The following is a 288358-nucleotide window of genomic DNA, read 5'->3' as shown; positions in this document are numbered from 1 at the left end:
AGTCCCTGTAATTCATAGCTGTTCCCATTGGGGGAAACAGGCTTCTAGCTATCTGAGTTTCTGTATACTTTTCTATGGGATTATTTATCGCCTCCCTTTTGTTACGGAGCCTTGCTTTAGGTAAATTTTTGACTGCATAGTATGAGGGGAGGATGTAGCCTAAAGTGCATCTGTCTCTCCATCTTGGGGAAATGCACATATATGCTCTACGCCCACATAACATCCATATGTTTCCTAACAGATTAGTGGACATGTCATTGGTTATCATTTGGGCTACATAACTACAAAAGGTAAATCCCTCATCCCCTCTATACTTTCTGTACCTGCTAGGGTCTCCCACTGCACATCCTGAAATCTGCCAATTGCATACATATATGTGGTATAATTATGTAAGTGTTCAGTGATTAATACAAAAGTTCAGTTACAATATGGATATTTCCCACCTGAATTCCCTTTCCATCCCCTGTATCAATAGTCCCAACAACAAAGAGCGGCAGTCTCTTGAATACAGCTACCAATGTGTAGTATGGTATTATTAACTGGAGAGTTAATGAAAACCTCTCTGTAAAGGATAATTAGTCCATACTGTAAGGTTAAATGGTACAGCATGCATCAGTAGTTCTCCGCAGGCATGGGTTGGCATGTGTGCGCAGATCCAACAGTCTGTTCGATTCAACAGGTGTGAAAAGTTCTGTGCAGAGGATGTACATGTTGTTCTGTCAGAGTCCTTGTTCTGAAATCGCCATAGCTGGAGAAATAAGGCAAAGGAGGAGGATGCAGAACACAATTGTTAATGAGTTGGCATTCAGGCAAGAAAAGCGGCTAATAAGTTCTCTGGAGTTTTCTCAAGGCCTTGCTGTTCTAAGAGTTGTGCAGATTGGTTGGATAGGGCCTTGATCTGTCCCCAGGTCATGTGGTGCTGCTTTTTGCAAAGAGTCCGGTCTCTGTCCTTCTGAGGGCTGTGGAGGCTCAGGGAGAAGTTGGGGATCGGGTCCTGTAGACCTGGACACCTTTCCATCTTTCCACGGCTTGATACACCTGTGGAAGCAAGCAGAGAAACATATCCTCGTTCCCCATTTTAAGGGAACGGGACTGTACCAGACATTAAATATTCTATACAAAACTGATGGCTGTGGGTGACTAACCCTAGTCCCATAATGATTACTCATGGCTGTGTTCTTATGTGAACCTGATATGTTTAGATGATTTAAAGTGATTTAAAACAATACTTTGTTCTTGTTCAGCCAGTCCTTCTTAGGGGAAAATCCAGGGGCAATTATCCCTCCTTTTCGTTTTTGTTTTCAAGAGCTCTTAAGGGTATGATTGGCTCTCTCCACAATGGCTTGCCCTGTGGTGTTGTAGGGGATGCCAAATACGTATTTAATGTTCAATTATTGACAAAATTCATGTAAAGGAATGGCTGCAGTAAGCAGAGCCATTTTTAGTTTTCAGAACGTAACCCCATTATCAAGAAAGTTTTTATGCAGTGATCAATTTTCATTCAGTAAAATAGCAATAAATGTAAATTAATCATTTAAAGGAAAAGTCATTTGCTGTAAGCGGAATCAAATGACAAGTATATTAGACATTACATTAAACATATGTTACACAAGACTGACATATATTCATTCATCTTGCAAATATTAATTTACACAAAACTGACACATATTCATCCATCCTGCAAATATTTCTTGCATCAAGACAGACAACAGATAACACATAATTTGAGCTAAAAATCTTACCAAAAAGTTATCAAAAACAAAATTAGATCAAGGATCAAAAATCAAAAGTCAAAAGGTGTTAGAAAAATGTTAAAATAAACTGCAAAGTGTCATCTTCACATCTCCTCATGGCAGGAAGGCTGTAAATCTGGAAAATATTAAAAACTGGCATACAGCAAAAAATTTATTAAGGTAAGGATAAAAGTGAAATTCTTACTTTTTTAACCTTGAAGAAATCAATTCTATTATTCAATTTAATAAAATCAATTTGGATTTGCAAGAAAAGGTTTGGGAGGGATTGCTTTATATGTAGCAACCTCTGTCAGTAAAAATTTTAAGGTTCAGAATTCTGTAAAAATTTGTGAAAAAGAAAATAAAACTGAAGTTTCCTTAATACAGAAGGTCTGTAGACCTGAAAAATAAAAACTATTATACAACAGAATTATTAAAACAATAATATAATATAACTTGTAGAATAACATAGCGCCTCCTAGTGGAGACCCCATCATTACTTTATAGATTGCAACTATTGTTCCAGGTTGCAATCAGTAATACTCTGAGCTTACTTTCAATGTGGAGTATCAGAATAGAATTTCCAGGTTGCAATCAATAATACTCTGAGCTTAAATTCAATGTGGAGTATCAGAATAGAATTTCTTCTTATAATTATTAGAATAGGAAATTAAACACGCTGTTTGCTCAGCTCTGTCTGCTGCATGCTAAACTAGAGAGAGAAACTGCAGTACTAAGTCCAGTTTTTTTTTTTCTTTTCAAAAGTTCTTCCTCCCTCCCCCTTGAGTGGCAAGCAAGAGTTAACAAAGACAGAAAAGGGGGGGAGGAGCAGTGTTTCTCAAAAGAAAAGAACTGCACCCAAGGAATTAATCCTTCAGTCAATAGGAACTTAAAGATAGCTTTGTTTAACAATTTAGATAACATCGACCACAGACAATGGCTTGGCAAGGACTGATTCCTTGCAGACAGATACTATTTTAATTTACTTTTGGGAGAATCACAGTAAAAATATAAGTTCTGTACGCTAGCAATTCAAACTATAAACTTAAATCTCAGAGAAATGGAGTCATTTTAAATGTGAGCCAAATAAACTTTGCAAAAGGGAACTTTCACATGTAATTTACACAGTAATTGTTCAAATCTCAGTACAGTTTTAACATAAGGCTGTGCATACACTTTGTGGGGGAAAATACTCTCAAAGTATGCAGATTTTTTGTAACTGAATTCAAATACTAATAGAAACCATTTTTTCCAAATCTGTACTGTTTGTTAATAGAAACCATTTTTTTTCAAATCTGTACTGTTTGTTAAGAGAAACCATTTTTTTTTTTTTTTTCAAATATGTACTGTCTGTGCAATTACTCTGTTTAATCGGGACTGCAATAGGTCATTGAAGTGTATAATAAAATCATTTTGTTTTTCATAGTGATATTTTCTTTTCTTGTAACGCAGGAGTCTAATTAAATCCTTTTTTTCATATTGATATTTTCTTTGCTTGTAATGCAGGAGTGCAGCTGCCTGGCCCAAGGTCTTATACGCTGATTTCTTTGAAGACCTGGGGGCATAGCCACTGCTCATGGCATTTGCTGCCACACCCAGCTCTTTAATCCCCTTTGTGGTGGGGGAAGGGGGTTGCAGGCAAGATGGAGGAAGGCTAGTTTTTCTGACCTCAGTGTTTTCAGTTTCCTGGGGCCTTTTCTCTGAGGTGGACGCAGAGGAAGCCACAGGAGCCATGTGAGTGTGTGTCCCCAGATGTTCTATTTCATTTTCTGTCCCCCTTTGTTCATGGTTCTTTTCTGTGATGGGGAAGGCTTGAAGTCCTTCCAACAATTCTTTTTCTGTAAAGTTTTCTTTCTGCAGTTTCTGCTGAAATTCAATGCTAATCGCCCCACCCAGGCCAGGTTGTAGCTCTATTGTTCTCAAGGGTTGGTTTTCTAAAGAGGGCGGAGATGTGTGAATGGCTTGTGCCTTGGGTGTAGGTATGGGGAGCTGAGGATACAAAGAATTTGCTGGCTCTGAGGGATTTTGAAGATAGGGTGGGGGAAGGGTATTCTGATTGAGTCTGCCTGCTTCTAAAAGCACATGGTTTGAAACTGCTGTCTTTAAACCTTTTTTTTTCCATGTGTTCGATGGCCTCTGTACATTTTTGCCAGATTAATCTTTGCTTTATGGGAGCTCTGGGAGCCGTATGAAGACAATTGCCGATTGAAATCCATTCCTGGGTATTTAGAGTATTTAGAGTTCCAGAATACCAAGGGCAACGGCAAGCTATTTCACTTATTAATTTTTCTAAGTCCCCCAGGCTGACTTGCGCTATTTTTCTTCTGGTGATGAAATAATGATTATTGATGATTTGCTGCAGCTCCCTGGCATGTAGCCGCTGCTGTACAGTCAAATCACTGCCCATGCTTACGAGTGTGGGGAACAAACTTGCTGAGAAATACTTTTAAAAATTACTAAGAAGTACTTTTTTTAAAAAATATTACGATTGCAAATACCTTGGCTATGACCAGCCGAAATAAGCATGGAGTTTATCATCACGTCGCGAGGGTCACCAGATGTAGGAGTAATGAAGAGGCATCAGACAGCTTTCATGGCAGGCAGCAAAAGGCGTTGAGCACAGTGTAGCACTCTCCTTTATTGTACATTCATACAAAGGCAGATGATGTGTCATTACATGATTGGCTACTTTCCCATAGCAACAGAAGAGTCATTACACCATTGGCTTTGGCTCAGGGGGTGTGCACGGATCATATCATTGGCTGCTGAAATCTATACCTCCTGACTTTGTCCTGCCTCTGACTAGGAAAAACCCAGCCCTACTTTCAGGCTATCAGGATTAATTATAAGCCAGAGAAATACATGAAGTCAGGTATCCTTTCCTAGGCAGAGAGGCTTAAGCACAAGTGATGCTTTTATTCAGGCAAAGGTCAGGGAGAAGGGAAGTTAGTGTTTAAACCTGATGAAATGGCTTGCTGGCAAGCGCGTATTTCCCACAGTAACGTGTGTATGTGTGAGACTGATCAGGGAGATGACTGGTATGTGTGTGTGTGTGTGTGTGTGTATGTGAGAGAGAGAGACTGGTTGGGGAGATGATTGGTGTGTGAGAGACAGAAACTGGTCTTGAGGGTATGACTGGTGTGTGTGTGAGAGAGAGAAGAGACTGGTTGTGGTATCTAAGGAAGAGGACGGTGAGGACAGCTTCAGCAGCTACTGCTGCTTCTGGTGTGGCCTGCAAGGGAAAGGAGTAGGAGAACTGCTGGATAGGTTAAGTAAAGGTGGCTTTTTAAGTTCATTTTTCTTGATTGACTACCATTTTAATTATTGGGTAGTATGTGATGTGTCTGCTGTTTGAAATATTTTATTGGTGTTTGGTAAAGGTTTCAAAATTTGCTTGAGTCTTTAATTATTGAATATTCTATTCATCAGCTGTTTTGAAATTATTTTATTAGTATGATTTTATAATTATGATTCATGATTTATATATCTTGATTTTACTGATTGTTTCATGAGGAATAGTGACATTTTTGTTTTTCCATTGTTGCACTGTATAGAGTCTGGCATGATATGTTTTACAGTTTAGTTTTTGTCTGCACATTTCTATTAATATTTTAGATTCTGGTGTAATATTTGTGGTATTCTTTTTCATAGGTGGGGTTGTTATTCTTTGAGTTTTGGCAAATAGTACTGTGTTGATACGACAGGACCATGCCGAAATATAGGGGTATGTACATATATATGTAAATTATATATGTAAATTATATTGTATATATAATTGGGTACCCATGGGCCACTATTTTCCCACAATCCGCCCCTGAATACTTCCCATCTGGTTAAGTAAGAAAGATCTAGGATAAATTAACAGGAAGATTAGAAAATTTCTTTGGTAGATTTATAACTTAGCATGCATGTTAAAACATCTATATGATTTGGTTGTTTCAGACCCCTAGATATTCCTCCTATGAACTTGTACAAGGTTGTCTGGGCCCCTTTTCATTGAGTTCATTGATTCAAATTACGGAGAAAGATGTCCCTGGGAATATCAAAGCCCACCTGCTCCGATTCTCCTGCAAAGTAGTTTGGTGGTTTTTTATGTAAATGCCTACTTTGAGCAGGTGGCATTCCCCCCCCCCCCCCCCCCCCCATCTCGACACAGGCTAACCCCCAGTTTCTTCCTGAAATGGCAAATCAGGTCTTTCAAACGTGGAGCCTAAAAGGTCTTAAACAGATTCACCAATAATTTTGAAGGCATTCTAATGTGATTCAGAGTTTTCAGGAACTGCAATCCAGATAGCAATTGTTGCATAAAGATTTCTATGCTTACTTATTAGTGCAGCATTATATCTCTAACTTGCTCCAAAATAACCCTGAGTTTTATAGACTTGGTTTATTGGAAAAGATTTTGGAGGGGAGCAAAAAGGAAAAGCCGTCTTGCGCTAGGTTCAATAGGGCACCGCTAAACGCTCAATCATGGGATCCCCTAGTTCAGATCATTAACAAATGGAGTAAATGGCTGATTCTTAACCTAATGGCACAAGAGTTAAAACAATATTTAAAAAAAAATAGAAATAGAAAATGTAATAAGTGAAAATTTAAATTCCTGTCAGATATTTGTCTCAGGAGAATGTATTATAAGCTACAATATGCACTTCATCCATATGCCAGAAATATGCTCATGGGATAGGAGATTACTTTCATGGTTTCTGGCAATATCCCATGGTTCAGGAGTTCTGGTCCCAGATTCAAATCTTTATTGAAACTATTTAGAAAATGGGTTTACCTTCAGATCCTAGCCTTTGGCTTTTTTGGTATCTATGATGATGCCCCCATGACAATAGGACCTCATAAAAAGCTATTTTTGGACAAAGTTATGATTGTTGCAAAAAAAAAAAAATATACTATTTACATGGGTAGGGATTAATAGTCCTAACCTTATTAATGGAAAGTGAGGATGGTTAAACTTCTAATTTTTTTAATATTTAATTGCTAAGTCTGATATCTGAGACTCATTTGGAGGCTTGGATGCAGATTTGGCAAGATTTGGAGACATTATCTCCATTGGTGAGAAAACTGTCTTCAACTTGCGAGACATACTGTCTAATTTAAGGGGCGGATTTTAAAAGCCCTGCTCGCGTAAATCCGCCCAGATTTACGCGAGCAGGGCCTTGCGCGCCGGCACGCCTATTTTCCATAGGCCTGCCGGCGCGCGCAGAGCCCCGGGACTCGCATAAGTCCCGGGGTTTTTTGTCGGGGGCGTGTCGGGGGCGGGGCCGATTGACACGGCATTTTGGGGCGGGACGTGGCGTTTCGGGGGCGTGGCCGCGCCCTCCTGAACCGCCCCTGGGTCACGTCTCGGCGCACCAGCGGCCCGCTGGCACGCATGGATTTACTTCTCCCTCCGGGAGGCGTAAATCCATGGACAAAGGTGGGGGGGGGGTTTAGATAGGGCCGGGGGGGTGGGTTAGGTAGAGGAAGGGAGGGGAAGGTGAGGGGAGGGAACGGAGGCAGGCTGCGTGGCTTGGCTTGCGGCGGCTGCCCAACATCGGCAGCCTTGCGCGTGCCGATCCAGGATTTTATAAGATACGCGCGTATCTTATAAAATCCAGCGTACTTTTGTTTGCGACTGGTGCGCCAACAAAAGTACGCGAACACGCATTTTTTTAAAATCTACCCCTAAATGTGCAAGATACAATATTATTCTTTATTGGTGATGAAATAATTATTTATTATATAAAGAGTTAACAAAGCTCAAGCCCCAATCTCAGTAACTCCCAGAAAGGCCTGACAGATGTTAGATGTGAAAGAAAAAGCTCAGAATAAGGACTTACTAAATTGGTATGTCAGATGTCTAGATTGGTAAAACACTGTTTACTGGATTTTGTTTGTTTTGTTTTAATCTTAATTTCACTCTAGATATCAGAGAAGTCCAGGGGGGGGGGGGGGGGGGGGAGAGAAAACCCAGACAGAATAGAGGAACTCATCTGTATGGCTATGACGTCTATTCTTTCAATGTGTTATATACTTAGGGGTAGATTTTGAAAAACTGCGCGATTGCGTACTTTTGTTTGCGCAGTAGGCGCAAACAAAAGTACGCTGGATTTTATAAGATACGCGCGTAGCCGCACGTATCTTCTAAAATCCTGGATCGGCGCGCGTAAGGCTGCCGATTTTGGGCAGCCGCGCGGCCTCGGAGGGAACGCTCTTTCGCCCTCCCCTCACCTTCCTCTACCTAACCCACCCCCCCGGCCCTATCTAAACCCCCCCTCTACCTTTATCCATGGATTTACGCCTCCTGGAGGGAGATGTAAATCCACGCGCGCCAGCGGGCTGCTGGCGCGCCGAGACCGGACCCGGGGGCGGTTCCGGAGGGCGCGGCCATGCCCCGGCCCGAAACCACGCCCCCGGGCCCACCCCCAAAACACCGCACCCCACCCCCAAAATGCAGCGTCACTCGGCAACGCCCCCGACACGCCCCTTTTCAGAAACCCCGGGACTTACGCGAGTCCCGGGGTTCTGCGCACACCGGCGGCCTATGGAAAATATGTGCGCCAGCTCGCAAGGCCCTGCTCGCGTAAATCCGGGCGGATTTACGCGAGCAGGGCTTTTAAAATCCGCCCGTTAAGGTGTAGTTATTGCTGTTGTTTTTATAGTTAGTTCTGTAACGTTAAAATCAATAGACAGGTTTTATAAAAAAAAAAAAATAGAAGTAAATAAATTTAAAGGAAACAAAAGAAATTGAGGAGACTGGAATACAGACGGAAAATGGCGCCGGCAGGAGATCGACTGCAGGAGGTCGTTCAGCGAGGCGCCGGAACCCTCGCTGAACGACCTCCTGCAGTCGATCTCCTGCCGGCACCATTTTCCGTACGGAAAACGATTCGCGGCGGGAAATCGCTCCCTGACCCCCGCTGGACCTCCAGGAACTTTTGGCCAGCTTGGGGGGGGCCTCCTGACCCCCACAAGACTTGCCAAAAGTCCAGCGGGGGTCCGGAAGGACCTCCTGCCGTCCAATCGTGTTCGTCTATGGCCGCCGCCATTTTTCGGCGCCATTTTGGAAAATGGCGCCGGCTGAAGACAACAAGATTCAGTAGCAGGAGCCCATTCCGGACCGCTGCCGTTCCGGACCGCCGCTGGACCCCCAGGTTATTTAAGTCATTTTGGGGGGGGTTCGGGAGGGTGGGGGATTTAATTTAAAGGGTCGGGGGTGGGTTTTAGGGGGTTTTAGTGTGCCGGCTCACGATTCTAACGATTTATAACGATAAATCGTTAGAATCTCTATTGTATTGTGTTCCATAACGGTTTAAGACGATATTAAAATTATCGGACGATAATTTTAATCGTCCTAAAACGATTCACATCCCTAGTGTTTACCAATTTTTCTTGCAGAATAGGTTACAGCTTTTTTACGGTCAGAAGATATTGACATATGTCAGCGTAACATAAGACTTTGTTCAGGCCTTTGGCTCACTCAGCTTGTCCCAGAGTCCTTTGCTGTCTGACTTAACTGAACCTGCTGGTATACAGTGAACCTTTCACTGACCTCAGACTCAAGAATTTGGAAGATTTATTTATTTATTTATTTATAGATTCTTTTATACCGCGGTACGTATAGTTATACATCACCTCGGTTTACAGTTAAACAATAATTTAGCAACAGGCTTTACATATAACAGTTTAAACAGTAAAACATTTCACAGCAACAGGCTTTACAGAAACATTGGATTTCAAGGGTAATATGCTAACATCATTAACTATAATAACCATAAAATATTAATAATCAAGTATTACACAGGAGTAAATTAACTGTCAAAGGCAAGACCAAAGTCATATTAAAGTCATATTAGGAGTCATATTAAAGTCATATTAAAGATATCTGGAAGACCTGTAGGCTCTGCAAAGCCTATAATTAAAGGTCAGGAGGTTATCGATGGCAGATGGCTGAAACTGCATTCTTTTGCTTATCTGGCTCCAAGAGACTCCATCTGAAATCAGAGTTTCTCCCTGCCCCTTGGAGATGAAATGATTGATCTATCGACAGAATAAAGAAGTTCAGAAGAAACAGAGCACATCAAAGCAATGCTAAAGAAAGGGACCTTAAGGTGGGTGGGGGATTTCTAAGGCTAGAAGAAAGTTAAATTATTACACTGTCATATTACGTAAGTGATCCTTGTCACAAGTATTTTCTGTATGGTTTAAACCTATAAAATAACAGCTCTTACAAGATGCTGGGAGACACAGTAATGCCCTATCTGTATTGAAGGTCTGGCAGTCGGTGTCTCCCAAGGATATGCAATAATAAATTTATATTTGCCTCAATTAAATTACTTGTAAATATCCTTGTGTCCAAATATCTGCAGAGAAGCGCCACTGTACAAAGTTAGGTAATATATACAATATGGATATTCCCTGTTATAACTAGGATAACCCAAGATTGCAGGAAGAAGTTTCTTTCTACACGATCTGAGGTTTTGTCATTAGGTGCCCAGTTCACATTCAAATATCCATGTGAATGCTATGTGAAATATCTTAATGTTAATTATGGGGTAGATTTTCCACATGGACACACTGATTTTCTACCATGTGCGCGCCGGCACGCGCACACGAGCGCTGGATTTTATAATCCAGGTGCAGGAGCGCGCGGGGGGGGGGGGGATTACCGCAATTTGTGGGCGGTGATGCTCCCCAGTTCCCTACTCCCACCTAATTTCCCTTCCCCTCTCCTCTTCACCCCCCTAAGCCCTACCTTTTTAGTTTTTTTTCTTGCAACTTACTTCAGTACCCTAGCTGAAGTAAGTTGTGCGTGTCGGCAGAGTGAACAGTGGCGCTGTCCCGGCCTGCCCCCGCCCCCTTGCAGTAAGTCCGGCACTTGTGCGCGTGGTTTGGCTTTGTGGAAAATTGGCTAGGCCGCGTACTGGCCAGAATGTACATGCGCAGCCAGTGGAAAATCTACCTGTATGTGTATTTTGAATCTTCTTAACAGATTTTTCCTGGATTTTCATGCTCAAGAAGCTCCTTAAGATGGCGTGGTAATTTGAAATTATGTTGTCTTGGTTTGTCTCTATTTCTTTTGCATTATTTCAGATTAATTGCTCTTTTTTCCTTCCTGGGTCCTCCCTTTTCTTATAATTAGTTGGAGGAAGATGCTGGAATATAATCTATTATTTTTTCCTTTTTTTTTTTTTGTCAATATGATGTTGATATGTACTTGATTCGGCATTTCTCTCCTTTTTCTGATACAAGTATTCTTGTGTTTAAATTCATAAATAGAGTGAAACAAAAAAAGTAGTTCTCCTGAACTTGGAGAATAAACATTATGGTGTATTAGAAACCTTCTCTTTACCCTTATCTTGTGTTTTAGAACATTCTTCACTTTGCAGATCTCTGTGGACTTGTGGCAGGAGATTGGTACTTCGTTGTAAAATAAACGTGGACAGAGTTTATCACTTATACAAGAGGAGTGACATTCTGCAATTGATGATCCAGATGAATAGCTGTTCATTCATGCTTCACTTGAGGCTTTGATGTTGAAGAAGAGTCGGAAAGCAAAATAGTCAACATCTGTGGCTCTTCTCCATTTGGATTGATTATGTTGTCCTTCAGAATTTTTGTCACAGGAGGAAGCACTATATCCTTTGTTTCCTTTTAGAGTGCTTCTTTAGTGACTGATTTGTGTGCAGACCACTTGTATCGCTGTTGTACTGTGTCGATTGAGCTGCTCTCGGCACCATGGCCCCTAACTTCTGCGCTGATGTAGGTTTTTTTGGGGCAGAAGTGGGTTCTCTCTTTGCTGATAGATGTGGTGTTGGCACCAAATTGCCACTTCTTGGCATTGAAGGCACCGTGTCTTCTGCACCAACCATTCTGTTGGTGTCATCAGTGCATGGCTTCTGTGCAGAACATAATCTCCCTCTATATTCTTCCACGCTATACCTCAGTTGTGCCAAATCATCCTTGTTACTCAAAACTGTAGATATTTTATTTGGATGACAGGTATTTGATTTTCCTGATATTTAGTCTTTAGACTGTGCCCCGTCTTCCTCAGAAATAGCACATTTGTACTTTTTCTTATCCCCATTTTACCTGTCTTTCGATATTAGACGACCATGTCTGAGCTTAAGGTCCCAACAGGAATGTGTTGGGGAGAACATGTTGCCACAAGCTCTGCATGTGTCTGAATTGTGGTTCAGAACGAGACATTGATATGCTTATTTTATGGCCACACTTCTTACATAACTTAAATGGTGCTTTACTGTTTGTTTTTTTCAGTGAGTCTTCACTAGGTTTTCTTATTTTCAATAACTATGTCATGGTAATTAGATCCCTGCCCCCCCCCCCCCTTTTTTTTTTTTTAACATAACCAGTGAGGAGACATACCCAATTGTCCATGAAGTGGATATTTTTAAGATGGAGGCAAGGGTGAGGCAGCAACCTAGCCAAGTCAACCACTCATGAGTAGCAAAATTCTAGCAGATTCCTGAGCTAAACGTGATACCAGAGTCAGCACCATCAGATGACTCATCCAGCTGTGTGGCTATGTTGGCTGGTTGACCACTGTGGAAAAAACAAATCAGAACTACTTATTTTTGTCACTCAGTGCACAGTTAAGCTGAGACTTTGTTGCTGGAGGAGATGGCCAAGGCTACTAGCCTAGCTAGATTTCAGCAAGCTCCCCGAGACAAAGTCTATAAACAATTAGCCACTGCTTATGCCAGGGAATGAGCAGCAAAACATGGATAGACACTAGGTTCTGCCAGATACTTGTGACCTAGATTAGCCACTGGTGGAAACAGGATGTTCGAATGGATTGAGCTTTGGTCAGATTCTGCATGCCCTAATATTTATAGGCATTTGATATGCTACCTTTTCCTAGTGGCAGGAGCTAAGCAGGAAATAATTAAACAAAAGAGTGGGAATAATATTCTGATCCAGAATAAAATTAGAGAGGGAAAATATAAACTGTAAACTGCAGATGAGAGCCGATTCATTTCATCTCCTGCTGCAATACAGCAGACACTACTCACTGCCCATTAACCAGCTATACTGATCCCAAGCTTTCCTGAATTCTGCTACTACAAGTGAGAGACCAAGTTATACAGTTGCCCTCATTTCTGTAATGAAAGGAGAAACTTCCTTATCTGTTAATTTCCTTCCCTGACAAGTGGGTTATTTCTCTCTTCAAGCAGACAACACTGTTTTCCTGTGTGCCAGCACAGCCATTACTTAGGATGTGGTGCTATCAGCAGGAATCCAGTATCCTTACAAAGCTTCAGGTCAGACCCATCAGTTGAACAATAATCAGATGTCAATCAGAAAACTGAGAAGTTTCCCTGCAACCTGAGACAGATGGAAAGAAGGAACAAAGGAAGTGAACTGCAAAGGCAAGTCAAGATTAAAACATTTTCAACCAGAAAATAAAAATAAATCTTAGAGTTCAGGGCCAACTCCTTGTCTAGCCCTTCCTGAAGGAAAGCTAAGATACATGAAACTGCAACTCGCCAGGGAGACTCTGCCCTGTACTTGCAGAAGTGCTCAAACAGTCACCAGACTCGAATGTAAGTCAAGAAACTGGACCATTTCAGGGACTTCAGCAGTGTGTAAATTACCACTAAGAATACACCTTCCTGCAGTGCCGTTTCCACTCAAGAGACAGGCTTTAAGACAGAATAGAGCTGGATCGTCCATATCCCCAGGCCCCTGAGCCAGGAGACCCTGCACTCTCAGTAGGTGAAAGGGTCGGTCCACCTGGAGTCGGATAAATTCCACATACCGTGGCTTGTGCGGCCAGTCTGGAGCCACTAGAATGATTGTTTTCCAGCTCTATCCGCCGTAGCATTCTACCTATCAGTGCCCATGGAGGGAAGGCATACAGAAGTTCCCCTTTCAACCAGGGCATCAATCCCAATTGACTCCTGCTCTCTATCAATTGAAAATGGCTAACTTTGTGTTCCGCTAGGTCTCCGTTAAGTCCACGTGAGGGTGACCCCCACCTGTGACAAGTACTGCGATAAACTGCCAAACTCACCTCCCATTCCCCGGTTTCTAGTAAAGTTGAGAAAGAGGGCCTGGACATTCTCCAGGCCAGCGATGAATACCACTGAAAGCTGGAGAATCTTTGTTGCCCATGGGAAAAGGAGCAACATCTCTGCCAAGACTCTGCAATTCCTCGTTCCCATTGAATGGTGCTATCTGAGAGGACTCAAATGGCCCATCCCTAAAGCAGTGAGAGGAAATGGAGGAGAGCCAGACAAATCACCCTGATCTCCAACCTGTTAATGTACCTGGAGGCTCCTCTGGAGATCCTGACAATGAATCCTCCACCACGAGAGGCTCATGTCATTCATGACTAAAGTTCAATCTGGCATGGCTAGGCTGTTTTCCCTTGGCAAGTGAGTGGGAGTCAGCCACCAGAGAGGTGACTGGTGGACTACCGGGCTCAGAGGAAGACAAACTTCATAATCCTGCAACTGTGGACACCACTGAGTTAGGAGTGATGCCTGGAGAGGGCGCATATGAGCTCTGGCCTATGGAACCAAGACCAGAAACACTGCCATCAGACAAGAGCATTTGTAGATAGTCCCACACAGAAGGAATGGAGACTTTCAGGAAACCATGAATCTGACTAAGTATTTTGCACTGATTACTGTAATGCCCTTCTACTAGGATTACCCCACACCACAATAAAACCACTACAGGTATTACAAAACACAGCTGCAAGAATTTTAACCGGTAAAAGTAAAAGAGACCATATCACCAAAACCCTAATTGAACTACACTGGCTACCCATTGAACAAAGAATTCAATACAAGACTCTTTGCACCATACATAAATTAATACACAATGAAAAGGCAGAATGGCTGAACACAGCCCTTCACGTACACATCCCTAATAGAAACTTGAGATCAGCAAACAAAGCTCTACTAACTATTCCTTCAGTAAAAACAGCCAGACTAACTCAAGTAAGGGATAGGGCCCTATCCCTGGCAGGACCTATAATATGGAACACAATGCCTTTAGAAATCAGAACACAAAGAGACATCAAAGCATTCAAAAAAAGTTTAAAAACATGGCTATTTAAGCAAGCATACCACAAAGGGAATGAAGAGTAGAATCCAGGGAATTGTATGATGCAGTCCGAAGAACTCCCACACACACACACACATCAGCTTACTCGAATGGTGTGTGTGTGTGTGTGTGTGTATATTTTATTTTACTTTACCTCCATCAGATTGCAACAACGGAGGACAAGACTTAAGTGTTAATTTATCTTATAGCTGATATACTTAAAGCAGACATGACTTATCACAACTACTAAGTAATATTTAATACGAAACTATGTTACAGTATTTGATGGCACCTGTTTAGTTAATATAACTCAACACATTTAAGTTTGAAATTATGTGCCTTATTGTGAACCGTTGTGACGGCAACTAGCTTAACGACGGTATAGAAAAGATTTTAAATAAAATAAAAAAATGTCGTCCGTGAGGAACACCTGCTCCACCTGTGTGTCAAACCGCATCCCTAGATATGCCAGGAATTGCATGGGCTGTAGGGAACTTTTGGCGAAATTGACAACCCAGCCCAAACTTTCAAAAAAATTTACCAGTTGACGAGTCACATGTTCTGCCTCGTCACGAGCTGGTGCCCATATTAACCAATCAGAGAGATGGATGTACCGTAATTCCCTCATGTCGGACACCATGACCATCATCTTGGTGAAAACCCATGGTGTAGTCATGAGACCGAAGGGCAATGCTCGGAACTGTAGAAGTTCTCAGAGCACACAAAACCATAGGTACTGTTGATCCCTGTCCCAAATGGGAATATGGAAACAGACTTCCAACTGGTCCAGGGAGCACAGGAACACTCCCCCTGCTGAACCACAACCAGAATGGACCTCAGAATTTCCATATGGAAACATGGAGCCTGAAGACAGCGGTTCATGCCTTTGCGATCCAGGATGAGCCAGAAAGCCCCATCCTTTTTGGGTACCATGAAGTAAATACCATGGGTACCATGAAGTAAATACCATGAAGTAAATACCATTGGGTACCATGAAGTAAATACCATGAATTGTTATAATGTAACTGTATGCTCTGTATCTCTTGTTGATTGGTTAATTGTATATTCTACTTAGTTCATTGTAAACCGAATTGATTTGATTTGTATCAAGAAATTCGGTATATAAAAGCCTTAATAAATAAATAAATAAATAAATAAATGGAATAACGACCTCAGCCCCCTTCCAATAGGGGCACTGGAACTACTGCCTGCAAGAGCTGCAGTTTCAGGAGGGTCTTGTCAACCGTCCTCTGCTTGGCTGAGCAGAGCAAGGGGAGACTATGAAGATTTCTCAAATGGAGCAGTGTATATCCAAGATGTAGCCAGTACAAATGATCCCCAACACCCACTGATGGGTCATTATGTGTTTCCACTCCCTGTAGAACTCCTGTAGGTGGCCTCCTACAGGCATCATGAGAGGTGGAACCTCAGGAACTAGCCCTACCGGCTCCTGAAAAGGAGCAGGCATCTCTTTGTCTTCTGGCTCAATAAAAGGACTGACCTGGCCTCTGGAACTCCAATACATAGCAGAGGTGGTACCAAAATATTGCCTACGGGTCTGATACTGTCAGACCTGGAATTGTCCGCAACCTCTACCAGCTCTGTAGAAGGAGCACCCCTTAACTTCTGCGAAGCGCTAGGGCTTATGATCACCAAGGTTCTTAATGAGCTGGTCTAGATCCTCCTCAAACAGCAGTCTGCCCTTAAAATGCAATTTCCCCAGCCAAGTTTTAGACCAAGAATCAGCTGCCCAATTGCGTAGCCACAAGAGTTGACGCACCATGCTGAAATGGCCGCAAATCAGGCGGAATTCTGTAACATATCATACAAAGCACCCACCCAAAAGACTGCAGGGGACTCCATCCTGGCCACTTCCTCGCTCTCTGGAAGCTGTTGGACCCAGCAGAAATCCCAGACTAGAACTGAGAAGATAAGAAATTTGCACCCTCATTGCTGAAGAGAAACAAGCTTCTCGGGGGAGGGGGGCTCCATTTTTCTGTCCTGTGAATCCTTTAGGGATGCACTCCCCCTCCACAGGGATAGAGGTACCCCTGCTCTCAGCTGTGACTAGCAATGGCACCTGAAAAATCCTCTGCAGTACAATATGCATGAGGTTGACATCTCTCAGGCCCAATGGAGGAGACTCCCATTCTGCCAACATCTCCTCCACTTCTGGATAGAGCAGGAAGGCGGTAGTGGTTTTACGCTTACCTTTAATAATGGATTCCCCCACTGGAGCCCCCTAAGGGTTAGATTCTTCCAGTCTAAGATGCACAACCACCTAATCAATCAAGAACTATATCTTATCGCAGTGGATAGTCGAATCATTCTTAGGGCCAGGGGGAATCTCCCTCTCCTCTAGGGCTATTGAGCTCTCCGTGTCCCCAGACTCGTCTGCGCCTCAGAGAGCCCCACTGCTTCGATGGTTGGCCACAGTCTCTTGGTGGGAACTGGGGGGGGGGGGGGGGAGGAACTGATCCAAGACCTTTTGGGGACCTCAAGGTACTTATCCTGCTGTGTAAAGGTACAAAAAGCCTTGTGCAAAAAAATGACAGAATTCTGGCAAAAAGTCACCCCAGGGCAGACATAGATATATCTACCGGCAAAGGCCCCACTGAAGGAATCGGCACCAAAACCAGAGTCTTATCTAGCTCTTCACTTGTTTCCAGTACTGACCCAGAATCTGGGCCCAATCACACAGGAGAGTCTAAGATGGCCACCATCGCTGGAGACTGCCTCTCAGAGGTCTGTGCACCAAAAACGAGGCAGGCAGGGAAGCGAGCAGTAAGTCTGCCTTCGAGCAATGTCCATGCGTTTCCCCCAAGCAGGCATACTCCAGCCAGACTAGTCCCTTTTCAGAGTGGGATATACCCAAATTCCCCTAAACCGAGCAGAGAACCTGAAAGACCAGCTCGTAACACAATCTCTCTATACCGTGCTGCCTCCTGTGCCTGAAAATCCAGTCCATTATGTCTGGTGAAAGCGTGAAGACCATGGCACCGCTCGATAGAGCTGTAGAGACAGTCCTCCCAGGAAGCTGCCTGCGCCCGGGTAGAACACACATACATTCCCTCTGGAATCTGCCATCCTTTATGTATATATGCTGATATGATTGCTTCTTTTAGCCACATGCAATTGTGGCCTTAGAGGGTTTACTTCATTGCGTTGCTCCACTAAACATGAAGAGCTGATTTGATCTCCTAGAACCCATAATGACTGTGCTCCCTGAATAAAAGATTCCTTGAAGTACCATCAGTAAAACTAGCTAGGTTAGACTTTACAAAAAAGCGTGCCTCCTCAGTCATAGGCCCTACACTCTGGAATTTCCTCCCTGACACTTTAAGGCTCCTGACCAATTCCAAAGAATTCAAGAAGAAATTTAAACCTACTTGTGTAGCTTGGCTTTTACAAAATTAGCGCCTGGCTGAGCAACTCTTTCCCCATGTTGTTGCAAGATATTGCATCTCCTGCCTTGTCATGAAATGTTATTTTATACCTTTTATGCTGTATCGACAAATTGTTGTTTTATATTTTATGTATGCTTTTTATTGGAAACCGCTCCAATCTACCTCTATCGAAGAAGCGGTATACAAAAAATTTTAAATCAAAAAAGTCAGGCGAACAATCAATAAATGAAGCTCCCCTGCGTGCAGCGTTGTTGCATCTAAACGTCAGAATGTGAGGAGCTCCTCAGCCTGGCTAAGACGAAATGGAGAGACAACCTTCAGCAAAAAAAGTGGCACCGTACGCAGTGAGATCCTGTCATCCGAACCTGAAAGAAAAGATCTATACGTGATAAGGCATGAAGTTCAGAAATCATGATAAAATTACCACCAAGACAACTGCTTTCAAAGTAAGATCCGTCAGAGATGCATTTCTTAAAAGGCTCAAATGGGGCTCCACACAGAACCCCAAGGACCACATTAAGGTTCCAAGAAGGGCACATTCTGTGGACTGGAGGACGCAATGCATCACACCCTTAAGAAACAGAATCACATCTGGATGAAAAGCCAGATGCGTCCCCTGAACCTTACCTTGAAACACCCTAAAGCTGCCACCTACACTCATAGTGAGTTATAAGTCAGACCTTTTACTAGACCCTTTAGTAAAATGGTCCAAATATGAGACCCTGTCACACACAGGGTCAAGATTTTCCTCCAAACACTCACCACACTCTGACATAAACCAGTGAAGTGAATGGTTCCCTGGCTTGAAGCAACAAAATAACTGCCTCCAAGTAACCTTTCCAACGTAACCGCCTCCATTCAAATCCAGGCCGCAACACAAAAGCGATCCGTCCAATCTGATTGGCCCTTGATGAAGTAATCCCTGCAGATGTCCTAGCCTTAGGGCCCCATCCACTGTGAGATTTACAAGATCTGCAAACAATGGCTGGTGCAGCCAATCCAGTGCCACTATAACACTCTTCCTGGGTCTCTCTCTATTATAACACTCTGCCTGTGAAAGGCCTTGGGGAAAAACATAACAGGATCCCCGTCGGCCATGGAAGGACTAGAGCATCGAATCCCTAGGAGCCGACCTCTTGCTGGTGACTGAAGAACCAGGTTGCCTTGGCCGTGAAGCTATCAGGTCTAGCTGGGGACAACCCCATCTGACCCGAATGGGATCCATGGCCTCTGTAGACAGCTCCCATTCTCCTGGCTGATATAGTCTGCCTACACATTGTCCAATCTGGCTACATGAGATGCCACCTGTCCCGCTAAGTTCTGTTCCATCCAGAGAAAAAGCTCCTGGGCCTCCTGAGCCACCATGCAACTCTTTGTCCCACTATGGCAATTGATATACACCACTGTTGTTGCATTGTCTGAGAAAAGTCATACTGCCCCATCTTGCACTTACGGAAGAACATAGCGCAACACCATGCGACCCACCCTAATCTCTAACCAATTAATAGACCATAATGCTTCCATTGTTTGACCACTGACCTTGACAAATACCCCCCCCCCCCCCATCCCTTGGGGCTGGCATTAGTAGTCACCTGCACCAAGACCGGAATTTCTAACTCCAAGCCTCTCTCCAAATTGGGACGAGAAACCACCACAAGAGAGACTAGAGCTGAAGTTTCCCTGACAGTGGATTCCACTGGGACAAAAGCAATCTCTGAAGGGGCCACATGTGAGCAAATGCCCATGGAACTAAATCCAGCATTGACATCATAGAACCCAGAACCTGCAAATAATCTCAGGCCCTGGGTAGCAAAAGCTCAAGAAACTAATGGACCTGAGCCTGCAACAGGGGCGGATTGGCCTATCGGGAGATCGGGCATCCCCCGGTGGGCCGATCGCTCCAGTCACGTGGTCTGCCGTGCGCTGCCGTGACAGAGCCGCGCTCGGCAGACCACGTGATGTGTCCTGGGCCGGCCTGGGCGGCGAATACCTGGGCCGGTCCGACATCGTGAATCCGCTGCTGGCCTGCAACCTCGTTACGCTGAAGTGAGGAACAGGTGGCCTTGTGCTTAAGGAAAGATTCTGGTGAAGAAAGTTCCTCTTCCTTCAGTTTCCATCCCACAAATATAGCCAGAACCATATGTCTCCAAGAATTCCCCCCCGCCCCCCCCACCCAAGAAGCAACAGCAGGGTAGCTGTAGCATCCTCCCTTGCAGCAATCCAAAATGGCCACTGTTGCCAACATCATCTAGTCTTCTCAAGAGTCACAAGCAGCAGATAGCTGCTGCTGACCCCAAGTGACAGCTGTGGCAGACCGGAAGTCTCCCGAAAGTCCTTCCTCACCGCCCTTGCACAAGCACAGAGAGCAGACGAACCCACCATTGCCCTGCAGTCACCACAGGCCGCATAGCCCTTCCCACACCACGGCCAGCTTGAACCTAAACGCTGCATGGGAACAGAAGCAACAAATATGCCTGAATCATTTTCTCACCCTCCTTGCAGTTAAAATTTCTTCACTAGTTCCCACACCACGGAAAACTTACTGCACAAGGTCCTTAGTTGTCCAATGGCACCAAGCAGCTGCCAGCACTGCCTCTGCTTTTTTTTTTTTTTTTGTTTTTTAGATTTCATTAAAGTGTCCACACCTCCAAAACAGTGACAGAAATTAGAAAATAATTTCCTTTAGCCGATCTTGCTCTGGCGAGAACTGGAGCTTCCAAAAAGAGAGTAGGAGGGAGCCAGTGCCACTGACTATCAAACCCTCCTAAAGGTTCAGGCAGAAGTGAAAGAAGGAGCACTGACTCCCCTGCTTGCCCTGCTTTAGTAGGGGGATCATCCTCCACAGCATCTAGCACTGCTGGGAGCAATTTTCCTCTCAATTTCTTAGTTTATTTTTTTAAATTCCAGGCTGTATGTAGGTTTTACTTCTCTACCATCTGCTTGAGACAGAGAAATACTGAGAGACTGTAGATGGGACTCTTATGTAGCAGTGGCTGAAAAGGAGAAATTACTTACTTGATAATTTCCTTTCCTCTAAGGAAGGCAGGCCAATCCACAGCAGTGGGTTATGCACTAAAACCAGCCGATGGAGATTAAGTAATGCTGACTTGCTAACGGCACAGGACTATATGTCAGTGACATCCGCCTACCAGTATCTCTAGTAAAGCCAAACTATGGATAAACTGATTATACTTGAACATGACTATTCATAGTCAACCACTCATGCTTCCAACCAACTAGGAAACATTGAGCTCAGCAAAAAAGGTTCACATCAACTAATGGTAGGGGCTGGTTATGTCACTTACCAATCCTTCAAAATGAATGAACAGAAAACACTTCATCGTCTAAATATAAACAGACAAAGCAAAAGCAAGTAAGCAGCCCAGAGTGGTGGTGGATTGGGCTGCCTGTCTTAGAGGAAAGGAAATTATCAGGTAAGTAATAATTTCTTCTGCCTCTGCACTCAGGCAGACTAATCTACATTCGTGGAATGTACCAGAACTACTCCCGAAAAGGGCGGGAAGCTGCCTGCAGTCCTATCAACACCATATGCCCAAAAGCTATATCCTCCTGAGTCCTAACATCCAAGCTTGGAGAAAGTGTGTAAGGAGGATCACTTCACTGCTTGGCAGATCTCAAAGGGAAACAAATGAAGCTTTGCCCACAAACAGCCTGAGCTCTAATGGAATGCACCCTGACCTGTATAGGTAATGGGACATCTGCATCCACATGGGTGAAAAGTCATCACAGCCGCCTAACAGGCTATAGTCACCCATATCGCTGGATCACCTCGTTTATCTCCACCATGGAACAGTCGATCAGGCTTCCTGAAAGAGTGAGTAATCTTCAAGTATCGCACTACATACCATTTGACATCCAAAGCATGCAATAGACTATAATCATGTTCATCTCTATCTCTATCCAGCGTGGGCAGGGAAACAGACTGATTCAAATGAAACTTCGAAACTACTTTTGGCAAAAAGGAAGGTACAGTCCCCGGAGTCATTTGTAGAAACTGCTCATGGCAAGAAAGCTTGCAGCTCGGAGACCCTTCCTGCGGAACAGATTAAAAACGCAAAGACCAGATTAAGGTCCCAAAGAGGCACCGGGAGCTGCAAGGGAGGACATAGATGCTTTATTCCCTTCAAAAAACCTGGACATATTTGGATGGGAAGACAGGGATCTACAACTGACCCACCCCTATAGCAAGTGAGAGCTGCTACCTGCATCTTTAGAGTGTTTAATGCCAAGCCTTTAACCAAATGTTCCTGCAAAAATTACAGAATCAGTGGAATTTCAACTTTAAGAGGATGAGAACCTTGCTCCTCACACCAGCTCTGGAACACTCTCCAAACCCTAACATAAGCTAGAGATATAGAAAATTTCCTGATCTGGTGCAAATTGGAAATCACAGCAGAATAACCATGCTTCAGCAACAGAGCCCTCTCAAGAGCCAAACCGTAAGACAAAACCGACCTGGATCATTATGGAGTATGGGCCCTTGATGCAATAGATCCTTCCTGGCTGTCCACCACTAGCCTCTGAAGATCGGCATACCATGGCCTCTAGGGCCAATCTGGAACCACTGGAAGTACAGTTTCAGTGTGACTTGCAATATTCCGAATGATTCTGCCTATCATTGGCCATGGCAGAAAGGATTAACATACCCCGCTCCACACCCAAACCTGAACAAGAGCATCTATGCCCAGCACGCGCAGATCCCTTCTGCAGCAGTAGAACCGTGGTACGTTTGCATTATTGGAGCTTGCTAGTAAATCTAGGTACTGGTGACCCCAGCACATCACTGAGTTGAAATGCCTTGTCTGCCAACTCTCATTCTCCTGGGTCCAAGACCTGCCTGCTGAGGAAGTCAGCGCTTGCATTATCCTTCTCGGCAATGTGGGAGGCAGATATATTCTACTGACCTCGCACTACCAACTCTTAACAGTGAGCCTCCTAATCCCGATGGCTTGCATCTGCCGTGAGCAATAACCAGTCCTGTATTTCCAAGCAAAACCCCTTACTGAGATGATCTGCTTGTAACCACCACTCTAACTGGACACTCACGTCCAATGGCAAGTGGAGTCTCACTGTGTATTTCTGTGGATTCCACTGGAAGAGCAATGCATGCTGAAGGGGCCGCATGTGTGCCTCGCCCAGGGAATTAGGTCCAATGTGGCTGCCATTGATTTCAGTACATGCAGGTAAGACAGCACTGTTGAGTGAATAGTCGGTCTCAGGGCCTAACGTGAGTAACTAATTTCTGAATGCAATGCTCCGGTAGAAACATATAGTCTTGCTCTATATTGAATCGCATGCCAAGATACTCTAAAATCTGAGATGGCTGTAAACTGCTCTTGAATAAGTTTATCACCTAGCCTAGCTCCTGAAGCAAGGAGATCGCCTTGCGAGATGCCAATTGACTCTCCTCTGCACTTTTGGCCCAAATCAACCAGTCTTCCAGATATGGATAGACCAGAATGCCCTGCTTGTGCAGAGACTCCACTATCACCATCATGACCTTGGGGAAAGTACTGATTGCAGCAGCTAGACTGAAGGGCAGTGCTTGAAATTGATAATGACGTACCAGAACAGCGATGCATAGGAAAAGATGTTCCTGGTAAATGGGAATATGTGGATAGGCCTACTTCAGGTTGAGAGATGTGAGAAATTCCTGTTTGTACAGCCATTATTGTAGAACATAGTTTCCATTCTGAAACGAGTCACACACAAATGTCGAGTGACTCCCTTCAGATCCAGGATGGGCCAAAAGGACCCCTCTTCCTTTTTGGGGAGGACAAAATAAATGGAATAGCGCCCTGTATTTTCTTGTAATCTGGGAATTACGGCCATCAAATGCAAAAGCCTCCTTAACATAGTCTTCACTGCCACTCTTCTGTAGAAAGCTGCACGGAGAGACCATACATGCATCCAGAAGAATTCAGAGAAATTCTAGAGCATAGCTGTCCTTTACCACTTCTGGGACCCATTGGCCCCACCTTTGAAACAAGTGAAATAAACACCTGCCTATCTCCTGATCCAGTAGGTGAGCCTCCATAATGTCATTGTGAAGATTGAAGTGCTCCGGCCCCATAGCCCACATCCTTATGAGGCTTCTTAGGCTAAAAGGACCGATCTTCCTAAGGGATGAGACCTTTAAGTAGTTGCTCCTTTGTAAGGACGAAACCAATGTGAATCTCTGGAGCAGCCCTTTGCTCCAAAAGGATGTGCCGTCCCCTTCTTGTCCTCCGGCAATAGAGGAACCTTGGATTCACCCCAGCTATTTGCCTTCAACTCACTTCCGAATAACAAAGAACCCTTAAAGGGAAACCTTGTGAAATTGACTTGGAAATAGTGTCTGCCGGCCAATTTCACTGCCACAACTTGTGCCTAGCTGCTATAATGGCAACCACCCCTCTAGCGGCCATCCGTACCAAGCCAATGCGAATCCAGTTTCATCACCAATCTGCCATCAGACCTCACTCCTTGCATCTCTTGAGATGCAAACTAGCCTGAGTCACCCGGCAGCTGCAAGAAGCAATTTGCAAATTCATTGCCATGGCCTCAAAGGCCTATTTAAGGATAGCCTCAATCCTCCTATCTTAAATATCTTTTAGAGGTGCCCCTCCTTCCACCAGGATGGTGGTTCATTTGGTAACAACATATACCAAGGCATCCATCTTTGAGAATTGCAACTATTCGGTTGCCTTTGGATCTAAAGGGAACAAAGCCACTGAAGCACATCCCCCTTTAAAACAAGACCATGGAGCATTCACACAAGGTCAATTACCTCTTGAAATGGATCCAGGAGGTGAAAAAAAAAAAAAAAAGGAAAATTTGTTCTTACCTGATAATTTTCATTCCTGTAGGACCACAGATCAGTCCAGTGAAATGGGTTTATACATCCCTACCAGCAGATGGAGGCAGAGAACAAACATTTAGGCACTGCTGCGTATTCAAGAGTGCTACCTGCAGACCTCAGTATTGACCTGTACTAAAGCCAAGATGACCAAACTAACAGACTAATAAACTAACACACCCCAACAAACAATGGGCGAGCAGAGAACCAGTTGGAGCCCCCTAGAACTAGGACCCCTTGATGAACACTGAGAAATACTGAGGAATTGCAGGGGGCACTGGGGTTTATGATGCAGTGTCAGCGAAGCTTTTCTCTGTCTCCATCTGCTAGCAAGGGGGAATGAACCCAGGAGTCTGGACTGATCCGGGTAAGTACAGGGAAATATCTATATCTATAGATATACTCTCACTATTCTACACATGAGTGTATACTGCTGCTTCAACCACATCCAGAAACAAGGAAGTCTTTCGATAGAAGGGGATGGGTCTGTGGACTGATCTGTGGTACTACAGGAATGAAAATTATCTGGTAAGAACAAATTTTCCTTTCCTGTTCGTATCTCAGATCAGTTCAGACAAGTGGGATGTACCCAAGCTCCCCTAAACTGGGCAGGAATCCGAAAGACCTGTGTGCAACACACTTTCCCCAAAAGTCACCTCCTCCGGTGCCCACACATCCAGGCAGTAATGCCTGGAGAAAGTGTGCAGAGAAGACCATGTTGCTGCTCGACAAATCTCCTGCGGAAATATGAACTGACACTCTGCCTAAGACATTGCCTGTGCCCTAGTAGAATGCACCCACAACCCTTCTGGAACTGACATGCCCTTACAGATGTAAGCTGTACTGATTGCCTCTCTCAACCATCTTGCAATTGTGGCCTTGCAAGCCTTACTGCTCTTTTTCGCCCCACGAAACAAGACAAAAAGATGATAGGACCTCTGTAAAGGATTAGTGACCTTAAGGTTCCGCAAAAGAATCCTCCGAACATCTAACAAGTGCAATTCCCTTGCCATAGGAGCCTCGTGATCCAACCTCAAAAAGGCCAGAAGTTCCACCGTCTGGTTAAGAAAAGACGAAACCACTTTAGGCAGAAAGGAAGGCACCGTTCGCAACACCCCATCCTCTGAAATCCTTAAAGGATCTACATGACAAAGGTTACAGTTCTGAAGTAATTCTAGTGGAACAGATAGCCACCAGGAAAACCGCCTTCAAGGTTAGGTCCTTCAAGGAAGTCTGTCTAACTGGTTCAAAGAGAGAACCACACAGAACTCTAAGAACCAAGTTAAGGTTCCACTTTGGACAAACCTTCCAGAGCGGAAGACGCAGATGCTAAGCCCCTCTCAAGAAACGCATTACAGCCGGATGGGCTGCCAGTGTCCTTCCCCGTACCTTACCTCGAAGGCAACTTAAGGCTGTCACTTGAACCCGAAGGGAATTATACGCCAAGCCCTTAGCCAATCCCCTCTGTAAGAAGGATAACACTTGCAGAACATCCACCTTCAAAGGCTGCAAGTTTTCTGTAAGCACCAGGACTCAAAGGTTCTCTAAAACCTGGACATAAACCAGAGAAGTGAATGACTTTCTCGCGAGAAGCAAAGGAAAAACATGCCATACTGGGTCAGACCAAGGGTCCATCAAGCCCAGCATCCTGTTTCCAACAGTGGCCAATCCAGGCCTAAGAACCTGGCAAGTACCCAAAAACTAAGTCTATTCCATGTTACTGTTGTTAGTAATAGTAATAACAAGTTTCGAGTAACCTTTCATGCAGAGCCGCCACCTTTCAAAAGCCAAGCCACTAGACAGAAGTGATCCACCCTGTCTGAAAATATGGGCCCCTGCCACAGTAACCCTGGCAAATGAGCCAAGTGCATGGGCCTGTCCACGGCCAGGTAAACCAGATCCGCAAATCACGGATGACACAGCCACTCGGGAGCTACCAAAATCACCTTGCCTGGATGAAGTGCAATGCGCTGCAACATGGGGAAACACATACAGCAACAGGTCTGAACGAGAGGATCAATACCCTCGAAGCCGATCTCTCACTGGTGCCTGACGAAGCGAACCACCTTCGTGTCCCTGGGTATCGCCATGAGGTCTAATTCTGGCCTGCCCCACCTGGACTGGATTAGGGTTAAGGCCTCCACCAACAACTCTCACTCCCCGGATTCCAAACATTGTCTGCTGAGGTAATCTGCCTGCACGTTGTCTACCCCAGCTATGTGCGCTGCCGCTATTCTTGACAGATGACTCTCCAACCACAGGAACAGATTCTGTGCCTCCAGGGCTACCTGACGACTCTTCGTGCCACCCTGATGATTGATGTACGCTACCATCGTCACATTGTCAGAAAACACCTGCACTGATTTTCCCTGAATGAGTGGGAGAAACACCACCAAGGCCTTGTGAATAGCTCTGGTCTCCAAACGATTGATGGATCAGGACACCTCCTCTGGTGACCACAGCTCCTGGGCCGATCTGCCTTATCAAATCGTCCCCCATCCTTTGAGGCCAACATCCATGGTCATCACCACCCACCCTCTCTCCATATTGCTTCAGGACAGCCACCATGAGAGACTGGACCTGGCATACCCTGGAAGCAGCAAAGGAAGCTGAAATTCCTCCAAAAGTGGATTCCACCTGGACAACAGAGCCCTCTGCATTAGCCACATATGAGTAAAGGCCCATGGAACTAACTCCAGTGTAGAAGCCATAGAACCCAGGACCTGCAAATAGTCCCAGACCCGGGGCACTGCCAGCCGCAGAAGACTGAGTACCTGACTCTGCACCCTGACAATTCTTTCCGTGGTTAGATACACTTTCCCTAACCAGGTATCAAATCGAGCCCCTAGGTACTCCAAAGACTGGGATGGTTCCAAATGACTCTTCACTATGTTCTTCACCCAGCCCAAAGAGTCCATCACTCGTCGCAATGACAGACAATACTCTACTTCCAATTTTTCCCAGATGACCCAAATGTCTAGGTACGGATGGACCAGGATTCCCTCTCTCCTGAGAGCAGCCGCCACTATTACCATCACCTTCGTGAACATCCACGGAGCAGTCGCCAACCCAAAAGGGAGGGCCAAAATTGGAAATGCTCCTCCAGGACCATGAACCTCAGGAATCTCTGATGATTGTCCCTTATGGGAATGTGGAGATAGGCATCTGTCAGAGCCAAAGACACCAGAAACTCTCCTTTGCAAACCGCCACTATCACAGTCTGCAACGTTTCCATCTGAAAACGTGGCACCTGAAGGGCAACATTGACCTTCTACAGGTGCAAGATGGGTTGAAAGGTCCCTTTCTTCTTGGGCACCAGGAAATAAATGGAGTACTTTCCCTGCCGCCTTCTCCTGAGGAGGCACTGGAACGATTGCTTGCAGAAGCTGCAACTTTTGCAAGTTGTCCTGTACCATTTACCGCTTGGCACAGGAAACACAGTGGAAGATCACAAAAGTGTTCCTGAACGGCCACAAACATTCTAAAGCATAGCCATCTTGCACCACATCCAGCACCTACTAGTCTGTTGTGACCCTAGTCCACTCCTCGTAAAAAAGGGACAGCCTTCCTCTGATCTTTGTTGGGGAGGAGCAGACCCATTTGCCTTCATTGGGCACCCTTACTTCAGCATCCCCATTGGGCGCCACTGTGGAGATAGATGTTGCGCTAGAATGGACTGCTGCCTGTTTGAGTTCTCCTTTTGCAGTGCAGCCACGAAGCTTAATTGAAATCGCCTCGCATCTCAAAAACGAGCCCACAGTGGAAAGGGCTTCTTGGCAGTTTTCCTGTCCTCTGGCACCTTATTTCCCTTTGACTCTCCTAACTGCTCCAGCAATTGCTCTAGGTCCTCTCCGAATAGCAGCTTGCCCTTAAAGAGAAGGTTACCCAGCTGTGCTTTCAACCACACACTCAAGGACCAATTCTGCAACCACAGAAGAAGTTTCTGAGCCACCACTGTCCAAACCATATTTGTGGCTTACATGCGAACCATGTCGTACAAGGCATCCGTCACATACACAATTCCTGCTTCCAAACAGGCAGCTTGAACAGCCTCACTAGACACACCCACCATCCTCTCATGAGCCTTCTGAGCCCAGCACAAACATCAAGCTGCTGCAAACAGCCACCAGAAGACTTAAGGCCAAAACCTCAATCTCTTCAGCAAAATTTCCAGTTTCCGATCCTGCACATCCTTCAACGCGGCTGCACCTGCCACCAGTATGGTCATCTTCCTAGTCACCGCTGACACGGCCGCATCCACGTTAGGAATTTTCCTTGACTCTAAGGTCTGTTCCGTCAAGGGATACAGTTTAGCCATTGCCCAGGCAACCTTGAGTCCCGCCTTGGGAGACTCCCACTCCATCTTCTTCACTGCCTTGGCAACGGAAAATCCTTTGGTGGACCTCACAGTCCTTCCAGGACTGAGTTAATTCCCTCATTGTCGGAGCCTTCCTCTGCAAACGTAATCCCCCAGCTCCTCTAGAACCTGGGGAATGAGAGGATGCAGCTCCTCTTTATGGAAGAGCCTGACCACTCATGGTTCATCATCCTCTGCTACTGGGATGTCCTCTGAATCCTGCATTGGGTCCCCCACCATGGCATTAGGATCCTTATCCAGATTCCCTGGACTGCCCTGAAGTTGCTTGGAACCGTTCATGTCGTCTGAGTGTCCCTAGCACCATCTGTGACCCTTCTGAGCCCCAGTAGCTGTTGAATGCCACCAGATCCTTTAGACCTTTCTCCCCTACATTTCTTAGGTGCCCAAGCCTTTCTATGGAGTAGTTGCTTGGACCCTGCCTCCTTCTTGGCCAAATAAGCCTTGTGAAGGAGCAGGACAAAATTAGTGGAGGACCCCTCTGAATCAGAAGAACTGAGATCGGATTCCAGGTCCCCCTCCACCCCCCCCCCCCCCCCAGCATGGGCAAGAGTCTGAATCGCAGGAAAAAGTGGGGGAGGGGAATCCTGCAGCTCCACCACCAAAGCATGTTCTTAGCCTGTGGAACTAAAATGGCCATGTCCTCAGAAACCCCCAGTCCTACCATACCCCAAACTCTCTGGCAATCCCCTTGGAGTTCCCCCCCCCCCCCCCCCTCTTAGATGCGCCCGCTTCTCCCCACAGCCATGACAAACTTTCCTGTACTGAGCGGATGGTGCCATGATGCGATATCAGGCTTAAAAATAGTCCCTGCCTGCAATGCAGTCAGCAGTGCTGTCCCGATGCAGACACCCAGCTCCAACCACGTCGACAATCTAGCCCCACTCACCTCACACTGTCTCGCGGTAGCATACTGCAACCAGTTGTTGGAGCCCTGCTTCAGCCTGCACTATTTTTTGTTTTTGAAAGATACAGACACAATTGAAAGGGAAATAAAAGCAAAATACTTCCCTGCTTCTGGCTGGAAGGGGCTGATCACTACAAGCGGCAAGGACCTAGAGGGGGGTGAGGGAACCAGGAGCCCTGGCTATCACCTCCCCCCCCCCCCGTAGACAAGGGCCGAGCTAAGACAGGGATAACCAACCCCTCGCTTGCACTGCTCTAGCCGAGCGGAGCTGTCCTCGAGGAATCTTCCTTCCCAGAATCTCCTTTTTGTCCCTTGGACTGCAGCTTTGCACCTCTACCATCTGCTGAAGACAGAAATACTGAGGGACTGATTAAAACCAACTCGACTAAAACAGAGACTCAACCAAAACACTGAATCCCAGCAAGATCATAGATGCCCTGCTCTAGGGACTGGGGGATAGCTTACCCATACACTCTTGAAATCAATATTCATTTCATGAGCAATTCTTTGCTCCCCTTCTTAGAGTCAGAATCCCAGCCACAGCTGTCCCTCTGTCTACACTAAAAAAAACCAAAAAACAAAATTATCAGGCAATTAAATTTCTCCATTTGGGATAGTGTAGGCAGATGGACTCAGCAAAAACGGGATGTACAAAAACTATTCCCGATCAGGGCAGGAGGCTGCCCGTGGACTGGTTAATACCACCCTCGCAAAGACTGCATCCTCTCGGGGCTGAACGTCCAGATAGCAGCTGGAGGTTTTTTATAAGGAGGACCATATCACTGCACAGTGGCTGTCGATAGGAGACAGCAGTCTAGCTTCCGCCCAGGAGACTACTTGAGCCCTAGTGGAATGAGCTTTAAACTGAAAGGGCAATGGCTTTCCTGCCTCCACCTAGGTTCCTGTGCCCACCTCCTTGATCCACTGAATGATGGTAGCCCACAAAGGAGGTTGGCCCTGCCTCTTTTCACACTGAAGAACAAACAAGCAGTGTGTCTTGCAAAACCGCCCCAAAAGCCTCCTGCCATTTAAATGGCATAGGCAGCACTATTTTTCTTCGTCCTTGTGCCTCTCTAGGGATGGTAACGAAATTGAGTGATTCAAATAAAACTACAAGACTACTTTTTGCAAGAAGGATGGAACAGGCCGAAGTTGTAACACTCCTGGAGTCATCCAGAGGAATGATTCCCACCACAACGGCTGTAGTTGAGATGCGATGTCCCGAACACATAACCCTGAAAACAGTGTTCCTGGTGGGTAACAAGCATAAGGAAAGACTGTGCAGCGGCTGAAAGGAGGACCCTGCCCAAAACACCAATACTAGATTAACATTCCACAAGGAAACAGGCCACTGTAGGGGTAGCTGGAGGCGATTTAGCTCATTTAGCCATGGCCTGTTTTCTGAAAGGGGTAACAAGCAGATTCTGTTCACCTCACCCCTGAAACAGGACAGCGCCACTACCTGGACCTTCAAGGAGTTTAAGGGTCAAACCTTTATTCAAGCAGTCCTGTAAAAATTCCAGAATTAAATGGAATTCTGACCATCTGACCGCCTCAAATACGCTCTAACCCCACATCTGTGCTAAGGACGTAGAGAACTACCATGTGCGGAGTAAGGTGGCAATTACTGTCACTGAATATCCATGCTTCATCAGGGAAGCCTTTGCAAGGGCCAAACCATAAGGCAGAATAGAGTTGGATCTTCATGAAGACTGGTCCTATTAAGCAGGTCCCTAGGCGGTGGGAGGCGAGGGGGGGGGGTCTCCAGCAGGAGTCTCCACATGTCCACACACCACAGACACCTGGGCCAATCTGGAGCTACTCATAGGACTAATCATGTGGTGCTCAAGTCTGAAAATGAACCTGCCCAGCAGGGGGCACAGAGGGAAGGGGTATAGTAAGACCTCTTCTAGCCAGGTCTGAACAAAAGCATTGATCCCCAGGGACCACTGATCTCTTTTGCAACTGAAGAAATCAGGTAACCTTTGTGTTGGGAGATGCGGGCAGCAGGTTGATGGACAGGAGGATCCAGTGATTTACCACCAATTGAAAGGTTCTGACCAACAATACCCATTCTCCTGGATCCAGAACTCCTTACTTAGATAGTCTGCTCTGATGTCTTTTGCTGTGATGTAGGAGGCTAAGATCTGTAGATGTGTTTCTGCCCATTCCATAAGATCTCACTTGCTGGCTCTTGGTTTTCCCCAGCAGTTGATGTAGGCTACCATTGTTGCCTTGTCCACCTTTACTCCAGGGTCAACTGGTCTGTGTATGTGGCTTAACTGTAGACATGCCAATCTGACTGCCTGGGCTGGCAGCTGGGTTTATGTTCCAGAGTGCCTCTTCCTTGGGCCAATGGCCCTGGGCTTTCAGTTGCCGACAGTGAGCTCCCACGCCCCAAAACTCACATCTGTCATGAGGACTAGCCACTTTGGCAGGGACAGGGTTACACCCTTGCTCAGGTAGCTTCCAGCAGCCACCACTGGAGCCAAGAACATACTTCCATCGGTAGGTGGAGGCGAATCAAGTAGCCTTGAGACAGTGGGTGCCAACATGACAGCAGGGAGCATTGAAATGGATGCGTGTGTATCCTCGGCCACAGTACTATCTCCAGGGTTAATGCTATCAGAGGACCTGAAGATAGCTCCATAGCACCTGGAGTATTGTGTTCATCAACCAACGCACTTGGGACATCAACTTCCTTATCCGCGTGGGTGGGAGGAAGACCTTGCTCTGCTTGGTGTTAAACCGGACTCCTGGATATTCCAAGGACTGGGAGGGTTTGAGACTGCTTTTGTCCATGTTTGTTTACGATCCAACCAAGTTCCTGAAGCAGGAAGTTCACCCTGCTGGTCAGCTGGAGACTCTCTTCCTTGGACTTTGCCTGGAGCAACCAGCTATCCAAATACCGGTGTACCAGGCTTCCCTCTTTTCAGTGCCACTGCTCCAACCACCATAATCTTGGAAAATGTTCTGGAAGCAGGGGCCAGGCCAAAGGGCAACACCCAAGACTGTTAATGGCAGCCCAGTACTGCAAAGTGAAGGAAACCATGTTCATGCCAGATTGGAATATGAAGGTAGGCCTGGAAAGGTCCAGGGAGGTTAAGAACGCTCCTGGTTGTATGTCCATTATCATAGAGTGCAGTTTCCATGGACAAATGCATTACTCATAGATATTGCTTGACACTCGAGATCCAGGATGGGGCAAAAGGAACCCTCCTTCTTGGGTACGATGAAATAGATGGAATAGCGCCTTTATTTTCCTGGGGCACAGGTACTGGCACTAGTCCTCAAACTGTGGAGCCTTACCAATGTGGACTCTGCCTGCTTCTTGTCCTGAGAGTGGCAAGGAGACATCAGGAACATGTCTCGAGGAGTGCTGCGAAATTCCAGCATGCATTCTTCTCATGACATCCAGTACCCATTTATCTGAAGTGATCTCAACCCCCTATCTCCTCGTTCCGAGGGTGGGTTGGCAAAAACTTAATTGGGGGGGAGGGGGGGGGGGGTTCAGGATGAACCTGAACCCGGACCTGCCCCTCTTGACTCTAAAAGGATTGAGACCTCCCAAAGGACAGAGACCTCTGAAATATCGAGTTTCTCTAGGTCCGAAAGTGTTGGGAGTGCCTGGATCGACCCCTCATGGATTAGGGGTGCTGTTAACTGCTTTCTCTTATCTTCTGGTAGCTAGGGCACTGGAGATTCACCCCATTTACTGGCCAGCTTTTCCAATTCACTTCCGAAGAGGAGTGATCCCTTAAAGGGCATCTTTGTGAGGTTTGCCTTAGAGGTTGCATCTGCTAATTTCACAGCCATAGCTAGAGACCACTCCTCTAGCCGAGGTACAGACCAGGTTCAGAGCCTGCGTCAGCTATAAAAAAAATAAAAAAAGAGACAGTGGCAGTTCCATAACATCTCTGGAATTTGCCGAGTCATCCACCTCCCAAGAGAAGAGCAGGCATGAACGAGCTTCCAGGGTACAAGCAGCACACTGTAGGGTCATTACTATCGTGTCAAAGGCTTGTTTAAGGATTGACTCAATCTGCCTGTTGTGTGCATCCTTCAAGGCCGCACCTCCCTCCACTGGCATAGTTCGCTTCGAAACAGCACATCCACTTTAGGGAAAGATAGATGTTCTCTCGCTGCCAGATCCAGTGGGTATAGAGCTTCTAGCGCTTGTCCACCTTTAAAACTTGCTTTAGGAGTGTCCTATTCCAGCTCAATCAACTCCTGGATGGCTTCCAGCACTGGAAAGTAGCAAGATGCTTTTCAGAGAAAAACCAGTATAGGATCCTTTGGTTCCATCAGAGCACACAGCAGGAACTCCCAGCATATTCAGAGTCTGGAAAACCAGGGACAGCAATTCATCTCTATGGAAAAAGATATAACATAGTCCAATATGGGTTTAAACCCGGTGGGATTTCCATCTTCCAAGGAATCTGGATCCCCTTTGTCTGTGCTGTCCAGGTCCCTGCCAGAGATACTCTTGGTGAGTCAAGGCATATCTCAAGGCCTGCTGATAAGGCCTCCCTCTCCCAGTCTTATCAGCTGGGGTTCTGTCCAGACGGGCACGTGAAGTAGACTGCACCTGTACGAAGGCTTTGAAAAACAATTCCACCCAAGAGAAGGCAGCCAGGTCCATGCCTAATACAGAAAGTACTAGGAGTAGGTGCCGCTGGATTTCACTCTCCCATGGAAGATCTAGCCCTTGTATTGTTCAGAGCCAGAGTATTTCTGGCTAAGGTTGTGGCTGACCCATCCTCTGATTGGGAAGAGTCAGGCTTAGTGAAGTCTGGGAGGGGAGGAGGTAACTCTCCCAGGGCCGACATAAGTAAGGACCCAGCTCAGACGGTGTAGCCTTAATATGACAAGCAGCAAGAATGGCACTTAATGTTTTGGCTGCCAGAGCCATTAGGGACAGTAGCTGTGTGTTCAGCCAGCTCACGCTTAAAAGTTGTGGGCACAGATGCTTTACCTAAATTCTGCACCTATAGAGTTGTGCAAGTACGTATGGATGCAATACACAGCATTATATGCAGAGCCAGCATGCACTGTGCATACAGATGTAGCATAGTGAGCAATAGAAAAATGCACGAAAATATATTCAAGATAGCACTGCCGCAGCCTACCTCAGCGTGTGCCAAAATGCGCTTAAAGTGGGGCCTAGCCCACTGGGGGCTGCTCAACCCACTTGGAAGCCCACTTCCCAACAGGATCGAGAATGATATTGGTACAGCACATGGAGCAAGGAGACTGGAGGAAATCTTTCTAAAACCCCTCCATCTTTGCATTGTGTTTTGTTTTTTGTTGGGTTTTTGTTTTTTTTTACACATACCTAGGCTGAGCACTTACCAACTGAGAACAGAGAAGCTCTGGCTGTTGGGGGAGAGGGCTTTGGCTGTCACAGGCATGCTTGGCTTCCTGAACGCACTGCCTTTCCGCTGCTTCAGCAGCAAACTTCATACTGGAAGCTGGCTACTGTACCACAGCACATCCATGAGGGATCTTGGAAATCAGCTCAGGAACTCTCAATTGGGGGAGGGACTTTTAAGTATCACTGCAGGAAAGCAGGGCTCAATCTTTCACCAATTTAAAAGTAGAATTTCTTCTTCTAAAGGGTACAGCGATCGCTATAGGGAAAGCACATCCCCATCTGATGGAAAGATAGTGAAGGACTAAGGTCACTGCAGGGTTGCATCTCAGGTGACGTCAGCTTTGAAACCTGACCCAGTCGCTATCTGCTAGCAGGGAAGCACATAATCCATTGGTCCTGAGTCCATCTGCCTACAAGCTAGGAAAAAGAAAGTTAGTTCTTACCTGATAATTTTCATTCCTGGAGTACCACATATCAGTCCAGACTCCTGGGTTTTACACCCACCCCACCCCCTCTAGCAGATGGAGACAGATGTTTTCAAAATAAGATTCCACCTTACACAGGATGGTGACATGTACAGTCCAGCAGTATTACTCAAATGTCAAAGCAGAATGGTCCAAAGACCCAAACTATATACAGTAACCTAACAACTTTAAACTGGCTCATTAATCCCCAAATCGGAACAGAACCCGTGCCAATCAGAAAAACCAGATTGTTTTTCTTTTATCGGCAGATCAAATGTTAAGGAGTGGACTATCCATTACCTTCAAGTGCCAAGTGGGTGGGACTCTGGCCTGATCCATAGTACTACAGGAACAAAAGTTATCAGGTAAGAACCAAATTTTCTTTTTGTTAACGTACCCAGATCAGTCCAGACTCTTGGGACGTACCAGAGCTTCACCTACCTGGGACGAGATCCGGTGAGGCCCACTATGCTGCTATTTAAGGATTTCCATGTAGGCACTCTGCAAACCTCCTCTGGAGAAATCTGTTGACATTCCGCCCAGGAGGCGGCTTGAGAAAAAGTAGAATGTGCCCGAAGACTCACTGGCAAGGACTGACCACCTAATAAGCAGAATTTATAGCTTTCAGCCAACGAGCTACTGTGTTCTTAGATACCATATTACCCTTTTTTGGCACACTCCAGAGCACAAAGATGATTCGAGACATGAAAACTGTTGGTAACGTCCAGATAGCGCATCACTGCCCTACGAACATCCAATTTCCGTAAGTCTTTAGAAAAAGGATCTGACCTATCCAGGTCTGAGAAGGATGGAAGTTCCACAGACTGATTTAGATGGAAAGATGACACCACCTTGGGAAGGAAAGAGAACCATGCGCCATGAAACTCCAGTCCGAAATCCTCAAAAATAGTTCCCTGTATGAAAAGGCTTGAAGCTCCGACAGTCTGCGAGCAGATGCAATTGCCACCAGAAACACTACCTTCAACGTGAGGTCCTTCAAAGTTGCACTTCACAAAGGTTCAAAGGGCACCACACACAAAGCCTTAAGAACCAAATTTAGATTCCATGACAGACAATTGTCTCAGCGGAGGATGCAAATGTTTCACCGCCTGAAGAAAAACAAGAGAAATCTGGATGTGCCACCAATGCCACCCCCTTGAATGTTACCGCGTAAACCACCAAGCGCCGCCTCCTGCACTTGCAAGGAGCTACATGATAAGCCCCTTTGCCAAACCAGCTTGAAGGAAACTCAAAATATGTGGTACGCCCATTCGAATAGGGACAAAATCTCCCTGTCAAGGTACAAAGCCTCAAATACCTTCCATACTCGAAAATAAGATAGAGAAGTAGAAGCTTTATGCAACCGCAATAAATGTAACCACCACAGCATCTGAATACCCTTTGGGCTTCAGCCGCTGCCTCTGAAAAGCCATGCCGCTAGACAAAAGCACTGGACCTGGTTAAAAAACAAACGGGCCCCTGAGGAAGCAGGTTAGGAAGGATCCGGAAACCGGATGGCTAAATTGATCAGATCTGCAAACCAAGACCGGCGTGGCCACTCGGAAGCTACCAGTATCACCTCCATCGGATGTAACTCTATTTGACGAAGAATCCTGCCCACTAGAGGCCAAGGTGGCAACACAAAGCAGAACGTCCGTCGGCCAGGGGAGTACCAGAGCATCTACACCCTCTGCTGCCGTTTCTCTGCAGCAAGCAAAGAAGCGGGGAGCTTTGGAATTTTGAAGATCGCCATCAGATCCATGCAAGGCGTACCCCACTGGGCGCAGATGAGTTGAATGGCTTTGTTGGATAGCTCCCACTCCCCTGGATCAAGCTGATGTCAACTGAGGAAGTCCGCATGGCCGTTTGACCCCGGCAATGTGAGATGCCGCTATACTGACTAGGTTCTGCTCCAGCCATGTGATCAACAGAAGTGCTTCCAACGCAACTGGCTGAGTCCTGATCCCGCCTTGGCGGTTGATGTAAGCCACCGTGGTCGCATTGTCGGAGAGGATTCTGACTGACTTGCCCCGGAGAAGCGGAAGGGAAGGCCTCTGCAGTGCCGATCTTACCACTCTGGTTTCCAGAGGACTGATGGACTATTAGGCCTCCTCCTGGGACCACTGCCCCTGTACAGGCTTCCGCAGACAAACCGCTCCCCAACCGGACAGGCTGGCATCCATAGTAACCACCGTCAGTCTGGAACAACCAAGGGGTCCCCGCAGTGTAAGTTGTCCGATAGTAGCCACCAACCCAGGCTGAACCGAGTGGGCTCTGTCAAGCAGTAAACGGAGATGAAACTGCTCAGAAACAGGATTCCACCGGGAAAGCAATGCCAATTGTAAAGGCCGCATGTGAGCGAGAGCCCAAGGAACTAATTCCAGGGTTGAAGTTATGGATCCCAGGACTTGCAAGTAATCCCAGACCTTCAGAGGATGCCTGGACAATAAGGCTCGCACCTGACCCTGTAGCTTGACAATGCGATCCTCTGTTAGGAAGACTTCCCTGTCGAGTGTCGAACAAAGCCCCCAAAAATTCCAATGATTGGGAAGGAATAAGTCTACTTTTGGGCAAGTTGACCACCCCGCTGAGAGCTCTCAACAATTGAATCACGCAGTGTATCACTTCCTGGCAACGCTCCTCTGATTTCGCTCGAATCAGCCAATCGTCCAAGTACGGATGTACTAAAAATCCTTCCTTCTGTAGCTGCACTGCTACCACCACAATGTTGGTGAATGTCCTGGGCGCAGTGCCAAGGCCGAATGGCAGAGCCTGAAATTGGTAATGATGGCCCAAGACTGAGAACTTCAGGAACCACTGGTGATCGGTTCGGATCCCGATGTATAAATACGCCTCTGTGAGATCCAGGGATGCAAGAAATTCTCCATCGGACCGATGCAATGATGGACCGTAACGTCTCCCTGCAGAAGTGGGGAATACAAAGGCATCTGTTGACACGCTTTAAGTTGAGAATGGGCCGGAAGGTCCCTTCTTTCTTGGGCATCTCGAAGTAAATGGAGTAACGGCCCCTCCGAAGTTTTGCCAGAGGAACCGGAACAATCGCAGAGAGGGCGAGAAGGTGCCGCAGAGTCTTCTTTACCACCCAGCCCTTTGTTATATAACTGCATGGAGAGACCATAAACCGATGGCGAGGTCGGCATACAAAATCTAAAGTGTAACTGTGTCTTATCACAGATAGCATCCAATGATCCAAAGTGATTTTGGCCCATTCCTCGTAAAACAGAATCTTCTGAAAGCTATTTATAGCTGCATTTAAGAAAGATTTGGACAAGTTTCTGGAGGAAGTGTCCATTATTCATTTATTAAGGTAGAGTTTAGAAATCTCCTGCTTATTCTTGGGATAAGCAGCTTGGAATCTATTTACTCCTTGGGATCCTACCAGGTTCTTGTGACCTGGATTAGCCACTGTTGGAAACAGGATACTGGGCTTGATGGAGCCATGGTCTGACCCAGTATGGCAAATCTTATGTTCTTATATACCACAGGAACCGAGGAATGGACCGGCCGCTCATCATTGTGAAGGCTTTCCACCCAGGGTGGTCTGGCTAGTGCCAGGTCTACCAAAACGTCACCCCCAAAAGGTCTGCGAGTATGGCTGCTACCTGTTGGCATTGGGCCGAAAGGAAGAACTAGGCCCTCGAGAAGCACGAGGCCTCTGACCTCCCCTAAAGAGAGACCCAGAAGAAAAGGAAGCTCTTGACTTTGGCCTATCTTCCGGCAAACAATGAACCTTATTCTCACTCAGGGACTGAATCAGGTCCTCCAGCTCTTTCCCAAAGAGCAGCTTGCCCTTAAACAGCAAAGCGCCCAGTTGAGATTTGGACGAAACAGCTGCCGCCCAGTTTCTTAACCACAATAGCTGACGTGCTGAAATGGCCAACACCATGGTCCTGGCAGATGTACGAAGTAAATCATAGAAGGCATCCACACTATAGGCAATCACAGCCTCAAGTCGCCCCAACTGGAGAGCCTCCTCCTGAGATAGTGACTCATTAGCCAGTAGCTGCTGCACCCAACGAAGACCTGCCCGCAAAGAAAAATTGCTACACATCTCAGCACGGATCCCAAACGCAGAGACCTCGAAAATCTTTTTTAGCTGAATCTCCAGCTTGCGAGCCTGCAAGTCCTTAAGGGCTGACGAGCCCGAGACTAGAATAGTGGTCTTCTTTGTGATAGCAGAGACCACTGCATCCACTTTGGGAACTTGGAAGATCCAAAGCCTCATCTGGCAGAGGGTATAGCTCATCCATCGCCTTAGCCACCTTCAGGCTCAAGTCAGGGTTCCCATTCCTCAAAGAGTAAATCTGTGGCCAAAAAATGAAAAGGAAATGACGAAGGTGGTCCCCGTAGGCCCAACACCACCAGTTCCATAGACCCTAGCCGGGACTCCTCCTGGGGAACTTCTAAGCCTAATTCCCCTAAAATAGCTGGAATGAGAGGACCCAGTTCTCTCAGAAAAAGCCAGACCACCTCCATGTCATCTCTGTCCACACCATGGGACCCCTGGAGACCCCACTGTGGCTGGTCAGCCTCCACCTCAACCCCCCTTGGGGGCTGGGAAGGCAACTCCCGCTCCTCCTGGTTGGAGGAAGTATCTGAAACAGCCAGAGGCGTCCACAAACTGAAGCACCGCTGCACTGAAGGATGCCCCCGTGTCCTGGGTGGACTTCTTAGGCCTGGCCTGGGGGTCCACAGCAAGGAGCCGCTTCTTACCTGCCTTCCAGGCCTTAAAGGGCTGGTGCATCAAAAGTACCAAAGTCAGAAGAAAAAGATGCTGAGGAAGAATCATCCATATCTCCTCCAGGACATCCACAGCATCATGAGAGCTAAGCCCAGCAGACTTGTCCCCTTCAGGGACCATCCTTTGCAGAGGACAATTCAGCGGGAGATTTTTCCTCCCCCTGCGCTGTAAGCTCTGTCGGGGCCGCTGACACTAGCGATTCCAAAATGGCACCCGTTCCCACACTTCGCAGGAACGGGCCAGGAGACAGGGGCTGCAGCTCCCTGAAGGCTCCGGAGACAGTCTGGACTCTTACAACTACCCTCCCTGGAGTTGTGGAGGCTCCCTCTCCCCCTGAGAGGCAACTAACACACAGGCCTTCCCATGAGAGTTGTGCTTGCGCAACACCACGCCCCCGACAGGCAGTTCACCACGGCATTTGCTAGGCAATAAAAATTCACAAAATATCCTACAAATCCCAACATAATGGTGGCAAAATGGCATGAGAGGACCCCCCAACGCGATTGGAAGAAAAGGGAGAGTAGAGACAGAAGTAAAAAAAATCAAAGTCTAAAAGCGGAATTTTTTTTTTTTTTTTTTTAAATCACACAAAACTTGGCAGATAGCCTCCTGGACTGACTGTGGGGGGAAGTGAGCCAGGCTCCCCGGTATCACCCCCAGTATCTTTCTTAGCTGGTAATCAGGTCCTCAACCCTCCACATCAGCTGCCTCTGAAACCAGGAGGGATGGTCCCCTCAGGACCTAAAAACTTGGCCCAAGTCGGGCAGCTATTTTAAATACATCTCCACCACCATAAAGACTTGAAAAAGACTTTGGCATCTAATCGTTTTTGTTTCACCTCAGGACCTAGCAACAACGCCCTGGGAGGTGGAAGACTGGCTCCTGCAGCAAGGATCTTTTGACCCGTATAACCTAGGAATAATTTTTTTTTTTAAACTATAAATTGTCTTGCACTCCAGCCTAAGCAATAGCACAGACAGGAAAATTGGTTCTTACCTGCTAATTTTCGTTCCTGTAGTACCAAGGATCAGTCCAGACTGTGGGTTGAGCCTCCTGTCCAGCAGATGGAGACAAAAACTGAAAGGGTATCCTATATCAGGACAGAGCCTACCCTGCATCCCTTCAGTATAAACATAGTCAAAGCAGATAAAGATAACTAGTATAAGATCAAGCAAGCAATAAGGAACTGATAAATTGAACAATTCAAAACTGTATATCCACATTCATCTAGAAGATGCTTCCAGTGCCTTAAAGTTATGATAGGAAGTCAAGGTATCCAATAAACTGTAAAGAAAAGAATTGAGTGGGCGTAACAAACAGTACACAGGAGGGAGTCTGGACTGATCCATGGTACTACAGGAACAAAAATTAGCAGGTAAGAACCAATTTTCCTTTCCCTGTATGTACCCAGATCAGTCCAGCCTGTGGGATGTACCAAAACTTCCCTAGACCGAGAGTGCGCCGCTCGAAGCACCTGCCGCCCAAAGGAGCCAAACACTGGTGCCTGCACATAGAGGCAATAATGACTAGCAAAAGTATACAGAGACTTCGAAGTAGCTGCTCTGCATATTTCCTGCAGAGAGACCGACTGACTCTCTGCCCAAGAAGTAGCCTGAGAACACAATGAGTGGGCCTTCAAGCCCTCCGGAACCATACGGCCCAGGCAGATATACACCAATGCAATCGCCTCCTTTAACCAATGAGCAATCATAGCCTTAGAAGCCTTGTTTCCCCTATTTGGACCACTCCATAAGACAAATAGATGATCAGAGATTCAAAACTCATTTGTAACCTGGAAATAAATCACAGTTAAAAAAAAAAACCCCACACACACACAGAGATTAAGGTTCCCTACAGGACAACGCTTGAAGCTTTGAAACACTCCTGGCGGAGCAAAGAGAAGAAAAACTGCCTTAAGAGTTAGATCTTTAAGCATGGCCCACCTGAAGAGTTCAAAGGGAGCCTCACAAAAGGACCCTAAGCACCAGGTTAAGACTCCATGAGGAACAGGTAGCCCAGATGGGCGGATTCAAATGCTTCGCAACCTTGAGGAAACAATCATCCGGATGACCCACCAAAGCGCAACCATCGATTCTGCCCTCAGGTCCCTCTTGGGTAGCAACCTGCACCCTTAAAAAAAAAAAAAAAAAAAAAAAAAAAAAAAAAAAAAAGAGTTGAAAAGGCAAACCTTTGGAAACGGCGTTCTGGAGAAAGGAGAGGACCTGGGATACTGAAACCTTGCACGCCAGCACTCCAGACTCTGCACACATTTTCAAAAACTCTCCAAACATGAACATAAGCGAGAGATGTGGAAGGCTTACGGGCCCACAACAGGGTGGCTATAGCTTCTTTATATCCTCTTGGTTGCCTCTGTTCAAAAGCCATGCCGCTAGACAGAAGCGATCAGCCTGGTCGAAAAATACGGGACCCTGCCAGAGAAGACATGGAAGGTGGCTGAGGCGAATAGGACAGTGTTGCAAGGTTCACCAGATCTGCGTACCTCTGTCTGCAGGCCTACTCGGGTGCCACAAGAATGACAGGACCCCGATGAAGTTCTATTCTTCTGAGTACTTTTCCCACCAGAGGCCAAGGGGGAAACATATATAGGAGAACTTTGTGAGGCCATGGAAGGACCAGGGCATCCACTCCTTCAGAACAGTGTTCCTGTCTGCGGCTGAAGAATCTGGGAGCTCTTCAGTGTCCAGAATAGCCATCGGGTTGACCTGGGGGGGGGGGGGGGGACCCGACCTGCGAACGATGACGTCAATCACTCCGGACAATTCCCACTCTCCAGGATCTAGATGCAGACGACTGAGAAGTTGGCTTGAACATTCTCCTGACCCGCAATGTGAGAAGCTGCCAGACGATCCAAGTGCCGTTCCACCCAGGCAAGGAGCTTGCTGGCTTCCAGAGCCATCAGGCGACTTCTGGTGCCCCCCCTGCTGATTGATATAAGCACACACACCACCTTGCGACAGATCAGAGGGAGAAAGACCTTGAGTGCCAGGCAAACCGCTCAGGCCTCCAGGCAATTGACAAACTGCACCCCAGCTGGATAGACTGGCATCTGTCATCACAATGATCCATTCAGGAGTCTGTAAGGGCATCCCCTTCAGGAGGTGAGCAAGCAAGAGCCACCATTGCATGTCTGCGATAGAGGCTGAAAGCAGAAGGACCATCCGAAACTGCTCAGACAGTGGCTTCCAGCGGGACAACAAAGCTTTTTGTAATGGACTCATATGCGCAAAAGCCCAAGGAACCATATCGATAGTGGAAGCCATGGACCCCAGGACCTGAAGGTAATTTCAGGCCATGGATAGAGAGAGCGAGAGAAAATTGGGCACTTGCTCCATGAGTTTGAACACCCAAGCACCTGGGAGGAATACCTTTCCAACTCAGGTGTCAAATCATTCTCCCAGAAATTCCAGGATCTGGGATGGCTGTAGACTGCTCATGAAGAAGTTGATTATACACCTGAGTGAGATCAGGAAGGCCAAGACTGTCTACCGCCACCCTGCAGATAGTCTGACTTGGCCTGGATGAGCCAATCATCCACATAAGGGTGGACCAGACCTCCTTTCCCAGAGAGCAACTGCCACTACCACCATGACCTTGGTAAAGGTGCATGGCACTGTAGCAAGGCCGAACGGGAGCACCCGGAACTGGAAGTGTTGTCCCAAAATATTGAGCCTGAGATACTGATATGCCGCGACCATCAGAAGTATGTGCAGATAAGCCCCTGTTAAGTTGAGCAAGCCAGAAATTCGCCTGTGCGAACTGCCGCAATCACAGCCCTCAGGGCCTCCATTTGAAAACGGGGAACTGCGAGAGCCTGGTTGACCCTTGAGATCCAAGATTGTTTCCCAAAAAGGACAGGTCCTTCAGGCCAAAGTAGATTGAGTACTGGCCGAATCCTTGTTCCTCCACCAGGACTGGAACTATGGCACCAAGCACTTGTAGCCTGCCAAGGGTCTGGTCGACCGCTGGCGGCTGCCTCAGGGAGAAATTGTGAAGGTTGGGTAGGTCCTGAGCAAATTCTAAGGCATAACCTCTATCACCCACTGATCCGTAGTAATCTTGACCCATTCCTTAGGAAACAGGGACAGACGTCCACCTAAGTTTGGAATGGAGGAATGGGCTGGCAGCATCTCACTGGCGCGAGGATGTGGTGGTAGAGTGCCGTTTGTTGCCATCCCAGAAGGGATGGCGGCCAGGAAAGGAATGAGACCAGGACTGGGATCTGGAGGAGGTACCTCTTGGAAAAGATGCCCATGCTCTGCTTTTATACCACCATTGCCCCTGAAAACGAGAGCGTGAAGGGAAGAAAGACTTGGACTGTTTCAGGTGGTCCTCTGGCAGCTTATGAACCTTGTCACCCAAGGATTTAATAAGCTGTTCAAGGTCCTCACCAAAAAGCAACTTACCCTTGAAAGGAAGTGTGCCCAACTGCGACTTGGAAGAGGAATCTGCCGCCCAACTGAAGCCAGAGGAGGCGTCTGGCTGCCACTGCAGTAACCATAGCCTTGGCCTGCACTCTGAGCAAATCATAAAGGGCGTCTGCCCATATGCCACTGCTGCCTCTAGCCTGCCTGCTCCGCCTCTGCATATTGGAGGTCCTGGGTGCTGAGCAGTTGTTGAACCCACCTGAGGCTTGCCCACTGCATGAGACTGCTGCAGATTGTTGCCTGGACTCCTAAAGGCCAAGACTTCAAAGATGCGCTTGAGATAAACCTAGAGTTTGCGGTCCTGAACATCTTTCAATGCCGTGGCTCCCACCACTGGGATGGTGGTGCTTGGTGACAATAGAGACTGAAGAATCCACCTTAGGAACTTTAACATGTCCAGGCATTCAGCAGGGAGATGATAGAGCTTGTCTATTGCTCTCCCTACTTGGAGCCCCGTCTCAGGGGATTCCCATTCCCCAAAGAAGCAACAGCTTGTACATAGGATGGAATGGGAATGTACATGGAGGAGCCCTAAGTCCCACCATGACTGGGTCCACCTTAGCTGGCATAGCGTCTGAAACAGTATCAGGTGGCACATCAATTCCCAGTTGCTGTAAAATAAAGGGAATGAGGGATCCAGCTCTTCCATTTGCTCGAGGGTGATGACCCGTATGTTTGTTTGTTCCAGAGGACCTGGGAGAAAGTCAGAGTCCTAATGGGATCAGGGACTGCAGCCGACTGTGGGGGCCCAAAGGGCCCAGCCCCACCCTGACTGAGCCCTGCACATCCAGAATGGGAGGGGGCTGCGGAGCAGGCACCTGGCCAAGGGTCATTCTGTTCCTCCAAACTAGCTAGAGATTTGTGCATTAACAGCACAAATTCTGTGGAAAAACAAGGTCTGGATTTCCTGGGCATGGAGGAGGGAGAGGGAGAAGGATCAAAATCCCTTTCCGGAGCTCTAACTGGGCTTAAATCCGGTAGTGAAACAGTTAAATCTGGCTCTCCTGAGCCCTGCAGACCAGAGTCTGAAGAAAAACCCACCTCCAAAATGGCCACCACTCCCCATGGTTTTCCCGAGGATGGCCCTAGTCACACCTTTCAGGTGACAAGCCCGGGCCATCGATTTAGTTGCAGCCACAGAGGGGCCCTCCCCCTCCGGACAAACAGTGAGAGCAGAGCCCATCATGGGACAGCCGAATCACAGGCTCCCCACATGCTAGACACCCACTGGATCACGGCACGAAGGCAGGTTAGAAAAGCCATGGGAGAAAGAATCAGCTGAGCTGATGAGCAGAGGTGGCAGGAGAACGAACCCTGCTGTGCACAAAAGGTGCTGAATTTGCTTCTCTTGCCTTTTTTTCTTTTGTAAACTTAAATGAAAGCAGGGGAATTGAGCTTCCCTGTTAAATCCTGTAAGGCAGCACAGGCAAGGAGGGGGAGTGACTGGACCCCCAGTATTGCCCCAGCAGACAAGCAGGTCACTGTGAAAAGGGGTCCTAGGCTGTATAACAAGGGGCAAAACCCCCCTAGGATCCCCTAAGAGCAGGGAGACAGCTGTCTCCCAAAGCAGGAGTTTTGAATCTCACTTTTTTTGTACAGAATAAGGTAATACTTGCTTGATCTGACAAACAAAGGAGAAGGAACAATCTCACAGGTAGAAAGAATGAGAAAAAGGGAGACAGGTTCAGCTGCCTGCATCTGCTAGAGACAAATACTGAAGGGATGCAGGGTAGGCTCTGTCCTGATATAGAATATCCTTTCAGTTTTTGTCTGTCTCCATCTGCTGGACTGGGGGTTCAACCCAGTCTGGACTGATCCAGGTAGTTACAGGGAATGTAGGTTTTGCACCTCCATCTGCTGGAGATAGAGGAATACTGCCAGACTGTAGGTGGCACCATCCTATATAAGGCAGAGTTTTGTTTTGAAAACTTGTGTCTCCAACTGCTGGGGGGGGGGGGGGGGGGGGGGGAAACCCAGGAGTCTGGACTGATGTGGGTATGTACAAGGAATGAGGAATTCTGTAGTCCACATTTAAGAGGGCAGGCCAGGGCTTCTCCAAATCACCCCCTAAAGATGCTGGCTTTGAAGGGGCAAACTACAAAACAGTTAAACTTGCACATTAAGTTAGAACAGGTAACCCTGTCCAGAACTCTAATGCTAAAAGCTGAGCTTCAAAAATTTTATTGGTACCCTATAACCTCAAGCCAAGTAGTATTATACAGGTGTTGCTTTAGCTGCAGCAGAAACGTGTACAAACTTATTTCTTCCATATATTGAAAACAAAGTCCCAACAAAAAATATCCAGGAAACACTGGAATTAATCCTGTTGAAAATCCCAGACAGCCCTGCTTTGAAGTCTATTTCCTTATCAGCCCTAGATTAAGGAGAGGTGAATAACAGATTTGGCCATGCACAGCAGAGATACCAATAGCCTTGTAAGCATCCTGATATCAATTGCAATAGCTTTCAGTTACAAGGGGGATGCTAGCTACTTGCTCTTCCTAAACCAAACACAAGCACAGAGTGAACATACTAAAAAGAAGCTGTCTACTGTAATTCAAAGAACTGTTTATTGAAAATCTAATTGCACCTATTAGTTGGAATAACCAAATCAAAAGTATTTTCAGGGATCCTCTTATGGCTTACTCCAGAAATTGAGCAATTTTGCTGCTATGAAAAATGAGACTAGATCATAGCAGCTTGATTTTTTATTAGATTTTATTTGTAGGCACAGCTCAGTTTGTCTTGCTGTTACCTGTAAGCATGAGAAATTAAAACCATGAACTTAACTATTCATCACCATAGCCAGTTTATTCATGTGAATGGCACTAAGACATTAGCTGATGGGTATGTGGCACATTATCTTCCAGCCTTTTAGTTTGTTCATTGGTAAATGCAACTGCCAAACCTCCTCCCACACTGGGCCTTTTAATAGCCATCAAGACTTGAAAGCTTGCTGCCGTCTGTCATACCCTTTGTGGAAACAGCACCTGCCACTACACTGCTTACTCCCTGCAAAGTGCTTCTCACCAAGTTTCAAATATGGAGCCAGGCAACTTAAAGTTGCATATGTAAATTTAAGGGCAAGTAGGGTGCTCCCAATGCACAATGGGCAACAGAAATCTGTATGGCTCAATATTGTACTTCTGATGTTGCCATGAAGCTGCCCAAAAACAAAACAAAAACACAAGGTGTCAGCTGCAGTCTAAGAACCTGGTCACTGCCTCCACAGTAGGATTGTTAATTCAGAGTCCAAAATAATAGCTGGTTTAAACTGGTGCTGAGCATTTATTAATCTTTGATTACAATTTATCCAGGAAGTTGTCCAATGCTGGGATGCCTTCTTTCAACCCCTTGCGTTTGCGGGTTTCAGCCACGACCTGGCAAGGACGGGTGGTAGCATCAAAGGGGTCACCAGGTAGGATCTGCCAGTGGTCAAACACACATTGGGGAAAAGCCTGTCCACCGGTGTTAGATCTCAAGTCTGCTGTAAAGCCTACGGAGAGTAAAGTAGACAGTGAAGCAGTTTCTTTACCAGTAGCCCATCACAACCATTTCCCTTTATTTTGCCCTCCAAAAAAAAAAAAAAACCACTTAACTGCTTACACTCTTAAGTGTCAAAACAAGGTCACATCTAAGTAAAACTTAACTACTAGCACATAGTATTCAGATTCTATCAGCTTGAACAAGATACATGGAAATTATTGCTCAGTGTGATGAGGGAAAGGATGTAGCCAACCACGACTAAGGCAGTAGTTACAGAACTTTCCACTCAAAGGTAATCTAACAATCAACATGGTTGCACCCTGGAATACCAGGACTGATTGTTACCCCATGGAAATAGGTTTCTCCATAACTGGAGATTTAAAAAGCAGATGTTCACCTCTAGATAATGTGTACATACAGAAGCTACAGTTCAGCACAACCTGGAGGGGGGACATTCAAACAGTGTTGACAAAAAGGATGTTGGCAACCTGAAGCACAATAACCTACTTACCAAAAGATTCATTCACAGGCAGGTAAGCCTTAACAATAAACATAGGAGTGCCAGCCACTTGGGATTCCTCAAACACATGACCACGCTTTCTGTTCAGAACGCCATATATACCACCAACTACTTGTTCTGGACACTGCAATGCAGGAGGCAGAGTTACAAAGCATACATAACTTTCAGAATGTCTTAAATGACTGTTGGAGTTAGATCTGCCATACCTGGATCTCTACAAGGTAGATGGGCTCCATGAGTCTAGGCTGTGCAGTCAGTACACAAGCATACAGGCACCGCCTGGCAGTGGGGATGATCTGTCCACCACCACGGTGAATTGCATCAGCATGCAGAGTCACATCATGAACATCAAAGCGGACTCCACGCATGTTCTCCTCACACAGAGCACCCTGGAGGGGGAATAGTGCCAAGTTAACTATTGCCCTTAAGATATCTCCCATTTTAGATGTTCCCTTTTGAACATTTTAGCCTGTAGTATAAAGTTATGAATCCTAACTACTTTAAGATATCCAACCTCTATTTGGACTCTTGCTAGCTCACATCAACTGGCAACCAGAGAGGAACTCTAAGATTGGGATCTGGGTGGGTATTCAAAGAGATTTCTGGCCTTCCTATGCTTAAGCTTTAGAAGTGGTAGGCCACATGTGCATGAAATCCAACCAGCAAATCTTAATGCTCTACTGAAGAGGGACTTGTTCTGTGTCACCCTGCTCTGTAGTCATGAAGTACACTTTTGGGTTTTTTTTTTACATAACAGTACTGGGTTGTAGTCCTGGCCCTGTACACCCCCCTTTTCTGGCAGAAGAGCAATGTGCAGCAAATGACAGCAGCCAATTCTGAGCTCTGCAAAGGAAAATTGGTTACCACCTGCTTTTGTTCCTATAGTACAACAGATCAGTCCAGATTCCTGGGTTGTGCCTCCCTTCCAGCAGAGAGTTTTACTGACAATGCTACTTAACCACACGTGTGCCACCTGCAGTTCCTCAGTGTCCAAGCCAAACAGTAAGAGGAAAAAAACTGCTTTTAAACTGTTACAAAAACAAATATCTGAAAATAAAGACTGGATGACTCTCCCCCTGGGTGGGTTCTGGACTGATCCATGGTACTACAGGAATGAATATTAGTAGGTAAGGACTAAAATTTACTTTTCCCTGTATGTACCCAGATCAGTCCAGACTCCTGGGATGTACCAAAGCTCCCTAGACAGGGTGGGGACCTGGAGAGTTTGCCAGAAGATGGGGAGTCTATATTGCCCACATCTAGTGTCTAGCAAAAAAACATGCAGCTTCCAAGTCTCTGCTCTGCAAATTTTGGGGTGAAACCAGCTGAGCTTCTACCCACAAGGCCACCTGCAAATATGTGGAATGAGCATGTAACCCCCCTCTGGGAACTTGTAGAGTGTAGGTGAACCAATAGCCTCCTTAAGCCAATGAGCAATAGTAGCCTTAGAAGCCTGAAAACCTCTTGGGGCCACTCCACAGAACAAGGTGGTGATCTAAACTAAAGTCATTTGTTACCTTGAGATAAAGTAACAAAGCTCTTCAGACATCTAACCACCTGAGTTCCCTTGCATGAGGAATAGGTGCATCCAGCATGGGAAAGACTGGAAGTGCCAGAGTGATTCACATGAAACGCAGATACCACTTTCAGCAAAGAAAAAAAAAAAGAGAAGGTACTGTTCGCAATGAGACCCCCAAATTTGAAATCTGAAGGAATGGATCATGACCATGCCTGCAACTCAGAAATCCTCCTAGCAAAATATATGGCCACCAGAAAAGGCACCTTCAGAGTAAGTCCTTCAAAGTTTCCCTCCAAAGCAGTTCAAAAGGAACCTCAAATAAACCTGAGGACAAGATTAAGATTCCAGGATGGACAAACTCCAAGTGAGGATGCAAGTTCTTCACCCCTCTAAAAGTAGAGGACGTCCGGATGTGCCGAAATAGATGAACCAATCTTACCACAAAGGCAACCTAGGGCTGCTATTTGCACTTTAAGTGAGCTAAGACGAGCCTTTGGCAAAGCCATCCTGCAAAAAGGACAAAGTGTCAGACAAGACATCCTGACAGGATGAACTTCCTTGGCAGTGCACCAGGACTCAAGAACTTTACTAATCTTTCCTATGTACAGGTCTGTAGACTCTCCTGGCTTGCAACAATGTATTAATAGCCACCCCAGGATAACCCCTGCACCTTAATCTTTGCCTCTAAAACGCCAGGCTACTAGACAAAAGTGAGCAGCCTGGTTGGAATATATGGGTCCCTGGTAGAGAAGACCCTCTACATGACCCAACCAAATTGGTCTATCACCAGATTGATCAAATCTGTGAACCATGGATGGCATGGTCACTCCGGCACCACCAAGATCATTTCTCCCTGAAGCTTTTCTATGCAATGCAACACTTTTCCCATGAGAGGCCAAGGAGGAAAGAGTAGAGCTCCTCTCTGCCAAGGAAGTACCAGAGCATCAACCCCCTCAGCTCTGTGCTCTTGTCTGCAACTGAAAAACAGAGGCATTTTGGTATTCAGACAAGAAACCATTAGGTCTACATGGGGGAGGTCCCCACTGCTTGCAAATGAGCTTCGTGACTGACAACTCCCACTTAGCCAGATCTAATACAGTCCAACTCAAATCCACTTTAACATTTGACACCCCAGCAACGTGGGATGTGCCTTTATGCATTCCAGGTGTTTTGCTCAATGAATCAACTCCTGTGCTACACCCTGAATCCTGGTTCTGCCCTGACAATTAAGCCTCCATTGTCAGAGAACCCTCACAAATGGAAGAAATTCCTGCAAGGCTAAGCAAACCGCTCTGGTCTCTAATCAGTTGACAGACCACAGACTTTCCTGGACCAGCCACCCTGAGCTGACTGGTGTTTACAAACTGCTCCCCACCCAGAGAGAATGGCATCAGTAGTAACTACCACTGAATCCATTTATTTAACAGCTTTTAATATACCGGTGTTCATGCGAGCACATCACGCCGGTTTACAATAAACTTGAGAAAGGAGGAAATTACAAAAAACAGGGGATGGGGTATGGAGCAGGAGCAAAAAGAGGGGGGGAGAGAGGGGGAGAAGGTAAAGGAAAAAAGATAGCAGCTGAGAAGGTAGAGGAACGTAGCAGTATTTACATGAGAGACTAATTAACAAGGGTTAAGCATTGTCGCAAAAATTACAGCGGTTAGTGAAGAATGTATAGATTATATGGAGGATATATATGGTGGCTTATTTACAGCAATTATGGCAGGTTATAAAAGATAACTTAATTAACAATTAAAAAACAAGTATATATAATAGCTTATTTACAGCAGATAAGGCAGGTAATGAAATAACTCATTTTAACTTTTAACACACAGGTTGTACAGTTGTATGGTAACTAGGGTGGGTGGAAGGGTTGCAGGGGTGTGCGAAAGGGAGGGTTTCAGGGGGGTTGACTACGAGGGGTTGGATTCGGGGTAGGCCTGTCTGAAGAGCCAGGTCTTAATGCCTTTTTTTAAACTGGGTAGTGATGGTTCAAGACGGAGGTGTATGGGTAGGGAGTTCCAGAGGGCAGGGCCTGCAATGGTGAAGGCCCTTTCTCTGGTGGTGGAGAGGCGGGCTGTCTTAAGGGGGGGGGTGTGAAGGGTGCCTGTAGTGGTGGATCTTGTCTGGCGGGTTGAGAGGTGGAAGTGGGGCATTTCCTTAAGCCAGGGGGAGTTGTTTTTGTAGAGCGTGTTGTGAAGAATAGTTAGGGTCTTATATTGGGAGTGGAACTGGATGGGCAGCCAGTGTAGGTCTACTAGGATGGGTGTAATATGCTCTCTTTTACGTGTGTTTGTAAGGATTCGTGCCATGGCGTTCTGAAGGGTTTGAAGTGGTTTGATGGTGGAGTATGGAAGGCCTAGTAGCAGGGCGTTACAGTAATCCACTTTGGAGAAAATGGTGGACTGTAGGACTAATCTGAAGTCTTGTGTATGGAGTAAGGGCTTGAGCTTTTTAAGGATCTGGAGTTTGTAGAAGCCTGCTTTAAGAAGGGACTTGATGTGTGGCTTGAAGTTCAGGTGTTGGTCAAGAGTGACTCCCAGGTCTCTTACGGAGGGTGGTAGTGTGGGAGAGATGCCGGGGGGTGGTGGTGAGGTGGAGTCGTCGTGTTCAGGTTGCTTGGATATAAAGAGTAGTTCGGTTTTGGTTGCATTAAGGGCAAGGGTGAAGGTCGGTTAGTAGGGAGTTGATGGGGACTAGGCAAGATTCCCAGAAAAGGATGGTTTCATTGAGGGTTTTCTGAATGGGTATGAGTATTTGTACATCAGCGTATAAGAAGAAGTCCAGGCCTAGGTTTGAGAGTAAATTGCAGAGGGGGAGGAGGTATATATTGAAAAGGGTGGAGGATAGGGAAGAACCCTGGGGGACGCCTTGTCTGAGGGGAACGTGACAGGATTCACAGTTATCGAGTTTTATGAGGTATTCTCTGTTCGTAAGGTAAGAGGTGAGCCAGTCTAGTGCTGTGTCGGCAACGCCTATCTCTGTCAAGCGTGTGATAAGGATTTGATGATTAACAGTGTCGAAGGCTGCTGATATATCTAGTAGGGCCAGTAGGAAAGATTTTCCTTGGTCTAGTCCAATGAGTATGGTATCAGTAATGGCTAAGAGGAGATTCTCGGTATTTCGGCTTTTCTAGGTCCACACCCCAGACCAGATTGGAAGTTAAGCCACCAGGACAGGCTCTCCCATGTGACGCCCTCAAGTGGCAACAGAATCTGAAAATCCTCAGAGGGCTCAGACACAAAAGGGCCTCTGCAATGCTCTCATGTGAGCGAAGGCCCATGGCATTAACTCCATGTTGAGGTCATTGAGCCCAGCACTTGCAAATAAACCCACACCCTGGGCACCTGTAAGTGCAAACACAATCTGTCCCTGCAACTTCAGAACACGCTCCGAGGTACACCTTGCCAACCAGGGTGTCAAACTTAGCCCCCCAGATACTCCAGGGACTGCGTACCACCCAGCTAAGTGACTATAGGAGATCTTTGAACCACCTGGTGACAGAGCCTCTGATTTCACCTAAGCCAATCGTCCAGATAAAGATGCACCAAAATTCCCTCCTTCCAGAGTGCCACCACTACCTTGGCGAAGGTGTGAGGCACCATGGCTAGCCTGAAAGGAGAGGCCTGAAACTGAAGTCAGAATCAGGAATTGCAGAAAGCACTGAGGCCTGATGAACAGGAACGTGCAGATAAGCCTCTCAAATCTAGGGACTATAAAAACTGCCCTTTCTGAACTGCCGCCACCACGGACCTGAGGATTTCCATTCTGAAACACGAGTGAGTGCAACGTTAACCTTCGGATCTAAAATTGGGCAAGAGGTCCCCTCCTTTTTTGGGACCACAAAGTAAATGGAATACTGTCTCTTGTGAAACTCCTCATGAGGCACTGGAACAATTTACATTTATTCAGAATTTGTGAATCACCTACTTATCAAAGGCCTAGGTGATGTAAGATATTCATAAAACAATTCCAATCTATCAAGTCAAATAAATCAAAATAAAAGCACATTTAAACTTCATAAAAATAAGACCAAAAATAAACTGAAAACAAAAAGAGCTAAGGTTTTAACTACCTCCAAGAGATGTAGGCGGTCTAATGTATTTCGAACGGCTGCAAGGGGAGACTAGGAACACATCGTGGATGGATGAGCAAATTCTAAACACTTACCACACTGAAAACCCACTGATCCTGGTCCACTCCGTGAAACAGCATCAGGCGACTGCCTATAGTGGGACGACTGAATGAACCAGCCTCACCTCATTGTGGGGGTTTAGTACCAGGAGTAGCCCCTCCAGCAGCTCCTCGGAAGGGCCAGAGCCCCCCCCCCCCCCCCCCGAAAGGATTGGCCTCCAGATTGACCCCGATAAGAGAACTGCCTTTGGGGCCCAGAAAGAGGTCTCAATGGCCATAATCTTCTATCAAGACAAAATCACGAACGCGTCTGAAAAAACTGCTTGCCCTTAGGCTTATCCTCTGGTACCCCGAGGACTTTGTCCAAGAGACTGCATTCATTGTTAGAGGTTCTCCCCAAATAGGCTCCCTACCCTTCAAAGGTAGTCTTAACTGCGCCTTGGAGGAATGGAGAAATTACTTACCTGATAATTTCGTTTTCCTTAGTGTAGAGAAGTGGACTCAGGACCAATGGGTATTGTGCAGATTTCAAAGCTATCAGCCTACATATACCCGTGCAGCATGCTTAGCTCTTCAGTATTCTCTTCGAAAAGCCAGTGTGGATATATGTTGCTTAATCCTTGATTAACCTGAACTGGTTCAACTGATATATAATTAAGCAACATATATCCACACTTCAATGGGAAGAAACAAGGGGAAGCGGCATCGTGGGATACCATAGCCTGCTGGATCAAAGTAGTAATTCAGCCTACATAGAGGCAGGAAAACCACAGGTCAAGGCACATTCTACAAGGGCCCAGGCTGTCTCCTGGGCTGAAACCAGGCTGCTTTTGCCAGCCAAGATCTGTCAGGCAGCAACATGGTTCTCCCTACACACCTTCTCCAGGTTTTACCACCTGGATGTCCAGGCCAGGGAGGATACAGCCTTTGCAGGGGTAGCACTAAGTGGGCCATGGGCAGCCTCCCACCTGGTAGAGTAGCTTTTATACATCCCATTGGTCCTGAGTCCATCTGGTTACACGCTAGGAAATGGAGAAATTACTTACCTGAATTTTGTTTTCCTTAGTGTAGACAGATGGACTCAGCATCCTGGCCACAGCTGCTCCAGAAATTGAGAACCTCTGATATCAATCTCGGGACTGTACAGGTGAGACATGGGCCTACCTCTGTGTTAAGACACCCGCAGTTACCTAGGTGTCGGTATTTCAGTGCACTAGCGGTCTCCAGTGCCAAAATGGATTCTGCCAACATTCAAGTGGCAAAGGAGGCGCGAGTCTTCCAAATTCTTGTGTTCATCTGGTGATGCTAAGGATATGGTCTGGTTCATATGGAACTGGGAAACCACTTTCATAAGGAAGGATGGTACCGTACACAGCTGTATGGTGCCTGGGATGAACTTAAGGAACGGTTTGACAGGATAATGCTTGAAGTTCAGAGATGCACCAAGCTGAGCATATTGTGATCAAGAATGCCATCTTTAAGGTCAAGAGGCATAGAGAGACCACTTACTGGTCTGAAGGACTGCCCTGCTAGGAAGTCTATTACTAGGTTGAGGTTCCATAGAGGTACAGGCCACTTTAGTGGTGGCTAGAGTTGTTAGACTCCTTTCAGGAAGCGAGACATCAGGATGAGCTGATAGTCTGATGCAGTCCACTTTGGACCTGAAACAGGCTAGTGCTGAGGGAGTTGTGAGACCACCCCTTCTGTATGCCATCCTGTAGGAAATCTAGGATTATGGGAATCTTGACTGTCCTCAGGAGAGTGTGGTCTTAACTGGCTTCAAATACTCTCCAGATCCATACATAAGAGATGTGGAGAACTTGCGTCCTCTGAGCAGTGTCAATTACTGCTTTTGAGTAGCTGCGCTTCTTTAGGTTAGTCCTCTCAAGGGCCATACCATGAGAGAATCGAACCAGGTCTTTGTGGGAGATCAGTCCCTACTGAAGAAGGTCCCTGTATGGCAGTAGACTGAGGTGTGCCGAGGAGAACCTTCAATCTACTACACCAAGAGTTGAAAACCTTCCAGACCCAGACATGCATAAGAGGTCTATTTACATGCCTGTAAAAAAAAAAAAAGTGGAAATGACTGTATCCAGATAACCCTTCAACTGCTTCCTCTCATAAGCCAGGTTACTAAACAAAAGTGATCTGCCAGGTTGAAAAATACTAGACCTTGCCTCAGATCTGGAAAATGACCTAGACTGAATGGACTGTCTACTGCTAGGTTGACTAGATCTGTGAACCATGGCCTTCGTGGACACTCCAGAGCTACAAAGATCACTGTCCCCAGATGGGCCTCTATTCTTAAGACCTTGCCCACCAGGGGCCAAGGAAGAAAAAGACGTAGAGCAGAATGTTGTAGGGCCACGTAAGAACAAGAGCATCCACTCCTGCCCAGTGTTCTTCTGTGACTGAAGACTTGAGGTGCCTTGGCATTCGTCAGAGTTGCCATTAAATCCAAGCAGGGGAATGCCCCACCAATGATTTAAGAGCTTGAATGCCTCCTTGGACAGCTCCCACTCTGGGATCCAGCCACTGACTGCTCAGAAAATCTGCCTGAACCTGGTCTACCTCTGCAATGTGAGAAGCTGCTAACCTGGCCAGATTTTGCTCCACCCAGGCCATGAGCTTGTCCATCTCAGAGGCTACTGGATGACTCTTCGTTCCTCCTTGCCAGTTGATGTGTGCTGCCATCAGCGCATTGTCAGACAGCACCCTCACCAACTGAGGGATGAGGGGAAGGAATTTCTGCAAGGCCAGTCACACCACTCTTGTTTCCAAACAATTGATGGACCACTGCACCTCCTGTGTCCATTGGCCTTGAGCCGCTTGGGATTGGCAAACTGCCCCCCAACTGGAGAGAGACTGGCGTCAGTTGTCAATGATCCACTGATGGACTTCCAGATCCACCCCTCGAGTCAAATATTTGGGAGATCAGTCACCAATTGAGACTGGACCTGGGGGGGTTCCTGGAGCAGCAAGGGAATCTGGAACTCCTCTGATCTGGGATCCCAATCTGAGAGCAAAGCCCTCTGCAGTGGTCTCATATGGAGCAAAGGCCCAAGGAACCAACTCCAGCGTAGATGCCATAGAACCAAGCACCTGCAAGTAATCCCAGACCCTGGGAACTGGAAGGACCATGAAATGTAGATACCTCTGATGGTCCTTGCGAATCCTTGTGTAGGTATGCCTCTGTCAAATTGAGGGAAGCTAAAATCTGTCCTCTGAGTGAGGCAATGACTGACCGTAGAGTCTCCATGTGAAAATGGGGTTCTCCAAGGGCTCTGTTGACCTTCTTTAGGTCTAAAAATCGGACGGAAAGACCCCTCTCCTCCTTGGGAACCACAAAAAAAAATAATTCTAAATATCTTCTGGTCCTTTGCTCGCCTGGAGGAACCAGGATCTCAACTCCTAGATCTACCAACTAATGAAGCATCTGAGTCACATTGTGTCGTTTCTCCAAGGACCTGCAGAATCTAACAGTAACAGTGTTATGTTTAGAACCCAGTGGTCAGATGTTATTCTGACCCATTCCTTGTAAAATAGGGATACGCCCCCTACGACCAGAATGGATCGGCACTATTTCATTGTGAGGACTTAGCTCCTGCTGAACCCGGAGCAACCCTGTCACGGGCAGGTCTACGGTCTCGAAAGGAATGAGCCCAAGACTGGGGCCTGTCTGATGGCTGCCTCTGGCCAGAGGTGGGTGATCAAAACTGGCACTGACCCCTAAAATGAGAACAGGAAGGACTGAAACCCCTGGAGGCTTTAAGCCTATCCTCAGGGAACTTGTATACCTTATTATCCCAAGGATTTAATGAGTTGCTCCAAATAGTCTCCAAAAAGGAATTTCCCTTTAAAGGGAAGTGCTCCCAACTGCGACTTGGACGAAGCATCGGCTGACCAATTACAAAGCCACAAAAGTCTACGGGCTGATACCGCAGAAGCCATTGTGCGGGAAGTACGAAGGAAATCATACAAAGCATCGGCACCATACACCATTGCTGCCTCCTCCGGGGATAGCTCCCTGGCACTCAGGAGCTGTTGTACCCATCTGAGGCTGTGTTGCAAACTACTGCCCTAACACCAAGGGCAGACACCTCAAAGATTCGAGAAGAACTTAAAGTTTACGATCCTGGGGATCTTTAAGGGCCACCACCCCAAGGGCTGGAAGAGTTGTATGTTTTGTGACAGACACTGCTACACCCACCTTAGGAACCCCTAGAAGGTCTAGAGAATCCTCCGGCAGCTGATACAACTTATCCATAGCCTGCACCATATGAAGGCTAGCTTCTGTAGTATCCCACTCCTGGAACATAAGCTGGAGTAACATGGGATGAAAAGGAAAAGTTCTAGCCGGGGAGCGTAGACCAGGAAGGACCGGATCCATTTTGTCCTGTCCCTGTATCTCCAGCTCTGCGAGGACATGTGGGATCACTGGCTCTATTTCAATCCCTATGAAGCAACTGAAGGATCTGAGGATCATCCCCCTCCACAGGCACCATGTGCTCTGAGCAGATCCAAAGAGGGATTTCCTATGGCTGAGTTGTCACCTGGATCAGATGCTCCCTGGACCACCCAAAATGTGAGACACCCCAGGAGGATCTGCCCTAGAAGCCTTTGTGGGAAGGGGGTCCAGGCCTGACCTGGATTAGGATCCAGATCCCCTAATGGCATACAGCTAGCTAAATAAGCCTTATGCATTAACAAGACAGTCTGCCAAAAAAGGGGACTGGCCCGACCCAGGGCTCAGATCATGTTGAGACAGCTGTCAAGGGAGATCCCCTCCCCTTGCAGAGAAATCCGCAATCAGCAGAACACAAAAATGGCTGCCGAGCAGTCCTAGCTCCACGAGACAGCAGCAGTTTACCCGCACCATAGGACCATGCTAAAGGCTTTCCCCCTCCCACTGGGTCCTCTCTCCTCGAGATATAGCGATGTAGAGGTTTTTGCAAAGAGAGCCGTGTTGCCAGCTTCCCACAGGCATCACAACACGAGGCGTGTGCAGCATAGTCACGATGCAGAGGGAAGCCTAAAAACCTTGAACTTGGGAGCCTGTTGTGCTGCTGAAATTTTTTTTTTATTTTTTTTTTTTAAACATGGTAATTAGCTAGAAGCTGAGGCCTCAGGAATTTACTACCTTTTCTGGGCCAGGGGGGAGGGACTGGCCCATCAGTGAATCAGAGTTACTCACCGGTTTTGAATAGCTCTGGAAATGGAGGGCTGCTAGAAGCTAACCCCCACCAAGCCTACAACCAAGGAGGGAAGCTCAGAAGAAAAACCAAAACAAAAAAAAAAAACCAAACAACTTTCCCTTGGGAGGCAACATGTTCTTTTTTTGTAAGAACACCTAAGTACCAGGACCACAGGCTCTGCCATCTTCATCTGCTAGAGACAGAAAAGCTTGAAGGGCACCCCCCTTCAGTATTTCTCTGTCTCCATCTGCTGGAAGGGAGGCAAAACCCAGCAGTCCGGACTGATCTGGGTATGCACAGGGAACACAAGTTTATGCATTATCCCCCACCTCAAGTTATGAATTACATAATCAGATCAGTTAGTAGTTGTGCTGTTTCACATCAGGGGCCACCTTACCTCCACTAAAATAGTGTTCTACATTATTCTGAATTATACCCCCCCCCCCCCCCCCACCAATATTTAAAGCACTCCCCATACCTCTTTGGTTGCCCACTGGAAGCCAGCCACAACGCTGTCCTTGATTTCATTCAGGTACTGGACTCCTTTGGTGATGTCTGTAAGAATGTTGGGGCCAGTGCCATCGGGCCCAAAGCACCAGATCTTTCTGGCTTCTGCAACATCCCACTCATACTTCTCAGCCAGATACCGGGCACGCTGCTTCAGCTCCTGTCGAGCAGCCACATCACCCTTGTCAATGTCCTCAGCTAAACCATCTGGGAAGGGGCGGGCCTTCATGTACAGTCGATTATGTTTGTTAGGGGACTTGGAAAGGCAAAGCTGGCTGGATTCTTCACTGACCGTCTCACGGTAGGACACAACAGGATCAGATTTCTAGAATAAAAAAACACCCTAGAGTTTCCAACCATGCTGAGCATAAAGAAAACGAGACAGACAAGAATCATGTCTACTGCCATCTTCCCTGCACTGAACAGACTAGTTAATCTGACTTTCCCTAGAATCGTGCTTATCCCAGTTTCTCTTGAATTTTGTGTTTCCATTGGGTGTCAAACCCATGCAGCCACCAACACCCTCAAGAAGTTCCCAAATGTTCCAGTCTACCCCACTGGAGCACTTTACTGAAAAAAAAAAAAAAAAAAGCGCTTCTTCTGCACCAATACTCAAGTTCATAAGTCACTCCCTCCCTCACAAGGAATACATGTTATGTTTAAGTCCTGTGGCTCTTGTGGCCAGATGCTGATATTTAGACTTATTTTCCCCTGTAGCTAGAGTGGAAGGTAGAAGCTGCTGCTGACCCCAACCTGATACTATTTTTGTTTAGAAAGTTATCATAGCTTAAGTTTCATTTCATAGGAGATGTAAACCCTATGCCGTTTTCTGTAGGGGCTTCAAAGTGCCTCCATTCTATTTGGAGATATATCCTCCAGTATGGAAGAGTTGTGTTCTTACCTGCTACTTAAGTCCTACCAGACCACTCCTGAGATTTTGCTCAGCTACTGGCAAGTGGAGACAGAACTAAGTTGCTGAACTCAAGCAGCATTCTAGTATTTCTGTACCAAAAGCTTCCATGCCCCTAATAAGCAGGGGAAAAGAAAATTATTCCTTACCTGCTAATTTTCGTTCCTGTAGTACCATGGATCAGTCCAGACAGTGGGTTATGTCCCCAATCCAGCAGATGGAGTCAGCCAAAGCTTTGAGGGGGCGTCACCAGGAGTGCTACTACCCCCTCTGCAGGAGTTCAGTATCGAGAATATCCAAGCCCGAGTAAAAACAAGAACCCCCATATTGGATCAAGTTTAATGAACGGCAACAATCAGCCGTAGAACCCTTCCCACCAACGGGTGGGGGGACAAAAAAGGTCAGCGTGTCAACCCCAAAACAGAACTGTGACAAAACAGGGAAGAACTGAGCAATCATGAGAGACAGAAAATACTACCGTCCCGTATGAGAAAAACCCCGTCGAGCAGGAATAGGACCCAAATGCGGTGGGCGTCTGGACTGATCCATGGTACTACAGGAACGAAAATTAGCAGGTAAGGAATAATTTTCTTTTCCCTGTACGTACCTGGATCAGTCCAGACAGTGGGATGTACCCAAGCGTCCCTAAACCGGGTGGGGTCCTGCGAGACCCGCTCGTAGAACCTGCTCACCAAAGTGTCCAAAGACCGAGGAAGCGAGGTGAAGACGATAGTGTCTGGAGAACGTGTGTAACGACTTCCAGGTGGCTGCCCTACAGATTTCTTGAGAGGAGACCGAGCGGGTCTCCGCCCAAGAGGCCGTGTGTAGAATGCGCAACAATACCGGGCGGGGGAGTCCGTCCCACCCCAATGTAGGAAGCGGCAATGCCAGCCTTCAACCATCTGGCAATGGTCGTCTTCGTGGCCTGAGCTCCCTTCCGAGGGCCGGACCAGAGGACGAAGAGATGGTCAGAAGTCCGGAAATCATTCGTAGCCTCCAGATAGAGGTGTAGGGTACGCTTGACGTCCAGAAGGCGGAGAGACCTCGGTTCCGAGGAGGAGAAGGAAGGGAGCTCCACCGTCTGATTCACATGGAACGCGGACACCACCTTCGGGAGAAAGGAGGGAACAGTGCGAATCGAAACCCCGGAGTCCGAGAACCGGAGGTAGGGTTCCCTGCACGACAGGGCCTGCAGCTCCGAGATGCGCCGAGCGGAGCAGATAGCCACCAGAAACACCGTCTTGAGAGTGAGATCCTTGATCGTCGCATTCCGCAGTGGTTCAACGGAGGGCCAGACATGGCCCGTAGCACCAGGTTGAGACTCAGGAAGGACAAGGATTCCGCACCGGAGGCCGCATGTGTTTGACCCCTTTGAGAAAACGGAGAATATCCGGGTGTTGTAGCCGGGATCCCCCGTCCCGCAGGAGCGAGCCAAGGGCGGCCACCTGAACCCGGAGAGAGTTGTATGCAAGCCCCTTGTCCACCCCTGCTTGCAGGAACTGAAGTATCTGAGGAACCGAAGCCTCAGCGGGACTCGTGTTCAGGCCGGCACACCACAGCTCGAACACCTTCCAGACTCGCACATAGGCTACCGACGTCGAAGTCTTCCGAGAACGCAGCAGTGTTAAGACTACCGCCTCCTGGTAGCCCCGGCGCCGGAGGCGGCGCCTCTCAAAAGCCAGGCCGCAAGACAGAAGAGTTCTGCCTGGTCGAAAAATACCGGGCCTTGGTGAAGGAGGCGGGGGAGATGTCCTAGACGGATGGGTCCGTCGATCACCAGTTGGATCAGGTCCGCAAACCAAGGTCGTCTTGGCCACTCCGGGGCGACGAAGATCACGGTCCCCTGGTGGACCTCTACGCGGCGGAGTAGTCTTCCCACCAGTGGCCACGGCGGGAACGCGTAAAGGAGCAGGTTGGCCGGCCACGGGAGTACGAGAGCGTCCACGCCCTCCGCTCCCCGCGGCGGCTGAAGAACCGGGGAGCCTTGGTGTTTCGTGCGGACGCCATGAGGTCGAGGTGGGGGGATCCCCACCGCCGAACGAGCAGCTGCATCGCCTCGGAGAGGGACCATTCCCCGGGGTCCAAAAAACTGACGGCTGAGGTAATCGGCCTGGATGTTGTCCACGCCCGCGATGTGCGAGGCCGCCAGACGGGCCAGATGCCGCTCCGCCCACTGCATCAGCATCTCTGTTTCGATGCGCGACCTGCGGACTGCGGGTGCCGCCCTGCCGGTTGATATAGGCCACCGTTGTCGCATTGTCCGATTAAGATCCTGACCTCCCCGGTTCTGGAGGAGAGGCAGGAAGTGCTGGAGCGCTAATCTGAACCGCTCTGGTCTCCAGTAGATTGATGGGACCACTTTGATTCCTCCGAGGACCACGTTCCTTGCGTGGCGCTGCGGTCGCAGACCGCTCCCCAGCCTACAAGACTGGCGTCGGTGGTTACCACGACCCAATTTGGCAGATCGAGAGACACGCCGCGGGCCAAATTCTCCGGATTCATCCACCAGGTCAGGACTGTTTCTGGCAAACAGCGGTAGGGGAAGGAGCACCTGGTAGTCCTGCGAAAGCGGCTTCCAGCGGGATAGAAGCGCTCTCTGTAGAGGCCTGAGGTGCGCAAATGCCCAAGGGACCATGTCGATGGTGGAACCCATCACCCCTAGGAGCTGCAGGTAGTCCCAGGAGGTGGGAACCGATAACGCAGAAAACCGTTGTATGTGTTCCCGTAGAGCTTGCGCCTTGTCCTGGCGTAGAAAGACCGCTGCCCACACGGGTGTCGAAGGTCGCCCCCAGGAAATCCAAGCGCTGCGAGGGCACCAGGGAGCTCTTGGAAAAGTTCACCACCCATCCTAGGGACTGCAGAAACTCTATGACTCTGGCCACCGCCTCCTGTCCATGCCGAAAAGACTTCGCTCGAATGAGCCAATCGTCCAGGTAAGGATGAACTAGGATCCCCTCCTTCCGCAAGGCAGCCGCTACCACCACCATGATCTTGGTGAAAGTGCGCGGAGCCGTTGCCAGCCCGAACGGGAGAGCCACAAACTGGAAATGTTGATCCAGAATCTTGAACCGTAGTAGACAATGATGCTCCCGGCGAATGGGGATGTGGAGGTAGGCCTCCGTCAGGTCCAAGGAGGCCAGGAATTCCCCCCGATGCACGCCGCGATCACGGACCGCAGCGTTTCCATGCGGAACCGAACCAACCGAAGTGATTTGTTGACTTCTTTCAAGTCCAGAATGGGGCCGGTAGGAACCGTCCTTCTTTGGCACCACGAAGTAGATGGAATAATGGCCCGAGCCCACCTCTCCGAAGGGCACGGGCGCAATGGCGCCTATCTCCCAAAGTCTGTCCAGGGTCAACTGCACCGCCTGTCGCTTGGTGTCCGAGCCGCAAGGGGAGAATATGAACCGTCCCTTTGGAGCGCGTACAAACTCCAACGCGTAACCTTGTCCGATGGTGTCCAAGACCCACTGATCCGAGGTGATTCGCGCCCACTCCTCGTAGAAGAACGCCAGTCGCCCCCCCGATCCTGGGGACGGCGGAGTGGGCGAGCTGAACATCATTGCGAGGACTTGGGCGGAGGTTGTCCAGCTGCGGGGGCGGGACGCGCGGGGCGGCGCCCGCGAAAGGAGCGAGACCAGGGCTGAGACCTGGGGGCAGAGGGCCTGGTTGCCGCCGGTCTGTAGTTCCGGTAGCGCCGTTGCGCTCTGGCTCTGGTCCGAGTGGACGGAAAAGTCCTGGTGGAACGATACCTGTCCTCCGGCAGGCGATGAACCGCATTTTCCCCCAGCGTCTTGATGATTTGATCCAAATCCTCCCCGAACAGGAACTTGCCCCTGAATGGCAGGGAGCCCAGACTCGACTTGGAGGATGTATCCGCCGCCCAGTTGCGGAGCCATAGAAGGCGCCGTGCCGCTACCACCGAGGCCATGGAGCGGGCGAGGACCCGAAACAGGTCATAGGAGGCGTCAGCGCCATAAGCAACCGCCGCTTCCAGTCTATCCGCCTGGGCGGCCTCCCCAGCCGGTAGGACCTGAGAGGTGAGCAGTTGTTGAACCCAGAGAAGGCTGGCCCGCTGAAACCATCGAGCTACACATCACCGCTCGCAAGCCTACCGCGGAGACCTCGAAGACCCGCTTGAGGAAGACCTCCAACTTGCGATCTTGTGCGTCCGTAAGGCCGCACCCCCTGTCACTGGGATGGTTGTCCTCTTCGTGACCGCTTCAACCGCGGAGGTCCACTTTTCGGTACCTTGATGAGATCTAGGAAAATCGTCCGGCAGTGGGTAGAGCCTCTCCATGGTCCGGCTGCCCTTGAAGGCAGCTTCCGGGGCATCCCACTCCCCGGTGAGAAGCTGGAGGAAAGAATCATGAATGGGAAAAGCCCGAGCCCTCGGCCTCCGGGCTGCCAAGACCGGATCCCCCTTCCTAGAGGAAGTGACCACAGCGGGCGCTACGGGCGCGGGGGGCTCCGGTGGTGGATCGAGGTCCAACTCCTTAATAACCTGTGGCAGGAGGTCCTCCAGCTCTTCCCTCTGGAACAGACGCAGCGTGTGCGGATCATCACCTTCTGAAGTGGAGTCCCCTTGACCCGGGTCCTGCCGGATCCGATCCAGGGGAACCTGGTCCTGTGCCCGCAGTCCCCGAGCTTCCCGGGAGCCGGCGCGAGCGGGAGGGAGGGGGGCCCCCACACCCGCCGGAGCGGGGGGGGCCGGGGGAGGCAGAGGGGCCCCGCAGGTAGGGAGGGCCGCGGTATCTTGTGTGGAGGGGCCCCGTGGGAGGCTCAAGGCTCTGCAGATATGCCGTGTGCAGCAAAAGTATAAACTCTGGGGAAAACCCCTGTCTCCCGGAGGGGGGCTCCGAGGGGGGGGCCCCCGGTGGGACTGTCATCCGGGTCCGATTCGGGGAGTAAATTGTGGCGGGGGACTCCCCCGCATCCCCGGTCCCAAGCGCCGTCTGTTCCCCATCAGGGGGTTGCAGAGTGTAAAATGGCCGCCGTTCCCGCCAGGAATGGGGGAGGGGCCGGGCCCCCGCCGCCCGGGCAGACCTGCTAAGCGGGGGAAATCGATGAGGGGCCGCGAGGTGCCCTCCCCCCCGGGGAGACACCTCGCACAAATGCCCTCCCTCGAGATCCGCGAGCCCAGCTCGCCGCAAGCAGAGCAGCGCTCTGGCCGCGGCATCGGGGCTGAGCAGGTAAACAGGCCCGGCAGAATAAACCACCCGGCAGAGCCTCGGGGGGGGGCCGAGAACGGAAGCGCCGCTGCGGGAGGGGGCCCGGACGGCCTGCACAACCCGAAAGGAGGAAAAAAACCGGCACCGCGGGGGGGCCTCCTGGCCGCGCGACCCGCCGCCGACGCTCTCCCTGCCTGCCTCTGCAGCCCACGAGGAGCCGCGAAAATGGCCGCGGGCAAGGGAGAGAGAACGCGGAGGGGCCGGTTCTAATGTCCTCCGCGAGCCCCTCCGTCGAAGATCAGCTGCAAGCAAGGAGAAAAGTAAAGGCAAAACAACACTTACCTACCCCGCTCGCAAGGAGAGAAGAAGAAGAGAGAGCAAGACAAACACCGAGGGAAGCCACGCCTCCCAATTAGAGCCCTCTAAATTTTTTTTTTTTTTTTTTTTTTCTAAACAACTTGATCCAAAAAGAAGTAGGCAGAGAGAAAAGCAAATCAGAGAAGAAATAAAAGAACTGCCTGAGGTAATCGGGAGCAACCCGGATTCACTACTCGCATCTGCTGGAGTCAGAAGATACTGAACTCCTGCAGAGGGGGTAGTAGCACTCCTGGTGACACCCCTCAAAGCTTTGGCTGACTCCATCTGCTGGATTGGGGACATAACCCACTGTCTGGACTGATCCAGGTACGTACAGGGAATTAAGATTCTCAGTGGACAAGCATAATAGAACTACCAAGTTGGGATGACAGACTGCACCTGGTCAAGTCATTTTTAGTCTCACCTGAACATCTAACATTGACAGGGTCATTTATCAAATCACATGGCATTTCGTATGCAAAAAAACGCCTTAACGCCAATAATGCATGGTGCAATGCAAATTTTATTTATTTTTTTTTTTTTAAAGCAAGAGAGGGAGCGAGACCATAATAAGCAGCTGTTTATGCTATTATAGGAAGCCCACCTAGTAACTAGAGGTGAGGTTCTGGTAGTAGTGTAGGGGTTAGGGGCCACTTTTTACATGCAGAGTGAGATATATGAACGGAACGGTACACTAGGTTGAAGAGAACAATATACAAGTCTCATCTGAGAGTTTCCTCACTCGGAAGGACAAATCTTCACAAGAGTGCACTGTTGTGTTTATACATCTCACTCTGCATGTAAAAGTGGCCCCTAACCCCTACACTACTACTGAAACCTCACTAGGTGGGCTTCCTAGAGATATAAAATAGCTAACTACTACAGTCTGAGTTTAGATCTGCTTTGAGCATGTACAGGTCTTCCCACAGGCTCCTCCCACTCCTTGCACAGCAGACAGCTGCCAAGTTTGTCACTGAAAATTTTAGGATATTTGAGAAAGCTTCAGACAAAAAAGGGTAAGAAGAAATGTACCTGCTAATTTCCTTGCCATTAGTGCTACACCAGTCCAGCCATTACAAGTGGATTATTTCTCCCTACCAGTAGATGCTCAAACTAATCTTCAGCATAAATCCAGCTAGAACAATCACAATTACACAGCTGTGCTTCCTGGGTAGGTCCTGGACTGATGTAGCAGGACCGACGGGCTGATACAGTAAAGTCCGCGGGAGAGCGGGCAAACGCCCACTCTCCCAGCACGCGCACAGGCCACTCCTGTGCGTGCGATTCTCTATTCAAATTTGTAGGGTTTTATATACTGTTATTCGGTAGAGCCATCATAACGGTTTACAAATCTGCAATCATCCAACATATGCAATTATCTTACAATCAAATGGAGTTAACATAGTAGTTGGGAACAGTAGGGTTTTGTGAACAATCAACATATTTTCTTAGTCGTTTGAATAACAGAATATTGCGGAGAACATTTTCAAAGGACTTCATGGATCAAGGGAGTGAGCAGGGAGGGGTAGAAAAGGAGGGTACATCAGGAGAGCATGAAGAAGGATTATGCTTGCGAGTTCTGTTGAGTGCTGGGATGATCAGGTGTCAGAATAGAGTTTGCGGAATAAAAATGTTTAGGTCTTTTTTAAATGTTTTTTGGATGTGCTGGGTCCTCAGTTCTATGGGTAGGGTGTTCCAAGTTTTGGGGGAAGCAATGGAAAATGCTCTCGCGTAGTTGAAAGATGAGTCTCTTAAGGTGGGGATGTTTAGGAATCCTGTGTTGGAGCGTAGGTTTTTTTGTGGGTTTTGGGGGGTTATGTTTAAGCCTTTTAGACCATGAAGATCATCATTTAAGATTTTATGAATGATGGTCATAAATGAGGCCTGATGGTAAAAATAGGCAAAAGGAGGCACTTGGGACACTAGCGCATCCCTAGCGCCTCCTTTTGGACCGAAGCAGTGGCTGTCACCAGGTTTGACAGCCAATGCTCAATTTTGCTGGTGTGTTCGAGCCCGCTGACAAGCCATGGGCTTGGAAACCAGACAGTCAAAATTGAGCACCCAGTTTGACCCGACAGCCGCGGGCAGACTTTTTTTTTCCACTTTTGGAAACTTTCAGGACCTCAGACTTAATATTGCCATGATATTAAGTCAGAGGGTGCCTGAAGAAATTAGCACCTACCTTTGGCTTGGCTGCACATTTTGTTTTCTGAATCGTGTGGGAATACCTAATATGCAAATGCATGTTGATGGCCCTGTTGTGGGCACTATTAGGTTCGGGGGATTGGATGAGTGTTTTCGGCCCCTTACTGAATAAGGGGTAAGGGTAGTGCGTCGAAAACATGCATCCAATGGCGGGTTAACAGTGTGCTCCAACTGTATCGGCCCGTAAGGAAGTTAGAAGGTAAAGTTTCTTGCCATCTTCTCATCCTACACTAGTTCAGCCATTACAAGTGGGAAGTACCAAAGTTTCTATTCCCTTGCCTCATAAGTGGACTCCTCCCACATGATTACATCTAGGTGATAATGCTTCACAAAAGAATTCAGAGACGGTGGCCCCTCTTATCCATGAAGATCAGGATTTGTCCCCAGTTGCTTGTCTTCAGACAATGTGTGAAGAGTACTTTAACTGCAAAAGAGGGCACCCCCCTGGTCCTTTTAGCCATAGATGCTGAAAAGGCCTTTGATAGGGTTCACTGGCCTTCTCTGCAAGGTCCTTGGTAAACTCAATATGGGAAATGCTATATTAGATGGGTTCAATGCCTATATGAGGATCCTAGGGGTGTCTAAAGATTGAAGGAAAATTGGTTCTTACCTGCTAATTTTTGTTCCTGTAGTACGAAGGATCAGTCCAGACTGCTGGGTTGTGTCCCCCTTCCAGCAGGTGGAGTCAGGAAAAAAAGTTCAAGGCACTCTATAACCCCGTGTGCCATCTGCGATCCTCCAGTATATTGAAACAAAGCAGAAATTATGGAATTAGGACAATCAATGACTAGATCAAGACTAATAAAGACTATATACAAGAAAAATGAACATGGAGAAAATGGATATTCTTCAGAGTCTCCTAAACCATGCAAAGAAAAGAAATAGAAGTAGCTAGTAAGCGGGCTCTCCGAAAAATGAACTGGGCGGGCGTCTGGACTGATCCTTGGTACTACAGGAACAAAACTTAGCAGGTAAGAACCAAATTTTCCTTTCCCTGTATGTACCAGGATCAGTCTAGACTGCTGGGATGTACCCAAGCTGCCCTAAATTGGGTGGGATCCGGGAGAGCCCTCCCCGCAGCACACTGCTGCTGAAGGAGTCCCATGTCCAGAGCCCAAACATCCAACCGATGTTTTGCAAGAGTGTGCAAAGACTTTCAAGTCACTGCCCTGCAAATCTCTTGCAGAGAAACACTGGCTCTCCACCCATGAAGCTGCCTGGGAGTGAAGCGAATGAGCCTTCAGACCATCAGGAACTGGTCTGCCACGACAAAGGTATGTCGAAGTGACGGCCTCCTTTAGCCATCATGCAATAGTAGTCTAAGAAGCTTGACAGCCCTTCTTAGGACTGCTCCATAAGACAAAGATGGTCCGAGAGATGAAAGGCATTAGTAGTCTCCAAAATATTGTAAGAGTATGAGGCACACATCAAGCTTCCTTAAGTCTCTACCCTGAGGAGACTCCAGATTTAGATCGGTCAACGCCAGGAGCTCTATTGACTGAAAATGCAGAAACCACTTTTGGTAGAAAAGAAAAACTGATACTTCACGCATATCCAGCATAGCTCTCTGCTTCAACGGCAGGGGAGGAAGACCGATACTTCACGCATATCCAGTCTAATCGGAGAAAATTCTCTCACTCAACGCACAATAAAGCTCCGGAATTTGTTGCCAGAGGATGTGGTTAGTGCAGTTAGTGTAGCTGGGTTCAAAAAAGGTTTGGATAAGTTCTTGGAGGAGAAGTCCATTAATGGCCATTAATCAATTTTACTTAGGGAATAGCCACTGCTATTAATTGCATCAGTAGTGTGGGATCTTCTTAGTGTTTGGGTAATTGCCAGGTTCTTGAGGCCTGGTTTTGGCCTCTGTTGTAAACAGGATGCTGGGCTTGATGGACCCTTGCTCTGACCCAGCAAGGCAATTTCTTATGTTCTTAGTCCAAAGCGAAATCACTGAATCCAAGATATGCAAAAAGTGTTCACGGCAGGACAAGGCCTGAATTTCCGTTTTGCGTGTTAGATCCTTCAAGGTAGCCTGCTTAAGAGGTTCAAAGGGAGGTTCAGAGACCACGAAGAACCAAGTTCAAGCTCCATGACTGACAGGGAGCCTGAAACGGCGGATTCAAATGTTTGGCCCCCTTCAAAAAACGAGCCACATCAGGATGCGTTGCAAGAGACGAACCATCTACTGCACCACGCAAACAGCCTAGCTCTGCCACCTGGACGCAGAGCAGACTAAGCGAGTCCCTTCTTTAAACCCTCCTGCAAGAATGCCAAAATGTGAACTAGTGTGGCCTGGCGTGGAGACACGTCCAATGCGTTACACCAAGAATCAAAGACTTTCCATACATGAGCATAAGTAAGGGAAGTAGAGGTTTTTCTTGAACTGAGCAGTGGTAATCGCCTCCGGGTAACCCCTCTCTCTCAGCTATCGCCTCTCATAAGCCAATCTGCTAGACAAAAGCGAGCCGCCTGATCAAAAGATACCGGACCCTGCCAAAGCAGGTTGGGAAGATGACCAAGACGCACTGGGCCATCAACCGCTAGGTTGACGAGATCCGCAAACCATGGCCTCCGTGGCCACAAGAATCACAGGGCCCCTGTGGGACTGTCGCAGGAATTCTCAATGGCCATGGAGGAAACAGGATCTTGGGGCCACGGCAGTACCAGGGCATCTACCCCATGCTCCCTCTGTTGTCTGAAAAAACAAACCGCCTTTGCATTCATGCAGGTAGCCATTAGGTCTAGTCGGGGCGTCCCCCACCGACGAGTGAGAAGTGTCATTGCCTTCCCGGACAGTTCCCACTCTCCGGGGGTCGAGCTGTTGACTGAGAAAGTCCGCTTGAATGTTGTCTACTGTGGCTATGTGGGATGCCGCTAGATGGCACAGATGACATTCTGCCCAGGCCATTAACTTGGCTGCCTCTGTGGCAACTGGACGACTCCTCGTACTGCCTTGTCTGTTGATGTATGCTACCATCATCACGTTGGAGAGAACTCAGACCGATGTTGAATCAGTGGAAGAAACCTGCGTAATGCTAGACTAACCGCTCTTGTCTCCAAGCAATTGGACCACTTGGCCTGCTGTAGGGTCCACTGTCCCTGAGCTGACTGACTGGCAGACTGCTCCCCAGCCGAATAGACTGGCATCCATCGTTACAGTTATCCACTGTGGAACCAACCACCAGTGGAGACTGGATCGTGCTGGCTCCATGAGAGGCAGAGGCAGATGGGACTCCTTGGACCTAGGGTCCCAACAGAAAGCAACGCTCTCTGCAAAGGTCACAGATGTGCAAAAGCCCAGGGAACCACTTCTATTGTAGACACCATAGAACCAAGAACTTGCAATAATCCCAAACTGTGGGCAATGGAAGATCCATAAGGTGGTGCACTTGAGCATCCTGTCCTGTGGTAGAAAAACTTTGCCCACAGCTGTGTTGAAACAGGTGCCCAGGAACTGCAAGTCCTGGGATGGCATCAGATGACTTGTCGAAGTTGACTACCCAACCAAGGGCCTGAAGACTATGTAGGACCATTTGTACTGCTAACTTGCAGAGCGCTTCTGACTTTGCCCAGATGAGCCAATCGTCCAGATATGGATGGACCAGAATCCCATCCTTTGAGGGCTGTGGCAACCACCACCATCACCTTGGTAAACACTCTCAGAGCGGTCGCCAGACCGAATGGGAGAGCTCGAAACTGGTAAGGTTTGCTCAAGACCATGAACCGGAGAAGTCTCTGGTGGCTCTCCTGGATTCAGTCAGGTCCAAAGAGGCCAAAAATTCATCTTTGTGGACGGCCGCAATAACTGACCTCAAGGTCTCCATCTGGAACAGAGGGACCCGAAGCGCCCTGTTGAGTCTTCCAGTCTAGTATCGGACGGTAAGACCCTTCCTTCTTGGGCACCATGAAGTAGATGGAGTACCAACCTTTCCAATACTCTGACTTCGGAACAAGAACAATCACCCGCAGGGCCTTCAAGTGGGTCAAAGTCTGGAGTACTGTTTTAGAGGGGACCCGCAGGGTGACACCAGGAAGAGGTCTCGCAATGGGCAAGCAAAATCCAAAGCGTAACCATGTTCTGATATTCAGGACCCACTGATCCAAGGTGATCTTGACCCACTCCTCGTAAAACAGATGTCCTCTGATCTCTGGCACTGATGAATGGGCCAGTGCACCTTCATTGAAGAGACTTGGAAGAAGCGAAGGTTTGGGAGGTTCCTGTACAGAGAGGCAGTCTCCCCCGAAAGGAATGGGCCCAAGCCTGAGATCGCGAAGACTTATTGCCATGGAGCAAAGGACAGGGTTCTACCAGACCTGAAACATTGATCACCCCTGAAAACTATCCAAAGTTTGAGATGAATGAGGCTTGTCTGCCAAGAGTTTGTATACCTTATCCCCCAAGTCCTTGATGAGATGTTCCAGCTCCTCCCTGAATAATATACCTTTAAAAAGGAAAGGAGCCCAGCCTTTGACGTGGCATCTGCCGCCCAGTGGTGAAGCCAAAGAAATCTTCTAGCCGACACTGTGGAGGCCATTGTGTGAGAAGAGGTACGCAGGAGATCATTTAAGGCAGCAGCCATATAGGCCACTGTGGATTCTAAACGATTCACTTGTTCCAACTCTGCCTAGGGAAGATCTTGAGAGGTGAGTAAACTGAGAAGGATCCACTACTGGCTGCGGTGCCAGAATAGAGAGCTCCTCAAGCACGTATGGAATAAGAGGGTCCAATTCTTTTCGTAATAAATGGAGTTCTTGGGGGGGGGGGGTCATCCCCTTCCACAAGAGCCACATCCTTCACTGCATCTGCTGTCGTGTCCCCTGTGTCCCCAGATAGAGGGTCCTGAAAGGCAGGATCTAGTAATACTGCTGGTGGGGGGGACCAGGGCACCTTATGTGGTGATTGTCTTTGACCCTCAACATCTGCCTCTGCTTAAGTATGCATCAATAAAAGAGGAAAAAGGATGTGGGTGCTTTAAGGCCCTCCCCCCCCCCCCCCCCCCCACCACGGGTAGGGCCGGAGGCGATAGTGATGAAAGAAGATCCCCTCCCCCCGAGGCTGTGCATGATCAATGCCGGCCAAATCCAAAATGGCCACCATTCTCGCTTGCTGGCTAACTTCTCCCAAGTCGCTTCCAAACAAGAGGGATCCTTTAAAGGGCATCCTTGTGAGATTCCCTTCAGATGCCACGTCAGACCAATTCGGTAGCCATAGTTGTCTTCTGGCTGAGGTACGCACCAGGTCTGAGCTTGTGTCCATCAGGAAGGCTGCTGCAGGTTCCATGTGTCACCGGTATAAGTTATGAGGCATTTGCCTCTCTCAAGAGGAGCAAGCAGGAATGTGCCACCAGTGCGCAGCAGGAGGCAAATCTGTAGTGTCATCGCTGTTGAAGGCCTGCTTAAGGATGGATTCTAGTAGTTTATCCTGAGTATCCTTCAATGTAGCCCCTCCCCCTCAATGGGAATCATTGTTAGCTTAGAGACTGCACAGACTATGGTGTCCACTTTCAGGAAACACAGGTGTTACTTGGTCACTGGTTCTAAAGGGTATAGGGCCTTCCAAGGCCCAACCTCCTTTAAAGCTGGCCTCAGGGGGCATCCCATTCCAGATTGATGAGGTCCTGGATGGCTTCCATCATTGGGAAGTAGCATGAGGCTTTAGGAAGGGATACCAGGATGGGGCTTTTTGGTTCTGCCATCGGGTCCATTCATGGAATACCCAGAGTCTGGGCAACAAGGGCTGGTAGTTCATCCTTATGGAAGCATGTTCAGTATGGTTCCAGGCCTGGAGGAATCTCCTTCCATGGAGTCTCCATCTGAGGTGTCTGGGTCCCTGTCCGGGAAATTCTTGGTTAGGTGAGGCATCTGAGCTGGGCTGGAAGGATCTTGTGCTTCTGGCAGGGGTTGAGCCTGGGGTGCAGCTGGGGCTGATTGCACTTGAACGAAGGCTTGCAGCCCCTGGAAAAATTCCAACCAGGAGAAGGTCCCTGGGTCCATGTTAACCCAGAGGGAGTCTGTGTAAGAGCCTCTCCACAAGAGGGCCCCTCAGCTGCTATCTCAAGAGATGCATAGATCTGGGGAACTATCGTCTGTAGTAGTTCCAGACCCATCCTCAGACCGTGAGGGACCAGGCTTTGGCTCTCCCTGTGCTTCCTTGCAATGCTGGCACAGGCAGGACTCCAGTTCAGGCAGCATGGCTCTTGTGGCAGGCTGTGCAGACAATTCCTTCTGGCCTTCTTGGGTGCCGTGCCATTGCCTCTAGCTTCTATGCACTGTGCACTCAGTTGTGAAGGGAAGATGGTGTGGATCTCTCCCCCCCCCCCCCCGAGGGTCTCCACATGGATCCCTGTACCGGAAACCAGGGCTGCTCAACCCGATTGGTGTTCCCTTTTATCTCGCCGGAAAAGAAATCTAATCTGTACAGCAATCCGAGCCTCAGAGACCTGAATTTAAAGTTTTCTGCTTACCTGGTCTCAGTGCTTACAAACTGAGTGCTGGGTCGGTCTCCAGCTGCGGGGGGGGGGGGGGGGCGGCTTTACCGCTGTGCACTGTTTACCTGCTGCCTTTCAGCCACTCTGGGGCCAATTCCATGCCGGGAACCGGCTACTGGACCAAGGCACACCTCTGAGGGATAACAGAAATCACCTCAGGAATTCTCAACTGGGGAGGGACCCTTAGGTTTCACCGCAGGAGAGCGGGGCTCAATCTTCAAGGTAAATCTTTTTCTATGCTGTAATTAACACTATTCTAGTGTGTGGGATAGTGTCTACATCTGCTAGGAGACAGATACTGAGGAGCTGGGGTTACTGCAGGGGTATGTTTAGAGTGACATCAGCTTTGAAATCTGACTGTCTCCCATCTGCTAGCAGAAGAGCACAACCCACTGGTCCTGAGTTCATCTGGCTACACGCTAGGAAATTGTGGCTTACAGAGCTGTGCACTCCCAACACCCTGGGGTATCCTATTGCACAATTCTCACTAGTGTTTTTGAAATATTAGATGGAAATTCACAGGGATCTGCCTGCCAATGTTTTCCTACAGCACTGGATTTTTCCTTACTAAATTCAAGCTCTTGCATGGGAAAGGCACAGAGACATGGCTTCATATAGCACTAGGATTACCTTAATTGGAATACATGCATGGTCTTCCTCAAGATCCTTCAGACAAATTTCCAAATGAAGCTCTCCGGCACCAGCTATGATGTGTTCTCCAGACTCCTCAATGATACACTGAAGAGGAAAAAGATTGGTAATTGGGTCATTATCTTATATCTGCAGAGCTGTTTCATTGTGTAATGCCAAAAGTCTGCCAGAAAGTCGAAGAGTCAACTCTTGTTCTCAACCAAGTCTCTAGTTCCTACAGAAGCTCAAGGCCCTCACCTGTACCATAGGGTCAGACTTTGCCAGACGCTTCAGACCTTCCACAAGCTTGGGCAGGTCAGCTGGGTTCTTTGCCTCTACAGCCACTCGCACAACAGGGCTAACGCTGAATTTCATCACCCTCATGTTGTGGGCATGCTCAAAAGTAGTGATGGTACCAGTCTTCACCAGGAACTGATCCACACCAACCAACCCAACTATGTTGCCGCAAGGCACATCCTCAATAGGCTCAACATAACGGCCCATCATAAGAATGGTCCTGGGGAGGAAAGGATTACAAGTAAGAAAAAAAAACTACCAACTGCCAAGACTTAAAATGAAAAAAAAAAATTCCTAGGAACAGTGAATTCAGCCTAGACTTCAAGAAATTCAAATGCCACACCAGAAGCATAAATTAAGCCCATGTGAAAATGAGCACATTCCATAATATTCCTTGGTAACAACTGACTAAGTTTATTAAGCAGTTTTCAAACTGATACCTAATAAAGCTACAATTCCAATCTGGCAACAGGAAGTTAAATTTAATGGGCATGTTCTCTCCAGAAAAGTGCTATATGAAAGATGTACTGTAAAATAGTTCAAAAAAAAAAAAAAAAAAAAAAAAAAGAACAGGAAGCATACTGTGACTAAGCCAATTTTAATCTCAGGAAACAGTTTAATCCTTCCAAGAAAAAAAGGTATTGTTGGTCCATGCAGAAAAGCCCTTAGCCTGATGCAGGGTAAGCCATATGCTAGTTGCTATAGAGGACTAAGGAAAGACTGCAATTGGAACTGTCACAAACCAGTCTGACCAACAGTATTGTGCCAGTAACAGAAGTCAAGATGGCATAAAAAGTGGAAATAGAAGTATGGCTGAAGCAACATCACAGGCCATGGAGTCTACTTTGTATCAGCAGGCCACAACTCTGCAACAGCCAGTTGTGGTGGGGTCCAGTCTAGGAAGGCCACAGATCTAGGCAGCTAGATATTTGGGGAAAGCTTTACTATTAGATGTGGGAAGAGATAGGCCCTAGATGTAAAGTACCTGGTAAGCTCTTCTGTCCAGATAAGGATACCAAAAGCTATCTTGGATAGGGAATGAACTTTCAGCAGTTAATGGGAGACATCCCTGGCAGGGTAGACAGTCTGGGTGGGTTGACTGCTTTCATAGTAAAATGTCAGGTCAGAGGAGCTACTTTTGGGATGAAGAATTACTAGCCAGTCTCTGTACATACCTCTGAATTGGTTTCAGGTACAAATCCTCTTTTTTGCCTGGAGTATAGTTTGGTCCCATGATTCTGACTTTCAAGCCAGTAGATACAACACCAGAGAAAACACGGCCAAAGGCATAGAAACGCCCTTTGTCTGTTGTGGGCACCATTTTGGAGATATACATCATTAGGGGGCCTTTGGGGTCACAACTCTTTATAGCTGGGAAAATAAATTAAATTCAAGAAAAAAAAAAAAAAGAGTGTCAAGTGTGATGTGCCTCAATCTTTTCCACTACAGCACATATGAACTTGATAAATGCTTTTCCCTAGTGTATCATTGTGAGCTGAATTGTAAAATTGTTTGTTTTTTTTTTAAGTACATAAAGTTCAAGTTAAGCTACCCAAAAATGCTGATCCATATTCCCCCAGAGCAATGTACAAATAAGCAGGACTTCAGCTTCTCTAAATCAAGGATCATTTGCCTCTTAATTATATAGAAGTCTGCAAATGCATTTCACACTAGTCCTGATATCCAGGCTTTTCTTTAGGAGTGTATATTTGAAGTTCCTCCAATCTAAAGGGTCATCCAAACACCCATGTGAATCCGCAGCTTAGATTTCTGCCTACTCTGCTTCCTTTTAGTCCATACAACGAACTGTTTTGACAAAGCAGTTAGCATCTAACAAGATGGTCCCATGTAAGACTACAACCACAGTGAGAAAAGATAGCATATGTGTGTTTGGAACTATGCACCTATGGCAGCCTCATCATCAGGAGGGCCCTCGTAGAGCAGCTCACAGCGATACTTCTGAGCAGTCACTGGGGAGGGAAGGTGAATAGTAATCATCTGCAGGAGGGCATCCCCAGCTGGCAGCCAGCGCCTCATCACAGCCTGGGAAAAGCAAGATGCAGAGCATTACAGAGAGCAGACAATCACATGTTTCTTCCAGGTGCCTTATAGTGAAGTGTCTTACCTTCAGCAGGGGTTTCCCCTCTTTGTCCTTCTCCTCATTGTCCAGCTTTATGTCCAGTTTCTCAATCAGTTTAGCTGTCTCATCTTTCTTGAAGTTCATGATGGCATCAAAAACCTACAGAAGTTCCCAAATTAACAGGACCCATCAATTTACTGATCAGTTCAAGCCAGTCTCACAAGCCCGAACAGAAACCCGAGATCAACTAACAGAGCACTCCTAACTATTCCATCAATCAAAACAGCAAGACTAACACAAGAGAAAGGGCACTATCCTTGGCAGGACCCATACTGTGGAACACCATGCCCTTGGAGTTAAGATTACAAAGAGACAGCAAAACCTTTAGAAAAAAAAACTTAAAAACCTGGCTCTTTAAACAAGCTTATCAAAAAGAGAAGGGAGAATAGAACCCAGGGACATGCAAGATACAAAAAATTGAACACCCACAACTGAAACCAATGTGTGTAGTTATTCTAGTTAAAGCTTAATTTTTTCATTCATCAATAAAGAATAAAATTACAATGATAAAGCTAATCTCGTATCCAAAACTGATACAATGAGAAATGGACATGATTTCACACTTACCAAATACTGTTTATAAACTATGTTACCAAACCTTAATGGCACCTGTGTAATTCGATATATTTTAGCTTCATTTATGTGTCTTACTGTAAGCTGTTGTGATGGTACCCATCTGAATGACGGTACAGAAAAAAAAGTTAAAATAAGCCTTATTTAATACCCAGACCAGCCATGGGCAACAGGTTGTTTCACTGCCTAAGATCTTCATTTAGTAGTAATATTAGACTAGGGAAGAATTTATCAGGTGTAGTGTCAGACAATCTGATTTCTTCAGCAATAAATCAGGTCAAAGTGAAGAAATATTTAGTCATCACACACTTCAAAGTTGCCACCCTACATAGGCAAAAAAACTGGATCAAATCTACCAGTTTCCACCGGTGAATATTCAAGCCACTAGGCAGCATGCACAAAAAAAGATGCCTAAAAAGTAGGCAACAGCTGGAGAAGTTCGCACTTACATGAATTTCCTTTGAGTCCAGCTAGATTAGACCAGACATGTGTCTCCCAACCAGCAGACTAACAGGTTTTCCTGACAAACAACTCTTATAAACTCCCATGCTGAATTCAGCCTGCCAGTACTCTAATACAGTAAAAGCTTCCCTTCAACTTTTCCCTGCTACCCCATTCCCCCCCCAACAATGGGGGGGCGCCAGTCCAGATACAGGAAAGCTTGCATTCCAGTGGCAGCAGATGTGCAACTACTCGAAGCTGCCAATAAGCAAAATACAGGAGTAACTTGTATTGATAGTGGGAAGAACTACCTTTAAGCAGAGGTAGCACCAATGCTGAAGAAGTGTATACTTTATGCCTAGAGCACACATCCATTTGTCCTGTATGTAGGGGAGAATTAAATGAAAATTGGTTCTTACCTGCTAATTTTTGTTCCTGTAATACCACATATCAGTCCAGAAAAGTGGGTTGTGTATCCCTACCAGCAGGTGGAGGCAGAGAACAATTAGAACTTTGGGCACTGCTACATAACGAGAGTGCCACCTGCAGTCCCTCACTATTGGCCTGAATCCAAGCCCACACTAACAGAACTAGCATCCGAGGTTGAAACCCAAAGAAAAAAAAAAATGACAACCTGTGGCCTCAAAGACTCAGAAACTGCTCCATCGAGTAACTGTCAACACGGAGCGCCATAATTAAAGAGACAGCAAATTGTAAGGCAATGCAGTCTTTCAGTATCTGAAGAAAGGGGTGGGCCTCTGGACTGATCTGTGCTATTACAAGAATGAAAATTAGTAGGTAAGAACCAATTTTCATTTCCTGAACATACCCAGATCAGTCCAGAAAAGTGGGATGTACCCAAGCCACCCTGCACTGGGCGGGAACCTGAAAGACCCACACAATACACTCAAAGGACAATTCATCATCAGCTTTAACGTCCAAGCGATAATGTTTAGTGAAAGTGTATAAAGACCACACTGCCGCACTACAAGTCTGAGGTGACAGGAGTTGACACTGCCCAAGAGATCGCTTGTGCCCTGGTTGAGTGTGCTTGAGACCCAATGGCACTTGACACCCTTAGGAAATTTAGATGGAACAGATGGCTTCCTGAATCCAAGGAGAGATGGTCGCCTTAGACACCTTGTCACCCTGTTTGTGCCTCCCCAAAACAGGAGAAACAAGTGATCCTAACGTCAGAAATTAGTAACCTCCAGGTAGTGCAGCAAAATATGCTGAACATCCAATAGATGAAGGTCCCTGCCCTGAGAGGAATCCAGAGCCCAGTGCGGAAAACTGGGAAGATCCACCGCCTGATTGACATGGAAGGCTGAAACCACTTTGGGAAGGAACGAGGGAACTGTGTGCAGGGAAATAGTCATAAGTCCAAAGGGATCGTGGCACGACAATGCCTGCAATTCTGAAATCCGGCGGGCTGAGCGAATAGCCACCAAACACACTGTTTTTAAAATTAGATCCTTCAACGAAGCCCTGCGCAAAGGCTCAAAGGGGGCTTCGCACAGCACCCAGAGAACTAGATTCAAACTCCAATCGGGACAAAGGCCAGACAGGCGGATGCAGATGTTTAACCCCTTTGAGAAAACTAGCAATATCTGGATGGACAGCTAGAGACACCATTCAACTGACCCCACAAGGTGCCCAACAGCCACCTGAATCCGAAGGGAATTAAACACTAACCCCCTAGCGAGTCCTTGCTGCAAAAATTCAAGCACCCGGATGACGTCCGTCAACGGATTGCAGGAGCGTTGGACACCATGCCTCAGTTTCCAAACACGAACATAAGCCATAGACGTGGCTGGATGGTGAGCCTGTAGGAGCATGGAAATAACCTGCTCGGAATAACCCTTCAAGCGTGAACATTGCCTCTCAAAAGCCAGGCCGCGAGAGAATGATCCTCCCGATCTGAAAATATGGGCCCCCTGACGGAGAAGATGCAGTTGATGAGTGAGTTGCAACGGACCCTCTAGGGCCAGGCGAATCAGATCCGCAAACCACAGGCAATGCAGCCACTCCAGCGCCACCAGAACCACCCTGCCGGGAGTGAGTTCGATATGACGAAAAAGTCGACCGATGAGGGGCCACAGAGGAAAGGTGTACAGAAGAATTCCCGTGGGCCAGGAACACACCAGCATGTCAAGACCCACAGAGCCCTGCTCTAGCCAATGGCTGAAAAATCAGTCTTTGCGTTCGCCCTGGTTGCCATCAGATCCAACTGCAGCACACCCCACCGGGTGCAAATGAGGTTCCACGTGTCGCGAGACAGTTCCCATTCCCTGGGATCTAGCTGTTGTCTGCTGAGAAAAAAAAAACGGCCTGCACATTCTCCACTCCCTGCAGATGGTACGCCTTGAGTGCAACCGCAGGACTTCTTGTGCCTCCTTGGCGGTTGATGTAAGCTACCGTCGCCGCATTGTCTGAGAACACACAAACCATGCTGTTCCATATCCAGGGGAGAATCTCCTGTAAGGCCAGCTGTATGGCTCTCGACGTGAGCCGATTGGACCAGGACCCCTCTGGAGACCAGAGCACTTGGGCAGTTCTGTCTGCACACACTGCTCCCCAGCCGGACAGACTGGCATCTGTGGAGATTATCCAATCCGGAGGATTGAAGTCTACTCCCTGTTCCAGATTGTTGTGGAACAGCCACCACGACAGAGTCTGGACTTGGGAAGTAGCAGCATTGGGAGATGGAACTGTTAGACACTGGACTCCAGTGCAACAAGAGTGCACTTTGTAACGGTTGCAAGAGAGTGAACGCCCAGGGCACCAAATTGACCAACAAAAAAACATTTTACATACTGTATATTCCTTTAAACAAATTTTGCAGGAGTGTATAAGAGTTCACATCAAGTGTATTTAAAGTACTGAGAAAAGGTGCCAAAACAGTAAGGACCAGAGTTCAGGAGACAAGGCTCTGCTTGCCTTGATCTGGATTGATTGTCATCTCCTGTACTCTGATTGGTCCTTTCTGTTTTGGTGCCTTCTCAGCACAAATTCAGGAAGGATGTCACAGGCTGCTCCAACCCCTGCGAGGGTTCAGGCTGTACAGTGTCATCTGGAGGTGTGCAAACAAGCTCCATAGGGGGAAGGGAACCCCCCTGGCACCATGAGGTCAGAATCCTCGACTGAGGCAGAGACAGGAAGCCTGGCCAAACAGATCTAGCTTATCTGAGCAGCTCCCTCCTGGAGAGGCCCTCTTCTCCCAACCCGCAGTTAATGCAGAGAGCATGCGAATCCAGCCTGCCATGTGGGGATTTTGGCACCATGCAGTGAACTGTGGGAGAGCTCCAACGAAGACGGCACTTGCTGAAAAGGAGCCACCTGCCAGTGGACCAAGGCCTGCAGCTGCCTGCCCTGAAAGCACACTGCAGGATGTGAGAAAGCACCAGTGCGTGCCCCCTCCCTTCAGCAAGCTATGGCATCTAATGACACACCCACCCAGAGCCCTGGGCTTCCAACCCTCACGCCCCAGACACTGACCCATCTCCTCCTCGGGCTGCAGTACTCACTGTCCTGGCCAGGCCCAGACTAAGACCAGAGGAACTTTAGATTCTGATGAAATCACTTCTTTTTAAATAAAAGCTTTAGCCAACCTCAGCAGGAACAGCTTCAGAGGTGGAGGGAACCAGAGGCCTCTGGTTATATATCAGGCCCTCTGGCAGGGTGCAAGCAAAATAGTCAGGGCTATCTAAACCCACCCCCCCCCCCCCCACACACACACACACACAGGATGCCCAGCAACGGTGCCTAACACCTCAGGGAGCAAAATCTCAGCTAAACTTTTTTTTTTTTTTTTTTTTTTTTTTTTTTTTAACTAAACCCTAGAGAGACTGAGGCTTGCACCTACCATCTGCTGGAGTCAGATACTGAGAGACTGCAGGTGGCACTATGTAGCAGTGTCCAAAAATTTTGTTTTCTGACTTTCTGCTGGTAGAGATACACAACCCACTGGTCTGGAACGATCAAGTATGTACAGGAAAAACAGCCATGTGGAGGGGAGGATCTGGACCACCAGATGTACACCCCATGGTACCCTGGACCAGGTATATAAAAGGGTCACCAACCCCCAGCCTGACTCAACCAAGCAGGGTAGGGATACCTTACTAGGAAGCCCGATTCCTGGAAGGCTCAAAACTGGAAAAAGAAATCTGTAGGTATATTCACCAGCCATCTGCTGGAGACCGAGAAATACCGAGGAACTGCAGGTGGCATCAGGGTACTTGAAGCAGTGTTAGTTTTACTGTCTCCATCTGATGGCATGGATGAATAAACTCAGGGTATGGACTTATCCCGATACAAAGGGAACTCAGAGCTGCTTTGTCAGCTGTTCCAAGTCTTCTCCAAAAAGGGGAGCACACCAAGCTGAGCCTTCAACAAACATCTGACCAGTTGTGCAACCACAGGATGCTCCTAGCCAAGACTGCAGAAACCACTGACCTAGAAGAGGTGTGAAATTATAAAGCATCTGCCCCCAAAAGCCATCTCTGCCTCTAAGCGTTTGCCTGCTCCTCCTCACAGTATTTATAGGCTTCCCCCTCCCAATACCTGAGCACAATCCACATGTGCTACAAACTACACTCCTCCCTTAGCCTGCAGTCCCTCAGAAGGCAAACTAAGCAGGAACCAGGAACAGCCTGAGGAGATAAAGTCTTTAGGAATGGGGGGGGGGGAGCATGAGGCAGAGGGGAACAGAACAAGTACAAGGCTTTCACCACAGGAGCTGCCCTCCAAATGTCTATTCTTTGCCAGACCTCAGCTGATGCTTGTGGGCCATCTGCTGAAGAATACTGGCAAACCCCAAATCCAATGTAGGTAATACCCAACCCCACATCCACCTCCAATCTTAATGTTCTTTAGTATTTAATAATCTATTTTTTTTGGTGGTCATTTCATAAGTGTGAAAAGGTACCATGCAGGTTAACCCTATAATTTTAGTCATGAACAAACCACTGTCCACCTGCTTTTTAATTACTTTTTTCAAGAGTTTCAAAAATTCAAAATTCAAATTTATCCTTAGAAAGTATAAAAATGGGAACAGTTTGCCACTACAATATTTTAGAAACCAATATTACTTCATTGACAAGATGCTTATTTCAGTGCAGTTGTAGCAAATGCCGATGTGAAGGAACACTTAGCTGTATGAGTAATTAAAAATAAAGCAGATGGACGGTGATTCGTTCATGATTAAAATTATGAATAGGGTTAACCTGCATGGCACTTTTCACATTTATGAAACGACCACCTTACATTTTATAGATTTTTATATAAAAAATAAATGATTAAATACTAAAGAACATTATTTAAGATTGGAGGTGGATGCGGGGGGGGGGGGGTGTTATTTGAAGAATGCTGGCAGGCAGAGATCAGCACAGGAGCCTATAACAGATATCAGCAAACCTGTTTACCACGCATAATCATGCATCTGCAGTGATCTGGCTGAAGACAGACAGCATTTTCACTTATAAAAAAGCCAAAACCCACCACATCGTAATGAACTTCTGTCAAACTGTCTATGCCACGCTCTTAAGCATGCTTACCTTAAAAATGGGGTCCAGGATCAGCTGGCAAAAAGTCCTAGGTAGCTTCTTCCCATCAGGAGTTATAGAAGACTTGCTGAACTTGCCATTAGATGGATCAAAATATCTAAAAATAAAGTTCAGATTTGTCAGTATCCCATCTTACTGCTCAGTTTGACAGATTCAGAACTAGCATAGCATCTGCATGTGTAGGGACCTTTCAGTTTTTCCCCCAGGGAACCTTAGAGGAGACATTCCAGATGCCATTTAGACAGATAAGAACATAACATAAGAAATTGCCATGTTGGGTCAGATCAAGGGTCCACTAAGCCCAGCATCCTGTTTCCAACAGAGGCCAAAAGAAAAAAAATTCTTTACCTGCTAATTTTTGTTCTTGTAGTACCAAGGATCAGTCCAGAAAGTGGGTTCTCCCTTACCAACAGATGGCGTCAGATATAACTGAAGGATGCTTCCTTATAAGGTAGTGCACCCTCTACTAATCCTCAGTATGGAGGAGATCAAAGCAAAGAGGAAAACCAGGATGTATCAAGAATAGAACAAACAAACAACAGTGTGCAATGGGCACAAAACAGTGTCAAACAAACTTGCAGAATGAAACATTAACCAGCCAAAGGAAAAAAGGCACTGAAGAACAATTTGAGCAGAGAGGCAATCCCAGTCAGGAAGGGTGTCTGGACTGATCCTTGGTACTACAGGAATGAAAGTTAGCAGGTAAGGAATAATTATCTTTTCCCTGTACGTACCAAGATCAGTCCAGACAGTGGGATGTACCAAAGCTTCCCTACATAGGGTGGGCCCCAGAAAGCCCTGCTCAAATGACCCTAGAGCCAAAGGAGCCAAAAGAAGGCAACTATGTGTAGACTATGACGAGCAAAGGTATGTAACGATTTCCAAGTTGCTGCCGCTCGACAAATCTCCTGGAACGAGACAGATTGCATCTCCGCCCAGGAAGCAGCCTGAGCTCGAAGAGAATGGGCCGACACCTGCTGGAAGTTGTCGACCCGCTCCAATGTAGGCCACCAAGATCACCTCCTTCAGCCAGCGAGCAATGGTACTTTGATGCCTTGGCCCCCTTCTTTGGACCATGCCAGAGAACAAAAAGATAGTCCAACAATCGAAAATCAGTGACTTCCAGATAGTGAATGAGGATACGCTTGACATCTAGCTTGCGTAGATCTGCCGATGCGTCTGCTGAGAAGAACGGAAGCTCTACCGTCCGATTCAAGTGGAACTCTGAAACCACCTTGGGCAGAAAAGCAGGCACAGTGCGCAAGGAAACTCCCAAATCCGTAAAACGAAGGTAGGGCTCTCTGCATGAGTGCTTGAAGCTCCGAGATTCTGCGGGCAGAACAGATAGCTACCAGGAAAATAGTCTTGAGTGATATCTTTGAGGGTCACGGAATGCATGGGTTCAAAGGGTGGTCTGACCAAGATTCTGAGAACTAGATTGAGACTCCACAAAGGATAGAGCATGGAATGGGGGTTTTATGTGCTTCACCCCCCCCTGAGGAATCAGATGATATCCAGGTGAGAGGACAGGGAAGTTCCCTCTCGTTGAAGTAGAGTGCCTAGGGCAAAGACTTGCACTCTCAGCAAGTTGTAGGCCAGACCCTTGTCCAGTCCCTGTTGAAGATAGGACCTGAGCCACTGAGGCGGTCTGTGGCGACAGGTATGAAGGCACACCAGTTCTCAAAAAAAAAAAAAAAAAGAATTTCCATACCCTGATTTAGGTAGATGTCTTTCTAGCCTTGAGGAGGGTTGAGATAACAGCCTCTGGGTATCCATGCCATCTCAGCCGGCACCTCTCAAAAGCCAGGCCGCAAGACAGAAGCGATCGGCCTGGGTGAAAGATATCAGACCCTGATGCAAGCGTGGAAGGTGACCCAGACGAAGAGGTCCATCCACTGCAAGGTTGATCAAGTCTGCAAACCAGTGGCGTAGCCACAGGTGGGCCTGGGTGGGCAGGTGCCCACCCAACTGGCACCGGAACTGCAAGGCTGTCACAGGATCCCATCCCCACGACAGCGAACAAGAGAACCCACGCCTCGCGCGGCATCACAGCACACATGGGGAAGCGCTGCTGCAGCCGTATGGCCAACCGGTCTTCCTGTTCAGGGGGGAGCGGAAGCGCCACGCGCAGCTTCCACTTCCTCCCCCCAATGCAGGAAGATCAGCTGCCTCTCCTGCTGCCACCCGTTCTCCTGCTATCTTCGGACCAAACGGCCTGCCGAACTTCCTGTTTGGGGGTGGGGGTGGGGGAGCGGAAGTGCCGCGCACAGCTTCCGCTTTCTCCCCCAGAGCAGGAAGATCAGCTGCCTCTCCTGCTGCCACCGGCCTCCTGCTATCTTCGGGCATCGGGCTGTATGACCCGCCGATCTTTCTGCTTGGGGGGGGGGGGGGGGGGGGAGGAAGCGGACGTTGGGCGCTGCGCTTCCGCTCCCCCCCCCCCCCCGACAGGAAGTTCAGCGGGCAGTACGGCCCGACGCCCGAAGATAGCAGGAGTCCGGTGGCAGCAGGAGAGGCAGATGATCTTCCTGCTCTGGGGGAGAAAGCGGAAGCTGTGCACGTGCTTGAGTGTGTGTGGGTGAAAACTGGAGCCTGGGTGTGTATGTGGATGAGAATGGAAGCTTGAATATGTGGGTGAATGGGAGCTCGAATGTGTGTATGTGTGGTTGAGAATGGGAGCTTGAATGTGTGTATATATGGGTGAGAATGGAAGCTTGAATGGGTGCTTGAATGTGTGTATGTGTGGGTGAGAATAGGACCTTAAATGTGTATATGTATGGATGAGAATGGGAGCTTGAATATGTGTGGGTGAGACTGGGAGCATGGGTTTGTGGGCGAGAATGGGAGCCTGGATGTGCGTCTGTGTGTGCATAAGAATATAAGCCTGGGGAGGGGTGAGAAAGTGAGAACTTGTATGTGTGTCTGCAGAGAATGTGAGCTTGTGGGGGGGGGGGGGGGGGGGGGGGGGAGCATATGAGAGTGACAGCTTGAGTGTGTGAGAGGGAGTCTGTGAGAAAGCATGTATGTGTGTGTGGAAGGGAAGAAGACAGTAATAGAAGAAAGACACTGAAAAGGAATTAGGAAATGAGCTATAAGGGAAAAAAATGGGAAAAAGAGACCAGGACCAACTGATTAGAAAAATACAAAGATCAGACAACAAAGGTAAAAATATATATCTATATTTTGAGATGTTAGCAATTTAAATATAAGCAACACAACCGCTCTCAAAATTTATGGACAGGTAGGAGCCGTGTATAAAATCGTAATAAGAAGGCTAAAGTACCACAAATCACCGTGAATTATGTTTGTATCATTAAGTAAACCTCATACTTAGGCGTAGATGTGAATGCTATGCTGCATAATTTGGCATTATTTATCAGTAAAAAAACAACTAGTAGACCTGCATGCCTACAGCCCACCCAAAAAATCAATTCTGGCTACACCACTGCTGCAAACCAGACTGGGCCATTCCGGCACCACCAGAATTACCGGGCCCTGGTGGGACTATTCTCTGGAGTACCTTGCCCACCAGAGGCCAAGGGGGAAACATGTAGAGAACATGATGGGGCCTGGGGAGGACTAAGGCATCCACTCCCTCTGCTCCATACTCTTCTGCAACTGAAGAACCAAGCTGCCTTGGCATTCCGGGAAGTTGCCATTATGTCCAAATAGGGGGTCCCCCATCTGTGGAACAGAGATTCACTGCCTCCTGAGTTCCCACTCTCCAGGATCTAGATGTTGACGACTAAGAAAGTCGGCTTAAACATTGTCTATGCCTGCGATGTGGGAAGCTGCTAGGTGGGAGAGATGTGTCTCCGCCCACACCATCAACCTGTGTCTCCCGAGAGACATGCCGGCTCCTCGTGTCCCCTTGGCGATTGATGTAGGCCACAGTGGTCGCATTGTCTGAGAGTATTCAGACTGCACGATGATGGACAAGAGGTAGGAAGCGTTTCAATGCCAGATGCACTGCTCTGGTCTCCAAGCAATTGATCGGCCTAGTTGCTTGTGACTGCGTCCACTTCCCTTGCACAGAACTCAGACACCACTCCCCAGCCAGAGAGACTGGCATCAGTCATGACGATTATCCAGTTTGGGATGTCCAAAGGAACACCCTGGAGAAGATGAGACAGGTTGAACCACCATGAGAGACTGTCCTTGGCTCCCTGTGGGAGAAGGATGGCTTGGAAGTCCTGAGACACCGGCTTCCAGCGGGAGAGCAAGGCGTGCTGTAAGGGATGCATGTGCAAACACCCAGGGGACCAGATCAATGGTGGAAGCCATGGATCCCAGGACCTGGAGGTAATCCCACGCCATTGGAAGCAAGAGACTGATGAATCGCTGTATTTGAGTTATGAGTGTATGAGCCCTGTCTGGGGGTAGAGAAACCTTGCCCAGGGCTGTTTCAAAATGGACCCCCAGGAAGTCCAGACACTCAGATGGAGAAAGGCTGCTCTTGGTGAAGTTGACCACCCAACCGAGGGAGTGAAGAAGTGTCACTTTGTCGACTTGCCTGGTGGCACTGGACTGAGGACTCTGCCTGAATGAGCCAGTCATCCAGGCATGAGTGGACCAAGACTCCCTCCCTCGAGTGGTCGCTACTAATCACCTTTGTGAAGGTTCGAGGAGCGGTCAAAAGACCAAAGGATAGAGCCTGGAACTGGAAATGCTGTCCCAGAATCTTGAATCTCAGAAAACGCTGATGCGCTTGGAGGATGGGAATGTATAGATAAGCTTCCATCAGATCCAGGGATGCCAAAAATTCTCCGGAGTGTACTGCCGCTATCACAGAGCGCAAGGTTTCCTTCTGAAAGTGGGGAATCTTGAGGGTCCTGTTGACCATCTTGAGATCTAAGATCGGGTGGAAGGAACCTTCCTTCTTGGGAACTATGAAGTATACCGAATAATGCCCCTGGCCTTCTTCTGGGGGGATGGGACCGGACAAATCGCTCCGAGAGCCAGAAGCCTCTTGAGTGTCTGCCGGACTGAGTCATTTCTAGACTGGGCCACATTGAGAGAAGAGGAACCTGTCTCTTAGAGCCAAGCAAATTCTAATGTGTAGCTGTGACTTAGAATATCCAGGATCCACTGATCTGATGTGATGTTGACCCACTCCTCGTAGAAAAGGGAGAGATGTCCCCTTATCCTGGGGATCGGGGAGTGGGCCGGCATAGCTTCATTGTGAAGACTTGGAGGACATCTCCTGGGCTGGACCAGAGTGGAGCTGTCTTCAGGCACAAAAGGACTGAGTCCAGGATTGAGATCGAGAGACCGGCTGATGAGGAGCTGCAGTTCTTGCCTGACAAATGACGTTTATTCCTGAATCGGCTTCTAGTGGAATTAAAAAGTCCTAGAAGAACGAGGGTGATCCTCTGGCAGTTTGTGTACACCTTACTCTCAGGACTTGATAATCTGGTCCAGATCCTCCCCAAATAGTAGTTTGCCCTTGAAGGGTAGGGATCCCAGCTGTGACTTGGAAGAATCCACCAACCAGTTGCGAAGCCAGAGGAGGCGTCTAGCCAAGACTGCAGAAACCATAGATCTGGCCAATACTCTCAGAATGTCATATAGAGCGACTGCTCCATATGCTATGAATGCTTCCAGATGGTATGCCTGAAGTGCTTCCTCAGGAGGCAACTCCTGGGAGCTGAGGCCTGCACGCTGAGCAAAGGAACTACAAATGGCTGCCTGGACCCCCAGGGCAGACACCTTGAAAACTTAAGAAACTTCCAGCTTTTGATCTTTAAGATCTCACAAGGCTGCACCACCCGTGTCTGGAATGGTAGTTCTTTTTGTCACCGCTGACTGCAGAATCTACTTTGGGAACCATAAGAAGTTCCAGGAAATCTGGGAGAGGATATAGCTTATCCATAGCTCTGCTGACCTTGAGGGAGGTCTCCGGAGAATCCCAATCCCTGGATAACAGTTGAAGGAATGTGGGATGGGAAGGAAAGGATCTACAGCGGATGTAGACCAGCCAGAAGGGGGTCCCCTTTCTTCACTAGTGATTAGGCTCAGGTGGGTCCTGAGGGGCCTCAAAGTCAAATTCCTGTAGGATGTGGAATGAGGGGATCCAGCTCATCCCTCTGGAAGATCTGTAGAACTCTAGGATCATCCCCTTCCAATTGAGCTGTAGTTGAAGGTACATCCGGATCCTGCTGAGGAACAGACACCCCCCTGCAGAGGGGTGTACGAAACGGAGGTACCCCTGGTCCCGGGACTGCTGACCCTTTGGCACTCCCCATGGTCTGGGCACTTCAAGACCTCAGTGGAATCAGCCATTCTGGGTACCTTAGGAGGAGGTCCTGCCAGAAATTCCTGGTGCTGGCCCATTCTGGCCAGGTAAGCATTGTGAAGCAGGAGAACAAAATCCATGGAAAACTGAGGTGGCCCCAATGGAGGAAGAGTGGGAAGTCACCTGACTGAGGAAAAGGCTCCAGAGGTGGAACGGGTGTCAAAACCGGTGGCTGAGATGAAATGGAGTGTCCTGCTCTTCTGTTAGTGCCGGAGCAGCTGAGTCTGGAGACAAAATGGCTGCCGTTCCCACGGTCAGCAGGATCGGGGCCAGCCCCTGAGCATTGAGGTGTGCCAGAAGACTAGAACCAAAAGCGGCCCAGCTGTTGAGGGTTCCTCCCCACCAGGGATGCAAGCTGTGCAAATCCCCTCATGCGAGAGCCTCGACCTGGGCTCTCCAGCAGCACAGCACCTGGATGAATGAGGCATGGGGATCCGACAAGCCATGAGGGAACCAGGTGTTCTTAATGCGAGAAACAGGCAGGGTTTAAAGCTGCAGGAAGTGGGGAAAAACCTCTGCTTCAGCCTGTTCTTCCTCACGCTCACCAGGTTTGCTGCTGTAAGAAGCGGGTAAGAGCCTCCGCTTCAGTCCTGCTCTCTATACCTCAGGGACCCACAGAGGAATAACACCTCTGTGCTGGCTGCCCCGAGGAAAATGGTGTCTCAGGGGCAGCAGGTCGGACAGCAGCCACGGGGGAGATGTCGGCACCACAGACTTACACCCCGGAGAGAGGAAAAGGAAATAAAAACAAACTTACCGACAGAGATGGGAAGGGTGGGGAGAGCTGCAAATAGTACTGCCTGCAAGCTATAGAATGCTCCCAATAAAACAGGAGTGGAGGCTACAGGAAAGCTCTCCAAATAATTCCCTCAAAATTCAAAGTTTTTTTTTTAATTAGACTTGATCCATCCAAAAGAAAGGAAAGCTGAGGAAAAGAGAAAATTCCTAAAATAGCTTTCTAGTCATCTCAGTGGGAAACGAAAGCCACCACTGTCATCTGGAGTCAAGAATAGTGAGTAGTAGAGGGTGCACTACCTTATAAGGAAGCGTCCTTCAAAGTTCTGACTCCATCTGCTGGAAGGGGGAGATAATCCCACTGTCTGGACTGATCCTGGTACGTACAGGGAACAGGGGGATACTTTCCTGTATCTCAACCGGCAAGCGGAGGGGACTTTGGTCACACTGAGGGAATCAGTCCCCTGGCTATGAGTGATCCCGGGGTTGTGGGCTAAAACTTGGCAGGGGTATCCAACCCCCTGCTCACCCGGCTCAACCCAAGGGATGGCCCTCCACAGGAACCTGGCACCTCAGAGCAGAAGTCTTCCAAAAATCCTAACTAATCAGTCAGGACTGCAGGTTTAGCACCTCTACCATCTACTGGAGATAGAGAAAAACCCACTTGTCTGATCTGAGTATGTTCAGGAATTCCCCCCACTGATTTTCCTCCCATTTGTTAGTTCTAAATTTCCAGGGAAAAAAAAATATGTAGGTTTATTTTATGTGGTACATTTGTCTTCCCTTGTGAAAACCAGGCTGAATCTGCAAGTGTACTAATGGAGAAATTACTTACCTGATAATTTCGTTTTCCTTAGTGTAGACAGATGAAGTCAGGACCAGTGGGTTTTATGCTCATCTGCTAGCAGATGGAGTCAGATTTCAAAGCTGTCACCCTAGATATACCCTGTAGTAAACCCCAGCTCTTTAGTATTATATTCACAATGGCTTTTTGAAGAGATCTTCTCTTAAATAATTGAACTGGTTTAACTAATTTCCAAAACTGGAGGCTGCCAGTGCACTCAACCAATTAATGCTAACACCGGACAAACTGTGGGCGTCTTAAACTAGGGGTAAGTTGCAGCTTACCCATATTTGCTTACTCTCAAGGTTCTCCTTTTCTGGGGTAGCTGTAGGCAGGATGCTGAGTCCATCTGTCTGCATCAAGGAAAACAAAATTCAGGTAACTTTTCCATTTCCTAGCATGTATCCAGATGGACTCAGGACCAGTGAGATGTACAAAAGCTACTCCTGGACAGGGCAGGAGGCTGCCCATGGCCCACTTAGTACTGCCCTTGCGAAGGCTGCATCTTCTCGGGCTTAAACATCCAGGCAGTAGCACCTGGAGAAGGTGTGTATGGAGGACCACATTGCCACCCAACAGATCTCAGTGGGCGATAGCAGCTTGGTTTCTGCCCAAGAAACTGCCTGTCCCCTTATAGAACAAGCCTTAACCGGTAGTGGTAAGGGCTTTCCTGCCTCTATGTAGGCTGCCTTGATTACTTCTTTGATCCAGCAGGTTATGGTCACCTGTGAGGCTGCTTCTCCTTGTTTCTTCCCACTGTGAAGAATGAACAAGCGATCTGTTCTGTGCACTGGTTCTGATATTTCCAGGTACTGCACTAGGAGTCTGCTGACATTTAGATGGTAAGGAAGGTGTGTGTCTTCCAAGTCCTTATGTTCATCTGGAGATTGTTTGGTTCAAGTGAAACTCTGAATGGTGTGCAGCTGTATGGTTCCAGGAGTGAACCTAAGGAACAGTTCCTGACAGGATAGTGCCTGTAGTTCAGAGAACAATGAGCTGAACATATTGCCACCAGGAATACTACAGGCTTAGTGACAGACTGCATGTTGGTCTGAAGGAAACCCTTGCTAGGAAGTTTAATACTAGATTGAGATTCCATAGAGGCATTGGCCACTTTAGGGGTGATTGGAGTTGTTTAACCCCTTTCAGGAAACAGGGCAAATCTGGATGGGTTGATCGCTGGATACTGTCCACTTCAGCTCTGAAGCAGAACAGTGTGGCTTCTTGAAACTTGAGGGAGTTGAGTGACAACCCCTTCTAGAGTCCTGTAGGAACTCCAGAATCATATTGGGGGGGGGGGGGGGATCTTGGCTGTCCACAGGAGTATCCTGTGGTCCTCATACCAGGCTTCAAATACTCTCCAGATCTGTATGTATGACAGGGATGTGGAGAACTTGCGTGCTCGGGGCAAGGTGTCAATCGCTGCCTTTGAGTAACCATGCTTCTTCAGGCAAGTCCTCAAGGACCAGACCGTAAGAGAGAATAGAGACTAATCTTCGTGAAGAATTGGGCCCTGCTGGAGGTCTGGGTGGAGGTAGGCACAAAGGTTTCCCACAAGGTGTCTGCATACCATTGTCATCTTGGCCAACCTGGGACCACTAATAGAACTAGTCCCCTGTGATGTTCTATCTTGCCAATGATGGGGGGGGGGGGGGGGGGGGGAAGCATACAGTAAGTCTTCCTCTGGCCAGGTCTGGACAAGAGCATCGATCCCTTGGAGTGTGGGTCTTGTCTGCAACTGAAGAACCTGGGGACTTGGGCACTGAGATGGGTGGGCCAGTAGATCCATGGCTGGGAGGCCCCAGCGATTTACTATCAGTTGTAAGGCTGTGGTCAACAGCATCCATTCTCCTGGGTCCAGGCTCTCTGCTGAGATGTCTTTTCCTGCAATGTGGGAGGCAGAGATCCCTTGTAGGTTTCATCTCAGTCCATGCCATGAGAGGGCTTATCTCCAGAGACACCTAGTGGCTCCTCCCTGGCGGTTGATGTAATCAACCATTGTAGCATTTTCCGACATTACTTGAATCGCTTTGCCTCAAGAGTCTGTGGCTGAATTGCAAGCATGTTAGTCTGACTGCTCGAGCTTCCAGGCGGTTTATGTTCCATTCCACCTCTTCCTTGCTCCATTGTCCCTGGGCTCCCCACCCTTGCAGGCTCATAACTGGTGAGCAAGGTCCAGATTGGTGGGGATAGGCTTACTCCTCTGTATAGGTGGTCTTCCTGTAGCCACCACTGGAGCAAATTGAGTAGTCCTGGGACAGTGGATTCCATCTCGACAGTAAGGAGCGCTGTAGCAGTCACATATGGGCCCTTGCCCACAGGACCACTTCCAGGGTTGATGCCATGAGGCAGAGAACTTGATAGTCCCATACCTTGAGGCGTGCGTTGGTCATCAATAGTTCCAGTTTCTCTCCTCAGGTGAGGAAGAGTTCTGTTTGGTGTCGAAATGGGCCCCCAGGTACTCTAGAGATTGAGAGGGCTGCAGACTGCTGTTGCCCATGTTCATGACCTAACAGAGCTCCTGCAGTAGGTTCTTGACTCTGCTGGTCACCTGCCAGCTCTCTTCTGAAGACTTTGCCCTGATCAGCCAGTCATCTAGGTAAAGGTGTACCAAGATCCCTTCCTTCCTCAGTGCTGCTGCCATAACCACCATAATTTGAGAATGTTCTGGGAGTGGTTGCTAGGCCGAAAGGCAGTGCTTGGAATTGGTAACCCAATACCACAAAGTGTAGAAAACACTTGACATTCCAGTCCTAATGGACTGGAATGTGAAGATAGGCTTTGGAGTGGTCCAGGGAGGTTGTACTGCCATTACAGATCGAAGAGTTTCCATGCAGAAGTGTAGTATCTGCAGATGCCGGTTTATGTTCTTGAGGTCCAAGATGGGCCGGAAGGATCCTTCCTTCTTGGAAAGGATAAAATAGATTGAATAGCACTGAATATTTTGTTGGGGTATTTAAGAGGGGTGCCTTGTCAGTTTTTTTCTGACTCCCTCTGCTGGAACAGAGGCACAACCCAGCAGTCTGGACTGATCCTGGTATGGGGGAAGGGGGCAAGTCAACCCCCCTCTCCTCTTCCTATGGATAGGTCAGCCCATTCTCATTGTGGAGTATGGCTGGAGCCTGCCCCCAGGTCTGCTCCTCTTGTTCTGTCTGTTCCAAAAGGACCTTCTGGAGGGACGGGGTGCCTGGAACAGAGTTCCTGTAGGGTCTAAAGTGCTGTGAGCCTCTGCCCTTGGTTCTTCTGGGAGAGGGTGCTGAGATCTTTTACTCCTATCTTCCAGTAGCTGAGGCACTGGGGATTGGCCCCCATTTGCTGGCTAACTTCTCCAATTCACTTCTGAACAAGAGAGCCTTTAAAGGGCATTCTTGTGAGATTTGCATTAGATGTTGCGTCCGTAGACCAATTCCGTAGCCATAGTTGTCTTCCGGCTGAGGTACACACCAGGTCCGAGCTTGTGTCAGTCAGGAAGGCTGCTGCAGGTTCCATCGTCTCACTGGTATACGTTAGAGTTATTTGCCTCGAGGAGCAAGCAAGAATGTGCCCCCAGTGCACAGCAGGAAGCAAACTGTCTTAGCTGTTGCGAAGGCCTGCTTAAGGATGGATTCCCATTGCCTGTCCCAAATAACCTTCAATGCAGCCTCTCCCTCAACAGGAATCATTGTTTGCTTTGAGACTGCACAGACCATGGCATCCACTTTCAGGAAATGCAGGTGTCCTTGGTTGCTGGCTCTAGAGGGTATAGGGCTTCCAAGGCCTGACCCCCTTTGAAGCTGGCCTCTGGGACATCCCACTCCAGGTCAATCAGTTCCTGGACGGCTTCCATCATAGGGAAGCAGCATGAGGCTTTACAAAGGACACCAAGTTGGGGGTTCTTTGGTTCTGCCTGGAATACCCTGTGTCTTCAGAGTCTGGAAAACAAGGGCTGGTAATTTGTCCTTGTGGATGAAACAAAGCATGGTTTGATATGGTTCCATTCCTGGAGGGATTTCTGCTTCTTCCAGCGAGTCACCCTCATCATGAGGTGTGTTGGTCCCTGTCAGGGAAGTTCTTAGTTAGGTGAGGCATGTCAAGGCATCCAAGCAGGGCTGGGAGGATCTTGTGCTTCTGGCAGGGGTTGAGACTGGGGCTGATTGTGCCTGAATGAAGGCTTGCAGCCCTTGAAAACAATTCCAACCAGGAGAAGGTCCCTGGGTCCATGTTAATCCCAGGGGTAGTCCGAGTAGGGACCCTCCTGTGGAGAAGCCATCTGAGATGCATAGATCCGGGGAGCTATTGTCTGTAGTAGTGTGACTCATCCCTGACAGTAAGGGACCAGGCTTTGGTTCCCCCTGGGCTTCTTTGCAATGCTGATACAGGCAGGACTCCAGTTCAGGCTGCGCAGCTCTTATGTGGCAGGCTGTGCAAAGAGTGCCTTCTTTTCTTGGGTGCTGGTGCCATTGTCTGTTTGCACGTGTATAGTTGTAAAGGCAGCTGTATTGGGTGTGGACAAGTTAGGTGCATCGGCTGCCTAGCCTGTCGAGAAGGGAAGATGGTGCCGTCAACCCCTATGTGTAAGATGGTGCCCCGAGGGTCTCCACCTGTGTGGACCCTCGCACTGGATCGGGGCCTAGCCCAAACAAGGCTGCTCAACTCTGTGCTCCCTTTTTAACCTCGCCGGAAGAAAAAAAAATCGGTATGGCAATCAGAGCTCTGGAGACCTGAATTTAAAGACTTGCTTACTGATCGTGTGCTGTCTCCAGCTGCAGGGGGAGAGGGAATTACTTTCACCGCCATGCTTGGTTCTGCATCTGCTGCCTTCCGTCAATGCTGGGAACTGGCTACCAGACCAAAGCACACCTCTGAGGGATATTTGAGATCACCTCAGGAATTCTTGACTGGGGGAGGGATCCTTAAGTATCACCGCAGGAGAGCGGGGCTCAATCTTTAAGGTAAATTGTTTCTTCTTTGCTGTAATTAACACTATTCTAGTGTGTGTGGGATAGTGTCTGCATCTGCTAGGAGACAGATACTGAAGAGCTGGGGTATATCTAGAGTGACATCAGCTGTGAAATCTGACTCAGTCTCCCACTGCTAGCAGAAGAGCTCATAACCCACTGAGCTTGAGTCCATCTAGCTACATGCTAGGAAATTGAGAAGTTACTTACCTGAATTGCATTTTCCTTAGTGTAGACAGATGGACTCAGGACCAATGGGTATAGTGTACTCCTGTTAGCAGTTGAAGACTGATCAGATTTCAATCTGACGTCAGCCCCTAGTACATATACCCCTGCAGGAAGTGCAGCTCTTCAGTATTCTCCTTGAAAAGCATTGTGGATGTGTGTGACTGACTTGATTGATTAACTTAATATGGTTAACTTAAATAACTTGTTAGAACATTTAAAACTTGATTAATTGAACTGGTTGATTGACTATAGCTGGAGACCGCCAGTGTACTCAACCGGAAAGCATCGACACCTGGCAGGGTGGATGCCCTAGGTAAATGAAAACATGGCTTATCTTTGAAAAACCATGCATAATGGCAGCCAAGGGTGGGATGCTGAGTCCATCTGTCTACACTAAGGAAAACGAAATTCAGGTAAGTAATTTCTCCATTTCCTAGCGAGTAGCGGATGGACTCAGGACCAATGGGATGTATAAAAGCTACTCCCGAACCGGGTGGGAGGCTGCCTGTGGCCCACTTAGGATTGCCCTCGCAAATGCAGTGTCCTGAGCCTGCACATCCAGACGGTAGAATCTGGAGAAGGTATGGTTGGAGGACTACGTTGCCACCCTGCAGATCTCGGCAGGTGACAGCATTCTAGTTTCTGCCCAGGATACCGCCTGGGCTCTGGTAGAATGGGCCTTGACCTATAGAGGTGGTGGTTTTCCCGCTTCTATGTAGGCCGCCTTGATGACTTCCTTGATCCAGCGGGCAATGGTTGCCCGTGAGGCCACTTCCCCTTGCCTCTTTCCACTGTGAAGGACAAAAAGGTGGTCCGTCTTTCATACTGGTTCCGACATTTCCAGGTATCTGGGTAGGAGTCTGCAGATGTCGAGATGGCGTAGACTACGGGTTTCTTCCGAATTCAAGCAGTCCATCGTAGGTAGTGAGATGGTTTGGTTAAGGTGGAAGTGCGAGACCACTTTGGGGAGGAAGGAGGGAACTGTGTGTAGCTGGATGGTCCCTGGGGTGAGTCTGAAGAACGGCTCACGGCAGGACAGTGCTTGTAGCTCCGAGATGCAGCGGGCGAAACACACAGCCAGCAAGAACACAGTCTTTAAGGTCAACAGATGGAGGGACAGGCCTCGGAGGGGTCTGAAGGCGGATCCCGCTAGGAACTCGAAGACGAGGTTTAGGTTCCACAGAGGTACTTTAGTGGGCGAATGTGTTTGACTCCTTTCAGGAAGCGCGATACATCTGGGTGCGAGGCTATGCTGTCGCCCTTGCTCCTAGAGCCGTAGCATGACAATGCAGCCACCTGTACCTTGGAGTTGAGGGACAGACCCTTCTGTAGTCCATTCTGTAAGAATTCTAGGATCACGGGAACTTTAGAGGCGCGTGGCTTGACGTTGTGGTCGTCGCACCAGGCCTCAAAGAATCTCTAGATCCTTATGTTAGATATGTGGAGAACTTGTGTGCTCGGAGGAGAGTATCTTACTGCCCCCGAGTAACCCCTCTCTCAGGCGGGCCCTCTCAATGGCCAGACCGTAAGAGAGAATTGAGCTGGATCCTCGTGGAGGATGGGACCTTGTTGTAGCAGGTCTGTGTGAGGGCAGGGGTAGTGGATTCCCTGCCAGTAGTCTTCTCATGTCTGCATACCAGGGTCTTCTTGGCCAATCCAGGGCCACCAGAAGAACTAGTCCCCTGTGTCACTATCTTGTGAATGATTGTGCCCAGCAAGGGCCATGGCGGGAAGGTGCATAGCAGGGTCCCCGGTGGCCAGGCCATCGATCCCCTGGGACTGTGGATCCTGCCTGCGGCTGAAGTATCTGGGTACTTGAGCATTTGATCTGCTTGCTAGAAAGTCCATGTCTGGGGTCCCCCACCGATTCACTATCTTGAAGGCTGGACAACAGCTTCCATTCTCCTGGGTTTAGACTTTCCCTGCTGAGGAAGTCTGCCGTGGTGTTGTCCTTCCTGGCGATGTGGACGGTGGAGATCTCCTGGAGATTTGCTTCCGCCCACGCCATCAGGTCTATTTCTAGGGACACCTGTTGGCTTCTGGGTCCGCCCTGCCGGTTGATGTAGGCCACCGTCGTGGCGTTGTCCGACATCACTCTGACTGCTTTGTCTTGAAGTCTGTGGGCAAACTGCAGGCAGGCTAATCTGACCGCCCATGCTTCTAGGTGGTTGATGTTCCTTCCTGCTTCTTCGTTCCACCGCCCTTGGGTGGTTGACTCTTTGCAGTGTGCTCCCCACCCGTGTAGACTGGCATCTGTGGTGAGCAGGGTCCAGGTTGGGGAGGATAGTCTTGATCCCCAGCTCAGTGGCTGATCTGTAGCCACCACCACTGTAGCTGGGTATGGACTCTGCCCGGTAGTGGTAGATGTATGGTGTAGTTCTGGGACCGTGGACTTCACTGTGATAGAGGTGAGTGCTGTAGGGGCCTCATGTGGGCTCGTGCCCATGGCACCACATCCAGTGTGGACGCCAGTCCGAGGACTTGCAAGTAATCCCATGCTGCGGGACAAGGGACGCTCAGCAAGGTCTGAAGCCGGTTCCACAGCTTTGATCTCCTCGTGGGGGGTCAGGCTGACCTTGTCTGGTGTCGAATCGGACTCCTAGGTATTCCAGCAACTGTGAGGGCTGTAGGGAGCTTTTGTTTATGTTGACCACCCATCCTAGGCTTTCCAGTAGTGTTATGACTGCTGGTTGCTTGGTGGCTTTGCCTTGTTCAGCCAATCGTCCAGGTAGGGATGAACAAGGATTCCTTCCTGAGTGTTGCTGCCACCACTGTTACCTTGGTGAATGTCCGGGGTGCAGTGGCTAGCCCGAAGGGTAGTGCCCAGAACTGATAGTGACTATTCAGGACCTTGAAGCATAGGTAGCGCTGGTGTTCCTGATGAATTGGGATGTGTAGGTAGGCCTCCGACAGATCCAGAGATGTGAGGAACTCCTGGTTGTATTGCACGTATGACTGATTGTAGGGTTTCCATGTGGAAGCGGGGGATCCTTAGGTGGCAGTTGACCGACGAGGTCCAGATGGGTCTGAATGTACCCTTTCTTGATTACAATGAAGTAAATGGAGTAATGTCCAGTATTCATTTCCTGAGAAGGTATAGAGGTTATGGCCTTGAGGGTCAGAAGTCTGCCCTCTTGAGGGGGTCGTAGCAGGGAGATTCCATGAACCTGTCCGGAGGAGTTTGAAAGAAATCTAGGTAGTACCCCTCCTGGATAATGGCTAGGACCCACTTGTCCAATGTTATCTCAACCCATCTGTGGTAGAATAGGGTTAGTCTGCCCCCTATGGCTTCTTCCCTTGGGTCGGCTGATTCTCATTGTGGGATGCGGCTGGGGCCTGTCCCCGAGATGGCTCCCCCTCTTGCTTTGCTTGTTCCGAAAGGACTGGTTCCTGCCCTTAGGGCAGGGTGCTTGATAGTTGCTCTTGTAAGGATTGAAGCGCTGTGAACTTCTGCCTCTGGCGGACCTGGGGGAAGGGACACTGGTTTCTCTTCGTCTTGTCTTCTGGCAGGTGTAGTAATGGGGAGTCGCCCCATTTGTTGGCAAGTTTCTCTAGTTCACTGCCGAAAAGGAGGGATCCTTTAAAAGGCATCCTCGTGAGGCGCATCTTGGAGGAGGCGTTAGCCGACCAACTTTGAAGCCAGAGTTGTTTCCTGGCTGCCACTGTGGACGACACTCCTCTGGCTGCTGTGCGCACTAGATCGGAAGCCGTGTCAGTGAGGAAAGATAGTGCCAATTCCATGTCTTCTCCTGGGGTGTTGTTCCTGGCTTGTGATAAGCAGGGACATGTCACCACGGTGCAGCAGGCCACAATCTGCAGGGACATAGCTGCAACTTCAAATGACTGTTTTAGGATGGCTTCCAGGCGCCGGTCATGTGCATCCTTGAGCGCCACACCTCCCTCTACTGGGATGGTAGTGCGCTTAGCGACCACACAGACTATGGCGTCCACTCTAGGGCATGCCAGGAGCTCCTTGGTCACTGGGTCCAGGGGGTACATGGCTGACAAGGCTCGGCCCCCTTTGAATGAGGACTCTGGAGCATTCCACTCCAGGTCAATTAGTGTTGTGCCACCTTTAAGAGGGAAATGGCGAGACGTCTGGCGAAGGCCCTCCAGCAGGGGGTTCATTTTAGGTTCCCCTGAGGTGCCCTGGCCCGGGATAGCGAGCTCCGTTAGACATTGGGATACAAAATCAGGGAGCTTGTCCTTTGCGAAGCATCTCATGGTTCGGTGTGGCTCTGTCCCCGGGGGGAGTTCCCCCTCCTCCAGGGACTCGACTTCCTCTTTGTAGAGATCTGTGTCCCTGTAGGTGGGGCCTGTGCCTAGGCCTCGAGGGTCCTGGGGCATGAGGGTCCTCTGGTGGCGCATGTGGCTGGTCTGCCCGAGGTTCAGTTTGCATTTTAACAAAGGCATGAGTCCCCTTGAACAACTCCACCCAAGAGATTGAAGCTGGGTCTAGGTTGAGGGGTGCTGGTTCCCTGGGGGTCCCCATCTGTGGGGTGGACTCACTGGGGCCTGCTAGGTCTGGGGTACCCCCTGAAGAGTTAGCACTGGCCCTGACCTGGATCTCCAAGGGTGTCTGCCTCCTCGCTCTGTGCAGCTCTGATGTGGTATGCTGGGCAGAGGCCTTGAGCTTTTATTCCTGTTTCTGGAGGTGCCATTTCTGTGGACACGTAAGCTCCTATGCACTCCATTGCGTCTGATATGTGCGCACAGATGTGCGCTTTGTTCTGTGCGCGCAACTTATGCACGTAAGGATTTATGTGCGCCTAAGTTTATGCGCACAAGGAATTTTGTGCGCTTAGCTCAATTTGTGCGCTTGGATCGGATGGCAGGCGGTATGGCGAACAGGGCCAAGATGACAACCTCCGAGGGTCTCCACTTGGGCAGACCCTGGAACAGCCGGGGCCTAGCCCTGCTAGGGCGGATCAACCCTGTGGCACAGGTTCCGATCGACGACCTGTGCTCCCCCTCTATCCTTGGAGACCAGATTCAAGTAGAAGATTTCCACCTTACCTTGTATGTGGCGCTTCCTGGTTTCGCCCCGGGCGGTCTCCGGCTGCGGGGGGAGAGGGCAAATACCTTCACCGCCGTGCTCGAGGGGTGCACCCGCTGCCTCTCAGTCACACCCGAGATCGGGGCTAAGTCCTCGCCGCGATTCGGCCGCCCGACCAAGGCTAACCTCTGAGGGACCATGGAAATCACCTTGGGAGGGACCCGTAGGTATCACCGCAGGAGAGCGGGGCTCTTCTTCAGGTAAATTCTCTCTTTAAGTTTTGGTTCTTAGAATTTGGTTCAAACGCTGTGAGAGCGTGCAGATAGTCCGTAACTGCTATGGAGACGGAAAATACTGAAGAGCTGCATTTCCTGCAGGGGTATATGTACTAGGGGCTGACGTCAGATTGAAATCTGATCAGTCTCCAACTGCGAACAGGAGTACACTATACCCATTGGTCCTGAGTCTATCTGCTACATGCTAGGAAATATGAAGTTTGCTTCACAGCAGATTTACAAACCATGAAAAAATGGTGACGATCAAACAGACAAAACTACCGTTCTTCCTTTACCATGAACACAGTTGTGAGCACTTCCCACATATAGTTCTAGTGGCACCCTGAAAGCCTGTACACTCCCATAGTCATTGGGAAGGTCCCCAGTGTAATTCCTGAGTTATGGTTTCTGGGGAATGCTGCAGAGAGTTTACAAATCCAGCATGTGTGGGATATGCAGAGGCAATTGTGTCCACTCAAGGCCAATACTTACTGGCTTGATTCAGGGGCCATGATTACAGGCTTCCAGGAAGAGCATTGGTGTATCACTCAGGACCAACACTGCAACAGCCATACTAGTACATGGAGGGGAAAATACCTAGGTGGTTGTGAATAAAGTGTTGTAGTGCCAGGATCCCTGCCCTGGTTCCAATGGAACTTAACCAAATGCAGGACCAAAATATAAAAAGTAAAGTGCTGCCCCCACTTGTAATTCGATGTGCCACCATACTGAGATGTACTCACCTGTCTCCCCACAACTTTTTCATCATCTCTTCCACTTTCTTAGCACGTTCAGGGGGACCCAATTGGGCATCACCTTTGGCAGCAAACTTAGCAACATACATCTCAGCAAACTGCTTCAGGGAGAAAGCCCAGCCATGCAGACCAGAACCAAAGCCAACAGTACCAAGGACTGGATCAATCTAAGAAGGAAGTGATATGTAATCTAGCAGCAGTACACAGAAAAGGTTAACTTGTTATTAAAGTTTACATTAGAAATACATACTACTGAATTAGTTCCTACAGTTATTTAAAACCATTATCTTGTACAATACTATTTAATGGGCATATATTTCCTGATTTTTCAGGAGAAATGCGACTCACATTTTGCTTGAGGTGCAGGCATGGATACTACAAAAGCATAGCACCTCACCCCACTAACAAGGTCCATTATATAAATTAATGACAAACATGAGATGTTTTTGTTGATCTTAATCACCTAATGCTCTAGAAAGAACATAAATAGATGCATACAAGCAGTCATGGAGCAAGCTCAGACTGTCTACAAGTGGTAATACTATAACACTTCCCAGCCATGAAGGTTTACCAGGAAGCAATATAAAAAAAAGTTCTCATAAGCCTTCATGTAAATGTGTTCTCCCTCACCATAATGTTCCCCATGGGACCAGTTTCACCCTCTCCATATGTGGAAATGATAACGTTAACATTCTCCACAGTTCGCTGGAAGCTCTGATACAACTCCTCTGGCACCAGCTGCAGCTCCAGCAGGGCACGGTCCATTTTGTTCATCATTAGCACAGGTCGAATTCTCTCAGCAATAGCCTGTCGCAACACGGTCTCTGTCTGAACACATACCCCTGGAAGAACAAAAACAAACAAGCTAGAAGGATTGATCAGGGCCCATTCCTAGCCGATGACAAGGTTCTGAATACCAGATGTTTAACAAGGACATAAGGAAAACTCACCGGAGACACAGTCAACTACCACCAAGGCACCATCTGTGACACGGAGTGCAGCAGTCACTTCAGATGAAAAGTCCACATGCCCAGGGGAGTCAATCAAGTTAATAAGAAAACCAGAGCCATCTTTACTCTGCTTGATGAAGGCCAAGTCATTATTGGTTAGCTCATAGAAAAGAGAAATAGCGCTGCACATAAAATAAAAACATTAACATCAAGTCTCTGAAAACTGGCATCCAGCTCTTACATAATTACTTCTGGCCTGTAACATTAGATGTTTTGGAAATTAACAGCAAAATATTGCAACATGTAGTGTTAACAAATGCAGACTTCTCTTCACAAGAGAATTCTTTAAATGTAAGAATTTTTAACTATCACTAGCCTATATATCAGAAACACTGACTACCAAGTCTTTTTACAAGACTTATAAACTAAATTTAAAACCTGAAGCTTAACTAGCAGTCCCTTACTCATTGCTATAACAATCCAGACCTCTAACTCCATCATTACAGAAATAAGCAACAGTAAGCCCTAGAGAAAGGTAGCACCTACGTGGATTTGATGGTGATGCATCTTTCTTGCTCATCTTTTCTCGTGTCAGTGAAACGGGTCTCACCAGCACGGGCAGAGGCAATGATACCAGCCTTGCAGACCAGGGAATCCGTGAGGGTTGATTTCCCATGGTCAACATGTGCAATCACAGACATGTTTCGGATATTGGCCTTTTTGTCCATGATGGCCCGAATCTGATCTACTGTGAAATTCACCTAGAAAGAAAAAAAAATGAAGAATTAGAACAGTAAGTTGAGGAACAGGGAAATCAAGGTCCAAATTCCATTCTGCTTCTCCCACTGACACTCCTTGTGACAAGTCATTTCAACCTCATTTGCTTTGGGTACAAAAGGAGCTGTAAGCCCTCTGGGCCAAAGAGTTACCCAAAGATGTTAACTGAAGCTTGTTTTAGAGAGGGAGAAAGGTTAAGTAATTAACGTTAAAATCCAAAACTAGTAGGAAGTTAGGAATAGGAATAAAAGGGTCAGCTTTCCCCAATAATGCAATGTGAACTGCTGGCGTGCTCCAGGATCCGTATTAAGAGTAGAAGACGCCCCATAGTTTCCACTGGCATTAACCAGGCCCTGCCCGATCCCCCCGGCACCGCCTCTCCCCCCACCCACTACAGGGAGCGTTCACGGCGCTTCTGCAATACCTGCCACAGCCAAACAGCCTCAGGTGCATACTACACAACCACGGGGTCCCCTGCAAGCAGGGCCCTAGCAACCTAAACGTCTCTCCCGTCCACGACCAGTCTCCCGCGGGCAGAAAGGGGAGGAGAAGGGGCAGTAGGAACGCTCCAGGCTTCTTCAGTTCCCCCAATCCTACTTGCGGTATAGTTCAACCTAGACTCTCCCACCATTTTCAGCAACAGCCGCTACTCCCCTGCTCTATCCGAGAGCCTAATACGAAACAGCCCCCCACTCCCCTTAAAAAAAAAAAAAAAAAATCCACGAAAAAAATGGCCTCCGCCGCTGCCTTGGGCCTACTGTCCGCCGCAGCTCATAAAATAAATAAAATCAACACCGACGCTTCCGCTTGGGACAGCTAAATTGAAGCCCCAAGGTCGGCGCTAGGCCATCGGGACGCTGCCAACTCCTACCATTTTGGCGGATGGCGGCGGATTCTCCTAGCGGGTGCGGAAATGGTGAAACACAGACGAGAGGCCGGTAGCTGCTGCCTGCCTCACTCGCTGGACAGACAGGCGGAAGAGACCGATGACGTCAACACGTCCTGTATATATAGGCCGACGCCGGGTGAGTCAGCTGACTCGTTCTCTAAAGGCGAGGCAACCGGGAGTGAAAAGTTTGCGCTAGTGGGTGCGCTAGAGACACTCCGTACGCTCCGGGGTGTTTATGGTTAGCTGACGTCGGCTTTTAAAGCGACAGTGTCTCATTGTTAAATGTACACGTGTTGTTTACAAGGGATTAGTCCTTGTATGGCACTATTTCTTGCAACGATTTTTTTCACTGATGGCAAATCATCTCATTTACTCCTATAACTGATATTCTAACGTGGCAACGTACAGATCCAGCAGACTGGTCCTTACAAAATTGGGGACTTAGGGCCAAAAGTATCAAAAGCGTTATTCCTACTCTATGTCTATGGGAAAATAGTGTGCCTTTAGGGGGAAACGAAGTACATTTGGCCCCCAAGCCCAACAAAACAGATGTAATATCCGAGTTTTCATCAATACCTAAGGATCCTTTCTCAGACCCTGGAGGACTAGGGCATTGCATATCTAACTATAAGGAAAAATGTCATGTTGCTGAATCCACCTTTTAAAAAAATAATTTGCTGGTAAACCAGTTTCCCAATTCCCTTCCTCAGCTGTTGGGCTCGTATACCTGATGATGAGCATTAGCTGAGGAGCTTGGTTGGAAATCAGTTTCAAAAAAGAAAAAAATTTTTAAACTGAAACTGAAAACCTGGCTTTTCAAACAAGCCTTCTCTGATTGAACATTCAACAAATCCACAAATTAGGATTGTACATAATATTCCTTCATAGCATGTACTTAAATACTCTTTCATAGCTCCCATCTAAACTACTCTGTTTCCATCTACAATTTCAAGCTCAGACTGCTCTCCTGCTCCCAACCAGTAACTATGCAAACCCCCCCCTAAATTCTCAACCCACCTTTCCCCCTCCCACCCTTCGATCTCTCCTCCCCCTTTGTTCCCCTGCCCCCTCCTCTAGCCCCTCGACTTCCCCCTCCCTTTTAGCTTCAACCCCATCTCCATTAATCAGTTGCCCTGTACAGACAGTACCACCCCTTAAAACATTGCTTTGGTTTGATCACCTACTAATTGAGTTAAAAACCGCTGGTTCATTTGTTTGTTTGTTGATCACCTACCAAGTTGTTCACCTAGTCACTATTTTACTTTGCTAGTTTTCTACTCTATAGTAGCGCTATGTTAAGCTATTTCCATTTCTTACAGTTGTCCTGAATTCATCACCTTGTTGTATGTAACTTTTTCTCCTATATCGTTGGTTTTCCCTTGTTTTGCTGTAAACCGATACAATAAGATATTTATCTTGAGTATCGGTATATTAAAAGATTCTAAATAAATAATAATTTCTAAATAATACCTAGCCTATTGCCTGTAGGTTAAATGTGTAGATTTAAGTTCCAGCTACTTATCAGGCCGATACAGAAAAACGCGTGGGAGAACCGGCGAGCGCCCGCTCTCCCAACACGTGCCCAGGCCACTCTTCCGGGCGCGTGATTCAGGAAGGCCAGGTATGTAAATTAGGGCCCGCAGTAAAAGGAGGCGCTAGGGACACTAGCGCGTCCCTAGCGCCTCCTTTTTGACAGAAGCAGCAGCTGTCAGCGGGTTTGACAGCCAACGTACAATTTTACTGGCATCGGTTCTCGAACCTGCTGACAGCTACGGGTTCGAAAAATGGACGCCGGCTAAATTGACCGTCCGTCTTCCAACCCGCGGGCCACGGGCAGATTTTAAAAATTTTTTTAAAATTTTTGATCTTTTTTAATTTTTGGGGCCTCCAACTTAATATCGCTATGGTATTAAGTCGGAGGGTTACAGAAAAGCAGAAAAAACTGCTTTCCTATACACTTTCCCGGTGCCAGCCGAAATTAACAGCTTCGCTGCACATTTTGCTTTCTGTATCGTGCGGGAATGCATTTGCATGTTGCGGGCGCTATTAGTTTCCAGGGGGTTGGCCGCGCGTTTTTGACGTGCTATTACCCCTTACTCTATAAGAGGTAAAAATAGCACATCGAAAACGCGCATCCAAACGCGGGCTAACAGTGTGCTCCGCCGGAGTGCACTTTACTGTATCGGCCTGTTTATGGGCAGTTGAAAGTTTCTTTTAGCACTTGAATTTTTCAGACTAGTTAGCCTGTCCATGCCTGATTCTATCTCCAGCAACAACAAAATCCAAGGGTAGCAGAATGCCTTTTTGTTGGGGGTGGTCCAAGCCAACCAAGCTCTGGCTCCTCTGAACTCCCTTACTCTGTCTCCTTGCTTCCCACTAGTATCTCTCTGCGCTCTCTCCCTGCCACCATAAAGCCTGTCTCTGCCTTTCTGTGGTCATTCTATAATATAACAAAAAGAAAAATATAAAGTGTTTCTTACCTGGTAGTGGGGTTGGAGATGCCCCATGAATGCCCTTGGGACCTGAAGGAGATGTGCGGGGGGAGGAAGGAAAGAAGGGGGAAGCACTGATGGCTTGCCATGGTGGCTAATATTAGAATGCTGGCAATTGTAGGGCTAGTTTGGCCAAAGACAGAAAGTCAGAGTTGAAGGAGCCAGTGGCTTGGACCAGAGGGAGAAAACCTGATGCTTTCACTTTCTTCACTACTGTGGCCAGAGGATGTCAGGAGCCCATGGCAGCAATGGTAACAGAGGCAAGGGTTGGCACTGGAAACAGCAACAAGAGGTTTCATGTCTGCCTCCCGCTGGTGTTGCAACCTGGAAGAAGTGCAGCAGGAACACTGGCAGCCAACTTTAGTTGCTGTGCTGAGCCACATGCAGCTGGCAACTCTTGTGAGTAGGCACTGTGAATCTAAAAGTGGGACCCAGATCACAGCATCACTTGAGCCGTTGCTGCAGAATACCCGAAGGAAGCAGTGGTCACATCTGGCTAGCTACCACTGTCATCTCAAGAGCCAGGGAGGAGGAGGAGGTTTAATGGAGCCTGTGGAGATATCCGAAAACATTGGGCTGCTGCAGGGTCAGATTGTGGCTGGGCCATGGCCTCTGTGGTCCACCATAACGCCTATGGCAAAATCTCTACTTTTTTTTTCCATTTTATTGGAAGCTGCCCCTTCCAGTGAGTTGCACATTCTTTTTCTTCTACAGTGAAATTCCCTACCACTTGATGAACAAGTTGCCATGTTTTAACTATTTCCCTCTGGTACTTCTCAGTGATGAAAGGGGTGATAAAAGCAGCAGTAATTGTCACTGGCAGTAAATTATTTTTAAAACTTACTTCTTGTTGAGTAGGAACAAAGAAAATAAAGGTGGCTCTTGGCCTCCCTATTCTCCTCCTGTTTTGTTGACTCACCACTTAAGCGCCACAAATGAGAACAAGAGGAGGAAGACTAAAGCTTTGACAGCCATTTTTATAGTTTTATGGTACTTTTATGGTTTGTGAGGTTTAGCAGCTAGCATCATCTGGATGCTTCACTGCTTTCTTTCTTTTCCTACCACAACATTGGTGGGGTTTTGGTAGTCTTGCTTGCTTTCTCTGGTGTTTATGTAATCCTTCCACCTTTGCTGCAGTGAGGGTTCTTTAAGATAAAATTTGGCTGCAATTTCAGCACTAATTCAATGGAGTAAAAATCCCTAATCACTTCTGTGCAATTGTTGCTTTGAGCATGCACTAATTCTGATACTTAATAACAATAAGGCTCAGATTACACAGTGTTGCAACAGGTAAATGTTACTGAAGCAGAGCAGCAAAACTCAGTATAAATGTTAGACATATGTGAATCACGTTCTAATACAAGTGGCTTGAGTAAGTTAAGCATACAAGGATATAATATGTCATGGCTCAGTTTGACCTTTGAAGCAACTGTCAGTTCAATGTAAATTGTTTCATGGAATGATAATTCTCCAGGGTGGGATGGATAGGATGGGAGGTCGGAAAAATCCTGCAAAGCTTGCTTTCTTCCCCAGGTCTATGAATATCTGTAATAGCCTTTTTTTTTTACGACTAGTTTAGTTTTAATTCCCCTCAGCTGCTGCTCTGCAATTGACTTTCTTCCAAGTAATTGACCGTGTTTTTCATTCAGCTTACTCAGAGTAACCTAAATCTTGAACCGGGGGCATCTGTTATGAAAAATAAACTGTGCATAAACATCCTAGAGAACAAACCCATTCCCTCCAATAGGCGCGCGCGCACCTGCTCAGATTCGAACTTGTGCGAATCGTGACCCCTTTTTTTTATATATAACTCAAGAAAACAAAGAGAAGAGCATCTTTCAGCATCACCGCAGCATGCTTTTTGAGCATTTTGAACAGACATGAAACGAAAAGCGCTAACAGCGGGCACAATGCGGATGTGGGCCCACCCTTAGCTCGTTGCTCTGTTTTATAATCGCATTGGCAGTCGGCCAAAGGATTGCAAGGTTTCTGCGCTGTCATGCAGTGTGGCACAGTTCGCCGACATTCCTTTCTGTCCACGTTCATCTCTAAATCCTTCAGGTTCGAGCAGTCGGAAACCCAGGCTAGCAAGAGCAGCGTCAAGAAGTGCCATGGCGACACCAGCCGGCCAGGAGGACTTACAGGGACAGCGCCCACGAAAAGAGACATTTATGAATTGTTTCCTCAGGCCTCCCTCAGCTGCCCCGCTCACTTTGCGAGGGCAAACTAAACACCATCCTAGGAGTGTTGTAGTCACCTGTTCGAGTTAAGTTCTTCCCCTTCCAGTGATATCACACGCTCAAACGCCAGAAATCAGAAAACCCCAATAGTCTAAATAACCAAGCAAGGAGTGTAGCCATGAAGCATAGCAGGGTTTGGGATTTAGGGATGGGCAGTGGCTTGATTCTGGAGCTATATTATGTTTAAAGTTTTATGTCATTGACACGTTGTATAAGTATATTTCGTGGCTATTTTTAAGCATTATTTGATGTTTTATTTTAATCCTCTTTGATGTCTGAAAACAAATGTATAAATACATGGGAAACACAAACATTTAGTTTTTCGTGTTGTTTCTAATCTGAAACGACAGGAAAAAACCCCCCAACATAACCTTGTTTTGTTCCAATTTTGTGTCCTAGTATGGGCTAAATGCTTTTGATGCATGCTAAAAAAACAAACAAACCCAGAAATGAGACAAAAATGGCAATGAAACAAAAAAACCAAAAGATCTTCCTGTGCATATCCCTATTGGGATTCTCACAGAGCATTATTCATCTTTCATGTATGTATTTATTAATTTCTAATACTTACATTCCACAGTAACCAGCATAGTTGTACTAAGCGGATCACAATCGGTACACAGATAACCAATACATACATAAATACATCAACACAAACAAAAGAAACATAAACACAAAATTATAAAATCATAAAATAAAATTGCAACCCAAATTAAAAAGATCAAAATCAGCTTAATATAAAATATACAGCCAAATTAGGAAAACGCCTCCAAAAACATTAAAGTCGATGATGACTTACTCCAGAATGGGAGGTGGCTATTCCTGCCTATTGTTGTAACCTTCCATGTCTTAAAATGCCTAATTTACTAACAAACGTCTCTGTTGCTTCATAGCAGATTGTGTTACCAAAATATTGTCATTTGATTTCTAAATAAAAAAAATAGCATATTGTTAAATTGCAGGGTTATGGGGGGTTTTTCCTCCCTTGGATTAACTTATACTCATTTTTTAAATAAGTCTCAAGCAAAACTGAATATTTTGAGTTTTGATGACTCTTAGAGCCAAAAAAAAAAAGTTATGCATAGATGTCAGGGTAGATTAGCTTTCAGGATCTCATAGGTCTCTTTTTCAGATGTCTCTGTAGCAGTTTCAGCCATTGCAGAAATTGTACTTAAAGAAGCACACTTTTCTTGTATGTTACATTCTGTTTATTTGACTGAGGACAACAGAGTGATGTTAAGATTTCTTTTTGCAGAATGTCAAAAGAAACCAACCCTGACATAACCACTAAGATCTTTACCCTCAGAAACAGAATCTCCCCAGACAGGGGTCTGCAAATGTCACCTTTTTAATTCCATATTTTCAACCCTTTTTTGTTTTGTAATTAATATTGCCACTTCTCTTTCCCATGTTCTCTTACTTTTCCCCTTGAATGTTTTCTGGAAACTCTTGAATGCCACAGTGTCATAAATAATTTGAAGAGTCGAGGTCTCAGTTTTACTAAATCATTTTTCCCCATTGGATCCCTCTTAAGATTTTCTTCTGGAGCAATGCTTGGGATTTTCAGAAACTTTGCTGGAGATCTGATTTTGCTGAGAAGTTCGAAATGCAGTTAAGACAGTTCCCTCTGGTAAGGAGGAAAATGCAGAACTCCTTATCTCCCAGTCTTCTCAGCCTGTAACCTTGGGTTCATCTTTGAATCCTCTTTCTACTTCTCTACACACATCCAAAATACTCTCTATAACATCACTAAATTCCCTCCCTTTGTTTCTGAACACACTACCAGAACCCTTACCCACTCTCCCAACTCCTCTTGCTTATTTATTTATTTGAGTGTTTTTATATACTGTCATTCCATGTGAGAATCACTAGTTCACAATAGTGTACAGGTCTGACACTCATAGACGATGAGTTATGGAGGTAGGCATACATACCAGAGTTAAACAGGGAACACAGACTGTAGCTACAGAGATAGTCATACACTTTGGAGAACTAGGGGACTACTATATAAATAGACCCATAAATTTATTCAGATTATAGGAAGGGTTGACAGTAATTGGGTAAAGGTCATGACATATTTGGTCATCGGAGACAAGGGGAATTGGGTGTCCCAGATTATGGGGAGGGTTGAGGTTGAGAGTAAGGGGGTAAAGTTCAGGACATATTTGGTCATCAGAGACAAGATGGATTAGATGTACCAGTCAAACAGAAGTCACATTCGAATAGCCAAATTTTCAGGTCTTTCTTAAATTTCTTAATGTCTGTTGTTACTCAAAGATTCTCTGGAATAGTGTTCCAAAACTTTGGGCCAGCAATTGACAATGCTCTGTCTCTAGTTTGAGTTAGATGAGAATCTCTTAAGGACGGGATTTCAAGAAGGCCTTTATTCATAGATCCAAGCATTCATGTGGGAATATGTGGATTAAATGTTATTCCCATCAGGTTGTTGCTCATACCAACGTTGCCTAATATTATTGTCAGGATTTTGTATAGTATTCTTGACTGAACAGGAAGCTAGTGCAATGTTATCAGATTTGGCATGATGTGGTCATACTGCCTTGTTCCAGTCAGAAGTCTGGCAGCGGCATTTTGCAGTAGTTGTAGTGGTTTTACGTGGCTAGCTGGAAGCCGTAGAAGTAGGGAATTAACAATAATCCAGGGTTGAGAATATTAGAGATTGCAAAACCATTCTGAAATCTGTAGTGCTTAGTATAGGTTTCAAATGGCTCAGGATTCGCAGTTTGTAGAAACCAGATTTGATTAGTTTGCTAATGTGGGCTTTCATATAAAAATTTTCATCGATCTGGACTCCTAGGTCTCTTACTTGAGTTGCTGGGATTACTTGGTGATTTCTAAGATCAATACATGGTGGAATATATTTTGGAGGATTTTGGCTCAACCAAATTATTTTGTGGTTTTTTTCAGGTTCAACAAGAGTTTCAGTTGTGCAAGTTTTTCTTTTATTGTGTTCATATATTCAGAGATGAGTGATGCTGTTTTCTCAAATGAATTAGATAGGGGGGGTATAGAATTCCAGATCATCCGCATATAGAAAGAAGTTTAATCCAAGGTCTATTAGTAGTTTGCACAAAGGCAGCATATAAATATTAAATAGGTTTGCAGATAGCGCTGATCCCTGAGGAACACCTGTTGTGCATTGGAATGTGTCAGATATGTGACTGTCTAGTTTTACCTGGAAAGATCTATCTGCGAGGATTGAGGTGAACCAATTTAGTACATTTCCATCAATCCCTATGTTTTTCAGCTGGTGGCATGGCAGACTATGGTCAACAGTAGTTAAATTGATCAGCACTAGGCAGTAAGATTCATTAGAGTCGAAGCCTTGTAGTATAGGGTCCATTATGGATTGTAGAAGAGTTTCTGTTGAGCGATTCTTTCAGAATTAAAATTGATTAGGATATAATGTCTTTTTGTCTTCAAGATGCGACTCTAATTGGGAAAGAACAGCTTTTTAGATAATTTTTGTGAGGAAGGTTAGGTTAGGTTAGAGATTGGTCAGTAGTTATTCCAGTCATCAGAACTTCCTGCTTTATTCTTCAAAATTGGTTTAATAATTGCCTGTTTTTGACTTAGGGCATACATCCTTCTGTGAGGGCAAGGTTGACCAGTGTTGTGATTGTGGAGGTTATTATTTAGTTTACCTGTTTTAGCGAGGAGGTTGTTAACAGGTCAAGGGAGTGAGTAACTGGTTTTAGTTTTGATATGATTTTTACTTATTTCCAGTTTTGAGACTGTGTGGATGTGGATGACCATTTATCATTTGTAGTTAAGTCTTCAGAAGTGTAAGGAGAGTAGGTGAAGGTGGTTTGTTGTTTCATCCTCTGGATTTTTTTCAGTTAAAGCTGTTGCGTAGTCATTACAAGAAGCTTTAATTAATATATTGTTCCATGTTTGAAGTGAAGAGGGGTCTTTGATAAGACTCACGACTGTCTCAAAAAGACGTTTTGCGTTGAAAATTACTCCATGTATCTGTTTAGCATAATAGCCTTTTCTTGATTTATTTGTTAGGGTTCAGTATTGAGTGATTTGTCTGAAGGGTTTTTTTTGCCACTGTTTTTCTAGTCTGGTTTTCTTAGGTGTTCTTTTGATTCTTTCAGATCTTCATTATACCAGGGGTTCATTTTTCTGTGGTTATTATCATTTTTGTTTGTGTTTTTGGTTTGGCTTGGGCTATATTTGTCTGCAATTTCTTTGATCATTTTTTTTCCTATGAATCAAATGCCTCATAGCAACTGTTTAAATGTAGGTCTCTAGAGCATTAGTTAGCATCTCAATTTTTATTTTCCTTCTGAATATTTCAGTGGTTATTTGTTCAGAGCTTTTTGCTATTTGTTTTTTGTATATTATATCTGCTTTAATTAGGTGGTGGTCGGACCATGGGATTACTGTGGGGCAGATTTTAAAAGCCCTACACGCGTAAATCCAGGTGGGGAAGGGAAGGTGGGGGGGGGGGGGGTAAGGAAAGTTCCCTCCAAGGCCGCTCTGATTTCGGCCAGGTAGCAAGCACAAATGTACACCAAGCGCGTACCTTTTAAAATCTGCCCCTGTGTGATTAGTCTTTAGATTATAATTATTAGGATTTGCAAAGATGAGATCGAAAGTATTACAAGTTTTATGGGAGGCTTCAGAGACGTGTTGAGTCCAACTTAGGGCTTCCATTGCTTCAAGGAACATGCCACAGGAGATGGATCTTGGGGACTCATTTACATGTAGGTTAAATTATTGTTGACTTTGGAGTAGGGCATTCCTTTATGAATAGTTCAACTAAGGGAGATCAGTCTTTTTGGAGAAGGCCAGGAGGGCAGTATACTAATCCGATATTGATTTGTTTTGATTTTAATATGGCAACTTCATAAGGTGTGATGATTTTGATTTTCTTTAGTGATAGTTTGAGTTCTTTTTTGCAGATTATTAGTAAGCCTCCACCTTTTCTTTTTTGTCTTGGAATGTGAAATAGATTGTAATTTAGATGTGATAATTGGTTTAGTAATACATTGTTTTTGTCATTTAGCCAAGTTTTGGTTATACAGAAAATTGTAGGTTGCTGGTCATTAATGAAATCGTTGATTAGGGGGAATTTTTCTTGAAATTGATTGCGCATTCAGTAGTAGTAGGGTGAACAGAAGGCTGGTTCTGATGTTTTGGTTTTTGATGTTAGCAGAGTAATGTAGAATTTTATTAGTTTTGTTTGGGTTTTTGCTTATATTGTTCTTTAGGTCAATGTTTTTTCCTTGGCCTGTTGATGGTTGTGATATGATTTTTAACTCCATGTCGAACTTTGATATTGCTGAGGTGAGGAGAGGTGAGGACTGCTGGAGATTCGATCCACTTGTGTTGAGGTCAGTGGGAGGTGAGATCAGCAGGTGTAGAGGTGATGTGAGGTCAGCTGGAGATTCGGTCCTCTTGTGTTGAGGTCTGAGGGAGGTGAGGCCCGTGGGTGGTGATGACCGCAGGTCCTCAAGTCCACTGATGTGGTCAGCAGGTCCGCAGATGAGGTCTGCAGTTGGTTAGGACAGCAGTTGTTGAGGTCTGTAGGGGGTCTGCAGATGGTGAGGCCCAAAGGGGGTGAAGACCACAGGTCCACAGGGGGTCCACAGATGGTGAGATCCGTAGGGGGTGAAGATCTTATGTCCACAGGTTTGCTGGTATGGTCCACATGTCCACTAGTAAGGTCTGTAGGCCCACGAGACCGCAGGTGTGGAGAGAGTGAGCTCAGCTCTCAGCTCCCTCCTAGACAGCAGCACTTGGTGGCGGGTGGTCGGCATGGTGATCAGGTCTCCCAGCACCCATTGAGATAGCTGCATTTAGTGGAGGGCAGACGTGGCTAACTAGACTCCCCACTCCCTCCAAGGCAACTGAGCACAATGGCAGGCAGGTGGTGAATCGATCGAGGCAGAAAGGTGAACAGCAAGGCAGCGTTGCGGCAGCACTCTTCCTCAGCCACTCGCAGTGCTCAGAGTGATTGGCACAGCAGTGACAGTGGTGTGGCAGCACTCCTCCTCAGCCGCTTGCAATGCACAGAGCTGCGACTGGAGTGATGAGTTCAGGCCAGGAACCTGGGGGGCGTGTCCGGAGCCACGTGTGCCACTTTTGCCGGAAGCCCAGGGGGACAGATGGGCTATGTGTGTGGCGAGTGTTGGTTGGTGTCAGTGTTTGAGGTAGTTGTGGGTGGATCCTTGGGCCGGTAGCAGATGACCACGCCCCCGGGGAAAGATCCTGAGAGGGACCACCGGTCAGGATAAGAGTATGGAGACAGACACACACTAGTTCTTTTATTAAACAGTATATTTAACCACCAGAGGTGGAAGTAGTGAGCTGAATTGCCCGGCTGGGCTGTAGTCCCTCAGATACTAGAACAGCGATCTTGGATAACTGGGCTGTAGAGAAACTGAATATAGTGAGTAGGCAGGGTATGCAGAGTTCAGGAACAGAACCTTGATGGTAACACTCACACAATAGTCTCTTGGAGGCAGACCAGGAGCTGGAATGAAGTAGGCCCTCGAGGAGTGAGTATCTGGTTCCAGGGAACGCTCTGAGAGAGAGAAGACAACTCACTGATGTTGTAGGCAGCGAAGACTTCCTGGCAGAAGTGGTATTCAGTAGCAAGTCTGGGATCGAGGGCCCTCGAGGAGTGAGTACCGGTTCCAGACTGCGATCTGAAAAGCAAAAGAGAAAGCGAGGCCCCCGAGGAGCGGGTACTCCTGGTAAGTCCGAGGAGGCAGAGTAGCTTAGGTAGAGTAACCCTTCCCCTTGCTAACTCGATACGTTAGCGATTTCAGAGACCTTAAATATCCGGTGTGGATGACGTCATCTCAGGGGGACCCCCTGAGGTTGGCGCCACTGCTGGTACTTCAGTCGGGGCTGCACCGCACGTGCGCCCTTAGGCTCCGGGGAAACATGGCAGTGTGCAGCGTCTAGCCAGTCCGGGGATGCCGGAGGAGGACGGCAAGAGGACGCCGCGGCAGCCAAACTTCCAACAGGCAAAGAGGGAGTCGCCAAAGCGGTAAGGTGGGCATAGTGGAGATGTCGGGCAGCGACGGTCGCAACAGTTGGCCTGGGCGGCTTGGAGTTGGCTGAAGCCATGACAAGAACCGGAGGACCGAGCGGCGGTCCGCTGTGACCCACCTCACTTAAGAGGGCACAGGGAGCTCCCTGGATCCAGTCCTTTGTGTCCTCTGGATCTCAGCGCCTCCCCTCATATTCTTCGGAGCTTAGTGACCAGCTTCCTACCTGTCTGCCGCTTAGATATTTGCTCCTCACAGATCTTCCAGTGAACCAACTCTCTCCACTACAATCTATCCAAAATTCAGCTGCACAACTTATTTTTTGAAAAGTAGCTACTCCCACATAATCTCTCTTCTAATGTCACTACTTCGGCTCCCTATCTTTCAAGCTCCTCTTACTCACTTACAAGAGCTTTCACTCTCCAGCTCCTCACTACTTTTCCTCTCTTATCTCTCCCTACACCCCTCCTCATGAACTCCGCTCATAGGGCAAGTCACTCTTATCTATGCCTTTCTCTTCCACCACCAACTTCCAACTCAGTGCTTTCCACCTTGCTGCTCTGTATGCTTGGAAGTCTTTCTGAGCTGGTGCATCATGTTCCCTCTCTGGGCTTCTTCAAATCCTATCTAAAAAACCTACCTTTTTGAAGCTCCTTTTAAATCTTAATCCCTGATTATTCCATGTACAGCCTTTTTGATTTTAACAGTTTTCTTAATAAATGAAATTCCCAAAATCTCTTTTGTCCTGTTTGCCTTGATTAGAATGTAAGGTCTACAGAGAAGGAACTGTCTCTTATGTGTACATCTACAGTGCTGTGTTTGTTGAGTAGTTCTATAAAAGTGATAAGTGTTGCGTCCGTCGGTCTTCGACGGCTTCGCCCCACTTGTTGCACTCACTCGTCCCACTCGTCTCCTCCCGCTTACCTGGGCAAGATGGCTACCGCAGAGTCGTCTAGCCGATTCTCTGGCGTCCCTGGAACGGCTATGGTGCAGCTGTACGCCATTTCTCCTCCCAGGTACCTGCAAGGGTGCGGACGCGCGCACAACCCACATCTAAGTACGCCCGGCGGCGCGAACCTCGAGGGCGTTCCCTCATCTGACGTCACACCACTCCGGGTATATCTACTTCTCAAGATTGCTAGCTCATTGAGTTGGCAAAGGCTCGAATAGACTCGATTGGCTCGACTGTTCCTGTCTGCGTTACTCTGCTGCTTCTCTGCTGCCTGCAGGAAGCTTTCCTTCTGCCCTTTGGGGTTACTACTAACTTGAGTACCCGCTCCTCGGGGGCCCTCTGTTCTATTTCAGGTGCCATTTAGGGAACAGGCACTCGCTCCTCGAGGGCCTGCTCCCCCTGCCACAGTGCCTGTACCTTCTGCTAACTATCTGGTGGAATCGCATCCATAACAGCTAACACCGAGTGAGTACTTTAACTTCTCATCTGTCTCATCCTCAGTATCTGCTGTGGAACCTCCTGACATCATCCTGGAGAGAAGGGCTCCCTCTGCCGAGGTCCCTGAGACTACAACTCACCACTGCCACCTGGTAGCTACTTCAAGCTGTATAAATAAAGAATTATTCTGGTGTTTTGTGTATAGAGTCTAGCCCAGTGCTGTGGCTCCTCACAGGGCTCCTCCCCGTGGGCGTGGTCATCTCCACAGCACCCAAGGATCCACTAAAACACGTAATAACAATAAGTAGTAGTAACTGGACATAAAAATACCATAAACCAGCAAAATTTAGAGGCTGCAAAAGCTGGAGTGTCCAGTAACACACAGCATACCTAACCTCAAATTTCTGGAGATTCCAGTAAAGTGCAGAATAAAAGATGAAAAGTTCAGAGACTATTAACAATTTATTTATTTAATATATATTTCTATACCGGACTTCACGAATAGAATTCACATCAGGCCGGTTTACATGGAACTTAGGGGATAAACAAGTGTAACCAAACAAGAAGGCTGAAACAAGCAAAGTTACATAAAACAAGGGCATTGAACTTGGGGGCTAAAGTAGCCAGGAAGAAAGGTAGAGCGGAATTAGCAACAAATAAATAATATACAACGGGTTATGAGATTAGTAATTATCTCAATTGATGTTGGAAACACCAGGGGGCTGATGCAATACAGTGAACTCAGCTGAGCGCACTGTTTAACCCGCTGCTGGAAGTGGGTTAAATAGGCGCTAACCCACCCCCTAATGCCAATACCCCCTAGCCAATACTTTATGCCCCACGCTCAAAAAATGGATTGTTCCATTTTCAAAACGCAAAGCACTGTGGTTTAACTCCGATTTAATATCTCTGAAATGAGAACTACGCCGTCTTGAAAGAAAATGGCGTAAACATCCAAATCCTTCCTCTCTAGCACATTACAGAACCATGCTTACCAAGAACAGATCTAAAATTAATTCATCCAAACGAGACTTTTTTGCCATTAAAATTCATAAATTCCAATTTAACCCTAAGAAATTGTTTTCATATGTCTCTGAATTGACCAATACTCATAGGCCATTCATTCCTCAAGGAAATTTGAATAATAAAGCAAATGAATTTGCTAATTATTTCAAAGAAAAAATTCAAAAGCTAATTAGCAATTTAGCTAATCCCAGTCCACAGCATAATTCCTTGTCCACTAACTCGCACCTAAAATGGTCAGTCTTTGATACTGTATCATTTATTGAAATCGCAAGTTTACTAAAAAAGATGAACCCCGCTTCAATTCCGATTGACCCCATATCGATAAAAACTCTTTAGTCTGTTCCTGTTACGACTGGGCTCCGGTCAGGAGTCGTGAACACCACCCAGAAGGGTGGCTCCAGGTTGAGAGAGACAAGAATGGCTAGAACAGAGTCTGGGTCCAGGTTGGGTCAGGGCAGGCGGCAGATAGCAGTGTCTGGGTCCAGGCTGGGTCAGGGCAGGCGGCAAGTAGCAGTGTCTGGGTCCAGGCTGGGTCAGGGCAGGCGGCAGATAGCAGTGTCTGGGTCCAGACTGGGTCAGGGCAGGCGGCAGATAGCAGTGTCTAGGTTCAGACTGGGTCAGGGCACAGTAAGCAGGACAAGGCAGGTCAGAAGGCCCGTAGGCCACACACACACACAGGGCCCGTAGGCCACACACCGTAAGCAGAGCAAGGCAGGTCAGAAGGCCCTTAGGCCACACACACACAGAAGGCCGTAGGCCACACACCGTAAGCGGGGCCAGGCAGGTCAGAAGGCCCGTAGGCCACACATACACAGAAGGCCCGTAGGCCACACACCGTAAGCGGGGCCAGGCAGGTCAGAAGGCCCGTAGGCCACACACACACAGAAGGCCCGTAGGCCACACACCGTAAGCGAGGCAAGGCAGGTCAGAAGGCCCGTAGGCCACACACACACAGAAGGCCGTAGACCACACACCGTAGCAGAGCAAGGCAGGTCAGAAGGCCCGTAGGCCACACACACACAGAAGGCCCGTAGGCCAGGTATGAAAAGCAAGGAAGAAGGCCCGAAGGCTGCGCAAGGCAAGGAAAGGCCCGAAGGCCGCGCAAGGCAGGCTAGAGAAGGGAGCCCAGGTGAGCTCGATGCCGAAGCACCGAGGGAACTGTCAGGCAGGGTTATAAGGGACAGCCCAGAACATAGAGTGGACAGGGGAGATGGACTGGGCCTGTGAGGAGAGCCAGCACTAGAGGGACCCCTGGTGGTGAGGCGGATGCACTGCAGCCATAGCCGTAACAGTTCCCAATATTATATCAAGTTCCTTAGCTGATATTATTAACTCATATAAACATAGAAACATACATAGAACGGAGCAGGAGAGAGACCTTGGTGTGATAGTCTCTAATGATCTGAAGTCGGCGAAACAATGTGACAAGGCTATAGCTAAAGCCAGAAGACTGCTGGGCTGCATAGAGAGAGGAATATCAGGTAAGAAAAGGGAAGTGATGATCCCCTTGTACAGGTCCTTGGTGAGGCCTCACCTGGAGTACTGTGTTCAGTTCTGGAGACCGTATCTCCGAAGGGACAGAGACAGGATGGAGGCGGTCCAGAGAAGGGCGACCAAAAAGATGGAAGGTCTTCATAGAATGACTTATGAGGAGAGATTGAAGAATCTAAATATGTACACCCTGGAGGAAAGGAGGAGCAGGGGTGATATGATTCAAACTTTCAGATACTTGAAAGGTTTTAATGATCCAAAAACAATGACAAACCTTTTCCGTTGCAAAAAAATCAGCAGAACCAGGGGTCACGATTTAAAACTCCAGGGAGGAAGACTCAGAACCAATGTCAGGAAGTATTTCTTCACGGAGAGGGTGGTGGATGCCTGGAATGCCCTTCCGGAGGATGTGGTGAAGACCAAAACTGTGAAAGATTTCAAAGGGGCGTGGGATAAACACTGTGGATCCATAAAGTCTAGAGGATGTGAATGAAGAGAAGAGGCAAGGGGTGGCTTGCTTGCGGGAATGACGGCTACTACCTGGAGATTAATATCCTTATTCAATAAGGGGTGGATTTTAAATGCCCTGCGCGCATAAATCTGGGCGGATTTATGCACGCAGGGCCCTCGTGCGCCGGCGTGACTATTTTGCATAGGCTGCCGGCGCGCGCAGAGCCCCAGGATGCGTGTAAGTCCCGGGGTTTTTTAAAAGGGGCAGGAGGGGGCGTGTCAGGGGCGTGGCCGAATGACGCGGCGTTTCAGGGGCGTGATGCGGCATTTTGGGGGCGGCGACGTGGGCGTGGTTTCGGCCCAGGGTCGTTCCGGGGGCGTGGCCACGGCCTCCGGACCAGCCCCCGGGACCGGAACATGGAGCGGGGCAGCCGGCCGACGCGCGCAGATTTACTTCTGCTTTTCGCAGGCGTAAATCGTGGAATAAAGGTAAGGGGGGGATTTAGATAGGGCCGGGGGGGGGGGGGGTGGGTTAGGTAGGGGAAGGTGGGGGGAGGGCGAAGGAAAGTTCCCTCCGAGGCCGCTCTGAAATCGGAGCGGCCTCGGAGGGAACAGGCAGTGCGCGCTGGGCTTGGCGCGCGCAGGTTGCACAAATGTGCACCCCCTTGCGCGCGCCGACCCCGGATTTTATAAGATACGCGTGGCTATGAGCGTATCTTATAAAATCCAGCGTACTTTTGTTTGCGCCTGGTGCGCAAACAAAAGTACGCGATTGCACAATTTTTTAAAATCTACCCTTAAACATACACACAGTTAATGCGACTCCAATATTGCTCTATGCTTCAATGGCAAGAGGAAATGTGGAAAAAAGGATTTGCATCCACAAAAAAGCAAGGGGAGTAGCTTGCTTGTTACGGCGGTTACTACCCCAAATCAAATAAGCCTGATACTTCACTTTCAATGCACATCCAGCATAGCTCTCTCCTTCAACGGCAGGGAAAATGAAGAAAAGATGATTTATATTCAGCATCAACCAACAAGGAATGAATTACATAGTCTGGGTAAACAAATAAGCATGGGAGTAGCTGGCTTGTTACGGCGGTTACTACCCCAAATCAAATAAGCCTGATACTTCACTTTCAATGCACATCCAGCATAGCTCTCTGCTTCAACGGCAGAGAGAATGAAGAAAAGATGATTTATATCAGCATCAACCAACAAGGAATGAATTACATACAGGGTGATCCAGTACCGAGCGGTAGGAAGAGCTGCGTTAGTGCCTACGGCACCCGCGGTTACCGCCCGCACAGTGCAGCTCACCTACCGCTCGATCCTGAAGCCTAATTATATGTAAATGTAAGCCGCGTCCGAAAAGCCTTAGTCCCGTGTAACCCAGGATACTGGATAGAGCGCCTATACAGGATCCTGGGTGCGCAAGCCTAAGGCTTCACGCCGGGCTGGTATCTGTCATTTCAAATGTCATTTGAAATGACAGATACCAGGAAGTTGCTTCGCCGATGTCAGTGTCTGTTCTCCCCTCCTCCCGGAGCAGGGCGCGAAGGCTGCTTTGCTCCGGGAGGGGGGAAAATAGACGCTGAGCGGTGAAGCGACAAAAAAACCAAAAGCTAAGTTGTTTCGCCGCTCAGCGTCTGTTCTCCCCCCTCCCGGAGCACAGCCGGAAAACCGGCCTTGCTCCTGGAGGGGGGAAGCGACTTACCTTTTGCTTTTAATTTTTTTTCTTCGCCGCTGTCAGGGGGAGATGAGATGACAGCGGCCAAACTATTGGGTAAAGGAAAGAAGCCATTTTTTTTTGTCAAATATTTATTTATAACAAAAGAAAATATGTACAAAACAATGTACAAACTATGTACAAGGGGGGGGGGGGGGGCGGGAAAAATGGGAGGGAGCGTGCCATGGGGGATGAGGAGGAGCGCAATCATTGAGGCTCCGCAGGCGGTGGCGCTCCTGCAGGAGCCCGCGCCAAGACCAGCAGTGATTGAGCTCCTGCGATTGCTCGCAGGAGCTCAATCACCTCCCGCTGGCCATGACGCAGGTCCAGCAGGAGCGTCACCGTCCGCGCAGACATCCCCTCCAGGGTGGCCATGGTCTGGTCGATCTGCGCCAGGAGGTACAGCATGGAGTCTAGGCGCCTCTCAAAACTGACCTCCTGGCGATCGCCGTCCATGGCCAACCCTGGAGAGGCTGAGCTTTCAACATCAATGATGCTGTCCTCCTCATCCCCCATGGCAGGCGGTGTGTGCTGGGTAGGAGAAATAGGGTGGGGGGGGGGAGAAGAAATAGGGTGGGGGGTGGGAGGAGAAATAGGAGAAATAGGGTGGGGGGCAGGTAAAATTAATGGGATCCTCTCCAATATAGGTGTTATATCAGGGGGAGTGGGGGGGGGGGGTAGGTAAACTGGGACGGGAAGGATAACGGAGGGACGGTCAAATTGGGGGGGCAGGGGGGGGGCCATAATGTCATCTTCCTCCGAAGTATCTGAAAAGAGAAAAGAGAAAAGTTAAGGCCTTAACCCCGTCCTCCTCGAATTCATGCACAACAAGAAACATCTAGCAACAGTACGGGAACATAACCGGTATCATTACACCCATGTTCATGTGCAAACTACATGTGCGTGACAAAAAGGCTCACCGAGGCGTGGTTCAGGCGCTGCGTGTTCAACGCCGTCATCACTGCTGCTGCTGCTGCTTTCTGAAAGGAGAAAACATATATAAACTTTAGCTGCTGCCCATGCAGAGATTGAGATCCTTTAACGCTGTCAGCTCTACCGTAAAGGCTATTAACTGCACCTACCATCAGGTCTTCTGTGGCCTCAGGTACTCCGGTTCCTCCTTCCGGATCCGCCTAGCCCTTTTTTTCAATGCCTCGATCTGTGGTTTAACAATAGCAAAAGGAAAACGAAGTTGAACTACAGAGGCTGAACTACATTCAAACATAACAAGTCAGGTGTCATTTCTACTTTAGTCATCCCCATTACAAATCTAGTACACAATACATGTAACAAATTCAGTCCCATGTGTCCTGTAGTGGCACACCTCTACAAAGCGACCAAGTCAAGGGTCAGGTTCCAAGTCTCACACAATAGAAAACAAATCCACAAATCAAAGATGTCAAACCGTTACTTTTACATGCATGTCACCAGATAGTCAGAGACAGAGTCCTACGATCTTACCTCCCTCGGACGCTCCGCTTGGGCGTTGAATTGCGCCCTGAGCGCCCGCCAGGCCTCGTCTGCCCTGTCCTGGTCCCGGCGGCGCCCAGGGCAGAAGAAGAGGTGGTGCTCCTCTGCCGCGACCAGCTGGGCCAGCAGGCGGACGTCACCGTCTGAAAAATTCTGTGCTCTACCCCTCGGCATTTTGGAAATAAATGGCCGCCCGGACGTGTTATCGCACGTGCTAGCGCCCTGCCTCCTGCTTCCGGTGGAAGAAGCCGCTCAACCCTGACCCAACCATAGACTTGAGCGGCCTTCGGTTCGCCATTTTACAAAGGCGGAACAGCAGGGCCGCTCAACCCTGACCCAACCATAGACTTGAGCGGCCTTCGGTTCGCCATTTTACAAAGGCGGAACAGCAGGGCCGCTCAACCCTGACCCAACCATAGACTTGAGCGGCCTTCGGTTCGCCATTTTACAACGTTAGAACCGTATAAAACCTAGCCAGCAGAAAAAAAAAACTAAAGCACACATACTCAAACTGAAAACATAACTTTTATTTAACTTTTTATGGGTGTTGGATGGATGAAAATTGAGAGGCGAATGTTTGGATAGCACCGATCAGTGCTGCCATATTTTCTCGTTGAGCGGCTATAACTTCAGTCATATTTGCTCGCTGAGCGGCTATCATTTCCGCCATATTTTCACGCTGAGCTACCATCATTTCAGCCATACATTCTCGAAAGTCATCTCTCAGCGATCTAAATTCATGGCATATTTCCTCATGATGACGATCCTGTTGTGATATTATTGCAGCCACTAGTTGCTCGCTCAGGACCTCATTGCCACAAAGTGGGTCTTCGGGGTCAGGTTCCACTGGCGCCATTTCCTCAGTCGGGTCATCCAGTTGCTGGGGTGTTTCCGGGTCTTGAAATAATGGGGGGGAGGGTGGATCCTGCAGGTCCCCCTGAACGTCGGTAGATTCGTGGACAGGGACAGGGACATCATACAGATCCAGTGTCCTCTGACACTTGCTGGCTGGGGGAGTCAGCGCTAGGCAGTGTGAAAACTGCATCATCGTTGTGGCTGGATTCTTCCATCTCACCTTCGCCATGGTCCGTTGTTTCTGTGGATGGAGATATAGAAAGAGGTCACTGTTATTCCATTATTTGAGAGGCAATTAACGATGCAACTGGTGAATGCTCTTTCGAAATTAACATGCTACGGTAAACGGATTTGGCTAAATACATACCTATACGACATGTGTCCGTGATATGCTGCGTCGGGACGCCCATGACGACCTCCTTCCTCATAGTTCGGAGAACCATCTCCTCCACCGGTGTAAGCACGATGCTGCACGGTGGCCCTCCACCGGTCCTCTTTGCAGAGGCATTGATTTTTGCGGCCTTCTCTTTCACCTCTTTTTTGGTGTCCCGCCACCGGTGCTGCACTTGCTTAACATCCCGTGGCGTCACAGAAAGTGAGCTTACATCTTGTGCAATCTGTTCCCAAATTTTTTTTTTGCTGGTCCACGAGATCTTGGACTGGAAGAGAAGGGCATGTTTTTCGCATACCGCACGACACAATACCTCTTTCTCTTCATCCGTAAATCGAGCCTTTCGGGTTCGCTTTGGGGTTGGCTGGCTGGCGCTTGAGTCTTCCTCAGTGCGCTTTCCCAGCATAGTTAAACCTGAACGGTGACAAAGAGCTCGTGATTAATGGGCAGCACAGCAGACATTACAACTGTTAGAAATACAACAAAATATTGTGGCCTCTCAGTTCCAGGATTGAGCGTCCATGATGTTCCGCCGTTGTAAAACGGCGAACAGACGTCCGCTCAGTTCCAGGATTGAGCGGCCATGATGTTCCGCCGTTGTAAAACGGCGAACAGATGTTTTTTATTGAAATTTTTATTGAAACCACAATATTAATCAAAGGAATTTATATTTAAACATAAACAACCAAATACTTCAGATAATATATCAGTGGATGGCCAATTGGAAACTCCAGTTCTAGAAAGGCGGGAACGACCAGGCCGCTGAAGTCCCGGATTGAGCGGCCATGATGTTCTGCCGTTGTAAAACGGCAAACAGACGTTTTTTATTGAAATTTTTATTGAAACCACAATATTAATCAAAGGAATTTATATTTAAACATAAACAACCAAATACTTCAGATAATATATCAGTGGATGGCCAATTGGAAACTCCAGTTCTAGAAAGGCGGGAATGACCAGGCCGCTGAAGTCCCGGATTGAGCGGCCATGATGTTCCGCCGTTGTAAAACGGCGAACAGACGTCCGCTCAGTTCCAGGATTGAGCGGCCATGATGTTCCGCCGTTGTAAAACGGCGAACAGACGTCCGCTCAGTTCCAGGATTGAGCGGCCATGATGTTCCGCCGTTGTAAAACGGCGAACAGACGTCCGCTCAGTTCCCGGATTGAGCGGCCATGATGTTCCGCCGTTGTAAAACGGCGAACAGACGTTTTTTATTGAAATTTTTATTGAAACCACAATATAAATATTGTGGCCTCTTCCTGAAAAGTAGAAAACAAGAAGGGGAACACTTAACTAAATGAAAAAAAAAAACATAGAGCGTGCTTAGCATTGCTTACCTGCTTAAAGCCTTGATGATCCCCCGTTCAATTTCCAAGGAAACTGTTGTACGTGTGTGTCGCAGTCCAAACGAATTCGAAAGGAAATTCACTATGCACTGAAGCGACCTATATACACGCCCATGGTAGTAGTATGATGCTGTGCTGGCCAATTGGAAACGTGAGTTACCAAACCAGTGGGAAACTCCAGTTCTAGAAAGGCGGGAACGACCAGGCCGCTGAAGTCCCGGATTGAGCGGCCATGATGTTCCGCTCAGTTCCCGGATTGAACGGCCATGATGTTCAGCCGTTGTAAAACGGCGAACAGACGTCCGCTCAGTTCCCGGATTGAGCGGCCATGATGTTCCACCGTTGTAAAACGGCGAACAGACGTCCGCTCAGTTCCAGGATTGAGCGGCCATGATGTTCCGCCGTTGTAAAACGGCGAACAGACGCCCGCTCAGTTCCAGGATTGAGCGGCCATGATGTTCCGCCGTTGTAAAACGGCGAACAGACGTCCGCTCAGTTCCCGGATTGAGCGGCCATGATGTTCCGCCGTTGTAAAACGGCGAACAGACATTTTTTATTGAAATTTTTATTGAAACCACAATATAAATATTGTGGCCTCTTCCTGAAAAGTAGAAAACAAGAAGGGGAACACTTAACTAAATGAAAAAAAAAACATAGAGCGTGCTTAGCATTGCTTACCTGCTTAAAGCCTTGATGATCCCCCGTTCAATTTCCAAGGAAACTGTTGTACGTGTGTGTCGCAGTCCAAACGAATTCGAAAGGAAATTCACTATGCACTGAAGCGACCTATATACACGCCCATGGTAGTAGTATGATGCTCTGCTGGCCAATTGGAAACGTGAGTTACCAAACCAGTGGGAAACTCCAGTTCTAGAAAGGCGGGAACGACCAGGCCGCTGAAGTCCCGGATTGAGCGGCCATGATGTTCCGCTCAGTTCCCGGATTGAACGGCCATGATGTTCAGCCGTTGTAAAACGGCGAACAGACGTCCGCTCAGTTCCCGGATTGAGCGGCCATGATGTTCCGCCGTTGTAAAACGGCGAACAGACGTCCGCTCGGTTCCAGGATTGAGCGGCCATGATGTTCCGCCGTTGTAAAACGGCGAACAGACGTCCGCTCGGTTCCAGGATTGAGCGGCCATGATGTTCCGCCGTTGTAAAACGGCGAACAGATGTCCGCTCTGTTCCCGGATTGAGCGGCCATGATGTTCCGCCGTTGTAAAACAGCGAACAGACGTCCGCTCAGTTCCAGGATTGAGCGGCCATGATGTTCCGCCGTTGTAAAATGGCGAACAGACGTTTTTTATTGAAATTTTTATTGAAACCACAATATTAATCAAAGGAATTTTTATTGAAACCACAATATAAATCAAAGGAATTTTTATTTAAACATAAACAACCAAATACTTCAGATAATATATCAGTGGATGGCCAATTGGAAACTCCAGTTCTAGAAAGGCGGGAATGACCAGGCCGCTGAAGTCCCGGATTGAGCGGCCATGATGTTCCGCCGTTGTAAAACGGCGAACAGACGTCCGCTCAGTTCCCGGATTGAGCGGCCCTGATGTTCCGCCGTTGTAAAACGGCGAACAGACGTTTTTTATTGAAATTTTTATTGAAACCACAATATTAATCAAAGGAATTTTTATTGAAACCACAATATAAATCAAAGGAATTTTTATTTAAACATAAACAACCAAATACTACAGATAATATATCAGTGGCTGGCAATGGCCAGGATGAGCATAAAGGGTCCACAGACAGAGAAATATGGGTACAAGAAGTCCATGTGAAAGGCTAATGTGTTGATGGAGGGGGTCAACTTCCTGTTCATATGTTCTGTTCAGTACATCTCGAATTCTGAAACAGAAAGAGAACAGGCAAGAGTGAATACGACAAGCAGGTACATAAATGATAAATATGATTAATTTGTACAATAAAGCACAGCTATGAACCTCAATTAAAGCGCAATATATTCCGGGGCCACTGTAGACTGTAGTGGTTCGACAACAGCAGCAATGAAATGTTATGTATGACATTAAGCTTACAAGAGAAATAACTGTCGATGAGCCTTTGTCGGACCGCTTGACCCCGTGCTGTGTTGTCCACTTCAGCTGCCAGCTCCACGGGCGGATCGGGTGGCAAGTCCTCGTCAACCTCTGCATGCACACCGAAGCGCAGACAAATATTGTGCAGCATGCAGCAGGCAAGAATAATGCTCACAACCTTTTCTGCACTGTATTGCAGGGCACCCCCAGAGTGATCCAGGCATCGAAAACGCCCCTTCAGAACTCCAAACGTACGCTCAATCACATTTCTGGTGCTGCCATGAGCCTCATTGTAGCGTCGATTGAAAGCTGTGCGTGGGTTCTGTAGCGGTGTAAGCAACCAAGGCTTACAGCCATAGCCACCATCGCCTATGGGATGAAAAACCAGGGATGCATTAACAACATTGCAGCGCAAAACACCATAAACAATGAAAGACCTATGGCGCTCATCCTTAACATCCTGAGAACGGAACACATGACAGAAACATCACGGGAAGTAGTAACTGTGACTTACCTAGCAGCCAACCTTCCCCGTACATTCCTTCCGGGAATTGGGTGGCCAGAGAAGAATGTGCCAGAATGTAGGAATCATGGCAGCTCCCTGGAAAGTTCGATACGACGTTCAGAATGCGAAGGCGTCATCGCAAACCACTTGCACGTTCATCGAATGAAATTGCTTTCGATTCCGGAACGCACTCTCTTCATCCAACATGGGTGTAAATGCTATATGAGTGCAGTCGATAGCACCCAACACATTAGGCATCCCCGCAATGCCCATGAAAGCACTGCGGATCTGTTGCAGTTCATCTGGATCCGTAGGATACACGATGTACTTCCTCACCTTCTTCATCATTGCCTTCAACACCTGGGACAGGTTCCGTGAAACGGAGGACTGCACCACACCAGCAATCACACCCACTGGATTTTGAAAACTTCCGGTACCAAAAAAATTTAAGGCGCACAGAAGTTTATTCAATCCAGGCACAGCATGGTGTCGATTGGCCCTGGGCTCCAGGTCCTCACGCAGGTCTTCGAAGAGGGACAAGATTGCCTGTGAGCTCAACCGGTAGTTTCGGACAACATCTCGCTCACGCATTCCAAACAGCGTTGTTCGCGTGCGAATCACACGTCCTGGCGGGGGGGCGGCCCGCTGAATGCCTCCCATGCAGATTGCACGGTGGCCTGCCTGCACAGAATAAAACAGATGGTAAAACACAGATAAAATAAACGTTATTCCAATTTGTACAATGTCTAGAGAGCGATGGACAGATAGTCCAGGCATGGGTATGGAGCAACAACTCAAAAAAGATGGCCGCACATCTCTCTGCATCCGTAGAGACTGCTAGGCCTTTACAGACGCCCTAATACGGCGCCCATCGTCCGGCATCGGTCGAGACGCCATAAGACACAGACGCTGTTCTTTACTGCTAAACAAATATTAAACACGTACCTCCCCCGGACTTGCAGCTGGGTTCACCGGTCGGACGGGTTCTCTTTGCTGCGGCCTCACCTCACCGTTCACCTCTCTAATCTGCCGATCATTTCCTGTGTTTCTCAAACGAGCATTTCTCCTTCTCCTCCACCGAACGAGAAGTAGCAGCAGAGCAAGAACAGAAATGTTAGCCATGGCACTGTCCGGTACGAAGCCGATCGAATGCCGCACTAACGCCAGGTAAAAGGTAGGTAAAAGGCAGGCGATAAATTTAAAGGTAAATCGTAGCCCCCCTACCATCCGGGGAAAGCAGCCCCTGTGCATGCAATTGGACGCTCAAGATGTGACATCACATGCCGTACCGCCTACCGTCGTGACGTCACGTCTTCAGCGGCCAATTGTACGCTTCCCCCGTGCAGGCGGCCATCTTTGTCTTCGGGTGGAGCTACGATCGCATGTGTTCCGGACGACGGCTTCAAAAAAGTAAGTTGCTTCACCGTTGCTTATGCGCCGTCAGTGCCCCCCCCTCCTCTCGGAGCAAGGCGGCTTTTCGCGCCCTGCTCCGAGAGGGGGGGCACTGAAAAGCCGTTTCTCCGCCGCTGTCTTCGGTCTTTGCCGTTGCTTCCGCGCCGTCAGTGCCCCCCCTCCTCTCTGAGCAAGGCGGCTTTTCGCGCCCTGCTCCGAGAGGAGGGGGGCACTGAAAAGCCGTTTCTCCGCCGCTGTCTTCGGTCTTCGCCGTTGCTTCCGCGCCGTCAATGCCCCCCCTCCTCTCGGAGCAAGGCGGCTTTTCGCGCCCTGCTCCGAGAGGAGGGGGGGGGCACTGAAAAGCCGTTTCTCCGCCGCTGTCTTCGGTCTTCGCCGTTGCTTCCGCGCCGTCAGTGCCCCCCCTCCTCTCGGAGCAAGGCGGCTTTTCGCGCCCTGCTCCGAGAGGAGGGGGGACACTGAAAAGTCGCTTTGCCGTTGCAGTCTCCGTGGCAGCCCCAGTCCGAACATCGGAGGGGGGCTGCAACGTTTTTTTCGCTTTTTTTTTTTTTTTTGGCTTCGGGAGCAGGGGAGAGGCCTGGGGCTGCCACGGAGACCGGCACCCATGATCGCGGCGGGGGCAGGTGAGCGGGGGCTGGGGGAAAGCTTTCCACCTACCCTTACCCATGCCTCTACCGCCTGGGTCAGGGTAGGCGGTAAGTTTGCAGGTTAAACGCGCGACAAAACGGCAGGGAAAGGTAGCGTTAGTCGGGGCGCGGGTTACGGGATGCTAGGTGAATAGCTAATTCGCTCGTTTGCATGCAATATCGCGCTAATTCGCTCGTTTGCATGCAATATGCATGCCGCGGGCGGAAGGGGTTGCCCAGGGAATTTAGGACGCGGTAGGAGTAGGTTAAAGGGGATTCGGGATCGCAGGAAGGGCTAACGCGGCCGAAAACGAAGTTAAAAACGGCTTAGGAGCAGGGTAAACGCGGCCGCACTTTACAGGATAGACCCGATAGTCTGGGTAAACAAATAAGCATGGGTGTAGCTTGCTTGTTACGGTGGCTACTACCCCGAATCAATTAAGCATGATACTTGACTTGGAATAAGTATCCAGTGCAGCTCACTGCTTCAGCAACAGAGGGAATTAAGTAAAGAGGATTTTTATTCAGACAACCAACAATGGCTGAATTGCACATGCAGGGTAAACAAATGGGAGTAGCTTGCTTATTACGGTGGTTACTACCCCAAACCAATTAGCTAGATACTTCACTTAGATGCAGCTCCAGCACTGCTCTCTACATTAATGGCGGGGGTGGAAGGGAATTGGAACCAAAAAGTTACCAATAAGGGCCCTGACCTCAGTGGTCAGAGTAACAGATTATGAAAACAAATAGGTGTGAAAGCTTGCTGGGCAGACTGGATGGGCCGTTTGGTCTTCTTCTGCCGTCACTTCTATGTTTCTATGATAAACAGATTAGAAGAAATAGCTGATACTACGCTGTCATAGTTCATATCCTACTTTTCCAATAGAGTTTTTAAAGTGAGATTAGGTTCCGCTGAATCTGATTTAATTCATCTTAGTTCTGGAGTGCCCCAAGGCTCGTCTCTATCCCCTACCCTTTTCAACATTTACATGGCACCTCTCTGTAAATCTCTGTCAGGATTAGGACTTGTACATTTTATATAAGCTGATGACATACAAATTTTACTTCCCATAGAAGGCTCCTATGACTCCACACTAAAACTCTGGAACATTTACTTCAATTCTATCCAGCAATTACTTAATCAGATGTTTTATCATTAAATCACTCAAAAACAGAAATTCTACTGATCTGCAACAAACTAAATGAAAGAGTTATATCAGAAACCATAGCCTTACATACTCCCCAAACTATTACTTATGAAGTAAGAGACTTAGGCATCATTTTAGACAGTGAATTTAATTTTAAGAAGTCTCTAAGTAATATGGTAAAGGAAGGATTTTACAAATTACAAATTAAAAAAAAGTTAAAACCACTATTACATAGTAATAATTTTAGAACTGTTCTTCAGGCGCTTTTATTTTCTAAACTTGATTTCTATAACGCCCAGTTACTGGGTCTTCCTGCGTCTACGATCCGCCCTCTACAACTCTTGCAAAATGCCCGAAGCTCGGCTTCTAACAGGAAGTAAAAAATATGATCACATCACTCCAATTCTGCAAGAACTCCACTGGCTCCCTATTTATTACAGAACACAGTTTAAATGTTTAACCATAATCCATAAATCATTATATGGTGAAAAAAAATCGAATGGCTGAATGCAGCCTTCCCTATTCACACCCCTCAATGAGACCACTGATCCTCCGGCAAGGCATTACTATCCATTCCATCTCTGAAATTGGCTCATCTAAACACTCTCCGGGACAGAGCACTATCACTGGCAGGTCAAAAAATATGGAACTCATTACCAGTTGATATAAGACTTGAATCACATCCACACACGTTCAAAAAAAACTTAAGACATGGCTTTTTGAACAGGCATTTTCACATTGAAGTTGGTCTCCTAGTTTTATAATTTTAGTTTACTGTAATTATTTACTTATTTAAATACTAGTTTTATGAGCAGGCTGAATTTGTAAAATTTTACTATCTGTATTATTTAAATTTGTATTACCTGTCAGTTTAGTTTGTTTTTTACCTATATTGTGTTTTATACTTTGGTTTTATTGTCTTATGATGTAAACCGATATGAAGCTTTTACGAATATCGGTATATAAAAAGTGAATAAATAAATAAAATAAATAAATAATGCAATAGGTGGATTAGTGCCTATTTAATGCGCGTCCGACGTGGAGTGAATGAGTTAATGATTGAGGTTATTACTCATTCACTCCAAATGCAAAAAGACGCACATTTATCGCCTGGAGCAGGTGTTAATAGCTGAGCGCATTGAAAAGAAGTACAGAAAAGCAGAAAAAACTGCTTTTCTGTACTTCTTTTTTAAAGTAAAAAAAAAATAAAAAAATAACTCGGCAGACCGCCGAGTTATGAAGACCAACGCCGGTAAACTCGGCGTCAGTTTTCATAACCGGCCATCTGCCAGTAATGAAAATGGCTGCCGATAAACTAATTACTGCTTCTACGGAGCTCCTCTCTGCAGTCGCGTTGTGGTCCAAGGGCACACCACGCTCCCCGAAAGCGGGATCGCTCCCTAGCGCTCCCGCAACAGCAGTTTTGTAAAATATCACCTTCAGGGCCTGAAACCACCCAAAATCTCCTTCAAAATACAAAACACAGAGGGGTAGATTTTAAAAACATACGCGCGTGTGTACTTTTGTTCGCGCACCAGGCGCGAACAAAAGTACGCTGGATTTTATAAGATACGCGCGTATCTTATAAAATCTGGGGTCGGCGCGCGCAAGGGGGTGCACATTTGTGCAACTTGCGTGCACCGAGCCCCGCGCGCGCTGCCCGTTCCCTCCGAGGCCGCTCCGAAATCAGAGCGGCCTCGGAGGGAACTTTCTTTCTACCCCCCGCACCTTCCCTTCCCTTCCCCTACCTAACCCACCCCCCCGGCCCTATCTAGACCCCCCCTTACCTTTATCGGAGTAGTTACTACTGCCTCCAGGCAGTAGTAACTTACATGCGCCGGCGCGGCAGGCCCCGACACAGGCCGCTGTGTCGGGGCACTCGGCCACGCCCCCGGACCACCCACACGCCCCCGGACATGCCCCAATCCCTAACCACGCCCCCTGGCCACGCCCCTGACCGCCCCTTTTTGCAAGCCCCAGGACTTATGCGCGTCCCGGGGCTTGTGCGCGCTGCCGAGCCTATGCAAAATAGGCTCGGCGCGCGCAGGGGGGGTTTGGGGTAGGTTTTCGGGGGGTACGTGTGTACCCCTTTGAAAATCTACCCCAGAGGCTGCAAATGCTAAAGTTAAGAAGGATGAATTTTCTAGTATTATTTGAAGGAACTTTATAGTAAGGGACCCATATATTAAAGTTTCACTGAGGCAGTCCAAGTAAATGAGTGTGTTTGCATAATGGAGCAAAAAACACAACTATTTAACAAGGGCACCATAGGCCCTACCCTAGCATGGCGCCACTTGCCTGCCACCTACCGCAACTCCCAATCCCATTGCACTCCAAGACAGCATACAATAAAAGTCAGTAGGTAGTCTCATTGTGGAAGAATTCTGGCCACAGCCTTATTTATCATTAAGCAGAGGAACAATACATCTTATGGATCCTAATTAACTTTCCAAGGCTTGGCGTTTACAAAGGTAATACTTTGTCATATTATTCAATCATCCTAATTTGACGCTTGCAGCTGGTGTACCTGCCCAACTGATCCAGACAATTAGGGGGGCACATAGTCTGCCAGACCAACCCATCTGCTTTCCTACTCGTGTCTTGCTGTGCTAATATGCTTGATTCAGGTTGAACTGCATAAAACTTGCCATACTGGATCAGACCAAAGATCCATCAAGCCCAGTATCCTCTTCTCCCTTGCCCCAATTCGGTGAGGCCTCTGAAGTACTGATATTCCCATTTAGTATGTTTGTCCATCCTGTTGCCATCATTCCATACCTGGAATCTGTGGAAGCTCCCGCTGCTAAGCTGCGACAGACCTACCTAACCCAACACCAGGTCAGGGGCAGGGTGGGATGGCAATTTCTTCCGGTTGCAGCAGGAAAAGTGGGAGCAGCTAAGGAAGTAGCGCCTCTTATCCCGCTGCAATGCCACTCTGCCACCCTGCCCATTGCATCATCAAGTTTCTGCCCTGCCCCCTCCCATCCCTTTGTGCTGGGGCCAATCACATGGTCATGTTATGGACTCACGAGTAAGCCCAATGAAGTACCTAAGTGTTTAATCAAAATATCACTCAGCCTACCAGAGCCTTTAGCAAAATGCAGAAAGCTGGGGTTGAAAAGGCCAGAAAAATATTGAAACTGATAGTAAAAACTGACAGGTTCATCTCATTTGTACATTTTTCTTACCTGCTGAAGTACCAGTATAACCCCAATATTTAAAAAGGGCTCCAGGGGTGATCTGGGAAACTACAGATTGGTGAGCTTGACTTCAGTGCTGGGAAAAATAGTGGAAACTTCTAAAGATCAAAATCACAGAACAAATAGAAAGACTTGGTTTAATGGAACACAGTCAGCATGGCTTTACCCAAGGCAAGTCTTGCTTCACAAATCTTCTTTTTTTTTTTAAAGGGTTAATAAACATGTGGATAAAGGTGAACAGGTAGATGTAGTGTATTTGAATTTTCAGAAAGCATTTGACAAAGTTCCTCATAAGATACTTCTAAGAAAACTAAAAAGACAAGGGATAGGAGGCGATGTCCTTTCGTGGATTACAAACTGGTTAAAAGACAGGAAACAGAGAGTAGGATTAAATGGTCAATTTTCTCAGTGGAGAAAGATAAACAGTGGAGTTCCTCAGGGTTCTGCACTTGACCGGTGCTTTTCAATATATAAATATCTAGAAAGGAATACGATGAGTGAGGTAATCAAATTTGCAGATGATACAAAATTATTCAGAGTAATTAAATTACCAGTGGATTGTGATAAATTACAGGAGGACCTTGCGAGACTGGAAGATTGGGCATCTAAATGGCAGATGAAATTTAATGTGGCCAAATGCAAGGTGATGCATATAGGAAAAATAACCCATGCTGTAGTTACACGATGTTATGTTCCATATTAGGATTTACCACCCACGAAAACGTCTATGCTTCATAGTGGATAATACACTGAAATCATCGACTCAGTCAAAAAAGCATCGACTCAGTCAAAAAAGCAACAAAATGTTAGGAATTATTAGAAAGGGAATGGCAAATAAAACAAAAAATGTCTTAATGCCTCTGTATCTCTCTGTGGTGAGCCCACACCTTTGTGTACAATTCTGGTTGCCACATTTCAGAAAAGATATAGTAGCACAAGAGAAGGTACAGAGAAGAGCTACCAAAATGATAAAGGGGATGGAACAGCTCCCCTGATAAGAAAGGCTAAAGAGGTTAGGGCTGTTCAGCTTGGAGAAGAGAGGGCTGCGGGTGGGGTGGGAAATAAGATAGAGGTCTATAAAATCATGAACTGGTAAATGTGAATCGGTAATTTATTCTTTTGGATAATAGAGGGACTAGGGGGCATTCCATGAAGTTAGCAAGTAGCATATTTAAAACTAATCAGAGAACACACATTTTCACTCAATGCCCAGTTAAGCTCTGGAATTTGTTGCCAGAGGATTATGGTTAGTGCCGTTAGTGTAGATGGGTTAAAAAAGATTTGGATAAGTTTGAAGGAGAAGGCCATTAATTGCTATTAATCAAGTTGTCTTAGAGAATAGCCACTGCTATTACTGGCATCAGTAGCAAGGGATCTACTTAGTGTTTCGGTACTTGCCAGGTAGTGTAACCTGGATTGGCCACTGTTGGAAACAGGATGCTGCGCTTGAGGGACTCAGTATAGCAACTTCTTATGTTCTTACTTTCCCTTTCCCATCACCGGATTCTTTGTGCTTTGCTTCTTTGAATTCTAGTAGTCTTATGTTTTACCCACTACCTCAAAGCTGTCCTGTGACCCAGTTTCTGGAAGACTTTTGTCCAGTCCTGCTTTAAGTGTATTTCCCAGTGTATTTTGGTATTGGTAGCCCTATATTTTTCCTATGTGAAAGCAGCACTAGGGGTGGGGATAGGGAGAGAGCTTAAAGTCTCTCTTTCGCTACATTTATTTATTTATTTTATTTAACTTCTTTTACTATACCGATACTCAAGACCAGGTCTTATCGTACCGGTTTACATTAGAACATGGGGAAACCAATTAACGTCTAAGTAGAAATGACAAGTTACATTAAAACAGGGAGCGTAAAACATGGATGTCGGAAGATAGGGCAGAATTAAACTATAACATTAATGAGTGATAGATATAATCAACAAAAACAATAAATTAACAAAAACAATAAATTAGTAATACAGAAACAATAAATTAGTAATACAGAAACATCAAGTCATTTAGCAACTTCATATCTGGATTCAGGAGTAAAGCACAAAAATATTTTTATTTTACTTCTAAATGCAGTCCTCCCTGCTCAAGCTTCGCATCATGTCCCCTTCTTGTAATCTAGATCTTCCTTACCATCAACAGATGCATTGCTCTTATGAATTATTTATACTCCTATCTCCCTCAGTCTCAGGGCCCAATTGAAAAATAACCATTCGTCTGTTTCCTACTTGACAAACTACATTTACTTATTATTATCCGAATGATTTGTAGTTTCTAATCTCTTGGCAATGTGACTCACAGGGGCGCCAGCAACTTCCAATCACTTTAGATGCTGGGGAAAATTAGCAGAAGGAATATGTTCTGCCTGTGCGCTGGGCTCGCTGCGGCGTGTGTTCGGCTTTAAGAATGTATCTGACGTAGCACCAGGAGGTAGGGCTAACGTGGGATGTCTGGGTAGGGATTGGCGAAGCTCGAGACTGCAAGCTGTAGGGGCGCGCGGCGGGTCTGAAACGGCTGGGGAAAGAGGCTAATGGTGATTGGCCGCTGGCCTCCGGGGGGAGTCACGTGGGAGAGCGGCTGCGGGCGCGCAGGACGCTGGAGGCCAACATGGCGGCGGAGCTGGTGGAGGCGAAGGTAAGTACTGTGGGGGCTGGACTACGACTCAGTGGCCCTGCGTGGGCGGTGTTGGCTGTGTCCGGGCGAAGCTAAGTCCGGCGACTGGTAACCACAACAGCCAATCTCGGGGTTCTCATTCTGTCTGTGACTACACCCGGACCGGCTTAGGCCCCCTCAGCCGGCGGTGGGCCGCACTCCCGGGTTCAGTCTCTGGCCCTGCCTGCTGGATTCAGGGCGGCCTGGCGCCTCCTTCCTCTTGGTGCTTGCGTTCTTCCTATTCTGGCTTCTTGCCCACCACCCCCATTAATGCTTTCTCTGCTGTCTGGTATCGTATCAAGATTAAATCTCTAATTAGGAATAGGAATGACATAGGAATCTGTACACGTTTAGTTGGTTTCACTGTAGTAGGGCAAGGCCTTATCAGCATATACTCTGACTAGTTATACTGCCTTGATTTGATATCCATGGTTATTGGAAATGTAAAATCCATTGATCTGAAACTCAGATACTTAGTATCTGGTCATGTTATAAATGGTTAGGTGGCAACTTGTGGTCTTTCATAAGAATGATTGAGCTGGATCTGGCTATGGTCTATCTTGCTCAGCAACTTTTTTTCAAGACTGGCCTCAAAGCTACCAGTAACATTCCAATAGACCCAAACCAGATGTCATCTAAGTTGCGACTTCCCAAACCTGTTCTGGGAAGTCCCAACTTAGATGAATTGGGTTTTCAGGATATCCGCAATGAATATGCATGAGCTCAGTTTCCTGAGCATTCAGTATATGCAAATATCTCATGCATATTCATTGCGGATATCCTGAAAACCGGGGTTCCCAGGACATGCTTGGAAACCTCTGATCTAAGTGGTCCATGTAGATATGTGTGTAGCAGCTTGCCCTCACCCAGTCTCTAAGACTTGTTATAATGTAATGCCTTTGCCGCAAATGTTTAGTTACTATGGAAACCGATGTGATTTGACACTTTGTTCAAGAATGTCAGTATACAAAAATTCTAAATAAATAATATCTTTTTAAGTCATGTTCTAGCTCTCCTTTGTTAGTACTTTGAATGCTTTCTCTCAAAGTGCCAGCTGTACTGAACATTTTCACCATAGACAAAATGGGGAAAACCCTTTAGTACATCTGATTGAAGATTTGATTTGTCCAGGTTACAGGTCTTTTTTTTGTGTCATTGAGGTAGCCTTAATGGAAATTCAGGATTCATAAGTCTGTTTAGGGTCTTTTGGGTCAGTTGTGTCCCAGGTTCTATTCCAGTGTTCCCCAACCTCTTTTTGGAGACTCACCTAGCCAGGCAGGTTTTCAGGATTGCCATGTCGAATATGCATGAGATGGGTCTCCAATAAATGCAGATCTAATATATGCAAATTTATCTCCTGAAAACTGAACCTGTTAATTGTGCCAGTAGGAGAGGGTTGGAAACCGCCAAACTCTTCCAGGGAAGATAATTTTTAAGTATTAGCCAAAACACTGTAAAAGCAGTATTCTTTAAGTACACACAAATTCTGACACAGAGGTCTGTTATAGACTTAGTTTATATTGGCTAATTCTTTGTGGATGTGTACTTTGTCACTAAAAATGCAGGGTGTTTTTAAAATACAGAAAGCTGCTGGCATTTTGTTTTTATGTCATTTTATGCTGTTATAGCAACAGTTTATATTAAACATGTCTTGTGAGATTGCACATATCCTTAGCTTTACAGTGATTTGCTTTCCCTTAAGCAGAGCATTTATATTTGATAAAAAAGGAGACTTTTCTTACAAGCATAAAGGTACCTCAATGGAATCCATAATTTGTACTGGAGTGGTAGGGGCTAGAGAAGTGCACTACAGTACAAACAGGATATACATTGGAGGTTAATGATACTTGTTAGAATCCTATCAGTTTTATTGTATTTTTAAAATAAAAACAACTTTTTAAAATTTTCACTTAAGTTGATGGCTCACCCAAACAGTTGTGAAGACCCTTTTCAGTGAGATTATGGACCTCTGATGTGAACAGAAAAACATTCAGAACAGATAATTTGCACCTGAAAATGAATGCCACATCATTGAAATCTGATTTACCATAAATGAGAATAAAGAAACTTTTTTTTTTTTTTTTTTTTAAATAAGTCCATGTGCCTTGTTTTTTTGTCTTCTCAGAGTGTGGTATTCTTAGAATGTAGCATTTTTGCAGCACATCATGAATAGGGAAATTAATTTGGCGGAAGACATGACTTGATGTTAGGCTTTGAAAGGATAGTTGGATGCTTAATTTGACATCTGTTAGTTTTATGATTTTTTAAAAAAATGTATTCTGTTCTCTTAAATATGAAGAGTATCAGTGTACTGGCATCGATTTAAATAAAATCTCTTCTATGGGACCTTAACATTTTTTAATGTCATATCTGATTTTTCATCTTCTGGTTGCTATCAGTCTTTAATCTCTCCTCCAGTGTTCCCTGATCTGTTTCATTTGCTTTTGATATTTGTTTAGTGTCAATTGGCAACCTTCTTTATCTAAGGTTTTATTACATAAGATTTGCTTGCTAATTTCATCACAAGAAAGTTCAACAGCTGCTGAGTTGTTCTCAAAAGAAAGTGCCTGCAACATATAAAATGGGTTCTGATTTGGGGCCATCCCATTCATTAATGGCCTTTTATAACTTTTTATACAGTTTTTTCCTTGCTCATTCACCTGATAGTCAATAGCAGTGGGAGTGCCCACAATAGTTTCATTAGTTTTTCTGTTGCTTTTCTTCTTTCTGCCTTCCAGAAAGAGGAGGCTCCTGCAGGTGCCTTGCCATTAACCTGGAGCTCACACTGAAGTGGAGCAGTAAGTTCTTTCACTGTGATACTTAGTTTTCTTGCCGTAGCAGGTTTTAAGCTACTGTAATACTGCTGCACTGTTCAGTTTTCCTATGGATACAAAATACTCCTATATTGAGCAAAGAGTGTTTATTTTGGCTTATTCGGGGACAGATGTACTAAGCATTTTTCTTATAGACTCATAGATGAATACTCTTTAGTACATCTGGCCCTTATATGTTTTTGTGTATTTTTTGCACCTGGAATCTGAGTTTTGACTCTCTTCTCACAGCTTCTTTTTGATCTTAACCGATGGATTGATGTGAAAGTGGTTGTCTACAGCAAATAAGCCAGAATCAGCTAGGAAAATGAAATATAATTTTCAGCAACTCATTTGACTTCATGTTAGGTTTTTTTTTTTTTTTTTTTCTTCAGAACATGGTGATGAGCTTCAGGGTCTCAGATCTCCAGATGCTGTTGGGCTTTGTTGGACGCAGCAAGAGTGGACTTAAACATGAACTTGTCACTAGGGCTCTCCAGCTAGTCCAGTTTGACTGCAGTCCTGAAGTCTTCAAGAAGATTAAAGAACTCTATGAGACGCGTTATGCCAAGAAGAGCACAGAACCAGTGCAGATACAGCAGCAGCAGTCTTCACACAGGTCTTCGGATACTCTAGCCATACACCCTTCCTATGACCATGGGAGTTCTGTTCCTAAGACTTCTCTAACCGCACCTAATATTGACTATCCTGTCCTGTATGGTAAATATTTGAATGGACTGACTAGAGTTCCCTCCAAAGTAACAAAGCCTGAAGTTCGACTGGTGAAGCTGCCATTTTTTGATGTCGTGGATGAATTGTTGAAGCCAACCGAACTGCGTGAGTTGATATATTTCACTGTGTTCTACTGGTGGATAAGGTCTTGGTCTATATGTCTAAGAAATTAGCCCATGTACAAGTGACATCTTTTCTCTCAAAGAGCCTCAAGTGAAACAGTTGGCCACCTCACCTCTGCCCTTAATCACTAACATGATCTGGAAGTAAAATGGAATTCAGATAAGCAAAACTCATACAATCTGTGCAAAGTAAATGAAACTGCATCAGAACAGGAAAACGTTTGTTTGTTTGTATATATGTGTGTGTGTGTGTGTGTGTATATATATATATATATATAAAATTGTAGGGCTTACGAGGTAAAGAGGAGGCACTGTGGGTTAATCTGTAAAGAGGGAATGGAACATCTTTTTTTTTATATTACTATAATATACAGACCTCCATTACAGAAGAAATGGATAGAGATTTAGTGGTCGATTTTAAAAGAAGCACATGGCTGCACAGATTTTATAACATGCGTGCTGGCATGCACATGTTAAAATCAGATGGCCATGCCCAGGAGGGGCGAATTTTCAGTAAATAAGAGCGGTGACTCAATCGGGCCTCCCCCAATTTCCTTAAAGTCCGCTCCAATTAAGGAGCAGACTGAGAGGGAACTTCCTACCCCCCTCCCTCTTCCCCTCTCCTCTCCTCTCTGACTCATAACCCCTTTCTATCTACTTACTTTTTCTTTGACTACTTACTGATCCTCTGGCGGTAAGTAATCCTCTGGAGCAGTAAGAAATCTGCATGTGGCTGCCAATGCGTGCGTCTGTGAGACAACGTAGAATGGCGCTGGCCCGGCCTGCTGCCCCCTGGCCCGCTACTTTTGGAGAGGCATGGCACTTGTGAGAGTACCAGGATTTACACACGTGACTGGGCCCATTTTAAAATGCATGCAGCACATGCAAGACCTGGCCATGTGTGTAAACCCTGGTTTTTACGTGTGCGGGCCTTTGAAAATCCAGGCTTTAATGGGGAATACTCACAAAATTGCTATGAAAGGGGAAGTGCTATTGCTACAGATTTTAATCAACTGGTTGCTGATTGGTACATCCCAGCTGTGGTACCTTCTAGAAGCAGAGTGATTTTGGATCCTGTGCAGAGAATTATTTTGTCAACTGGTAATAGAACCCACATGGGAAGGGGTGATACTGGAGCTGGTGGGTACCAGTGGGGACAGTATTGCTGATGTAGTGGATAATTATCTGGCATCCAGTGACCACTGGATGGTGTGGTTTAGTATTAGAATGCAGGAGATGAAAGTTTATTCAGTGGCAAGGGTCCTAGACTTCAGGAAAACTAACTATTCCCCTATTTTAACAAGGAGTCATCAGCTGGATGGGAAAATCTAGGGAAGTAGAGAATCAGTTGGCAAAACTAAAAGATTATTTAAGGGTAACAAACCTTTTTACTTTTCTAACAAAGGAAAGAGAGAGGCCGCTATGGTTTTCTAAAGTAGTAGTATAAAAGAGAGAAAAGATTATTGTTTGTAAACTATAAGAGATCGCAGAAAAAGGACAGCTTCTTTAAAATAGGGAGTAGTTCCAGTGGACTGGAGACAGCTAGATGTAGTTCCTATTTACAGAAGTGGAAGAAATGAGGAGGCTGGGCACTACAGACCAGATAAACTGACCTCTGTGGTAAAAGTAAATTAATGGAATTTCTGCTAAAACAGAGAACATAAAAACATGCCATACTGGGTCAGACCAAGGGTCCATCAAGGCCAGCATCCTGTTTCCAACAGTGGCCAATCCAGGCCATAAGAACCTGGCAAGTAACCAAAAACTAAGTCTATTCCATGTTACTGTTGCTAGTAATAGCAGTGGCTATTTTCTAAGTCAACTTAATTAATAGCAGGTAATGGACTTCTTATCCAACCCTTTTTTTTTTTAAACACAGCTGCACTAACTACATCCTCTGGCAACAAATTCCAGAGTTTAATTGTGCATTGAATAAAAAAGAACTTTCTCCAATTAGTTTTAAATGTGCCACATGCTAACTTCATGGAGTGCCCCTAGTCTTTCTATTATCTGAAAGAGTAAATAACTGATTCACATCTACCCATTCTAGACCTCTCATGATTTTAAACACCTCTATCATATCCCCCCTCAGCTGTCTCTTCTCCAAGCTGAAAAGTCCTAACCTCTTTAGTCTTTCCTCATAGGGGAGCTGTTCCATCCCCTTTATCATTTTGGTTGCCCTTCTCTGTACCTTCTCTATCGCAACTATATCTTTTTTGAGATGCGGCAACTAGAATTGTACACAGTATTCAAGGTGCAGTCTCACCATGGAGCGATAGAGGCATTATGACATTTTCCGTTTTATTCACCATTCCCTTTCTAATAATTCCCAACATCCTGTTTGCTTTTTTGACTGCCGCAGCACACTGAACCGACGATTTCAATGTGTTATCCACTATGATGCCTAGACCTTTCTTAGGTGGTAGCTCCTAATATGGAACCTAACTTACGGGACGATACAGTAAAGCGCGGCTGCAGTTACCTCGTTTTTAACCCGCTGTGTACTCACAATTTGGCCGCTTAAGTCTAACCCGCGATTCACTATCTGTTTTTACTGATCCTTACCGCTTCTTTTACTCGACGCGTATCCTTTTCCGCCTGCGGCATGTATAATATATGTAAACGATCCGATTAGCTATTCCCTCCCATACAGTAACGTGCGCCCCGACTATCTCCTTTTTAACCTGCTATCTTGCCATGTCTTTTACCTACTAATTTACTGCCTACCCTTACCCCTGCATTAGAGGCAGGGGTAAGGGTAGGTGGCAAACTTTCCCCCAGCCCCCACTCACCTGCCCTGGCCACGTCCATGGGTGCCGGTCTCCGGGGCAGCCCCAGTCCTCTCTCCCCTCCTCCCGAAGCAAGGCGCAGGGCGAAAAGCGACTCAACATGCTATTAAAGTATTGGGAATAAAGTGTAACAAAAGTTAACTTACTTTTTCTTACAGTCCTCTCTGCGCACTGCATCTTTCCCTGCCTCCCTGGGGCAGCCGGCGGCGAAAGCGGCCCCTGCCGGCAAAGATGGATGAACGCACGCCCGTAGTGCAATTTGGGCACTCAAGCCAGCAAAGGCGCATGAATGGGCGTGCGTGACGTCACGGCGTTTGTTCATACGCTTTCGGTGCCTTGAGCGCCTCTCATGAGGAACTTTGTCAAAACGTTTTCTGAAAATCCAAATACACTACATCTATCGGTTCACCTTTATCTACATGTTTGTTAATTCCTTCAAAAATGTGAAGCAGGTTTGTGAGGCAAGACTTGCCTTGGGTAAAGCCATGCTGACTTTGTTACATTAAACCATGTCTTTCTATATGTTCTGTGATTTTGATGTTTAGAACACTTTCCAATATTTTTCCTGGCACTGAAGTCAGGCTAACTGGTATGTAGTTTCCCAGATCACCCCTGGAGCCCTTTTTAAATATTGGGGTTACATTAGCCACTCTCCAGTCTTCAGGTACAATGGATGATTTCAATGATAGGTTACAAAGTTTTACTAATAGGTCTGAAATTTCATTTTTGAACTTCAGAACCTTGAGGTGTATACCATCCGGTCCAGGTGATTTACTACTATTCAGTTTGTCAATCAGGCCTACCACATCTTCTAAGTTCACCGTGATTTGGTTCAGTCCATCTGAATCATTACCCATGAAAACCTTCTCCGGTACGGGTATCTCCCCAGCATCCCCGAAGCAAAGAAATTTAATCTTTCTGCGATGGCCTTATCTTCTCTAAGTGCCCCTTTAACCCCTCTATCATCTGTCCAACTGACTCCCTCACAGGCTTTCTGCTTCGGTTATATTTTAAAAAGTTTTTACTGTGAGTTTTTGCATCTATGGCCAACTTCTTTTCAAATTCTCTCTTAGCCTGTCTTATCAATGTTTTACAATTAACTTGCCTACGCTTATGCATTATCCTATTTTCTTCTGTTGGATCCTTCTTCCAATTTTTGAATGAAGATCTTTTGGCTAAAATAGCTTCTTTCACCTCCCCTTTCAACCATGCCGGTAATCGTTTTGACTTCTTTCCACCTTTCTTAATGTGTGGAATACATCTGGACTGTGCTTCTAGGATGGTATTTTTTTAACAATGACCATGCCTCTTGCACAGTTTTTACTCCTTTCAGTCTTTTTCTAACTATTTTTCTCATTTTATCAAAGTTTCCCTTTTGAAAGTTTAGCACAAGAGCCTTGGATTTGCTTACTGACCCCCTTCCAGTCATTAATTCAAATTTGATCATATTATGATCTATTGCCAAGCGGCCTCCCCACCATTACCTCTCTCACCAAATCCTGTTCTCCACTGAGAACTAGATCTAAAATTGCTCCCTTTCTCGTCAGTTCCTGAACCAATTGCTCCAGAAAGCTGTCATTTATTCCATCCAGGAACATTATCCCTCTAGCATGTCCCGATGATACATTTACCCAGTCAATATTGGTGTAATTGAAATCTCCCATAATTTCTACACTACCAATTTGGTTAGCTTCCCTAGTTTCTCTTAGCATTTAACTGTCCGTCTCACCATCTTGACCAGGTGGACGGTGGTATACCCCTATCACTATAGTCTTCCCCGACACACAAAGGATTTCTACCTATATAGATTCGATTGTGCATTTAGTCTCATGCAGGATGTTTATCCCGGACATAAAGCTCTACACCGCCTCCCGGGTGTTCCTCTCTGTCATAGCAATATAATTTGTACCCCGGTATAGCACTGTCCCATTGGTTGTCCTCCTTCCACCATGTCTCTGAGATGCCAATTAAGTCTGTGTCATCATTCACTGCTATACATTCTAATTCTCCCATCTTACTTCTTAGACTTCTGGCATTAGCATACAAACATTTCAAAGTGTGTTTTTTGTTTGTATTTTCATTCTGCATTTTAATTGATAGGTATAAATTGGAATCTTTTAGCTCAGGTAAATTATTAAATACAGGCACTTGGACTACTTTTCTTATTATTGGAACCTCACTGTCGGGATGCCCTAATTCTAATGCATTATTAGTATCCTTTGAAGATACCTCCCTCCAAACCAGGCGCTGCTGAGTCACTGTCTGCTTTCCCCTTAGAGCAGCTTTTAAACTAGAACAATCTCCTTTTTAAAGGTTAGCGCCAGCAGTCTGGTTTCACCTTGGTTTAAGATGGAGCCCATCCCTTTGGAAGAGACTCCTCCTTCCCCAAAAGGTTCACGAGTTCCTTACAAAACTGAATCCCTCTTTCTTGCACCATCATCTCATCCACGCATTGAGACTCCTGAGCTCTGCCTGCTTCTGGGGACCTGTGCGTGGAACAGGGAGCATTTCAGAGAATGCTACCCTGGAGGTTCTGGATTTAAGCTTTCTACCTAAGAGCCTAAACTTGACTTCCAGAACCTCCCTCCCACATTTTCCTATGTCGTTGGTGCCCACATGTACCACGACAGCTGGCTCCTCCCCAGCACTGTCTAAAATCCTATCTAGGTGATGCGTGAGGTCCGCCACCTTCGCAACAGGTAGGCATGTTACCAGGCGACCCTCATGCCCACCAGCCACCCGACTGTCTACATTCCTAATAATTGAATCACCAATTATGACAGCCGACCTAACCCTTGCAACCTGGGCAGTAGGCCTTGGAGACACATCCTCTGTGCAAAAGGACAGTGCACCACTTGGAGAGCAGGTCCTTGCTACAGGTTCCTTTCCTGCTGTATCAGGTTGATCTCCGATCATGAGACCTTCTTCCTCCAAGGCAGCACCAGGGCTGCCAGTCTGAAGTTGGGACTTGACTACTATGTCCCTGAAGGTCTCATCTGTATACTTCTGTTTGCCACTCTAGCCTCCAGAGATCACACTCGTTCTCTGAGAGACTGGAGTTCTTTGCATCGCATGCACATGTACAATTTCTCACCGGCAGGTAAAAAAAATCATACATGTGGCACTCGGTGCAAAAGACTGGGAAGCCCCCCCTCTTGCCGCTGGACTGCTTCCTTCATCTCAAATTTGTTCAGTTCCTAGTTAAGTTTTAGGTTGCAGTGGGAGTAGGAATGTGTCTAATGTCCTTTAAATGTTAATGATTTCACTATGTGTCTGGTTGTGGCCTACAGGGGAATGATCAAACTCTCAAGGTTTTTGTCTTTTTTGTTTTGTGAAAGTGGTACCTGCCTATAAATTAAAGGATGAGCTAGGGGTGGGTGGCAAGGAGTGGGAGGGTTGGAAATATAGTCTAACTTCAGTTAGTCAGCCAGAGTGACTCACTGCTCTCTTGATTAACAAATGTTGGTACCAAATCACACTACCTTAACACCTTTCCAAGGTGAGTAACTGAACTGAACTTTTCAACCTTTTTTCTTAGGTATACACTGCTCCTAGCTTGTTTCTAGCTTCTGGCTACTTTTTTTTTTTTTTTGTTTTTAATATACGAACACACTAACTTCAGTTTATTCGCTGCCTTACTGACTAATAAAAGCACAAACACACTAAATAATATTCCCAGATAGTTAACTTTGCCCCAATACTTTTTAAAAAAGAAAATTTCCCAAGCAAAAACTTACTGATTCCTTTCAGCCACCAGCAAGGTGATCCTCTCCTCTCTGCTCCCACTGGATAGTGTAGTTTCTGAACTCTAGTGACTTACAAGAATCAACACAGCATGGCTTTACTAGAGGTAGATCTTGTTGGACAAATCTGATCAATTTCTTTGGGTCAGAGGAGCATGCTAGATGTAGTATACTGGGATTTCAGTAAAGCTTTTGACTCAATTCCACATAGGCTACTTTATACAGTGCCATTGGTATGGGCCTTAGAGTCAGTGACTGGGTTAGAAACGGGGGGAGGGTGTTAGTAGCAGTGAGCCTCATGGATTGATTCATACCAAAATATTTAATAGGGTAGACAGCCAGGAAGCTGTGGAAAATAGGAGGGATCTAGTGAAGTTTTAGGAATGGTCTAGGCTCTGGAAGCTAAGATTTAATGCTAACAAATTCAGTTATGCATTTAAGCTGCAAAAACCCAAGGGAGAGTTACAGTATTGGGGGATTTAATTCTTCTAAGCATAAAACGAGCAGGAGCTGGGAGGTGATTGTATCTGATTTTAAGGTGGTCAAACAGATAGTGAAAGCCCAAAAAAGATGATTGACTGCATAGGGAAAAGCATGGCTAGCAGAAAAAGGAAGGTGAAATTGCCCCTGTGTAGGTTATTGGTGAGACCTCATTTGGAATGCTATGACCAATTCTGGAGACAGCATCTTCAAAAGGATATAAACTGGTTGGAATCTGTCAAGAGGATAGCTACTAAAATAGTCAAGTCTTTTTTTTTTTTTTTGTTCTAAAGCATATGGGGACAGATTTAAAGATCTAAATATGTATACCCTAGAGCAGGGTTGGCCAACTCCAGTCCTCGAGTTACAAACAGGATATTCGCAATTAATATGCATATGAGAGATTTGCATACAATGGATGCAATCCATGCAAATCTAGCTCATGCATATTCATTGTGGAATCCTGAAAACCGGGTGTATTTGTGGCTATTGAGGACTGAAGTTGGCTTCTTCTGCCCTAGAGGATAGGGAAGATGCAGTGCATTCAGAAAGTATTCAAACCCTTTCACTTTTTCCATATTTTGTTACAGCCTTATTCTAAAATGGATAATATATGCATTTTTTCCCTCGGTCTACGCACAATACCCCATAATGACAAAGCTAAATCATGTTTTCAGAAATTTGTGCAAATTAATACAAAAAAAAAATCACATTTACGTAAGTATTCAGACCCTTTGCTATGATACAAAGATGAACTCCGGTGCATCCTGTTTCCATTGATCATCCTTGAGATCTTTCTCCATCTTGATGGAGTCCACCTGTGATATATTCAATTGATTGGATATGATTTGGAAAGGCCCACAGTTGACGGTGCATGTCAGAGCAAAATCAAAGCCATGAAGTTGAAGGATTTGTCTGTAGAGCTCTAGGACAGGATTGGGTCGAGGCACAGATCTGGGGAAGGGTACAAAAGAATTGCTGCAGCATTGAAAGTCCCGGAGAACACAGTAGCCTCCATAATCTTTAAATGGAAGATGTTCGGAACCCCCAGGACTCTTCCTAGAGCTGGCCGCCTGCTCAAACTGAGCAATTGGAGGATAAAGACTTTGGTCAGGCAGGTGACCAAGAACCCAATGATCACTCTGACAGAGTTCACTGTGAAGATGGGAGCAAAATCCAAAAGGACAACAGTGTCTGCAGCAATCCTCCAGTCAGGCCTTTATGGTAGAATGGCCAGATGGAAGCCATTCCTTAGTAAAAGGCACATGACAGCCCGCTTGGAGTTTGACAAAAGGCACTTAAAGGACTCTAGCATGAGAAACAAGATTCTATGGTCTGATGAAACAACAGAGATTGAACATTTGGGCCTGAATGACAAGCATCATATCTGGAGGAAACTAGGCACTGTTCATCATGTATCAAATACCATCCCTACGGTGAAGCATGGTGCTGGTAGCATCATGCTATGGGAATGTTTTTCAGTTGCAGGAACTGAGAGGCAAGTCCAGGATTGAGGGAAAGATGAACGGAGTAAAGTACATAGAGATCCTTGATGAAAACCTGCTCCAGAGCGCTCTGGACATCAGACTGGGTTGATTGATTCATCTTCCAACAGGACAACACAGGAGTGGCTTCAACACAAGTCTGTGAATTTCCTTGAGTGGCCCAGTCTGTTGGAAATCTCTGGAGAGACCTAAAAATAGCCGTACATCGACACTTCACATCCAACCTGACAGACCTTGTGAGAATCTGCAGAGAAGAATGGGAAAGAGTTCCCAAACCCAGGTATGATGAGATTATAGTCATACCCAAGAAGACTTGAGGCTATAATCCCCCTCAAAAGTGCCCCAACCCAGTGCTAAGTGTCTGAATACTTAAGTAAATGTGATATTTTACTTTTTTTGTTTTAAATTAATTTGCACAAATTTCTGCAAACCTGATTTTGCTTTGTCATTATGGGTATTGTGTGTAGGTTGAGGAGGGAAAAATGCATATTATCCATTTTATAATAAGGCTGTAACATAACTAAATGTAGAAAAAGTGAAGAGATCTGAATATTTTCTGAATGCACTGTATGCTAGAGACATTTAAATATAGAGAAGAAGCTCTAGAACAGGGTTTCCAAAACTTGTCCTGGGGATCCCACAGCTGCTTGTGTTTTCAGAATATCCACAATGAATATGCATGAGAAATCCTGAAAACACAACTGGTTGTGGGAAGTCCTGCTCTAGAATGAGGGTTATGGATTTGATGGTGGAAAGGGGTAGGCTCAGGAGTAGTCTTAGGAAATTTTACAGAGGGAGTGAATGCATAGAACGGCCTCCCAGTGAGGATGGTGGAAGAGAAACATTATCTGAATTCATGAAAGCATAGGGATAAATACAGGGGATCTCTGAGGGAGTGATGGAAATTGTAAAGCTGGGCAGACTAGGCCATATGTTGGTTTTTTTTTTTCTTCCATTTTCTGTGTTTCATCGCACATAAAGGACCCAATTCATTATTTGTTAAGGGGGGGGGGACTTAGTAAATTAGGTTTCTTAGCATCTAGTCAGACGAATCCAGAGCCACTGGGTTATGCACCTCTACCAGCAGATGGCGATGGAGCAAAGCTAACATCGCCATATATATACTCCTGCAATAACATCAGCTTGCCAGTATTCTGTCTCCAGCAGATGGTGGATGTGCATCTCCCTATTGAGGATTACTTCAAGTTTTAGAAGGAGAAATAAAAGGAAATTTAATTCACTCTGCTCTCCTGTGGTGATACCAAATGGTTCATCTCCAAGTTGAGAATTCCTGAGGTGATTTCCTTGGTCCTTCAGATGAGTGCTATGGTCCAGTAGCTGGTTTTCTCAGTTGGCATGGACTTAGCTGTTAACAACTGAAAGGCAGCGGGTGCTGGAAGCTGAGCATGGTGGTGAGAGATGCCCTCTTTCTCTGCAGCCAGAGACCGTCTTTGCACTCAGCCAGGAAAGGCTGAGCTCAGGTAAGGCTTAAAAAAACAAAAACCCAGAAAAACAGAGTAGAAGGGTTGCTTGTAAGACTTCACCCTTCCTTTGGTCTCTGTGCTTAGTGTGTCGTTCTGACGTTCGTTCCTTCCCCATGTGGAAGGTTAAGGGACGAGGGTAGTCTGGTGGGTTGAGCAGCCATGTGAGTTAGGCCCTGCTGTTAGGCTTTTCTCTGTCTGCCTCGTGGTAGGCCGCAATGATGTTTTCACGCACCTTTTCCTGTACATTAGGCTGCCCTCTTCAGGGACTGTCAGTGCATGCAAGTGCATCTGGCTGCATGTCCAGGTTGTGCACCCAGGTAATAGCGACTCCCGTGTTAGTGCATGCTTGCCTGTGCACACAATTTGTGCTGCATTGGTTGTGTGCTTAAGTTTAGGATGCCGAGCTTGGGACGCATATATTTTACAGCATGAATTCAGCTTGATGCACATCTTCAGTTGCCTGTTAAGCATACTGACTGTCTGGTGCCCAAATATGACAGGCAGCACAGAGGGAAAGGCGATTAGGTTTCTTAGCCAAAAGCATCTCAGCCTGGCATGCCCTATAACTTGTGCCAGTTCTGCTTAGAGGCTCAGGGGGAATTATCTTACTCTGGTTTTTACTAAGCCTGGTTCTTCCCAGCCTGATGTCAAGAGGGGTGCCTGAACTTGGAACTCCCTTAACCGGTTCTTCAGCGGGAGAAGGTAGCACCCGTGCCTTTTGGTTTTGGGATGGATCCTTCTGTCTTTTCTTGGGTAGAATTTTTTCAAAGATTGCAATCCTTTCTTCAGGAGCAGTCCAGTCCTGCCAAGTCAGTCACCAGGTAGTGAACTCTCTCACTTGCCTGGTTCTACTGAAGTGCTGAAGTACACCTAGACTGGCTGCAGATCCTCCCGATAGGAATCCAGATGGCACGGATGATGAGTCCGATCCTGACTCTCTGGAGGATGGGGAAAGTCCTCTGGGACTGGAACCGTATAGTACTATGTTGCGGTTCTTTCATAGAGATGAGCTACCGGCTCTGATTTCCAAGACATTAAAGATACTAGGTAGACTTGGGGCAGATTCATTGTCTGAGCCGAAGAAAAATCCCCATTTTGTTTTCTTTGCATAAAGTCTCTTGTTTTTTCCCTGTTATGGAGGCCATTCAAGAATTGATTGATCTTGACTGGAGCGCCCCAGAGACTAATTTCAAAGGGGGTTGAGTTTTGGAAGCCCTGTACTCCTGTGATGAGAGAGCATCTGTGTTTTCCAAAAGTGGATGTGCTTTTCTGTGCTGTCTCTCTAAGTGGGCGACTTTCCTCATGGAAGGAGAAGTGGCCTTAAAGGATGTACACAATAAGATTGAGGCCATCTTTAAGCAATTTAACCAGTTGCAATGACCTTGCAAATAGCTTCTTGTTTACCGGTGGCTCGCTCTTGTTTACTTCTCTTTCAGGATGTCAACGAATCTGGATTGAATTCCAGGGCAGTTATGGAGCCAGCAGGTATGGACTGCAATTTGGTCTGCACCTCAGCCAGAGGCATGGCTTAGGTAATAGCAGCCAGGTGCCAGTTATGGCTGAGAAATTGGTTGGCCAAAGCAACCTCCAAGGCTAACCTTATGAAATTGCCCTTTAAAGACTTGCTTTTGTTTGGGAGCGAGTTGGAGAAATTGGCCAGTAAGTGGGGCAAATCCTTGGTTGCTGGAGAATAAGCAGATGCCATGTTCCTTTGGCATGACAGGTCGTTCCAGGGGATCCAAGCGTTTTCGACCCTACAGAAGAGTGACCTTTCAGAGGACTTGACCTTTCGATAGGTGTAAGTCCTTTTTGTCTCAGGTGCAGGATTGGGTAGTGGAACTTCCCAAACCTCCCAATGAAGGGTTGCCGACTCACCTCTGGAAACAGGAGATGGGGGTTGCCTCTCTCTTATCAGAGGTGGGTCGAAATCACATCGGACCAGTGGGTCCCAGAGGTGATGTAAGAAGGATACGCGCTGTAGTTTCGCACTGTTCCTCGGGACGTGTTCATGGTGTCTCAATGAAGCAGGTAGTGGAGTGTACATTGTCAAGGCTCCTCAGTCTAAAGGCTGTGGTTCCAGTGCCATTTCTCATAAAACAGTTTGATATTCCATTTATTTTACTATTTATTTAAAATCTTTTCTATACCGTCAAGTAGTATACCATCACAACGGTTTACAGTGAGTCACATTTATATATCTTTGAAAGATGTATAAGTTAATACTATCTATAGGAAATGCCATTAAAGTCCGGTAACAGTTTCGTAATAAAGACTATTTGCAAAATGTTAAAGATCTTGTCCTTTTTCTACTCTTGTCATTTTTAATTGCATATATAACTCCTATCGGGATGTATGTTTTGTTTTAATAAAACACGCTTATTGAGCAGAAAGTTGCTGCATTCTGATGTTCTGCTGCCAGATTTCATATTCCACTATCTATCACTCTCTTTGTAAAATGCTTGCTTGAAAAGCCAGGTTTTTAAACTCTTTTTTTTTTTTTGAATAGTTTAAAATCTCTCTGTAGTCTAATTTCTAAGGGCATGGTGTTCCACAGTATTGATCCGGCTAAGGATAGAGCCCATTCTCTAACTTGGGACAGTGTAGCTGTTTTAACTGAAGGGATGGTTAGGAGTGCTTTGTTAGCAGATCTGAAGTTTCTATGTGGGACATGAACACGTAGTGCTGTGTTCAGCCATTCTGCTTTTTCGTCGTGTATTAATTTATGTATTGTGCAAAGTGTTTTGTATTGAACTTTGTATTCGATGGGTAGCCAGTATAGTTCTGCTAGAGTTTCAGTAATGGGGTCAGCCGTCATTTGCGGGTGACTCGTTTTTGCATGGAAACATTGCCCTCAGCGATGATGGCTGTGCAGTCTTGGACATTTCTGACCACCTTGGACCTGTACGAGGTGTATCTGCATATTCTCATCTGACTAGAGCACCAACATTTTTTGCGATTCATGGTTTTGGAATACCATTATCAGTTTCAGGTGCTTCCTTTTAGGTCTGGCCAGCTCACCCAGAACCTCTTCAAGGTTGTGGTGGTGTTGGCAGCAGCAGAGTTGAGAGAAGATGGAATCCTGGTACACCCGTATTTGGACGACTGGCTGATTCGGGCCAAGTCTCTGGAGGAGAGCTGCATAGGATCCCATATGGTGATTTCCCTGTTGCAGGAGCTCAGCTGGGTGGTGAACCTGGCCAAGAGCAGTCTTCAGCCTTCTCAGCACTAGAGTATCACAGTATTCGGTTCATCATGAAGCAGGACACGGTTTTCCTGCCGGAAGCTCGTATTCAGAAGTTGATGGCGCAGGTGCATCTGTTGATGAACACCTATATGCCTGACAGTGTGGTCCTATCTGCAGGTACTCTGTTTGATGGCAGCAACCCTGGAAGTGGTGCTGTGATCGAGGGCACACATATGCGTCCTCTTCAGTGCACCTTGCTGTCTCATTGGAGCCCACAGTCTCAGGACTATTCAATTCGGCTCCACCTGCCAATGGAGGTATGCTCTCATCTACAGTGGGGGTTACAAGTGAATCAGCTAAAAGTGAGTTTCTCTAAAATCACCGGGCTGGTTAGTACTCATGACAGATGCGAGCTTCCAGGGTTGGGGAGCCCACTGTCAGGAACCAACAGCACTAGAGTGCAGAAAAGTCTCTCTTCGGAAGCCCAGGCAGTCCGGTTGGCGTGCTTGCAGTTCAGTTGCAGGGTTGAGCGCTCTGGATACTGTTGGACAATGCAATAACAATGGCTTACATCAATCTGCAGGGTGGAGCCAAGAGCCAGCAAGTGTCGCAGGGGATAAACCAACTTATGGAATGGGTGGAAGTGCATCTTCAGGAGATCTTGGCCTCGCACGTTGCAGGAAAAGACAATGAGAGCAGACTTTCTCTGCAGGGAGTTTTTTGGATCCAGGAGAATGGGTATTGTTAGATGAGGCATTTCAGCTGATAGTGGATTGCTGGGAACTTCCGTTTCTAGGCCTGCTGTTGACTTCTCGCAATGCGAAGGTTCCTCTATTCTTCAGTCGGAGGAGAGAACTGAAGTCCTTGGATATCTATGCTGTCATGCAGGAATGGCCAGAGAACAAGCTGCTGTATGACTTCCCCCGTGGCCCATATTGGGCAGAATGGTTTGAAGGATCACAGAGGGATTGTGCTTCTGGTGGTACCAGATTAGCCCAGGAGGCCATAGTATGCGAATTTGCGAAGGCTCCTGGTAGGCTTCTCCCTCCAGTTTATGGCGCACAGGAATCTTTGCGGCAGTAACCTGTTCTTCACAAAGATCCGACTATTTTGTCTTATGGTATGGCCCTTGAGAGGGCTCGTGTGCTTAAGCATGGATATTCTACTGCTGTGATTGCCACCTTACTACAAGCGAGAAAGTTCTCCACTTCCTTAGCCTATGAGGGTTTGAGTGTTTTGAGCCTTGGTATGAAAATCGAAGTGCTCTTTCTTGTTCGGTTAAGTTCCCACTCAATTTGGAATTCCTGCAGGATGGATTGAATAAAGGTACAAGTAGTGGCTCTTGCCTGTTTCAGGGGTCAAGTGAATGGTGGACCCTTGTCAGCTCATCCAGATGTAGCCTGTTTCTTGAAAGGAGTGAAACATCTTTGCCCGCTCTTGTGGAGTCTTAATATGGGTTTGGATTTTTTAGCGGGCCCTATGTTTTGACCAATGCATAGCCTTTCCTTGTGGTTATTGACCTTGAAAACAGTGTTTCTTGTGGTGATTTGTTCTGTGCATCATATTTCAGAGCTGCAGGCCTTGTCTTGCTGGGAGCTGTCCCTCCGAGTGACTCCAGGGGTGATACCACTACATACTGTTCCTTCCTTTTTGCAAAAAGTGGTCTTAGATTTTCACTTGAATCAGTCCATTTCCCTGCCATCCCTGGATAGGGAAAGAGATGGGGAGGAATATCACCTGTTGTGACCCTTGGATGTCAAGAGACATATCATGAAGTATCTGGAGGTTTCTGAACCTATCCAGAAGACTGATCTCCTGGTTGGCCTCCATAGTGGTAGTAAACAGGGCGAGCTGGCTTCTCAGGCAACAATAGTTTGCTGGATTAAAGAAGTGGTCATGGCCATATACTTGGATGCTGAACAGCCGTTGCCTAGTCAGGTTAGGGCTCAAGCAGTGTCATGGGCGGAAGTTAGATTATCTCCCGTCGGCATTTTTCAAGCTGCGACGTGGTCCTCCTTACACACCTTTTCCAGGTATCATCTGGTTGTGCAGGCCTGGGAGGACGCAGCCTTGGCACGTGAGGTTTTGATTGGACTGCGGGCAGCCTCCCTCGCTATGTGGGAGCAGCTTGGGTACATCCCACTAGTTGTGGATTCATCTGACTAGACACTAAGAAATGAGAAATTACTACTTACCTGTTAATTTCCTTTTTATTTAGGATAGACAGATGAATCCAGCTTCCCCCCCCACCCCTTGGCTGCCAAATAGTTGTGCTATGGTCCTTTTGTGTGGCTGTGTGTTCCAGGGGTTACTGGTAAGTGTTATCCTTTCCCTAGTCTAGTATTAATATATTCTTTGTCTGCATTTAGTGTTTCCTGTTGGCTGAGTACTGAAATGGTTATTTGACACTGTGAAATGTGCTGTGTTCCAGGGCCCACATGCATCTCTTCATATCTGATGCATGTGTCACTTCTGGTGACTGGTGCAGTAACGTTTTTTCTCGAATGTTAATGTCTGCAACTCTTATTTTTCTTTTTTGTTAAGACTTTATTGTAGTTGAAGAAATGTACAAACATGGTGCAAACAAACCCTCTGATTTGAGAAGGGCATTCATCATCATAACATATCTTAATTTTCCAAGTGCACAATATATCCAAAAAGATACACTATTCTTTTCTTTTATCCCCTCCCATCTTCTCGGGGTCTGAAAACGCACAACTCATTAAGAAAGGAAAAGAATTGTACATTCTTATACAGCAATTTTGGGCTCACATTAGAAAGCTATTTTATTCCTCAAAGTTGGCATCCCCATAAAATATTCAGACAGATGAGCAATGATCCCTATCAGAAAAAGAATTTACACAATACTATAGCCCTCAGGAAAGATACCTAACATAGGCAGACCAAATCGCATTGAATGAAGGTACACAATCATTTTTAGCAGCAGTTAACGAAGACAAACGGTATAGTCGATAGGGATGTGAATCGTTTTTGAACGATTAAAATTATCGTCAGATAATTTTAAAATCGTCTAAAATCGTTAGAGTGCACGATACAATACAAATGCCCCCGATTTATCGTCAGGGGCATTTGTATTGTATCATTAAATAGGGCGCAGGAAAACCGGCACACCAAAAAAAACCCTAAAACCCATCCCGAACCTTTAAAACAAATCCCCCACCCTCCCGAACCCCCCCCAAAATGTTTTAAATTACCTGGGGTCCAGTGGGGAGGGTCCCGGTGCGATCTCCAGCTCTCTGGCCACGGCTGCGTTAAGAGAAATGGCGCCGGTGGCCCTTTGCCCTTACGTGACAGGGCAAAGGTAGCGCCAGCGCCATTTTGGTTCCTGGCTCCCGACGTCACACGTGCAGGAGATCGCCCCCAGACCCCCGCTGGACCTCCAGGGACTTTTGGCCAGCTTGGGGGGGCCTCCTGACCCCCACAAGGCTTGCCAAAAGTCCAGCGGGGGTCTGGGAGCAACCTCTTGCACGCGGGCCATATTGCCAATCTTCAAAATGGCGCTACCTTTGCCCTCACTATGTCATACGGGCGACGGGTTCGGGAGGGTGGGGGATTTGTTTTAAAGGTTCGGGGTGGGTTTTAGGGTTTTTTTGGTGTGCAGATTTTCCCGCCCTCCCCGATTTACGCTTTTTAACGATTTAAAAAACAAAACACGACTATCAGATTTCCCTCCCCCCCCCCCCCCCCCCCCCCCAGCCAAAATCGATCGTTAAGACAATCGATCACACGATTCACACCCCTAATAGTCGATGCATATTGTCTAGGACCTGAGAGAAAGGTGGGTCTGTTCATGTTTCCAATGGGCAGCCACAATGAAAATCTGCACACTAAGCTTTCATTGGTTTTTAGTTAACCCTGGTAGGGGATAGTTAATCAACGCTGAAGCAGTTGATTAACTATCCCCCTTGATGGACTCTCTACCCAGGTAGAGAGTCCATCAAGCTAGGTGGAGAGAACATTGCACAAATCTCATCTTTGGGTGAGTTTCCTCACTCCAAAGGTGTTTATAATTTCTGGACTCAAAGCCAGGGCAACAAGAACACTTTTTACTCAGCAAGAGGTTTTCAAATTCAATTTATTTGGCTTCTTAAAAGACAAGTGTTCCTGTGAGATGCGATATGCCCTCTATCTGTAATAACTAGCATCTCAATGAATATATGACATGCCCTGACTTATATAATCAAAATACAGCACTACCGAAGTTTCCAGAATCACGTCATTGCTCAAAAGCTCAGTTACAGAGATACATTATGCTGTTGTCATGACAATCTATCCTGTATAGGAAATGCTTGTGAGGACCTCCCTCAACTAAAAATTCTTCTAACCCTGTTCATCCTCCCACCATAAAAGTTCCTTTATCAATCTGGCTTTGATGCACTTTGTTCCTTTTGTTCTTCTCTTGATATTCTTTGTTGTGTAAACACATAGCAAGTCTGTGGCTTCAATAGGAAACTCAGCATGAATTCCGTTTTCTGGAGCCAGGACTTAATTAAAACTGTACCCTCAGGGGCATCTTCATTTACCTGGCTCCTGTCCGTTGAAATAGGCATCTGCAAGACAAAAGCCTGCATCCTGGTTTCCTGCAAAACAAGTTTCCCTGTATTGTGGTGCAGATATTGTCATTGATGCCTTTCTGGCCTGTAATTATAGAGCCTGCCAGTAGGTCGATCTCAGGGATATTCTGCAAGTCATGCTTAGAAAGGCACTCGGAGTTCATTCACCTCTGACAGGCCACAGTACAGCAGAGGCATCTGGGTATTTTTCCTCTTAATATTGTGTATCTGATCAATCATATTCTTCAAAGGTCATCAAATCTTCACAAGACAGCACTGTTCTGTTCATACGTCTCACTTTGAATGTCTATGTGGCCCCTAACCCCTACACTAATACCTAAACCTCACCTCGAGTTACTAGGTGGGCCTCCCATAGAGATATAAATACCTATCTAGTGTGAGGGCATTATGGCTAGTCTCTCGATATCTCTCTCTCTATAGCTAGGCTGGTGCTCCGGAAGCTTCAAAACTATTAAAACCGGCATTTGAGAACACATCGCAACATGCGATAAATCCTTAACGCAATCTATCGCACGGCTTAATGCTACTGAAAAAGGTGTAGCTAAAATTGGCATTAAAGCCGTGCGATAGGGCTTAGCAAAATGGTGAACCCAGCCCAACCCTGCCCCTAACTCCTCTTTTTCTGATTTGCATCGCACCATACATTATGGTGCTATCGCATGCGTTTAAGGCGTTTTTGCATGCGTTAAAGGTGCTTAACGCATGCGAAAACGCCATAACACTATTTGATAAATAACCCTGTTTGGTACCTGCTTCAATGCAGGTGTGAAGTCCATGGGTCCAGATTTTCAAAGGGAAGCTCTGAGGAGTTTCCTTTTGAAAATGAGCTTGTAGGTCTGTGGGTACTTAATCCACTGAGCAACTTGATTTTTGTTGTCTGTTCCTTTTCCTTCCAGAAAAGGTCCTTTTGACCAATGTCCCGTTTTGATCCCTTAGATGTTCCATGCCAAGACTTTGTTTTCTTTATTTTCACAAAGCCCTTGCTCTTACTCCTCACTTGACCTCAGGGGTTAGTGACTTCCTCTCCCCTCCCTCTCCTGCTATAAGCCTGACACCTCGGTTTCTTTTTTATGCACCTTTCGAAACGTCTCCATGTTAAAGAGGGCTAAAAATTGCAAACAAGTTATGGGAGATTTTTTACCAGAGGTGGATCTTATTAGACAAATCTAATCAATTTCTTTGGGTAAGTAGAGAGATCAGGGGAAAGTGCTAGATGTAGTGCACTTGTTCAGCAAAGCTTTTGACACTGTTCTGTGTAGGTGACTCAAACTGAGAATCTAAAGTGACTGACTGGGTTAGAAACTGGTTAAGTGGGAGGCAACAAAGGGTAGTGGTACATGGCATTCACCCCAAGGAAAGGTGGTTACCAGTGGTGTGCTGCAGGGACTGGATCTCAGTTTGATTCTGTTTTAAAATTTTTGTAAATGCTTATTGCAGAAGGGTTATTGGGAGAGGTTTGCCTTTTTTGCAGATGACACCAAAATCTGCAACAGGGTAGAACACCCTTGACTGTATGGAAAACATGAGAAGGAATCGAATGAAGCTTGAGGCATGTTCTAGAATCCAGCATCTTAAGATTTAATACTAAAAAAAATAAAAATGCAGGGTCATGCATTTTGTTTGCAAAAACCCAAAGGATCAGTAATGGAGATGAAGTTCTGTGCACAAAACGAGTGTGATCTGGAGAGTGTTATCTGTTCTTAAAGTGGTGATAGCAAAAGTCAGTAGGATGCTTAGATGCTTAGGGAGAAGAATAGCTTGCAGGAAAGGTGAGGTGATATTGCCTGTGTCTTTGGTGAAAAATCATTTGTAGTACTGTGTAAAATTCTGAAGACTATATCTTCAAAAAGAGAAATCAAATAAAATCTATTCAGACGGCAGTTAATAAATAGTCAAAGGACTTCATGATAAAGCTTACTGGGACAGACTTGAAGAGCTAAACGTATACTTTGGAGGGAAAAGGGGAGATTTAATAGACTTTTAAATACCTCCAAGGAGTAAATGCACATTTGCTAGCGTGTAGCAGATGGACTCAGGACCAATGGGTATAGTGTGCTCCTGATAGCAGTTGGAGACTGAGTTAGATTTCAATCTGATGTCAGCATGAGGCTTTGCTGTCCAGTTTTTTCCGTCTCCATAGCAGTTTGGGACTTCACACTCGCTTGCACAGCATTAGAAAACCAAACTCTAAATTTAAGGAAGAAACAAAGAAAAACTTACCTCCAAAACGAGCCCCATTCTCCTGCGGTGATACCTAAGGGTCCCTCCCCCAGTCGAGATTTCCTGAGGTGATTTCCGAGATCCCTCAGAAGTAAGCCTCTGTCCCGGCGTGGACTTAGCCCCCGGGAAAGGGAGCAGCTGAGAGGCAACGGGTGCAGAACCGAGCACGGTGGTGAAGGTAATTCCCTCTCCCCCCACAGCTGGAGATCGCCCAGCAGAGGACCGGGAAGCGCCGAGACAAGTAAGGTAGAAAACTTTTTTCTAAGTCTCCAGTCTCCGAGGCTCGGACAGCCGCACAGATCGTCACTCTGGCATCTGTACATTCGGGTTGAGCAGCCCCGTCCGGGCTAGACCCCGATCCGGCAAGAGGGTCCTCCCACGTGGAGATCCCCTGGGGGGGGCTGCCATCTTACCACGTGGACACCGGCACCTTCCTTCCCCCCCCCCCCCCAGTCGCCACATCGTCTGCACAACCAAGACGTGCACACAGTGGCCAGCTGGGTACACAAAGTACTTGTGTGCATAGCGGTGCGTGTGCACACTTCGGGGCCAGGCATGCTCAGGGGTGCCAAGCGCACAACTAGGCCCGCCTGCACAGCCACGCGCACATCTTCCGTTCCTACGCACACAACGTAGGTGCACCCAGAACGCATAACCAGATCTCCCGGCATGCGCATCTGTACAGGATACCCATGCAAATCATGGCACGGCCGTCGAAGACAGCTAAAGGCCCAGTCCTCTGCCCGGCATGCCACCTGAGAGCGGCACAGCCCGAGGTGACCTCCGCCCTGTGCCTGTTTATACGAAGAAGCTCCAGGGGAGCCAAGACAAGATCCCCCTCACCTTAGAGGACTCCAGATCCACCAGCGAGACTACCCCGGACCTCTCTATTCCCGACTCGGCCCCTCCACAGTGGGGGCCCTCGGGAAGCGCCATTGGACCCAATGCGGTCCCAGGCAACTTCACCTGGGCGGGATTCTTTGCGGAGCTGCAATCCTACATCCATGCACAGACAGGGCCACCAGCGGCACAACAACCCCCGCCAGTGGTCCAGAACCTCCCCAGGCCCTCCCAGCCACCGCCAGATGAGCCTCCCTTGGACAGATACCTCCCCTTAGGAGACACATGATTCGGAGGAGGAATCAGAACCCCTGGAAGAGGGGGAACTCCCTCAAGGAACGGAACCGTGTCGCACCATGATGCACTTCTTTCCAAAAAATGAATTATCAGATCTCGTAGCCACAAGTCCAAAGGCATTGGCCATCCCAGACACAGGCAACACAGCAGAGTCCAAGGCGAGCCCCTTCCTGGCCGGGCTCCGCCAGACCTCACGCCATTTCCCTATGCTACAGGCCATACAACAACTGATCGACCTGGAATGGGATGCTCCAGAGGCCACCTTTTAGGGAGGTCGAACCCTAGAAGCTCTCTACCCCTTGGACACCGCGACGAAGGAACTCCTGAGGTTTCCCAAGGTCAACAGTCGATGCCCTGGTCTGCGCCACCACAAAACGCACTACCATACCAGTCGAGGGTGGAGCTTCACTTAAGGATGCCAGTGACAGACGGCAGGAATCCATCCTCAAGCAGTCTTATGACAAATCAGCTATGACCCTACAGATCGCTGCTTGCTGTGCCGTGGTATCACGCGCCTGCCTGGCTATGGCCAATGATGCAAGTACGCCAATCGAGGCATTAGACCCGGCAATATCATTCCTCAAGGATGTGACCTCAGACCTGTATGTACCTCAGCCAGGAGCCTTTCGTCCATAGTGGCAGCCAGAAGACAGCTCTGGCTCTGAAGCTGGTCAGCCGACACAACCTTTAAGATGAGGCTAACGAGAATGCCCTTTAGAGGAACACTCCTTTTCGGAAGCGACCTGGACAAACTAGCCGACAAATGGGGCGAGTCCCCAGTACCCCGTCTACCGGAGGACAGGAGCAAGAGGAACCAACGCCCCTCTCCCCGGGCACCCAAGGGCAGAGGATCCCAGCGTTTATAGTCCAATCAAAAACACTTACCAAGCTCCCCGCCGGCAAGGGGCAGTCCTTTCGGAATAGACGCAACAAAAGAGAAGCCGGCTCGGGACCAGGCCCCAGCCGCAACATGCAATGAGAATCAGCAGACCCATCTACAATAAGAGATCATAGGGGGCAGGCTTGCCCTATTCTACCAAAGATGGGTCGAAATAACATCGGACAATTCGGTCCTATCCATCATCCGAGAGGGATACTACCTGGACTTCCACAACATCCCCCCGGACAAGTTTGATTTCTCCGTGCCACGACCTCTCCAAGAGGAAGGCAGTGGAAACCACACTATCAAAACTACTCGCCCTAAAGGCAATAACACCGGTGCCCTCGCACCAACAAAATTCGGGGCACTATTCCAACTACTTCATCATGCCCAAGAAAGAGGGAACATTCTGGCCCATACTGGACCTCAAGACAGTCAATCGCTACCTGAAGGTACCCCGCTTCCGCATGGAAGCCCTGAGTTCAGTCATAAAGGCAGTACAACTGGGAGAATTCCTGACCTTCCTGGATCTGTCAGAAGCCTATCTCCACATACTGATCCATCGCAGCCACCAGCGTTTCCTATGCTTCACGCTATTGGGCCATCACTACCAGTTCCAGGCCTCACCGTTTGGGCTAGCTACGGCTCCTCGAACGTTCACCAAGATCATGGTGGTAGTAGTGGCGGCACTGAGGAAAGAGAGAATCCTCATGCATCCATACCTGGATGATTGGCTGATCAGAGGAAAGCCAGCAAGCAACCACCAGAGTCAAGGAACTACTGCAGAACCTCGGGTGGGTCGTCAACACACCCAAGAGCCATCTGCAGCCCTCCCAATTCCTGGAATACCTGGGAGTTCGGTTCTACACCAAATGGAACAGTCACCCTTCCCCCTACAAGGAGAAGGAGATTGGAACAACTACGAGCATTGTTGAATTCCACTCTCCCCACGGCATGGGACTATCTCCAAGTCCTCAGACTCATGGCATCAACCATAGAAGTCCTCCCATGGGCAAGGGCCCACATACGGCCCCTACTACATTCCCTACTGTCACGATGGAACCCAATGTCTCAAAACTACTCCGCCCCCCCCCCCCCCCCCCCCCCCCCCCCCCCTCCGGCTACCAGCGCCGGTTCTGAACCAACTACAATGGTGGCTACAAGAAGCCCGCCTATCCCCACCGGAATGGACCTTGCTCACCATAGTTGCGAGCCTGCGGGGATGGGGAGCCCACTGCCAGGAGCTAATGGCTCAAGGGCAATGGGACGAAGAAGAGTCGGCATGGAACATAAACCTACTAGAAAACCGAGCAGTCAGACTAGCTTGCCTACGGTTCAGTCATAGACTCCGGGACAAATCAGTCAGTCATGTCGGACACTGCCACAACAGTGGCCTACATCAACCACCAGGGGGGAACCAGGAGCCAGCAGGTGTCTCTGGAAATAGAGCCCCTAATGACATGGGCAGAATCAAACCTACAAGGGCTATCAGCCGCCCACATCACAGGAAAAGACAACGTCACTGCAGACTACCTCAGCTGAGAGTCTGGATCCAGGGGAATGGACACAGTCTACAGCAGCCTTCTAGCGGATAGTAAACCACTGGGGAACCCCAGCCATGGATCCCTGGCAACCGGGTCCAACACCCGGGTTCCCAAGTTCTTTAACCGAAGACGGGAACCGCTGTCCCAGGGAATCGACGCCCTCGTCCAGACCTGGCCTCAGGAGGACCTACTTGTACGCCTTCCCTCCATGGCCACTACTGGGCGGAATCATCCACCAGATAGAACACCACAGAGGGCTGGTACTTCTAGTGGCCCCGGACTGGCTGCAGAGACTTCTGGCGGGAAACCCTCTACGCCTATCTCCACACAGGGATCTACTCCAGCAATGACCGGTCCTCCACGAAGACCCAACTAGATTCTCGCTTACGGTCTGGCCATTGAGAGGTCTCGCCTGAAAAAGAGTGGATACTCAGGACCAGTGATTGATACACTGCTCCGAGCGCACAAGTTCTCCACCTCCTTAACATATATACGAGTATGGAGAATATTCGAAGCCTGGTGTGAGGACCACAACATCCTTCCATGGACAGTCAAAATCCCCATGATTCTGGAATTTCTGCAGGACGGCGTGAACAAAGGGTTGTCCCTCAACTCCATCCAGGTGCAACTGGCCGCTCTTGCCAGCTTCAGACCCAGGGTGGACGGCACCAGCCTAGCGGCCCACCCAGACGTCTTCCGCTTCTTAAAAAGGGTTCAAGCACATTCAACCACCTCTAGAGTAGCTGATAACCCTGTGGAATCTCAAGCTAGTGTTAGACTTCTTAGCGGGAGCTTCGTTCAGACCAACTCGCGGTCTGTCCCTATGGCTTCTGACCTTGAAGATGGCGTTCCTCGTGGCAATCTGCTCAGCCCGTCGAATCTCCGAACTTCAAGCACTATCATGCCGAGAGCTGTTCTCAGATTCATGCCGGGATCCATACAGCTGCGCACTGTACCCTCCTTCCTGCCAAAGGTGGTTTATCATTTCCATCTAAACGCTGCCATCTCCAGACGAGCATAAGGACTCTGAAGACTCACGCCTTCTTCGCCACCTGAACGTCGGCAGACTCCTAGTCAGATACCTGGAAAGATCGGAACCTGTACAAAGGACGGACCATCTGTTCGTTCTTCACAGCGGGAAGAAGCAAAGGGAAGCGGCCTCGTGGGCAACCATTGCCCGCTGGATCAAAGAAGTAATCAAGGTGGCCTACATAGAGGCAGGCAAATCTCCACCTCTACAAGTCAAGGGCCCAGGCAGTGTCCTGGGCAGAAACCAAGATGCTGTCCCCCACAGAGATCTGTCAGGCGGCAACGTGGTCCTCCTTTCACACCTTTTCGAGATTATATCGCCTGGATGTTCAGGCCAAGGAGGACACAGCATTCGCAAGGGCAGTACTAAATGGGCCACGGGCAGCCTCCCACCCAGTTCGGGAGTAGCTTTTGTACATTCCATTGGTCCTGAGTCCATCTTCTACCCGCTAAGAAATGGAGAAATTATTTACCTGATTTCATTTTCCTTAGTGTAGACAGATGGACTCAGCACTCCGGCCATGGCTGCCTCGCAATCAAGAAGGCCCGGGGGAACCTCCCCCCCGAGTGCAACACAAGCATGGGTAAGCCAACCCTTATTTCTACTTCAGACACCCATATTACCAGGTGTCGGCACTTTTCGGTTGAGTGCCCTGGCGGTCTCTAGCTAGAAACCACGTCAACCAATCCGAATGATTAACCAAATTAATCAAAATTATCCAAACACACACACATCCATAATTGCTTTTCGAAGAGAAAACTGAAGAACAGAGCCTCGTGCACGGGTATATGTAGTGCTGACATCGGATTGAAATCTGACTCAGTCTCCAACTACTATCAGGAGCACACTATACCCATTGGTCCTGAATCCATCTGTCTATACTAAGGAAAATGAAATTATCAGGTAAGTAATTTCTCCAATAGGTGGGCCTCTTCATGGGCTCAAGGGATGAGGGTGAAAAGGGGTAGTCTCAGGAGTAATCTGAGGAAATATTTCTTTACAGAAAATGTGCTCAATGCATGGAACAGCCTCTCTGTAGAGGTGATGGAGACAAGGACAGTTTTATTGGTTGACTTTTTTTTAATTTTTTTTTCCCCTTACATATCTGCTTATGCAGCAAGTGGGTGTGGTGAGGATACACAAAGAGCCCACATCCTGCAGGCTACCTCCTGCTGGACAGGATCCAGTTCTTAGACACTTTGCATATAATCGCACACATCACCCACATATCAAATCAAAGCTAATGCCTTATTTGGTGGTAATATTTATATTACGTGCTCTGTTATGAATGTAAGGCAAGAAAAAAATATATAGTGGGTATTAGGAGGAATAATAGTGTAACACATCCCTTACATAAAGCTGCCAAGTCTTGTGGAGGAGCGCAAGGGTACAACATGTTTCTCAGTCCATCTGGCTTCTTTCTTCTTGTTCCTTGTCTGTTATGCTGTGTTGCTGGGGCAGCAGACCCCAGCACACAAAGCAATACTTGCCACATAGCAAAGGGCAGATAATTTCAGAGGTCCGTTAACCTATAACCTTATTTTTCTGCCAGCAGAAAGCTATTGTGAGGGGGTATACAAGCAGAAAGCACATTTGTAAGTTAACCGGTTCTGAGTTGGCCAGGTCTAGAACCACGTTCCTTACAATAACCAAGTGAACTAATGAAGCAGCCACACAACTTCTTTTTTTTTTTTTTTTTTCTTTTTAAACTGTCAAGTATTGGTTGTGTGTAAAGCAAACATCTTGAGCTATGAAAATTTGAGAAGACTGTGCTAAGATGTTTGAAAATAGCATGCCATTTCTGAATTTGCCTACATGTTTTATCAGTGACTTTTTGTTTAAACCTTGTTTCAGAACCAGTGGGTTATGCACTACTACCAGCAGATGGAAACTGAGCAAAGCTGACATCACTGTATATATACTCCTGCAGTGACATCAGCCTGCCAGTATTCTCTGTCTCCAGGAGATGGTGGATATGCATCTCCCTACTGGGGATTGCTTCATGTTTTAGAAGGAGAAAGAAAGAAAAGGAAATTTTAATTTGTCCCGCTCTTCTGTGGTGATACCAAATGGTCTCTCCCACAGTTGAGAATTCCTGAGGTGATTTCTGTGGTCCCTCATAAGTGCCTTGGTCCAGTAGCTAGTTTTTTCAGCCAGTGTGGACTTAACTGTTGAAACAGCTGAAAGGCAACAGGTGTAGCTTGGTGGTGACGGTCTGTGCCCTCTCCCTCCGCAGCTGGAGACCTTCTCTATACTCAGCCAGGATGGGCTGAGCTCAGGTAAAGTTTAAAAAAAAAGAAAAAAAAGAGGAGGGTTTTTTGTAGGACTTCCTCCTTTCTCCAGTCTCCATGTTCAATGTGCTAATCCTACGATCTTTCCTGCTTCTGAGAAGAGGTTAAGGGATGTGGACAGTCGAGCAGATTGAGCAGCCTTTTGGGCTAGGCCCTGCTCTTAGGCTTTTCTTGGTGTGCCGTGTGATAGGCAGCAGGTGGCCATTTTTTAGTGTGTTTCCTGCGCATTAGTCTGCCCTCTTCAGGACTATTGATTCGGGCAAGTGTGCCTAGCTATGCTTTCAAATTGTGCGCCCAGTTTTTGGATGCTTAGTTGGATGCCTGCTTGGGTGTTCAGTTGGTAATGGTGTCTATTTTTGGTGCAAGTTTCCCTGTACACACCATCTGGGCTGAGGCGCTCGCTTTTTAAGTGCTCCTCATGCATAGGGTTGTGCACTTAAACTTTGGGACGCATATATTTTACACTATTCAGCTGGAAGGACACCTTTCGGTTGCCTGTTAAGTGTACTGACAGAAACCTAAGTGCTTTTCTCTCTTTGTTGCGTGTCATGTTTGGCATTCCTTCTAACTTGTGCCAGCGCTGCTTAGAGGCACAGAGAATTACCTCCGTCTGATTTTACTAAGCCCTGTTCTTCCCAGCCTGATGACGGCCTGGGTAAAGACATGTCAGACTGACCTTGGAACTCCCTTAACTGGTTTGTCAGTAGGGGAAAGTAACTCCCTGGACACAGGACAGGTGCATTCTGGTTTTGGCATGGATCCTTCTGCCTTTTCTTGAGTGAAAATCTTTTAAGGATTGGAATCCTTTTCTTTAGGTGCAGTCCTCTGCCCCAACCAGTCTTGCCAGGTTAGAGTTGTAGGTGGTGACCTCACACATGTAGTTCTTTCATAGAGATGAGTTATCGGCTCTGATTTCTCAGACATTAAAAATGCTGGGAGTACCTGGGGCTGATTCCATGTCTGAGCCAAAGAAGAATCCCGTTTTGGTTTCTTTGCATAAAGCCTCTTGGTTTTTTCCCTGTTATGGAAGCCATTCAAGAATTAATTGCTCTTGAGTGGGGCGCCCCGGAGGCTAATTTCAAAGAGCGTCTAGGTTTGGAAGGCCTGTAACCCTTGGATCTAGTGGCGAGAGAGTGCTTGCGTTTTTCCAAAAGTGGACGTGCTTGTGTGTGCCATCTCCAAATAGACTACTATCCCCATGGAAGGAGGAACTGACTTGAAGGATGCGCACAATAGGATTGAGGCCATCCTTAAGCAAGCCTTTGAAGCAGTGGTAATGACCTTGCAGATAGCTTCTTTTTGTTCCTTGGTTGCTCGCTCCTGTTTACTTCTCTCTCAGGAGGTCGCTGAATCTGGAGTGAATACCAGGGCAGTTATGGAGCCAGCAGCTGCTTTTTTGGCATATGCGGACTGCGATTTAGTCCGCATCTCAGCCAGAGGGGTGGCTTCAGTATTAGCTGCCAGACATCTGTTATGGCTGAGAAATTAGTTGGCTGATGTGACCTCCAAGGCTAACCTTATGAAATTGCTGTTTAAAGGCTCTCTCTTTTTTGGGAGTGAGTTGGAGAATATGGCCAATAAATGAGGCGAGTCTCCTGTTCTTCGGTTGCCAGAGGATGATAAATAGACCTTTTGGCATGAGAGGTCATGTTGGGGGATCCAAGTATTTTCGACCCTACAGTGGAGCGACCTTTCAGAGGACTTGACATTTCGGTAGGACTCAGTCCTTTCATCCCAGACGGAGAGCAGGCTCAGGTAGTGGAACTCCCAAGTCTCCCAATAAATGTATGCTGACTTACCCCCGGGAACAGGAGATAGGGGATTGTCTCTTTTATCAGAGGTGGGTCGAAATCACTTCAGACCATGAGTCTTGGAGGTAATACGAGACAAATATGCACTGGCGTTTCAGTGTTCCTTGGGACGTGTTTATGGTGTCTCCTTGCCACTCCCTGCAGAAGAGGCATGCAGTGGAGTGTACGTTGTCAAGGCTCCTCAGTCTGAGGATTATAGTTCCAGAGCCCATGTCTCTAGAAAATACAGGCAGATATTACATTTATTTCGTTGTGCCCAAGAAGGCGGACACTTTTCGTCCCATTCTGGATCTCAAAGGGTTCATTTGCGGGTGACTCATTTTCGCATGTCGACATTATCACTGAACACAATGACTGTGCAGTCTGGTATTTCTGACCTCCTTGGATCTATCAGAGGTGTACATGCATTTTCCCATCTGGCTAGAGCACCTATGTTGTCTGCGATTCGTGGTTTTGTATCATTGTCATCAGTTTCAAGCACTGCCTTTTGGTCTGGCTACTGCACCCAGAACATTTTCCAAGGTTATGGTGGTGGCGGCGGCAGAGTTGAGAAAGTATTGGATCCTGGACAACTGACTGATTTGAGCAGAGTCTCTGGAAGAGAGCCTCTTGGTGATGTGCAAGGTGATCTTGTTGCAGGAGCTCTGTTGGGTGGTGAACCTGGCCAAGAGCAGTTTTCAGCTATCCCAGTTGCTAGAGTATTTCGGTGTTCTGTTCGACATGAAGCAGGGCACGGTTTTCCTGCTGGAGGGTCATGTTCAGAAGTTGTTGGTGCAGGTGCATCTGTTAATGAACACAATGCACCCGACAGTTTGGCCAATCTACAGGTGCTCTGTTTGGCTGCGACCCTGGAAGTGGGGCTGTGGGCAAGGGCACATATGCATCCTCCTTCAGCACTCCCTGCTGTCTTGTTGGAGCCCACAGTCTCAGGACTACTCAGTTCAGCCCCACCTGCCAATGGAGGTCTGTTCTGAACTACAGTGGTGGTACAGCGGGTTTCCCTAAAATCACCGGATTGGCTAGTACTCACAACAGATGCGAGCCTCCAGTGTTGGGGGAACTCACTGTCAGAAACTGACAGCGCAAGGGCGCTGGAGTGCAGAAGTGTGTCTCTGGAACATCAATTGGCTGGAAGCCCGGGCCGTCCAGTTGGCATGCTTATATTTCAGAGACAGATTGCAGTGTTGAACGGTCCGGATAATGTTTGACAATGCAACAACAGTGGCTTACATCAGTCGGCAGAGGGGAGCCAAGAGCTAGAAAGTGTCCCAGGAAATAAACTTCCTTCCATTCCAAAAGTTGGTCTATCTTCAGGAGATCTCAGCCTCAAATATTGCAGGAAAAGTCAATGTAGGAGCAGTCTTTCTCAGCATGCAGAACCTGGACCCAGGAGAATGGATTGCAGGGGCCTTCCATTTCTAGACCTGTTGGTGACTTCTCGCAGTGTGAAGGTTCCTCCTATTCTTCAGATGTAGGAGAGATCCAAAGTTATTGGGCATCGGTGCTCTTGTGCAGGAATGGCTGGAGAATAAGTTGGTGTATGCCTTTCCCCTGTGTCCCATGTTGGGCAGAATGGTTCAGAGGGTCGAGAGTCAGAGGGATGTGCTTTTGGTGGCATCAGACTAACCCAGGAGGCTCCTGGTAGACTCCCCCCCCCCCCCCCCCCTCCAGTTTCCAGCACATAGGGATCTGTTGTGGCAGGGGTCTGTTTTTCACAAAGATCCGACTTAATTTTGTCTTACGGTATGGCCCTTGAGAGAGCTTGCTTGCTGAAGCTTGGATATTCTGCTGTGGTGGTTGCCACTTTGCTACGAGCAAGAAAGTTCTCCACTGCCTTAGCCTATGTGCAGATTTGTCGAGTGTTTGAGGATTGGCGTGAAGATCAAGGGGTGCTTCTTCGGTCAGTCAAGATTCTGCTCATTTTGGAATATTTGCAGGATGGATTGAATAAAGGGTTGGCCCTTAATTGCTTGAAGGTACAGGTAGCTGCTCTTGCCTGTTTTAGGGGTCAGGTGAATGGTGGTCTCTTGTCAGCTTATCTAGATGTGGCCCGTTTCTTGAAAGGAGTGAAACATCTTTGTCCTCCCTTATGGTTACTTGTACCCTTGTGGAGTCTTAATCTGGTTTTGGATTTCTTAGTGGGCCCTACGTTTTGACTGATGCGTAGCCTTTCCTTGTGGTTACTGACATTGAAAACGGTGTTTCTTGTGGCAGATTTGTTCTGCACGTAGAATATCCGAGCTGTAGATCTTGTCTTACCAGGAGCTGTTCCTTTGAGTGACTCCAGGGACGATACAACTGAGTACTGTTCCTTTCTTTTTGCTAAAAGTGGTCTTGGATTTTCACTTGAATTTAGTCCCTTTCCCTGCTGTAAGGTGCGGAGGAATATTGCCTGTTGCAACCCTTGGATATCAAGAGACATATTGTGAGGTATCTGGAGGTTTCCTGAAGACTGATCGCCTGTTTGTTTTCCACGGTGGAGGTAAATAGGGTGAGCCAGCTTTATCCAATGCAAAAAAACTTCCTGTGCAGCCAGTGTGCCAATTACAATGCCCAGGGCTGGCGTAAAGGTACGCCAGACGGGCACATTGGGTGGGGGGAAGAAAAATCCTGCTTTCTGTGGTTCCTCATTAATAGTATCATAGTGATGTTAATTAGGAGGAATCAAAGCAGATTTAGTATAAAACAAATTTTTTTGGAAAAAAAAAATTCTGGATGCCCAATAGACACACGATATCTTGTTTATCTTGTGCTTGTCTATACCAATAGTGGGAGAAAACAGATGCTCGTAAATTGAGCGTCTGTATTTTCAGCCTGCTTGACAGCCACCTCTCCTGTGCACCTGATGCCATTGAGGTGCTAGGGATGCACATATTTCCATAGTGCCATTTTTTTTTTTTTGTGTGCGCGACCCCTAATTTAAATATTGGCTCGTGTTTCTTGTAGAGGTGGCTGGGCGCTTGTTAGGAAAACAGGTGCTCAAATATTGCATCGGCCCCTGTGTGTGTGTTTTTCCATAAAATGTTACCCAAGCAAAGCCAGGTGTAGAAGTATACACATGTATTTTCCCTTTTGGAAACTTAGTGCAAAGTCTGTGAGGGAAAGGTACCTGCATAATTTGTCCTAGTGTGGACAGTTTGACAGTGGGCCCCCTATGTATATCTTTATAACACAATGTTAGGTTCCATATTAGGAGCTACTACCAAAGAAAGAGATCTAAGCGTCATGGTGGATAACACGTTGAAATCATCGATTTAGTGTGCTCCGGCAGTCAATAAAGCAAACAAACGGAAAATGGCATAATGCCTCTGTATCGCTCAATGGTGAGACCGCACCTTGAATACTGTGTACAGTTCTGGTCACTGCATCTCAAAAGATATAGTTGTGATGGAGAAGGTACAGAGAAGGGCGACCAAAATGATAAAGGGGATGGAAGAGCTCCCCTATGAGGAAAGACTAAAGAGGTTAGGACTTTTCAGCTTGGAGAAGAGACGGCTGAGGGGGGATATGATAGACATATTTAAAATCATGAGAGGTCTAGAATGGGTAAATGTGAATCGGTTATTTACTCTTTCAGATAATAAGACTAGGGGGCACTCCATGAAGTTAGCATGTGGCACATTTAAAACTAATCGGAGAAAGTTCTTTTTCACATTAAACTCTGGAATTTGTTGCCAGGGGATGTGGTTAGAGCAGTTAGTGTAGCTGTGTTTAAAAAAAGGATTGGATAAGTTCTGCTATTAATTAATTGACTTAGAAAATAGCCACTGCTATTACTAGCAACAGTAACATGGAATAGACTTAGTTTTTGGGTACTTGCCAGGTTCTTATGGCCTGGATTGGCCACTGTTGGAGACAGGAACCTGGGCTTGATGGACCCTTGGTCTGACCCAGTATGGCATGTTTTTATGTTCTTAACATATCTAGGAATTTAAAATTTACACCCTGGCAGCTTGAGTAATGAATACTGGCATTTCTTAAAGTGAAACACACTCAACATACAGTAAAAATGTTCTAAAAATCTTGATAGTGGGGAAAGAGAAATAAGCAGCTAGAAACTCTTCTGAGAAACAAGCAAGAGTTGTTAAATGATCTGTATTACACTATTACTCTCTGGGACCGATATAATAAAACCTGCGCTAAAATTGGAGTTAGATTTTAGTGGGGGTTTATTTAATACGCACGTCAAATCCTGGGATGCAGGAAGCCAATGATATGCAAATAAGACCAGGCACAAAAAAAGCATGCTAAACTGAAAATGTTCGTTTTTGTGGGTGGTTTTTTTTTTTTTTCTTGCTCCTGGTCTATTTGCATGCCAATCTGTACAAACCCCCCCCCCCCCCCCCCCCCAAAAAAAAAGCATGTTTTCCTGTCTCCTTGAGTGTCCCATAGACATTAACCCAGTATCATGACTGAGTCAGCAAGTCTTCTCTCCCTCCCTTTTCAGATACTTTGAAGGTTCACTGTCTTGGGTCTGACCTCTCCCCCATGCCATTTTGCAGACATTGTTGATCTGAAAACTCCCCACCTCATTGGGAACACTAGCTGGGCTGTTCCAGCGATTGAGCCTTCTACTGTGACATGTCCATAAAAGGACCAGCATTCTTGAAGACTAACCTTCTAAAAGGGGATTGATCCTTTCATTGGTAGCAGACAATGGAGGGACCAATCGACAGTCAGTGATTGAGTGAATAAATTATCACTCCATCATTGACTGCCGATTGGTCCTTTCACTGATGTGTCACAGAGGAACCAATTGTCAGCTAGAAAGGGAAGGACACCCAGCCGGAGGAGTCTTCTCTAGTTGGGGGTCACCGGGGGGGGGGGGAGTTTTCGGGTTGACCGTTTCAGCAAAGTGGGATGGAGGTCTGGGGATTGACCTCATACCTTCGAGGAATCTGAAAGGTGAGGGTTTCTGTATTGGGAGGGAGAGGAGACTTGCCGGCTTGGCCATGCTACCTGGACCCCAGACCCAGAGGGGGAGGACTTGCCAGGGGGGTTGCTCGCCTCTTTACAGCGGGGTTTAACTCCTTTCTTTGAGCAGGCATTAAATTTCCTGAAGTAAAAGGAGTTGTGCTAGGCTGCCTTGGCCTTAGCATTGCAGAGTAATAGCTAATTAGGCTATTACTCTGCAGTTTGCATGCACCCATGCTAAGCTTGCCATGGATTTTTTTTTTTGTTTTTTTTATGCAGGTTTTTTCAGCACTTAATCCCTTACTGTATACATGAGCAAGGTCAGTGCCAAAATAAACATGCTAAAAGACTAGTAAAAACCCTCAGTAGGCTTTGCTTGGCTTATTACATTGGCCCAGTGGCTTTAGCCCTGTTTCTGGGTTTTTCTGGAGCTGTGAAGCTACAACCTAGGGGCTTGAATGAGGAAGTGTTCTTTAAGGGTTGATGTGTGGCTTTGGCACAGCATGGTGCATCATGTCTGCTTTTCTCTTCTCTTCCCCCTTCTTTTCAGTCCCTCAGAATAATGAGAAGCTTCAGGACAGTCCTTGTATCTTTGCACTGACTCCTCGACAAGTGGAACTGATTAGAAATTCCAGGTACCAACTCCTGCTTTCTGCTTTGGATTTCTTACTTGGCCAGTGAAGAAACAAATTGAACATCATTGCATTGTTAAAGTACTTTGGGAAATTGTTTGCACTAAACCCAACTTATATACTCTGTATATAAAGATAATTTGCCTGTCTTCACTATTAACACTTCCTCTGCTAAAATTTGTTTCCAGCAAATATAAGTAATGTTGGAAGTGGAGAGCAGCAATCTATTGCTCTCAGATGCAGTTGCGTGAGAAAAATCTCTAATGTTCTCTAATTTCTTTACAGTATTAACCTGACATTTTCTTAGCCATGTTTCCAGCCCGATTTCATTTTTTGGGGTTTTTTTTTGTCAAGCTTGTATTTGTGTGTGTGTGTATGTGTCTCCTTCCTTCCAGCTTGTTTTCAGCTTTTCAGGTAGTAGTTATACTTTTTGTATGTACCAGGTCGATCTCTTCCTACCCACCACCTCCCTTAACAGGTTTCTATTAACTGGAATCTGTGCCCTACTTGAATTGGATCTAAGGAAGGGGAAGAACTTCAAAGGTTATTTCTACCCTACATTTGAGAGAGAATGCAGGCCAGAGGGGGTAGACAACTCCAATCTTAAAGTGCCACAGGCACTCTCTCCATTGCATGTAAATACATCTTATGAATGTTCATTGCGGATAGCCTGAAAGATTGACCAGCATGTGGCCTTCCCATGATCTAAGCAGTGAGAGGAGATGCAAATTATTTTGTTCCTCAATTTACTTAAGGCAATCGCAAGAGTTAATCCTAGAAAGACAAAACTGAAAGGGACCCTTCAGAGTCTGTAGTCTTTCTCCTGCCTTCTTGCAGGATCCCTGCTTCTGCATGCAACCCAGACTAATGTTTGGCTAATGTGTTCTAAGAAAGCTTCAGTGGATAGAGATTCCATCCTGGGAAGTATTGGGGCTAGAAAATGTTTCCTAATGCCTGATCTGGGTCCCTCTTGCTGCCCTTTTTAATATTCAGCCCTTTTAGTAGCCACTATGTGTGTTTATGTACATATGCTCATATAAATGTGTATGCATATATTTTATATATAATATAAATATATAGAAATATTTCTGCTTGGACTGCTTTTGGGTGTTTGAGAGTTTAATGAACTTTATTGATGCATTGCAGAGGTTACGTTTCAAGCGAAATGTACCACTTTTGGTAGCAGTCAGAGTAGCCTGACCTTTTGGCCTAGAATCTGTTTCTGGTGGGACTGAGTCACTGGGTTGGGGGGGGGGGGGGGGGGAGTTCCTTGTATTGGTTTTTACCTCTTCATCCCTTCTGGCCCCCTCCTCCCCCACACCCAGTGCAGGATAACACTACACTAGAGACTGACCACTGAAGAATGTGATGCTTATGTTTTCTTGCACATCTCACTTTTTTTGTTTTTTCTCTACAATTTTCTCAGGGATTTGCAGCCCGGTATTAAATCTGTGCAGGTTGTGCTGAGGTGAGTCAGGAGCTCTGTAGTTTGCAGTGGAAAGGAATCTATAAAAACTGAACTGTGATCTGGGAGGATGAGGTCTATTATTTAATGCACAATAGAAAATGTTTTTCCTTTGAAACTTTCTTGCTAGAATACCAGTTCTGTATGGCTGGCGTAGACATGGAGCATGTGATATAAATTAAGGGGCAGGTCATCCTTAAAGTTGAAGAGTAGAATAGTCTGCCTCCTAATTTATTTTACATGTTGTATAACTGGTTGATGTCAATAGCATGTGTATCTTTCCACTACTTTCTCTGCTACATCTGCAGTAAAACACTTTTTTCCCATTGATAGCAGGGCTGAATTAGCTATGCTGTCATGGGAACTGTCCATCAGGGCCCAGGAGGCAGAGCTTCTTAGTAGAATACAGAGCTTTGCTCTGTGCAGCTGCGCGTGCCTTCCCGCGCAGAAAAACACTCTCCTCAGTCTGTGATGTAGCAGTCTGTTTTTCCGCGCGCGGGGCTTAGATTCTCCTCAGCCAAGTTCTAAAAAAAACAGATTGAAATGTCAAAGAAGCCAGAACCGAGGTCCTCTGGGTTCATCAGGACGCCTCCTGCAAGCACTGCGGCAGGATGTCGCTGTGGGCCTGCCGTCAGAGGGCCCAGAAGATCCAGGCCCTCCGGTTGGAGCAATCGGGCACATATGCCCCACCATCAGAGGCTCACTCGTCACTGGGGCCGGAACAGCAGAGGACCCAGACAGTAAGACAGGCAGCATCCGTAGGACCCTCCACCTCTAGGACTGGGGGTTCAGTTGAGGGACATCGCGCCCAGAGTCATAGCCAGGAACGGCACAACTCAAAGCGACAGCGTCGGCAAAAAGAGGCCACAACGCGCGGCGGAGGTGATTTGCACCGGCCGGTGTCGAGAGGCTCCGCAATTGCGTTATCAGGGCCAATGAGGCACAAACCGAAGGCGCCGAGTCCCAAACCCTCGACGGCGCCGGGAGTGGCGCAGTCCACGGCACATGCGTTGAAGACCGCATCAGCTGGAAGAGTGCTGATGATGAAAGGAGCGTCCAGCTTTGACGCATGTAGTGCCGATACAGACGCAAGGTGCATCGAAGAAAACCCATGAAGCCGGTAAACCAACGCACGCGGTGCTGTGAATGATGCAAGAGCCATATAAGTCGACGCATTCAACACACAGCTCAAAGCATAGACAATCAAAAGTAGCCATGGCAGGACAACTGACACAGGGAAGGTCAAAATGGATGCATGCTGTGTCCGTACCAATGTTCTGGTCAAAATACCTGACACCTGCCGAGACACCATCGGAGCAGGGATCAACTCCACACACCATTGATGTCCAGTCAGAACATAAGAGACGGAAAGGGAAAAGTAAAACGAAGGCGACAGCCATCCATAGTTGTCCCCATTCCTTGAGGGGAGACCTGCCAATGCCTCGCCCTATCGGGAACATACATCTCCCTAGCCCTAGGATCTCCGAACGATCCATATCCACAAGGAGTACGGGATAGGTTAGGTTGACAACACATTCGGAGGAGGAGTATGTGTACGGATTACATCATCTTCCTCATCCTCCCTAGGTCAGACGTCTTCCCCCCCTCATTCACCTGGTTCTAACCAGGAGCCTGAGGGAGCAGACCCACAAGAACCAATTCAGAAAAGGAGATCCGTATTAGATTTGGAATACACTCTGCCACTTCCCAGTGAAACGCCACGGAAGCCGAGGATGCCTCTACGGACACAAGAAGCGTTTTCACAACACTCAACTGCGCTAGCAGGATTGTTTGACACACTGCAATCCACGTTTCAACTCCCTCAGTCTCCTACTGGCAGCACACCACCTTCGCCTCAACCGTGTTCGTTATCAGAACAACCGAGGGAACCCTCCCCATGGGAACCAAGAGATCTCTCCCCACCAGGGCTCTCTCAACCTGCGACTCTGCCCCCAAAGAAGGTCAGATCCCTGACAGTGGTAGATTCGGAGTCACCTCCTTAATCTCCATCTTATCCAAAAATTTTGGATAAGATGGGGACTATTCTTAACCTAGAGGTTCAAAAGCTGCCGGATCCTCGGGCGGAAACGCTTGGTATCCTTAAGATATTTGATATCCCAGCGGAACCCACCTCCCTTCCATCCCACAAGGTGTTGGATTCCATCCTAGAGAAGATGTGGGAGTCTCCCTACACTACCACAACGGTATCCAGGAAAATGGATCTTAAATTTAGAATGCAAAAGTCTCAGTTCTACTCCACACCACAACTTCCACACTCTTCACTAATTGTGGAATCAGCGATGCAGAGAGCCAAGCGGTCTAAGTTGCACGGTTCGGCACCTCCAGGAAAAGCGCAGAGACTACTCAATGACTTTGGGAAAAGAGCATATCTGTCCTCTATGCTTTCTTCCAGGATTAGTCAACACCAATTCTATCTGGTCCAGTACTTATATGAAAGTCTACAAGCCCTAAAAACCGTGCTGCCCGATCCAGACTCCGCATCGTCTTCAATAACTCAACTGATTCAGGACCTGGAGGAGGGCATCAGACACCTCCTTCGCACGGTGTATGAAGGATTTCAATCGTCGGCTCGCATGTCTGCCTCTGCTATTGCCGCACGCAGAATGGCCTGGCTCCGATCCAGTGCCATTCGGGAAGAGCTACATGAGCAGTTGGCGAGCATACCATGTAAGGGGGACAATCTCTTCGGTGAAAAATTCTAAAAGACGGTAGCTAATTTGAAAGACCAGGCGGTTGCGGTTCAATCACTGACCCAAAACCCCTCCTTCGGCACGCCACATAGATACTACACACCCACTTGCAGGCAACATATACCCGTCAGCCTTTCTGACACTACCAACCATTTCGACCCACTCCTTTATAATCCACCACAGCGGGCGACACCTCAATCTCTTCACCCTAGGAGAGGCAGACCAAGACCACAGCGACTGGCGCAGCAGCCTCAAGTGACTGCTAAATAGACTCCCTCTTTTTAGTGCAGCTGCCATCATCACTGCCACTGTACCCACCAGGCAGGATTTCCTTATGCCTACCATACTGGGAAGCCATCACCACAGATCTATGGGTTCTAGAAGTAGTAAGACAGGGATATCAACTCCGTTTCAACACCAAACCCACTCTACAACACCTATTGCCCCACCGACCTCTGGGGCAACAGTCAATTGCAACAGGAAATCGCATCCCTCCTCCAACAGTGAGCGATCCGTCTGACTCTATCTCATGCTCGCAACAAGGGATTTTACTCACCGTATTTCCTAATTCCCAAGAAACCCGGAGGACTGAGACTGATCTTAGATCTCAGAGTTGAACAAACATTTGGTCAAAGAAGTTCAAAATGGTGTCCCTCAAAACTCTTACCACTTCTCCAGCCCAAGGACTTGATGTGTTCCATAGATTTGAAAGATGCCTATACCCACATTCCTATACACCACGCTTCATGGCAGTACCTATCCTTCCAATTTCAGAAACATTATCAATATCAGGTACTACCCTTTGGCCTTTTGGCAGCCCCCAGGGTCTTCACCAAATGCATGGCAGTGGTGGTGGCACATCTCCATCAACGGAGCATCAAAATCTTTCCCTATCTGGACGATTGGCTCATAGTAGCATCCAAACCCCAGATTCTCAACAACTACATCCACCAGACCTTTCAATGTTTGAACAGTTTGGGGATCATAGTTGATTACCAGAAATTGATTCTCATTCTGATGCAATCCCTTCAATTCCTTGGAGCGCATCTCGATACCATCCGCGCCAGAGCTTTCCTACCGAAAAAAAACGAAACTAGAGATACATCGTCTTTCAAGCCACCCGAGTCCTCAAGAAACCTTCGGCACTGTAAATCCTCACAGTCCTGGGTCATGGCTGCAGCCATTTATACCGTCCCCAATACAAGACTCCACATGCATCATCTACAGTGGGGACTCAAATGACAATGGAAACACTCATAACCGTTAACGACGAGAGTGAATTTTACTCAGGCAATGCTACAGGATATACAGTGGTTCAAGAGAAATCTACAAACAGGGGCGCTGTTCTCCACCCCCCCCCCCTCGCCGCACAATGCAGTCCTGACTACAGATGCCTCCCGCAAAGGCTGGGGGCCACATCTGGACCACCTGCAAACCCAGGGACTGTGGTCCACTCAGGAACAATACCTACACATTATTAGAACTCAGAGCGATAAAGAACGCACTCCACATGTTCCTTCCGCACTTAAAAGGCCAAAGGGTTATGGTCTATACCGACAATCAAGTGGCAATGTTCTACATCAACAAACAAGGAGGGTCCGGTTCCTGGTCCCTGTGCAAGGAAAAACCCTGCAACGTACCCTGCAACGTACCTGCCGGGAGCTGTCAACACTCGGGCAGACCGCCTCAGCAGGATATTTTACCCACACGAATGGACACTCAAATCAACAGGTGGTGGATACTTTGTTCAACGAGTGGGGCAGCCGACCATGGACCTCTTCACGACGGAACTCAATACGAGACTCCCTCGTTTTTGTTCAGTCTGGCCCAGCCAACACCGGATAGCACAGGACGCGTTCCTCCTACCATGGACAGAACCTCTCATGTATGCATTCCCTCCGATACCCCTCAAAACACAGACATTACAAAAATGCATAAGAGATGCAGCTCAATTAATCTTGATAGCACCAGCGTGGCCACGCCAACTGTGGTACACTCATCTGCTACATCTGTCAGCGGCCCCAATATTGCTACCGGACCGAGGCGATCTCTTGATGCAAAACAAGGGAACCCTGCTACATCCCATGCACAGCTCCCTACACTTGACAGCGTGGAGATTGAGTGGCTTCTCTTGATGGAACAAGGCATATCACTGTCCCTGCAGGCTGTTCTCCTAGCCTCGAGGAAACCCTCTACCCGTCGGAACTATAGCTTCAAGTGGAAGCGGTATGCGGCATGGTGCTCCTCTGAAGGAATACATCCCTTGGACTGCTCACCTGAAAAGTTACTGGATTATCTACATTCCTTGTATCTTACGGGACTCACTACCTCGTCGATTCGAGTACATCTCAGTGCAATAGCCGCTTACCACCGGCCATATAAGGGACAACCCATCTCCGTCCATCCTTTCATTTCAAGATTTCTGAAAGGCCTCACTCATCTACGACCTCCTATCTCAAAGCCTCCGGGGCCATGGAATCTCAATCTAGTATTGGAGCAATTGATGGTGGTGCCATTTGAACCAATGGATGAGGCCCACATCAAATATCTCACATGGAAAGTAGTATTTCTCATCGCTTTAACGTCAGCACGCAGAGTTAGTGAGCTCCAAGCTTTGGTGCACTACACCCCATACTTGCAATTCTTCCATAACAAGGTAGTGCTGCAAACGCACCCATCATTCCTACCAAAAGTAGTCGCCCAATTCCACTTGAACCAATCCATCGAGTTACTAACGTTCTTTCCCAAACCGCATCAGAACGATAGGAACAGATTACTGCATACATTAGACTGCAAGAGGGCGTTGGCATATAGTAAGCGACGTACACATTCGGAGACCAGGGTGTCCCAATTTGTTTCTTTCAACCCGAATGCTCCTGGACTTCCAGTGGCAAAACGGACTATGTCCAGCTGGATTGCCCAATGCATTCAATTTTGCTACGCCAAGAGGAACCTAGCCTTAGCTTCTCGCCCGAATGCACACCAAGTAAGGGCAGTGTCCAGTTCACTAGCCCACCTCTCATGTACCACCAATAGACATGTAAAGCAGCGACGTGGTCTTCCTTACATACGTTTACGTCACACTACTGTCTAGACCAGACATCAGAAGATGCTAAACTGGAAAAAGTCGTTTTACAGATGATATCTACCTGAGTTACAACAGACTATCCACACTTTGGATCATGCAAAAAAAAAAAGACGTTCAAACTAGAAACTATAGAAGCATGATCGGGAGCTTAGGACTCCCATGACAGCATGGCTAATTCAGCCCTGCTATCAACGGGGAAAAAGCAAGTTTGCTTACCGTAAACGGTGTTTCCGTAGATAGGATGAATTAGCCATGCTGACCCACCCACCTCCCTGGATAGTCGGCACGTTATTCACGAACTGCTACATCAGACTGAGGAGAGACTGGTTTTTCTGCGCGGGAAGGCACGCGCAGCTGCACAGAGCAAAGCTCTGTATTCTACTAAGAAGCTCCGCCTCCTGGGCCCTGATGGACAGTTCCCATGACAGCATGGCTAATTCATCCTGCTATCTACAGAAACACCGTTTACGGTAAGCAAACTTGCTGCGCTTTTTTTTTTTTTTTGCCTTTCTGTGTTCTGCTGTGAATACATTTTTTTTTTTTTTTTTTTTCCTTCACTGAATCCCAAAGTATTTCAGGCTTTAAGTGCCAACTAAAAACATCAATCCCGGATGAAGAACAAGGTGCCCCAATCCCAGTCACTGCAATGCAAACTTCAGTAGCTGAGAGATGTGGGGGTACCAAATGTCTTGTTAGCCAAGCCTAATACAGATGCTGCTGGTTGGCACATGTGCAAGTCTTGTGAATTGCACAAGCGTTACCAGGCACTAGTTGGAGACTGCAAGGGGAGCAGGGCAAGGTGCAGGTTCACTGTAGATTATTCAGAGCCAACAAATTGGAGTACAGCCATAATAAATGCACCAAATGCTTTCCATTTGATTTTCTTCTGTTGTGCACCATTTGCATGTATACACAGTTTGGGTTTTTAATATGGCAATGCCGCTCTGTTCAGGTTGGATTCCTTTCTCTTACAGGATCTGTTACACTGACACTAGCTGCCCTCAGGAGGATCAGTACCCTCCAAACATTGCTGTGAAGGTGAATCACAGTTTCTGCTCTGTCCCGGTAAGTTTGCATGTCTGCCTTAAGTGTAGGGGGTCCATCCAGTGGGGCACTGGAAACAATTTCATACTCATCTGGCTTGTAGTGGGTAGGCAATACAAAGAACCGCTAGAGAAACAAGACCTGTTGACTATCTTTAAACTGGTATTTCATTCTCTCTGCTTTTTACCCTTCCTTCTTGGCAACTGTAGCTGCAGTACCTTATCCTGCGACAAAATGATGAAAACACAGAATGGGGAGGAATATTCTTTGAAGGCCACCAGTGATTCTGTAGAACTCTTGGTGTTCTTCCTACAGAAAAGCAGTGAGAGGCCTTTTCTTAGACCCCACATAGGGAGAAGTGAGGAAATCCTTCCTTTTGCATGGGTTAGCTGGAAGATATATACCGCCCTGAGATCAGACTGTAAAATTCACCGAAGGACCAAGACAAGGAAACTGGCAATGGAAAAACGCTGTCAAAGGAAATGAACAGTGTTTGAGCTGCAGTTTACTGACTTATTAATGTATGTGAAATGAGATCCAGCCTGTGGCATGACGCACTGTCATGGGTGATCTGAGTTGAATTTCTGGGTCCAGCTTCTGCTCCCTGGGCTGGCTGGACCTGGAGATGCTGAGGAGGCAGTGCATGCAGCCCTTGGGGGAGGAGTTTCAGCCATTGCTTAGTGGTAATATCCAGAACCTAGTCTTAGGGTCCGTGTTAACTGAGTCCCAGAGGGAGGTGCGGCCTGTGACCGCCAGTTGAGGTCTGTCCCTGTGGTGGTGGGGCTCAGCTTGGGTGCAGGGGGTGGAATATAAAAATAAAGAAGAATCCAGAGGTAGTTGTGAATAGACTCATGGTGCCATAGCCCCACAGACCTTATCTACAATTGAGCAGAAAATTGCTGAATTCCCCCCCCCCCCCCCCCCCCCCCCCAAAATCAAAACTGTAAAATGGATATCTCTGCAGTTTGTTTGCTTTTTTTTTTTTTGCTGGCCAAGAATCTCACTAGTAAAACTTGATTTACATTACAAAATCTATTAAAGGAAAAATCCTTTTTTGTGTTGGTATATTTTTATAAAATTGTACTTATTTTATTTTTTTAATTTGTTCTTTTTTTTTTTTCCGTTGGTACTTAATTTTAAGGTATTCCTGGAAAATTGTTTGGGTAAAAGATTATTTGAAAAGCAGGATGAGGGAAGGAAGGGTGACTGCTGCTAGTGGAAGCCAGGATCATGAGGGTTAAGAACAGAAATTAAAAAAATAAATAAATAATGCTATTGCAACAGAGAGAATGTTAACATAGTATTTCAGGTATCTGAATACTAATTACATTGTAAGATCCTGCATTTCCCTTTGAGTGGTCATTTGTGCTTTCCCCTTAGGGTTATTATCCATCCAACAAGCCTGGCGTAGAACCAAAAAGACCATGCCGCCCTATTAATTTAACAAACCTTATGTACCTGTCCTCTGCCACGAACCGCATCACTGTCACATGGGGTAATTATGGAAAGGTAAGCACCAAGCGGCATGGCAACTTGTTAATGTGCCTGTGTCACTGGTAGCAGTACAGTCATGGAGTCTTCCCTCTCCTTGTTTCCAGAGTTACTCGGTAGGCTTGTACTTGGTGCGACAGCTGACTTCTGCAGAGCTTCTGCAACGGTTGAAAACCATCGGGGTGAAACATCCAGAACTCTGCAAGACACTGGGTAAGCTTCAGCCATCTTTTTGTATTGTAAACGCAAGTGCGCCTGCATCAAATCTGCCAGCCAGACTTCCTCACTGTTATCTGCAGTCTACTGTGCATTATTGGGAGGAGGGATAGCTATTCCTTAACTTTATTTAAAATGTAAATAAAGTGTCTAGGAACACGAAATACACTGTAGGGTGACGAGATGCACTTTTTCACACTGCTCAGTTGTTTTCTCTTAATGCTGCTAGGTTGAACCAAGGAGAAACTCTTCATTGACATATCTGTGTGGATTTATATGGGAAAATAACAGGACAGAGTTGTGCTTTTTTTTTCTTTGTCTTTTTTTTGTTTTTTAAATTGGCTGTTGTCTGGGTGAGCACATGTAGTCTGAGCCCTTTTATCTAGCACACCAGTCCTTGTACAGGTCCCTAAATAATCTCAGAAGTTCTCTGTTCAGTGTGGAACATTTTATTTTGAGATATATATAGATAGAGATAGTTATAGTGATATATATACAGAAAGTTTCTGTATTCTAACTGTACATATTGTGGGCTGGGATGGTACAATATAAAGATTGTATGAGTGACATTTCATGTTTAAAGCAACCTGTCTTTTTTTTTTTTATTTCTTTTTTTTGCTGCTGGGGTTTTCCCACCTTAGTATAAGAACTAGTGGTTGATTAATACACTATGTGAGCTGCATATTCTTTAGATTAAAATTAATGGCGACCCCTTGGTATTTACAGTTCTTCAATCTAGTTTAGTAGTTTCAGTGCTTATTGTGCAAGCTTTCAGTCTGCCCATTTTCAAATCCTGTTTTGTGAATGCAGTGAAAGAGAAATTACGCCTGGACCCAGATAGTGAGATTGCTACCACTGGTGTCAGAGTTTCCCTCATATGCCCGGTAAGTACATGTGTCTTGTGTCCCAGGGTATTGCTGTGCAAAGGAGAAATGGACCCAATGGTGTCCCTCCTGCTGTCCCGGTCTCTTAACTTTGATTCATCTCTGTGTTGAAGCTGCTGAGAATAATAGTAATCTAAAAATGTTTAGAGAAGTAGCAGATGCTTTTTAATTTAATTCAGAGTTAAATGTGATAATCAGCAGGCACCCCATCCTCTAGGACTCCCCCTTTCTCACAGGACAAGCAGGATGGTAGTCCTTACATGTGGATGTCATCAGGATGGAGCCCAACACCAGGACCATCTGGTTCCGTACTGCCTCATCGTCCTTCGAAAACACCAATGCCATCACCATCCTCAGGGCCCTCATCGGTGCCACCTCTAGATCCGGCTGGATTTGGACCTATACATCAACCTGAAGGTCCTAGAGGTGCTGGTGACCAACCTTATAATCCCTGGGGGGATGATTCAGAAGAACTTCCCTCAGTCTTCACCCCCAGATGAATGTCAATGCTCCCCACCTGAGGACTTGACATTTGCAAACTTTATAAAGGAAATGTATGAGACTATTCCCTTTAATTTGCAAACAGAAGAGGATGCCAGGCATAAAATGCTTGAAGTGCTGCAATTTGTGGATGCACCTAAGGAGGTCATGGCAGTTCCAGTTCATGAAATACTGCTGGACTCGCTACACCGTAACTGGGAACATCCTGGCTCAGTTCCTCCAGTAATCATGTTATATATATATATATCATGATTACATATAACATATATGTATAATGTTATAATGTATTCCGCCCCTGAGGCGACAGTTCAGTTCCATGTAAACCGGTGCGATATGTATTGTATACAGGAACATTGGTATAGAAAAAATAAAAATAAATAATCAGGAAAGCTGATGCCATTTATCTAGTGCAGTCAGATCTCGAATTCCAAAAAACACAACTACCCTCCAGTCTGTAGTTGTGGAGTCGGCTTAAAAGAAATTTAAAAGATCCAGGCCTCATTCTACAGCACCTCCAGGTAAAGAACAGAAATCATTAGACTCCTTTGGACGAAGAGTCTTCCACGGATCAATGCTCATAGCACACATTGCAGCATATCAATTATATATGACTCAATACTCCAAAAACCTCTGGAAGAGGGTACAGGAGTATTCCGAATCTCTACCTGATGAATCCTCCTCAAAGGCCTAGATGCTGACAAGCATGAAATAAGAGCGGTGTATGATATCTTTGATACCGCCTCCAGGGTTTCCGCAGCAGTTGTAAGTGCCAGATGTTGGGCATGGCTTAAGTCCTCTGACTTACGACAAGAGGTCCAAGATCGACTAGCGGACCTTCCATGTACTGGTGACAACTTATTTGGCACTAAAATCCAAGAAACAGTTGCACAATTAAAAGACCATCACAACACCTTGCGTCAGCTGTCTGCCCTTCCTGCGGATTATCCATCCACCACTAAAAGATCTTTCAGACAAGATCCTAGACGGCTCACATATAAACCGAGAAGGTATTATCCACCTCAATCTCGTCCTCTACAATCTAAACCTCCACAAAGAGGTCAGACTCATCAGGTTAGAACACCTAAAACCCAACCAGCCCCGCAGACAGGTCCAGCTTTGGGGTTTTGACTCTCTCCTAGAGAGCAGCAGCCAATCTCTTCCTTCCCATGTCACTCCAATGAGAGGCCGCTTGTGCCTTTTTTCCAGTCTGTGGCACACCATCACAACGGATCAGTGGGTCCTAATTATAATAACCCAAGGATACCATCTAAACTTTCACTATACCACCGAACGGGTTACCCCATCCATTCACAGATCCAAACATTCACTCCCCACTCCTTGAAGCGGAGCTCTTGACCCTTCTATAATCAAATGCTGTAGAACCAGTACCTGGAGAACATTGAGGTCAAGGGTTCTACTCTTGTTACTTCCTGATTCCAAAAAAATCAGGAGGCATTGGTCCAATTTTGGACTTTACGTACCCTAAAATACCTCAAAAGAAAAGTTCAGAATAGTAACCTTGGGTACCATGCTTCCATTGCTTCAGAAGAAAGATTGGCTCTGCTCTCTAGACCTACAGGAGGCTTACGCACACATCGCAATAATATCCTCCTCATTGCAAATACCTCAGATTCACAGTAGGTCAACTCCATTTTCAATTCAATGTACTACCATTCGGGCTCGCATCAGCCCCACGGGTATTCACAAAATACCTGGCAGTTGTAGCAGCTCATTTGCGGAAAAACAATGTTCACGTCTATCCATACCTGGAAAATTGGCTTATCAGGGCTCAGACTCAAAAAGGAGCATTTCAGTCACTCCGTTACACAATCAGTCTACTTCAGTCACTGTGGTTTCTAATCATCTACCCCAAGTCAAATCTGACTCCATCTCACACAATCTCATTCATGGAGCAGATCTCGATATTGTCCAAGCAAAAGCATTTCTTCCACAGAGAAGGGCACGCTCATTATCAATCATAGCAAAATCAGTACAATCTCGCCAAACCACTACGGCTCGTCATCTCTTGACCATACTGGGTCATATGGCGCCCACAGTTCATGTAATTCCCATGGCTCGCCTGGCCGTGAGAGTGGCGCAATGGACTTTAAAATCCCAGTGGTCCCAGTCATGTCAAAAGATGTCTCACATTGTCCACTTCACCAACCAACTTTGTCTCTCCCTGGATTGGTGGATGCAGGAGTCCAATCTACTAATAGGACCACCTTTTCAACCTCCGCAATCTCAAATCATATTAACCACAGATGCATCCACCCTGGGTTGGGGATCCCATGTCCACAACCTCCAAACCCAGGGAATTTGGACCAGGGCAGAGGCAAAGCATCAGATAAACTTTCTGGAGCTCCGGGCAATTCAATATGCCCTCTTCGCCTTTCGGGATTGTCTCTCAAACAAAGTAATCCCGATCCAAATGGACAATCAGGTAGCAATGTGGTATCTGAACAAACAAGGTGGCACAGGCTCTTATCTACTATGCCAAGAGACAGCGCAGATCTGGGCCTGGGCTCTCTACTATTCTATGCTACTTAGAGCGACCTACCTGGCAGGTGTGGACAATGTGCTAGCGGACAACCTAAGTTGGACCTTTCATCCCACGAATGGTCCCTGAGCCCTGCTGTAGCAAACCCCATATTTCACCTTTGGGGACATCCGCAAATAGACCTCTTTGCGTCAACACACAACCACAAAGTTCTCAATTTCTATTCTCTACACCACAGTCACAAGACATCTCCACGAGATGCTTTCACCACTCGTGGTCAACGGGTCTCCTCTATGCTTACCCTCCACTTCCACTCGTCAGCAAGACTCTCATGAAGTTACGACAGGACAGGGGCACAATGATTCTCATAGCCCCTCACTGGCCGCGTCAGGTTTGGTTTCCCATCCTTGGCGACCTATCAGTCCAGCAACCCATTCGCCTGGGCACGGGTCCAATGCTAATAATGTAAAACAACGGTCTATTATGTCATCCCAACCTCCATTCCCTGTCCCCAACAGCTTGGATGTTGAAAGGTTGATTCTGTAATCTTTAAACCTTTCTGACAGTGTATCCCAAGTGCTCGTAGCTTCATGAAAGCCTTCTACTAGAAGATCGTATCGTGCAAAATGGAAAAGATTTTCATCGTGGTGCACAACAAAGGAAATAGACCCTTTTTCCTGTTCCATAGTAATATTTCTGGACTACCTCTGGCATTTTTCGGAATCTGGGTTACAGATTTCCTCCATTCAAGTACACAATGCTATTGCTGCTTATCACAAAGGTATCGACAATACCACGATATCAGCACAACTACTCGTGGCTCGCTTCATGAGAGGTTTACTACAACTTAAACCTTCATTACGTCCTCCAGTCCCTACACGGGACCTTAATGTTGTTCTAACATAGAAATGACGGCAGAAGAAGACTGAACGGCCCATCCAGTCTGCCCAGCAAGCTTCGCACTTTATTTTTTCTTTCACATACTTATCTGTTTCTCTTGGCTCTTAGTAACCTTTTTTTTATTCTATTTCCCTTCCCCCCCCCCCCCCGCAATTAATGTAGAGAGCAGTGTTGGACCTGCATCTAAGTGAAATAGCTTAATTTAGTTAGGGGTATTAACCACCGCAATAAGCAAGCTACACCCATGCTTATCTGTTTATTCAGACTATGTAATTCAGTCCTTGTTGTTTGTTGCCTGAATATAGATCCACCTTTCTTCATACCCCCCCCTGCAGTTGAAGCAGAGAGCTATGCTGGCTTTGCATTGAAAGTGAAATATCAGTCTTGCTCCCCTGCCATTGAAACAGAGGGCTATGCTGGATATGCGTGAATTGTCAAACTTCCTCCCCTGCCGTTGAAGCAGAGAGCTATGCTGGATTTGCGTTGCGTTCTAGCACGACTTATGAAGCCTCCTTTTGAGCCCTTGCAATCCTGCGAGCTTCACCATCTTACTTGGAAGGTGATCTTTCTAGTGGCCATAACATCTGCTCGCAGAGTCGGTGCGTTACACACACTAGTAACATACCCACCTTATACTAGGTTCCTTCATGACGGCGTGGTACTCCGTATTCACCCTAAATTCCTGCCAAAAGTAGTCTGAGTTTCATTTAAATGAATCTATAACTCTTCCTACCTTTTTTTCCAAGACCTCACTCACAACCAGGTGAGCAAGCTCTCCACTCCTTGGACTGTAAACGCGCTCTCACCTTTTATCTAGATCACACTTCAGCGCATAAAAAGTCCACCCAATTGTTTGTCTCTTTCGATAAAACAAAATTGGGTGCTCCGGTAAGCAAACAAACTCTATCCACCTGGCTAGCAGATTGCATCTCTTTTTGCTTTCACCAAGCAGGTCTTCCTCTCCAAGAACGTGTGAAGGCACACTCCGTAAGAGCAATGGCAACGTCAGTGGCACACCTCCTTTCTGTACCTCTTGCTGACATCTGCAGAGCTGCCACATGGAGCTCCTCCCATACTTTTGCATCTCATTACTGGTAGGCTGAAACATAGAAACATAGAAATGACGGCAGAAGAAGACCAAACGGCCCATCCAGTCTGCCCAGCAAGCTTCACACATTTTTTCTCTCATACTTATCTGTTTCTTTTAGCTCTTGGTTCTATTTCCCTTCCTCCCCCACCATTAATGTAGAGAGCAGTGATGGAGCTGCATCCAAGTGAAATATCAAGCTTGATTAGTTAGGGGGTAGTAGGGGTAGTAACCGCCGCAATAAGCAAGCTACACCCATGCTTATTTGTTTTAACCCAGACTATGTTATACAGCCCTTATTGGTTGGTTTTCTTCTCCCCTGCCGTTGAAGCAGAGAGCTATGCTGGATATGCATCTAAAGTGAAGTATCAGACACATTTGGTTTGGGGTAGTAACCGCCGTAACAAGCCAGCTGCTCCCCGCTTTGTGAGTGTGAATCCTTTTTTCTTCTCCCCTGCCGTTGAAGCTATGCTGGGTATGCGTGAAGTATCAGTTTTTCTTCTCCCCTGCCGTTGGAGCAGAGAGCTATGCTGGTTGTGCATCGAAAGTGAAGTATCAGGCACATTTGGTTTGGGGTAGTAACCGCCGTAACAAGCCAGCTACTCCCAGCTTTGTGAGTGCAAATCCTTTTTTCCACATTTCCTCTTGCTGTTGAAGCTTAGAGTGATGTTGGAGTCACAGTAACCATGTGTATGTTTATTGAATAAGGGTATTGTGTCCAGGCAGTAGCCATCATTCTGGCGAGTCACCCACTCTTCATTGGCGGCCTCTTGACTTTATGGATCCACAGTGTTTATCCCACGCACCTTTGAAGTCCTTCACAGTTCTGGTCTTCACCACTTCCTCCGGAAGGGCATTCCAGGCATCCACCACCCTCTCCGTGAAGAAATACTTCCTGACATTGGTTCTGAATCTTCCTCCCTGGAGCTTCAAATCGTGACCCCTGGTTCTGCTGATTTTTTTCTTATGGTAAAGGTTTGTCGTTGCCTTTGGATCATTAAAACCTTTCAAGTATCTGAAAGTCTGTATCATATCTCCTCTGCTCCTCCTTTCCTCCAGGGTGTACATATTTAGAGTCTTCAATCTCTCCTCGTACGTCATCCGATGAAGATCCTCCACCTTCCTGGTCGCCCTTCTCTGTACCGCTTCCATCTTGTCTTTGTCTTTTTGTAGATACGGTCTCCAGAACTGAACACAGTACTCCAGGTGAGGCCTCACCAAGGACCTGTACAAGGGAATAATCACTTCCCTTTTCTTACTTGATATTCCTCTCTCTATGCAGCCCAGCATTCTTCTGGCTTTTGCTATCGCCTTGTCGCATTGTTTCGCAGACTTCATATCATTAGACACTATCACCCCAAGGTCCCTCTCCTGCTCCGTGCACATCAGCCTTTCCCCCCCCCATCGAATACAGTTCATTCGGATTTCCACTCCCCATATGCATGACTTTGCACTTCTTGGCATTGAATCTCAGCTGCCATATCTTCGACCACTCTTCCAGTTTCCTTAGATCCCGTCTCATTCTCTCCACTCCTTCCGGCGTGTCCACTCTGTTGCAGATCTTAGTGTCATCCGCAAAAAGACAAACCTTACCTTCTATCCCGTCCGCAATGTCGCTCACAAAGATATTGAACAGGACCGGTCCCAATACCGATCCTTGCGGTACACCACTTAAAACCGCTCTCTCTTCAGAGAAGGTTCCATTTACCATCACACATTGTCTTCTGTCCGTCAACCAATTTGCAATCCAGGTCACCACCTCGGCACTCACTCCCAAGCTTCTCGTTTTATTGACCAGTCTCCTGTGCGGAACCGTATCAAAAGCTTTGCTGAAATCCAAGTATATGATATCGAGTGCTCTTCCTCGATCCAATTCCTTGGTTACCCAGTCAAAAAAGTCAATCAGATTTGTTTGACAGGATCTTCTCCTGGTGAATCCATGTTGCCTCTGGTCCATCAATTCTCCAGACTGTAGATAGTTCACTATTCTCTCTTTCAGCAGTGACTCCATTACTTTTCCCACCACCGAAGTGAGGCTAACCGGTCTGTAGTTGCCAGCCTCCTCCCTGTTCCCACTCTTGTGAAGCAGGACCACCACCGCTCTTCTCCAATCACTCGGCACCACTCCCGTTTCAAGGGATCTATTGAACAGGTCACACAGCGGACCCGCCAGAACATCTCTGAGCTCCCTCAATATCCTTGGATGAATCCCATCAGGCCCCATGGCTTTGTCCACTTTAAGGTTCTTTAGCTCTTCCCACACATTTTCTACTGTAAAAGGATTTTCATCTATTCCATTTCCTTCCAGTTTCTTGTTGTGTAGAGATGGTCCTTCTCCAGGGTCTTCTTTAGTGAACACAGAGCTGAAGTATTCGTTTAATATTTCTGCCATTTCTTCGTCTCTCTCCACACATTGATCATTATCACCTTTCACCTTTCACTTTCACTATACCACTTTGGACCTTTCTCTTTTCGCTGATGTACCTGGTAGACAGGATTCCATCTTCGGCCAGTCGTTCCTGCGAAACTTATTTCCTATATTTTTAATGTTTTATATACCGCCTTTACAATTCAAAGAATTAATCAAAACTGTTTACGGAAAACAAACAAATTTCCATAAATTAAGCCGCCAAACCATTTGATAAAAATTAACAGTATACAACATAAACACTTGAAACAAATAACTATAAAAATGCATCACATCAGTAAAATATTGAAATGTAAAAAGGTGAAAAAAATTATTTTATGATGGTAAGGAGTACAACAAAATGATGATGATGCCAGGGTTATTAACTGGTTAATGAACTATAAGCTTTCTGAAATAGATACGTTTTTAACATTTTTCGAATTGTGGAACAGAGGATGTGAGACGAAGAGAATCAGGAAGACCATTTCAAAGAATAGGGCCAGCAACTGAAAAGGCCCTTTTCCTGGTTAGTTCCAGTCTAGCCGATTTAATAGTGGGTATATCTAGTAAATTTTTTGAAAGACCTAAGCTGTCTAGCAGGTTTATAAATACGTAAATTTGAACAAAGCCATGTTGAATTTGTATTGTAGATTAGCGCATGTATAATATTCAGTACCTTTTAATGAATCCGATATTTAATTGGTAACCAATGAAAAGAGAAAAGAATAGGAGTAATATGTGTTCTACGGGAGGCTCCGGATAAAATCCGAGCTGCTGAATTTTGTATCAATTGTAAAGGAAAGATGGCAGAGTCCGGCCAACTTCCTTCCTGCACCCAAGGAGATGATCAGGCTGCCCCAATAGCCAAAACTACCACAGTTGTTGTGCCTGTTGCATGTCGTTAGATATTTTGGCTACATAACATTCAGGCATCCTATAGCTTGCTAATCACCACATGAGGACTACCATCCTGCTTGTCCTGTGAGAAAGCAGAGTTGCTTACCTGTAACAGGTGTTCTCACAGGACAGCAGGATGTTAGTCCTCACGGAACCCGCTCACCACCCTGCGGAGTTGGGTCCGTTTACGTTTTCTTTTATTTTTCGCTCGTACTTTAATACAAACGAGACTGAAGGGGGGCCCCTGCTGGATGGCATGCTGGGCATGCTCAGTGGTGCCAGTCAAAGTTCTAGAAACTTTGACAAGTGTTCCGTGATTGGGCTCCATCCTGATGATGTCACCCACATGTGAGGACTAACATCCTGCTGTCCTGTGAGAACACCTGTTACAGGTAAGCAACTCTGCTTTCTCACAGGACAAGCAGGATGGTAGTCCTCACATATGGGTGACATCATCAGGATGAAGCCCAATCGCGGAAAACTTCTGTCAAAGTTTCCAGAACTTTGACTGGCCCCTATTGGGCATGCCCAGCATGGCACTAACCCTGCAGCCAGCAGGGGTCCCCCTTCAGTCTTCTTTTTTCCGCGCAGCAGTAGCCTCACGGTTTAGGAGCTCTAAAGTGATTCCTGACAGGAATTTTCCTCATGGAATTATTTAAAGTTAAATTGCCCCACAGGGGTCCCTCTAACTTTTCTTCGACCGCGGTACTCCGGTAAGTGTTTTTTTTTCCGTCTATTACCGTCTAGTTTGGCCATTGCGGCCTACTGGCCGTCGACTGTACCACAGCTCGATTTTTTTTTTTCAATGGCCATGGCGTCAGGGTTCCGTCAGTGCCCGGACTGTAGTTGCACCATGTCTATCACAGACCCCCATGGAGTCTGTGTAATGTGTTTAGGCCATGAGCATGATGTCCTGACTTGCACCAAATGTGCCCTCATGACACCAAAAGGTCGCAAAGCCAGAATGGAGAAGATGGAACTCCTCTTCCGTGCTCAGACCCAGACTCCGTCCATTGCATCGACGTCATCGGAACCGGCACAGACCGGTGACCGACCACCATCGACGTCTTCACGGCCATCGACACCCGCTACTCCCCCTCAGGATCGAGGGGATCGCAGGGAGAGACATCGTCATCGACATCACAAGACTCGGACCGTGGAGGGAACCCCGTCCAGGAAAGGCACCGACCATTCCTGCGACTGGGTCATCGAGGCCACCCTCACCCAATCGGGGTGTGGGAGCCACGATTCCGCCTGTAAAGGTGGTCCCTCCAGCTGTGACTCTGCCTCCCTCTTCGTTCCGGAGCCAGGGCTGCTTGCTCCAGGTCTCCGAGAAGAACTGGACCAGTTGGTTCAGGAGGTCATCGACAAGGCGATGCAACGTCTCCAGGTTCCTCCGGCACCGATTGTGGAACCTGTCATCGACCCGATTCCGGCAGCGCTGGTACTGCTGCTGTCCAGGATGGAGGTGCTGATGGCCGCCCTTCCACCGATTGGATCCCGGGTCTCCGATGGTTCCGATGCCCTCCCCGAGGACTGTTTCATCGGGAGGAGAAACACCGTTCCACATTCCTCCATCGGGAGTTTTACCTCAGCAATCGATGCCAATACGTCCCTCGCCACAGATTCATCCATCGGTGCCGATACATCCATCGGCGCCATAGATGCCTGCACCGATGCCATAATCGGTGCCTCCAGCGATTCCTTCGATTTTTTTTTTTCGGACCCTCGCCCGGGGCCTTCAGGTATCCAATCCCCTTCTCGTCCTACAGGACAGTCTGCTGATCCTTATGATACTTGGGGGGGTGATACTTCAACAGACACCGATGACTTACCTTCACCACCTTCTACTGAAAGTAGAAAGCATTCTCCTCCAGAGGACCTCTCATTCATAAATTTTGTGAAGGAAATGTCTGAGTTGGTTCCTTTTCAACTTCAGACGGAACAGGATGACAGGCACCAAATGATGGAGTTACTCCAATTTCTGGATGCCCCCAAGGTAATCACCTCCATTCCCATTCATCAAGTACTTCTTGATCTTCTCAAAAAGAACTGGGAAAATCCTGGGTCAATGGCTCCAGTTTGTTTATTTTTTTATTTATGTTTAAATTTTTATATACCGGTGTTCCTGTATGACATACAAATCACATTGGTTTACACTGAAACAGAGAAAAGGAATTCTCTCTGAGGCGGTACATGGAACAAGGGGTACATAAAACTTGGATAGGGGAAACTATTCTAGCTAAGTTATGGATTGGTCCATAAAAACAAACAGTTAACTGTGTAAAGTAATCTGTACAATGATAATGGGGAGTAGATGAAAAATACAGCTTGTGTGAGTAACAATCAGTAACCTGCGGCAGTGAAATACTGGTAGGGTACATCGTACCTAGAACGACCTTAATTAGTTCAGAAAGTGAGAATGAGCAGAGGAACGAGCGAGCTGGTTGCGAACAAGGGGCTTATGTTCCTGGAAAAGCTTGGCAGAAAAGCCAAGTTTTGAGTTTCTTTCTGAAAATCGAGTGGCAAGGTTCTTGTCGGATGTCTGGAGGGAGCGTGTTCCACTGTGTAGGGCCTGCTGTAGATAAGGCGCATTTCCTGAGGGAAGATTTTGCTGGGGGGGCATAGAGTGTGCCTTTGTATGCGCCCCTGCTAGGTCTGGTTGATGTATGAGGACGCAGTTGGGAGCTTAGGTGGATCGGGGAGATGTTGTGCGTAGCTTTATGGATAGTTGTGAGAAATTTAAAGAGGATCCTGTATTTAATGGGCAGCCAGTGGAGGTTCTTAAGGATGGGGGTGATGTGTTCTCTTTTGTTGGTGTTGGTAAGAATTCTGGCTGCGGAGTTCTGAACCATCTGGAGAGGTTTGATGGTGCTGGCCGGGAGCCCAAGCAGAGGAGAGTTGCAATAGTCTATTTTGGATAGGATGATGGATTGTAGTACCATATGGAAGTCGTTGAAGTGAAGTAGTGGTTTCAGCTTTCTAAGGACTTGCAGTTTGTAGAAACAATCCTTAGTAGTGGTGTTTACAAATTTTTTTAAGTTTAGCTGGTTGTTGAGCATGACTCCTAGATCTCTCACATAAGGAGATTGATTTAATTTTGGTATGGTTGATAGGAGGGTGCCAGTTGGGTTGAGAAGCCTGTTGTCATCTTGTGAGATGATTAGGATCTCAGTCTTGTTGTTGAGGCTGGAGAGCAGGTGATTGATCAATTGCAGGCAATTGTTCCAGTGTGTCATAGTTTTGTTTAAGGATTCTGTGATCGGTATGAGAATTTGTACGTCGTCCGCATAGAGGTAACGAGTTAGCTTTAGATTGGTGAGTAGATGGCAGAGCAGAAGTTCACAGGAAGGCTGACACTACTTACTTAGTTCAGTCAGCCCCAGGTTTTCAAAAATCCCAGCTTGACCACCACTCGGTTGTGGTAGTCAGCTCAGAAAAAGGCGAAAAGGTCAAAACCTCACTCATCCACCCCACCTGCTAAGGAACAACAGTTCCTAGACAACATTGGTCGAGTGTTCCAAGGAGCCTTGCGCATCTCCAGAATTGCTGCCTACCAGCTTTTATGTGACCCAATATAATAGGGTCATCTTTAAACAGATACAGGATCTGAGTCCCTGCCTGAACAATTCCAAGACCAGCTACAAACCCTTGTTAACAAAGGTTTTGAGGCAGGAAAACATGAGATTCGAACATCTTATGACATATTCAACACCTCTACCAGAGTGTCTGCAGCTGCAAGTTCAGCAAGAAGGTGGGCCTGGCTTAAATCTTCTGACCTTCGCCCAGAAGTGCAAGACCGGTTGTCCAACCTGCCATGTGTGGGAGATAATCTGTTCGGTGAACAGATTCAACGAATGGTGGCTGAATTAAAAGACTCTCATGAGACCCTTAAACAGCTCTCTTCAATGCCTTTAGACTTCTCCTCAAGACAGCCCTTCAGGAAGGACTCTAAGAAGTCTTTCTACCATCCAAGGAAGGCCTACCCACTACCAGCAAGGTCCTGTACTACAAGATCTTATCAGAAACCTCAACCTCGCCAAGTCCGAAAGCAGAAACCACAAGCAGCTCCCCAGCCAGGACCTGCTTCAGGTTTTTGACTTCCGCTTGGAGAGCAGCAGCCAGATTCCTCTTCCAAACATACCAGTAGGAGGTTGTGCCACTTTCTCAACATGTGGCAGTCAATCGCAACCGACCAATGGGTATTGGCAATCATTGTCAGGGTTACCATCTGAACTTTCTCACCCTGCCACCAGACTCCCCCCACCTCTGCAGACGTGAAGAACGTCCGACCACTCCATTCTTCTGGAACAAGAGGTCTCCCTCCTTCTCCAGTCAAGAGCAATAGAACCCGTTCCATACTCGCAGCAAGGCCTAGGGTTCTATTCCCGGTACTTTCTGATCCTCAAAAAATCAGGGGGTGTTCGTCCAATCCTGGACCTACATGCTCTCAACAAGTACCTCCAGCGGGAAAAGTTCAAGATGGTTACCTTGGGATTGCTTCTACCTCTTCTACAAAGAGGAGACTGGCTCTGCTCTCTGGACCTCCAAGATGCATACACACACATTGCGATAACTCCAACTCATCGCAAATACCTGAGGTTTTTAGTAGGCCCCAAGCACTATCAATACCGAGTGCTTCTGTTCGGCCTGGCATCTGCATCACGAGTCTTTACCAAATGTATCGTAGTTGTCGCAGCTTTTCTCAGAAAAGGTGTTCACGTCTACCCCTATCTGGATGACTGGTTAATCAGAGCCCCAACCCAGCAAGCGGCTCGGTCTTCCCTCGATTTGACTCTACACACTCTCATTTCACTAGGATTTCTCGTCAATTACGGGAAATCCTATTTAGATCCATCTCAAAACTTGTCGTTCATTGGGGCAGACTTGGACACCTTGCAGGCAAAAGATTTTCTATCTCGACAACGAGCGTTAACTCTCGCGTGTCTCGCTCACCAGTTAGTCTCAAAGTACTGCAACTGCATGCCAATTTCTTGTCCTCCTAGATCACATGGCATCCTCAGTCCATGTCACACCGATGGCCAGCTTGGCCATGAGACTCATGCATTGGACTCTGAAGTCACAATGGATTCAAGCTGTTCAGCCTTTGTCTGCCATTGTCCACATCACAGACTCACTCCTTCTGTCTCTCGCTTGGTGGAAGAATCAGAGCAATCTCCTCCAGGGATTGCCCTTTCACGTGCCAGATACTCAAGTCATTCTCACCACCGACACTTCCAACCTCGGGTGGGGAGCCCATGTGAACGATCTGCAGACACAAGGATCTTGGTCTCCAGAGGAAGCCAAACACCAGATAAATTTCCTGGAGCTTCAAGCAATGCGATATGCTCTCAGAGCTTTTCAGGATTGCTTTTCCAATCAAGTCATCCTGATTCAGATGGACAACCAGGTGGCCATGTGATACATCAACAAGCAGAGAGGCACAGGCTCCTTCCTTCTGTGTCAGGAAGCTGCGCAGATTTGGACGGAAGCTCTCTCCCCATCGATGTACCTCAGGGCCACCTACTTGCTGGGAGTGGACAATGTTCTAGTAGACAAGCTGAGTTGTCTTCCAACCGCACGAGTGGTCTCTCAACCCCTCGGTAGCAAACTCATCTTCCAACAATGGGGTCATCCTCAGACAGATCTCTTTGTGTCCCCTCAGAACCACAAAGTGGACCATTACTGCTCCCTCATTTGCAGCAAAGGCTCTCAGCCCAGAGATGCATTCTCCCTCTCATGAGCAACCGGTCTGCTTTATGCATTCCCTCCACTTCCTCTTCTCTCGAAGTCTCTCGTGAAGTTACGTCAGGACATGGGAACCATGATCCTGATAACACCTCACTGGCCACGCCAAGTGTGGTTTCCAATACTACAGGATCTCTCCATCCGCAGGTACATTCCCTTGGGACAGGACCCGCTTCTGATCACTCAAAACAACGGGAGCCTACGCCATCCCAATCTTCAGACCTTGTCCCTGACGGCATGGATGTTGAAAGGTTAATCCTTCAACCACTTAACCTTTCAGACCCAGTTTCCCGTGTCTTGATTGCTTCACGGAAGCCTTCCACGAGAAAATCTTACTCCTATAAATGGAAAAGGTTCACATCATGGTGCGCTCTTCAGTCCCTTGATCCCTTTTCCTGTCTAATCCCACAGTTTTTGGACTATCTCTGGCATCTGTCAGTCGGGTCTCAAGACATCTTCCATCAGAATGCATGTCAGTGTGATAGCCGCCTTCCATAAAGGTATCAGGGATGTCCCTATCTCAGTACAACCCCTTGTAACATGCTTTCTGAAGGGCTTCCTCCACATCAAGCCACCTTTACGTACTCCGGCGCCTTCTTGGGACCTTAACCTGGTTCTTGGTCGGCTCATGAAACCACCATTTGAGCCTCTTCACTCCTGTGATCTAAAATATCTCACTTGGAAAGTGATTTTCCTTTTGGCTATCACTTCAGCTCGCAGGGTTAGTGAGTTACAGGCCCTAGTTACCTATCCGCCTTACATTAAACTCCTGCAGGACCGGGCGGTACTCCGCACTCACCCTAAATTTTGACCTAAGGTAGTATCGGAGTTTCACACTAATCAATCCATCATACTACCTACCTTCTTTCCCAGGCCCCATTCCAATCCAGGGGAACAGGCTCTGCATACCCTTGACTGCAAACGGGTTCTAGCTTTTTATGTAGACCATACAGTTGCCCACAGGACGAGCACTCAGTTATTCGTCTCGTTCCACCCCAACAAATTAGGGCAACCTGTGGGTAAGCCTCCTGGTTAGTGGACTGCATATTTTTTTGCTATCAGCAAGCAGGCATTCCTTTTCAAGACCATGATAAAGCACACTCTGTGAGGGCCATGGTGACTTCAGTAGCACACGTTCGATTGGTGCCGTTTCCTGACATATGCAGGGCTGCCACCTGGAGTTCCCTCCATACTTTCGCAGCCCACTATCGCTTGGACAAAGCCGGAAGACAAGATTCCATCTTCGGCCAGTCTGTCCTGCGTAACTATTTCCAATGTGACGTACCAACACCCTTCCGCCTGCCCGGTGGGGTTCAGGATGCCCTCTACCAAATTCCACCCCAGTTGTTGTGCCTGTTGCACGCCGTTGGGTACATTTGGTGCATGTTCGGACATCCTCAGCTCGGTACTCACCCATATGTGAGGGCTACCATCCTGCTTGTCCTGTGAGAAAGCAAATGTTGCTTACCTGTAACAAGTGTTCTTACAGGACAGCAGGATGTTAGTCCTCACGAAACCTGTCCGCCGCCCCACGGTGTTGGGGTCAAACATTTTGTTTTATTTTTCGGCACTGCCTATAGCTTTCAAATAAGACTGAAGGGGGACCCCTGCTGGCTGCAGGGTTAGTGCCATGCTGGGCATGCCCAGTAGGGGCCAGTCAAAGTTCTGGAAACTGACAGAAGTTTTCCGTGATTGGGCTCCATCCTGATGATGTCACCCATATGTGAGGACTAACATCCTGCTGTCCTGTGAGAACACCTGTTACAGGTAAGCAACATTTGCTATCTCATTCACACTCATTACAAATCTCAAGGAAATCTAGGGTTGAACATTTCATAATCCTGCACTGGCACAAACTTGATGTCCAGAACGGTATAAAGAGCTGAAGAGTGAGCTTGGGAGAAGAGACTGCAATACTATATTTCTAAGAACAAATAGGCTTTTTCCTAGCGTGTAGCCAGATGGACTCAGAACGAATGGTATAGTATGCTCGTGCTAGCAGTTGGAGACGGATCTGACGTCAGCACGGGTATATATACCCCCACAGGAAACGTAGCAACTCAGTAATTTCCGTCTCCAAAGCAGTTTGGAGAGCCTGCACGCTCGCTGAGCGTGTTTCCAATCTACTTTCTATATTCTTCTTACTAAATTTCTTCAGGAACATCGAGCCCCGCACTCCTGCGGTGATACCCTTGGGGTCCCTCCCCCAGTTGAGTTTCCCGGGGTGATTTCCACGATCCCCCGGAGGTTTAAGGCCTCTGTCCGGTGGCCGAATCGCAGCAGGGACATAGCCCCCGGGCGAGAAGGGCTCGGGCGTGGCGAATGAGGCACCTCGGTCCCGGCGTGGACGAGGCAGCGGGTGCATTTCCTCAAGCACGGCGGTGAAGGTACTTGCCCTCTCCCCCCGCAGCCGGAGACCGCCCGGGTTCGAACCGGGAAGCGCCAAGGATCAGGTAAGGCGTACATCTCTTACTTTTTGGTCTCCGAGGATCGGCGGCGTTGTCTGCATGTGGCACGCCGTGGAGGTCGCCATTTTGTCTGCCTTGTTCAGGTATTGAGTGCCCATGATAGGCGCCTGTCTATGCTTAAGTGCATATGGGATATCCTTGAGTGTATATTGTATACTACTGAGCACATATTGTATATTATTGTGTGTATATTGCTGACCGCAGACTAATGAGCGCATATTGGATAGCATTGAGCATATGTTGCTAATCGCATACTAATGCGTGCATATTGGTTCTTATTGAGAGTATATTGCTGCCGCATATTATTGAGCGCCTGTTGTATTAAGCGTATATTGCTGCCGCAGATTATTGAGCGCCTGTTGTATTAGGCGTATATTGCTGCCGCATATTATTGAGCGCCTGTTGTATTGAGCGCCTGTTGTATTGAGCGCATATTGCTGCCGCAGATTATTGAGCGCCTGTTGTATTGAGCGCATATTGCTGCCGCAGATTATTAAGCGCATATTTTTCAATGGAACAGAACGCCTCAGCGTCTTCAGCGGCGGCGCCTCCTGACTCGGGCATTAAAGCCCTCTGCCTCTGCTCCGCATGCCAGCTTAGAGCCACGCATAGCGAGGAGCCAAACTCCCTTTGTGCCCAATATGAGGAGGCAGTGGGAGCCTTGGGCCAGGACCAGTCTCAACCACTGTTTGCTGACAGTTCCCCAGGGGCCACTCCGGATCTAGCGGGCAGTCTCGAACAACCTGGGATCCCGGGGGATCTGGTACCCCGACTACTTGAGACCGCTTCCATTTCCTGGGTGGATCTCTTTAAGGGGATCCATGCCTTTGTACAGATGCAGTCAGCTTCCCGTCCAGGCCCTGCTGCGGTTGTTACTCCAGCTGATCCTGCCCCTGGACCTTCGCGCCCTTATCACGGGCACCCGCCTCAGAGCAGTCTGGTTCACACGGACCCTGATGTCTCGGAGGACGAGTCCGAACCCCCGGAGGAGGGGGAACTTCCCTCAGGGATTGAGCCATAGCAAACCATGAGGCGGTTCTTTCCCAAGGAAGATCTCTCCGACCTGGTATCTCAGTGCCTGGCAGAGTTGGATATTACAGGTCCCAGCACTACGGTGCCCTCTACGCAGAACCCTCTGGAAGGTCTTCGTCCTCCAGCCCGCCATTTTCCCTTCTTGCAAGCAGCATAGCAACTGATAGATTTGGAATGAGCTGCACCAGCAGCCTCATTCAAAGGGGGTCGGGCCCTGACGGGCATGTACCCTTTGGAACCAGCAATCAAGGAGATGCTGGCGTGCCCTCAGGTGGACGCCTTGGTCAGCGATGTGGTCAAGCGCACTACCATTCCAGTTGAGGGGGGGGCGGCCCTCAAGGAGGCTCATGACCGCCTGGACGCCATCCTGAAACAGACCTTTGAGGTGGCAGCTCTATCTTTGCAGATCGCAACCTGCTGCACAGTGGTGACACGTTCCTGTTTGTCACAGGTCAGGATGCTGCGTCAGACCTAGTCCGTACAACAGCCAAGGGGGTCTCATCCTCCGTAGCCGCCAGGAGGCAGCTCTGGATACGGAATTGGTCAGCCGATGCGCCTTCGAAGACACGCCTCACCAGAATGCTCTTTAGGGGTTCTTTCCTGTTTGGCAGCGACCTTGATAAACTGGCCAGCACATGGGGCACCTCTCCAGTACCTCGACTGCCGGAAGATCGGTTCAGAAGGAACCAGCGCGCCTTTCCAAGGCCCTCCAGAGGTAGGAGCTCCCAGCGCTTCACTCCCTATAGGAGTCGCTACCAGGCACCTCGTCCTCAGGCCAGGAACCAGTCCTTTCAGAACAAGCAGCGCAAGAGGGGAGCCGGCTTGGGTTCAGGTCCCGGCCGCGCCCCCCAATGAGAATCAGCCGATCCATCTGGGGGACGGAGCCATAGGGGGCAGGCTAACCCTCTTCTACCCCAGATGGGTCGAGATTACGTCGGACCAGTGGGTCCTCGCCATCATCCGAGAGGGGTATTATCTGGACTTTCATCATCTCCCTCCGGACAGGTTTGTGGAATCTTCGTGTCCCATACACAAGAAGGCAGCATTGGAAGCTACCCTGGCGAGGCTCCTGTCCTTGAAAGCCATCATCCCAGTACCTGCAAGGGAAATGAATTCTGGACACTATTCCATTTATTTCATGGTACCCAAGAAAGAGGGCACTTTCCGGCCCGTATTGGACCTCAAGTCAGTCAATCGATACTTAAGGGTCCCGATGTTTCGCATGGAAACTCTGCGCTCAGTCAAGACCGCAGTACAGCCAGGAGAATTCCTCACGGCCTTAGACTTGTCAGAAGCCTACCTGCACATCCCGATCCATCCGGATCATCAGCGCTACCTACGCTTCAAGGTTCTGGGACGCCACTTCCAATTCCGGGCTCTGCCCTTCGGGTTAGCCACGTCGCCGCAGACCTTCACCAAGGTGGTTGTAGTGGTAGCAGCGGCACTCAGACGGGAAGGAATCCTAGTCCATCCCTACCTGGACGATTGGCTGATCAGGGCAAAATCATGGGAGGAGAGCCATCGGGCAACCGACAGTGATCCCCCTTCTGGAGAGCCTGGGATGGGTAGTCAACCTCAACAAGAGTTGCCTACAGCCTTCCCAATCACTGGAATACCTGGGAGTACAGTTCGACACCCAGGCAGACAAAGTCAGTCTCACTACCAAGAGAAGGTTAAAACTTCAGACGCGTCTCCGGTCCTTGATGGGAGCCAGCCGGCCCATAGCTTGGGATTATCCTCATGGCCTCCACCTGGAAGTGGTCCCCTGGGCAAGGGCCCATATGAGACCTCTACAACACTCCCTGCTCTCTCGCTGGAGTTCCCGCTTCCGGAATTATTCCGTGCATCTACCTCTACCAGCCAGAGTGTGGGCCCAGTTGCGGTGGTGGTTGCAGTCCAACCACACGAGCAGAGGGTCGAAGATGTCCTCCCCCATGTGGACTCTGCTCACCACAGATGCCAGCCTGAGCGGCTGGGGAGCACACTGCGAAGAACTCACCGCACAAGGGCGGTGGAACAGAGAAGAGTCAGGGTGGAACATCAACAGTCTAGAGGCACGAGCAGTCCGGTTAGCCTGCCTGCAATTTGCTCACAGACTGAGGAACAGAGCAGTCAGTGTCCGACAACGCCACCACGGTGGCATACATCAACCATCAGGGCGGAACCAGAAGCCAACAGGTATCTCTAGAGATAGCCCCGCTGATGGCTTGGGCAGAGGCGAATCTTCAGGACATCTCCACCGTCCACATTGCCGGGAAGGACACCACCACGGCAGACTTCCTCAGCAGAGAACGTCTAAATCCGGGAGAGTGGCAGCTGTCACCCACAGCCTTCCAGATGATTGTGGATCACTGGGGGATTCCGGACATGGACTTACTAGCAGACAAGTCCAATGCTCAAGTACCCAGATACTTCAGCCGCAAGCGAGATCCGTTCTCACACGGGATCGACGCCCTGGTTCAGCCATGGCCTCCAGGGACTCTGCTATACGCTTTTCCTCCGTGGCCTCTGCTGGGCGCCATCTACAAGATTCAGAAGCACCAAGGCCTAGTTCTTCTAGTGGCACCAGACTGGCCAAGAAGACCCTGGTACGCGGACATGAGAAGACTACTGGCAGGGGAGCCCCTTCCCCTGCCTTCTCTCAGGGACCTGCTGCGTCAAGGTCCCATCCTCCACGAGGATCCGTCTCAATTCTCTCTTACGGTCTGGCCATTGAGAGGGCTAGACTGAAGAAAAGAGGTTACTCGGAGCCGGTGATAGATACACTCCTCCGAGCTCACAAGTTTTCCACATCCCTCACCTACATAAGGATCTGGAGAGTATTCGAAGCCTGGTGCGACACACACGGCACCAATCCACATGCGACCACTATTCCTATTATTCTGGATTTCCTGCAGGATGGGCTTCAGAAGGGTCTCTCCCTAAGCTCCATCAAGGTTCAGGTGGCTGCGCTGTCCTGCTACAGTCCCAGGAGGGATGGCAAGACCATTGCCACGCATCCAGATGTTTCTTGCTTCCTGAAAGGAGTCAAGCACATTCGTCCGCCACTGAAGTGGCCAGTGCCCCTGTGGAACCTTAACCTAGTTTTGGATTTCCTCGCGGGATCCACCTTCAGACCCCTTCGGGGCTTGTCTCTCCATTCTCTAACTTTGAAGATGGTGTTCTTGCTGGCAGTGTGTTCAGCACGCCGCATCTCAGAGCTACAAGCACTGTCCTGCCGTGATCCCTTTCTCAGGATCACTCCTGAGGCTATCCATCTTCGCACGGTTCCCTCCTTTCTACCTAAAATGGTCTCATAGTTTCACATCAACCAAACCATATCTTTGCCTACCACGGCGGGTTTGAAGAAATCTGAAGGGCGTTTACTACGCCATCTCGACATCGGCAGATTGCTGCCCAGATATCTGGAATTGACACAAGAAGTACGAAAGACGGACCATCTGTTCGTCCTGCACAGCGGAAAGAAACAAGGTGAAGCGGCCTCTCGGCCCACCATCGCCCGCTGGATTAAAGAAGTCATCAGAGCAGCTTACGTAGAGGGCCGGGAAGTCGCCGCCTCTACAAGTCAAGGCTCATTCTACCAGAGCCCAAGCAGCATCTTGGGCAGAATCCAGGTTGCTGTCGCCTGCAGAGATATGTAAAGCGGCGACATGGTCCTCTCTCCATACCTTCTCCAGGTTCTACCGTCTGGATGTCCAGGCCAGGGAGGACACAGCATTTGCGAGGGCAGTCCTACGCGGTCCTCAGGCAGCCTCCCACCCAGGCTGGGAGTAAAGCTTTTGTACATCCCATTCGTTCTGAGTCCATCTGGCTACACGCTAGGAAATGTTGAGATTACTTACCTGATAATCTCCTTTTCCTTAGTGTAGACAGATGGACTCAGCATCCCGCCCAGGCTGCCAGTATACATGGGTTTCACCGATTCAAGGTAGGCCATGTCATCTTGCTTACATAAGAGCGTCCCCTTTGCCAGGTGTCGACGCCTTCCGGTTGTGAATGCTGGTGGTCTCCAGCTCCTATCAATCAGTCAGGGGAATCCTGTTTCACTAATTCATTGATCGTCAGTACACATATATCCATAACAGCTTTTGCAAGGAAGATTACTGAGTTGCTACGCTTCCTGTGGGGGGGTATATATACCCGTGCTGACGTCAGATCCGTCTCCAACTGCTAGCACGAGCATACTATACCATTCGTTCTGAGTCCATCTGTCTACACTAAGGAAAAGGAGATTATCAGGTAAGTAATCTCAACATTGGTGGTTGTTATAGTGGCACCTAGGAGAATCTAGTAATTTTTGCTCTGGATACATTCCTACTTACAAAAATGAGCAGTTATTTGTGGAGTTTATTTTCCAGCTTGTGGATATCACAGCTCTTATTATATGAACATCCTGCTGACAGGACCATTGCTGTATGATAGAAGTCTTTGTGTTCACCTGCTCTTACCTATGCTGCTCCTGTGTAGCCTTGGTGTGTCAAGTCATTTTGGTTGGCATGTTGCCCTTGGGGCTGAATAATTTTGAGGCACCAGCAGCAATGTTCCCTGCTTCAAAAAGGCATATGTGGGTGACATAGAAATCTAGAGGGGGTGTCCTTGCAGAATCTGTCATGGCCTGGACTGACCCAGCTTCATTTATTTTCCTTACAGCTGGTTAAGATGCGATTGGCGGTACCATGCCGGGCAGAAACGTGTGCACACCTACAGTGCTTCGACGCCGTTTTCTATCTACAGATGAATGAGAAGAAGCCGACGTGGATGTGCCCTGTGTGTGACAAACCAGCACCTTATGATCAACTGATCATCGATGGGTAAGATGAGGCTGGTTTGCTTCTGGGGTGCCTTCCATTTCACACTAGGAAGCTTGGAACTTGTGCATCTCCCCTTATGCTCCAGGATCATAACCAGACTACTAATCTTCTGTGTCTAGTGAAAGTCTTCCCCTACATGCTGTCCAACCCAAGAGAAGAATCTGCAGTTCCTAAAAGATTTGATTCACCATTTTCCTTGCATTTGTACCATATTCTCCAAGCCTCATTCATTCTTCCCTACGTCACAATATTCTGTCCATGAGAGTTGCTTGTAATATGAGTCTCCAGCAAAAATAAATCAGTTAAACTCCTGGAAAGTTTCCAGTATTGCTGTAAACACCTTTAGGGGATATGCTATGGAGATATATTATAAACTGATATTCCTTAGGGCTCAGGCAGGTCAGTCCCAATGAGTACCCACTCATTATGCACCTCTGCCAGCAGATAGAGACTGAGCAAAAGCTGACATCGCGGTCATATAGTCCTGCACAGACATCCGCCCGCTACTATTGGGCCATCAGCATGCACCCTTTTGAGCGTCTGTTCTCACTTGTGCGTCCAATTTGGACATTTTTCCTTGTGGATGCAAATCGTGTTTGTTCTGCTTAGGCATCTTCCTTGGTGTCTGTACTGTGCGCCCAGTTGGACGTGTGGTCTAGGTGCGAATACTTGCGCATGCATTTTTTTGCGAGTCCATTTTGGGTGAGGGTTTTATGTGTGCATAATCCAGGCGCAAGCTTTTACTGTTTTGCATGCTTATAACTATTGCGCCCACAGCGAAGAAGCCTAAGCACTTCTCTATTTGTGCTGCATGCCACATTAGGGCTGTTCAGCTGGCGCTTTCTTTAAGCCTGTGTCAGTGCTGCCTGGATACTTGGGGAGATTTACCCCCTTCTGATTTTGCTGGCAGTGGTCTATCTCCTCGGTCTGAGAGGAGTGGGCCCAAGGGAGACAAAATGTGGGTGTCTCCTTCCTTGATTGATCCACAGACCAAGTCATCATGAGCCACTAGCTCTCAGGATGTCAGGTTTGAGCCTATAGAGCTTGGAATTGACCTGTCATTTTTTTTCCTGGGTAGAATTCTTCCAGGGATTGCAGATGTTTCTACAGGACCGGTCTTTTGCATTGGCAGTGCCTACTTAAGTTGGTCCATGCGCTCCAAGTGCTCCTCCACCTACCTCCATGGTCAAGTGCTGTAGTGCAATGCAGCCTGACTAAGCTCGAATGCAAGTGGATCAGGATGATGATGGTGGGGGACATTCCCTCAGATTTGGAGCCATATTGAACTCTTCTCTGTTTCTTTCATAGAGATGAGTTGCCAGGTTTGATCCTTGGAATGGCTGGGCCTGACTCCTTGGATGCAGAAGAAGGCAAGGCTTCTTGTATCCAGGAGGGGAAAGAAACAATTCGGGAGCTGATTGATCTGCAATGGAGTGCCCCAGAGGTGTCTTTTAAAGGAGGACGCATCTTAGCGGGTTTATACCGCTTGCTTATGCAGACGGTTGAATTTCCCTGGGGTGGATGGCTTGGTGTGTTCTATCACAAAACGTACCATCATCCCAGTAGAGGGAGGTGCAGCACTGAAGGATGCTCAGGATAGGAGGATTGAGGCTATCCTAAAGGAAAGTCTTTGAGGCAGCGACAGTAAACTTGCAATTTGCTTCTGGTTGCATCTTGGTAGAGCGGGCTACCCGGTGTCTTTGTCAAGAATCTGGTGGTATATCAGACACAAACCATAGGGGGAATAATTTATGTGGCAACAAAGTGATTCTGTGGTTACAACCCTATGTATTTGTAGCACCAGACAAAACTTTTTTGCCACATAATTTTTTCCCCTTATGGTTTGTGTCTGATATATTATTTAAAAGTATATATCTTAGTATATATTAAGAATCTGGTGGTGCCAGGTCCGATCTTGGACCTATGGTAGAACTGGGGGCCACAGACTTAGCTGATGCGGGCTGTGACTTGGTTTGCACAGCTGCTGGAGGAGCGGCTTCGGTTATTGCAGCCAGGCGGCAGCTGTAGCTGTTGAACTGGTCGGATAGTATTTCAAAGTCCAATTTTACCAAGCTGCCCTTTACAGGCTTGCCTTTGTTTGGCAGTAAATTGGAAAAAAAATGGCAAATAAATGGGGAGAGACCCATGTCCTTCGATTGTCAGAGGACAAGGAAACCCTTTGCCCGGTCTTTTAGAGTGAGTGGCTGCTCTTGAGACTTCTAGCTTTTTCGGTCTTATAGGGGCAGTTCTTCCCAGAGGTCCCGTCCCTTCCGCAGGTCTGTTCTTTTGCCCCCAGGATCTCAAAAGGATGTAGACTCTGGAAGTGGAGCCTTCCTCTGTCTTCCCAATGAAGGTTTGCGGGCTCACCTGTTGCTTCAGGAGATAGGTGGCATCTATCCAGATTACTTCTGATCAATGGGTTCTTGAAGTGATTTGTGACAGGTATGCTCTAGAATTTCTTCACATTCCTCTGGATGCCTTTATGGTTGCTCCATGCGACTTCCCTCAGAGGAGGGTAGAAGCGGAAGAGACGTTGTTACGACTGTTGAACCTGAAAGCAGTGATTCCCGTTCCTGAATCACAGAGAAATAGGGACCATTATTCCATTTAATTTGTCATGCCCAAGAAGGAAGGGTGATTTTGGCCTATACTGTATTTCAGGGGCACCAGTTGACATTTACGAGTCATGCATCCCATGGTGGAAACTGTGCCCTCTGTCATAATGGGCAGTTCAAGCAGGGGAGTACCTCATGTGGATCTGACAGAGGCGTAGCTGCATATTTCCATCCAAGAACATCAGCAGTTCCTCCAATATGCTATTATGGATTGTCATTACCAGTTTCAGGCCTTGCCTTTCGGGCTAACCATGGCATCCAGAACCTTTTTTCCAGGGTTATGGTGGTGGTAGCGGCGGCTCTCCGCAAGGAGGGTTTTCTAGTTCACCCCTATCTTGACAGCTTGTTGACTCAAGCCAAGACCATGGAAGAGAGTCTTCACACTTCCTGCAGGGTGGTTTCCTTGCTACAAGAACTAGGCTCTGTGACGAATCTGGCCAAGAGCAATTTGTAACCGTCTCAGACCCTGGAGTATCTCTAGGTTCGATTCAATACAAGACAGGGCAGAGTATTTCTGCCGGAATCTTAGATCTACATGTTGATGCTGCAAGTTCGATCCCTGCAGAACTGTTTGTTTGACTGTGTGGTCTTATCTGCAGGTCCTGGAGTTGATGGCTGCCGCATTAGAAGTGGTTCCCTTGGCAAGGGCCCAGATGCATCCTCTTCAGTGTGTGTTGCTCTCCCAATGGGGTGAGGATGCTCCTTCCATTAGAATGAGATCCCAGTTGGCTGGTGGTTACAGGTGGATCATCACAGGAAAGGAATTTGCCTAACGATGCTGGATTGGTTGATACTCTTGACCGAATCAAGTCCCTGGGCCAGGCGGGGGGCCCATTATCAGGAGTTGGTGGTGCAAGGGTGCTGGAATGCAGCAGAGCGGCAGTAGACTGTCAAACAAAATCTGGAAGCACCAGCAATTCAGTTGACGTGCCTGCAGTTCACTGAGTGGCTAGAGCAGCATCTCCTAAGCATATCCACCTTCACATTGCAAGAAAGGACAATATTAAAGTAGATTTCCTTAGCAGGAGAAACTTGGACCCAGGAGAATGGAAGCTGATGGATGAGGTTTTCAGCTCCTGGTGAACCGCTGGAGCCTACTGGATCTAGACTTGTTGATGACCTTCAATAATATAAAGTTTCTGTTTCTTGAGTCTCAGGCAGGGCATTAAGGAGATGAGCATCGATGCTTTTGTTTAGGAGTGGCCACGTGGTGCTCTTCTGTATGCGTTTCAGCCCTGGCCTCTGATAAGCAGGCTGGTCCAGAAGATTGCAAGTAAAACCAACTTCATCCTTTTAGTGACTCCGGATTGGACTCGAAGGCCGTGGTACATCGATCACCAGAACTTCTGGTGTGCAGTCCCCTCAGGCTACTATCTCTGACTGATCTGTTACATCAGGGGCCCTTTCTGCATGAGATCCACGTCTATTCTGTCTTGCGGTCTTGCCACTGAAAGGGCTTGGTTGTTGAAGCGGGGTTTTTTGCCTGTAGTAATGTCCACTCTTCTTTGGGCCCGGAAATTTTTACTTCTCTAGCCTATGTTAAGAGTTTGGAGGGTCTTTGAGGTCTGGTGTGCTAAGCAGGGTACTTAGCCACTCAAGGTGAATATTTCCTTGATTTTGGAATTTTTACAGGACAGCTTGATTAAGGGTTTGGTCCTTAACCCCTTGAAGGTTCAAGTTGCAACCCCTAGCTTATTTTAGGATTGAGACCTTTGTCTTCCCATCCAGTCGTGCTCCAGTTCTTGCAGGGAGTTAAGCTCTTTGCCCATTTTGCGGCTTCCAGTGCTTCTGTGGGACCTTAACTTGGTCCTCAAGTTTTTGGCAGGTCCAACTTTTCGACCGCTGCATACTCTTTCCTGGTAGCGACTTTTTCTGGTAGCTGTCTGTTCTGCATGTCTGGTCTCTGAGCTGCAGGCTTTTCCTGCCATGAGCCTTTTCTCCATATGACTCCAGGTGCAGTTCAACTTTGGACTGTGCCCCTTTTTCTTTTTTTTTGCCCAAAGTGGTTTTAGACTTTCTTTTGATTTAGTCCATTTCTCTGCCCTTCCTGGACAGGGACAGAGATAAAGCTGAGAACCATCTTTTGCATGCGTTGGACATCAAGCATCATTTACTGCGGTACTTGGAGATGTCTAAAACTGTTTGTAAGTCTGATCGCCTGGTTATGCTCTATGGTGGAGGTAGGAAGGGCACTGGCAACGCAGGCAACAGTTGCCTGCTGGGTTAAGGAAGTCATTACAGCACCTATGTGGCTGCTGAGATTGCCTTACCGAAACAAATTAGACTACATTCCTCAAGGGCTCAGGTGGTATCGTGTGGAATTTTGTTGTCGCCTGCTGAAATTTGCCGAGCAGCGACTTGGTCATTTTTGCACGCCTTTTCCAAGCATTTCCGCTTGGATGTTAGGGCTAGAGAGGGCACCGCATTTGCGCGGACATTATTGTCTGGACCTCTGGCGCACTCATGTCCTTTTTGAGATTAGCTTTGGTGCATCCCACTCGTTGGGATTGACCTGTCCCAAATGCTAAGGAAGGAGTAATTACTACTTAGCTGATAATTTCCTTTCCTTTAGTAAGGGCAGGTCAATCCCAGACCTGCCCTCAGCTGCCGATCTTCGAATTTGTGGTTAGCCTTTTTTCAGGCAAGCTAGGCAGATTATGATTCCTGCTTTTCATTGAAAACTGGTAACTGGCTTCTCTAGCCCTTAATTTACTAGATACATTACTTCTTTTGGCTGAGTTCAGTGTTCCTGTTGGTGGTTGTTAATGTTCAGGAATAATCAGTTTTGTCCACAGTTTGGCTTTTCCAGAGAATACTGGCAGGCTGATATCAGGGTGGGACTGTATGGCTATGATTTCAGCTTTTGCTCTGTCTCCATCTGCTGGCAGAGCTGCATAACCCACTTGTTGGAATTGACCTGCCCTTACTAAAAGAAGGAAATTATCAGGTAAGTAGTAGTTTTTCCTTTAAAATGAGCCCTGCCCCTGTCTTTCTGCATATTACTGCTTGTTGCTTCTATGTGGATGATTCCTGGGCCCTGAGAGAAGCATCAAATACTGGAGCCATGGTGGGGAATGCAATCTGAGCCGGCCGTTTATCAAAGGAAGCACTTGTACTGAGTTCCTTTCTGTGTGGGTCACGCCACTGGGGGCAACTAATTGCAGGAAGAACAGAACTCTTATAGCATAGTCTTGGACTCCCCACCTTGCAAGCCATGTTATATTGGTGATCTTCAACTTGGTCACAGTGTGGGAGAGCTACCTCCTTGTTTCTCTTTTTAATTATTTTTTACTTAACAGTGGTGATTTCAGTTGGCCATAGAAACTCAACTGGTAAATGTGGCCACTGGTAACTGATGTGTTAAGGAGCCCTTACATTCTCTGCTGTGCCTTGGTTGCCTCTTTTCACTCCCTTCCAACATACAGTATGTTGCATTTCTACTTAACTGATGATAAAGCGTGATAACCAATAAGTGTTGGATAATAATGTGGGTAGATGGTAGATAAAGACTGAAGGCCCATCCAGTCTGCCCCTCCTGCTGCAATATTGCACATCTCACCAGGTCTACAGTTTTTTCCCTCACCTCCCCACTGCTTGTCCCATGCATTCATAAATTGTTTGCCCTCAGCCTAAGAAACTCATCTGTGTATGGGTCTGGCTGTTGATCACATTCACCAGCATTCATCCAGCTCTCAACCAATATTCAACCAGGTCTTAGCCCGTCCTCTCCTGCACAACTAGACCATAATGCTACCGGGAGTCCCAATCCCCATTCTTCACTACAATCTCCACAACACAGGACAAGCCAACAATGCAGTATCGACCACGCACCTCCAAAACCCTCATCTCAATCATGATTTCACCTCTTACCCAACTCCTAGGTCTCTCACTATTCAATGTTCAATCCATCACTAAGAAATCTCTGATCCTCAACGACTACCTTCTAGACGCAAAACTGGACATCTGCACCATAACAGAAACCTGGCTTAAACTAATAGACATAGCACTAATAAATCAACTCCCCACACAGCTTTATGACTTCTTTTCCCTCCCCCGACTAAAGAAGAGGCAGAGGCATCCTTTTAGCAGCCAAAAAAGTTAAGTCTCCCAACTCCCAGTAAAAACTGATTCAAAACTAGAAGTTGGCCTCTTCAAAACAGACCAACTCCAAATCCTCTTAGTTTACGCCTCACCAGGACTTCTCGACTCAGACGCATCCCCCATCGTAGAAATAATCGCAAAACACATGAATTTAGACTCCCCAGCCGTGATCCTAGGAGATTTCAACCTCCACGTCAACAACACTACACTCACAACTAACTGTGAAGCTCTGCTCTCCACATTTACAGCCATGGGCTTCCAGCAGATCATCAGTAAGCCCACCCACAAAGCTGGCCACACCCTGGACCTCATTTTCATAAACTCTGGTATCACATATTCAACCCTCCCTGTATGCACTCCGGTCCCTTGGTCGGATCACTCATTAATCTCCGCTACCTTCTCAATAACAAAAACCTATAATACACACCCCCTTCAATCTTCGTTTCTTTACAGCAGATCCTGCTCTTCGGATGACCTCAGCAACTTACCTGGCTAAAGAACTTCCACATATAAACCTTTCAGATCCCAACTCAGCCATACTATCCTGGAGCAATATTACAGAAAAAATAGCAAATTATGTCCGCTAACTACAAAAAAAACTCAACCCTAAGTCCTCAAAGAAACAACCTTGGTTTACAAATGACCTTCGAAAACTCAAACAAACCCTCAGACAGAAGGAAAATAAATGGCGCAAGACCCCATGACCCAGCACTCTATCCGCTTACAAAACTGCCCTCCACCACTACAGGAACTCCACCTTAAAGTCAAAAAGGGATTTCTACACTCACAAGATTCACGACCTGGTCTACGACGCAAAAGCCCTTTTTTCCTACGTATCTGAACTAACACAAACCAACACTCCTTCTATCCCTAACGACCAAGCACAATCCAAAGCCGATGAACTGGCTCTGTTCTTCCATAGCAAAATCTCCAACCTTGTAACCCTCTTGCCCCCTAGCTCTAACTCGCCTACCAGCTCCTACCACCCCCTAAATAAAAGAAAATCTCTCTGGAATCGTTCGAACCCACCACCACTTTAGAGATTCAATCCCTATTAAGGAAAATGAAACCTTCATCCCATCCCTTCGACCACATCCCATCAAAACATCTCCTGCTAATTCCCGACACCATCTCCAAACCACTGGCGGATATCATTAACTGCTCCTTAACACAGGGAATTTTCCCAGACACCCTAGAACTTGCTTCTCTTAAACCTCTCCTAAAGAAACCTGACTTGGATCCCAAGAATCCAAACAACTTCCGCCCCATTTCCAACCTTCCATTTGTAGCCAAGATTATGGAGAAACTTGTCAATTCGCAACTCTCCGATTACCTGGAAGACCACAAAATATTGCACCCCACCCAATATGGTTTCTGCAAGGCATTAAGCACTGAAACCCTACTCTTATCGCTAACAGACCACCTCATCATGGGTTTGGACAAAGGACAATCTTTTTTTTTACTAATTCTCCTTGACCTATCGGCAGCTTTCAACACCGTAAACCACTCCATCCTCCTTAACTGTCTATCGGACATTGGAATAACAGGCACTGCTTTCACATGGTTCAAAACATTCCTCTGAACAGAGGTTACAAAGTCAGAATCGATGATAAAAATCCCCACGCATCAACTCCTCACTAGGAGTTCCTCAAGGTTCCTCCCTACCCCCAACTCTCTTCAACATATACCTTCTTCCTCTATGCCAGCTGTTAACTAAGCTTCAACCAAAACACTTCCTATACGCTGATGATGTGCAAGTCCTGATCCCCATCAAAGAATCTCTCACTAAAACACTCAAACACTGGGAAAACTGCCTCAGAGAGATTAACCTACTCTTTGCAAACTTAAACCTGATTCTAAACTCTCCTAAGACTGAACTCCATATCATCTCCCCGGAAAACAGTAATGCCCCACAAAGTGCACCAGTAAACACCATTGTTACCCAAGCAAGAGACCTAGGAGTAGTAATAGACAACCGCCTGAATCTAAAAACTTTCATCAACAACACAACCAAAAATTGCTTCTATAAGCTGCGGGTATTAAAAAGAATCAAACCACTCCTTCACTTTCAAGATTTCAGATCAGTCCTCCAAGCCGTAATATTCTCCAAGATAAGATTATTGTAACTATCTTGCTAGGTCTCCCTTGCTAGGTTTCCATCAAACCTCTTCAGATGCTCCAGAATGCAGCAGCCAGAATCCTGACAAACTCCAGAAGAAGAGACCACACTCACCCATTCTCAAAAATTTACACTGGCTACCAATTCACTTCAGAATTCTACACAAATCCATCACCATTTCCATAAAACCATCCATTCCCAAGCCCCTCTTAACCTCCAAATCCCCCTCAGACTACACACTTCATTCAGACCTATCAGAGAAGCCTACAGAGGTTCCCTGCATGTTCCACCAACCAAATCTACGCACCATCTAGCTTTTAGAGATTGGGCCTTTTCTACAGCGGGACCTTCTCTATGGAACACCCTACCCCCGATTTTCAGACAGGAACCATGTTTATTAACATTCAGAAAAAGGCTTAAGACTTGGTTATTCAAACAAGCCTTCCCAGAGTCTGCACCAAAACAACTATTAAGAGACCTTTCAGCACAATGTAAATAACTTCTACTTTAAAGTTATTCTTACTCTTGTCTCCTTCCTACCCCATTTCTTGCAACCCTGTTTTATTGTAACTTTTGTTTCCTCTACACTTGTTAAATGTTCAAGGTTATCGCACCCCCTGTTACCTGTAAACCGGCATGATATGATTGTATCATGAATGCCGGTATAGAAAAGCTCTAAATAAAATAAATCACATGCTGTCTCGTTTTGAAGAGCAGTGACCAAGTAAATTTGTCTTCATTTCGACTGAGATTTCTTGATTTATTGCCACTTACCCTGGATTTTTAATGGAGGTGGTATTTCTCTTCCTCTCCAGGCTTCTGTCTAAGATCTTGACGGCATGCCAGGAAGCAGATGAGATTGAATTCTTAGTGGACGGGTCATGGTGTCCTGTCACTACCGAGAAGGAGAGGAGCTGCAGCCCCCAGTGTCCCATCTTAGTGCTTGGTGGGTGCAAGTCACGTGGGTGAGCTCAGATGTCAGCAGCAGAGAAATCTAGTACTTTTTAAATAGTGTGTCGTTTTAAGTAACTTTAAAACATTTTTCCAATTAAATTAGTCCTGTTTGGGATATTGCCGGGGGGAGAGGGGAACCCTTGAACAAGGCCAATAAATCTTTCCTCTACTGCAGGGACTCCTCTCCCAGCACAGATCTAAAGAGCTGGCTCTGAAAAAGCCACACAAGGAAGCAGTGCCATGCCATACTTGGAAGGAGGGTGGCGGAGTGTTGTACTGGAAAGATCATCCAGATGTACAAATTGTTGCTTCCCACAAAGAGCTTTTTAAATCTGAGTACAGGCTTTGATTGGAATTAGGGAGGAAAGCAATGCAAAGATAATTGTTAGGACTCATTTACATCATGTTTCAGATCATGCCATCTAGAAGCCAAGAGCTTATGTAAATGACAGGTATTGCCCTGGAGTGTTACTTTTTGGATTTCTCTGCTCCTTTTTTTGGAGGAGATGACCCTGCAATACATTTCCTTATTTGTGAATTACATTTTATTTATTTATCGATTTTTATATACAGTCGTTCAGTTTCGCCATCACAACGGTTTACAAAGTTATGAAGTTTAACAGTGTTTTCAAAAAAAGGTTCATATGGTTGCTAATATTGAGTATAACCATATGAACTAGGTTTATAAATTAATCAAGAACATAATACAGAACTAAGTAAATCACAAGATTCCTAGGTCAGTCTGTTTTCAAGTGTGAAAGGATGGGAGCAGAGTTTTTTAGTCATTGGGTGAGTTGGTAAGCTTTGGTAAACATCCATGTTTTTAGCTCTTCCTTGAAAGTTTTTAAGTTTTCTTGAATTCTGAGTTCAATTGGGAGGGTGTCCCAGAGTTTGGGGCTTCCAAGTGAAATTACTCTTTTGAGTTGAGGTGAGTTGTTTGGATCTAGAAGGAGGAATCTTTATTTGCTGATCTGAGGTTTCCGATGCGTTCCAGAGATCTGAAAGAACACAGATGCTACCCAATGGTAACAAATCCATTATTCAATTACTGTTGCCATGATCACCCAGAACTGGGGCAAAGCTGGGATTTGAGTTCATGCCAAAGAGGTCTGCCACCCTAATAGTCTGCTTTCCAGCCACCAGATGTTAACCATTTCATTTGTAAACCAGCATTAAGGTACATAAAAAATGACTGGAAAAGAGGCATTTACATGTATACAGTTGCTCTCCTGACCTCCTTCCACCCTTCAGTGGTATAACAGAATAAGTACCTTTACCTGCACAGAGACTGGGGATGTTCACAATTGTTTTTTCTGTCGATAGCAGGGCTGAATTAGCCATGCTGTCATGGGATCTGTCAATCAGGTCCGGGAGGCGGAGCTTGTCAAAGCAGAGATCAGAGCTTTGCTCTCTGCGGCTGCGCGTGTGTTCCCGTGCAGGAAAGTAACAATCTCCTCAGTCTGTTCTTTCTGCACACGGGATTGCACACGGAGCTGCTGTTCTCAGCGTTAATATAATCAAACATGTCAAAATCGGGGTTTAAACCCTGTAATTGCGGCAAGGTAATGTCTGTCACGGATGGCCATGACCGATGTTACCGATGCCTAGGACCAGATCACAATCGGGAAGATTGTGAATTTTGCTCAAGGATGTCACCCAGAGCACTGAAGCAAAGGGCCTACAGGCTTCAAGAACTTTTTGCCTCACCGGAGCCATCGGAGGCTCATTCGTCACCTGGCCCTGCGATTTTACTGGCTCCCTCAAAGGGCATCATCGTGGGATCCTCAATCCTCCAGTCTTGGAGGTAAGGATGTGGCAAGCCGACAAAAGCCATTGGATTTCCAGAAATCCATAGAGCCAGAATCACCGGCGCAGGACACACTGGCGCCAAAACTCTCGGCACCTAAAACTTCTGCGCCTAAGGCGCCTTATGCGCATACAAAAGTGTCTGCGCATAACACTTCGGCGCCTAGAGAAATATTGGCGCACAACATTTCTATGCGCACGATGCCGAAGGACCCGGCGTGCACAGCGCAGAAGATTTCTGCACGCAAGGCACCAAAGACATCGGCACGCAAGGCGCCGAGGACGTCCGTGTGCACAACCAAAGGAAAACTCTACACACCCGGCGCCATCAACATCTGCACGTATGGCGCCAACGCCACCTGCGCGCCCGGCGCCAATCATATCTGTGCGCACGGCACCGAAGACACCGGTGCCGATCACTCTTGCGCGCACTGAAACAAAGATATGCGCACAAGTCTAGATCCGCGCATAAATCCAGATCTGCACATAAGACACATGAGCACCCATCTCATGTATTACAAAATGAGCTGAAACGACGACATACACCTTCACAAAGGTGCTCTTCAGCTTCTCCACCAATAACCTCACCTCGTTCAGATACTTCCCTGTCTTCAAGAGCTAATTCGACAGTTTACAATAAAACGTAGAAAATGATCAGTCTTCACATAGAAGTCATACAGACTCGTCACACTATTATCATAAGCACTCACGACTCTCCCACCACATAAAGTCTGCAAAGAGGAGTGCAACATGGGAAGTAAGCCCTTAGACTTCTAAATCATCTCATATACCAACTTCAAATACCTTCTCCCACAGAGAAGTAATACAAATTGCTTCCTCTACCGCTTCTACAGTTTGAGGATTTGAGGGACATAATAGGCGACAAAAAACAGAAATACCATAAAGTATCCAGTACTTTACCTCAGAATACTCCAATGCACCCTAAAGCATGTGAGTCACAAGCACCAGATGATCATACAATAATGCCCCCTCATACAAAAGAGGCATTTTTTATCAATTGTCTCAATCTTTAGCAGGTTTTTATGAAACTCTTCAGTTCTTATACCTTTCTTATGTTCTTATACCTGCTATTAAGTTCACTTAGAGAATAGCCACTGCCATTAGCAATGGTAACAAGGAATAGACTTAGTTTTTGGGTAATTGCCAGGTTCTTATGGCCTGGATTGGCCACTGTTGGAAACAGGATGCTGGGCTTGATGGACCCTTGGTCTGACCCAGGATGGCATTTTCTTATGTTCTTATCATTCAAAATGACTAATATGGCTGACAGTTCTCCGGAACATAAGACACATACTAATAAGGAACCGTCGGTGGAGTCTCCAACATCTCCCATAACAAACCGACCAGCCTCACCAAATTATAAACAGGATACATCTTTCTATTCTCCTTCACCACAAACATCCTCATCATCCTCTATGGGATTCCCATCGGATCCGCAGGAACAACCTCAGGAGCCGTACTCCCCTCCGGAAGACCTTACTTACCCAAAATTTCTAGAAAAATTGGGTACAATACTGCATCTAGAGGTCCAAAAAGAGACAGACCCTAGGGCAGAAACCCTTGGTCTCCTAAAGATTTTTGACACGCCAGGGGAACCAACATCTCTTCCACCACAAGAACTCCTGCATTCAGTCTTACAGAAATCCTGGGAAACACCTTACGCAATTGCAGCGGTGTCCAGAAAAACGTACATAAAATTCCGTATGAGGAAAACATCACCGTACTCTGTACCACAATTACCTCATGTTTCAATTGTAGTAGAGTCGGCAATGCAAAGATTTAAGAAAAGTCACATTCCTCATACCCACCAGGCAAAGACAACAAATATTTGGATGAGTTTGGCAGGAAAATATACCATAACTCAATGTTGAATGCCCGAGTTATGCACCATCAATTCTACATGGTACAATACCTATGAGTGCATACAAGCTATAAAAGGTATGCTTTCCTTGACTGCGGATCAGATACCTCCGCCTCTTCATGACATGGAAGAGTGTTCTCGACACCTTTTGAGGTCAATCTATGAAGCATATGAAACAACGTCTAGGGCATCGGCAACAGCCATCACAGCCCGCAGACTAGCATGGTTACGTTCAAGTTCGATATGTGAAGATTTGCACGAAAAACTAACAAACCTCCCATGTATAGGAGATAACCTGTTTGGAGAACGATTTCAGGACACAGTGGGTAAACTGAAGGAAGAAGCTCTAGTAGTACAATCATTAACATCACATTCTAACTATTCGACTACACATTGTTATATTGGATCTACTCGTAGGCAATCATATGCCAGGAGACCCTACAGATCTTACCAGTCCTTTCATACACAGGCTTACCCTGCGTACCAGCATCCTGTGCCACAACAGAATACCTCAAACCAACGTAGAGATAAACCATGTAACCAGAGACAGCAGGCACAACAGCTGGCTACTGCTGTGAAAGCAACTTCATCTTTTTAGTTATCCAGCTTACCACCACCACATCAAGCACCACCCAGCAGGATTGATTCCTGCCTGACAGCCTGGGAGAGAATAACATCCGATCAATGGGTTTTGGAGATAGTACGTCACGGCTACCAACTCCAATTTGTCACAAAACCCATATTACCTCATCTTTACACTTTCAAGATTCACAACTTCCAACCACAACTGGGGGAGGAAATTGCTTTGCAAACAACAAGCAATTCGACAAATTTACCCAGGGACCCAATCAGTAGGATTTTATTCCCCATACTTCCTCATACCCAAGAAGTCGGGTGGCCTTCGTCCCATCCTAGACCTAAGGGAATTGAACAAATTTCTCACCAAAGAGAAATTCAAAATGGTATCGTTGAAATCAATCCTTCCTTTGATTCAAACCAACGATTGGATGTGCTCCATCGACCTGAAGGATGCTTACACACACATTCCAATCCATCCATCCTCGTGGCATTACCTATGCTTTCGCTACAGGCATCAACACTACCAGTACAAAGTTCTCCCCTTTGGACTATCCCCTTTGGACTAATGCATGGTAGTGGTAGTGGCTCATCTCAGACACCAAGGTATAACCATCTTTCCATATCTGGACGATTGGCTCATAATCTCCCCAGCTCCAAACATCTTACTCTATCACCTCCATCGAGTGATACAATGCTTGCAAGAATTAGGATTGGTGATCAATTTTCAGAAATCACACCTACAACCAACACAGCAGTTATAGTTCATAGGAGCATGCCTGGACACTACGTGCAACAGGGCATACCTACCAAATGACAGAATATCACAATTCTGTCTTCTGTTACATACCTTGAACCATACTCAGAGGCCTTCAGCGAGACAGGTTTTAGTAGTCCTCGGCCACATGGCAGCAGCGAATTTCATGGTTCCCAACACCAGGCTACACATGAGACGCCTGCAATGGGGCTTGAAACGTCAATGGAAACAGCACTCGCAACCATTGACACAGAAGTTATCACTGACCGCTGAAATGAGAAGACATAACATGGTGGCTCCTAGACTCCACCCTATCCAAGGGAGCATTGTTCAGTTCCCCTCCTCACAATACAGTATTAACCACAGATGCATCTCACAAGGGCTGGGGTGCGCACCTCGAGATTTACGAGATACAAGGGTTATGGACAATCTCTGAACAAAACCTGTAAATAAATTTATTGGAACTCAGAGCGATTCGGAATGCATTATGAGTGTTCCAAGACCACCTGAAAGGACGCAGGATCATGATCTACACGGACAATCAAGTCGCAATGTTTTACATCAACAAACAAGGAGGGTCCGGTTCATGGTCCCTTTGCAAGGAGACCCTGACAATCTTCGAACATGCTCACCAAAATTGCATACATCTCCAAGCAACTTATCTACCAGGAGTTGCAAACACAAGAGCGGACAAACTAAGCCGCATCTTTCATCCTCACGAATGGGCACTCAATACAGAAATAGCCCAAGACATATTCATGCAGTGGGGGACAACCTTTAATAGATCTCTTTGCAACAGAGGCCAAATTCTGTTCGATAAGACAAGCCAATTCAGGATCACTCAAGATGCCTTCCTCATCCTGTGGACAACAGGCCTCCTATACGCCTTTCCTCCCATACCACTCATAACAAGGACAATTCAAAAATGCATAGCAGACAAAGCTCAACTGATACTCATAGCCCTGGCTTGGCCGAGGCAACAGTGGTACAGTTTCCTTCTCAGACTATCCATCATGGATCCAATTCGATTACCGAATCGCCAGGATCTTCTCTGCCAAGATCAAGGGATGCTTCTACACCCGCTACACTCATCTCTCCACTTGACAGCGTGGAGATTGAGAGGCTCCTTCTAACAGAACAGGGAGTTTCCATCTCGGTACAATTCATCTTGTTAGAATCCAGGAAACTCTCAACAAGGACATATTAAATACCTCACATGGAAAGTGGTATTCTTGGTTGCAGTGACATCAGCACGAAGAGTTAGTGAATTGCAGGCCTTGGTCCATTATTCTCCATATTTACAATTTCATCACCAAAAAGTAGTTCTCCGAACTCACCCATCCTTCCTACCAAAAGTGGTTTCCCAATTCCATCTCAACCAGACTATGGAATTACCCACCTTTTTTCTCTAAACCTCATGCAAATGATAGGGAAAAAACTACTGCACACTAGATTGTAAAAGAGCATTAGCATACTATAAAGAAAGGACAAACTTGGACTCCCATGTTTCTCAACTCTTTGTCTCCTTTGACCCAAAGACACCTGGACTACCAGTGGCTAAACGCACCATCTCCAGCTGGATAGCACAGTGCATCAAATTCTGTTACCATAAACAGAAACTACAACTACATTCAGAGCCGAAAGCTCACAAAGTCAGAGCAGTAGTAGCCTCATTGGCACACCTAAGGAATGTGCAACCCATAGACATTTGCAAGGCAGCTACATGGTCATCGCTCCATACCTTCACATATCACTACTGCCTGGATCAACAAGCAGCCACGGATGCAAAGATAGGGCAAGCAATCCTGCAATCTCTATCCTCCTGTCCACGATGACCTCCACACTGTCAAAGATCACGTACAAACATATATATCAAAACAACGTGATCGGGAGCTTGGGTCTCCCATGACAGCATGGCTAATTCAGCCCTGCTATCGACGGGGAAAAAGCAAGTTTGCTTACCATAAACGGTGTTTCCGTAGATAGGATGAATTAGCCATGCTGACCCACCCTCCTCCCTGGCAGTCACCAAGTCTTCAACTACACTAAGGCTTAATCACAGACTGAGGAGATTCCGTTACTTTCCTGTGCGGGAACACACACGCAGCCACAGAGAGCAAAGCTCTGATCTCTGCTTTGACCAGCTCCGCCTCCCGGACCTGATTGACAGATCCCATGACAGCATGGCTAATTCATCCTACTATCCTCTGAAACACCGTTTATGGTAAGCAAACTTGCTTTTATATACTCAAACATCTGCTATTCCAGCTTTAATGTGCCCTATGAAAATTAATTTTAATTATATTTTTTTATTCAATTGAGATTTTATAAAGGACAGTGTTTTAGTGGGATTCACTATAGATATTACAGAAACTAAATCATTAAAAGTCCCAAAAAGGCAGCATAAATGTCTTTCTTTTGAGCTTGACAACCGACCAACAAACGTACCAGCAATTATAGAATGGAAGTATCCTCAAGTCATGATTCATGTTAGACTGTCGAGTTTCTTTGCTGAATGCTGCTTATAATAAATGCCTTCCTTTTTTAATATAAATTAAAGACTGAGAGTTGCTTAGCTCGAGTAGCACAATTTGATGCCTATTTAAAATGTGAAAAGGTAGGAAGCACATTAGGGGCATCAATTCTGGTTTTGTGTGAACATCCAGAAGTTTTGGAAATCTGTATCTCACTTTGTGGAGAATGTCCTTGCTATTTGTCTGTTTCAGTGTTTAATGCTGCTTTGTCTTTATTTCTTGTCGGGTGGGCTTATCCTCTCAAAAGTTGTGGATAGCTAAAGTATTTCATTTAGCAAAAAATATTCTGTGCACTTGGAGGCAAGCTGAATCCCTGTCGTATCTGCATTGGAGAAAGTCTTCATCTACTGCTTATGGAACAGATGTCTAGAAAACATGCTTACTCCTCTTAGAAACAAACTTTGGACATACGGTTGCCTTATTTTAGTAATTTATCACATAGGGCACAACATCAGGTTTTAAATAAGTTTTAATTGGTCGCTTTTACTGTTTTCATTCTTTCTCTTTTCCTTTGATTCTTAGATATACTACACTTTGTCTTTTTTCCTTTGCAAATGTAGGGGTGGGAGGGGAGAGAGGGAATTCAACGAGTAGTTCTTGGTTTTGGAACTTGTTTTGATTGACTTTCATGTGGTATGTATGGAAAGAAACAACCATCATGCCATATGTTTATGTATTACCTATGTGAACATTTTCAATAAAAAGTTTAAATATAAAGACTAAGGATCCCGTGATGCAGTGAAGGGTGCAAGACCTGAGTTTTGAGGGCTCCCAGACTTTCCATAAAAATCTGCAGCAATTATTGATGGGGAATTGAATCGAGCATTGCCATTATACAAGATAGGCTTTCGTTGGACTCTGCATTCTCATCACTGACACCATCTTCACAAATGGAGTCACAAGGGAAAGCCAGTTTTCTGTCGCTGAACCATGTTTGGGAAATCGCATGCCTCTCTCAAAACATGGTTTCGCATGTGCAGACAAAACCGGTATAATTAAGAGGTATGGGAGAGAGGGACAGAAAAAGAGAATCTGCTGCAACCAGTAATCCGCTGAGCTGCAAACTACCCTTCCAGTGCCTGATGCACAAGATCCCACAGGATTTCAAGGCTGACCTGCACTTCCAGAGCTTTGGAGGTCATGGCTCTGTAGGAGGCCAGTGAGGCTTACCTAGTCGGGCTATGTGAGGACACCATTTTCTCACAGAACAAGCAGGATGGTAGTCCTCATATATGGGTGACATCAGGATGGAGCCCAATCAACGGAACACTTGTGTCAGTTTCTATAACTTTGACTGGCACCTATTGGGCATGCCCAGCATGACAACCAAACCTGCATCCAGCAAGGGTCCCCCTTCAGTCGTCTTTTTCTGTGCAGCAGTAGCCACGTGGTTAAGGAGCTCTCTAGAGATTCCTGACAGGAATTTTCCTCACGGAACTTCTTTCAAAATTTTCAAAACATTCTACCCCATAGGGATCCCCTATCGATATCCATACTCCGCAGTCGAAAGAGAAGGCTTTACCCTTGTTTGCAGTTAATTTCTCGTCGAGTTTTCACTTCGGGGCCTACTGGCCATTGACCACAACACGGCTAAATTTTTGTCAAAATCATGGTGTCGGGTTTTCGTTGGTGCCCCGACTGTCCCTCAGATGATGTCCATCACAGACCCTCATAGAGTTTGTGTATTGTGTTTGGGGTCCGACCATGACATGAAAACTTGTACCAAATGTGTCCAAATGAAGCCGAAGGGCCGTAAAGCCCGCTCAGAGAAGATGGAATTTCTTTCAGTCAAAACCCCCAACTCCATCGACCACTTCGTCTGAGCCGGGGCCATCGACCTCTCAACAGCAGCGAGACAACCAGTGCGGCCCAACCAGCATCGACTACTCCAAAGGTGTCAACTTCTTCTCATCGCCTCAGGAGAAGGACCGAGGAGAACATCGAGAAAAGCGTTGACACAGTCAATCGGAAGGCTCAGTCCGCTGATCCAGGCAAGCCCTCGGCATCGGCTTCAATAGAGCCACCGATTAAACCCCATCCTCCTCTGCGACTTGGGTCACAGAGGCGTTCTTCTCCCCCCCCCCCCCCCCCCCCCCTTCATTAGTTCAGGAGCCGCGACTCCACTTTCACCAATGGACCCTCCGGCTATGCCATTGCTGTCTCTTTACTCCGAGCCGGGTTCCATGCCCCAGGCTTCTGCGAGGAATTGGATCGGATGATCCAAGAGGCCATCGGTACGGCACTTCAGAGGGCTTCCAACCTCCATCGGCACCAGTAACCAATGCCAGCCCCAGTCACCGACCCGATTCCCACAGCGCTCGCACCACTGCTCGGCAGGCTGGATGCATTGATTTGGTGCTCTTCCACCACTGGAACTGAGGACACCGGTATGTCCACTGCCTTCCACGTCGATACCTTTTGTCATCAGAAGGTTGAAGAAACACAGATATCTATGCTGCCGTCTGGGATCTTACCGCAGACTCATCCATCGATGTCGCTGGTTCCATCGATGCCGTTTGTGCCTCCGGTGCCAAGGCCCTGGTCCTTCGGGAATAGCACATTCTTTAATTACTCCCCTCTGGAGATCCTATGGGAGCTGGTGATCAACCTTATGATCCTTGGACTGATTTCCTCCCAGGATACAGACAGTCTGGCCGTCAGAGACCTCTCCCCCCTGATGAGGGAAGGCGTTCTCCTCCAGAGGATCTGTCTTTTATTAATTTCATTAAAGAAATGTCTGAGGCTATTCCATTTCAGCTTCAGACAGAAGAGGACTCAAGGTACAAGATGCTGGAAGTTCTCCAGTTTCTTGATGCTTCTAAAGAAATCAAATCTATTCTTATTCATTAATCCTCATTGATCTACTGAAGAGGAATTGGGAGCACCCAGGTACGGTACCACCTGTCAACCGTAAGACAGATGCCACCTATCTTGTACATTCAGCTCCTGGGTTTCAAAGATCACAACTGGATCATCACTCTGTGGTTGTAGATTCAGCCCAGAAAAAGGCAAATGTTCCAAACTTCATTCCTCCAGGGAAGGAACCGAAATCCCTGGACGCACTTGGCAGATGGGTCTTCCATGATCAATGCTGATATCTCGCATTGCTTCCTACCAGTTATGCATGACCCATATAACAGAGACCTTTTTAAGAAGATCCCAGGATCTCTCTGAATCTTTGGCCTGAACAATTCCAGGATCAACGTCAACGCTCTGGCTCAAAAAGGCCTGGATGCTGGCAAGCATGAAGTCCGCGCTGCGTAAACATCTTGACACTGCCTCCAGGGTGTCTGCAGCGGGGATTAGTGCAAGAAGGCGGGCCTGGTTGAAGTCCTCAGTCTTAAGACCAGAGGTACAGGACAGGTTGGCTGACCTACCCTGTGCTGGTGATAACCTCTTCGGGGGACAAAATTCAGGAGACTGTGGCACAGCTAAAGGACCACCATGAAATGCTGTCAACTTTCTTCTGTGCCTACTGATTTCTCATCCACATCAAAGAGGACTTTCAGGCGAGACTCTAAGCGGCTAGCCTACAACCCAAGAAGGTACTATCCTCCTGCTTCTCGAGGTCGCCCCTCCAGACCTTACCAGAAAGGATAGTCCAGACAATCCTGGCCTCAAGACACAGCCAGCCCCTCAACCGGGACCAGCTTCAGGATTTTGACTCCTCTCTGGAAAGCATATACCAATCTCCTTTTCCATCCATACCCGTTGGTGGTTGGTTGTGCCATTTCACCAGCATATGGCACATGATCACCACAGATCAGTGGGTACTTGAGACACCACAGCAAGGTTACCACCTCAATTTCCTCACTTCTCAAACAGGAGGTTTCCACCCTCCTTGAATCCTGGGCAATAGAACCAGTGCCCCTCTCCCAACAGGGGCAGGGGTTCTATTCCCAGTATTTCCTCATACCAAAAACGTCAGGTGGCATTCGTCTAATTCTGGACCTTCATGCCTTAAAGTATCTACAAAGGGAAAAGTTCAAGATGGTAACCTTAGGCTCTCTTCTGCAAAGAGAAGATTGGCTTTGCTCTCTGGATCTCCAAGACGCATACACACGCATCTCTATCACTCCATCTCATTGCAAATTTCTGTGATTCCTGGTCTGCCCACGACACTTCCAGTACAGAGGGCTGCCATTCAGCCTGGCAGCCGCTCCGCGAGTCTTTACCAAGTGCCTTGTAGTCGTAGCAACCTACCTCAGGAGTCAAGGTGTCCATGTCTACACCCTTATCTCGACGATTGGTTGGTTGGTAAGGGCTCTGACTCGGCAAGCCGCATTGGCGTCCTTGGGTCTCACTCTTCATACCTTGGTCTCCTTAGGGTTTCTCATCAACTATCCGAAATCCAAGATAGTTCCATCTCAAACCCTATCCTTTATAGGAGCCGACCTGAACACTATACAGGTGAAAGCCTTTCTCCCTCAGGATCGAGCTTTCACCTTTGCCTCCCTGGCGCATCTCCTACAGACTCGAGTATCCTCCACTGCTCGTCACTTCCTCATACTGCTAGGTCACATGGCATCCTCTGTGCCTGTCACTCCGATGGCCCGCCTAGCCATGAGAGTAATGCAGTGGACCTTAAAATCCCAGTGGATTCAAGCTTAACAGCCAATGTCCAGCATTGTCCACGTTACCAAGCAGCTCCGCCTGTCGCTGGCCTGGTGGATGCACACACACAATCTATTTCAAGGCCTTCCATTTCAGGCTTCAGAACCTCAAATTTACCTTGACAACAGATGCCTCCAACCTAGGGTGGGGTGCTCATGTCGGTGGCCTGCAGACTCAGGGAACCTGGTCTCCAGAGGAAGCCAAACACCAGACAAATTTCCTGGAGCTTCCGGCGATCAGATATGCCGTCAGGGTTTTTCAGGATTGCCTTTCAAACAAGGCCATCCTGATTCAAACAGACAATCAGGTGGAGATGTGGTACATCAATAAGCAAGGGGGAACAGGATCCTACCTTCTGTATCAGGAAGCTGCACAGATATGGGTGTGAGACCTTTCCTACTCGATGTACCTCAGAGCCACCTACTTGGCGGGCATGGACAAATCTATTGGCGGACAGGTTGAGTCACACGTTTTATCCGCACGAGTGGTCTCTCAACCCCATGGTAGCGGACACAATATTCCAACGTTGGGGTTACCCTCACATAGACCTCTTTTGCATCACAGTCCACAACCGCAAGCAGAAAACTTCTGCTCCCTCACTTGCAGCCACCACTCGCAGCCAAAGGACGCTTTCGCCCTCTTCGTGGGCCAGCGGTCTCCTCTTTGCATACCCTCCACTTCCACTCATATTGAAGACTCTCATGAAGTTATGGAGGGACAAAGGCTTAATGATTCTAATAGCCCCTCACTGGCCATGCCAGGTGTGGTTTCCAATCCTCCAGGACTTATCAGTACGCCGGCACATTCCTCTGGGGAAGGATCCATTTCTGATAACTCAGAACAAATGGTACCTGCGCCACCCCAACCTCCAGGCCCTGTCCCTGTCTGGATGTTGAAAGGTTAATACTCCAACCTCTTAACCTTTCAGAGTCGGTGTCCCAAGTCCTGGTAGCTTAACGAAAGCCTTCCACCAGGCGGTCTTATCATTCTAAATGGAAGAGGTTTGCAGTCTGGTGCACTTCCATGTCCATAGACCCCTTCACTTGTTCCACCGCGAAGTTTCTGGACTATCTCTGGCACCTGTCAGTCAGACCTCAAAACTTCCTCCATCAGGGTGCATGTTAGTGCGGTAGCTGCGTTCCACGCTTCATGAGAGTCTTGCTCCATCTAAAACCTCCACTGCGCCCTCCGGCTCCTGCTTGGGATCTTAACGTAGTTTTTGGGGCGGCTCATGAAACCTCCGTTTGAGCCTCTCCACTCCTGTGATCTCCATTATCTCGCATGGAAAGTAGTCTTCCTTCTCCACTATTACGTTTGCTCGCGGGTTAGTGAATTGTAGGCATTAGTTACCTACCCGCCTTACACTAAAATTCTGCATGACAGAGTAGTGCTCTGCACTCATCCTAAATTTTTACCAAAGGTAGTATCGGAATTTCATATTACTCAATCCATAATCCTACCTACTTTCTTTCCCCATTCAAACCCAGGAGAACAGGGCTCTGCATTCCTTGGACTGTAAACATGCCCTAGCCTTTTATCTGGAGCGCACTTCAGCCCATAGGAAGTCCACCCAATTGTTTCTTTCGATACCATCAAATTGGGGAATCCTCTGGAAAACAGACTCTCTCTCCTCCTGGTTGGCAGACTGTATCTCCTTTTGCTACCAGTAAGTAGGCATTCTGCTGCAAGACCGTGTGAAGGTGCACTCTATCAGGGCCATGGCAACATCAGTAGCGCACCTCCATTCGATGCCGCTTGCTGACATTTGTAAGGCTGCTACCTGGAGTTCTCTCCATACCTTTGCAGCCCATAATTGCTTAGATAAGGCTGGCAGGCAAGATTCCATCTTTGGCCAGTCTATTCTACGCAACTTGTTTTCAGTTTAACTTCCCAACATCCTTCCACCGACCCATTAAGGGGTTCAGGATGCCCTCCTAACCAAATTTCCACCCCTGTTGTGCCTGTTGCACACCTTTTGGTGCATTGCTCGGGCATCCTCAGCTCAGTACTCACCGATATGTGAGGCTACCATCCTGCTTGTCCTGTGAGAAAGCAGAATTGCTTACCTGTAACAGGTGTTCTCACAGAACAGCAGGATGTTAGTCCTCACGAAATTCCGTTCGCCACCCCGCGTAGTTGGATTCGCTTAAGATTTATTCTATTTTTTTCGCACGTACTTTTTACTATACATGAGACTGAAAGGGGACCCCTGCTGGATGCAGGGTTGGTGTTATGCTGGGCATGCCCAGTAGGTGCCAGTCAAAGTTCTAGAAACTTTGACAAAAGTGTTCCTTGATTGGGCTCCATCCTGATGATGTCACCCATATGTGAGGACTAACATCCTGCTGTCCTATGAGAACACCTGTTATGGGTAAGCAACTCTCCTTTATGCACCGTCTACATTAAGCGAGTCACCATCAAGCCCAAAGGACATCCAGCTGGCCCACGGGATCTGCAGGAAGAGAACTTGAGGACTGCTGATTTTGCAGTAGGAGCACAAGTGGATATTATCTATGACTTCAATAAGGCCAGCGTGATACTACCCCTAAGATAATCTATTTTCCTTCTGAAATGATGGAACCAAATTAAAAAGGCAGATCTGCTTTGTAGAATGGAAATGAAAAAAGATCGTTCTGAGGGAGAATAATTTGGCCTGTAAACTGGTTATTGATTGTAAATTTGGACAGGTGAAGCAGGCTAAGCGGGATTATTTCAGGCAGAATTTTGTTTGACACAGAATAAATCAAAGAGTTTTTGCTCTGTTTATGCAGTTCTCTGCTAAATGGATGAAGATCTTTCTGTTAATGTCGTTTGTGGTTTTTTTTTCATGAAAGGGAATTTCAATATAACTAGAAATCCTGATTGGATAATTCCTTGAACGGGATTTGGGAAGTGTTCTCATAGATATAAATTGAAAGATCTGCTTGTTAGATGGGGATTTAATTGATTATTTGAGACTGCTCAGTCCATCTAGGCATAAGAACATAAGAAATTGCCAAGCTGGTCAGACCAAGGGTCCATCAAAGCCCAGCATCCTGCTTCCAAGCAGCAGAATTGATGGACCAGAGGCAGCATGGTTTCACCAAGGGAAGGTACTGTCGGACAAATCTGATCGACTTTTTTGATTGGGTAACTAAGAATTGGATCGAGGAAGAGCACTAGATGTCATCTTCTAGGATTTTACCAAAGCTTTTTGATACAGGCCTGCACAGGAGGCTTGTGAATAAAACGAGAAGCTTGGGTGTGAGTGCCAAGGTGGAGGCCTGGATAGCAAACTGGTTGAAGGACAGAAGACAATGTATGATGGTAAATGGAACGTACTCTAAAGAGCGATGATGAGCAGAGTGCTGCAAATGTCGGTGTTGGGACCGGTCCTATTCAATATCGTTGTGAGCGACATCGTGGAAGGGATAGAAGGTAAGGTTTGTCTATTTGCAGATAATACTAAGATCTGCAAAAGAGTGGATATGCCAGAAGGAGTGGAGAGAATGAGATGGGATTTAAGGAAGCTGGAAGACTGGTTGAAGTTACGGCAGCTAAGATTCAGTGCCAAGAAGTGCAGAGTCATGCATATGGGGTGTGGAAATCCGAAAGAAATGTATTTGATGGGGGGTGAAGGGCTGATGTGCACGGAGCAGGAGAGACACCTTGGGGTGATAGTGTCTAAAAATCTGAAGTCGGCGAAACAGCGTGACAAGGCGCTAAAACCAGAAGAATGCTGGGCTGCATAGAGAGGAATATAGAGTAAGAAAAGGGAAGTAATTATCCCCTTGTATAGTCCTTGGTGAGGCCTCACCTGGAGTACTGTGCTCAGTTCTGGAGACCATATCTCCGAAGGGACAGACAGGATGGAGGTGGTCCAGAGAAGAACTACCAAAAAGGTGGATGGTCTTAATCGAATGACTTATGAGGAGAGATTGAAGAACTTAAATATGTATACCCTGGAAGAAAGGAAGAGCAGGGGTGATATGATACAGATGTTAGATACTTGAAAGGTTTTAATGATCCAAAGTCAACGACAAACCTTTTCCGTTAGAAAAAAATCAGCAGAACCAGGAGTCACGATTTAAAACTCCAGTGAGGAAGACTCAGAACCAATGTCAGGAAGTGTATTTCTTCACGGAGAAGGTGGTAGATGCCTGAAATGCCCTTTCGGAGGAAGTGGTGAAGACCAAAACTGTGAAGGTTTTTAAAGGAGCGTGGGATAAACACTGTGGATCCATAAAGCCTGGAGGACGGGAATGAAGAGAAGAGGTATGGGGGTAGCTTGCGGGAATGACTGCTACTACCTGGTGATTAATACCCTTATTCAATAAACGTTCACAAGGTTAATGCGACTCCAACATTGCTCTATGCTTTAACGGCAAGAGGAAAAGAGGAATTTATATTCAGACAACAAACAAGGACTGAATTGCACAGTCTAGGTAAACAAATAAGCGTGTGAGTAGCTTGCGTATTGTGGCGATTACTAACCCTAACAAATTAAGCCTGATACTTCACTTTGAATGCATATCCAGTGCAGCTTAGTGCTTCAACGCAGGGGGGAATGAAGAAATAGGATTTACATCCAGACATCTAACAAGGGCATTGATCTGAGCAGTATGAGTATACAAACACTTGCTCGATACGATGGTTACTACCCTCAAACATTAAGCCTTATACTTCACTTTGCAGCTCCAACACTGCTCTCTGCATCAATGGCAGGGGTGGAAGGAAATTAGAATCAAAAGTTACCAAAAGGGCCCTGAACTCAGCAGTCAGAGTAACATATACGTATGAGAAAATAAGTGTGAAAGCTTGCTGGGCAGACTGGATGGGCCTATTGGTCTTCTGCCGTCATTTCTATGTTTCTATAACAAATTCCAGAGCTTTATTGTGCATTGAGTGAAAGAATTTTCTCCGATTAGTCTTAAATGTGCTACTTGCTAACTTCATGGAATGTCCCCTAGTACTTCTATTATTCAAAAGTGTAAATAACTGATTCACATCTGCTCGTTCAAGACATCTCATGATCTTAAAGACCTCTATCATATCCCCCCTCAGCCGTCTGTTCTCCAAGCTGAACAGCCTCATAGGGGAGTTGTTCCATCCCCTTTATCATTTTGGTTGCCCTTCTCTGTACCTTCTCCATCGCAACTATATCTTTGAGATGCGGCGTCCAGAATTGCACTCAGAATTCAAGGTGCGGTCTCACCATGGACCGATATAGACATTATGACATTTTCCGTTTTTTTTAACCATTCCTTTCCTAATAATTCCTAACATTGTTTGCTTTTTTGACTGTTGCAGCACACTGAGCTGACAATTTTAAAGTATTATCCACTATGATGCCTAGGTCTTTTTCCTGGGTGGTAGCTCCTAATATGGAACCTAACATTGTGTAACTACAGCAAGGGTTATTTTTCCCTATATGCAACACCTTGCACTTGTCCACATTAAATAAATTTCATCTGCCATTTGGATGCCCAATCTTCCAGTCTTGCAAGGTCCTCCTGTAATGTATCACAATCCGCTTGTGATTTAACTACTCTGAATAATTTTCTATCATCTGCAAATCTGATAACCTCTCTCGTCATATTGCTTTCCAGATCATATATAGATATATCTATATATAGATATATATAGATATAGATATAGATATATAGATATATATATATATAGATATAGATATATAGAAAAGCATCGGTCCAAGTACAGATCCCTGAGGCACTCCACTGTTTACCCTTTTCAACTGAGAAAATTGACCATTTAATCCTGTTCTGTTTCCTGTCTTCTAACCAGTTTGTAATCCATGAAAGGACATCCCCTCCTATCCCATGACTTGTTAGTTTTCTTAGAAGCCTCTCATGAGGGACTTTGTCAAATGCTTTCTGAAAATCCAAATACACTACATCTACCGGTTCACCTTTATCCACGTGTTTATTAACCCCTTCAAAAAATGAAGCAGATTGTTAGGCAAGACTTCCCTTGGGTAAATCCATGTTGACTGTGTTCCATTAAACCAAGTCTTTCTATATGCTCTACGATTTTGATCTTGAGAATAGTTTCCACTATTTTTCCCAGGCTCGCTGGTCTATAGTTACCCGTATTGCCCCTGAAGCTCTTTTTTATATATTGGGGTTACATTGCCACCCTCCAGTCTTCAGGTACAATGGATTATTTTAATGTTAGGTTACAAATTAACTATTAGAAATTCCATTTTTGAGTTCCTTCAGTACCCTAGGATGCATCCTAGGCATGGTTTGTTCTCTTCACATTGGTTCTTCCATGATAGATTTTTCTCATTAATAAGAGGTCTCTCATGTTACCCGTAATGATATTGATAATTTCATGGTCAGACTATGCTCCAGTACTCCTGGAGTTTTTTTTTTTGTTTTTGTTTTTTTCCTGTCTCAAGAGCATCCTGGTAGCTGCTTTTGGAAGCTGAATGAAAACTTGCTAAACTATACTGAATTGTGCCAGCAGTTGCAGGAAGATATTGTGAACTATTTAGAGATAATGATACTGGGAAATGAATGCTTTCATACTCTGGTATTGCTTTAAAAGCTGTGATTAGGGTTAGTTTGATTACCTATGGCATATCAAAAGAAGGAGACCGTGGGTATAGTCTTTGCGCTGCATGCCCTTAGTGTAAATTTTTAAATCTTTTGAACCCTATGGTTCTTCGGACAATTAGAAATTTATAGGCATCAGTTACATAAACTTGGAGGCGGATGCTGTCGCCCATAATTTGTCTTACCTAGCAGCAATATTTTGAATTTGGGAACAAGGCATGTAAACTCTTAGCTTTTAAATTGAAAAAAACAGATTCAGCATGTACAGGAAGGTTCGGTTAAGGATAAGCAGAGGAACACTTGATAAGGATCTGGACATTCATAAGAGGTTTTGCCCAATTTTATAATCGTTGTATACTAACAGACTCTTCTATTCTTGAAGCTGATATAAATATTTAGACTAGTTGCTTTATCCAAAATTCCTGTATTGATGCAGGAGAGGTTTAAATAAGAAGGTATCAGTCTTTGAGGTATCTCAAGCTATTTTAAATGAGGAAAAGCTTCTGGTCTAGACAGATTTTCCTGTAAACTTTATAAGAAATTTTGTGATTTACTGGTGAGTCCTTTAAAAAAGATGTTTGATGCTCTATTTGTCTATTGGAAGGTGATAATCTACCGCTCTCTATGAAAATGGCCTGGATGTCTGATACCTAAAGAAGGGAAAGATCTTACTTTGTGACTCATATCAACTCATTTCTTGCTAAATTTGGACACCACAGTTTTAGCAAAAGTCTTAGTGCTTTGGCTAAAGGATAATAGCACTAGATCAAGAATACGAAAATCCGGGTTTATTACTGGGAGGCAGACGGCTGGTAATCTCTGTTGGGTCTTAAATTAATCTGGCAATCAAAGAAAGGGAAGGATCCTTTTGTTGATCTTGGCAGTCGGTTGCAGAAAAGGCCTTTAAGAGAATGCATTTTCCCTTCATGTTTAAGGTCTGAGGAAATTGGATTTGGCAGATCATTGTTAGCTCATGGGTGAGTAAGCTTTGTGACTCCCCTAGTGTAAGGCTTTAAAGTGAATGGAGGATATTTCATTTCAACCCTTTTCTATTAGATGGAGTCCAAGCCTCTTTGTTCCCTTTGCAGATTTAATGGAAAAAATGTTCTCTCTTTCTGGGGATTATTTTCCATATCTTCAAATCAGTCATCTGTCGGATGGGAAAATATTGTCTGATCTGCGGAAGGGTAGCTTACTTTTTGAAGGACTATCTCTTCCTCTCAAAACTAAGGGCCTTACTGGCTAGTAAACTAAACAATATTTTGGCCTGGGAGAAGGCATACTGGAGGTGAAATTGAGAAGGATGATTGGGCAAGATGTTTCATGTGGCATTAAGAGTTGTTCTGTTTCCTCCCTGATTATGGAAAATGGTTACAAAATATTGTTTAGATGGTATATTTGTCACCTGAGGGGTTGCACCAAAATCTCCAAGAGCAGATAATTTTTGTTGGAGATTGTGGAAATGTTGGTGTTCTCAGCATTGAGACAGATTAATTCACAAACAGTGGGGTTATGCACCTTTACTGATGTAGATGGAGCAAAGCTGATGTCACAGTATATATGCCCCTGCTCTATCAGCCCTCCAGTATTCTCTATCTCTAGCAGATGATGGACATGCATCTCCCTACTGGGGATTGCTTGGGGTTTTTGAGGGGGGGGGAATCAGAAGGAGAAAAGGAGATTAATTCACGCACTGCTTCTTCTGAGGTGATACCATATGGTCCCCTCCCTTAGTCGATCTCTCCTGAGGTGATCTCATGATCCCCTCCCTCAGTTGACTGCCTCAGTCCAGCTTGAGTTTTAACTCTCAGGAGAGAATCAGCTAAAAGATTAGTGGGTGCAGAAAGCAGTGTGGTGGTGAAGGCATTAGCTCTCTTCCCCCCCCCGCAGCAGGAGACCAACTCTGAACTCCGGCCAGGACAGGCTGAGCTCATGTAAGGGGATGTGTTTAAAAAAAAAAAAAAAAAGTAGTAATAAATACATACATATATGAAAGGTATTCCTCTCCCTCCTCTTCTGGTATGGTCTCTGAGCCTCCAGCGTGTCGATCTGATGATTATTCCCGACTCTGTGAGGGCACTTGAAAAGTCACAGCAGTTGTGGCAGGCTGAGCAGCCTTTTGGACTAGGCCCACACTCAGGCTTCTCTGAGATGCCGTATGGTAGGCCATGGCAGCATTCACGCGCTGCCTCCTGTGCAAGTCTGCTGCGAACTGACATCGATTCGTGCCTGCGCATCCAAGTTGGGTGTCTGGACCATGCATATTTCTTAGCATACAGACATGTGGATCCAGAACCAGTAGGTTATGCACCTGTCCCAGCCGATGGAGATGTGGCAAAGCTTAAAAAATAGTATAGTGCTATGAGAGTTCATGGAACCTTATCTTGAATATTTCAGTGATAGAGACTTGAGAACTAATCAGATCAACATATCCTTCATTTATTTAACAACTTTGCAGACAAATTTTTGGTCCCCTGGCATGGACCGTGTTTCGCCACAAGGGCTGGTCGGGAGGACAAAAAGCCCAAAAGTGAAACTGTGAAGACTGTGGACCTGAATATTTTGAAAAGTAGTGGAGCCCTGCGGAGGGAATTCAATTCAACTCACAAGCTGTTATTGAAAAGGTAAGACGGCGACTCCTTTCAGGAGGATTTCTGAAGATCACCCTACAATAAATATGTTAACAAGCACGTGAATTTTAAACACCCTGTTAAACATCGAAACTTTGTAAACCATTGTGATGGCGAAAACCGGACGGTATATAAAACTCGATAAATAAATAAATAAATCAGATTTAAGCCTTGTTTCCTCCCTTCCTTATGCTTAAGCGGTGTGTGCTCTCTCAAACAGAGGACATGCCCCCATTAATTATAATTCTCGTGTCAGCCAAGCTTCCAAGTCTCCACTAAATCTGTCTCTGCCATGGTTTCAGAGATCCCTAAAAATGCATATTGTTCCAACAGGACCTATTCTCTAGTTCTTCCACTTTTTCTGTGCACTGGCAATTAGTGTGGCCAACTTCATTTCCAGTTTGCTTGTGCAGTCTTCTACCCCAGAGATGCAAACCTCTGCTTCCCTCAGCTAATTCTCAAATTTTGTTAACTATGCACTTACTCCTTCAATTTTCTCATACCTTTTTTTGAATTCACCATCTAGGGCTAGTACAACCACAACTAGTTCAGTGACTCTGGAATTGCTTACTAAAGATGGTGGGTCTTCCTCCTGAGCGGCAGCCATTTTGTGTTCCACTACTCTGCAGTTTTCTTTATCCTTTCTGCAGATTTCTATGGAATTATGGCTTTACTCAAGACCAGAATCACTTGCTTTTGGCAGGTTTCACTCTGTGGGTGTCGTAAGACACACACCCCATGCCCTGAAACACAAACAAGGCCAGCACCCTGTGGGCTCCCTTACCACAGGATCTGCTGCCCTGAAACACAAATGACCATGGCCAGTATCCTGCAAGTTCCCTTCCTGACACGATATGGTACACAAAACACTTCACTCCATACTCACACCCTAAGTCAGCACAACTGCAGGTTTCAAGATAAACAGTGTTTTATTACTAATGTTAGGTTATGATCCAGAAAGCACTGCAACAAAGGTAAAACAGATATAAGACAGACAATTGCAATAATGTACTACAAATACTTTTATTACAATTATTAGGAGAGTGGCTGAAGGCTTGGGATAATTGACTTTATTACTGAACTTGATATACCACCTTTCCAAAGTGGTTTACAATAAAAACAAATTACTTACAACTTGAAAATACATAATCTTCTGGAAAACGAGGAACTTGGGACTCACCTCACCTATTGGCATTAAGAAACATAAGCAGTATAAGACGTTGCCATACTGGGTCAGACCAAGGGTCCATCAAGCCCAGCATACTGTTTCCAACAGTGGCCAATCCAGGCTACAAGTACCCAAACACTAAGTAGATCCCATGTAACTGATGCCAGTAATAGCAGTGGCTATTCTCTAAGTCAATTTAATAGCAGTTAATGGTCTTCTCCAAGAACTTCTCCAACTCATTCCTAGAACCAAGAGTAATCCTTTAAGGCAATTTCATAAGATTATACTTTGAAATTGTAGCAGCCGACCAATCTCAGCCACAACTGAAGCATGGCCACTAAAACCGAAGCCACCCCCTCTGGCAGAGAGAGTGACTAAGGCGCAGCCAAAATCCGCCAAAATGGCAGCAGCCAGTTCCATCACTGCCCTGGTATTCCAACCAATCTTATCAGTTTCCTGAAATAGTAGCAGCATGAACCACCAGGGAGCAGCAAGAGGTTAACTGCAATTCATTGCCACCGCCTTAAGACCTGCGTAAGGATAGCCTTAATTCTCAATGTCTCTCCCCCATCAGCAGGAAGGTCATCTGCTTGGAGACTGCACACACCAGTGCAATCACTTTCCAAAAACACAACTACTCTCGCTGTCAGATCAGGGGGTACAGCCCTACCAAGGCTGTACCAATCTCACCTCTTAGCACCACCTTTACCGTGTTCCAAAAAGAATAGGGTCACCCTTATGCTGTTCATTCAGGGATTCAAAATCTGCCCCTTTTTCCCTCAGGAACTGTTGAAATAGGGAATCCTCTCAATAGAAATATCCATATTTTCTAGCAAACGTGGTGGGTCCTGACTGAGGGTTGATCAGGTCTAACCAAATGGGTGCATGATCTGAGATCACTATATCACCAATTCCGGCTGTTGCTATCTTTGAAAAAGCTATTAACACTCAAAAAATAGTCCAACCTAGCGTGCGTCGCATGGGCTCGGGAAACATGAGTAAAATCTTTTTCAAGGGGATGTAAGGTGCACCACACAACTATCAAATGTAATGTTTTCTCTAAAAATTGGATCCCCTTGCTAGGCTCCCCCTTAGCCTTGGCGGATGAGGAACTATCCCATGCCGGGTCTTTAACTGCATTAAAATCACCTCCCACTATCGCCATATGATCAATGTAGGGAAGTAGTAGAGCATGAAGCTTTTGGAAAAACGCAGCCTTATACACATTTTGGGCATAGACATTGCACAAAATGAGGAGAATTATTATACTCCATCTCCAGAATTATATATCTACCTTTTGGGTCCTTAATTTCTTTTATGATCTTTATGGGAAATGACCGTCGAATCAGTATAGCCACCCCTGTAGATCTAGTACTGGCTGAAGAAAAATGAACAGAGCCTACCCATCTTTGCCTCAATTTACTATGTTCAATATCGGATAAGTGAGTCTCTTGAAGGAAGGCAATGGCCGCTGATTTTTTACTCTGAGCCTGTAGAATCTTAGATCATTTAATAGGAGAGTTTATGCCCCCTACATGCCAAGAAAAAAGAAATGTGTGACTACTCATTTATATGGTCTGACATTATCTGTGAAACATTGACATACGTCTTGAAAAAGAGAGAGAGCCTCCTAGCAGGGCCCCCCTCTACTATATCCTCAACTCGGTCAGTTAACCCATGCCAATCTAAACCAGCATTAGAAATAGATTTGGATCTTTCCCCTTCCTGCCCTTCCCCTGCAAGCCCTGTCCCCCCCTCCCCCACCTTCATTCCACCTGCTATTATTAAGGTAGCCCGCTACCTTAATAGCAGGTTGAGATCACACCAAGCTTAGCCCCCCCCCCCCAACCTACCACACCAGTTAGACCAAAGAATGCATAAGAAAATAGCTGGCAAGATGAAAAATACAAAAGCATCATGTCCAACAGCTCCTAATAAGTTAAAAGATGGAGATCGGTGCAAAAAGAAGCACCCACCGAAGCTTCAATAAAGGCTTGCCCTCCGCCCATCAGCTACATTGGATTGGCTTCTGCTTTGTTTTTTGGGTCCAACAGCTCCTAATAGTCAATGCTGCGTGGCTACCAGTGTAAATGTTAGTGCTGATAAAATCTATATACTGGCCGAATCCTCGCCTGCCGATGAATAGGAAATGTTGCAGCCGAAATCCTCTGGAAATAGAAAATCCTTAAGTTTCCAAACTGATATAAACTCAAAAAAAGGTGCTTAAATGTCCAGGAGGAAAGGCTTTTATATCAGGATCCCTTCTGTTCAGGACCTCCTAGCTGACAGGCACTATAACTCCCCAGAAAACAAAACTTGAACTGCATATTCTGAACCGAAAAAATGGAAATAAAGGATCCAAAATTCTCTCTCTCCCAGAGTATTAACAAAACAGTACTGACATTTGTAGAAAGAGCCCTGTTTGCCACTTGGCGATTATGGGTGTAGGGCTTCTGCCCCGCAGCACAGAACCCACGCTGTTCCGCTGTTTTGATCACAAAGCAATACTGTTCAGGTGGCTGCTGCACTTGTGGCCAGGAGTGCCTGAATGAATTGTTGAATGACTTTTACCTCCGAAAACCAGCAGAATCCTACTTCAGTTTGGACTCTCATTTTTGCAGGGTATACGAGGACAGCCCGAATACCTCTCTCAAATAATTGGGCACAGTATGGCGCCAGAGCCCGGTGCTAATTGGAAACTACCACCAAGAAGTCTTGAAAAAGTAAAATAGAATGATTCTCATATTTAATTTTTTGCTCCTTGCTGGATCGCACGTAGGATGGCAGCTTTGTGAGCATAATTCAATACTTTAATTATGACCACCCAGAGCTTAGCGCTTTCATCTCGTTTCAGGCCTAGACGGTGGGCCCTCTCCACGCGAAAGGGGCCTGGCAAATCTGAAAGGCTGAGTGCCACTGGAAGCCACCCCCTAAATTAAACTGGGGAGTTTATGCTCCGGGATCGATTCTGGCAGCCCTACTAACTTCAAATTTGAACTCCGTGAGCGATTTTCAAGATCATCAATTTTTTGTGTTTGCTTCTCTAAAGCCACTTAAGTACTATAATGTCCGTCTGGGCCACGTGGAGGCCATCTTGGTTGGCAGAGACTCGTGTTTCCAGCTCCGAGAAGTGGTGCTCAAAGGCCCCCATCCCGGTATTTATTTCCTTAAGCTGCGCTGAGATTTTCTGTAGCTCCGGGGTGATCACGGCAAGTACTGCTGCAGTCAAATCCGCCGTGGAGCCCTGCGAGGATCTACTTACATCCGCCATACCCGCCGCGTCTTCTGTCGGCGCCTCAGGCGTTCGGGCCTTGTCTCACTCGCGCTCCCCTTTCTTTGTCTTTTTTTGCCCACCCTAGCCACCATCCGGTCTCTGCTTTCCTGCTACCACGATACAGGACTGTCCTCGTTCGCCACCAAGTTAGGATCTTGCAAATCGCCGGGTGGGGCAGGATAGCAGGGGATTGGGCTTAGTGACGGGAGATCACATCCTCTCCCGTCAAGGTCAGGATCGCAGGCTGTGGATTCCTGCATGCCTGATGCCGCAGGTAAGTGTCAGAGTGTGCCTAAATCTGCTGCAGGCTTCCCCAGTAGGGACCCAGATGACACGAATGATGAAACTAATCCTTCCTCCCTGGAGAATGGGAAAAATTCCTCCGGGATTGGAGCCGTATAGAACTATGTTGTGTTTTTTTCATAGAGATAAGTTAGCTGTGTTTTCCCAGACATTGAAGACGCTGGGAGTACTGGAGGCTGAATCCATGTCTGAGGCAAAGAACCCATTTTGATTTCTTTGCGTAAAGCCTCTTTTTCTTCCTTATTATGGAAGCCAAGAATGGGGTGCCCTGGAAGCTAATTTTAAAGAGGGACGAGTCTTGGGAGGACTGTACCCCGTGGATCCAGCTGCGAGAGAGCAAATGCACTTTCCAAAGGTGGATGCGTTCTTTGCCATTACCAAGCGGATGACTATCCCTGTAGAAGGAGGAGCAGCCTTACACAGGATAGGAGAATTGAGGCTATCCTTAAGCAGGCTTTTGAAGCAATGGCAATGAATTTGCAAATAGCTTCCTGTTCCCTGGTGCTTCGCTCTTGTTTACTTCTCTCAGGAGATCGACTAATCTGGTGTGAATTCTAGGGCAGCTGCCTTTTTGGCAGATGTGGGCTGTGATTTGGTTTGCACTTCGGCCAGAGAGGTGGCTTCGGTAATAGTGGCCAGGCGTCAGCTATGGCTGAGAAATTGGTCAGCTGATACAACCTTGAAGTCTAATTTTACGAATTTGCCCTTTAAAAGCTCTCTCCTGTTTGGGAGTGAGCTGTCGAAAATGGCCAATAAGTGGGGTGTGTCCCATGTTCTTCAGTTACCAGAGGATGAGAAACGGACGCCGTGTTCCTTCAGCGCGAGAGGTCGTAATAGGAGGTTCAGACGTTTTTGACCCTACAAAGGAGCGGCTTTTCAGAGGACTCAACCTTTAGATAGGTCTCAATCCTTTCGTCCCAGGCAGCCCAGATGGGATGCAGGCTCGGGCAGTAGAGCACCCCAAGCCTCCCAATGAAGTTGTGCCGACTCACCCCCTGGAAACAGGAGGTACGAGGTTGCCTCTCACTTTATCGGAGGTGGGTCAAGATCACATCAGACCAGTGGGTTCTGGAGGTGATAAGAGATGACTGCTCAAATTTCTTAGTGTTCCTTGGGACGTTTTCATGGTGTCTCCCTGCAACTCTCTGCAGAAGACAGGTAGTGGAGTGTATGTTGTCAAGACTCCTCAGCCTGCGGGCTGCGGTTTCCAGTGCCCACGTCTCAAGAAAATTCAGGACAATATTCCATTTATTTCATTGTGCCCAAGGAGTGCTCTTTTCGCCCCATCCTAGAGCTCAAAGGGGTCAACTGTTATTTACGGGTGACTCATTTTCGCATGGAAACCTTGCGCTGATAATGGCAGTACAGTCGGGAGTTTGACGTTTCTGGACTTGTTCGCGGCATACCATTTATTATTCCCATCCGGCTAGAGCACTATTTCTGCGTTTTGCGGTTGGGGGGGGGGCACGTCATCAGTTCGAGCGCTACTTTTTATTTTGGCCACCGCACCCAGAACTTTTTCAAGGTGGTGGTGGCAGAGCTGAGAGAGGTTGGGATTCTGATACACCTGTACTTAGACTGGCTGATTCAGGCCAAGAGTCTGGAAGAGAGCCTTCGGATCTCGCACAAGTTGATTTCCTTGTTGCATGAGCTAGGTTGGATGGTGAGCCTGGCCAAGAGCAATCTTCAGCTGTCACTGTCACTGGAGTATTTCTGTGTTCGGTTTGACATGAAGCAGGGCTGGGTGTTCTGCCTGGGGGCCACATTCAGAAGCTGATGATGCAAGTGCATCTATTGATGAATTTGATGCATCTGACAGTGTGGTCTTATCTACAGGTACGTGGATTGATGGAGGCAACCCTGGAGATGGTGCCTTGGTCAGGGCACATATGCATCCTCTTCAGCGCACTCTGCTGTCTCGTTGGAACCCATAGTCTCAGAACTATTCGATTCGGCTCGGCCTACCAATGGAGATCTGCATACACCTGCAGTGGTGGTTACAAGTGGATCATCTAAGAAAGGGGGTTTCCCTAAAGTCACCAGACTGGCTAGTATTCATGGCAGATGCGTACCTCCAGGGTTGGGGAGCTCACTGTCAGGAACTGACAGCGCAAGGGTGCTGGAGTACAGAAGTCTCTCTGGAGCATCAACCAACTTAGAAGCCTGTGCCATCCAGTTGGTGTGCTTATGATTCAGCAACCAATTGCAGAGTCGCGCAATCTGGAAAATGTCGGACAATGCAACGACCATGTCTTACATCAGTTGGCAGGGAGAGGAACCAAGAGCAAGCAAGTGTCTCATGAAATAGCCCAACTTATAGAATGGGTGGAAGTGCATCTTCAGGAGATCTCAGCCTCACATAGTGCGGGAAAAGAGAAAGTAAGAGCCAACTTTCTCAGCAGAGACTAGATTCGGGAGAATGGAAGTTGTCAAATGAGGCATTCCAGCTCATAGTGGATCACTAGGGCCTTCCATTTCTGGACCTGCTGGTGACTTCTTGCAATACGAAGATTCCTCGCTTCTTCAGTCGCAAGAGAGATCAAAAGTCCTTGGGCATCGATGCCGTCATGCAGGAGTGGCCAGAGGGCAAGCTACTTATAAGCCTTCCCCTTTAGCCCATGTTGGGCAGAATGATTTGGAGGATTGAGTCACATAAGGATGTTTCTGGTGGCGCCAGATTGGCCCAGAAAACTGTGTATGCAGATTTGTGAAGGCTCCTAATGGCCTTTGAATAAAAGATAAAGATAAGACTCTCCTCTCCAGTTTCTGGCTCGCAGGAATATGCTTTGGCAGGGGCCGGTTCTTCATGAAGATACAACTCTATTGTGTCTGGCAGTATGGCCCTTGAGAGGGCTCTGCTGCTGAAGCATGGATATTCTGCTGCGGTGATCGCCAACTTGCTACAAGCGAGAGAGTTCTCCACTCCTTAGCCTATGTGCGGGTTTGGCGAGTGTTTTGAGGCGTGGTGTGAAGATTAAGGGGTTCCACCCCATTTGGTTAAAATCTCGCTCATTTTGGAATTTAGCCTGATGGATTGAATAAAGGATTGGCCATTAATTCATTAAAGGTACAGGTGGTGGCTCTTACCTGTTTGAGGCCAAGTGAATGGTGGACCCTTGTTGGCTCATCTGAATGTGGCCCGTTTCTTAAAAGGAGTGAAGTATCTTCATCTCCCCTTGCAATTTCCAGTGCCTTTGTGGAGTCTTAATCTAGTTTTGGATTTTTTTGGCAGGCCCTACTTTTTGACTGATGCGTAGCCTTTCCTTGAGGTTACTGACCTTAAACTGTATTTCTTGAGGTAATTTGTTCAGCACATAGGCTTTCCGAAGTGCAGGCCTCATCTAACCGGGAGCCCTTTCTTTGGGTGACTCCAGGGGCAATACAGCTATATACTGTTCTTTTTGTTTTTACCAAAAGTGGTTTCAGATTTTAACTTGAATCAGTCAGTTTCCCTGCCGTCTCTGGACAGGAAAAGATGCAGAGGAATATCGCTTGTTAGGGCCCTTTGATGTCAAGAGACGTATTTAGAGGTTACTAAACATCTCAGAAAGAAGGGTCGCCTGTTTGTCTCCACGGGGGGAGTAAGTAAATAGGGCGACCTAGAGTCTCAGGCTATGATAGCATGCTGGATTAAGGAAGTAGTCACAGCCGCGTATGTGGATGCCAAGTAGCAGTTGCCTAGTCAGCTTAGAGCTCATTCCACTAGAGCTCAGGCAGTGTCATGAGGGGAGGTTAGATTGTTGTCTCCCGTCGACATTTGCTGAGCTGCGAACACACCTGGGGATAGGGAAATACTTACAGTACCTGAATGTAATCCACTTTGAAGCGCTGTGAAAAGTGAAATATAAATCTAAATAAAAATCTGAACCTTTTGCGCGTGCAGTGTTGATTGGACCATGGACAGCCTCCCGCCCTGTTAGGGAGTAGCTTTGGTACATCCCACTGGTCCTGGATCCACCTGTCTGTATGATAAGAGGGAAAATGACTACTTCCTGATCTCCTTTTCTTTAATAAGGACAGGTGGATCCACCTTCCTGCTCTTGGCTTCTGGATGGTTGTGCTATTGTCATCCTTGTGTGGCTGCGTGTTCCAGGGAGTACTGGTAAGTGTTACTCCGATACCTAGACTAGTGTTATTACACTCTGTCTGAGCTCAGTGTTTTCCTGTTGGCTGAATGCTGAAATGGTTATCTGTTAGTAACCATTTTGTTAGTGTGTCCACAATTGACTTTTGCAGAGAATACTGGTGGTCTGATGTCACTGCAGGGGTACATATGTACTGTGATGTCAGCTTTACTTCGTCTCCATCTGCTGGTAGAGGTCATAACCTGCTGGTTCTGGATCTACCTGCCTTATTAAGAAAAGGAAATTATCAGGAAAGTAGTAATTTCTCCTTGGGCGTCCAAATTTTGGTCATCCATTGTTAATGCATTCCTAGGATCCTAGCACCTAAGCTCTTCATAAGAGAAGTATGTACTTATGGGATGTCCTGTCTTAAATATAGGCATAATAAAACAACAAAAGGCACCACTCTTGTCAAATATTTATAGAGGCTCCAAAACAACAATATATATTACTTTCACAAAACTTAAATAGTAACAAGATAGTATGTATATGGCCTTTACTGAGCAATTTAATAAACTGAATGAATCTATAGAGAAATTTAAAGCTGACATTAAAAAATTAAAATTTGATAAATTCCAGAGAGATGCAAGAGATTATACCCAAGGATGGGTATAATGTTTATCCCTGGATGAGTGATTCAACAAGATCTAAACCTAGAATAACTACTTTTGACTCTGGCAGCGAAGAGTCTTCAGGTGAAGAGGTGTTTTTCGACCTACAGACAATCAAGATAAAAGGGGAGACAATCGTTTTTTAGGCCGAGGCCGTGTATATCGACGTCCACCTCGGTCACAGGGAGTCAACTGGCGGGACGATTCTCTACAGAACAACAGACAGACTCGTTCCAAAACTCATCTCAATCCCTAATTTGCAATCTATCTTCAATAACTCTTACCGCTTCACAAATACAGGTGTTAGAAAAAGGACTGACGTTTATTCCATCTCCTAAAGCAGATTTATTTAAATTAGAAGTTGCTTTGTTCAAATTCATCAGGACATTAAACATTTCTTCACAGATCAACCTAGTACAGTTGATATTTCAATATTAAAAAATAAATCAGCTTGGTTTCCTCCTGGTCAGTTAGACCCTATCATTTCTACATTTCACCAGAGGATATTGAAAGATTTAAAAGATAATTTCTCCAGTAAGCGTGCTTTTTCAAATTTGACACGCCAAGAAAATTTTGCTTTGAAATCACTCCGAGAAAATACCAATTTGATTATTAAACCAACAGATAAGGGTGGCAAAATAGTGTTCTTAGATCGTATACAATATATTGCTGAGGTTCATAAACAATTGAACAATCGATCCTTTTATAAGCTGATCCTACTATTGAGTTCACTAGAGATATTGAGAAATTGGTTAAAACAGGTTTAGATCATTGTTTTGAAACTCTATAAGTATTTAACAAGATATATATATATATATATATATATATATATACATACTATCTTGTTACTATTTAAGTTTTGTGAAAGTAATATATATTTTTTTTGAGCCTCTATAAATATTTGACAAGAGTGGTGCCTTTTGCTGTTTTATTTTGATCGACAGGACCCTTTAAGTGCTCTTTGGTGTTTTTTGTTAAATATAGGTATCCCATACTTAGGCCCTCTAAGACTGGGTATCCTGTTTTTGGATGTCCTATCCGGGCTTGCCTTGTACAGGACGCAAAGTTGGATGCACAGTTGTCAGATGCTTGTTTGTAAGCGTGCTGCTAGTGGACAGCTTATCCATGGCACTGGTAGCAAGAATCCTAAGCACCTTGCAATTTGCACTACTTGACATTTTCAGGCATCACAGCAGGTTGTCCCCTCTAATCTTATGAGCACTGCCTGGAGGCTTAGGGAGAGTTGTCTCCCACAGATTTGGATGAGCCTGGCCCTTCCCAGCAGGATTCAGGAATGGGACCGGAGAATGATCTGTCAGAAGTTTTGCCTGGTTTTGAGGCTCCCCTAACTGGAATTTCAGCAAGGAAAGACTTTACAGTGAATACCCCTCCAATGCCCCCTGATTTTTTAAATTTTTTCAAGGGCTTCAGTCTCCTAATGTTCAGCGGAACCGGCTAAAACTGGAAGTTAAGGCGTGCAGGCTATGTAATCCCCACAGGTCTGGCACAATGGATAAGTGTTAGAGTATGCCCGGCTTGCTGCGGGTTTCACTGATGGGGACCCCACTGGCTCCAAATACGAGAAAAATCCCTGAAGGGTAAAGAACTTCGACTGGGTTTGGAGTAATATAGATGGGTCACTGGCTCTGATCTCCCAGCCACTGATGATGCTGGGAGTACTGGGTGTTGGTTCCATGTTTATGCCAAAGAAGAATCCTGTTTTAGTGCCTTGTTTGGCCTTGAATGGTGTGCTCCGGAAACTAATGTTGAAGGGGAACAAGCCTTGGTAGGGCTGTAATCCCTGGATCCAACAGCGAGAGTAGTTGTGTTTTTGGAAAGTTATTGCACTGGTGTGTGCAGTCTCCAAGCAGATGACCTTCCTGCAGATGGAGAGACATTGGAGAATTAAGGCTATCCTTATGCAGGTCTTAAGGCTGGTGGCAATGAATTGCAGTTAACCTTTTGCTGCTCCCTGGTGGTTCATGCTTGCTACTATTTCAGGAAACCAATAAGATTGGTTGGAATACCAGGGCGGTGATGGAACTGGCTGCTGCCATTTTGGTGGATTTTGGCTGCGCCTTAGTCCTATGAAATTGTCCTTAAAGGATTACTCTTGGTTCTAGGAATGAGTTGGAGAAGTTCTTGGAGAAGACCATTAACTGCTATTAATTAAATTGACTTAGAGAATAGCCATTGGTATTACTGGCATCGGTTACATGGGATCTACTTAGTGTTTGGGTACTTGTAGCCTGGATTGGCCACTGTTGGAAACAGTATGCTGGGCATGATGGACCCTTGGTCTGACCCAGTATGGCAACGTCTTATACTGCTTATGTTTCTTAATGCCAATAGGTGAGGTGAGTCCCAAGTTCCTCGTTTTCCAGAAGATTATGTATTTTCAAGTTGTATGTAAGTAATTTGTTTTTATTGTAAACTACTTTGGAAAGGTGGTATATCAAGTTCAGTAATAAAGTCAATTATCCCAAGCCTTCAGCCACTCTCCTAATAATTGTAATAAAAGTATTTGTAGTACATTATTGCAATTGTCTGTCTTATATCTGTTTTAACTTTGTTGCAGTGCTTTCTGGATCGTAACCTAACATTAGAAATAAAACACTGTTTATCTTGAAACCTGCAGTTGTGCTGACTTAGGATGTGAGTGTGGCGTGAAGTGTTTTGTGTACCATATTGTGTCAGGAAGGGAACTTGCAGGATACTGGCCATGGTCATTTGTGTTTCAGGGCAGCAGATCCTGTGGTAAGGGAGCCCACAGGGTGCTGGCCTTGTTTGTGTTTCAGGGCATGGGGTGTGTGTCTTACGACACCCACAGAGTGAACCTGCAAAAGCAAGTGATTCTGGTCTTGAGTAAAGCCATAATTTCCATAGAATCTGCAAGAAAGGATAAAGAAAACTGCAGGGTAGTGGAACACAAAATGGCTGCCGCTCAGGAGGAAGACCCACCATCTTTAGTAAGAAATTCCAGAGTCACTGAAGTAGTTGTGGTTGTACTAGCTCTAGATGGTGAATTCAAAAAAAGGTATGAGAATTGAAGGAGTAAGTGCATAGTTAACAAAATTTGAGAATTAGCTGAGGGAAGCAGAGGTTTGCATCTCTGGGGTAGAAGACTGCACAAGCAAACTGGAAATGAAGTTGGCCACACTCTAATTGCCAGTGCACAGAAAAAGTGGAGGAACTAGAGAATAGGTCCTGTTGGAACAATATGCATTTTTAGGGATCTCTGAAACCATGGCAGAGGCAGATTTAGTGGAGACTTTGGAAGCTTGGCTGACACGAGAATTATAATTAATGGGGGCATGTCCTCTGTTTGAGAGCACACTGCTTAAGCATAAGGAAGGGAGGAAACAAGGCTTAAATCTGATTTATTTATTTATCGAGTTTTATATACCGTCCGGTTTCACCATCACAACGGTTTACAAAGTTTCAATGTTTAATAGGGTGTTTAAAAATTCACGTGCTTGTTAACATATTTATTGTAGGCGTTATAAGAGAGTTCGTTGTTGAACTGTGCAGGTTAAATTACGTGCTTTGGATTGGTTCTACATGTTTATATGGGTCGTTAGGGTCATTGGGTGTTTTGATGGGCTTTGGTGAACATCCAAGTTTTTAGTTCTTTTTTGAAGGTTTTTAAATTTTGCTGTGTTCTCAGTTCGGTTAGGAGGGTGTTCCAGAGTTCAGGGCTTCCTAGGGATATGGTTGTCTTCAGAGTTCAGGTACGTTTTTGGTGAGCTGGTGGAATTTTTAATAGACCTGTAGACCTGCAAACCTATTGAATTTTTCTCATAATTCGGACATTAAGGGCTTGGAGGACTTTACAGAGAATCCAAAATTCTGATTTTCAGGATTATTCTGCAGGGGTATTAACTCGGTGCAGAGCATTCTCATCGATTTGTTCATGATGGATAGAGAAGAAAATCTGTTTTACTTTCTAATTCCCTGCAAAGCTCTGTATATATATGAGGGGAAATGCAGCTTTTTGACACCGTGGAATCAGCAGTAGTATTTCTTTAGTCACTGTAGGCAGTGTGAGGTATCTAGCAGTAGCTATCCTCTGGTATGCGGCTGTAAGTTCAAAACTTTCTCTCAAAGTTGCATCGTGTTATAAAGAGTGCCTCTTGGCTAATGGAATTGTATGCATGGGGGAGTCTCTTCATACCTATGGGGTTTGCACGCTGTATATAGTGGAAGTTGAGAAATTGTGTGAAGTCTTTTATGAATGGAGGAAAGGGAAATGCTTATTAAGGCCTACACAAGAATGACATTTCGGCTTTCGATGGCTCTCTGTTCTTTCCTCTTCTCCCAATAGCTTGATGACGGGGGTTACCTGTCATTATGGGTAGGGCCCATTAACATCTCCTTTCTACGTATATTATTTGGAGCCGCCACAAGAACATTTGGGACCTGTGGTGTTGATATTTGGCAAAAAAAACTATAAGGGAGCATTACTTGTTTGATTCTTTGATTTAAAGCCTTTTGAAGTTAGGGTTAAAGCAAGGAGCAAATTATGCTACTTAAGTGTTCTTTTCTGTGTTTTCTGGGGTTTTCTTTCTTTCTTTTTCCTTTTCCCCCTTTTCTTTTGCTTCCTTTCTCAGATATAATAATCTATCTGGTTGAATAGGTGGGATTGGGGATGGTCCTCATGAGTCATAAGTGAATGACACCAAGGTTGGGTGTGGTGGGGGGGCTTAAGGTTACATTGCTGTGGGAGTAGGGGTTCGGGAATACAGGCAGAAGGAATGGGTGGAGGGAGTGTGCTATTGAGATAGTAGCAGAGTTAAGAAGTTCAAAGCCTCAAAATGTATTTAACATTTTTATACTGCATTATCCTATTTTCTAAACGGTTCACAAACATTCATGAAAGCAGCAAACAGTTACACTGCAAAACAGTACATCATCACAAAGAAACAGGCATGGATAATTGCTAGTGCAATCGGAATTACTGCTTGGAATGTTTCTGGCATTGCTCAATAGTAAAGAGAAAAGCTTGCAAGTTCTCAGGTTTAAATTGTATATAGCCATGCTTTAAGAAACAAAACTGGATGATCTGGAACAATCAAATTAAGACAATGGGTAGGTAAGGTGGTTTTTTGCCTCTTTTAGTGGCAATAGAGCAGGTGTTGCCATATTGGTGGGTAAATATATTCCCTTAAAGAAACTTGACTAATGCTGATGGTAGATATTTAATCATAGAAACTACAGTTTATGGATTTTCTATAGTGCTTTCTAATATGTACTTAATGTTTACTGTCATACATTCTTTACCAAGCTGATTAACCACCTAATGCAGTATTTAAACATGCTTTTGATTGTAAGAGGGAATTTTATGTGTTTGATAATAAACTAGACAGGAATACTCCTTGAGCAGGTGTTTTGCATGCACAGAAGAAGAGTCCACCACTTGTGTGTTCCAGATATGATTGACATTTGGACTGTCTTTCATTTCCTAGAAAGATTACACAAACATCTCAAAAGTCCATAATAATAAATCTAGATTATTTGCTAGTATCTAGAACAGAATTTTCTAAAGTAGAGAATGTGGAGATAGGACTTTTAGAAATCTCTGATCACTCTCCTGTGTGACTGGAGTTAGGAGTCCAAGAAAAAGCCAGGCAGGGGAATTAAATATTTCCAACCTGTTTCTATAAAGATAAGTTTTCAAGACTTTATTGTCCAAAAAGAGTATGCTGAGTTCAATAGAGAACATCGCCATTCCCCTATTCTCTGCTAGAACAAGGCTAAAGCTATTCTTAGGGGAGATATATTATTTGTGGCCAAGAGGAAAACAGGTTGAGACTGGAAACTATTTCTTCTGGAAAAACAATTGGAAATAGTAAACCTTACTATGGACAATTTGTTCAACTGAAAATAAAGCCAAAATAATTGCATCACAAGGTGCACTTAAACTCGCTAATACACCAACAAACAAAGGAAGGACTTCTGTTTTATAAATACAGGTTCTTTTCCTTTAGTAGCAGGGCAAGGGAAATTATTAGTGAATATAGTTAAATCAGTATCAGATCCCAAATTTATAAATTATGTTAAAATGTAAAGTTGGGGGAAATAACTCCAGGGAGCAGATTTGTCAAATATTTCAGGCGTTTCACCCTGGAGCTTTATAAAGCAGTCTGGTAGCTTAGAGGAGATGAGTTATATTCACTCAGTGCGTCTCCTGAAGTTAATGGGGCAGCAAATACACAAGTTAAGTCCTCCCAGGGTGTTAGAAGAACTGTGCAGTGGAGGTGAAACAATCTTAAGTTTTTTATAAGGCTCCTGATCTGGATTGTATTTTCAAGTTAATTTTATAAGATTTTGCTGGATCATATAGCTGCGCCATTGATTTTAATATACATGGCAATTAATCGGCCAGGAAGCTTTCCCTTGAGAACAAATATGACAACTATTAGTCAGACCTAAACCTGGATTTGTAATGTGCTACCCAGATCATACAGACTCATTTCCCTATTGAACTTTGACATGAAAGTATTGGCAAAAGTTATAACCAACTGGTTGGCAAAAGTCATGACATATTTGATTGGCATTGCAACAGTGGGCTTTTGTAAAGAATAGGTATGCAGTACTAAATGTTTGTAAAGTATTAGCTTCTTTGGAATATGCTAAATGGTACATTTCCTAATGTGTAGCAGACTCAGGACCAATGGGTATAGTGTACTCCTGATAGTTGGAGACCAGATCAGATTTCAATCTGACGTTCAGTCCTAGTAATATACCCCTGCAAGAAGTGCAGCTGTTTAGTATTTTCCATCTCCATAGCAGTTAGGGACTCTATGCATGCTAGCACAGCGTTAGAGTAATTTTACCAAGAAAACCAAATTAAGAAAGAAATCTTACCTCTACAGACTAGCCCCGCTCTCCTGCGGTGACACCCATTGGGTCCCTCCCCAGTTGAGATTTCCCGAGGTGATTTCCACAATCCCTCGGCGGGGACTTAGCCCCCGACATCGGGTGAGGCTGAGGGCAAGCGGGGTGCAACCTCGAGCATGGTGGTGAAGGTATTTTCCCTCTCCCCCGCAGCCGGAGACCGCCCAGAACGAAACAGAGAAGCGCCGAGACAAGTTAAGGTAGAAGCCTATTTTAAAAGTTCTCCTGTCTCCGAAGCTCGAGGAGACACCACAGGTCGCTAGCCGGGACCAGTGCCACTGGGTTGATCGGCCCTAGCAGGGCTAGACCCCGGGTCAGATCAGAGGGGCCCTCCCACATGGAGACCCTCCAGGTGGTCGCCATATTGTCCGCGTGGTTGCCGTCACCATTTGGTTCTGTTCCGCCGCCCTGTCCGCGCTTCGATCCGTGCGCACAAATACCTTGTGCACACAGTGTCATACGCTTAAGTACCGGGCGCACAAAGTGACGCGCATAGCCACGCGCTTACTGGGCCATGCGCATAATTTGACCTGTGCACACAACAGCGCGCACATCTCCCTGCACATGCGCACCAAACATAATATAAATCAAATAAATAAATAATAAATAAATAAATTCTTCAAAGGTCTGCATACCTTCATCCTTATGCAACCAGGGCCTCCTATAATGCGGTCACAGGTTCCACCAGAGGACCCCAACATGCCAGGACCCTCTATGCCCAGGGAAGTGATCCCACCGCCCAGAAGCCCCACCTTCGGGGACACTGTCATCTCAGAGGAGGAGTCAGAACCCCTGGAGGAAGGGGAACTCCCGGGGACAGAACCTCCATCGAACCATGAGATGCTTCTTCACCAAAGACGAGCTTCCAGACCTGGTCACACACAGCTTAAAAGAGCTTGCCATCCCGGGCACAAGTGCCTTGGGGGAACCTAAGACAAACCCACTATTAGAGGGACTCGTCAGACCTCCTTCCATTTCCCACTATTACAAGCCATCCAGCAACTAATTGACCTGGAATGGGTGCCCTAGAAACTACATTCAAAGGGGGCCAGGGTTTGGCAGCCATGTACCCTCTGGACCCCGCCGCCAAAGATCTCCTGGCATGTCCGAAAGTGGATGCCATGGTCTGCGCTGTCTCGAAGCGCACTACTATCCCAGTGGAGGGAGGAGCAGCACTCAAGGATGCTCAAGACAGACGTCTGGAATCTATCCTCAAACAGTCCTTTGACGTCTCCGCTATGTCTTTACAGATCGCGGCCTGCTTAGCACCGACCAGGAACAACACTCCTGGGGAGGCCCTGGAACCAGCGGTATCATTCCTCGCAGACGCCACTTTGGATCTGGTACGCACAGCAGCTAGAGGAGACTTATCCGTCATGGCAGCCAGAAGACAAATCTGGCTCCGAAACTGGTCAGCTGACACATCCTCCAAAACGACTCACAAGGATGCCCTTCAAGGGAACACTCCTGTTCGGGAGCGAACTAGAGAAACTAGCCAACACATGGGGCGAGTCCCTACTGCCGTGGCTCCCTGAAGACAGAAATAAGAGAAACCAGCTATCCTTCCCCCGGACCTCCAGGGGCAGAGGATCACAGCGCTTCAACCCAGAAGCTCATATCAAGCGGCCCGCCCCGCAGGCCAGAGCCAGTCCTTTCGGAACAAGCACAATAAAAGGGGAGCCAGCTCGGGTCCAGGCCCCAGCCGCACCCCACAATGAAAATCAGCCGACCCATCCAAAGGAAGAAGCCATAGGGGGCAGACTTGCCCTATTCTACCAAAGATGGGTCGAGAACTTCGGACAAGTGGGTCCTATCCATCATTCGAGAGGGATATTACCTGGATTTTCACCACCTCCCTCCGGACAAGTTTGTGGAATCTCCCTGCCACAACTCTTCCAAGAGAATGGCAGTGGAAGCTACACTGACCAGATTACTAGCCTTAGAGGCTATAACAGTGGTGCCTCCACAACAAATACTGGCCATTATTCCATCTATTTTATCGTCCCCAAGAAAGAAGGAACGTTCAGACCTATCCTGGACCTCAAGGCAGTCAACCCTCACTTGAAGATTCCTCGCTTCTGCATGGAAACCCTGCGCTCGGTAATAAGGGCGATACAACCGGGATAGTTTCTTACCTCCCTGGATCTGTCGGAAGCCTACCTACACATTCCGATCAATCAAGAGCATCAGCGTTTTCTACGCTTCTTGATCCTGGACCGTCACTACCAGTTCCAGGCACTACCTTTCGGGTTAGCCACTTCACCCCGGACGTTCACCAAGATCATAGTGGTGGTGGCAGCAACACGAAGGAAGGAATCCGCGTGCACCCTTATCTAGACGATTGGCTGATCAGAGTGAAATCCCCAGAGAAACTCTACTGGAGAGCCTTGGGTGGGTGGTCAACACAAACAAGAGCTGCCTGCAGCCTTACCAATCTCTAGAATACTTGAGTCTGGTTCGACACCAAACAAGACAAGGTCATCCTGACACTGACAAGGAGATCAAAACTGATGACCCAGTTACGAACCCTGTTGAGCGAACTTCACCCCACAGCAAGGGATTACCTACAAGTTCTCGGCCTCATGGCATCCACACTGGAAGTGGTCCCATGGGCACGAGCTCACATGAAACCCTTAGAACACTCACTACTATCACGATGGAATCCATTGTCCCAGAACTACACCGTACGGCTTCAGCTCCCGGACAGAGTTCGAGCTCAACTATGATGGTGGCTACAAGAAGCCCATCTGAGCCAGGGAACAAGACTATCCTCACCACGGATGCCAGCCTACGAGGATGGGGAGCGCACTGCCAGGAGCTAACCGCCCAAGGACAATGGAACGAAGAAGAGTCGGGATGAAACATCAATCGCCTAGAAGCCTGGGCAGTCGAATTAGCCTGCCTAAGGTTCGGTCACAGACTCCAAGGCAAAGCGGTCAGAGTAATGTTGAACAATGCCACAACAGTGGCCTACATCAACCGTCAGGAATGAACCGGAAGCAAATAGGTATCTCTGGAAATAGACCTACTAATGTCATGGGCGGAAGTGAATCTTCAAGAGATCTCGGCTGTCCACATTGCTGGGAAAGACAACGTCGCGGCGGACTACCTCAGCAGAGAAAGTCTAGATCCAGGAGAATGGAAGCTGTCGACCATAGCATTCCAATTGATAGTAAACCGTTGGGGAAAACCAACCATGGACTTCCTGGCAAAACGGTCCAACGCCCAAGTACCCAGTTACTTCAGCTGCAGGCGGGAACCCCAGTCCCAGGGAATCAATACCCTGGTACAGACCTGGCCACAGGAGACTCTGTTATATGCCTTCCCGCCATGGCCCCTATTGGGCGCGATCATCCACAAGATAGAACACCACAGGGGACCAGTACTTCTAGTGGCCCCAGACTGGCCAAGAAGACCGTGGTACGCAGACAGGGAACCCCCTGCCGCTACCTCCACACAGAGACCTGCTCCAACAGAGACCGATCCTCCACAAGGATCCAGCTAGATTCTCTCTTACGGTCTGGCCATTGAGAGGACTCGCCTAAGGAGGAGCGGATACTCGGGGGCAGTAATTGACACCCTACTTCGAGCACGCAAGTTCTCCACATCCCTAACATACATAAGGATTTGGAGAGTATTCGAAGCCTGGTGCGAGGACCAATACATCATACCACGCTCAGTCAAAATTCCTGCAGAACTGCCTACAGAAGGGATTGTCCCTCAACTCCATCAAAGTACAGGTGGCCGCATTGTCATGCTACGGAACCGAGAGCGCAGCACAGCCTCTCACCTGGATGTCTCCCGCTTCCTGAAAGGAGTCTAGCACATCCGACCACCCCTGAAGTGGCCGGTGCCTCTATGGAACCTCAACCTGGTCCTAGATTTCCTAGCAGGAACCTCCTTCAGACCTCTCCGCGGCCTGTCTCTCCGACTATTAACATTGAAGACAGCCTTCCTGCTGGCAGTCTGTTCAGCCCGTCGTATATCCGAGCTACACGCACTGTCCTGCTGAGAGCCGTTCCTCAGACTCACGCCAGAAACCATCCAGTTACGCACAGTTCCGTCGTTCCTCCCAAAGTAGTGTCTCACTTCCACCTCAACCAAACCATCTCGCTACCATCGCCAGATGAACATAAGAATTCGGAAGAGGCTCTAAGTCTACGCCATCTCAATGTCTGCAGACTCCTAGTCCTATACCTGGAAAGCTCGGAATCCTTACGAAAGACGGACCATCTATTCGTCCTTCACAGCAGGAAGAAGCAAGGGGAAGCGGCCTCGCGAGCAACTATAGCCCGCTGGATCAAAGAAGTCATCAAGGTGGCCTACGTGGAAGCAGGCAAGCCACTGCCTTTACAAGTCAAGGCCCATTCTACTAGAGCCCAGGCAGTGTCCTGGGCGGAAACCAAGATGCTGTCACCCGCCGAGATCTGCAGGGCGGCGACATGGTCCTCCATCCACACCTTCTCCAGGTTTTACTGCCTGGATGTTCAGGCTCGGGAGGACACAGGATTTGCAAGGGCAAGTACTAAGTGGGTCATGGGCAGCCTCCCACCCGGTTCGGGAGTAGCTTTTATACATTCCATTGGTCCTGAGTCCATCTGCTACACGCTAGGAAATGAAGAAATTACTTACCTGATGATTTCGTTTTCCTTAGTGTAGACAGATGGACTCAGCATCCCACCCACGGCTGCCGTTACTCATGGAATTCTCGGGGGACATCCCGGAAGCGAGTGATTCACGGGTAAGCCATGCTTTCCTTCATCTAGGACACCCACCCTTCCGGGTGTCTGTTTCTCGGTTGAGGGCACTGGCGGTCTCCAGCTGTAGCCAATTCAACCAGTTCAAATGAATCAAGTTAACCAAGTTATAAAGTTAATCAACTTGTTCAAATTATTCAGTCATACATATATCCACAATGCTTTTCGAAGAGAATACTGAAGAGCTGCACTTCTGCAGGGGTATATGTACTAGGGCTGACGTCTGATTGAAATCTGATCCGTCTCCAACTGCTATCAGGAGTACAGTATACCCATTGGTCCTGAGTCTATCTGTCTACATTAAAGAAAACAAAATTATCAGGTAAGTAATTTCTCCAATATCCCCTCCTTAATGAGTCAGCTTTGATGCCAAAGAGGTGTTTGATAGGGTGGTTTGGATGTTTATGGTAGAGATGTTTGCAGTATTATGGTACAGAAGGCCAGTTTTTAAAACTGGCCAAAACTTGCTATGATGAACTGAAATAATCAGTTATGATCAAGGAGGTACTTTCCACCTCAGTAGTCGAGAAAAGCAAGGCAAAGTCGCCTTCTCTGTTTCTGTGGTCACTGGAACTATGTCTGAAACAAATAAGCAAATGTAAAGACATTGAGGACATATAAAGTGTAGCTACCACTTTAAAATAGCTGCATTTACATATGATTCCAATCCAAAGACTCTGTTCTACCTTTTACAGGAATTTCATAATTATGGCAGAATGGCAGTGTTTAAGTTGAATTTAGATAAATCTGAGGCATTACCATGATGGCTTTAGTTAAAAAAAAAAAAAAAAAAAAAAATCAATGGGTGGGAATTTTCCTTTGAAATTGGCAGGGAGTTCTTTAAAATATTTGGGGATTAGGCTTTCAAAAGATCTCATAAATCTTTATTTGCTTAATGCTTAATTTTGCTGTTTTCTTGATTAAACTTTTGTGTGTGTTTATTTGGTGTGCTTGTGAAGTGGATAATTAAAACTGAGGTCAGTTTTGAGGTCATTTATACTTGACACAGAGTTTTTGTATCAATATGTTTGTGTTTGAATTGTACTTTGCTATTTTGACCTAAGTTGTTAAAATGAATATCACAAGGGCAAAGGCTATCGGCGCCATTTTGATTACTGGCAACCGATGGCCCGAGTGCAGGAGATCACTCCTGAACCCCTGCTGGACCACCAGGGGCTTTTGGCAAGTCTTGGGGGACCCTCCTGACCCCCACAAGACTTGCCAAAAGTCCAGCGGGGGTCCGGGAGCAACCTCCTGCACTCGGACCGTCAGCTGCCAGTATTCAAAATGGCGCAGATAGCCTTTGCCCTTACTATGTCACAGGGGCTACCGGTGCCATTGGTCAGCCCCTGTCACATGGTAGGAGCACAAGATGGTGCCGGCCATCCAGTGCCCCTACCATGTGACAGGGTCTGGCCAATGGCACGGATACCCTGTCACATGGTAAGGGCAAAGGGCCATCGGCGCCATTTTGATTAGTGGCAGCCAACAGCCCAGAACGGGAGATTGCTCCCGGGACCCCTACTGGACCACCAGGTACCTGTAAAATGTTTTTTGGGGGTTGGGAGGGTGGGGGAAGCTAAGGAGTTTTAAAGGGTCGGGGTGGGTTTTTTGTTTATCGGCTCAGGCGCAGCCGATAAACAAAACCGCGATCGGGCCCGATGCAAAAAAAAAACCTACATGTGAATCGGAACCAGAATCTGAACCGGTTCCGATTCACATCTCTACTAGTTACTACTATCCTTTAGGGCTTCAAACAGGCTTGGTGGAGCCTCTGGAGTTCAGATTTTTAGATCATATTAAAATATCAAATTTACCTGTGCATCTTATGAATAATGTTTTGATATTCCCTGCGCTGAAGATCAGGAGATGGGTGTGTAATAGGCTGAAACCTAATCCCAAAGTGTCTCGTATCTGCCAGTTCAGGGAGATAGAGATTTTTTCTCCAAGGATGCAATATAAAATTCGATATATGGAGAGGAAAAGGGGTATATCTGGTTGCCCATTTGATAGATGAAGAGAGGATTTTAACACTTCAGGCATAAGGCAAGAAGTTTGGTACTTAATGATTTTTAAGATAAGGAATTTTGTTTGAGTTTAAGTCAATAGTCTGGTTGTGTCATGAAATTAAACAGAGGACTATGGGGTTTGGGCGTGAAAGGGGGAGTTGTAGGGAGTTAAGGGGATTATGAATAAAGGGGGGAGTCAGTTACATTACATGAAAGTTAAATTCTTATTTCTGTGGTATGATGCATCGTATGTAAAAGGAGCATTATAGGCTGTGCAGTGCTTTTCTGTTTATTCAATAAAAGATTTGCACCATGCACAGTGGCCTAAAAAGTTGACAGATCTGACCTAAATACACACGTTGCCGTACCCATTCTTAGCATTGATTGTGGACACAATTAAGGGGAAAGCTATTGTCTCCTTAATAAAAGGAATTCTATTTTGTGGCAACCAGAAATCAACACAAAAAGGTTCTTCTGTATTTGATTGTGCTGGAGGGGGAGAGGATGGAATTGGTTGAGAAGGGGGTGGGTGTTATGGAGACTTCAAGGTCCTTGCTAAGTGGAATTAAATTAGCCCCCTCGATGGACTTGGTGGAGCATTTTTTTAAATTGAATATGCATGGATATATTTAAGATGCCAAATTTGGGTGGGGGGAAAGACCTCTGAGGGGTTAGACACATATTAGAGGATTGGCATTACTCTCATGGGAGGTTGCTCTTTCTTCCATACTAGTTTGTTTATCGTACTGATTAGTTAGAAAAAAAAATAATAATTCCTCATTGGGCCTCCTGTAGTTTTCTATAGTGGGTTCTCTGGCTGTGGAAGCAAAAGTGAACACTTTAGCATAATGGTAAGCACCCATTTTGTGAGAATTGATTAGTGGCATTCATACTCCTGCAGAAATGTTATCACTTAGTAGAGGTTGCATACAGTGGACCCTTGACTTACAAACTCAATTCATTATTTGTAGACCGATGTGATATGTAATTGAACACCAGCATATAAAAACAAATAAATTCCAGAGGGCTGGTTGTAAGGTCAAGACTATTTTTTCCATAAAAAATAGTGGAAATACCATAAGGCATTCCGAACCTCCCAAAGCCCCCCCTTACCTAACATTTTCATAATAAAAGGGTTGTATAATGTTCGTAATTACCAGAAACACCTATAATTTTCCTAGTGTATTCACCAAAAGTTATAAAATGTGCCTAGCCTACCAGAAACAAACAATTTCATTCTGTACTCACCATTCAGGTTGACATCTTTGCTTGCAGGAAGTAGAGGAGGGGGGAGGATTTCACCCCTCCCCCACCCCCTCAGAGCACCTCCTCTGGTCCCCACAAACATCATTTCCCCCTCCCAGCATACTCATTCCTCCCCTCATGATACCTTCGCCTGTTAGCCAGCTGAAGTGCTACACTCCCTATTCGGGGTGCGGTGCTGCCACAGAAGCTTCCCTTGGTCACCGGTGATGTTGCTGCAATGCCGTGACGGGTCTGCCTATGGGCTCCTGTGAAACATTTGCAGCTCTGGGTGCACCTGAGAATGGACAGGCCTCATCGGCAGCCAGCCAATCACTGCAACAGCAGAGCAGAAGTCCCACTCACTAAGCCCAAAAAAACATGATTGACAGGAAAAAACGCCCAATTAGAATCAAACTGCACGCACGAGCGGTTTACACATGGCCTTGGCCGGCATTCAGGTTGTAACTGAAGACTTTGGTTGTAATTCAAAACTAAAGTTTTGGTTGTAACCAAGCTGTTCATATGTTGAAGCCGGGTTGTATCTTGAGGTGTCCCACTGTATTTGTATAAGATTGTCCAGCGATTGCAGTAAAGGTGAAGGTTCTGCTTTGCTTTGACAGGTTCTTCAGACATGAATGGACAGTTGCCCCCTCTTCCTAGCAATGCTGAGAATGGAAAAGCCAATGCAGAGGTGGTGGATTTAACACTGGACAAGCTCGTCTGAGGAAGACGAGGAAGAAGAGGAGGAGGAGGATGAGGATGGACCTCCCCAGAAACGGCGCTGTTCTTATGAGAAAGGTTTAGTGTCTGCCTGCTGACCGTGGAAGGCAGTCCTGAATCGGATGAAACTATGGACTTGAAAATTTTGGTGCTTGCTAGACTGGGGTGGGAAGGAAGAGCTGGTTCTTTCTGCCTCTCACCTATTTTCTGGCCCCCTCTTCCTACTGATTTAAGAACCCCCCAACCTCTCCAGTCTTTTTCTTCCTCTTCCAAGCTCCTATCTAAACTGTTTAGTTGCTGCTGGGATGGAAAAGCTGACTTAGTGAAAGTTTGGATCTCTGCCCCATTATCGAAGTGTTTCAGACTGGCAGCCAGCACTTGCCTAGACTCTCACAGCTCTTGTCCTGGATTGAGAAACCGTGGCAGTGTCTCGGCAGCTCATGCTGAAGTGTCTGCTGTGTGGGCAGTGGGTAGCCCCTCTCCATGTTTACACTGAGGTATGGGAACAGGTCGAGAGAGGTTTCAGTCTTCTCAATTGATGGCATCATATGGTTCAGTATCTGTTTTATAAGAATGAAATATTTTAGTGAAATAGAAGCCATGGGGAATGGAGGGGAGCAGAGAGGGAAAGTTGTGCTATCCCCTTTCCTTCCCTCTTCCCCCCCCCCCCCCCCCCCCCCCCCCCCACCACACACGCACACTTTGAGAACTGTTGTGTTGAAGTGCGGTAAATGGACATTTTGAAAGGTTAAAGAGAAGTATGGTCTATCACTGAAGTTCAAATTGCTGTTGGAGGAAAACCAGCTACTAGGCCCATGGCAGCAAGTAAGAGGAAACCATGGAAAGGAGTCTAAGGCCCTGGAATGGCCCTGTGCATATTTGGGGGTGGGGGAGGGGAAAAGACAGGTAATCAATTTCAAGCCATCTACCTCTGAAACCCCACTTCAGGTTTTTTTCAATGGTCAGATGATGCATAGCTCCTGCCTGGTCCTATCCTAGCTCTATACTTTGGGCACTGGAACAGAATAGGGTGCACTTCAAGTGCTCTCACCAGACTCAGGACATGAAAAGGCTCAAAATGCTTTCTGTATGATGTATCAAACTCACCCCTCACCCACCCCCACATGCATAAAGACTTTTTTCTTTCTGTTGTACAAATTTGTATTAACTTTGCATTCTCACCAGCCACTGTTATTCCTAAGTGAGAGGCTTGGTACTGGGGTTAGACAGTAACCATACCAACTTAGTGCTCTAAATGTATGCATCTGTGTCCATGCACAATCGCCTATTCCATGCTCCTGGGACTGCATAAGGTAAACCGAGGGCTGATGCCAACAAATATGCACAGAAAGCGGGCACTTGAACAGTCAGTGCCTGCTTTCTTAACATGCCCCCTTGCCTTGCAATATTTAAATTAGGGGGTCGCGTTACCAAGGAGGCGCTGGGATCACTTGCGCACCACTAGTGCCTTCTTGCTAACGAGAACCCAATCTGCGTCGGCCGTCCACCAGTTAGGAAAACAGACGCCAAGTTTATCATTGTTGGTTTTCCAAAACACTGTACAGCCGCACAGCCAGGGGGTTCAGGAAATGGACACTTGTCTGAGCATTAGTTTCCTGCACCTGACTGCTGGTGTGTTTTGTTTTTGTTTTTTTTTAAGTTTATTTAGTTTAGTTTTAACGCCTACTTAATATCGCAATGATATTAAGTAGGAGGCAGTACAGAAAAGTTTTTTCTGATTTTCTGTACTAGTTTTAAGAGTGCTCTGCTATTAACGTGTTGTAGAAGCACTGCATAAGGGGATTAGTTAGTGCCTGTACAACCCGTGTCCAATTGTGGGTTATACAGTGATCTCAGCTGAGCCCACTGTATGGCATCGACCCCCCCCCCGAGTGTGCAATTAACCTGCCATGGTTTTTTTGGAAATTGTATGGTCCCAGACTTTTGAAATCCTCTGGCTGGGATTTGGCAATGAAGTTGCTAAGAACAGGACAAACAGCATTGCAGACTGTTAATGTCGCCCTGAGGCTAGTGGCCTTCCTATGTACAACCTCATATTGTATACCCTAGATCCTCCTTTCTCTCACTAAATAGGTTTTCTTAAGAATTTATGTTCCCAGACCCTCATTCCCATCCCAGTACCTGTCAGCCTTGGAGTGCAGGTGTGCTGATACCTAGCCCCCCAAACCCCCCCCCCCCCCCCTTTGGAATACTGATATGTGATGATGAGAGATGAAAATATTTCCTGACCTTATAAAAGAAAATAGGTTTTTTGGTACACTTTAGAAAACAGGTTTCAGCCTCTTGTTTGAAGTCATTCCATCTTAGCTGACTGCTGGGTTAATTTATTCCATCTGGTTGTACAGCACTAAGTGACAACACTTCACACCCTCTTCTGAAAACTGCTCAGTGCCCCTGCAGCTAACTCTCCCATCTCCATCCTGTGGAGTCTTCAGGAATCTCTGCCAAGTCCTCAAACATCCAAAAAAGATAGTAGTAAAAAGTTTTCTCTTTTTTTTTTTTTTTTTTTTTTTTTTTTTTTTTTTGAGGTTATATAGTACTATATTTTTCAGCGCTGTGTGCTCTGGAGCAATGTTTCAGTCCAACTGACTCTAAATCTTTTAGCTTGTAAATCACAATTTACTTTTTTGAAACCCATCTGAACCTAGCATCCCCTTTGAGAAAACTTTGTTGCTGAGCATAAGCCTACAGATTTGAACCTTCCATTTGGCTGCCTTCTCTGGAGCTGAGAGAGGAAGGGACAGGTTCCATATCTTGGGGTGGTGTCCCAGATAAGCCTGGCAGCCCACAGCACACCCTTCGCATTCCTCTGAACACTACCAGAGAGAAAGTACCGTGGCTGCTCCAAGAGGATCTATCACTGTAAATAAATGAGATAGGAAAATAGTTTTCATTCAGCTTATGAAGACCCCCTCTCCCCTTGCTTCCAACCTTCACTCCGCATGAATGATTTGCAATTGCAAAGTTGACTACAAATTTTGATTCTAATATTTATATAGTTGAGGCTCCACTTCTGAGTGCTGTCAGGGTGGAGAAGTGTAAATGAAATGTCCTGACTCCTATCCCCAGGTCCTATCCTAGTATTACTCCCCTCCCCACCCCCCCAACCCCTAGCCATTGCCTGGGTCTTGCAGGCACAGGCCCACTTACGGTTAAGGATGGTATCAGAGAATAATTATTTACTGCAAACCTCAGATATATATTGTCCCGTTGCAAAATGAATTATTAATTTTATTACTCTAAATTAGAACAATTTTTTGATTTTCAGTGAAGCGGCAAAAAAAAAAAAAGGGGCTTGTATTCAGGTTAGAAGAAACATTGTTGCTCCGGTAAGAAGTTGTATTGTATCAGATGCATGGCCTGAGCAGACCTGGCCAGTGCTGGAGCTTAGATCTCCTGGGTTTTTTTCTTATTTTATTTTATTTTTTTGTTTTGGTTTTTTTTTCTAATATTCTCTATTCTATTAAATGGTTTTAAGCATTTGTAGGCCAAACCTTTGTTTGGGGAAATCATGTTTTTCTGTCTTCCCCTTTCATCTGGCCTCCTGTTTATTGTACATATTTTTTTTTCTTATGTCCTTGTTTTTTCTTTGTAAAAAAAGAAAAAAAAAGAAAAAATCTGAAATAAAATGAGCAAAAACCCCTCCCACATTATTTTTCTTTTCCTTCCGTATGCACTCTTCAGAGTTAAGAAAAAAAATTATAGTGTTTGTTACAATAAAGACAAATTTACATTTAAGTTCCTGGGCTTTTTTCATTTTTTGGCTGCTGTATTTTGGACTCCTATGTGGAGGTGGCAGCAGACGTTCTTGTTGTGTTGCATGTGATGGGGATACCCCTGATGGGCTAAAGTAGCACAATTCCCTATATTCCTGAAGGGTCAGGATTTGCAAGCTTGTTATTTTAATGGCACAAACAGGCACAGGTTTTCAGGATATCCATAATGAATATGCATGAGATAGATGTATGCCGATCTCTCTCATGCATATTCATTGTGGATATCCTGAAAACCTGGCCTGTTTGTGGTACTTGAGGACTGAAGTTCATCATAACTGTCCTGGTCTCAAAGGTAGGGTAGGAGGAGGATTTTGTGGATTAAAAGGGGTAACAGGTAGGATGGTTGTGGGGGAGGAGTGGATAGGGAGAGAAAGTGAGTGAGAAGGTGGGAAGAGTTTGCAAGGAGAAAGCTTAAAGAGGGGGAAGAGGAATTAAGAGATCAGATGGGTGTGGACAGAATGAGTGAGAGGATTAGAGTGGATGTAGGGCAGTGTAAGTGCACTGAAGGAATTCAGAGGGGGAGGAAAAGAATGGGGCAGAGGCAGGGACTTGGATAGGTGGAGAGTCAAAAGAGATAATCAGAAAGGAGGTGTGTAGGAGTAGTCCCTCTCGTCCCCGCCCCCCCCCAATCACAGATTCCTTCCTCCTCCCCCCCCCCCCCCCTCCCAGGAACCAAGTTAACCAAACTACACAAAATGTCAGAAACCTAATAATAGTAAATAATGGAAGAAAGAAATATTGTCCCATACACTCAGCCCAGTTTCAATTCTTCCACTTTGAGTATATAAATTCCCTTACAGACAAGCACCAGCTTCCCACCCTGTCTAAAGAAATGTAATCAATATTTTACTTAATGCCATATTTGCATATTTATTTTTGTAATTTTCAAACTTGCTTCAGAATCTAGTTTTGAACAGCTTCAAGCAACTGGGGCCTGTGCATATACAGCACCCTTAATTTAGTGCCTACCTGAAGTGCAGATACTAAGATCTGCAACAGAGTGGACACGCCGGAAGGAGTGGAGAGAATGAGATGGGATTTAAAGAAGCTGGAAGAGTGGTTGAAGATATGGCAGCTGAGATTCAATACCAAGAAATGCAGAGTCATGCATCTGGGGTGTGGAAATCCAAAAGAACTGTATTTGAGGGGGGGGGCGGTGAAGGGCTGTTGTGCACAGAGCAGGAGAGAGACCTTGGGGTGATAGTGTCTAGCAATCTGAAGTCGGCAAAACAATGTGGCACGGCGATAGCTAAAGCCAGAAGAATGCTGGGCTGCATAGAGAGAGGAATATTTAGTAAGAGAAAGGAAGTGATGATCCCCCTTGTATAGGGCCTTGGTGTGGCATCACCTGGAGTACTGTTCAGTGCTGGAGACTGTATCTCCAAAGGGACAGAGCCAGGATGGAGGCGGTCCATAGAAGGGTGACCAAAAAGGTGGATGGTCTACATAAAATGATTTGAGGAAAGGTTGAAGAACCTAAATATGTACACCCTGGAGGAGAGGAGGAGCAGGGGTGATATGATACAGAGTTGCAGATACTTGAAAGGTTTTAATGATCCATGGTCAACAACAAACATTTTATGTTGGCAAAAAAATCAGTAGAACTAGGGCCCACGGTTTGAAGCTCCAGGGAGGAAGACTCAGAACCAATGTCAGGAAGTATTTCTTCACGGAAAGGGTGGTGGATGCCTGGAATGCCCTTCTGGAGGAAGTGTTGAAGATGATAACTGTGAAGGATTTCAAAGAGGCATGGGATAAACACTGTGGATCCATAAAGGTTAGAGGATGGGAATGAAGAGAAGAGCCATGGGCGTGGATTACTGGAGTGGAGGTTAGTACCCGGTGATTACTACCCTTACCCATAGGCCAATACAGTAAAGTGCGGCTGTGGTTACCCTGCTTCTAACCCGCTTTCTACTCACAATTTGGCTGTGTTAGCCCAACCTGCGATTCACTATCCCTTTTAACCCATCCTTACCGCTTCTTTAAATCAACGGGTAACCCTTTCCGCCTGCGGCATGTATATGAGATGTAAACGATCAGATTAGCTATTCCCTCCCATACAGTAACGAGTGCCCAGATTACCGCTTTTTAAACCTGCAGTTTTACCGAGCATTTAACCTAATTTACTGCCTACCCTTACCCCTGCGTTAGAGGCAGGGATAAGGGTAGGTGGCAAACTTGCCCCTGCTCACCTGCCCTGGCCGCATCCATGGGTGCCGGTCGCCGGGGCAGCCCCAGTCCTCTCTCCCCTCCTCCCAAAGCAACTTTAACCAAAAGAAAACCTAAAATCCCCTCCTCCCGAAGCAAGGCAAAAAGCGACTCGACATGTAAGGTATTGTGAATAAGTGTAACCAAAGTAAACTTACTTTTTCTTTCTTTCAGCCCTCTCTACCCTCCTCTGGAGGCACGCACCGCGGCTCCCCTGCCTCCTGGGGGCAGCCGGCGGCGAAAGCGGCTTCCAGCAGCCCCCGCCGGCGAAGATGGACGAACGCACGCCCGTAGTGCACGGGCGCTCTAGCCAGCGAAAGCGTATGAATGGGTGTGCGTGACGTAAAGGCGTACGTTCATACGCTTTCGCTGACATGGGGGCCCCTCAATTTGGGCGCCTATACAGTAAAGTGGATTGCGCTTCATGGACGCGGCTTGCATTTGCATGCCATTTAAATAGAGTATTGAGCGGTATGTGATCTGAACTGTGCGTGCGGCAAACGCGGGTGCACCCAGCCCTAACGCACCTCTTTCTACCGCACCTTACTGTATCGGCCCGCCAATAAGCCTTCGCATGGTTAATGCAACTCCAATATTGCTCTCTGCTTCATCGGCAAGGGGAAATGTGGAAAAGAAGATTTGCATTCAGATAACCAACAAGGACTGAACTTCACAATGTGGGTAAACAAGCGTGGGGGTAGCTTGCTTATTACAGCGGTTACTACCCTAAACCAATTTTAAAAAAGCCTGATACATCACTTTGAATGCATATACAGTGTTGCACCCTGCTTCAACAGCAGGGGAAAATGTGGAAAAGAGGATTTGCATTCAGACAACAACCAACAAGGACTGAACTTCACAATCTGGGTAAACAAGCGTGGGGGTAGCTTGCTTATTACGGCGGTTACTACCCTAAACCAATTAAGCCTGATACATCACTTTGAATGCATATACAGTGTTGCACCCTGCTTCAACAGCAGGGGAAAATGTGGAAAAGAGGATTTGCATTCAGACAACAACCAACAAGGACTGAACTTCACAATCTGGGTAAACAAGCGTGGGGGTAGCTTGCTGCTTATGGTGGTTACTACCCTAAACCAATTAAGCCTGATATATCACTTTGAATACATATACAGTGTTGCTTTCTGCTTCTATGGCAGGAGAAATATGGAAAAGAGGATTTACATTCAGACAACAACCGACAAGGCATTGATCTGTGCAGACTGGGTAAACAAGCATTGGGGTAACTTGCTTGATGCGGCGGTTACTACCCTTAACCATTAACCCTTATGCTTCTCTTTTGATGCAACGCCAATATTACTCTCTGCATCAATGACAGGTGAGGCAGGAAATTTGAATCAAACAGTTACCAACAAGGGCCCTGAACTTGGTCATTGTTGAAACAGCTAAGTATGGGAAAATAAGTGTGGGAGTTTGTGGGGCAAACTAGATGGGCTGATTAGTCTTTTTCTGCTGTCATTTCTATGTTTCTATATATGTAAAATGAGACCTGTGTATGGTAGCTGCTCTGTGACTTCCAGCCTAGATCTAGTTGAAATCCCTCCCCAACCCATTTTTTTAAATTAAAAGCACTGTTACTGTCAGAGGACACTACATATTCAGAAAATGATCGCTGTAGTTGACTGCTTCAGCAATAAACTGAAAAGGATTGTCCTATTTTTATCTGCTGCTGAAAGAACACAGCCTGATCTTTCTATTCTGTTTTCACTCTGAGGTAACTGTGGCTGAAAAAAAGCATTTAAATTGATAAATTGAGCATATATGAGCTGAACTCGTGTCCCTAAAGCTCTATTTATACACAGTAAATGTCAGTTATGAAAGACATTTAGTATGTTTCTAAGTTTTAAGTGGTAAGCACTTGTGTGTCCATGTCCAAAAAGTGAGGAGGAAGCTGAACAGTGCAAAACAAGCTTGAAAGAGCTGGCAGCATCACAGATTTTCAGTATCGTCCTAGCAATTAAAATAAAATCAAAGGCTTGCCCCGTAGTGCTGATGACCTGGCTTTTTAGATATGCTGCAGAGTTAAGTTGTCGTACACGGATAAGATGTGTCCTATTCCAGAGATTGTGGTTTGAGTACTGTTCTTTTACAATCTTTAATAGTAAATTATGTATGCAAGTAGTTTAAAACAGTTTTGAGAAAACCAAATGTCCGTGTTCTCTGGTAGAGAGATGTGAGATATTTTACACAGAATAGGATAGCAGTTCTTATGGTCCTTCTCTATCTAGTATGCCCAATTTCTTTTCTGGTGCACTGCCACAATGTCCATTGATCTCTGGCCTTCCCCCTCATTTCCCAACTAAGAATTCATTGTGCTTATCATAGGCTTTTTTAAATTTTGTTATTTTCTGTCTCTACCACCTACCTTGGGCATCCATCCATGCATCACCACTTTTTGTGAAGAAATATTTTCTAATGGTGCTTCTGCGTCTACCCCTTTGGAGCCTCAAACTATGCCTGCTTGTTCCTTTTCTCTGAAAGATTTGTTTCTTGTATGTTCTAAGTATCTGAATGTCTCTATCATATCTCTCTCCCCCCCCCCCCCCCCCCCGGCCTTTGCTTCTCTAGATTATACATATTTAAGTTTTTAAATCTCACTTCATCCAGCTTTAGACAGCCTTGTTCTGGACCACAGGCAGCCTATCTTTATACCCTTTCTGAGGTACAGTCTCCAGTATTGGGCATAGTATTCCTGGTGCAGTCTCACCAACCACTTGTCTGTGTGTCGGGGGTTCCCACAGCCAGTTGGGTTTTCAGGGTATCCAAAATGAATATGCAAGATATTAATTTACATATCCCCTGTATGCAAATTTACATCATGCATATTCATTTTGGATATCTTAAAAACTGGACTGGCTGTGGAGTTCCTACTGTGTGTGCTTCAAGCTGTTCCTAGGCCGGGTTCTCAGGGCACCCCTAACCAGTCAGGTTTTCAGGGTAATCCACAGTGAGTATGCATGAGATAAATATGCATGCATTGCCTCTGTTGTAGGCAAATCTATCTCATGCATATTCATTGCGGCTGTCCTGCCAACCTGGTTGGCTAAGTGTGCCATGAGGACTGGCCTTAAGACCTCCTGTCCTAGAGGGCAAGGAATGGCACCCTGCTGGGCAAATGAAACAAGGGCAAAAGTGAGGGGAGTTGAAGAAAAATCAGGAACGCAAAAGATCAAGCAGCAGCAAGGATTGCCAGAGTAAAGCAAGGGGGTAAGAAATATTTTTTTCAGATATATCAGAGAAAGTAGGCCTGAAGTGATACTATGAAATTGAAAGGTGATGAGGAGCAATGGGTGGAGAATGACAAAGAAATGGCAGAAATATTAACAAATACTTCAGTGTGGTGTTCACTGATGAAGACTCTGGAGCAGGGCAGTTGCTAGTTGACAAGATCGTAGATGGGGGGTAGAGTAGACAAAACTCTCTTACAGAAGAGAATGTATCGTAGGAGCTAGGCAAACTGAAAGTAGACAAAGCCATGAGGTGAATGAGGTACATCCCAAGATACTGAGGGAGCTCAGAGATGTGCTGGTAGGTCTCTTGAAGGACCTGGTCAATAGATCCCTGGAAAGGGCAGTGGTACTGTGTGATTGGAGAAGAGCGGGGTTGGTGCCACTTCACAGGAGTGGTAGCAGAGAAGAGGCTAGAAACTACAGCCCGGTTAGCCTCACCTCAGTAGTGGGAAAATTAATGAAGACTCTGCTGAAGGAAAGGATAGTGAACTATTTTAAATCGGGTGGGTTGCTGGCCCAGAGGCAACATGGCTTCACCTGGAGAAGGTCCTGCAGGACTTTTTTTGATAGTGTGGTTAGAGAACTGCTTCAAGGAAAAGTGCTCAATATGATGTACTTGGATTTCAGCAATGCTTTTAATATGGTCCCGCAGAGGAGACTCATACCTAAAATGAGAAGATTGGGGAAGATCATGTGAGGCAGCAAGGGAGCTGCATGTAGTTCTCCCAGCTCCGTATCTCACCCTGACATCCAGCCCCATCCTCCGCATTTTATAGCTGCCTACTATATTTTGAACAATAGCCAACACTTTTCTCATCTTTGGGACTTGTATACTTTTGTTGCGATGGCGACACGCATGATATGAAAAGATGAGGAAAAGGAACGTGAAAAAGATCCAAGGCTTGGATCTACCATCTTCACCTACGGCTGCGCCGGGGGGGGGACAGCATCTGCCGGGCTGGATCTGGAACACATGAAGGCGGTGGTGGAGGCGATTGGCCCGGAGTTGAAAACCATAGCAGAACAGCTCGCTGAATTAACTAATATAATAATATAATAATAATAAATGGTTATGAGCATCGGGTGGCTGAAGTGGAAAATCATGTCTCGGAGGTGCATGACACCTCATGGTGGCACAGCGGATATAGCAGCTCTCCAGGCCTCGCTGGCACAGCAAGTACGTGAGTTAAAAGACCTGGAGAACCAGTCCTGTTGTTCGAATATCAGACTCATAGGCTTAACCGGAGGCATTGTGCGAGCAAGAAAGAATCATCAGCGTTTCTCGAAAAATGGCTTGGCAGGGACCAGCTGGCACTGCCAAATACTAACAGCCCCTTGCGCATAGAGAGATCCCATCGACTGGGCCCTAAACAGGCCATGGCCACGCGTCCTCGACCGTTCATTCGCAAAATTACTCAACTACATGCACAAGATCGATATACTCCAAGCCTTGCAGGGCAAGCAGGTCTCTGAGTTATGAAGGTCAGAAAATCTTACTGTTTCAGGATTTTTCGGTGGCTGTCTCCACACGACGATGCGCAATGGCACCTCATTGTTCTCAATTGATCAATCTGGGTCTCCGGGCGACTATTCTCTACCTGGCGCAGCTGCGAGTGGTAACTCCTGGGGGGATTAAGTGGTTGGAAACCCCGGCTGCGGCACACACCTTTGTTGCCGATTACGAGTTCAGGTGTCGGAGAACCCAAAATGAGAGCCAGTTACTATCTTTGCAGGGGAGAGGCAGAGAGGAGTAGAAGAGTATGGACAAAGGAAATGGCTGTAAGTTTTTGGTAGCATGGTTCGAGGTTCATGTTCTCTCTATGGCGTTGGGCGTCATATGTTACTCGATCTAGCAAATGTACTTTGACCACTATTTCACCTATGAAGTGCAAATGGAGAGGGGTTTTTTTGTTTTCTCTTTCCTGTCTTCTCGTTTTTTTTTTCTCCTCAATTTAATCTGAGGATTCTTTGTGGGACATGGATCGAGTTGGTCTCTTTGCACTGGGCTGTGGAGACAAGCTGGGGGATCCCCTTCATGGACCATCACGTTTTGGCAGATAGAGCAGCTTAATTCTAGGGACAGCGATTGCAGGCACTGGGCGTCTTGTTTAACTAGACCTCCGGCGGGGGCGAGGGGTGTCCTGTTTTGTTTTGTTTTTTTTATCAGCAACTGCCATTTGTTGAACAGCCTCTCTTGAAGGACTATGAAAATGGAGAACGTGCTGTGAACCCGGGATGGTACGGGGCGTAACCTATGGACATTATACACTTATGGCACTCACTTTATATATTTTTTTTTTACCTCACTGCTTAATATGGGCTAATATCCCTGTCCATTGTTTTGGTATTCTCCTTGTACATGGGTCCTTTGACCTTGGGCCTCTGCTTGAGCGGTTGTTTTATTTTTGTATTCCATGGGGGAAACCTCGTCAGTTAATACACAACTTATGGCATTGATGGATCCCATACAGTGCTGGCGAAATGTTCTTATTCCATGCATCTTCTCTTAAAGTGTTAATCAAAGCACAAAAAAACAGATCATCACTTACAGATGTTTTGAAATTCCATGTGTTTTCAGTGGATGTATCTTGCAGAATGTTAAGCAAATGAGTTCCTTATTCTTGTTATTTGGTTTACATATATAATACTTGGAGGTATGGGGGGGGGGGGGGGCCCTTGGTTTTCCGCTGTCTTAGGTAGTAGAACGTGATCTCTCCTCACTGACTTTAGAGGGTGAGAGGGAAGGAATATAGGTGGACACACGGAAAGGGGGTGTGGGAGGGGGAGGGATGACTGGGCAGCGGGTGACAGTAGAGGTGAGGGGGAGATGGGTTCCTGATGAGTGAGAGATGGATTTTATCTTACATTCTGAACTTCCTCAGATTTTATGATATGCCAGATATTGTATGAGACGAGTATGGACCCCAGCTGGGAGGGTTCAAGCTCGACCATCGGGTGAAAGATCTGCTTCGTATTGCTTGCACTTACACAGTCTCTAGTAAACATACACGTATAATTTCTTGGAATGTTTGTAGCATTCATTTACCTATTAAACGTACAAAGATTCTAACTCATTTTAAAAAGAAACCCATTTTTCTGATCTGGAACACGCAAAATTATGTAAATATTGGGTGGGCAAGTCTTTATTATGCTTCGGCGACTTCGTGCTGGCAGGGGGGTGGCGATTTTGTTTCACAAAAATCTGCCAGTTCAAGTTCGTACAGAATTAAGGAATCCAGATGACCACTATATATTTTGGTCACAGAGTTGACCCATAGGACAGTGGTTTTTTGCAATCTCTATGCCCCTAACACATTTAACCCAGGGTTTTATCAAGGCGTTTTCCCAACACTTACTCTCATATATTGCGGACACGCTTATGTAGGGGGAGATTTTAATACCATTAGGGACCCCTTACTGGATGCATCTCAAACCCGACGGGAACTGGGGATGGGGAAAGGACCTACGTTGTTAGAGAAAACATTACACTAGTGGATACGTAGCGCACATTATACCCTGGGGTTAAGGAATTCACACATCTCTCGCAGGCGCATGTCACTTATTCTCACATTGATTATTTCCTCACTAGTGGCCATGGCTTTTGCAACGGTGAGTGAGGCGGGGTATTGAGAGTATGGTGATTTCTGATCATGCTCCCATATGGCTTGATTACAATTCATGCCTTACCGCACCTGTGGCTCGGCTCTGGCGTTTTCCCTTTTATTTGGCTGAAGACCGAGCGTTTCAGACCTATTTGCAGGACAGGTGGTCTGACTATGAAACTTTAAATAGGGAACACAGAGAGGACCCCATGCTATTTTGGTATACGGCAAAGGGCAAGTGTTGAGAGGAGACATCATCTCTTTCCTCGCACATCGTCGTAGGCTTTAAACCAGCGAATGCTCCTGCTCACAAATCAATTGTAGAGGGCTAAAGCCCGACTTCTTCAGAACAGGGCCCCATGAGAGGAGATAGTTATTTCTCCATACAATGTGCTTTGAACACAGTACTCCACAAAGAACAAATAAGAGCATGCTTTATTATCAATTTAAATTACATCAATATAGCAATAAAATGGGGAAGATGATGTCGCAATTGATCCAGTCTTCCCGTGGAACGCGCTAGGTAGCTGGCCTGCATAACTCCTCCAGTCATGTTAAGACCCATACTACGACTATCTCACGTATTTTCCGGGAATATTACCAGGGGCTTCTATCGGATGGAGGGCGGGTGGAAGAGGCATGTGCCCGTTTTTGCACTTCTTTGGAACTTCCCCACCTCACGGCGGATCAAGTGAAGAGTTTGAATGCCCATATTTCAGTCTCCAAAATTAAATTGGCTATTTCTAATTCTAAACGGTTAAAGGGCCCTGGCCCGGATGCCTTTTCTGTTTGCTAGATAAAATAGCGGATCCCCTGGCAGCTTTATTTTCAGCTCTTATAACTAACGGCAGTTTTCCACCCCGGGTGAATTATGCGCACATCTCTTATCCCAAAACCAGGGAAGGATCCATTGGTGCCAGAGTCATATTGGCTGATCTCCTTACTGAATTATGACCATAAATTGTTGGCAAAAATTTTGGCAGAGTGCCTGGCTCTCGTTCTCCCTTCTTTGGTGGGATCTCATCAGGTCGGGTTCGTTCGAAAACATTATGCCCTTTTCAATATCCGGTGAGTAATTGCGGCAATGGAGATGTGTGGCCACACTCAGACTCCCTTTCTCACTGTAAGCTTTGATGCAGAAAAAGCATTTGATAGACTTGAATGCCCCTATCTTTTTTAATCCTACGGGCAATGGGTTTCGGAGGTTTTTTTTATGATGCAGTCCAATTGTTATGCGCTGATCCCTAAGCAGCGATTTACGGTAAATGGGGTGGGATCCGAACCTTTTTCTATATTGCGTGGTACACAGCAGGGATGTCTTTTATCCCCCTTGCTTTTTCTTTTACAATTTGAACCTTTATTACTGGCAATACAAGATCAGTGTCAGATACGAGGGATTCGTTTCCAAGATGTTATCTTCAAATGTGCTGCCTTTACAGATGACTTGTTAGTTTTTCTTACGAACCCTTATTCATCCCTTTCCTCTCTTTTAGAGGTGATGGACCACTTTGGCAGGTTTTTGGGGTTTCGATTGAATAGGAATAAGTCGTCGGCACTGACTTTTCTAGATACACTTCGGCAGGGATGGCGGGATGCCTTCCCGTTGCAGTGGGCAGACACTGCCTTTCATTACTTGGTGGGTCTATTTGTCAGCAAAACCCCACTCAGGGCTATCAATTAAATGTACCTAGCCACATTCCCCACACACAGGACATGCTTACTAGATGGGCAATCTTTACCCCTGACTTTGAGTGGCTGGGTGCATTTATACAAATGATAATACTCCTGAAATGGCTATACCTTATTCAGAATTTACCCCTTCAGCTTAAGCGTAAGGATCTGCAGTTGATAGATTGCGCCATGCGTCAATTTTTCTGGAGGGGGCGGAGAGCATGTATTCCTGTAGAGTGGATGCAAGAGCGCTGGGGAGCAGGTGGGCTAGGGGTACCCAATATGATGTTGTATAACTTGGCGGGGTGGTATGTGCATCATTCGAAACTGGATCCTGAGTCAGGCCATCTGTACTAACTTAGAGCTGCCGACCAAGCGTTGACAGCCCCAATTGCTCTTACATATGCACTCTAGGTTGAACCTACCAAATTATCAGTTTTTTTTGCTCATTCTACCAACATTCGCCCGATACGATATGCATGGACACAACTTACTAAGAGATTGCAATTACCATGAGTATATGCCTGTTTATTACCGGTGGTTGGCAATCCCGACTTCTCCCCTGGGTCTCAATAACAGGTTTCCAAACATGGCGGAATTTGGGTATTACCTATTTAGGACATTTATTACGCCAGAGGGATACCTGCTCTCCTTTACCGAATTCCGGGAAGTACTATGGGCATGGGCAAGCTTCCACCTTTCCATATCTTCAAGTCGTTCATTATTTATTTGAAATCCTTGCCTTTGGTGTTTCTGCAAAGCAATACATTTCAAAAATTAGAGGCTGCCCTTCTCCTAGCTGGGAACAGGATGCCATCTCTATTGTATTTTTATAAATATTTATGGAAGGAGAGACAATTGGAGATCTTCGCAATTTTGGCAGATCGTTGGATGGGGGATGGGAACTTTGTGGTAACTTCTGCCATGATATGGGCTGGATTTGGGGGGGGGGGGGGTGGCGGCCAGGATTTCGTATAATAGTTATTATCGAGAACTTCAATCTAGATTTTTAGGGCGTGCCTATCTTTCACCACAGATGGCATATCGTCCACGTATTGCTGGCTGTGGCCGCTGCCCTGCAGTCTTGGGTACACTAGCCCATGTTTTTTGGTCTTGCTCAGCTATTAAGGGTTTTTGGGCGCGGATAGCCAAATATTTAGCCACTATTTTGTTGGTTTCTATACCGCTTGCCCCTTTGTGGCTTTTGTTTGGATATATCCCTTCAGTTCGGTATCGAGATCCTGGTAATAGTCTATTGATTCAAAAGGCCTGTCTAGTTGAGAAAAAGGTTATATTAATGGGATGGCGAGAGGTGGATCCACCCTCCTTTTGGGTTTGGAGAAATCGTTATTCCCTGATGCATATGGAGTCTCTTTCTTCCAGAGGATTGCCTCATAAACATCAACAATTTCTGGCAGTATGGGAACCCTACATTCAGTCTTTGCCACATAGAGCTTCGCAGCAGATTACTGAATGATTGATCATTCGACTTCTTGAAGATTGATTCTGGCAATGACCTATGCTGGTCGCACCTGCGGTTACTGTCCGATGGCCTGTGTTGCACTTCTCAGGAATCCAGGGGCTGTGAAGAACAGTGATGGGATAAGGGTGGGGGGAGGTGGGTACTCGGGGTCTTTTGTAACTGGCTTATGTTCTGTTCACTTGACTAGGAGGGGGTTATGAACCAACCACCTCCTAGATGTTTGTATTTTGTTTGAAAAATGCTAATAAAAATCGTTATATATATATATATATATATATATATATATATATATATATATATATATATATAAATAAAATAAGAAGACTGGGTATGGGTGCCATGCTGGTAGAGTGGATTACTAACTCGTTAACTGACAGGAAACAATGTGTAATGATAAATGGTACCTGCTCTGATGAGAGGATGGTATTAAGTGGAGTGCCTCAAGGATTGATTTTGGGACCGGATTTGTTCAATATCTTCATGAGTGACATCGTGGAGGGATTAGAATTAAACTTTTTCTTTTTGTGGATGATATTAAGATATGCCAACAGTGCACATGCCTGAAGGTGTTAGAGAGATTGAAGAGTGGTCGAAGATTTGGCAGTTGGGATTCAATGCCAAGAAGTGCAGAGTCATGGAGCTGGAGTGTGGAAATCCAAAAGAGCTGTATGGGATTGGGGGGTGAAAGTCTATCATGCACGGACCAGGAGAGGGACCTTGGGGTGATTGTGTCTGGTGATCTGAAGGTTGCAAAGCAATGTGACAAGGCGATAGCTAAAGCCAGAAAGATAGTGGGCTGCATAGAGAGAGGAATAATAGCAGGAAAAGGAAAGTGATAATGCCCTTCTACAGATTCCTGCTGAGGCCTCACTTGGCATGCTGTGTTCAGTTCTAAAGAACTTATCTAAAAATGATAGAAACAGGATGGAAACTGTCCAGAGAAAGGCAACCAAAATGGGGTAGAGTCTGAGGAGAGGCTGAAGGATCTAAACATGTCTACCCTGGAGGGAAGGAGGTGCAGGGGATATTTGATACAGACCTTCAGATACCTGATTTGTATTAACAGTGCACAAACTTCAAACCTGTTCTGGTGGAAAGGAAAGAATAGACCTAGGGGTCATGATATGAAACACCCAGGGCGTATGACTAAAAACCAATGTCAGGAAATATTCCTTCAGAGAGAGGGTGGTGGATGCGTGGCACGCCCTCCCACAAACTGTGGTGAAGATGAGTACAGTTAATGAATTCAAAAGAGCTTAGGACAAACATGGTGTATGCCTAAAGACTTAACGAACAGGGTTGTAGATGGGGGTAACCTGTACGGAGCAGTAGTTACTACTCTTAACAGAATGTTGGGTGTAATCTGGAAGGAGCAGCAGTTACTATTATAAGCAAATTGCTGGGTAGACGAGATGGACCCTTTGGTCTTTTTCTGCCATCATTACTATCAGGTCGATACAGTAACGTTCAGTTAAAGATTCCCCGTCTGTAACGTGCTGGGAGCGCACAATACAGACGAGTAAGGCGATCCAGCAATACAGTCTCCAGTTTCACGCGTCCTTAGCGCTTCCTAAAATAAACACCTAACCCTTTCCGCACCCAGCATGTAAATGAACGAAAAAGCTGTATAATGAAGGAATTAGCTATTCCCCTGCGATACTGTAACGGGCGCTGATATTATCTCCTCCGTAACCCGCTGTTCTGCCGCGGCCTTAACCTGCTAGTTTACCGCCTCCCCCTAGTAGGAGTTAGTGTAGTGTAGTGTAGTGTAAAAAAACATTGCTTACCCGCCTGGTCCCCAGTCCAGCCGTCCGGTGTAGCCCCAGTCCGGTCTCCTGCAGCCCCGTCCGGTCCCCTCCTCCCGAAGCAAAAAAAAAAAAAAAAACCGAAAAAGTAGCAAGGCTCGGGCCTGCTACGGGGGCAGCGGGATCCGGGGGCAGCAGCGGCAGCAGGGGGGCAGCGGGATCCGGGGGCAGCATAAAAAAATAAACAATTTTTTTAAATACCTGTCGGACGGGCCGTGGGTCCAGGCCCGGCGGCGAGAAGCAAAAAAAAAGCGGCATCCGGGATCCGGGGGCAGCAGCGGGATCCGGGAGCGTTGGGTAGGTAGCAGGGGCAGCGGGATCCGGGGGCAGCAAAGAAGCAAAAAAGCGGCAGCAGGGGGGAGCGGCATCCGGGACTCCGGGGGGGGGGCAGCGGGATCCGGGGGGAGCAGCGGCAGCGGGGGGGCAGCGGGATCCGGCGTGTTCGATCGGGCGAGCGGGTCGGTGGCAAAAAAAGATGGTCGCCTGCACAGGGAAAGCGTTGTGCAATTGGCCGCCAAACGTCGTGAAGTCACGTCTTCAGCGGCAATTGCACGCTTTCCCCGTGCAGGCGGCCATCTTTTCTCTGCCACCTTACCCGCCTCGCCGATCGAACACGCGTATCCCGTGCCCCCCGATGCCGCTGTCTACCCCCGACCGCTGCCCCACCCCCCCCCCGCTGCCGCTGCTCCCCCCGGATCCCGGATGCGCTCCCCCCCCTGCTGCCGCTGCTACCTACCCGCCGCTCCCGGATCCTGCTGCCCCCCCGCTGCTGCCCCCGGATCCCGGATGCCGCTTTTTATTTGCTTCTCGCCGCCGCCTGGACCCACGGCCCTCCAACAGGTATTTAAATTTTTTTTTTTTATTTTTTAATATTTTTTTAAATATTTTTTATATAACACACAGGTTTTTGGGTTTTTACACTTTTTACACTTCCTGGTGCCTGTCATTTCAAATGTCATTTGAAATGACAGGTACCAGCGCACCCAGGTTACTGTATAGGCGCTGTATTAAGCGCCTATATAGTAAAATGGGTTGTGCGGGCATAACCCTTCCCTAACGCCTCACAGCCGCGGCATGCATTTGCATGCGATAGAAGACTGTATCAGGCGCTAGGTCTAGAGAACTGTGGGTGCGGGGAGGAAGGGTGCGCCTGACACTGCCGCACTGTTTTTACCGCGGCCTTACTGTATCGACCCGTATGTTATTATGTGTAACTTAGTTATTTAAAAGGAAAAGGCAGTAGTAGGTGGGAGGTAGGGGAAGAATTATTTCTATTTAAAAAAACCCAAAAACCACACAAATAAGGAAAAATGTTATTTAGTCTATTTGGCTGTTTGTGTAACTTGTTGAATATGTAGAGTTTTCCCTGTTTTAGGTGTTGGAGGGAAATGCTTAGTATATCTAGCTCACAATGGGAAAACTTTAGTACATCTGGTCCTTCATGTGCTTTAGGATTTTATTGTGACAGTAACAACAATATAGCAAAACATCCTAAACTAGTGCAAAAACTCACCACCATTTCTACTGCAGGGCTAAACGGCATTACCTGGCTGTGTGTGTGATTCTGCCTGCTGCAGGTCCTGCTCCTCTCTGGCCCTAAATCTTTCTCCATGATCTGTCCAAGAAGTGGCTGTGCTGATTTGGGGCTGCTCACTCCCCCCCCCCCTGCCTTGCTCATCTGAATAAGAGCGGGAAACCACTGCTGTAGCTCCAGCCCTTGGAAGCCCTGGCTCAGATTAGTCATTTTATTTTTTAGGCTTAAAATCAAAATCCAGCTACAGCTGAGGCTATCACAGGTAAAGAGCCTGCATCATAAGCAGAAGCAGGTCAATTGTAAACTCAGCACGAAGCAAGGAGGCTGGAGAGACATTGGCGATGTGTACCCTAAAGCTCTGGCAGGGTGGGGGTAGATCCAAGCCCCTGGTGGGCATGAGCCCTGCCCAGAGTGTGGAAGCAGCAGCTGCACTAATCTCCACAATCCACTCCCCTGCGGCTGCGGTGCCAGCTGATCACCCATGCCCCCTTTCCAGCATGCCTGCAGCTGGAAGACCAGCAGGTGCCTCCTTCCTCAGAGATTTCCTGCTCTTTGGAAAGTGCACAGAGTCCCCAGCTGCAGGCCCGCTTTTCAGGGCCAGAGTCACAGTGAGCAGGACCCAGTTGTGCCCACCAGGGACAGGGCAGGGATCCAGAGACCCAGGACTGGAGGCAGCAGAAAAGGGAATAAGACTGCATAGAGCCTCCAGGGCTTGCTGGATAAACCTAATCAGTGCTTATAGTGCACACATCTTATCCTTCCCTGAGAAGGAGTTGCTGCTGAGTGACATCAGGGTTCACTATCCCTACTTCAAGAACAAGATACAGTGCTCCCTGAACCATTTCATCTTCCCCCCCCCCCCCCCCCCCCCCCCGCCACTGGAAGAACAAGGAGCTAGAAG

The 288358-nt window shown here is 46.6% G+C and overlaps 2 protein-coding genes, 1 long non-coding RNA gene and 1 other non-coding gene across 6 annotated transcripts; 1 reads left to right on the top strand and 3 right to left on the bottom strand.

Annotated features, from left to right (window-relative positions):
- Nucleotides 1-47939: 47939 nt before the first annotated feature.
- Nucleotides 47940-107328, bottom strand: EEF2 (eukaryotic translation elongation factor 2). The gene is made up of 15 exons (XM_029614295.1): nt 107189-107328; nt 106087-106301; nt 105541-105722; nt 105221-105432; nt 104579-104757; nt 85520-85625; nt 78936-79049; nt 78715-78853; nt 77986-78181; nt 76772-77030; nt 76514-76621; nt 60724-61077; nt 49601-49783; nt 49386-49518; nt 47940-48884 (listed from the first exon to the last, which is right to left on the bottom strand). Exons 1-15 carry the CDS (start codon nt 107189-107191, stop codon nt 48691-48693), a joined length of 2577 nt encoding a protein of 858 aa, XP_029470155.1. The 5' UTR covers nt 107192-107328; the 3' UTR covers nt 47940-48690.
- LOC115098434 lies at nt 79765-79831 on the bottom strand. Its single transcript, XR_003858521.1, has one exon. It is a non-coding gene; the product is annotated as a small nucleolar RNA SNORD37 (small nucleolar RNA).
- A 17881-nt stretch (nt 107329-125209) lies between the features above and the next one.
- LOC115098015 lies at nt 125210-133016 on the bottom strand. Its single transcript, XR_003858391.1, has 3 exons — nt 126132-133016; nt 125970-126029; nt 125210-125816 (listed from the first exon to the last, which is right to left on the bottom strand). It is a non-coding gene; the product is annotated as an uncharacterized LOC115098015 (long non-coding RNA).
- Nucleotides 133017-140495: 7479 nt separating this feature from the next.
- On the top strand, nt 140496-271414 carry PIAS4 (protein inhibitor of activated STAT 4). 3 transcript variants are annotated; one of them, XM_029614265.1, is made up of 11 exons: nt 140496-140682; nt 143906-144347; nt 178522-178606; nt 180030-180071; nt 186842-186932; nt 188292-188420; nt 188510-188615; nt 189429-189502; nt 211693-211853; nt 221504-221634; nt 268004-271414. In XM_029614265.1, the coding sequence occupies exons 1-11, from the start codon at nt 140656-140658 to the stop codon at nt 268105-268107; spliced, it is 1392 nt and encodes a 463-aa protein (XP_029470125.1). In that variant the 5' UTR covers nt 140496-140655; the 3' UTR covers nt 268108-271414. The 3 variants fall into 3 exon arrangements, with proteins under 3 accessions (XP_029470125.1, XP_029470126.1, XP_029470127.1); XM_029614266.1 differs by having other exon boundaries at nt 221504-221653; XM_029614267.1 differs by lacking the exon at nt 221504-221634.
- The last annotated feature ends 16944 nt before the right edge of the window (nt 271415-288358 follow it).

This window comes from Rhinatrema bivittatum, chromosome 8 (assembly GCF_901001135.1).
Source record: "Rhinatrema bivittatum chromosome 8, aRhiBiv1.1, whole genome shotgun sequence".
Classification (NCBI taxonomy): Eukaryota; Metazoa; Chordata; class Amphibia; order Gymnophiona; family Rhinatrematidae; genus Rhinatrema; species Rhinatrema bivittatum.
Note: the sequence above shows the minus strand (reverse complement) of the source record. Positions and strands in the feature narration are given on the sequence as shown.

Coding starts and splice junctions, on each gene's coding strand:
- EEF2 (XM_029614295.1), bottom strand. Junction 85,626..104,578: donor AAAAAGTTGTGGGGAGACAG/GTGAGTACATCT, acceptor CTTTATTTTTAG/ATATTTTGATCCATCTAATG. Junction 76,622..76,771: donor AGTCTGACCCTATGGTACAG/GTGAGGGCCTTG, acceptor TTTCCTCTTCAG/TGTATCATTGAGGAGTCTGG.
- PIAS4 (XM_029614265.1), top strand. CDS start 140,656: ATGGCGGCGGAGCTGGTGGAGGCGAAG. Junction 140,683..143,905: donor CGGAGCTGGTGGAGGCGAAG/GTAAGTACTGTG, acceptor TTTTTTCTTCAG/AACATGGTGATGAGCTTCAG. Junction 188,421..188,509: donor CATGGGGTAATTATGGAAAG/GTAAGCACCAAG, acceptor CCTTGTTTCCAG/AGTTACTCGGTAGGCTTGTA.